The sequence below is a fragment of the Crotalus tigris genome, unplaced genomic scaffold (genome assembly GCF_016545835.1).
Source record: "Crotalus tigris isolate CLP2741 ecotype Arizona unplaced genomic scaffold, ASM1654583v1 scf7180000017800.2534000, whole genome shotgun sequence".
In the NCBI taxonomy this organism is placed as follows: domain Eukaryota; kingdom Metazoa; phylum Chordata; class Lepidosauria; order Squamata; family Viperidae; genus Crotalus; species Crotalus tigris.
The window spans coordinates 1,435,206-1,723,563 of NW_024096645.1; the positions used below are offsets into that span (position 1 = coordinate 1,435,206).

At 39.3% G+C, this 288,358-nt stretch overlaps 9 protein-coding genes across 26 annotated transcripts in view; 4 read left to right on the plus strand and 5 right to left on the minus strand.

Annotated features, from left to right (window-relative positions):
- Positions 1–17,134: 17,134 nt before the first annotated feature.
- On the minus strand, positions 17,135–49,423 carry ACY1 (aminoacylase 1). 2 transcript variants are annotated; one of them, XM_039342610.1, is made up of 15 exons: positions 49,294–49,423; positions 48,411–48,560; positions 46,260–46,324; positions 43,138–43,242; positions 33,546–33,640; positions 32,093–32,169; positions 28,718–28,807; positions 28,319–28,375; positions 24,383–24,456; positions 23,891–23,940; positions 22,742–22,886; positions 21,357–21,425; positions 21,004–21,083; positions 20,549–20,609; positions 17,135–20,437 (listed from the first exon to the last, which is right to left on the minus strand). In XM_039342610.1, exons 2-15 carry the CDS (start codon positions 48,526–48,528, stop codon positions 20,273–20,275), a joined length of 1,251 nt encoding a protein of 416 aa, XP_039198544.1. In that variant the 5' UTR covers positions 48,529–48,560; positions 49,294–49,423; the 3' UTR covers positions 17,135–20,272. The 2 variants fall into 2 exon arrangements, with proteins under 2 accessions (XP_039198544.1, XP_039198545.1); XM_039342611.1 differs by lacking the exon at positions 49,294–49,423 and adding an exon at positions 49,053–49,140.
- A 12,527-nt stretch (positions 49,424–61,950) lies between these two features.
- On the minus strand, positions 61,951–108,904 carry ABHD14A (abhydrolase domain containing 14A). Of its 11 annotated transcripts, none has more exons than XM_039342622.1 (6): positions 75,178–75,212; positions 71,637–71,735; positions 69,766–70,036; positions 68,153–68,268; positions 65,828–66,063; positions 61,951–63,074 (listed from the first exon to the last, which is right to left on the minus strand). In XM_039342622.1, exons 2-6 carry the CDS (start codon positions 71,644–71,646, stop codon positions 62,892–62,894), a joined length of 816 nt encoding a protein of 271 aa, XP_039198556.1. In that variant the 5' UTR covers positions 71,647–71,735; positions 75,178–75,212; the 3' UTR covers positions 61,951–62,891. The 11 variants fall into 11 exon arrangements, with proteins under 11 accessions (XP_039198556.1, XP_039198557.1, XP_039198555.1 ...); XM_039342623.1 differs by lacking the exon at positions 75,178–75,212 and adding an exon at positions 74,958–74,976; XM_039342621.1 differs by lacking the exon at positions 75,178–75,212 and adding an exon at positions 74,633–74,854.
- Positions 79,775–92,566, plus strand: LOC120307659 (protein ABHD14B-like). Its single transcript, XM_039342629.1, has 4 exons — positions 79,775–79,931; positions 86,299–86,529; positions 89,349–89,590; positions 90,660–92,566. Exons 2-4 carry the CDS (start codon positions 86,322–86,324, stop codon positions 90,840–90,842), a joined length of 633 nt encoding a protein of 210 aa, XP_039198563.1. The 5' UTR covers positions 79,775–79,931; positions 86,299–86,321; the 3' UTR covers positions 90,843–92,566.
- Positions 108,905–109,002: 98 nt separating the features above from the next.
- PCBP4 (poly(rC) binding protein 4) lies at positions 109,003–164,974 on the plus strand. Of its 4 annotated transcripts, XM_039342612.1 has the most exons (15): positions 109,003–109,156; positions 133,402–133,571; positions 134,070–134,093; positions 134,185–134,217; positions 135,494–135,610; positions 136,291–136,422; positions 136,853–136,981; positions 138,607–138,681; positions 143,305–143,349; positions 144,036–144,111; positions 147,354–147,406; positions 151,881–152,050; positions 153,399–153,673; positions 156,690–156,726; positions 157,753–164,974. In XM_039342612.1, the coding sequence occupies exons 2-15, from the start codon at positions 133,461–133,463 to the stop codon at positions 157,904–157,906; spliced, it is 1,431 nt and encodes a 476-aa protein (XP_039198546.1). In that variant the 5' UTR covers positions 109,003–109,156; positions 133,402–133,460; the 3' UTR covers positions 157,907–164,974. The 4 variants fall into 4 exon arrangements, with proteins under 4 accessions (XP_039198546.1, XP_039198547.1, XP_039198550.1 ...); XM_039342613.1 differs by having other exon boundaries at positions 156,690–157,863; XM_039342616.1 differs by lacking the exon at positions 153,399–153,673 and having other exon boundaries at positions 109,004–109,156; positions 157,753–157,861.
- A 2,165-nt stretch (positions 164,975–167,139) lies between these two features.
- On the minus strand, positions 167,140–176,468 carry LOC120307636 (probable G-protein coupled receptor). The gene is made up of 2 exons (XM_039342577.1): positions 175,988–176,468; positions 167,140–169,334 (listed from the first exon to the last, which is right to left on the minus strand). Exon 2 carries the CDS (start codon positions 169,225–169,227, stop codon positions 168,007–168,009), a length of 1,221 nt encoding a protein of 406 aa, XP_039198511.1. The 5' UTR covers positions 169,228–169,334; positions 175,988–176,468; the 3' UTR covers positions 167,140–168,006.
- Positions 176,469–192,548: 16,080 nt separating this feature from the next.
- Positions 192,549–219,164, minus strand: PARP3 (poly(ADP-ribose) polymerase family member 3). 2 transcript variants are annotated; one of them, XM_039342631.1, is made up of 12 exons: positions 218,622–219,164; positions 218,456–218,538; positions 206,856–207,082; positions 205,687–205,812; positions 201,772–201,963; positions 198,472–198,607; positions 197,887–198,113; positions 196,274–196,441; positions 195,987–196,073; positions 194,742–194,919; positions 193,174–193,320; positions 192,549–193,077 (listed from the first exon to the last, which is right to left on the minus strand). In XM_039342631.1, the coding sequence occupies exons 3-12, from the start codon at positions 207,054–207,056 to the stop codon at positions 192,908–192,910; spliced, it is 1,632 nt and encodes a 543-aa protein (XP_039198565.1). In that variant the 5' UTR covers positions 207,057–207,082; positions 218,456–218,538; positions 218,622–219,164; the 3' UTR covers positions 192,549–192,907. The 2 variants fall into 2 exon arrangements, with proteins under 2 accessions (XP_039198565.1, XP_039198566.1); XM_039342632.1 differs by lacking the exon at positions 218,456–218,538.
- Positions 219,165–219,429: 265 nt separating this feature from the next.
- RRP9 (ribosomal RNA processing 9, U3 small nucleolar RNA binding protein) lies at positions 219,430–240,470 on the plus strand. The gene is made up of 15 exons (XM_039342633.1): positions 219,430–219,687; positions 220,150–220,232; positions 220,625–220,725; positions 222,680–222,747; positions 224,790–224,831; positions 230,369–230,495; positions 231,530–231,654; positions 232,234–232,326; positions 233,281–233,381; positions 234,258–234,392; positions 235,701–235,763; positions 235,851–235,996; positions 237,744–237,823; positions 239,464–239,537; positions 240,286–240,470. The coding sequence occupies exons 1-15, from the start codon at positions 219,601–219,603 to the stop codon at positions 240,389–240,391; spliced, it is 1,431 nt and encodes a 476-aa protein (XP_039198567.1). The 5' UTR covers positions 219,430–219,600; the 3' UTR covers positions 240,392–240,470.
- Positions 240,471–250,394: 9,924 nt separating this feature from the next.
- GRM2 (glutamate metabotropic receptor 2) overlaps positions 250,395–288,358 on the minus strand; it is a 47,835-nt gene continuing 9,871 nt past the window's right edge. The window contains exons 1-5 of one of the 2 annotated variants that reach the window (XM_039342635.1): positions 274,480–274,587; positions 266,390–267,227; positions 263,783–264,849; positions 257,489–257,663; positions 250,395–254,213 (exon numbers count right to left, since the gene is read on the minus strand). In XM_039342635.1, coding sequence (XP_039198569.1) covers positions 254,140–254,213; positions 257,489–257,663; positions 263,783–264,849; positions 266,390–267,095 — 2,022 coding nt within the window. In that variant the 5' untranslated portion in view covers positions 267,096–267,227; positions 274,480–274,587 and the 3' untranslated portion in view covers positions 250,395–254,139. Of the gene's footprint in view, positions 254,214–257,488; positions 257,664–263,782; positions 264,850–266,389; positions 267,228–274,479; positions 274,588–288,358 lie in introns of those variants that run through there. The other variant, XM_039342634.1, reaches the window with a different exon arrangement.
- Positions 274,664–285,937, plus strand: IQCF6 (IQ motif containing F6). Of its 2 annotated transcripts, XM_039342637.1 has the most exons (4): positions 274,689–274,793; positions 275,076–275,214; positions 281,135–281,230; positions 285,517–285,937. In XM_039342637.1, exons 2-4 carry the CDS (start codon positions 275,188–275,190, stop codon positions 285,874–285,876), a joined length of 483 nt encoding a protein of 160 aa, XP_039198571.1. In that variant the 5' UTR covers positions 274,689–274,793; positions 275,076–275,187; the 3' UTR covers positions 285,877–285,937. The 2 variants fall into 2 exon arrangements, with proteins under 2 accessions (XP_039198570.1, XP_039198571.1); XM_039342636.1 differs by lacking the exon at positions 275,076–275,214 and having other exon boundaries at positions 274,664–274,793.

Consider the following 288,358-nt stretch of genomic DNA (forward strand, 5'->3'; position numbering starts at 1 on the left):
GCCTGAAAGGTACCAGGGTCCCCAGCCAAAACAGGGTGGGTTTCTGTGCTTCGCAAAGAAGCATTTATAGGACAGGCACACACAAGCCCATTAAGAAAAAGCTGTCACTTAAAGTGAAGCTACAAGGGGTTCCATTGGCTATGGAACTTGATACGGGGTCTGCACTTTCAATCATTTCCATGTACACGTTTAGGAAGATTTGTTCTGGCAGCGGATTTCAGGCCAAGCTGAGGCCTTCCGACATTGTGTTAACAGACTTTCAAAACTCCAGAGTGTGTGTTAAGGGGGAGGCCACCCTTAACGTACAGTATAAGGATTTTGAAGGTCCACTAGATGTAATAGTAGTAGGGGGTGAGCGAACGAGTCTCATAGGACTCGATTGGTTTGAGGCCTTGGGAATACACGTCACTGGGCTCAATAGCTTGCAAACAGTAGACCTACAAGAAGTCTGCAAATAATTTGCAGATGTCTTCAGCCCACAGCTGGGCACATACAAAGGACCCCCTGTGTCACTGAAACTAGACCCCACTGTCACCCCTATTAGAATTAAAGCAAGAAGGGTTCCTTTTGCCTTGAAAGATAAAATTGACACTGAATTGGACAAATTGATTCAGCAAGGAGTTTTAGAACCTGTCGACTCCAGCCCTTGGGAGACCCCCATTGTCATGCCTCTTAAGGCAAATGGGGACATTCGCATCTGTGCAGATTACAAATGCACTCTGAATAAGGCATTGCAGCAACATGCCTATTCTGTTCCCATGGTCAGCCATATTCTGGCCTCCCTCAAAGGGGGGCGTGTTTTTGCAAAGCTTGACCTAGCTCAGGCGTATCAACAGTTGCCTGTTGATGATGCTGCTGCTGTAGCTCAAATCATTGTGACCCACAGGGGGGGCATTCAAGGTAAAGAGGTTACAATTTGGAGTAAATGTCGCTCCTGGAATTTTCCAAAGCATAATGGAAAACACACTACGGGGTATACCAGGGGTTTGCCCCTATTTTGATGATGTATTAATTGCTGGAGACTCTACACACAACTTAGCTGAGAGATTAAGGGCTGTCCTGCTGAGGTTCAGGAAAACGAGCCTCAAACCTAAGAAGGACAAATGTAAAATTGGGGTGCCTTCTACAGATTTTCTGGGATTCAAAATTGATGCTACCGGGATTCACCCTGCTGAATCCAAATTGAAAGCTATTATGCATGCTCTTAGGCCAAAGTCCAAGGCCGAACTACAGGCCTTTCTGGGCTTCTGAACTTTTACAACTCCTTCCTTCCAAACAAGGCTAGTGTAGCCGAGCCTCTTCATAGGCTCCTGGACAAACAGGCAGTGTGGCAGTGGTCACAAAAACACGAAGCAAGTTTCAATGAGGTTAAGGCCTTACTCACTTCTAACAGTGTGCTCGCACATTTCAATGAATCCCTTCCTGTGTGCATCGCTTGTGATGCTTCTCCTTATGGGGTGGGAGCGGTACTAAGCCACCTCAGACCAGATGGAACTCAGGTTCCTGTTGCATATTACTCCAGAACCTTGTCTTCTGCAGAGCGAAATTATGCTCAAGTTGACAGGGAAGCTTTGTTGCTGGAATCAAAAAGTTCCATGATTTCCTATATGGCAGGCATTTCACGGTCTTCACTGACCATAAGCCTTTGTTGGGGCTGTTTACCACACATAAACAAACTCCCCAAATCATCTCCCCCAGAATGCTGAGATGGTCTATCTTTCTGTCTGCCTATGATTTTTCCTTATTTCACAAACCTGGGAAAGAAATGGGCCACGCTGACGGCCTCAGTAGATTACCCCTGCCAGTAATAGAGGCTGACCCTGCACCAGCAATCAATATCCTCTCCATTCAGGCCTTGCCTGAGTCCCCTTTAGATGCGAGGGATGTGGCTGCTGAATCAGCCACAGATCTCACACTTTCTCGTGTCCTATCTTGGGTTTTATCTGGATGGCCAGAGAGCTGTCCAGGCACTGAGTTTCAGAGTTTCTGGTCCAAAAGGAACGAGTTATCCACTTTCCAGGGTTGTCTGCTTTGGGGGAGCAGAGTTGTCATTCCTGCCTCAATGAGGACTAGGGTCTTAGGTTCCCTCCACGAGGGTCATCCTGGCATTGTACGTATGAAGGCGCTTGCGCGCAGCCATTTGTGGTGGCCTGGGTTAGACAGAGACATTGAGGCTAAGGTGCATGCATGCCACCTTTGTCAGCGCTCACGCCCTGAAATGCCCCAAGCTCCTGTACATAGATGGGAGGAAACACAGTCTCCATGGTCTAGAGTGCACATTGACTATGCTGGGCCCTTTCAGGGTCAATTCTTCTTGGTCCTGGTTGACAGCCATTCAAAATGGCTTGAGGTTGTACCTGTCTCTTCCACCACCACTGCAAAGACTATTCAAGTACTGAGGGGGATTTTTGCTGCACACGGGCTTCCTGATGTCCTCGTATCTGACAATGGCCCTCAATTCACTTCTTCCAAATTCCAAGCTTTCTTACAAGCCAACATGATTCGTCATGCCACCTCTGTGCCTTTCCACCCGTCCACCAACGGTATGGCTGAACACATGGTTCGCATCACCAAGGACACCTTGAAGAAAATTACCTATGGAGACTGGCATCACAGGTTGGCTGACTTCCTCCTTTCTTATCGCACTACACCTTCCACTTCTACCGGGAGGAGTCCAGCTGAACTTCGTTGGGGGCGCAAACTGACTACCAAGCTTGACCGGTTGCGCCCGGACAGACTACCTTCCACAATCACACACCCTAGGGCACCTAGACAACTGTTTGTGGGTGCCCGGTTTGGACTCATAACTACGGGCCTGGTCATTCATGGGTCCCTGCCACTGTGTCCAGGGTCACAGGTCCTTTGTCCTATGAGGTTTCCCTGGACGACGGTCGTGTCCTGCGACGACACATCAACCAGCTCTGCACTAGATGGGACCTTCCTACTGAGACTCCTGGGTCTTTTCCAGGGGGGGAGGGGGACCCCTTTGGGCAAAGCGAAGAGTGCGGGCTGCTGCCTATCATTAATGAGGGAGCTACAGAGTGCGGGCTGCTGCCTATCATTAACGAGGGAGCTACAGCTACAGCTATTTGGAGCTACAGAATCTCATTCCAAGATTCTGCGAGTGCTCCAAATAGGAATCCATGGAGCCCAACTAGAACTCAGGCACCAGTGCCTACTCCAGCCAGGGAGCCACCCCGGGGGCATAATCACTACTCACCCGCATCACTCAGTACTCCAATCAGGGAGGATATCCGGGAGCATCCAAACAACCCACACCCTGCAAGAGAGCTGGCACACATTCCGTCTAGTTGGCCCAACACTACCCCAGTCCCTAGAAGGGGGCAAGCACACAGGGAGGTGGTCGAGGAACCGAATCCCGACTACAACACATCCCCTGGCATCACTCAGGGGACAACTGAGTTTGGGACAGCACTGAAACCCAACAAGCCCAGGTACAGAACGGGAACATGGGGAAAGACAACCTCTTGACAGATCTAGAACAGACCTGGGAGATTCTACAGAATTGCCCAACAGTGACAGTCACTTAAGAGGGCCAGAGAGCCTGCAGCCAGGCAGGACAACCAGGTCAAACAGAGAAAGAAGGCCTGGCCTGACGAGCCCGGTGGGCAAGCAAGCAGGCCAGGCATTGGAGCACAATCCTTGGGGATCACCAGGGCCTAGTAAGGGGACAAGCATACATCACCCCTCAGTCAAGGGGTACTTGGAAGGTACCCAGAAGTCAGGAGGTCACAGAGAGCTAAAAGATCTCCTAAGTATTTAGAAGATTTTGTAACCCTACTGGCAAAACAGAGTTAACAGAGAGTATTCCTGTACACAAAGGAAAATAGAACACTGGGGAACAATAGAAGCAAAAGGAATAACGGGTACAAAGCTAGTATGGGTTCCACACTCATATTGGGTTGTATATTGTTATTATATGATCATAGTCTTAGCCGGGGGGGAGGGGTGTTATGTCCTGAGCCTGTGAAAGCAGGCTCGGGGCATTGCAACGGTCCCAGGCAGGTGCAAGCTGCCCGGGACCAGACTGCTGTCGCCAGCACTCGCGCGCATGCGCAGGTGCGAGCGCGCCAAATGTTGCAGTTTGGCCCGGGAATCGCCTATAAAAGGGGCAGGGAGATTTGGGCGTTGTCGGCGTCTTGTAACCAGTATGCTGAACAGAAATAAAGAGGTTCCTAAGAACTACAACTGCTTCTCGTGTCATTGCCATTTCGCGAAGGACTTAACAAAGGCCCTGCTTCTTTTGAACATGCATTGCATGGAAGTATAGAGAGGCAGGGCTGGGATCGTCCAGTCATGCCCACAATTTTGACATTGTTGATCTCCCTTGAAGATGGCCTGACCTCATCTCCCTCTAGTTGCTCCCACATCTCTTCAGTATTCCTAATTCTTGCCAAAGGGAGCAGAAAGAAAATACCTCCAATAACTATAGCAGAGGAACTCCGAGCATATGCCTCCTGCCTGCTGGAATGTCTCCATCATGATTAAGAGTTAACCGGTTTTGGTGCACTAAACTGTAGATTGGCTTCTCACCTTTCAGATATTTGAAGTCTATCACATCTCCTCTCGGTCAACATTGTTTCACCATTTCTCATTAGGGTTGTTTGCAGATTCTCCACCCTCTTACTAGTTTTTCTATAAATTTGCTCCAATTTCTTACTATCCTTTTTGAATTCTGGTATCCAAAACGGAACGTAATATTCCAACAAAGGTTTAATCAAGGCAAAGTAGAGTGGAACAATTATTTCCTTAGAACTTTATGCTTCTGGTAATAACCTCAAGCCAACATTTGCCCTGCATCACACCATATTTGACTTAGGGTCAAACAAGGACACCCTGTTCCTTTTTATATCTACTACTGCCAAGCCATGTTTTCTTATCCTATACCAGGGGTCTTCAAACTTAGCCCTTTTATGACTTGTGGACTTCAACTCCCAGAATTCCTCAACCAGGCACGCTGGCTGAGTAATTCTGGGAGTTGAAGTCCACAAGTCATAAAAGGGCCAAGTTTGAAGACTCCTGTCCTATACTGTATACTGTATTGTGTCAATGTTAGTCATTTACTTGACTTGACTACTGTATTATGACCATATTTGGGAACTTCAAAACTGCAGGATCCCAAACAAGGCCCATTAATTGGGCCCTTGGAGTTTGATTGTAATTAATAGAAGACAGAGCAAAACAGAAATAAAGAAAGAGCAGAAAATGGAGAAACTGGGATGACTTGGCTTCCCAAAGGTCACTTCCCAACAGCAACCACCTCACAGGTTTTGAGTAAATGTTGATTATATTTCTTCCCATGTTATTTTGCTTTCTGTGCATCTTTTTATGCTATCTGCAACCTCATCATTTAAAAATTATATGGCACCTTACCTTTTCTGCAGAGACAGTTATTGATGTCCCAATCCACAGCTTTCCTCAACTGGAATCACTCATTGTTAGTTTTAGATTTGAAGAGTTGCCGACTTCCCTACTGGCAAATGGTTATTTTGAAGAATGCCCTTTTAGCTGCTCTTTAATAATTTCAGGAGACTAGACCTAACTAACTGCTATTCTTTTGTGTCTAGATTTTAATTAGCTAGTAATGCTAGAAGCGGGACCCGGTGGTTTTGATTAAGAATCATCTGGCATCAGCTGCAGATCATTCCAAGCCCATGAATAAAGGCCAACAGATAAAAATAAATGCTTATTTAGCAACAATTGTTGGATCTGTCTTTCGGAAACCTTTTTGGTGTAGAAAACAGTGCACCTAAATTAATCCCTTTCCAACACATTTGTGGAAAAATCAATCCCTTTCCAATAAATTTGTGGAAAACTCAGTACCCTAAAGAAAAGCATTTTCATCGGGAAATGAGTCAGTTTCAAGTCTGTGGAATGGTAACCTGATGAAAGAGGGTTCATTACTAAGACTCACAGCAGGTGCTGTGTTGCCACTAAGAGGAACAGCTAGGAGGTAGGCATTGAGACGCTATCATCCACAAGGAAAGGGAAGAACTTCACCATTTCCTGAAGCAGTAGATGTCATAGTTCCGAAAGACAAATAAAGCAGAACTCCGAGACTTGCAAGTTCCTCAAGGAACATGTTTATTGATACAAAGTATCGGCATGTCAAAAGTGAAACCAAGTCTGAATAGACATGTAACAATCCCCAACACAAAGTTAAGAAATCCCACCCCTAAAGCTATGCAAGCTACTACGTTCCCCAATACATATCCTTGGCAGGCTTTTCACGAAATGCCCAGCCTGCAATCTCTGGAGCAGCTGATGACCTTGGTTCCCAGGGGAGAAAGTTTGTTTAGTCTAGTGAAGCACCTGGTAAACCCCCCTCCCTCCGTGCTATATGTCAACCAAAAATGAGTAGGGAAAATGGCTGCAGCCATGCTCATTTTCAAAGTTGACAGTAGAATCAAGTGACACAACTATAGGTAGTTTTCATTTAAAGACAGGGGGGGTCAAACTAGTTTCCAAAGCACCAAAAGACAAGAAACAATGGATGGAAACTAACCAAGGAGAGAAGCAAGCTAGAACTAAGGAGAACATTCCTGAAGGTTAGAGTAATAAGCCAACGGAATAACTTGCCTTCAGAAGTTGTGGGTGCTCCATCACTGGAAGCTTTTTAAAAGAGACTGGACAACATTTGTCTGAAATGGCATAAGGTCTCCTGCTTGAGCAGGGGGTTGGACTAGAAGACCTCCAAGCTTCCTTCCAACTCTATTATTCTATGTACTATGTTCTACTGATGCCTTGTTTAGAAACCAGTTGCAATTATGCAGTGACAAAACAGTAATTTTACAACCAATCCTCACATTTATGACTTTTGCAGATCTGTAGAGCAAAAGGAAACTGAAATAAGATTGTAAGTACAATCTTGCTGTTTCCCTTAGCAGCTGCTTGGTTTAAGGACCAAGTTGCCAGTCCCAATTATGATTGCTAAACAAGGACTACTTATAGAGATCTTTTGAGGCAGCCTTTCCAGCCCTGCCAGATATTGAGACAGAAAAGGAACACAATTTTGAGAAAGCTGGATGAAAGCCTACTGTAGAAGGGTGGAGAATTTTCCAATGTCCCTTTTGTTGAAAGCAGCTTGTTGCTTTCAAGGATGTGGCAGCTAGCCAGAAATGGAAACCACCATACTGCTGTCTTGTGTCACTAGAGTAATTCTGCATGAGGCATATGGAACAGGGACTTCCCCCATTGTTGCAGGGATATGGTTTGGAATGCCATGTATTGTTTTACTTTTTAGTTTCCATTCTCTAGCATAATAAATGGAAACTTTCAGTTTTTCATTAGGGTTTCCCAATTAACTATGATGAATTCAGCTTGAGTGGAAATTTCTGTAGCAGAACGTCTATAGAGCAGAGGTCCCCAAACTTTGGGGCACCAGGGACTGATTCCGTGGAGACAGGTTTTTCCATGGACCAGAGGGTGTGTGGTTTTGTATGCTGCCTGCAACTCACAGATGGGGGTTTGCTTGTTTGTGCGGATCGGTTGCTGGCATGCCACAGCCCAGTACTGGTCAACGGACCGGGGATTGGGGACCCCTGCTACAGGGGGAGCTATAGCAATATGTGAATCAGGTACGTAATGGTGTTGTAATGTGGAAAGTTGCTCAAACCCTTAAAAAAAGCCATTCATAATACTGTAGGATAATTTCACCAGGGTCTTGAGTTTAGATGCTATTTTATCATAATCAGAGCACAAAGAAATCTCTCATCATTGCCACTGATGAAGCCAGTGCAAAATTCTGCAAGATCCCCAGGTTCTAAATTTAAGCAAGTCTTCTGATTTACAGTTAAAACAGTGTGAAGGAGTATTAACATTCACTTATACTGGATCATAAATTGAAAGGTAGCTTTATAATTTCGTTTTAAATTTTTGTAGCTCCTGACTTAGTTTAGGGAACAGCAACATGACCCTTTCCCTGTTCCCCTAAGTGTTTGCCCCTCTGCTTGTGACACCTCCTTGCATATCCCCATGTTTTCTTGTGTATTCTCCCCAAACTGTTCATACACACAAATACACCAAGAAATCCTGAATCCTGTGAGTCAAAGGGGTCCACAGAGTACAGAGGATCAAATCTGACCATCAGCATCCAAAACCTGACGTGAGATACTGAGTCACTCATCATCAAGATATTTCTGAGAGGACGAAACATGTTGCTCCTGGTGTCAATTGAAGCCAGTGATATGTAGAGTTGGGGGTGTGGAATGAGACTTTTAAAACTCTTGACTGATTATTTCTCCATCCTAGAAAATCCTGTCAATTCTCCAGTTCCAATATAATCAGGGTATACTGTATCTGTTGCATACAAATTAAAAACTATTAAACAATTGATACAAAGGGGACCTTTTAAGCCATCAAGACTACATTTCCACTTCAAGGATCTGGGAATAGGAAGCCAGAAACTGGGGTGAGCCAAAAGTTCCTGCTGGTGGACAGATTGCTTGCAAATTCAGCAACATTTCAGCCCAGCAAGCAGAAAGATCTCCCCCCCCCCCCCAATTTAAGTTACACTGTAGTTAAGCAAGAAATAAATCAGCTCAATTACCAAAGACAGATGACTGCGGGAGAACATTGAAGTATGATTCTGAAATCATGGAAAAAATTGTATGAAGAACACAAAAACAGACACCATTGAGATATATGCATTTCCAGGAGAAACTGTTTCAAAGGTCAGATGCTACAACAAAGGAGGCCCACTTCCTGATTCATATTAGATAGTGTTATTTTAAAAAATGGGTCCCAAAGCAAAAACACTGTCAGATTACGATGGGCAAACCCTGTGAAAGGCAGGCAGACTCTCAAAGAATCAAGTTGTTAGGATTAATGATATGTCAAAACCCTTCTCTCTTCTCTATCCCCTGCACTGTTCCCAATTTTGGCTCTAGAGATTAATCCAGTTAGTTTTAAACCAGGGTTCTTGGTTTCTTGTCTTCAAATAGCTACTGCTGTGTTGTAATAGTTTACTATAATTGTGTGCAGATATGCCACTATGTATGTGCAGCCCTCCAGCTTATTATTTTGTGTACACTGGGCAGTATTTGTGATTTTTTATATATACTATATACTCATAACTCTGAGTATCTCAGGTATCCTGAACTCTTAGGGCTTCAAAAGTAGATTCTAAGAGCACTTCCAAGTCTTCCTAACATCTTATATGAAAATCAGTTTTATCCCATATATTTTTGTAAGTTCCATACTGATATGCAAACTCTATTAACTTTAGATCAAAGTTGGTCTTATTCCATATTGTTTTTACTTTTCATGATCTACAGGTAAATGTATTAACTTTGACATTTGTATGCTCTGGACAATCTGGAGCTTCCAACATTGAATCTAATTACTCACTGCTTCTTTGCTGACTCCAGCTTCCTAACAGATGAATATCCTCCTTACCAAGACCATCAAGACTCCATTAATTGCAAATTAATTTTAAAAAATCCCATACTCCCCCCCAAATACAATCCATTTATAAAATTACTAGTACTCCCCCTGCACACATAAGCTGTATGCATTTTCTAATTTGATTGGTGAATTTAAAAAAAAGGCTTCCAAGAGGCATGTATGAGAGGGACTGCAGAAAAAAAAAATCAAGCTATAAAATAGATGTCCTGAATGAGCTTAAAGAGCCTTCATTGATGATTGGCCCAGCATTCCAAGCCACAATATCAAGTGGCATCTCTGTAATGAGGCCAGAGCACTTTTTCCCATTCAGATGTTTTTTCCCAGGAACATTTTACTATGCTGGGTAATGTAGTAGTAGTAGTAGTAGTAGCAGTAGTAGTAATAGTAATAGTAGTAGGCAGCAGTGCTGAGGAATGAAGATTATTGTTATTGTTGTTATCAATAACAATAATAATAATAAAGTTGGAAGGGACTTTGGAGGTCATCTAGTCCAACCCACTGCTCAGGCAGGAAACCCTATACCATTTCAGACAAATGGTTGTCCAGTTTCTTCTTTAAAACTTCCAGTGTTGGAGCATTCACAACTTCTGGAGGTAGGTTGTTCCACTGATTAATTGTTCTAACTGTTAGGAAATTTCTCCTTAGTTCTAAGTTGCTTCTCTCCTTGATTAGTTTCCATCCGTTGCTTCTTGTCCTGCCCTCAGGCACTTTGGAGAAGGAGTGTTGGCTTACCTGAATGCCTCTTCTCAGCGTGATGATGGAGAATCCACCAATGGGTTAATTCAGTCCTCCTGCCCAATCAGACTAAGTTAGTCAAAGTTGTCATGCCCATCCTGGCCTGGGACCTCCCAGTTTCGACGACGGCGGAGCCAATGACGATAGTCTATGTGATGACTCCCAAGAGAAGGAAAAAAAGAAAGCCACTCCCTGACACGGGACCTAACTGACCTCTAGAGGGGTGGGCATGGATTCTCCATCATCATGCTGAGAAGAGGCATTCAGGTAAGCCAACGCTCCTTCTCCAGCATGATGGATGGTGAATCCACCAATGGGATGTACCAAAGCCCCACTATCCCTACGGGAGGGAGTCAGTTAGGACCTGTGTCCCTGGTCCTGGCACTACCTGTTGCAGTACTCTACGACCAAAGGAAGTCTCTGCAGAGGCAAACTTGTCCAATCGGTAATGCCGTATAAAAGGAGAAGGTGAAGACCATGTTGCCGCCCTACAAATGTCCTTTATAGATGCTTGTGTTGCCCATGTAGCAGAGGTGGCAGCACTGCGAGTGGATGGTGCCGTCACATGACATGGAACTGACAGGGAAAGCGACACATATGCCCGTGCTATGCACAACCTGATCCACCTGCCTATGGTAGAGGCAGATACCTTCTGCCCCATAGAAGATGGTTGGGATGAAATGAAGAGGGCTTCTGACCTACGAAAGGCCGCCGTGCGCTTGATATAACAGCGCAAGGCCCTGCGGACATCCAATGTGTACCATTGCCGTTCCAGGTCATGTGACAGATGGGCAAAAGTCTGGGAGAATATCCTCCTGTGCCCTATGAAACACGGTGTTGATCTTAGGGATAAAGGAGGGATCCAATCCGAGAACCACCCTGTCTACGTGAAATATGCACAGGTCTTTCCTGATAGATAAAACCGCCAGCTCCGAGATGCATCTGGCGGAGGTAATGGCTATCAGGAAGGCAACCTTGAGCAACAAGGATCGCAAGGAACAGGTTCTAATGGGTTCAAAGGGTGATGTGGTAAGTACCTGTAGAACCCGCGGTAGCTCCCAGGAGGGATATCTGTGAACCACGGGCAGTCTGCTATTCGTGACTCCTTTGAGAGAGGAGCAGACCATGGGATGTTGAGACAATGATTCTGATTTGTCCCAGGAGAGCACCGTGGAGAGAGCTGCTACCTGTCTGTAAATAGTGTTGGGTGTCAATCCCTTGTTGATGCCCTCTAATAAATAGTCCAGGAACTTTGGGATGGTCACTTCCGAAAGACTCAAGTGGTTCTTGTCACACCAGTGGCAGAAATTCCGCCAAGTGTGATCATAAATGCAATTAGTCGCTGGTCTCCTGGCTGCTGGAATCATGTCAACCACACCTGACGAATATGACTCCTGTGTCAGGGTGCGGCGTTCAAGCACCAGGCGGCCAATTGGAGCCATTGGGGATCTGGATGTTGTAAAGCCCCCTGTGTTAAAACCATGTGACTGTTGGGAATCCACCATGGAGAAGTTATGGAAAGGCTCACGAGGTCTGCAAACCATGGTCGTCTTGGCCAGTGAGGTGCAATGAATATTAACTCTGCCTGCTCCTGTAGTATCCTCCTGATAACTGTTGGAATCAGAGGGAGAGGAGGAAAGGCATATAACAAGCCCCATGGCCATGGGCTGCAGAGAGCGTCTATCTCCGCTGTCAAGGAGAATCCACTAATGGGTTAGAAAGGAAATTTTTTTCCACATGAATCAAACCTGTCAGAAGCAAGAATTTGGGAGTCAAAATTGTCACATCCTTCTGGGCGAACAGACTAAGTCGAAACTGGGAGGTCCCAGGCCAGGACGGGCATGACAACTTTGACTAACTTAGTCTGATTGGGCAGGAGGACTGAATTAACCTATTGGTGGATTCTCCATCATGTTGGAGAATAGCTTGACACCCTCTTCTTTGTGGCAACCCGTGAGATATTGGAACACTGCTATCACGTCCTCCCTTGTCCTTCTCTTCGTTAAACTAGACATACCCAATTCCAGCAACTGTTCCTTATGTTATAGTCTCCAGTTCCCTGATCATCTTTGTTGCTCTTCTCTGTACTCTTTCTAGAGTCTCAACATTTTTTTTACATCATGGTGACCAAAACTGGATGTAGTATTCCAAGTGTGGCCTTACCAAGGCATTGTAAAGCGGTATTAACACTTTATATGATCTTGATCATCTTTAAGCCAAAAGTTTCACTGAAGTTAAACTGGTGGACAAGGCTAGAAGCTTGAGGAGAAAGGATAAATATCTTCTCCTATATAAAAACAGATTGCCAGATGCACCTCTTCTTTTCCATCACATGCACATTTGCAAACGTAGAGAGAGGTCTTTTCATCTTTGCAACTGATCCACTTAGAGCAAGTGTCTATGTTTCACTTAAATGGATAAATATGGTGCATTAGGCTACAGTGAGTCAATTATTTTTATGTTTTGAGCACTTTGTGCTCTGCTTTCTCTCAGAAACCCAGAAAGTAATAATGGCTGTGAGAGGAAAGATGCAATGGAGTTAACAAATTCATAAGAGGAAGGTAATAAAGTTGAATGATGGTGTTATGGAAAGCAAATGAACTTCGTCAATTTCTGCATTGGTCACGGAAACAAATATTATTTTGGAAAACCAATCTCAGCATACAACTCAAAATAGATTGATACCATTTTTCAAGGGATATTAGTTACAGTAACTTGGGAGGGAGAGGCAGGGTAAAAATATCAAGATGAGTGTAGCCCTGCCTCTTTTTATGTGCAGTCACCCCCAACAATAAAAATATGGGGTTACAACTATTTAAATCTGTCACAATATATGAAGCTATTCATCACATTGTTTTTTCAGCATTAGGAATGGACCCACTGACTCAGCTTCACATTAGACTATTATTTATTCTAAGAAAATTAATGTTCAAAATCAAGTTTGTCAGTCTGAAACCAGGAACCTGAAACAGCCCAGGTTGTTTTTACAGTACTGAGATGAAACTCTAATCAAAAAATTCCATCTCCCATTTTTCCCACAGAACAGCCATCAGTCCTAGGACAAGTAGCAGGGTCCCATCTTTTATCTAAGTTCAGGGCTCAGGAAATTGAACTGTGGGGACCTGCACTGACTCATCCCATCTCTGCTGGACTGCCAGCACAGCTACTCACTGGTGATCTTCTATCAAGGCAGCATCTTGGGGGGGGGGAGGGTGTCTAGAGAGAGCTCTTGCCTTGGAAGAAAATGGTTCTCATTTATGAAGAGACGAAAGTTCAGACCCAAAACATAATATTTTTGCATCTCATCTGATTTCAATTTCAACAGCTGCTTTAAGCCAGCTTGCTGCTTGCTGTTGTGTTTTGAGTAGTGTGGAGACAGCAGGGCGGCAGAGTAAGAGGCCTCGGCAAATGCTGGCATGCAACTTCAACAGACTGTGGTAGAAACTGATCAGCTAACCCTCCCACTCCCTAAGGAGAAACCATGCTGCTTTGTGTGATGCCCTCTCTTGACTTCATATTGCACCATGTAGATATATTGTACTGGGATGTATTGTGTACAAAGATGCTAAAGAGCAGACTAGACACGCCACACCTGGCTTGATTTATCAAATGGGAGAAAATGACCTATTTTGACACTCAAAATTTGGAGGTTGAGTCAGAGCCAAGTCAAATCCCAGATGTATCTCAAGGCTGTGTTTAACTCAAAAGGTTTTCATCGGATCTCTGTCAAATATCCAAAGCAGTAAAGTAGCATCCTCTTTTTTTCCTTCCATTTAGTCATGTCCAATTCTCAGGGACGATCTGGACAAATCCCTGCAGTTTTCTTGGCAAAGTTTTTCAGAAGCAGTTTGCCACTGCCTCCTTCCTGGAGCTGAGAAAGACAGAGTGACTAGCTCAGTAACCCAGCTAGCTTTGTGCCCGAGGTTTCTAGCCTGATGCCTTAACCACCACACCAAAGTGGCTCTCAAACTGGTCTACCTACAGACAGATTCAAATGCAAGTAGCTTTATTGGATCAAAACAGCAGGCACCTTTCTATTCTGGGTTTGTTTTTTTCTGCTGTCAGTAACAGAAAATACAAAATGGCTCCATCCCCTGTGGCTCCGTTCCAGTCAGACTTTTCTGATAGCTGCAGCTTGTTTGGGGGGGGGGGGGGATGGCTTCCACAAGCAGACCAGTTATTCCAGGATCTTTTTTTTTTTTTTCTTCCTCCAAATATTTACAAGAGCTAATTCAAAACCAAACAACACTTTGGTTTTAGTTGCATTTTTTCTAATGCCACTATTACTAGATTTCTTGTTACATCCTGATCAATATATATCTTGTCATTTTGGTTTCCGCTTTTTCAATATGTGATTATTGCTTTCAAAAGAGCTATGCTGTCTTTTGTGGATGCATTTCCCCCCCCCCAACTTGGTTTTCATATCCTTTTTCATGTTCTTAATAAACATTGTGCATCGCTAGAGCTGGTCCAATGCATTATGCTTCCTTAAGTGATTCTTTGCCTCAGAGTTGCATAACATTTATGGCTAATGATAGTATTTGAACCCAAGACGGAACATTCACACAACTTCCTACTCTCCCCAGTAAAAGATAACCATAAATAACATTGTGTTCCTTCTTTAAAGACATCCAAAACAGACAGCTTGAGATGGCTTTCTGCTGTACAATTAGTCATTTACATCTGTTTTTTTATAACTAATTCAGAAAATCATTTTATGCTACCTGTATGACCACTTCTGTCCAGGTTCACACGATACGTTAAGTCATATGTTATGTCTTAGTGCAATAATGTAGGAGCCAAATCCCTGACTAAAGGAAAATTCTTTTGTAAAAGTTTGTTGGCTCTTGCAGAGTTTGTGGTGTACATGTAACAGTGTATTAATGTTTATTCTATGAAGTAATCACTTGAGTAATTGCAAAAGAAAATATTATCACTTGCCCTTAATCACTGTCCTTCAGCTAGCAAAGTTCACACATTGGGCTACTATGTTTGAAATCATCACCCCTCTATGCCCTCTGATAAAGTTGGCCTATGAACTGAGAATGGAAGACTCATTTTGCTTCATGGCACATAATTTAACTTTTAGACTATTGTTTATCATGCTATTCTGTTGTTGCAAAAATAATTTTAATATTTGTGCATCTTCTCCTTTTATAAAGCAATCATTTTTAATTATTTCCCTGTGTTATATCCATATATGCATTATTGCATCCCACTCCCAACAAATATGAGCAAAATCAACAGTATTAACCAATATTTGATCATTGTTCCATATGTTGAATTATTCCATACTGGAGGATTTTTAGGTGCAGTTCGCCATCTAGTGGAAAATAGTTCCAAGCAATTGCTGTTCGGAATAAAAATGAAAAAGCTGAGAGAAGCTCTAATTACTGGTATACAGGTACACTTCCACTTATGAACATTTGTTTAACACCCATTTGAAGTAAAAATGGTGCTGAAAAAGTGTCTTCAATCCGTCCTCACACTTATGACCATCGCAGCATCCCACGGTTACATGACTGTGACCTTCCTAGGGGGCTTCTATAATGCAAAGTCAATGGGGAAGCCAGGTTCACATAACAACTGTGTTATGACTTGACCCCAGCAAAAAGGTAATAAAATTGGGACCAATTCACTTAACAAATGCATTGCTTAGCAACAGATGTTCCAGTCCCAATTAGGGATATCAGTTAAGGACTACCTATAGGCACGTTAGTTTTGTAAATGGTTTGCCACATCCTTTTTGGGGGAGATGGGTTTGAGTTCCCAGACAAGTCTACAGGCCTAGAATTCCTCATTAAGCTCCTATCAAACAGATTAAAGATCAAACTCCAGCCCAAATAAAGAGAATTTATAATATTTTAATAGAACTAGATTCTGAAACGGAGTTAGTTAAAGATTGTATGGTTAAATGGGCTCAAAATATTCAAGAACCGATTTTATTGGATACGTGGGAGACAATTTGGGTTAGAAATGTAAATTTTACCCAAGCGCAAAATTTAAGAGAAAATTTTTATAAAATGTTTTATAGATGGCATTTGGATCCCCCAAAGTTGTCCCGCATGTATCCTAATTTACAACCCAAATGTTGGAGATGTGGAAGCTTAGATGCAACCTATTTTCATATTTGGTGGACTAGTGGAGATATAAAAGCTTTTTGGATTAAGATTTGATGGAATATTCAAAAGATTTTTAAGAAAAAGATAAAGTTTACTCCGCAACTATTTTTGTTGGGCATTATGGTTGATTTTGATGTCAAAGAAATTAATTTGATGTTGAATCTTATAATAGCTGCAAGATTATTGGTGGGGCAATATTGGAAGAAAAATTCTTTGCCTACTATGGAAGAATGGATACTTAAGGTGTCTAACTTAGCAGAAATGGCGAAAATTTCCACTTATTTGAAGGACCATACACAAGAAAAATACATTTCGGTTTGGAGAAGATGGATTGATTATATTCAAAAGAAATATGAGACTGAAAAGTATTATCTTGCTTATGAGTAGATTTTAGGTTATTATTAATAGTTTAATATGATTGAATTTATATTATTTTAGTGTTATGGTTTAATTATATTATTATTTATGTTTTTAATTTGTTAATATTTGTTTTGAAAAGGAGTTAAAGTATGTTATGGTTTGATTGATAGTACAGGCGGGTAATGTTAGTTAGATTATGATTGTTTATTTGTTACCCTGTAATCAGCTCTGGGAAGTGAGGGGGGGGAAGGGGGGAGGGGTTTGGGTTATATTGTATTAAATTTGTAAAACTTTTAATTAAAAAAAAATGCCAGCCAGGTCCAGCCCTACTTTTTGGCTTCAGAACTCCACTAAGGTCAGTCAAGTGTTACCACATCTCCCAAGTTAGCACACAAATCTAACTTTAAAATTTGAGTAAGTTTTCATTAATTATATTTTTTTCTTAAAATCACCTCTGTATAAACTGAAAAAAAAACATTTCCAAGATGGAATAAATTTATATCTATATTTAGATAGGAAGGACAGCAAAGAACACATGATTTAAGAAAGACCAAGAGTTCCTTTTAAACTCTCATATATGGCCATTCATAGTCTGCTGAGGAAAAAGACAGAGTGAAATGATAATGCTGGCTGCTCTTATATTTCTGACATACAAGTTTATATAGCTGGTTTTCTCAACATTTATAGAAACTAGGAATAGTTATATCATGCTGAAAGCTATATGTGTTGTAGGTTTCTACCTGAGGAAAAACAGTCTTTCTGTGCTGTGAATGAGGTATACGAAAGCCAGTTTGTTATAGTGGTTAAGGCACCAGACTAGTATCAGGAGACAGGTGGACGTTCTAGTTACGCCTTAGGCCCAAAGCCAGTTGGACAGATCATTCTCTTTTGGCCCTTGAAAGCCAGTAATAGCAAACCACTTTTGAAGTCTTGCCAAAAAATTTTTAACATGGGGAACATCTTAAAAGTTGCCAGCTTTGAAAAAACATTGCTATAATCCATGGCATGAACCATTTTGTTCATGTGGGCAATGGCAACTTAAATTTATGTTAGACAAGATGCTGTCCCCCCCTCTCCCATAGGTTGTATTAGATCAAAGAGCACTGAAAGCCTCTTGGAAGCCCATAAGCAGGTTTTTCTTCATGTTCCAAGTATACAGTTATGAGTTATCAATCTAATAACCACATATAGTTCTGTTATTTCTGTTTTCAGCCAAACTTAACTTAGAAAAGGAATTCATCCTGGAACATGGCAAACAGAAGAAACAAAGAACCAATTCTAAACACAATTTTGATACTATAGACTTATGTGGAAGTGTCATTTTCCCAAAGGAGAAATGTTCATCTAAAATCTCCACAATCATATATGCAACAATTCAGTGGATGTTTGCCAAAAGACAAAAGAGCACATCAGGATTTTCTACCAAGTAAGATTGTACCAAACTATACAGAACTGTAAAAATGCATGAGTTAGCCTTTTTGCCCTAGGCTTTTAAAAGAATCCTGATTTAGCCCCATTTTGACACCTGAATATTTTGGATCACAAAACTTTACACAACATTTATATTTTCACAGTAAATTTCACAGATTATTATTGCATACATAATAGACAAATCACAGAGTTGTTATCTGTGCTTCAGTTTTGTATTAAAAATCACCTACTGTGTAGTTAATAGACTACTAATAAAGGGGGGAAATTTCCATATTCTCTAAGTATGTGTTGCTCTATGACACCAGAAAATTTGAGCAGAATTTCTAACAGATCTTATCCAATATGAAAAAGAGAAAGTGTACCTGGCAGTGTATATACATTGGGATGATCTTGCAATAAAGCAGTGTGTGAAAAATAATCCTTCTGGAAGAAATTCAGGTTTTGTTACAAGTGACAAGTTGGATGAAGAGAACCTGAGATAAAACATGTCAATATGATATCTGGAGAACTTCTCTCACTTTCCAGTCTCAATCAAATATCTTGTATAAGACTGGGCAAAATAGCCCTTTCGTTGGATGGTTTGCTTTTTGCAAATGCTGTTAGTGGGAGAAACATAGCTAACGTTCAAGAAGCAGGTGTGTGTTAACAAATTATTTAGAGATTGGCATCTTATTCAAGGAAATTTGGCTGAAAATGTCTCCTTAAACCATACATCTCTATGCTGAGTATCTTTAATATTTCAGCAGAATTCCAGTTACAATTTGTAAAAGAATGCCTCAAAGGAAAGGATGCACTATTCTGATATAGTGCCATCCCCAAGGTATTCTTGGGAGAAAAATCATCCATGCTATTGGTGAGATCATCTCCATTTCACCCTTAGAAGTTTGGCATTCAAAGAATCCAAATAGCATTCATTTATAATTAGCTGAAATACAGGTTCATTAGATAATTAAGGCAGTCCGCTGTACCGCTAGTGAATCATCAAGGAGTGAAAATTCAGGGACATCCCCATCTTCCTGTGGGATGAGGTAGTAGAGTAGGGAGAAAAGTTCCTAAGTAGGTTGTATTAGTTTTTAACTCCTCCTTCAAGACCTGGGTCTCTCTCTATAGTTAAACGTTATTTAATAAAAAGACCCATGATGCTAGAGTGGTTAGAATGCAATATTGCAAGTTCAATTCTCACTGGCTCACCCTTCCATCCTTTTGAGATTGATAAAATGAGAACCCAGATTGCTGGGGGGCAATATGCTGACTCTGTAAACCACTTAGAGAGGGTATAAAGCACTGGGAAGTGGTATATAAGTTTAAGTGCTATTGCTATTGCAAAATCCCTTTCATTTACTTTCAAAAACATTTTTTTCTTTGAAAGAACTCATATGGGGCAAAGGTTAAGTGTCATACTTGATTCTCCTTTATGAATAGGGAAACTTTAAAAAATGCTCAGTATTATAGCACCGTTGGGGAAATTTTCTCCTTGCTAGAATTCTATATAAGAACTGAGATGATCTTCCGTAGTAGTATTAGGCAGGTCAGAGAAAGTAAAAGAAAAAAAGGAAAAAAAAATAACTCCATGTCAATCCCAGCAGCCTAAATAGCACTCTCACCTGACCCCAACTTCTCAAGATTTCAGGCCCTTCATCTCCATTTTATTTTTTCCTTAGGTTTGCCAATGTGAATGAATTCTTTTTCTTAAAAAAAAAAAAACCAACCACATAGCAAAATGATACAGTAGTACCCGGAGGACAGTTAATATGACAGTATCCTTTTCCTGTTCAACTGTGTTTCAGTAGTGAGAAACTAAGCCTTAGAATTTGCTAATTCAGAAGATATGAAGACTATCCTTTTATCCCCAAATGGAGAAAATGTTACTAGATAAAAAAAGATATGGTTTTCCATCTGGAATTGTAAGAAGGATCTCTATGTTCATTAGTATACAGCAGAGAAAAAGTCATTGATATCAATAAGACCCTAATTTATATGTGGTTTCATTAACTAATGCTGCCAGTTTTCTTTGTCTCTTGTGTAATATCCAGGGGTGCTGGAATTCTACTTCCTCTTGGCAAAACACACATCATCAGGCATCATAATCCCTCAGTCACAATATCACAGTGTCCTTTCTCAGTTTCTTTGGTTTTTCTCCCCACTCCCCATCACCACCATTACCAAATCACCCCAAATCACTGCCATCTGCTAGGACCTCAGGCTTCTGCTTGCAGAGGAGGGACACTGGCCAGTGCCGGGATGAGGCGAGTATAGATCTCAATCCCATGAAGGAAGATCTGCTCATTCAGGAATTCATTGTGGTCATGAAGCAGCACAGGTGTGTAGTTCATGGGAGAAAAGCCAATTGCAGGGCAACCTGTCTGAAATGTATTGGAAGGAGAAGCAACTGTCAGAAAGCAAGGCCAGAGCAATTGAGTAGAAGATAAGCACTTCACTGGTCAGGTGCCTGTAAGAAAGACATCTATACTCACTGCTCTGATGTAGCGGCTATCAGTGGCAGCAGGGAAGATCTCACACTTCAGCTTAATATTCCTGAAGAGACAGAGACACAACGACAGAGAAGCCCTCCGTGTGATGGTTGCTATTTAATTTGGTCTTTTTGCAGCTTCAAAAGTTTCAAGCTATCCAACGGTAGAATTTATCAACGGAAAAAGGAAATCAACAAGCTTCTGGGATGGGAGTAGTTGAGAAGATGGAGTTTCCTGCTTTTCCCAACTTTTAGCAATCCAGGCAGTCTGGGAATAGCTGGTCTATACTAGGGGGTATCCTGGTATACATGCCAACCTTTTTCTAAATGCAGTCAACAGCAACTTCTCCACCAAATATAAATATAGTTTGCTCCTATCTAGCAGGTGAACTTGCTCCTATCCCAACATGACTAAGGAAAAAGAAAAATGAGAAAATGCAAATGTAATAACATACTCACATGTCTTTGCAGGTGTCACTGAATGCCTTCCACCAGGGATCAGATTCCTCTGTGGAGGTAACTGTCTGATCCATGTATTTCTAGCCCAAGGGAAAAGGTAGAAGGTGAAACTTGTAGGATTCTCAAAACCCAGGAATGTCTGGCAAAAGCTTGGCAGAAGCAGCAGTAGGACTAAAAGAGACTGTGGAGCACAGGGCACCCTAGAAAGACAGCCCTGTTGAGATAAAGGCCCAAGGAAAGGTAGAAAAAGACAATGGCAGTACCTCGGAAGGCTATAAGCCCAAAGCAGTTTAGAGCTTTGCTTCTAGAACTAAAGGAAAAGTAGTTGGAATGAACCCTCATTTCTCAGTTACCTGCTGGAACTCATATGTAACACCTTCTCCAGCTGTTTTGCACCATGATGTGAGCTGTTCCTCAAATTCCTGCAAAGCAAAGACAAATCAGTATGTGATATGAGAAGGTGCTTTGTTCTGAGCAATGCTTAGCCAGACACTCTATTTTTCATTATCTTATTATTCTGTTCAACAATTCTCTGCACTCATTCCTGGCTGACTTAAGGATATTTTTCCCTCACAGGTAAGGAACCATCAAATAGTGTAGCTTCAAAGCTACATCTTGATCAAAGGTCTGTATGGCTTTTGATAGATACCTGACATTTCTCTCCAGGGCAGCTTTTGGGGGAATGTGTTGCAAAACACAGTTGATCTTTCATTAAACAGACATAAAACATGAAAGCCCCTCAAGGCTACCAGAATTTGGGACTTTTGAAAGTAATCTACAAGCAAAGGAATTAAGCTCTCCAATTATTTCAAACATCAAGAAAAGTTATTAAAAGCTTCCATATTAACAGCTACAAACGCTGCAAGATTTTTAAACAAACTAACAATATTTTATAGGACAGTTTAACAAGTTTTGCAAAAACAAAAACAAAAACCCATCAGGAAATAGTTTGTTTAAGATTTATAAGATCACTCATTTCAAACAATAGGTGGTGTACAGCATAAAAATAACAAAAAAAAAACAAAAAAAGAGGAAAAACAAGCCAAGAAAACCATATATAACAATAAATATAAATATAAACTATATATAAACTATGTATGTATGTATATATGTATGTACGTATGTATGTATGTATGTAAAATGGTGACAGGCACACAACAAAACTACCACAGGGTAACTCCCATACAACTAGCACCGAATGCCTGAGGGAAGAGCCGGGTCTTAACGGCTTTCTTAAAGGTGAGAAAAAGTTGGGGCCTGTCGTACATGGGGGGGGGGGAGGGAGAGATACTTCCAGAGAATAGGGCCAAACACAAAAAGTGGCACCCTTCCTAGGTCCTGAAGATGACAAGATATAAAAGAAGGAACCTGGAACATGCCCTCCCTGTGAGAGAATGTGAGGCAGACTGATATTCTTAGGAGAAGGAATTTCCTTAAATAATCCAGTCCAATGCCATGTAAGGCTTTAAAAATAAGAACCAGCATCTTGAATTGCACCCAAAAGCCTACTGGGAGCCAGTGTAGTTCATCGAATAGTGGTACTACATGGGCATAACAAGATGTGCCCATAACTACCTGCAAATAACTACTGTACATTCATTTTATAATAAATAAATAGCCACAGTTGCTGTTTCTAGCACGGGTGGGAAGAGCTAATATATTCTCTGGCCAGTTATGATGAGGTATTCAAGGCAAATCTTTATGGGATGAAAACTGGTAACCTTCTCCTTCTCTGCACCTTTAGGTCCACTGTGGGAGGGATCCGGATGTCAAAGGCAACAGAGAGCTCAGAGGGGACCACATTGAATGATACGCCTCCATTCAACATGGTCAGGTTCACAGATGTTACATCTCCTAATGTGAGATGCTCTCCTGTTTTCAATCTGCAAGAAAGAACAAAAAAAAAATTATACACCGTTTCTTTGACATTTTCAAATCAGTTCATTGCTAAGTCCCTGATAGGAATCACTGCCCTACAAAAACTGGAGTGCAGAAGATACCTGATTCTATAATTTACACATTATCTTAAAAACATGCATACAAAACACAACCTCTATCACTGGACAGTACAGATGCCAGCACAGTAAAGCATCCCTGCCTTTATTAAAATGGTTATTTTAATCTCAGACCAAACATATTACTAGTGTTGTCAACTGAAAATTATGAGGATGGCTCTTTCAAGTGGACCCAGCCATATTTCTGAGGATTAGCTCTTAATATATGACAAATGGTAGACAGTATAATATCCAACTACATAGTAACAAATGTTATCACACAGATAATTTTCAAAACTAAATGTCCTTTGTGAATATAATGCCATTCTGGATTTACAAAGCATCCCTTATCAGAAATCCTTAGGAATTATGCAAAGTGCATCACTATATACAGCATTATATATGAAAGCAAGAATAGGTTTTGTGAAATTATTTTATAAATCTCATCTTAGTAGAATTATGGCAGAGCTGGGGTTTGAAATTTATTATTCAACCTCTTATCATTAAAATGAAAACTCCCAGATCCGTTTTAGAGAATCAAAGGGTAATGAGAGATATATGTCATCTATATCTTTTAGTCCAGTTATAGAAAGAAAAAGCTGTATTGTTTTCCATATCACAGCTGAAGGTTCCAGTGGACCCTTGTGATAGCAATGTATTTGTAATAAAAGATTGGGAGGGTAGTGCTAGATCACCTTACATATATTTCATGTACTAAGATACTGTCTATGAAAGCCATGCCATAATCATATGTTTTTGAGGTGACAAAATCCTCTTCTTTTATTGTACTTATTGTAAAAAACACAGAATGGGTAAATGCAGTTACTCGGTCATGAAGGTCAGGCATTGACTTTCCCTATCTTTGATAGGCTTCACCTATTTTTATTTCTTACCTTTGTTTTTCATGTTCTCTGAATTCTAGGAAAGAAGTGATCACTCTGTGCTGTGAACAGGAAAATCAAAAGTAAGTGTAATGATAAGCATTCACCCCACTGCCAGTGCTTCTATAGGACTGCCTGAAATATCAGCTTCTGGGCAAAGTGGGATTATATCTCTTTTTAGGAAATTATGATAAAATGGGAAAAAATCTTTGTAAACCAAAATTCAGAATCCTCTCTCTCTAGAAACTGATGGGCTATAACTTTCATAACTTTTGACCATAAGGGATTCCTGGCTGAATTTCATAATCAACTGTGACGGCCTAATGAAATATGAGCACTGCAATTTGATAATCCTGCTCTAAACTGCACATTATAGCCAGCACTAAAGCCAGTTCATATAAAGTGTCTGATTTGATTTTTTTATTTATACACGTTGATACTAATAAGCAGTTTTTACCTCCCACTCTTCCTTAGCCCTGTATATTATGGAAAACGGTCTTTTACCATCTTTTCAGCAGCTGTATTCTCAATGAATCTGGATCCATGTCCCGGATTCCCTTGTACTTTCACTTTAATCCCTGAGGTCATTTCAAGAAAGACCAAAAATGTAAACGTAAAAATAAAGTAAAGCCAAGCAAGACAAACAATTACATAGTTTAACTACCATAGCCAACAAAATAATTCAGCCAAAAGGGCAGGGCTTTTTTTCTCATAGAACGCCCAGAACGGAGTTCCGGCACCTTTTTTGGATGGAACCTTGTAGGGGAGGCAAGGCAGGTTGTATGACGTGTGTGAATTCCGGCACCTTTTTTTTTTTTTTTAGAAAAAAAGCACTGCAAAAGGGTATCAACTTAAATGTAGAACAGGTGCAGTTAAAAAGTACATCAGTCTCCTGGTAGTTCTGCGTAAGGTTGGATACTTTTAATAGTGAGAAAAAAATTAAATAATTTGCATAGCTAACTTTGGGTTAATCAGTTTTCCTCAATGTATCTTCCTGTAAAATACAAGTGTAGACCAGTTATCTTTAGTTAAGTTATTCTGTCCCTCTGTAGCTCTGACAAACTCAAAAAATTGTTCTAGAATCTTTTATCAACAGTAATTCAAATGTCAATGTGCATTTATACAGCATATGGCTCCTGGTGCATTTATACAGTGTACAATTCCTAAGATACAGCAGATATTTGACATGATTGCCATTAATTTGTATATAAATTTGAGAGAGAGAAAAAGAGAGAGATTATTTCAAGCTAGATCCCAAATTTTACACATTTTGAGTAAAGTCTCTCTCTATATATATATATATAGAGAGAGAGAGAAAGTCTCTCTCTCTCTCTCTCTCTCTCTCTCTCTCTCTATATATATATATATATATATATATATATATATATAGAGAGAGAGAGAGAGAGAGAGAGAGAGAGAGAGAGAGAAAGAGAGGTTACAAGGTCCATGCGTAGAGTTTAGGTGTGGCTATGCTTATAAGCAGGTTTCCTCACTAGCTAGCTTGTATCCTGACGATGATGGCAAGTGCTAGCCATCGAAAGCTTGATTTTATTTATTAAAACCTTGGTGTTTTATTTCCTGGTGATCGTTTCCTTTTTTATTGAAATATATATATATCTCCCACGTAAAATTGGAAGTGTCTTGGCGACGTTTCGACGAAGTCCCATTCGTCATCTTCAGACTGGTGCTTTCAGCTTCGTGTCTCGAGCAGCAATGTGTGGTCTTAGCTGTTTCTTCCTTTTAACTGCCAGTGGGGGTATGAACTGATTGGGTGGGAGCTTGGCTGTCTTCTGATTGGGTGGAGGTGTGTTCTGAATGGTTAGGGGCTTGGCTGTGCTCTGATTGGATGGGGGAGTGTTCTGTTTGGTTGTGCTCAGGTTAGTCTGAGTTGCAGAGGGGTTTGAGATTTTGGGCTGCCTTCTTATTTTTTGGCTTCGCGTTCGTGGTCGTGCTTCTTCTTCATGGAGGGTGTCAGTTTGCTTTATGTATGGATTGGAGGGGTTTAAAGTGGCTAATGATGCAGCTGTGGTCTGGCTTCTGGTTTGTGGTCGTGCCTCGTCATCAGTGTGGCTTTGGGTTTGTTTTTTGTCGCCAAGACACTTCCAATTTTACGCAGGAGAAAACCCGAACAACCAAAGACCTACATATATATATATATATATATATATATATATATATATATATATATATATATATCTCGTAAATTTTCACAGGTACAGGTGTGCAGGTCTTGGTGTATTCGGGTCTTTTCCCGTGTAAGATTGAGAGTATCTTGGCAACGTTTCGACGAGGTCCCCCAGCCTGAAGATGACGAGTGGGACCTCATCGAAACATCGCCAAGATACTCTCAATCTTACACAGGAAAAGACCCGAATACGCCAAGACCTGCATACATACATATATATATATATGTAGGTCTTTGGTTATTTGGGTTTTCTCCCGCGTAAAATTGGAAGTGTCTTGGCGACGTTTCGATGAAGTCCCATTCGTCATCTTCAAGCTGGTGTTTTCAGCTTCGTGCTTTGAGGAGCAATATTTTCAGGCTGAAAACACCAGCCTGAAGATGACGAATGGGACTTCGTCAAAACGTCGCCAAGACACTTCCAATTTTACGCGGGAGAAAACCTGAATAACCAAAAACCTACATACAAACACCCACGAAAACCTCAGAAAATAAATATATATATATTTATATATTAACGTCTGGTTGGGGTTATGTGCCACCCTCACGTTGTAGGGTGCCAATAACCTAGCCGTGGCCTCTGAGATGTTACTAATATAAGGGAGGGTGACACGGGTTGTCTGTGGTGTTGGCTTCTCTGTTTGAGACCTAACAGAAGTCTAAGGGGTAGACTATGGTGCCTGATAAATTTCATGGGATAGCCATTGTGCCTGCACACCTTAAAAAGGTGCTTCCTTTCATCCATCCTAGCTCTAACCGTGTTGCAGTGGGAGTCTACCCTCTTGAAGAGTGTTCTGATATAGCTGGCCTTGTGGGACACCGGATGGTTACTATCATGGTGTAAAATTCTATCAGTGTGTGTGGGCTTGCAGTAGACCTTGGTCCTCAGGGTTCTATTAGGTTGGCGATGAACCAAGACATCAAGAAATGCCAATTTACCCTGGTGTTCTTCTTCCGTAAACTGCAAGTCCACACACACTGAATTAAGTGTGTCCACAAAGCCAGCTTTTTGGCTCCTCTTAATGATGACAAACGTGTCATCCACATAGCGAGCCCAGAATTTAGGACAACACTGGGCCACCGCTATGTGTTCCAACTGCTGCAACACAGCCTCCGCTATGATGCTAGAGATACATACATGCATACATACATATACATACACACAACATATCTTTCTCTTCCACTTGAAAGTATGCCATATTCCAAAGAAGTAACAGTACACTGAAGCACAGGGCTATACTTAACAGATAAACTATTGTTTCAAAGAAGTGAACAGCTTTTCTAAAAGAAGAGGCTTGCTTCTTCACATTGAAAGTGGCAACAAATGATCCATAAAACTCAACTTCTATCTGTAGATGTAACCATAATGCATGTATCTTTTGAAGAGAAACCAGCATTTTTTATTTCTTTTGTTTCTATTAATCCTTTTTCTCTGTTTAAGTTTGTCTTGTTAATTGTGTATGTTCTTTTTGTTGCTTTTTAAAAATATGTTTACATTTTACATATTTTCTTGCAATTTATAAATAATATTTGGGGGAAAAGATAATGCATATATCCTCTTTTATAATAAAATAGAATATAATAAACACAATAATAAAAACAATAAATATATACACACCACACACACACACACACATACACACATTATACATATGACATATATTTATAATTTGCAGATACACAGGTAAAGGCTAATAACTACATTTAATTGCCAACATCAACTGCAGTATTTTTGAGTTTTCAGAGAATCAATTTTTAACATTTGTATTAAATTAAATTGCAGGTATATACTATAAAATATCAAAAAGTTTCAGAATGCCTTTAGTGAAATTCCAAACTATAAAATAACAGGCATCAGGGGAGGTCTAAAATTCTACATCAATCCAGTGATGTAACTGGGACTACAGTTCTACTTAGTGAAAACCAATGTGGCAAAGAAATGCAGTTGCAACTAAGAATATATATATATATAAAACTGACAAAACTCCAGAAACTGTTCAAAAGAATTCATGCATTATCTCTGACAGAGATATGGCAGGTGGTTTTCAATATAGATCTTAGAACAGAGGTCTCCAAACTTGACAAGTTTAAAATATGTGGACTCCAGATTTCCTCAGCCAGCCATGCTGGTTGAGGAATTCTGGGAGTTGAAGTCCACATGTCTTAAAGTTACCAAGTTTGGAGATCCTTGTTTTAGGATGATGCAGATTAAAAAGAAAATAAATGAGAGGAAGTACAACATTTCAGATCTTACTTACACCATGGGCATTTCTCGCCATAGAATACAGTGAAAGTGTCCGTTGGGTTTGCCAGGCCTAGAGAAAACAAAACAACAATCATAAATAACAAATGCTGTTCAAATATAGAAGAAGTTTTCTTCAAAGCCTTTTGGCAAGTGACTACAGCATCAACTAACTGGCTTTGTATTCATGTGGGGGGAGGGAAACATTATTATTACTGGCAAGTACAGAATCTGCACCCAGGCTGCATAGGCCTCTCTTCTGAGAAACAAGCCTACATAGTCATACAGCTTTGAGAAAAAAAACTAAGTTATTACAAAGAATAATTTTATTAAGAAAAAAAGGGAAATGATTTCAGTTACAGCATATTTTTCAATTCCAAAAGTGCTTCACAAGTGCCATACTATGGATTTTCACCTTCATCCAAGGCAAAGCCAACATTAAGCGCTGCAAACTCTGGAGTCTTCACAAACAATTCCATCCCCTTGTGGCCCCCAATCTCTTCATCTGCATGAAAAAGAAAGCCCAAACAGTTACTTCTTTTGCTTTGATCTCCAAACCAGCATTTCAGAGTGGAAATATTTGAAGAGCTAATTACAGTGTGAAGTTCCCACTAGGAACCAAGAAAGCTTTTGTGCTTTGCAATCTGGCACGCAGGGGGCCTCCTCTCTTTGTACTAGCATAACCCACAAGGAACAAAAAAAAAAAATGCTTTTTCTCCAAAACCCATTCATTGGTTTTTGTGTGTGTGTTTGCCCCAAAATTTATAATGCACTAATTGTTTCTTGCTATTAATCAGGAAAGCAATCACTCTGTTTAATGGAACATGACATCACATTTGAGACCGCAAGTGTAGTCTCACTGGGATGCAACAAAAGAACAGAGTAGAACCACAGAGAAGATTCCAAATGATTTATTTGCTCAAAAGCCTCTCCATCATTTTTCAATTTTTCCCCAAAGTTACTGTAAGCCCTGGAGTAGAGTACACACCCCTAGTAGTATGCTGCTTGATAACAGGAACAGAGGGGATGAAGGAAATGAATTATCAAAGAAACCATGTCAAGATAAAAGGTTGATCTCTCTTCCCCAATACTAGGGTCCTAATCCAAATTTGGAGGCAGTGTGATTTTTTTTAAAAGTATTATTACCATTTTTTAAAAAGGCATCACGATAGTGTTGCAGCTAACTATTTCTGAATTTAATTATCTTCTCCACATGCCATCTAATATGATCCAAAGATAATCTTGCAGTAAAACGAGAAATCAATCAGTGAATAATTTCTTTCTCTGGCTAAAGAAATCCATCACCATCATCAGAAATTTCTCATTCCACCCAGCTGCCGCTACTTCTGGGTTATCTGTGGAACAAGCAGCCACCCAGGAAATCAAGAGTCATTGTTCTTCTTTGGTTGCTGAGAGGCAACATGGACACTAAACAGAGAGGTTTGATATAGAATAGTTACACAGTTATTAAAGCTATAAATTATGATTTGATAGAAGTATTAAAGGAAACAACTGCTGCAGTTTGTGGGGGTTTTTTGAATTTTAACCTTGACATTACAAATTAGTAATAAAAACAGCTAATCAACCTTACAATGAAATTTTGACCAATGATTTATCTTTCATTCTTTACATATTTTTCCATCCTAAATATAGCTTTCTGTCCTGATATAGAACATGTATGTTTTATGGAATCCTTGATGCTGAGCTTGGTCATTTTCTTGCAGATATTTCATTACACAATTAGGTTACATTTTCAGGAGGGAAGTGGGGTTTGCTCTGAATATATATTGTGGCTTGCCCTTTAGATGTTGCTGGGAATATTGTTTTCTTCTTGGTAGTTTCTTGATTAGGGTGTTGTTTGTCTAAGTTGATAGTTCCTTAACTGGTATATTTACTGTTTCATTGTTGGTCTACTATTAATCCTGGTGTTATTCCCTACTTATTTGAGTATTGATTACTGGTAAGGTTTTGGACTTTTTATTTCCTTTTTAGCTTTTTTATTTGAATGAAATGTAGATGCTATTTTTATCTATATGCTGTTAATGGCTGATTTGCCTGAGTCCTAAGCTTCCAGGAATTCTCCAGCATATTAAATTTAGTTTGGTCTAGGCTACTCACACATTCCCAGTTGAAACTATGGTTACCTCTGTCTATGTGTTGTAAAATTAAGGAGTTTTCATCATGTCTTCTGACTGCTAGTTAGTGTTCATGGATGCACTGTGCTAGTCTTCTGCCTGTCTGTCCTACTCAGTGGCTGGAACAATGCTTATATTATATATTGTAGATGACTCCTGTTTTTTCTTCCAGAGCTATCAGGTCTTTTGATTTACTTACAATGTTTTGGAGGGCTTTAGTTGATTTGTGGGCTATAGTGATGGCATGTCATTGTAATATTCTATTGGTTGTTTTTGATATATTTTTGATGTATGGTAGCGTTATCTCTTTCATAGCTTGTGTTGGTTGTATTGTAGTGGGTTAAATGGTCAGGCACTTTTTGATAAAATTGTGTGAATATGCCTTTTGCTGTAAGATCTGCGGGTGATCTGTAAAAACTCAACCTGAGTTACAAATATTCTCTTGTCTTCTATATGTTTTACTTAATCTCCCCATATTGTTTAACCAACAGTGATAAAGATGTAGTTTTGAGGTTTTCCTGCAGAAATGAAATCTATGTGTTTCTTCCAAAACAATATACTGAAAATATTTTATTGCAAATCCGTACTGAAAATGTTTAAATACTTTATTGGCTTCTGTCAGTTTTACTAGGCTACTTAGCTTGCATGTCGTTTGCCTGGGGAAATAATATCACCAACCCTAAACAAGAACTTCTCCACATATCCACAGTAATGGCTTCTGTCCTGAAGTCAAAAATATGACAGCATAAAAAGGTTTCAGAGCTGTGGCTGGATGAGTTACTTCTTCTCCTTTTCCCTTCCTTGCAGAATTATCTATTAGGAAAAATGAACTGCTAGTGGCTGTCCTTGTATCTCTGCTCCAGCTGGCTCTGATGCTTCCATGGAAGAGTTGCTTTCAGTAACTCTGAAAGCCCTTTTTATTGAATCACACTTTTGACCCAGCACTGCATGCTTAGAATCACAAGCTTCAACTCTTTAATTATTTTCAGGGCTCTGAAAATCGCACAATGGTTTTTAAAACCCTAGCCGTATATGCATCGATTTCTGGGTATTCTTGTAAACAGAACTTTTAAAAAACAATGTGTGACTCTTGATTTGGAAGAAGAGAAGCTCCTAGATGAAGGAAAGGCCTTGGGCTCAAGGGGGCTGCCACATACTAAGATTTTAGTTTTGCATCTCAATGGAAACACTTATCTTGTGGAAGACACAAAACATGCTCCCATGTTTGAACAATAACAAAACAGAAAAAGTGTGCCAGTATGGCAACCAGAGCAAGAATGACAGTAGACATGAAACACCAGCCAGTTGGGACAGGGCAATTTTGGAGCAGGCCAACAGAAGCTAGTAGACTGTTGATCTCTAAAGGTTTCTCCTCCACATATCCTAGAATGTCCACATGGGAAATTTTCTGCCAGCATACCATTATTTTTATGCCAGAATATCTTAGCCTGACTTTGGGCTGCTGCTGAATGGACACACAAGAGATGTTCTGTTGTGAGAATATGTCCTCAGCAGACCATTAGGGAGACCTCTTTGCACATGAAAGCAGAATGAACCCTATGGTGCCGAGTTGCAATTTTTCCCCCTTCTATGATCTATCATTTTGAGCAAAAACTAAGAGACACATGATTATATGATGTGCCTATTTAACTCACCTGGGACAAAGCTCATATGAATGGTTCGTGAAAAATGTCTTCCTTCAGCTTTCAGCCTCCGTATGGCTTCTAGGTATCTGAAATAAAAAATGTCTTATTTAGTGGCTCGTTAAAAAGATAAACAGTGTTTTTAAGAAAAAGGAGTGTGTATGTGTTGATGATGGCTGTTGGATATTGGAAAGGAGCAAACACTTAGCTGGAGTCTGGATCAAAATTCCCTGAATTCTAAAACGTGCCTTGCAAGGCAAAGCATCTTCTGAATGCAGCAGCAATCTCCCTATTCCAGCCTGCTGTTTTTTGGCTAGTGAGATACAATTTTTATTTAATTGCATTAATAAACAGAATTGAAGGTAAAAAGATATAACAATAAAAACAAACAGAAAAAGAAGAAAATAAGATAAGGGACAAAACCATTACAATGTATATTATATTTATACAAAGCAGCTCATCTTTTAAATACAGCATTAAACCTGAGCAAATGGGGTGATATTGATCAGTTTTATGTTGATAGGCAGCCAGTTGATACATAGAAGGAAAGAGAAGAAAGTAATCAAGAGCAAGGTGGATGGACTCAGTTACAGAGATTATGGATTACCTGAAGGACTAGATTAGAGACAGATTATTGTAGAGAAAGTCTATCTAAGTCAGACCTAGGTATTTTATAGGCCCTGGGCCACTTCTGACCCTTTGGTGGTCTCTGTCCGGCCCATGTGAGGTCAATTGGAAATTAAATAGCACTTAACTGCCAGACGTTCCAAAGAGGGGGAAGTTAACTACCTCGGCAAGCCTGGCAGGCCAGCCCCTCTCACAGGTGGGTGAACCCAACCCTCCTCGGGCTACTGGAAGCCCAGTAAACCAGTGCCACCTAAGCCATGCATGCAATACAAGTGCATTGCTTTTATTTTGAAAGTGATCACTTTTTTTCAATTTACATATGTGCGTGTGTCTCTGCCTATATACCTTCATAGCTCTTTTGGTTTGGCCCTCGTCAACAGTCCCAGTTTCCCCATGTGGTCCCTTGGGAAAATTAATTGCCAATCCCTGATCTATGCTGTCACTATGAAACAATATGGCATAATAACACAGAATCAAATCAGTCAGGATTAACAAATCTAATTATGTATTGATTGCTACCAGCTTCACAGCCGTAACTAAAAGGCTCTTCGTGCAAACTATTCCCTTGGTCACATCCCTTCACTTTCATCATTTGCAAGACAAAATGCCAAAGTAGCTTTCCTTATTAAATAGATGTCTTTTGTACTGTCTAGACCAGGGGTAGGCAACCTTGGCTCTTTTATGACTCGTGGACCTCAACTCCCAGAATTCCTGAGCCAGCATGGCTGGCTCAGCAATTCTGGGAGTTGAAGTCCACGAGTCATAAAAGAGCCAAGGTTGCCTACCCCTGGTCTAGACTCTAGAACATAAGTAGAAGGACAAGTTGGGTTTCACGTACTGGATAGATACACATTTCATATCTTGAGTTCCCCGTCCATAGATATTTCCCTCAGAGTCCTTGAAAGCCGAAAAAGGATCATACTGCCAATATTCCTGTAGGAAAGAACAGGAAACAATTAGAAAAATGTGAATGGATCAGAAATGAGACTTTGCCCTTAGGGCAGCCTGCTAAGACCTTAAAGGAAAAGCCTGACTGTTTTCAGTGACATCTTACAGTACTGGGGACAAATCTACATAAACCTACACATTTCCTAACTTGAGAAACTAGGAAACATTTGAAAAACTTGCTTCTGAGTTCAGCAAGAATGACTTTTGGAAACATGCTTTTTGTTATTTCCTGGAAGTTTTCTGTTGTAGAGTTAACTTAGAAATAGATTGATTTATATTTTCAAAGTTATTTTGGATTTCTTTGTGATTTGAACTCAGTGTTATTTGAATTAATTGCAGTATACTATATATCTCCTTCTGAGAGGTATTTATATTTTCTTGGTGTGTTCTATCTACATATCTCTGGTTCATGATGGCCAAAAGTTGAACTTTTCCTTCTTATTGGCAAATAGCTTTAGAGTCCCGGTTAAATAGATATTTGTAATCCACAGAGTTCAAAAAAGATTTTTTTTCTAAAGTTTATAATTCTCTTTGTCTGAAGCCCAGATTGTTGTCTTTTTTTGTCACAGCTGTTCTTTGTTATTAAAGCTTTGAAGGTCACAAACACAGATTAGTTTTTCCCAGGTTTTGGCAAGTTCTCTATGGAAATCATAACTGTCATAATCTTCAACCACCACTAGGTGTCAGCATCTATTTAGTTTTAAAATGAGTCTTAACCATTCAACAATTTTAAACTTGTCCAAAGTTAAATTTTAGCTTTCAAGTTTATAAATTTATTTGACTACCATATGTTTTGATCCTCCGTGGAAATTTTAATTCACCGCTTCTGGTAGTATAAGGGTGGGGTGGAAGTCCCCCTCCTTCACTTTTGGAGGTATTTTGCTTCTTGGAGATCTTTTCCAGGAAATTAAGTGTAGAATAGAAAAGGGAAAATCAGATTCCTCGCCCAGTTTCAAGCATGCTCTTTACTGTTGTGCTGGTTAGTTCTTTTGGACTTCGGTTGCAAGTAGGTTGGGTTAGAAGGCTTTCCCCAAGACGAACGGAATGACCTCCATCATTCCAGAGTCACCGGGGCACCCTTCTTTCTTCGCCACCTCTCCGGGGCAGCTTGGACCCATTAGGCTGGGTCTCCAGACAGAACGAAAATTAGCTGTGGGGGTGCGGCAGACCGCAAGCCCATGACCAGTCTCTACCGTGCAGGACCGGAAGTCCTGGAAACATGCTTTTTGGATTCTGTGTTTGTGTAGTTTTTCTGGGAAATTTTGCAAAGCATGGAAGCTGCAAGGTAACCAGGAGCAAAATAATCATGAAGGCATTAGGTTAATTGCCTCCTTTTATCATTGCCGAAAGTTGGTAAGTCTGTAAATCTTCTATGGTAATTTAATTGAAGCTGGGAGCTTCATTTAGAACTCTCCATCATCTAGTTCCAAATTTTTCAGAAGGTTTCTGGATTTACAGTAACATTTCATAGAGCTTCCTCGCTCAGAACCACTTTTTTTAAACCAGAGTTTTTATGCTAACCAATTCTACTATTTATTCTGCAATAAAATCTCAGCAACTATGGAGCAGTTAGTTTTGTAGCAATTTTCAACTATAGTAGTACAACCAGTGGTGGGATTCAGCCAGTTCGCACCAGTTCAGCAGAACCGGTAGCTAATTTTTTGTTGCCCAGGCCCAGAATGGACTTCCGGAAGCGGCATCCACACAGAGAACTGGTTGTTCACATATCTGAATCCCACCACTAAGTACAATTGTAATACAAGCTCAAAAGATTTCTCTGGAACAAATATGCAGTCTCTTATACTGCATATGGACCACAATTTTAGAGTCAGACTCATGGCTGGAAAGAAAGCAATGTCATTTTTCTCGAATTATTGGTTTTTTTTTTTTAAATTTATTCCTCCAGTAGTTAAGCCTAAAGTGTTGGGCTTAACTATTTCAGGACAGTGTGCTAAACAAAAATTACACACTGAAGTGATATTTCTTTCTTATTGTGAGGACCCACCCCACTTTGCATCTTAAGAAGACAGAACTCTTGGAATAATTCTTCCAACAGGAATCCTTTATTAAGAGAAAATGGTTGCAGGCATGCTAGACAGGACTTGGGGTTCAAGCTCTCCCATTCAAGGTTTTAAGGGGTTCCCCAGTAGTCCCACCCAATCAACCCCCCTTCCAGTGATAGTTTCAAGTATCACAATTCCATCCCCTTTCTTCTTCCGTCTGGATGGAGACTTCAGATAACTACATGAAAGGCAATTACTCTTCTTTGATATGTTAAAGCTTAGAGGCCACAATAAACACACATTCAGTCCTTTGAAGTGTGCTGAAGGAAGTGAGGGCCATAAAGCCCCTTTGCTCTCCCCCTTTTCTCCCTCTTATGGCAGAATCCAGAGAAGGCAGAATTGGGAGTTTCTATGTTTGATAATTAAAGATGAAATATAATTGGATTCTGACATCCGGCCCCTCTTAACAATAAGAGAGATCCACCTGAAAGAAAACACAAGTAAAAAATTTAGTTAGGCTTGTTAGGATACTCTGTGTGAAACTTCTTCAATAGCTTCGGGGCTCTGACGTGACGTTTATGGACCCACTCATTTTGTGAGGCAGGGAGGTGTTTCCAGGCAACTAGGTACTGAGTTGTTCCACGATATCTCCTAGAGTCAAGGATCTCTTTTATTTCGAAGTGTTGTTCCCCCTCCACCATGATTGGAGGTGGTGGGGGGGGGATTTTTGGCCGTAGAGGTGACTGATGCTCTCTTTTCAGCAAGCTGCAATGAAAAATTGGGTGTATTTGCCTGAGGTTTTTGGGTAATTCTAATTCTACTGTTACTGGATTTATGATCCTTTTAATTGGAAAAGGTCCTATATATTTTGGTCCAAGTTTTTTACAGGGCTGTAGGGACTTTAGGTATTTTGTAGATAAGTACACCATTTCTCCTATAATGAATGGTGTAGGCTCAACCCTTTTTTTATCGGCTTGTGCTTTGTATGCCCGCCTAGCTTCATCTAGTGATTTTCTGACTATTGGCCAGGTGTTTTGTAGGTTTTCCATCCATTCTTTCAGTGAAGGGATCGTTGGTTCTTTTGGGGTTAACTCTGGCATAGGGTTGAAACTTTGGCCGTTGGCTATTTGAAAAGGAGTGTAGCCTGTGCTGGAGTGGACTGCATTATTGTAGGCAACTTCTGCAAAAGGAAGTAAGTCCGTCCAATCACTCTGTTGGAAATTTAAAAAACATCTCAAATATTGCTCAAGTACCGACTGGCAGCGTTCCGCTTGTCCATCTGTCTGAGGGTGATGGCTAGATGTCAGTCCCTGAGTGGTCCCTAAGAGGGATAAAAATTCCTTCCAAAATGTAGACGTAAATTGCACTCCCCTATCAGAGATGATGCGTTGGGGTGCCCCGTGCAATCTGTAAATGTGCTGGATAAAAAGTTTTGCTAAGGCCTTTGCAGTGGGAATTTTTTGGCAAGGGATAAAGTGCACCTGTTTGGAAAATAGGTCCGTGACTGTCCAGATAACAGTATTCCCATTGCTTTCAGGCAATTCCACTATAAAATCCATGGCTATTTCCCTCCAGGGGGCTGAGGGACTTGCCACTGGTTGTAACAGCCCTGGCGATTTCCCTTGCAACCTCTTTGCTGATGCACAGGTTGGGCAGCTGGCAACATAACTTTCTATGTCCTTTTTTATTGATGGCCACCAAAATTGCCGTTTAATTAAGTGTAAAGTTTTTACAAATCCAAAATGCCCTGCTGATTTTGTGTCATGGCAAAGTTGCATGAAAGTTAGTCTTTGAGTTGTTGGTATATATAACTTTTCCCCTACCCAAGGCAATCCGTCTCTCATTGTGCACACATGTTTGTTTTTCTGGAACCAATCATCTGTTTCCAAACTTTTTCTGAATTCAATCCCAGTTTGGCTGTCCAGTTGTGGTTTTATTTTGGCTTGGGTTCTTGTGGTTACTGGCGCTGCCAGTTGTGACTCTGCCATTATTGGTCTAGAGTCTGTGGTTCGTGCGCTGTTATATTGGGGCATGCGAGATAGTGCATCTGCCAGGAAGTTCTTTCTTCCTGGTAAATGTTTGAGCTTAAATTGGAATTGGTGAAAATGCTGGGACCAGCGGGCTTGTTTGGGATTGAGTTTCCTGGAGTTTTCAGGGGCTTCTAAATTTTTGTGATCAGTCCATACCTGGAAGGGGATTTTGTTGCCTTCCAGGAACTGTCGCCACGTGAGTAATGCCCAACGTATCCCATAAGCCTCCTTCTCCCATACGGGCCAGCGCTGTTCTGTTTCCGTGAGTTTCTTAGATGTATATGCACAGGGTTGCAATACTGCATCATCATTTTCTTGTAATAGCACAGCCCCCACTGCCACATCACTTGCATCTGCCTGTATTATGAAGGGTTTGTCCATGTCTGGGTGCCTTAGTACTGGTTCGGCAGAAAAAAGTCTCTTTAGTCTCTCAAACGCTGCTTGGCACTCCATTGTCCATTTTAGTGGCTGGCTAGGTTTTACTGAGGATGTTCCCTTCGTTTTTAGTAAGTTAGTGAGGGGCAAGGCTATCTGTGCAAATGAGGGGATGAATTGGCGGTAAAAATTTGCAAAGCCCAGGAAACTTTGTAGTTGCTTTCTTGTGCGGGGTGGTGCCCATTCTAATACTGCTCTGACCTTCTCTGGGTCCATTTCAATGCCCTGTGGGGATATGCGATAGCCTAGGTAGTCTATCCTTTCCTGGTGGAATTCGCATTTTGAGAGTTTGGCATATAGGTGAGCGGCTCGCAGCTTCTTTAAAACCGCTCTGACAAGTTTGACGTGTTCTTCTTTTGTTTCGGTAAAGATAAGAATGTCGTCCAAGTAAACAAGGACCCCCTTAAACAGGTGCTCCCTTAGAACGTCATTGATTAATTGCATAAAGACTGCAGGGCCCCCTTGTAATCCAAATGGCAAGACTTTGAATTGATAGCACCCCATGGGGCAGTTAAATGCAGTCTTCCATTCGTCCCCTTCCTTGATTCTTACTCGATAGTAAGCTTCCCTTAAGTCTAGTTTAGAAAAAATTTTCCCTTTCGATAGGTGTGACAGCATGTCTTTCATGAGGGGCAGCGGGTATAGGTTGCTTTCACTGATTGTATTCAGGGCCCTATAATCCACGCATAAACGTAAGGAGCCATCCTTCTTCTCTCTAAAAAGGACCGGGGCAGCCACTTTAGGCTTGGCTGGCTCAATGAAACCTCTCTCCAGGTTTTTTTTTATAAATCTTTCCATTTCCTCCTTCTCCTTTGGGCTCATGGAGTATAATCTGGGCTTCGGGAGTTTTGCCCCAGGCTTGAATTCAATGGTACAGTCTGTGGGTCGGTGGGGGGGAAGCTCATTCGCCCTCTCCTCACTGAAGACTTCAGCAAGGTCCCTATATTCCTCTGGTATTTCTGTTAATCTTTTTTCCTCTCCTATGGATGCTTTTTCTATTCTTGATTCTGGTAGCCTCCCTTGGGGTTTTAAGTCCATAGGGTCCCCCTTCGGGAATTTGATTTCTGTCGTCCTCCAATTTACCCAGGGGTTCCATTTTTTCAACCATTCCATCCCTAGAATCATTGGGCATTCCATACCTGGGGTCACCACAAACGTTAAGTCCTCTTCATGGTTGCCCAGGGAGAGATGTATTGGCAAAGTGGCTAGGGTAGCTGGCACCCCCCCTGCTATGGATCCATCTAGCTGGCCAAATGAGATTGGTTGTTCCAGTCTCCTGGATGGGATGCCCAGATTCCCCACTAGTGTTGGGCTAATGAGGCAGCGGGTACAGCCAGAGTCTATTAAGGCTTTCACCTTCACAGCTTCGGGCATGGGGGGGATTAATATAGTCACTGTTTTGAAGATGGGTGTGATGCATCCACTTACCAGGGGTTCGCCCTCCGAGCTGTCATCTGAGGCATCCACCGGCCCTGTGGTGTAGGCTGGAGTTCTTTCCCCTTGGTGAGCAGAGGTGGGGGTTTCTGCAATTTCCATCATTCTCATGGCCGTTTCTTTTGGCTTAGCTGAATACTTTCCGGGTTTGTTGATTGGGGATCTGTCTGGGTTGTGCTGGGGGGCCTTTGAGCGGCATTCTACAGCTCGATGCCCTTCTCTTCCGCACTTGAAACATCTCATTTGCTTCTTGGCTGTATCCGATGATTTCACCGGTTGGTGTGTCAGCTCAGGCGGGGGGCGGCTCCATTGTTTTCCTCGGCGGTGCCTCTTCAATATGTCGATCTCTGCTTCCTCTGCCAAGACGTACCATTCCTCAAGTCGATGTGGGTCCCCTCGGGGCAGGCAAGCATCATATAGATCATAGTTTAGTCCGTCTTTGAAATGGCCAAGGAGGATGTCTTCTGGCCAATTCAGTTTGCTGGCAATGGCCCGGAATTCTTGTGTATACTCAGCCACTGGGCGTTTGCCCTGCCTCATCGTTGTTATTTTTTTCACGGGCTTTGCGATCAGCCAGGGGGTCTTCAAATCGTCTTCTCAAAGAGGACATGAAACGGTTGAAGTTACTGAGTTCTGGGGCATTGGAGTCATGCAAGTTCACTACCCAATCCGCAGCTGGTCCATCCAGGGCAGATTGCACGATCCGGATGCGGGCTTTGTCGCTGGGAATATCCTGCCCATATTCCTCCATGTAGCTGAGGACTTGGGTTAGGAAAAATCCCAAGCGTGTTGGCTCCCCTTTGAATTTCACTTCCAACGGTGGACGTCTTGGAATGGATCGGTGCCTCTGTTGTGGGTGGTAGTGCCTTCCGTCCAGATTGCCATCTGTGGTCCGGTAGGGGGTGGGAGCTCCTGGATCAGTAGATGTCCCTGGGGTTGCAGGTTCCACGTTCCCCTCGGTGTCTCTCCCTTTGCGGCTCCAGGAACTGGGGCAGCCGTAGGGTTCAGTATTCTCCTCTCCTAGGGAGCTGAGAGTTCTCTTCATCAGGTCAATAGCTTTCTCTAGGATCCAGTCTGAGTACGGTGCCCAGCTTCCTCCCTCTTCACTTGCGTGCAGGGATTTCTCCATCTCCTGCTTCCATTCTGGTTGCTTGGTCCCCCGTCTCAGGGTCACCTTTCTTGATTCCTTTCCCCACTCACTTTTCTTTCCAACGCCCATCGACCAGCGAGGCTTGTGGTCCTGTGTCTCCACCACTTCTTCTCCTGAGGAATCTGGCCTCTCGGATCCCAACATCTGGCAAGGTTCCAACTGGGTCAGCGGCTCTCTTTCCAGGGAGTTTTCCCCCTCTTTTGCTCCATTGTCTGACATGGTAAATTTTTGCAAAATCCCCCGGCAAGGGTCTTCCTTCCAGGTGGATTAATTTTGCAAGTCCTGTCTAATGCAGAATTGGGAGTTTCTATGTTTGATAATTAAAGATGAAATATAATTGGATTCTGACACTTATCTCATTCCCCTAAGCTTTGTGTTTGTATTCTCCTCTGAACAGTTAGGATCTGAAGCACAAACTCTTTATATCCTATGTTTGTACTATATTCCATACCATGTTTCAGTGAGGAATTCTGGAGACCCCTAGAACGACTTTATCAGTCATCATTGCTTTTCTTTTTGCTCAAGTCTTAACATTTTGGAATATTTCAGAGTAGATGCGAGGAACATCAGTCCTCCTTCTGAGGACAAACTCAGGATGCCAAAGAATTAGGATCAACTAAAGTGTAGCCCTTTGTGCTCTTTTTTCCACTGAAACCAAGAAAATACACCAATTTTTACTTTCTTTGCTTATTATATTCCTTGCAGTTTAATCTGAAATGTCTCTATACAAACACACTTAACCCACCAATGGAAGGAATGAATGTTCCCTGAGGATGGGCTCCAGTATGAGTCCAAAAGCTTGGAAGAATGAACCTCTGATCCCAGTGACCGGCTCAGATTGGATCCTGCAACATTATCCTGGGACATGTACCGGTATATTTGCCTTCATTCACAGAATGAATGTCTGTTTAGTCTGTTAAGTGAAAATTTATGTAGCTGAGATCATTTATGTTGCTTGGATAATTATATAAACTGATACAATGCCATAAAGTTTGTCAGTTGTGTGGACTACTTTGTAAACAATGTGAAATAAAATAATCTACTGAGTGGAGGCTATATTACATCTATCCATTCTTTCCATTCTGGGATATACTTCTAGTCGTTGAAAATATAGATTTCCTCTTGGCTTACAAAGTCCTCCCTTGCATCCATCATCTTTTTGTTTGCAATTTGACAGCCTATAATCATTAAGAATTATTATTCATATAGTTATTGTTGTATACCATCTTGAGTGCTTATATAAGCAGCATCAATTTCCTGCTCTGATAGTAAGTAAATAAATAAGCAAGTTGTTTGATTTCTCTTTACTCCACTGTTATTATGAGGAGTTGCCTGCTGGTGCGATATTATAAATAGATATACCAAACAATCACTTTTTCACTGCAAATATCTACAGTAAAATAAAATTTCTTTATTAAACAACCACTAGTTAATAAGATTTTTATTTTCCCCCATAGTGTTTTAGTTCCTACAAATCTAAGAATTGAAAATGTTATAAAATGCAGATCCTACCTTGATTTAAAAATCATGAGATTCATCCTATAATTCATCTTTTCATTTCCAGAGAGGAAAGGAATTTTCATATGCTGTTAATGGTGCACATAAGAATTTTTATCATCTTCATAAAAGCAATATAATCTGATTCTCGCATATAGGTAGCAATAGCAATAGCACTTAGATTTTACAGCCCTCTCTAAGCAGTTTACAGTGTCAGCATGTTGCCTCCAATAATCTGGGTCCTCATTTTACCGACCTAGGAAGGATGGAAGGCTGAGTCAACCTTGAGCCGGTGAGACTCGAACTCCTGGCAGTCGGCAGAATTAGCCTGCAATACTGCATTCTAACCACTGCGCCACCATGGCTCGTAGTCCTTAACTTACAACCATACTTGGAACCATAAATTCATTGTTAAACAGTGAAGTAGTTCGATGAGGAATCAAATGACCACACCTGATTTTATGAGGTTTTTTTGTTGTGGTTATTAAGTGAATCACCACGGTCACTGAGACATCACGTGATCTCACTTTGCGATCTTTCCTGCCAACCTCCCAGCTTCTGACCTGGCTTGTCAGAAGCTGGATGTAAAGTGGTGGAAGGCAAAGGGTGATCACTGCCAACTATGGTAAATGCAAGCCAGTTGCAAAAGTGCCTGGATCACGATTACGTGACCACGGAGGCATTGTGATGATTTTAAGTGCAAGGATCAGTGACAAGTCACTTTTTTCACTGTCACTGTAACTTTGAACGGTCACAAGTCGAGGACTACCTGTAAATTAAAACAAGAAATAGCAAAGAGGAAGATAAGACCCACCACTTCTCCCCTGGAATAATGTTGCCTAGCTTATTTTGAGGAAGGAACCCAATCATCCCTCAACTCTCTTTTCCAGCAAGGTTAAAGTTGCTACTGAATCCCCAGTGTGATCTCCTAACCTCAAATACGGGCACAACATCTGTATGAGAATTCAGTAAGATGGAGCGGAGTTGTGGGTTTGTGCCTTGCCAAGTCAGAATGGTGATCACACGGTCAGGGCAGACCTGCAACAGAAAATTACATTAGATGGGATTCTTCTTTGTGTCATTTTGGAAAATAGGACTCACTTTGTGTAGCTTTCAGTAACTGCACATGCTATACACATCCTCCTCTCTTTTCATGGTGAGAAGAAAATTTTATAAAATAAAATTTGAATTTGAAAAGTTTTAAGAACATGGCAAAATAATTTATTAAATTTAATAAGAAAAAGCAGACAGTATGATCGCTAAGAATTTCAGTTTCATTGCTGAAATCCTGACTTGTGTGATAAGTTACTTTTGCTAGATAACTTATATCTAACCTAGCACTTTGCTCAAGACCCTGTCATTATATCTTAGTATGCTACGTGAATCCAGACACTGAAAACAATAGTAGAAGTACAGACACAGAAAGGGGAAGCAATAATCATTACATATAATATTTATACATATAAAACTGCTTTTCAGATATAAGCAGCTGCAAAGAAAAGAATTCAATGGGAAGTACAAAATGATTCTCAGCATCCAAACAGACATGCCTTCTTTTTCTATTGTCGCTTCAGGCAGCTCCAAAGTACCATATATTCAAGATCCATTTACTGCTTCCCAATTTTAATTTTCTGTTTAGAGAAATTCCAGATGGCACTAGAGGGAGCCACAGAAACTCCAAATGGCATTGGGAAACTCTTAACAGTCTGGTAGTTGATTCAGTTTTATAAAACTGGTTCTGATTACCATAAATATTAAAAGAAGGCAAGCTCCAGTTCTTGAAATGATTCATTTACGTAGGAGCATTTTAACACTTTCAGCTCAGCCAACCTGGGGAGAATTGGTTTTATCACAGGAATAGAAATAGGAGAACAGCCTAGCAAAATGATATTTCTTGCCTTTTCCTAGTAAAAACATTCTCCATAGCGTTCATTTTGCAACAAGTATCAGTCTAAATGCGGCACATAAAGCTGAAAAGGTCAGGCTCGGTTATTGGATATAGATAAACCTGTAATAACAGATAAACTGGATAGGAGGTTCTTCAAAGGATCACAGATCCAACAGGTTTACTACAAACTACAAATAATAATCTAAAACAAACCATACTATGATTCAATCAGGCACCTGAGAGTAAGCCTGAATCAATTATCTTCATGTCATGTACCCTAATTAATCAAAATTAGCATTCAATGGACCCTAATGAATCAAAAATAAAAAAAAAACCTGTCAGTGGAACTGTTTTACTACATGTCTATTTTGTTTTTTGTCCAAGATAGTTAAACTAACCTAAATGGGTCCTTGTTTGTATTATTATCTCATTTTCATCCTCATAACTAAATTCTGCTATGTGAGGCCAATCAAATCAGTTACATGATTTTTGCAGATTCAGATTTAAATTTATCCAACACTAGTATTTTTTTTTTGAACATTACATCAAATGATAATATAGAATGCCTAACACTTTTAAATAATATTGTTATAGATCTTTGTTGAATCAGGCCAAATATCTATTTCATCCAACATATTACTCATACCCAAATTTATCTGGGAAGTTTACAAGCAGGACATAAGGATTATTGGTCGCCAGTAACTGATATTTAGATACATTGTCTTTGAAATTAGAAGTAAGATACAGTTATTAAGATAACAAACTTGGAATATCTGTTTTCTCTATAAACTTATTCACTGCCTAAGTAAGCAGCTTACACTATGGCTGGTAAATAACATGATCTAAGTGATTTTGAATAATGATCATTGTCTCAATAATACACTTCTTTGCATAGACACATGGAAACCACTTCCCCATGTTGTAACCCTAGAGTCTAGACAATTATATGTGAATGATGCAACTGCTTGAACCAATTTTAGCAGCATGAATTTATTCTCTTTGATTGACACGTGCAGATTTCATGGAAAACAGCTATGTGAACTGATCTACTGCCCACATGTGTGTAGCTCTGCATTTCCACCACATATGCAATTATAACATGGGTACACAGCTCGCAATTATACAGGAAATAAAACTTTACACAACTCTGAGGAAAAGAAACAGATGAGAAGCACAATAGCAAAAACATTTGAAAGAGGTAAATTGCGAAAAACAAAATTCCACCAATTGTCCACTTTATCCTGTGGATAATTAGTACGTGCTAGAAAAGAGTTTAATTTTGATAGATGTTCGGGTCACTATTTTTTAAATATAATTCTAGTTAGCAAGCCTTTATTCTGTTCTACTGAACTTTGTTAAAATCATTTAGTAATTCGTATTTTTGTAATCTGGAAATGGAAATACTGACTTGGGAGAGCATTAAATAAAACCTTAACAAGAACAATATATAATATTACTCTGCCCTTATAAGGGGAAACAATACCCTCTGCAACTATATCTGACCACAAGGATAAGATACTGGCTGTCAGTGAAATTCGGTGAATCTCAAACCTCTGAATCTAAAATTATAGTTTGACAACAGACTTACACTTTTTTTCCTCCTAATTTGAAATGAATGCCATCTTATTCCTTATTATTAACTCAGATGACAGAGTAAAGCAACAATGCACAGAAATATGTCTTTGGAAAATTGCCCAAACAAATATTGCCCAAATATACCGTTATATCTATTTTAACAATGGAATGAAATTGAAATCCTGAGCTGTAGCAGTAAAATATGAGACAGTATTCCTTTACTTTGACTCAGCAGATAGCAGTGTCTAGCTGACATTTTTATAAGCTAAAAAGTAAATTATATTAACTTTGCATAGTACTTTAATGGGACATTTCCTGATAATGTTAGATAGTGAAATCCTCCCCCCCCCCAACTATCCTTGTAGAAAGCAATTATTTTGCTATCAATAACAATATATGCTGGTGAAGTTTTATTTTTTTAAAGCCCTTATTTCAAAGCTTAAACCTGCAAGACAAAGATTAATGATGCTGATTTTCTTCCTAAATTATGAGCACAAAGAGGCCATGCAGCAACAACTCAGAAACCAATAGAATCCACATAAGTGAAAGGCAACAGAATCCACATAAGTGCAAGGGTTTATCATTATTTTACCTCCACTTTCAAACACTGTAGACCAAGTTCAGAAGCTATTCTTTCCAGGAATTTTATTGCTGTGTCTGGAAGAAAATATGAAGCCATCATGAAAATTACACATGTCAGTGACACACTTTCTCTTTTTATTTCAATCAATATTTAATTTTTTAAAAATGGCAGTACTGTACAAGTTTTATACAGCTTTTCCCCAGGTGCAGTAATTGAATTAAAACTTTGTCCCAAGGATAAGGTATTGGACAAAGTTTGAAATCTTGGGCCGTCTTATCTCTTCAAGCTGTGTTAAAGCTCACTTGTCAGCCATTACATGTATAATTTAATTATTCTATGAATATTTTTAAAGATGACAACCATTATTGTGGAAAGACATACAGCAAATTGCCCAAAGCCATAAATGAGTCTTAGAGACAAGTAGTGCTTCTAGCACTCCTGTCAACTAAGCCATCATTGTTTTTTACTTTACATTTCAAAGTGGTGTATTTTAGTTCTCCCTGACATCACCCCGTCCATAAACAATTAAAATAAAAGCATCTACTATTAAAACTGTCAAAATACTGACATACTGAACATTCTAGAATTAATATAGGGGCCTTCAGATTTCAGAATGTTATTCCAGGTTTGTTTACAATGGAAGTTCTACAAATCTATTCAGTAAAAACATTCGCTCCTCCATGATGAAAACGATGAAAATCTAGATGGGGGTCAGCCTTGCACTTTACACTGATTTTTCTACATGAACACAACAGGCACTGGGAGAAGAAATCAACTAGGCAGACTTGTATTATTTTATTTATTTATATGGCCATCCAAACAATATGAACCCTTTGGGTAGACAAGAATCAATAATCATACTGAAACATGAAAATCAAGCTAAAAGATAATTAGACACAGAACAAAATAAACAAGCAATCACCATCGTACCGATAAGTGGGCTCACTCAAAACTCAAACTTGATGCTTTCTTCCTTTTGGGAACTATTCCTAAATATAAACTGATGGATATAGAAACTGTATAGCAATCACTGTGAGAATTAAATAAATATATTCCTTATTCGGTTTATAAAAGTTCTTGAGTCTTGTCATTTCCATTAATTCCTTTATTCAATTTTTATACAGTGCAACTCACAATGGCCTCTGTTTCTTCCCCAGATAGTGCAAGATCAACCCTATGCGTAGAAGAGGCATTCTGAAGAGTTACACTTCCTCATTTATCCCGCAGATGAAATCATAAGGATTTTGTCTGCATAAATAGTGACAGGGAGGCAAATGTTGAAACTGCTTTTTGTTTTGCAAAGTCTCCTAACTCTCAGGAAAGTTTATATAGGTTATATATAACACATATTGTATAGATTTCTGGCTGTATAAGTTTATATGGCCAGAAAACCAAAATGCAAGAGGGAAAACCTTTAGCTTTTACACCTAAGAATTTCGTTAGCCAAGCAAACATCCAACAGATATTTAGCTTTTGAGGGATTCTTCTCCTGAAGGAACTCTTTCAAACCAAACGTAAAAGATAGGTAATAATATTTTCTTCAGGGCTTCCTGGAGTGTATGAATCTAACCTTCCTTTTTTGGACATAAGGAACAAGTCACATAACATAACTGTGTAATGAAAGAAGTCCTTAAAAGAGCAGTCGGGGTTGATCTCTTCTAGGACTGACCGGTTTGAACACCTTGCAGTCCAGGGGACTCGCAGGAGTCTTCTCCAGCACCATAGTTCAAAGGCCTCAATTCTTTGGCGCTCAGCCTTTCTTATGGTCCAACTTTTACAGCCATACATTGCAACTGGGAAAACCATGGCCCAGACTATACGCACTTTTGTTGGCAGGGTGATGTCTCTGCTTTTTAGTATGCTGTCTAGATTTGCCATAGCTTTCCTCCCCAGGAGCGACTTTTAATTTCTTGGCTGCAGTCCCCATCTGAGGTGATCTTGGAGCCCAGAAAAATAAAATCTGTCACTACTCCATTTCTATCAAAAATTATAATTATAATTGATGTAATGTAATATAGGACAGTCTGATCATAAATTTCTCTCAAAATAAAAAAACCCCATGATATAACGTTAAAGGTAATTCTTTCCCCCACTCATTATGTAACAAGTTTTAGGTACTAAATGCTGATTATCAGTGCAACAGATTTTTAGACTTAATACCATAATCAGGCTGAGGCTGGACTGTCTTGATTCTCAGATACTCCCGAAAGAGAGTGACAGATGGGTCTTCTTTGGGATCCCTCTCCCCAAGCTTTTTAGAATCTTTCTCTGGTAGCATGTTTAGTCCTCTGGACTCAGGAGACTAGAGTACTATAACAAATATAGCAAGAGAGGAACAGACAGAAAGTGAGGATAAAGACACAAGAATTGCAAGTTTTTCAATGGGACTAGGAGAGAAGGAGGTTATCCTGGTAATAATGAATGAAATTATGATAAGAGTTATGTTTCCCACTTCAAATTACTGTACTGTACATTATAAAGGTACCACACTCTACCTTCACTTCAGCCAAAAGCAACTGAGTATTAAAAATACCCAGAAGAGTTATATGGGATAGAATGAAATTGCCACTCTCCCCTGACATAGGGTTGTGTGTCTTCATTGCTGCAGTCAAGGCAGGATTTCCACAGCTGCAACTGCAGAACTGTGAGAGTTACACCCAGGTCACCGAGTGCTCATCGGAAGCTGAGGCGAAAGTCCGGCAGACTACAGTGCACCGCGCAGGGCAGCTTGAAACTCCCCAGCTGTGGCCCTGGCGCCAGCCCAACAGTCCCCTTTATGGGATTTTTTTCTCTCCCACATACCGCAGTCCAGCGCTCGCCTGCCTCCCTTGTAGCTCCTGGCCCAGCGGCAGCCAAGTAAACAAGTTATTTGGCAAGCACTTTGGAGGCAACGCTGGGCTGGCCTTTCCCCTCGTCCCCCCCCCCCCCCAGTGAAATAAGTCGACGGTCGGGCGAAGCAACAGGGAAGCTTTCCTGGGCGGCAAAGGGGCCCCGAAGTGGTAACTGGTGGCGCCGAGCGCTCTTTCTCTGCCTCCTCACCCACCTCTTTGCTCGTTGCGGAAGCCACCGCCTCCCTCAAGCCTTGCTCGCCGCGAGTTGACTCCGCCGTTCTCGGGGGCGGCGGTAGCAGTAGCGCTGGGCAGGGCCGAGCGCAGAGCAGACCAATCTCCAAGGCGCGCGCCGACCCGCCCGCTCGCGGCCAATCCGACGGCCGCCGTGGCTTGCAAGCTCTAGCTTGCTTCGGCCCAAGCCGGCGGGGACAAGCCGGAGCTGCGGGACTTCGCTTGGAGAACCAGAAGCGCCTAAGTGCGGCATGCCTGGATGTCGTATTGGCTGGGTAGGGCAGGCAGAGAGTCAGTGAAGCACCGACAGGACTTTGGCAGAGGGAATGGGGGGCCTCAAATCTATCTATATTTGGGGTTCCTCAGGATGAAGGGCGATGCCCCCTCAGGAAAAATATAGTTTAGCTGCCCTCCATAGCAGGCCCAGTCTTAAACTACCATGTTGTCAAGAGTCGCCAAGATTTAAAAAAGATGTTGAGACTCTAAAAGAGTGCAGAGAAGAGCAATGAAGATGATCTGGAGGCTAAACCATATGAAGAACTGTTACAGGAATTGGGTATGTCTAGTTTAATGAAGGATGAGGGGTGACATGATAGCAGTGTTCTAGTATCTAAGAGGCTGCCACAGAGGAGGTCAATCTATTTTCCAAAGCACCTGAAGGCAGGACAAGAAGCAGCGGATGGAAACTAATCAAGGAGAGAAGCAACCTAGAACTAAGGAGAAACTTCCTGGCAGTTAGAACAATTAACCAGTGGAACAACCTGCCTCCAGAAGTTAAAAACCTCCAACACTGGAGGTTTCTAAAAGGAGATTGGACAAACATTTTTCTGAACTGGTATAGGGTTTCCTGAGCAGAGGGTTGGAGATTACTAGAAGATCTCCAAGGCCCTTCCAATTCTTATTTTGTTATTCTGAGTAGGGGTCCTCCAGGGTTATAAACATATCCTCTCCAGCCAGAAACCACCTGTTTTCATTTTCAGCAGGACAAACCAACCAAGCAGATTTTAATCTACCATACTGTTTAAAAGCAGAGATGGATTGAGTAAATCATGGTAAAATCACCAAAAGTGTACAAGCACAGCCATTTGTGGTTAGCCATTTCTGTTGTGTGGCTGAAATCAACAGTTCAGATTTTGGACCAGATGTACATTTAAGCATTTAGGTAGCTTCAAGTGAATTAAAATTAGGTTTTCTATGCAGCTTGGTGATAAAAGTACTGCATAAATTTGGCATTTAAATTTATATAATTTATATAAATTTATATAGTTTGTGAGCATGTAAAATATATAATAGAATCAAGATCTGAGGATGAGAAACTTGTGGCAGAACCTTGGGAATTCATCCATTATACTTGTATTATAATATTCAAGTAAAACTAGGTTACTAAAATTCAGCATGTCGAGAAAGAAATATGTCATTTTTCCACCTTTTGCAAAGTTTTAGTAGTCAAGAGACAAGGCTCCATTACTGAAACAATTCCAAGATTCCAGATCTCCTCTCCTCCTTGAATAATCTGTTTTATTATTTTTTAAAGAAAGTGGGTCACTTTATATTTAATTATTGTGTTGCCAATTTAACAAAGGGAAGAAATTACCAAAGTTTCATCCTTTGAATACAAGTCTTTGTGGAACACTTCTAAGATCTACCCCCTCTGTCCAGTACTTCACTTTTTTTTTTTTTTTTTTTTTTTATTAAAAGTTTTATAAATTTTACAAAAAAAAAACAAGAACAATACAGAACAAAAAACAACATATACAAAAGAAAAAAAAATTAAACAATACATATAAAAAAAACCCCCCACCCCACACCCCTCCCAAAAACCCTCCCTTCCCCCCCCCTGAGCTTCCCAGAGCAGAATATAGGCTTAAGAAATAATAATAAAAAAAAAAAATAAAAATAAAAATTAAATTAAAAACTTTATATTTATATATATAAAAAAGATATCTATAATATATATAAAAATAAGACTTATGAAAAAGCTATATAATATTTTTGTATACCCAATCTAAATTGTATAAATTTTATCCATTTGTCCCAGATAGCAAAAAACTTCTCTTGCGTTTGTTGCTTTAAGAAAGCCGAAATCTTTGCCATTTCTGCCAGATAAGCTACTTTAAAAAACCATTCCTGCAATGTAGGCAAAGATTCCTTCTTCCAATATTGTCCAATTAACAGCCTCGCGGCTGTGATCAAGTTTAACATCAATACAACCTCCTTTGTATCACAATCTGTAACAATACCTAACAAAAATAATTGCGGAGTAAATTTTACCCTCCTTCTAAAAATTCTCTGGATATTCCACCATATTTTGATCCAAAATGCTTTTATCTCTCTACATGACCACCAAATATGATAATAGGAAGCCTCCTTATAACCACATCTCCAACATTTAGGTTGCACGTCAGGGTACATGTAAGACATTTTTTGTGGATCAAGGTGCCATCTATAAAACATTTTATAAAAATTCTCCCTTAGATTCTGTGCTTGAGTAAATTTGACATTTCTCACCCAAATAGTTTCCCAGGTGTCCAATGAAACTGGCTCACCAAAGTTCTGCGCCCATCTAATCATACAATCTTTAATTAGTTCCGTTTCTGAGTCCAATTCAACTAAAACCCCATAAATTCTCTTAATGTGGGTTTGTCTTTGATCCTTCAGTTGCTTAATAAGATTTTCATCTTCTCTAAGAAAACCCACCTTACAATCCATCTTCCATCTATCTAGTAGTTGCCTATATTGGAACCAAGAATAAGTAAAATTTTCTTGTGCTAATTCTTCCCGTGATTTTAATTGCCAGTTTTGTCCATCCCATTTAAGTAACTGTCTGTAAGACACCATATCCATTTTAACCCCTCTTTTTATTCCTTCTATCGCATGCCAAGGTATAGCCCATAATGGTACTTTAAAATCACTTTTATAATATTTTCTCCAAATCCTAAGTAAAGAAATTCTTAAAATATGAGATTTAAAAGCCCAATCTATTTTTTTATTAAATATTAAATAGGCATGCCACCCATAAAGTAAATCCCATCCCTCTAGATAAAGTATCTCAGAATTTGTCAAATTTACCCAGTCACTAATTAATGTTAAAACCACCGCATCATAATATAATTTCAAATTTGGTACCTTGAGTCCGCCCCTCTCACGGAAGTCTTGCATAATTTTGAACTTAACCCTTGGTTTTTTCCCTGCCCAAATAAATTTATTGAGACCCTTCTGCCACTCATTTAAATTAATCTCATTTTTCAAAATTGGTAACATTTGAAACAAAAAAAGAAACTTGGGTAGAATATTCATTTTTATCACTGCAATTCTTCCCATGAGGGATAATTGCAGCTTTTCCCAATTCTTCAAGTCTTTCTGTACCCCGACCCACAACCTTTCATAATTATTTTTAAATAGTTTTGCATTAGAAACAGACAGCATCACCCCCAAATATTTTACCTTATTAACAATCTCAAAACCCGTCGAGTTAACCAAAATCTGCTTCTCCTGACTCGACAAATTTTTAGGTAAAATTTTAGTCTTATTTACATTAATCTTAAAACCCGAGACCAAACCATAATGGTGAATCAACTGTAATAAGTTTACTACAGAATAATCAGGTTGCGACAAAGTAACAACCAAGTCATCCGCAAAAGCTCTCAACTTATATTCTTTTTTATTAACATATATTCCTTTAATTTCCTGAGACTCTCGAATTTTAATCAATAATATTTCCAATGTTAAAACAAACAACAATGGCGATAAAGGACACCCCTGTCTAGTACCTTTCTCTATTGTGAAAACCTCCGACAAACCTCCATTAACAATAAGTTGTGCTGTTTGTTTTTGATATATTACCTTAAGGGCTTGTAATATGTTTTCACCAAAATTCATTTCTTCCATTACTCTTAGCATAAAATGCCAATTCAGTTGGTCAAATGCTTTTTCAGCATCTAAAAATATGAGCCCTGCAGGAACTTGGTTGTTCTTATCTAAGTATTCTAATAAGTTAATAATTTGTCTAACATTGTTTTTCATATACCTTCCTGTTATAAACCCTGATTGATCTTTATGCACAAGATGATGCACCACCCTCATAAGCCTATTTACCAAAATTTTTACAAATATCTTATAATCCACGTTTAAAAGAGATATAGGCCTATAGTTTTTTGGTAAAGTAAGATCTTGATCCTCCTTTGGAATCAATGATATAAAAGCACTACGCCATGAAGGAGGAATCTCTAAACCCTGTAAGATACCATTAAAAAGATCATTTAATGGTTGAATCATCTCCTCCATTAAAGCTTTATAATAAACAGCTGTTAACCCATCCGTACCCGGTGCTTTCCCTAATTTCAATTGTTGAATTGCTGAGGCGATTTCCTCCTTAGTAATTAAACCATTAATTTCATATTTCTGATCCTCAGTCAGTTTAGGAAAACTTGCCTCAGCTAAATATTTATTTATATCTAACAGTTGTACATTAGTAGATTTGTATAGGTTTTGATAATAATCCAAAAAAGATTTTTTAATTAATTCCTTCTGAGAAACTAGTTTACCCTTATAATTTATTTTCTCTATTATTCTCAGTCTCTGTTTCTTTCTTAATTGATAAGCCAACCATCTCCCCGGCTTATTAGCATTACAAAATGTATTTTGTTTCATAAATAATAAATTGGTTGCAGCTTGATCTGCTATCAACATATTAAATTGTGACCTTAATAACTTTACAGATTCTTTAGTACTTTCATCAGAAGGATTTAGAATCAAAGCCCTTTCTTTTAGTTTAATTTCATCTTCAAGTTCTCTACGTTTCTGAGTCTGATTTCGCTTATAAAAATTATTCATTTTTATCAAAACACCGCGCATAAATGCTTTACCTGCATCCCATACCATTGACATTGAAGTCCCCTTATACATATTCAAAGCAAAATAGTCCTTTAAACACTCCTTTAGTTTTTGAACATTCTTCTCTTGTCTAAACAAATTTTCATTAACTCTCCAGGATCTTCTTTCCTCTTTCTCTTGAATCAACTCCATCCAAACTGGACTATGATCCGTCAGTGATCTAGGAAAAATCTTTACATTCTTTACTTTATTATACAAATCCGTGGTAATCAAGAAAAAGTCAATTCTTGAAAAAGATTGGTGTCTGTCAGAAAAAAAAGTAAAGTCTCTCTCCTCTTGATTACGTTCCCGCCAATAGTCCCTTAATTCCCAGTCTTCTTTCATATCAAAAAAGGCTTTAGGTAGCCTTGCTTGTTTAAGAAAAGGAGAGGAACCTTTCTTATCCCTTTGTGTATCTAAGACACCATTCCAATCACCCATTAATACCACCGATCTATAATCAAGCAAAGTTATTTTTTGGTGTAACTGTTTATAAAATTGTTCCTGTTGTTGATTTGGAGCATAAAGTCCAACTATAAGTACTTTCTTACCATAAATACCAAGTTCAATCATCACATATCTCCCCTGGGGATCTGATTCTACCAGACAAGCTGGCAGGTTTTGTTTGACATATATAACAACTCCCCCTTTCTTCCCAGGTGCAGGAGATATAAAATGAGATCCCAAACGAGCATTAACTAAATATTTCTGATCTTTAAGTAGAATATGAGTTTCCTGTAAACAAATAACATCATTGGTATGTTGTTTCAAATAATAAAAGATTTTTTTCCGTTTCTGAGGAGAATTCAATCCATTAACATTCCAGGTCAAAAACTTTGCCATCTCCCTTGGCACGCAGCCTGGAGAAGACACCATCAAACTCTGACAGAGCTGCGTGTGTTGCATAACTCTTGGGTCTTGCTCCTCCCACCGGCGGTGATGCACTTCCAGGAGAATTCTCTTTGGGCTCTTTTTTACGTTGCTCTTTCTCTTTACGCTTATAAGCTGCACGAGTCATCCTCTGCTCTTTAGCCTCCGTTTGGCGTTGCTTTGCCACTTCTATCATCCCTGCGGAAACCAAATCTAGTGCCTCAGATTGCTGCTCAGGTTCCTTAGCACTCAAAGATTTCCGACCAGATGAAGTTGAGCCTGCACTCAGGACCGAAGTATAGAAATCTCTAGCTTTATCAACTGTGTTCAATCTGTAACGTGTCCCAGCATGGCTCAAAACGATACCCATCGGAATTTCCCATCTGAATGGCATCGATCTAGCTTTAAGCTCATTGGTTAAAAAAGCAAAGTCTTTCCTACTTCTTAAAATTTTAGATGGGATTTCCTTTAGAATGATGACATCTTGGGCGGCAATCTGAAATCTTTTGTTGTAAAAAGCTTGTATAATCTCATTCCGCAGGGACTTCTTTGTAAAGTAAATCACCACATCTCTGGGCAAATTCTTCTGCTTAGCAATCCAGGAGTTGAGTCTATAAATTTTTTCTACTTCTCTCTGTAATTCTCCTTTATCCATATCCAAAGCCAGCGCCAGATCACTAAGAACCACCTCCATCAAATCTTGATTCATAACTTCCGGTGGGAGGCGACGGCGATGGCGGCTAGCTTTTAGCCGTCCAGCTGGGGAAGTGTCAGAGCCGCGGAGCGCAGCGCGCATCAGCTGGCCCGCGGCTCGGAAATCCCTTCCCGGGCAAAGGGAAGGGATAGAGAACGCAAGAGTAGAGGTAGAACCCCTGAACCCCCTCTGGATTTATTTCTAGAGGGGGTGAAAGGAGTGTTCCCTCGGAGCTCTTGCTGATCTCCGCCTCCCAGCTGTTTTTGCTTCCTTGGAAGCAAAAGAAACCGCCGCTTCTATCTCCGTGTTTACAGCATTTTGGTGAGTAATTTTTAAACGGACGGAGCAGTTTAAAGGACTTTTTCTTATATTTTAGGTGTTTATTTTTTTATCTTTTGATTTTTACTATTTTTCCTCCTTTTCTTTGTTATACTAGTGAAAGGACTTAAGATGGCGTTTTGAAAGTGTCGGAGTTTTTTTTTCCTTTCTCTTTTGTTTTACTTTCCCTTTTTAAGGATTGTTTTTTGCTTTTGCTTTTGCTTTTGGCTTAGAATTTTTTTTTTGAATTGTTTGCTCTTTTATTACTTATTCTTGGGATTTATTCTGGACTTTTAATGATTATAGTTTGTCTCTTTTTAAAAATTCTTTTTTTCTTTTTTTCCTCCTCCCTTTTTGGCTGGAGGGGAAAGGGAAGTGACAATTGTGCTTTTTAAAATGGCTTCAAAGAGGCAGCAGCCTTCCTCAGTACCCAAGGTTATTTCTTCTCCTATAACTTCCACTGCACAGCTACAACAACAATCTAAACATGCACCACCGGCTCAGCCACCACCCTCCCCTCCTCTACCTGGACTTTCAGTGCAAGAGGTTAGAGGCATAATGGGAGAGATTGTAGTTCAAATGAGAGAGGAAATGACTCAATTTGTTTCACAGATTAAATCAGAAATTAAATCTGATCTCAAAGAAGAGATAACGGGGATAAAGTCTAAATTGCAAGAAAATAATAATGAATTACGACAAGATATACTGGCAGCTGTTTCAGGTTTGGCTACTGTGGTGGTTAAGCTCGATGCAAGGCTTGAGGAAGTGGAAGACAAAGTTGACTCTTTAGATGACAAAATTCAAGACGTGGAAAGGAAGGTGGACTCCTCACAAGAAGATATTTTGATGTTTCAATACAGACAAATGGAGTATGCTCTGAGGATTAGAGGCCTCAGTACTTCACTTTGTAACCCAATTCCAAATAAGGAACCATATCTATTTTTCATGTTTGCATAGAAGTAACAGATTCAATTCCAGAAGAAATGCAGTTATATACAGAAAGCATTCTTTTTAATAATGTTGTTCAGTGAGTTTTGAATGCATCTTGCATAAAAGTTGCATAGTTTTACTCTTCCTGTGGTATGAAGTGACATGGCACCAGGCTTTTTGCTGGAACATTTGCTGCCAATGTTCCTTTTCAGCTTCCGAAACTCTTTGGTATTATTTACTGCCTTTGCCACTCAAGATCTTACAGGCCAGTGTCTTCATTCAATGTTGCATTTTTGCAGCAGCACAGGGTCTGAATTCTAAGCATCTTTCAGCATTGGCTGGGAGAGCCAATGTGATTATTGTTCCTAACAGCCACATAAAGTTCCAGATTGGACAGGTCTCTAAGGTTCCAGTTATAGAAAAGACTAGATCTAATTTTTGATTCTGTATGATCACTATTCAGTAATGACAGTATTTTTCATTACATAGAATAGGGCTTGGCACATTCTGAAAATCATGTGAAGTGCTTCTGATCTCATGAGCATCTCTCTCTTGCTGTTCATGAATGTAAACATGCTTTATCAGACTTAAGCACAAGCTTAAAAAAGATGATCACATTAAAAATATGCTGCTTTATTTGATTCAAGAAACAGCATCTCTGTTTGTTTGTTTTGCACGTATAGAATACCAGAGAGATATTCTGTATTTGAATGGCTCAAATTACAACAAAAAACACAAAGTAACAATACAAAAAGCACAAAGTACAGAATACCTGCCCACATGAGGTCTTTTTTCCAAATTGTTGTCAAAGTATGAGGACCCTAATATGGATGACTTCACACTAGGAAAAGTGTTACTTTGTGCTTTTTGTTGTAATTTGAGCCATTCAGATTATAATTATAGTTACTATATGTCTGGGGGTGGGTGGGTGGGTGTTGTGCTTCTGAGTTCTGTTGCGTTGTGTTGAGTTCTGGTGACAACCTGGACTAGACCCTGCAAGTTCTCTTGGCAAGATTTCAGAAGTGGTTTGCCATTGGCTGCTTTCTAGGGCTGAAAGAAAGTGAACGATACAAGGTTACCCAGTGTCTAAGGGGGAACTAGAACTAATAACTAGTGCCAGACTAGAAATCAAACTGGCTTTCATGCTTTTACCAAGGTCTAATTAATTTTTGTTCATTTTGCTAAACAAATGCCTATTTTATTTTTTAAAAAGTATCTAATTCTAGCTGTGTCTAATTGAGCCTTTTAAATAATTGCCCATTATTTTAAAGGGTAATTTCATATTGTTTTAAGAAAAAGTTGCTGAACTGCTTAAGGTGACTTTGACTACAACAAGTACCATTCATGAACAAAGTAATATAAGGATACAAAATATTCTATTTACACCTTTGAAGTGAAAAGCCAAAGTTGACTGCTGACAAAATATTGAGTCAGAAGCAACTGAAGAGAGTAAGAAGTAACTAACTGAACAACAACGAAACAAGTTAATATATTTTGTTGGAAACTTTGCAAAAACCAAGTAAGTTGGGAAGTGATTTCTTTGTATCAACAGAGATGTACATTTTATAGTCAATGCGTTTTAGTCTGTTCCTTTGAAAACTAACTACATTTAATTTCAAGAATAATTCACTGGCATACTGATGAAAGGATCTGACATCCAAACTTGGTGACAATTCCAAAATAAGCAACTCATATTTGTTCCCAAGGGTGTCATCATTAAAATTAAAAGTCAGGCAAGAACAAGAATTTGTACAAATATGTGGCCTAGAAGGTTCCTCTCCCTGTACCCCTTTTTCCTCCTAAAAAGGCCTAGTATTGCAGTGCTCACATAGCAGCAACAGCTTAAATGCAACAAAAACAGTGTCATGAAAAATATACAGAACATATTGATACTTTAGGCATAAATGCACTTGTTTTATTAACTTTTATACTGGTTGAATCATCATGAATCCCCTAAAGTTTCCAGTTACTTTATTACATGCATTCTTACAATTACCTCTAGTCGTGTTCTGGGATATCCTGAGTATTTATCAGTACACTGCAGCTATCTCCAGGTTGGTGGGTCACAGTATATCTTCTTACAGATTGTCTCTGGGGTTGGAGTCAGAGTTAGCATAACAGGCAAAAATCTGACCCAGCCTCACCTATTGAACTTCTGGAAGGGGCATTTTGAAATAAAAATAAAAAATTTTAATGAATGCAGTTGGAGAAGAGGAGGGAGAATTTAGGTGCCAAGAGAATAAAGAAGAAATAATTGAGGTATGTGGAGACCTGCTTAGATAATACCATACACTCTTTGTTAAAAATACATGGTTTAAGCAGAAATCTTCATACCTGGGTGTGCCAAAAGAATTAATATAAATGTCAAAGTGTGATTGATTGATTTAAGATGAGAGACTGAGACAATGAAGGATGTAAGAGTAATGGGAGATTCTGAATGGAGGCTAAATGAATTGAATTAAAAACAAAAGTGTTGCAAGGAATTAATGCTTGTCCAAAAAAAGCAAAAATGACTGTTTATCGAGATATATATCTGCCCGCTCTATTAGACAGACTGATTCAGATTGATTCTGAAATTAACAGAGAACCTTTTAATGATGGTAAGCTGCCCAAAATTACTTTGAGATAAAATGGGTAGCCTAAAATTTTATAAATAAAATAAATAATAAACTTAAAAATAAGTTATATAAAATGGGAATGCAGTACTTAAATGTGGTAAAATAAGAGATAAGATCAAGAATGAATAGATATTCAGTGGAAGTGAGCAGAATACAAAAGTGAGTTACCAAAATGAAACAATGTTAAGGTAGTTGAATCATACAGAGAGGATCAAATAAAAGACAAATACTCAGAGGGAGACTAAAGAAAGAAGTGGATGATATCCTCAAATAGAAAAAGATGAAATGTGTGAAGATGAAAAGGCAATGTATGAAGTGATAGAAGTAGGAATGGTTCGCAAACAGAGAATGGTCCAAAGTGGTTCAGTAAATGGTTTTGCTATACAATGATGGTATAACTAGAATTCAATCTAATTATTATAACTATAATTAGTTATATTTCCTGATTTCTAATCACACACCTTTCGAAAAAAATATTTTGGCTTAGTATTTATTTCCTTTCTGCACTTTTAATCACACTGCTTATCCTGAAACTGAAAGGAATGGCAGGTATATATGTCATATTCCCAGGGGCTTGCAAAAAGGAAAAATTAAAATAGACATGGAGCTTTTATACAAATCTAAAGATTTCACAGAAGATGTTTCAAGGTATTCAGCAGCAAGGTTCAAATGAGACAAGTGGTTCTCGCTTATTGTATTATGTGAGAGGCTTCTTTTCTATCGGATTTCACATGAAGAATCAAGAGCAATGCTTTCCATCTCTCAAATCATTGTGACAACTAAGCTTCATATTATATTAAATTTATATTTTGGATCCAATTTATTTTGATTTTGCAGCAAAGAGTAGTTAATATGCAGCATGCACATAGACGACAAGGCCAACCAGCATTAGCATTCTTAACAGATACCCCACACATTTAGTAGTGTGTAACATGGCTTTTCCAGTAGTAAAGTAAAAGATTAGTAAATGTACTTTTAATGAGAGAGAGCAATAACCAGCTATAGCTTTTGAAGCAAATTATTTGAAATATTTTGTAAACCCTAAGAGAATGTGGATGTGTGTATTCAATAAAATATCAATAATAAAATTTTGCATTCTGTAGAGATCCCCTATTATTCCACATACATAAATATACTCCTTAATTGTTTAGTAATCTGGGCCAAAAGGAAAATTATTCTAAAAACAACTTCTATTGCATACAAAATGTAAGTTGGACTTTGTATGTGCTGCATTGTATGCAGATAATTATTACCTAACTAGCCTTTCAATAATTATCTTGGGCATCTAACTGTGCAATTTAACCTCCCTCTGGATTTTGTATTATTGTACTGTAGGTCAGCCTCCCCAACTCAGTGCCTTACAATGGGCTGGATGCTGCCATAGTATCCAATTAGCTGAACATCATTTGAGCACCAGGCCAAGGAATGCTGCTTTAAAATGTTAACCTGCTTTCCAATATTAATTCATGTCTATGAAAAAGGGAACTAAAGCATAAGCCCACTCTTTTCTCTGTTACCCTATAACTAAGCAGCAGAGACACCAAACATGTGACGCAAGTCACCTACAACAGTACCTTCTTTCAACTGCACTCTCACTCACAAGCACTTATAATTCAGACCAATAAAAGATGGGTCTGGATAAAATGAAAGTGCAAGCATATGTCATTAAATGAGAAAATATAGCCAGCTAATTTCTACAAAAGCAATAGAATATATCAGGTATTTTCACTGTTAACATTTAGTTTCAAAAGGTACCTAGAAGAAACGTATATACAAACTTTCTGTTCCACTCTAAAACTATCATTCAAGATAAGCTACAAAACCCTCACACTTCCTTAAATATCATTGCTTAGAAGTTTCTGAATACCAGAATTGTTTAGACAAAAGTGTTATCTCTTCTAATAAATTCATAACTCTGTTTTGAAACCACAAGAGAACAGAAGTTCTTAGCTTCATTTATCATGGAAGAGAATGAATTATCACTTTTTCTTATTCATCTAATAGTTGGAAATATCCTAATAATTCAGCGTGGAACAGAATATATAAAGAAACTCACCTGAACATATGTAGAGGGAATTAGTAATTGGGTGAAAATTCAAAGTCATACTAGAAGTCTGTGCATTAAAGTTGAAAAATTGTTTGGAAAATACAAAATGAGATTATAGGGAGGTAGGTAATTATGGGCATAGTTCTTATTATAGATTATATTTAAAATATATATCAACATAGAAGCTTATTCCATAAGGCTTTAACAAGTCAATTTTTTATGCTGTCAACTATGACTTCACAGTTTGATGTCTAGTATTGTATATTTGTATATACACACATACACCAAATACCAGTATAAACAATTTATTAAACGTTTGCAATACTCAAAATCCTAGATAACGTATGACCTAATGAGTAGGACAAATCATCCCTCTCCTAACATGTGGACTATGCTTCTTTGAAAAGTTGACCCATTCTCCTTATTTCTTCCATATTCTCCTGCTCAGGTGAGAGTCTGGATGACACATTCTAACTAAATACTTCATTCACAGAGAGTCAACATGTTACAGTTGGGCAACCAATGCATTACAGTGGTCATTAAAGTTACAAGAAAATATACACTTAAAATTGTGTCATTTCTTTCCAAAGTTTTTCTTCAAATTTCCCAAATGTCTTTTGGGCAATTTCAAATATTACCTGCTCCCAGTAAGGACAAACACGTCAATTTGGTTTCCTTCTGCTGCTGAAAAAAGTAAAGCAGACCCTCCAAATCACAACAGTAGAATTAAGATAAAAAGTACAAGAAAACACCCTCAAAACAGAAATAAGCACACTAAAAGTAGTAGGTGGTGGTTAATGGAAAAAAATTAATCTTGAGATAATATCTGTGGTCTGAAATAAGATACTGGAGTTGACGTTGTACCTTTCTCTGGAGAGATCAGTTCTTAAAAGGAATGAAAATTGAATAGTGATGTGCAGATCAAGTTCTTCAGTCTCTTCACAAACATATGAAAATGCTACCCTGCTCCGTATGTCCTCGATCTAATACTTCTGCCAGTTTGTAGGATTCTGGCAATTATACCTTGAGCGCTTGAAAAAGAAGTAACCCCACAAACAAGTAGAGATAAATTCTTCCATCGACAGTCAAAAAGCTCTATAGCCCTTGAAGTATGAAGAACCAGATTTATATGCACATCATCCAGATTACATAACAGACATTCAGTCTTCACTTTTTCCCTGGGAAAAGGAAAATGGGATTCAGCAGAGCAACTAAGAAAAAATACCACAGTCATTTTAATTCACTGAGGAAGCTCAGCAGCGCTTTGTGGAACTCCTGAGGCTTATCAAGATAGCAGGCATGGCCAGCTCCCAACAACATGACAACTCTGGATCTGGGAATCTGCTGAAGACTTTGCAGAGACTGTACACCCAGGTCAGTATCACGCTGTCCATAAATTATCAATGTTGGTGTCTAGAAACATTAAAACATAAATAAATAAGCAATGGTCCACAAATGAATACCAACATTACTTCCCAATCATTGCTAAACAATTGCCATTCTTTTCCATACAACTTGCAAAAAGGCCCTGTGAAATACATCAGCATATCATATCTTCACACCCTTTCCAGAGGAAACACCTGAGGCAGTGATTGGAATCTGGATATGATGGGTCTACTGTATGGGAATGATCTTAGGAGATAGGAGGAAGAACTGCAGACTATCCAATGATCAGAAAAAGTAGTAGCTAAGTCCACGGAAGGAATGAGGGTGTGGCTAACATCTCAGAAGGCACCTTCCCTAGTTTCCTGGACTGGCAAAAGAAGGGAGGAGAGACGTACTGTACTTTCAGACTTTCAATACTCTGCTAATGTAACTTTACAATAGAAGAGCTAGTATTTCTGCAGTGCTTCTTGTCTGCAGAGCTCACAAGGCTGACATTAATGTAGCAGATAAAGAGGGCCAAGTATTCTAGGAATCAATTCTAGAGGGTGGAATCTTCAATTATGGTCCTTCTACTAGTTACTCTTGGCTACTCACAGCGAGGGACAGAACATCAGGAGCTTCAAAGGGTATTATTATGGAAATGTGTATTTTATTTATTTGTTCATGCATATAGTCACCATCTTACTTTTACGCTCTAGGCCAGTGATGGCGAACCTTTTAGAGACTGAGTGCCCAAACTGCAACCCAAAATCCACTTATGCATAGTCGAGTGCTGGGAGGGTGTGGCCCAGTGGGTGGGCGTGGCCAATTGGGTGGGCATGGCTGCCATGGTAATGGCAGACTGGGTGGGACTAAAAAGTTCAATCAATCAATTCCAACTTTGCAAGATTTTTTTTTTCCCACAAGAAGTTGAAATTGACTGATTGAACTTTTTTTTTTTTTTTGCACATGGCGGCGGAGGCCTAAAGCGAAAAGGTTTTATAAAACCCAGCTGAAGGCCTAGGACTGGGGTGATGGCGCACGTGCCCACAGAGAGGGCTCTGAGTGCCGCTTCTGGCACCCGTGCCATAGGTTCGCCACCACTGCTCTAGGCAGCTTACAATAAACAAAAATAAGAAATAGAAAACAAAAATAAAAACACATAGCACTCAGGCACAGTCTAACGTATCATCCATACAACCAGGAGACAAACTCTAACCCATGCTTGTTCTCAGGCACAAAGGCAAGTTTTCAAGACCTTACGAAAGGCCGACAGGGACAATCTAATCTCAGGAGGCCTGATGCTCCAAAGGGCAGGTGCCATGGCAAGAAGAGAAAAAAAATCAATGGTAGCGATTGGTGATGAAATGACATTTGGAGTACTGCAATCCTACGTGGACCATTAACAAATACTTGCTATATCTGTCATAAGGACAACTGTAAAAACCCAGCAAGGGTCTAGAGCAGCCTCTCTTAAGTGGGGCTTCCTAAGAGGTCATGCAAAAGTTTCCTGAGGCCTGAAATTACTTCAAAGATTTCTTCAAGCTATAAAATTTGAGAAAGACTGGTCTATACTGTATTGACACAATGTCCACACAACGTTCTCCAAGTTCTGTCTCTTTCCTATTTCTGCATTTCAACATACATATGAGCCCCTATGAGTTTGTATAAAAAGCCCTGATCTGCCAGACATCAGATTCTACACCCGATGTGTGTCCTTGAAAGGTTCCATTCATCCCCCTTTTCCACTTTCTTAGTAAAATGGCAAGGAAAATTTAAACCAAAATCATCTTTTCTTAATAAACTCTAGACCAGGGACTGTAGTGTCTGCATTCCCAGGGAGACACATGTTGCTGCAAAACATCTGTAATTTACAGAGCCCCAAAAGTTAATACCTAAGAGTGACTATTTCCTTGGAATGTTAGGAAAAAAGTGTTAAATATAATAACCACAGTAATTTAATGGAATTAAAGTTTATATTAAATGAAATTAATTGTATTTACTTGAAATGAATATATGTATTTTTCTGAAATCATGTTTCTTTAAAATGGAGGATCCACTTAGATCAGTGGTTCTCAACCTTTTTAATGCCGCGACCCCCAACCGGTCGTAAGTCGAGGACTACCCAACTGGTCGTAAGTCGAAGACTTTCCCTGCCCGGGAGTGCCGCGCATGTGTGGTGCCACCCCCTGCGCCGGCCGAGGCATAGCTGGCAAGCAGCAGAGACGGCGCAGGCTGACCACCGGCTGGGCCACCAGCTGGCCCAGCCCAAGGGAGGTAAGGCACCCGCCGGGCCCCACGCACGCCAGCAACCCTCCCTGCGCCCGCCGGGCTCCCACCTCCCACCCCTGGCCCTCTTTTACTTACATTTTTAGTAATTGCTCAGCAGGGAGAGATGGAAACTTCCAGACAGCTCGCCTTCGCTGCAGACAACTTGCAGCACCGTTTGCAGAATGGGACTTTTGGCGGGCTCAGCAGGGCAGAGACAGCCTGGACAATTCCTATTGGCTTTTGAAAGCCAATAGAATTAGACTCTATTCAAGAGAGTCTATTCTGCTGGCTTTCAAAAGCCAATAGAATAAAAGGGAGTAGCATAGCTAAGGAAAAGGGGGAAAAATGGCGATTTGCGTTGTTTGGCGACTCCCGTGAAATGGTCATTCGACCCCAAATGGGGTCCCGGCCCACAGGTTGAGAACCGCTGACTTAGATTCACTGAGAGACTTCTTTTTTCCTCTTTGGGAAGACAGATGTCTTCCATGAAAATAAATAAAACTATTTTTTCCAATCCATAGATATCTTACCTCGACCTGTTGATATTGCTGAGCTGTAAAATCTTTTGTACCCACTGGCGCAATAGACACAAAGCCCTTCAACCGTTCTCCACTAGAAAAGAGAAATGGAATGGAATATCGGCCACTCATAGATGAGCTTATCAAAATGGGCTTCTGAAGGCCCAGCTCCTTGAAGACTTGCTCCAGAAAGGAAATGCGGCCTTTTGCAGTCCCAGCAGAGGTTGAACGTGGGGAGTTCCCATAGCCTGTTCAGAAACAAAAATTGGAATGACTAAAATAGGAAGAATCAGGTAATAATTTTAAGCAAACCACGAGAATGACTAAAATAGTGTTAACTAGAAATCAACACACGTACTAACTCGTGTCACTCTGATCTTTATAGGGCAGTGTTTCTCAACCTTGACAATTTTAAGGCATGTGGACTTCAACTCCCAGAATTCCACAGCCAGCATTGCTATAACAGTGTTTCTCAACCTTGACAATTTTAAGGCATGTGGACTTCAACTCCCAGAATTCCACAGCATTGCTGGCTGTGGAATTCTGGGAGTTGAAGTCCACATGCCTTAAAATTGTCAAGGTTGAGAAACACTGTTATAGAGGAACTATCTTTTTTTTTCTCTCTCTCCCTCTCCCTTCAGATATGGTGAAATCACAGCTCCTAGAATTCCTCAGGCCACAGATCTGGAAGATACCACGTTCAGGAAGGCTATCATAACTAGCTATATACCATTTTCCTCCAACTTTCAAGGGAAAATTTGGCTCTTCTTTCTGATCCTCTAGTCAAATACAACTTAAGAGAAGCTCGGGCAAATTTATGTTCTTCCAAAGTAGTTTTATTTATTTAAAGCATGGTTAAACCACACAATTCACTCCTGTGAGACTGGAAATATGCTATAAAATACAGCACTGAGTTTGTGCAGAGCTCAAAGTATTCTCAAAAAGAAAAACTACATGGCTATGCAGTTATCCCAGCCATCTCTAAAACCTAACTATGACTTATGGCTTTCTTTTGACTAGTTAAGCAACTTCCCTCACTCTACGGCACCAGCTGTTAGAAATCCTGCTAAAATATAAATCACTGATAAGGCAAACTGAACTTTTATAAACTAGTCCTGCTACAATCAGTGTTTCTCAACCTTGACAATTTTAAGGCATGTGGACTTCAACTCCCAGAATTCCACAGCCAGCAATGCTGGCTGTGGAATTCTGGGAGTTGAAGTCCACATACCTTAAAATTGTCAAGGTTGAGAAACACTGTGCTACATCTCCAAAGTGATAACTATAACTCTTGCCCTTTGGAACATCTTGCCTCCAGAGGTGAGATCCTCCTCCAATCTTCTGGCCTTCTGAAATGGCCTTAAAACCTGGCTCTGCTGGTTGGCTTGGGACTCAGATGGGAGCACGCAGTGTTGGAGGTGGCTGACTGAGTGAGAGACAAAAGCCTACCCTTGCTTTTGGTTTTAACCTCTATTTAATTGCTGTTAATTTTAATTTTAAAGCTTTTAATGTTTTCATATTTATGCTGCAAGCCATCCAGATGACTCTGGACAGTGAGACAGGTAGCATATACATTCATTAATTAAGAAATCTACTTATTAGATTTAGGGGCCACCCAACTCCAAGAGACTCTGAGGCTTACATTATAAAGAATAAAAAACAAAGACATTATACCTAGCCAGACACAAATTCCAAGCACTGTACAACATGTGCTCAACAAGGACTCAACAGCCACCTTACTCCCAAAATCTAGAAGAGCCAGGTTTTTAGTGACTTTTCAAAACTATTAGAGTGGAAGCTAAAAAGACTTGGGATGGGGGGGATGCTAAACAAATGCAAACCAAACGTTTTCCTCCAGCAAAGGCAATAATATACAATAGTATTTGAAAGGGGGAACAAATCTGGCAAAACAGGCAATGGAATCTTCAGTGGGCTGCTGATCACAATCTTTACAAGGCATAGCACTCAAACAAACCTGGCTCTCCCTTCCAGTTAACGGATTCCAAGAACTTTCCCCCCTTATTAAATAATAAAACTACATCCTTCTTGATATGAAAATAGATCAACTGTTGGCATTCACTCCAGGGAGAGAGAGAGAGAGAGGAATTACTGCCAATGGAACATGCAGATGGGAGTGATTTACTAAACAGAAAGAGTAATCCTCATCCCTCTACTTTGGTTCGCTGCCTTCATCCAAAGTGTGTTGCCAAAGCAAGAGTTAAACCCCCAGAAAGGTATATTTATTACTGAATATCAGCCGGTAAGGGAAAATGAAGCTAAAACTGAAAAGCCAAAATTGCCCCCCCCCAAAAAATATAATTCACTGCTTCCTCTTACCAGGCAAATCAATAGCTACAGCGCGATAGCCGTTTTCTGCAAGCAAAGCCAGTGTTCCTAGAGTCTCCCATGTCTTGGATGTGAAGGACTGGCCATGCAAGAAGATCACTGCCAGCCTGTTAAGAAAAAGAACTAGCAGCTAATGTCATCTTTTTTTTTTTTACCATTCTGATATGAATAATGTACTAAAAATACTGTTAAGTCCCAAAATATTTTATTTTACAGGGGTAGGCAACTTTGGCTCTTTTATGACTCATGGACTTCAACTCCCAGAATTCTTGAGTCAGAGTTGAAGTCCACGAGTCATAAAAGAGCCAAGGTTGCCTACCCCTCATATAGTAAAACAAAATCCCTAAACTAATCTCAAAAAGGAAAAGAAAAAAAAAGGTCACTTCGAAACAATTAAGTGAATTGGGGTTTTTTTTGCACCAAAGTAATACTTGCCTGGAGTATGGTTAGGAAAAGTTATTTGTCCATGAGATACACCAGCAATGTAATTAATAAATACAGCTGGGGAAAATAGATGTGTATTCTATTGTTTATGACAATATTACCTGGTGGCCTTCAGATACTTTGCAATATAATGAATATAAATCTGGTAATGATTATTTCAATACATTCCCATCAAATTAAAGAAAACTAATCTCAAACAATTTGAAGACTTGAATAAGAGTTCATAAAATAACATGCTATATTATTAAAGAAATTAGATATATTTGGCAATCTTTGCAATGTTTCTTTTCCAATCTTTAAAAGGTTATACATAGGTACTAGTACAGAAGGAAATAAATACTCAGATTATCTGACAGAAAACATATTCTTAAATAACCTAATTACCACAATCACACAATAATAGAAGTGTATGGCAGTCTTAGAGAAATCACATGAAGGTCTAATTGCAAATAATTGCTAATTAAGAGAAAGCCACTTTTTTAGCGATGAAAAGTGATGCTTTTATAAAGTTAGAAAATGAGATTGCTTTGTGGCAAATGTGCTGAGAAAAATATATTTAAGCCCCCTGCAATATCTGAGCAGTAGTCCTGTCTCTTATTTTATAATATTATCATCAAGAAAGTCACATGCACAACAAATGCACAGTAGAAAGAAAATTCCAGCATCAGCAAGCACGATTCAGCTATGGATTACCAATGCTGAATTACTCTCCACTCTGGAAGAAATAAACTGTATTCTCTCTGTGGATCCAGTATTTAGTTAGCAATAATAATCAGGTTTTTTGAAAGCTGCACGGTCATACAAATAGGGGCAGCTTATGAATCAAATGAATACTATGACATCCATCTAGGAAGTGCCAAGTAAAACAGATCAGTAAATATATATTTCATCACCTAGTCACTGAAATACAGTATCACCAAAACTGCAACTCTTAGCAGAGCAAAATAAATCAACCATTCAAGAGATTCACTTTTAAAAACTAAATCAGCCAATATTCATCATACTTTTGGCACTCTTTAGACCAATCAGAATCGCTGCCAGCAGCCCAAACTCAAGCTTGTTTCTGTGTACTATTAGAATAGATAGGTTGCTTGAGTGTTATTTATTATGTGAACGAGATTTAACTCTTTGAAGTTTCAAAAATCAGGAAGGTAACTTACCTTTCAGTGGAGGAAGCCACATCTTTTTGTGCCAGCACGGCTTCTCTGAAGAAAACAGAAGAGTGCAAAACTGTCCCTGTCATGATGGTGACATTCCCAGCACCTGTACCCTTCGCCTCTTCCTCCATGGCCCGTGGTTTAGGGATGTCTACTGAAGCACTAAATTTTTCATGCTGGATTGCAGGAAGCAACAGGTAGAGGACAAAAGTGACAAGGATTCCTAGGACCAGCAGCACCAGCCTGTTGCGGATCAAAGTCATAGTCATCTTTTCTGAAAGGATTTGAAAGAAAAAGAAAGATCCACTAGGATCAGACAGCTTGCTATGGTAAGGCAAGGAGTTAACAAATAGCACACACCATAAAACTGCAGGATCGCTGTTGTAGTGTGTAAGAACGTTGGAAAGCAAGTGAATTGTGTACAAGGCATGTTTTCTTTTCTCCTCAACCATCATGCCTTTTTTTGAGGAGGGAGGGAAATAACTATGGCTTTATTTGATACAAGAAATCAAGTGTATTGTTGAGAGATTAGGATAATCAGACATCAAGTTCATCTTGCTTATTGTTAGCCATATTAACTTATATCGTTGCACCAGGGCTCAAATCTTTCAAGTTCAGTTGTACCCACTGAAGTTGGAGATGGTGGGTAGCACTGCATAGTGTGATTTAGGATTAAGAACTGAAACTATTTGTACAGCTCAATAATAGTATCATACTGAATTGCTATTTAAGATTCAAATTTCTTTTTTAAGCAATACCAAGATAACCAACTTTGGAAAAATATAGGCAATCACCATGGTTGCTGTGATGAAGAAGTTAAGAATGTTGGAATATGGTTGGAGAAACCCAGATTAAAATCCACACTCAATCATTAAGATTACTGGCTGATTCTGATCAGAAACCAAGGGCTACTACAAAGATCAAACTGCGTGCAGAACATTATAGAATTAAGTATATCATTTTAAAGTTGTAGAAAGTGGAAGGTATACTACAAATGATAAACTAGATCCAGTTTGGTATAGTGGTAAAGGTCATGGCCTAGAAATCAGGGAAGCATGGTTTCTAGTTCCATCTTAGACAGGAAAACCAGGTGGGTGACTTTGGGCTAGTCACTTTCTCTCAGTCCAACTCACCTCACAAGGTTGTTGTTGTAGGGAAAATAGGCAAAGGAAAGAGTATTCATATGTTTGCATATGAAAAAGTCAGGTAAAAATAGTTTTTAAAAGCTCTCCTGTGTCATTTTATCTCTCCCACCTGCCTGTTCTTTTTCCAGGTAATCAATGGCAATTGACAAAAGCAGCTACCAATATTAAATCCCACCTTTCTCCTTAGCAAGTAAGTATAAGCTATAAATCTTTTGGAAGGTAGGATAGTCCCATTAGCCTTGCACAAATGAACTCTAGAGCCCGGAACTTGTATTAGCAGGATCCTAGTCATAATCAGAAGGTAGTTGTAGAAACTGTCTCCTTCCCTATAATGGTTGATCTTTTTATCAACTGGCTGATTAAAAAGAAATGCATTCTACTATTTATTCCCAATACTTTCTTTCTGCATAGCCATGCCAGTGAAAACAATTTTAGTACAAGTATATGAAATAAATCTTAAATATAAGACAGCAACTATACCTCTTCCCTTGTCTCATTTACAATTTAAGACCTACCCATACCCACAGGAAGGAAGATTCCCACTTTCTATACTTTTCCTTTTTCTAAACTACTTAACTGTTAGACCCCACTGTGAAGCTCAAAAAGATCTGTCTTTCCTATTGTTTTCCTACTAAAACAAAATTCTGCTAAAGTTACTCAGTACAGAATTAAAATGCATTCTATGTCCCCCCATATTGCTGCTATACATCAGATCAGGTTTTGCCAAACCTTTGCCCATCTTTTACTTCTAAACCTTCAGGTTTTGCTGCTCCTCTGCGTTTTTCTTTCAATCTTTGTTAATGATACGTCCCACTTGTCAAATTAGGCCTTTATCCAGGTTATGTGGTAAAACAAACACAAAAGATAATTAGATTCAGTGCATAAATAGTGGAGTCTATGGTATTTTTCCATCACAAAATATAGTAAGCTTTTTTACTAAGAGAGCAAATTTCACTTTGAAAAGTAGAAGGAAAGCTGTAGAACACCCCACCCAGCATATATTATAGATATCCAAAGCGCTTACAAAGGAACCACTATTTGTGTGCCTTTGAGGAAAATAATTCAGTTTCCAATATGTGAGACTGCCTTAGGTAAACATTTAAATACCCCATTTTTTAGCTGATATCACAATAATTGGGGTTTTGTATTCAAATGTTTCAGAAGTCATCATCTTGATGCACAGCAGTGGATTTAAAATAGCATAAGTGCTTCTCCCACCCTTTTAGAATCAGCCAGGAAAGATGTAAACAGCAATCAGACTAATTATTAATATAACCAGTCATCACTACACTTGGGAAGGAATTATTTTCCGGACCTCCTAAACATACTGATCTAAATCTACACAAAAGTTGAATATGCAGCTTTGTGACTTTGTCACTTGCCCAAGATGAATTTGCCAAATCCCACAAGTGAGGTTGCCATTACAAAGATGGATACTACTCTCTCTGAAAGCAACTCCTGCTGAGCCCTATAATAACAATTGGGTACCAAATGGTGAAAAATACACTGCAGGAATGGCCATATATCTTTGAAAAGATTATTAGTCGTAAGGAAAATGTATTTTTTTAAAATCATAGCATAGCAAACTAATTATTTTTATTACGTATAAACTTGGTAAATATTTAATAAAATCTATCTTAGGCAAAGCCCATCTGCTGAGTATGTATGCGAAGAAGAAACATCAGTCCATTATTTTCAAGCACTATAGGATATATTCTTCTAAAGCAGGGGTGTCAAACTGCCAGCCCACAGGCCGGTTTCATCATACCAAAGCTGCACCCACCCCATTGCCAGCAATGCAAAGAGTCGTGATACGTCGCAACACATCATGTGACGAGTTTGACACCCATGTTCTAAAGAGTTCAGTGTGCTTGAAAACACAGTCATGCAAACAAATATCTTGCTAGCATAATGTATTTCAAAGTCTTTTGTAAATATGGTAGCAGTTGGGTACTCAATGAAAAAAACCCCTCTCTTGTAAACGATGTAATTTTCTAGCTGATTGCAAGTGTTGGAAGCACCCTTTTCACCTCTGTATCAATAGCAGAATCTTGCAAATGAGTATAAAAATACCTTCTCAACCTTTTAATCGCTGAGGAAGCAAACTCGAAAGGAACCAAGATACTTCTATTTCATTCAGTAAAGACCCTGAGACATATATTGGTATTTGCCTATTCAGGCATATGCAATGTGTGCTGAGGAAGATGAAGGCCTTCTAAAATAATAACCCTTCCCCAGTATCTCAGGATGTCACTGTCTGAATGGTTTGCATGCATTCCACTGAATCTGCTACTATTCATTATCCTTACTTCAAAATAACAGTCAAAGATTTCTAAAGTCATCCTTTCAATACTATACCCAAAAGGAGCAAAGCTTTCTCCTCAAAGTCTGCACTATTTTTTTCTCCATTTACCAACTACCTTTTCGGATTTCATCCAGCAGGTGAACTGCAGATTGAATGTCTTTGAAGATGTATGTTTTCTCCTGGTACAGAACCTTTAACTTTGCAGGGTACAATACGTACGCCTGAACTCCTTCCTTCAGGAACTGTTGCTTGAGAGCCACAAAATGTTTCCGTCGGGCATATGTCAGTGGGCTGAGATCAGGAAAGAAGGATACCTTGTGTCCATAGAAATTTGTTGTCCAGGATGTCTTCAGTATTCTTTCCCGATGCCGCAAATCAGTAAGAGTGATTAGTACAGTACTGCCCTTACCCACCTGGGCATTATTTGCTGGGAGACGGTAAGCACTTTCTATACAGATGGGAACCTGTTTGCCATTTAAATCTAAGGCAGCCGGCAACAGATTTTCTATGAAGGGGATAAGGTTCACATTTCCAATGGCTGCTGGGACACCGGTGACTCTCAAGTTCCGAGCTCGCAATTTGTTTTCTAGTGTCTCCAGCTTGTAGTCAGCCACCAACTTTCCTACTGCCAGCTCCTTCATTAAAGTAGCATGTTTGACAACGCAGCCTTGAGTAGACACCACCTTTGCTTCCAGAGCTCCCACACGGCGATCTGTCTCTTCCAGGTGTTTCTCAAGTTTTGCTAAACCAGCAGTGAGAGATGCTAGGGCTTGACGTAAGGCATCGCGTTCCGATATTATTTGCTCCAACAGCTCCTGAACTGAATTTGCCACATCAGAAGAGATGTGCACATCGTGAATTCTTCTAAGATCCATCTTAAACCTTGTTCTATTTCCTTTTGGATTCTTTGTGCTATTAGCTAATTCCCGCTCAGAACAGATAAAACACTGTATGTGGAAAATAGTAGAAGCGGCACCATTCCTGCTGAGACGAGGTGAAGCTTTCCACTGCCTTTCCTTGGTTTAAAGTACAGGAGGACACACCCTTGTTTACCAGGTGATATATTTTTTTTAACCTCAGACTGCACACACCTACTCATACAAACCTTGTTTCTATTCAAGCAGTTTCACTGGCATGTAATGATGAGAGGAAGGTGGGGTGGGAAAACGTAAACCTTTTTAATGGGGTGAGAAAATGTAAACCTTACTGGACTCTTGCAAATTCACAAAGGCCTATTAGAGCAAGCAAGAGTTAAGAGGTCACAGTCAACACCCATCTTCTCCCATAGACTTCTTACACTGACCCAGCAAGCTTTTCAGTTCCAACCTCCGACGTTTCAGGCACTTCCCAAGAACCTTTCCCCCCCCCCCCGCAACGCGTCAACCTCTATTTCTCTCCTCCCATTTCGAAGAATCTCTACCTAGGAAGACCGAAGCACCTGTCGGGCTCCCGCTCTACTCCCACGCCCGGCATCCCGGACCCATAGGCCATCAATGCAAAAACCTCGAAGGGAACTGGAGGAGGGCAACCTGTTCTTGTGTGAGGGGGAGCCGGCCTCGGCTTCCAGGGGAACCGTAAAAAAAAAAAAAAAAAAAAAAAAAGCAGGCTGTTTTTCCCCTTTGACTGCGCGCGTCTCTCAAAAGACCTGACCAGCAACACACGCGCCCTAAAACAACCAAGCTTTAATCTCTGCAACAGAAACTTCGGAAGGGTGGGGAGAGACTCCCGCAATCCTTCCCGAGTACCCAGGCGAGGCACGATCCCTCGGCGAATCCCTCCCCGGGCCCTGCTCCGGAGGGAAGGGCGCATAGGCCGACAGCCAGCCACCCCAGGTGTCTCTCCCCGGCCCGCCCAACGTGGGAGGGGCTTTGTCAGCCGCCGGTCACGGACCCTGCGAGCCAAGCCAGACGCCGCGGGAACAAAACGCTCCTCCCTCCGCGGGGCAGGCCGGCCGGCCGACGGTACCTGCGCTCCGCAGCCGCTGCGTCTTCTCTGCCCCCCCACGAGCGGGAGCTGCGCGAGCTGGTGACGCGAACTCTTTCCTCCTCCGTGACCCGCCAGCCCGGCTCCCCGCCTCCACGCGCCGGGCCCCATCTAGCGGCCAAGGGGAGTCCTGCCGCCCGTCAAGAAGCAGGAGGCGGGGCGGAAGGTGGCTTTGTCCGCGGGGTTGCGTGCGGCGGGGTGTCGTCCTTGGGTCTTCCTCCGACCCACCGCACCTCCGAAGGGGTTCACCGCTGCCTCGCCTGGCTTGGCAGCGGGCGGGATCAGAGCGCTTTCGCGTTTGATGCAAGGAAATTTCAAGGCATTTTATTTAAACTAGAGGGGCGAGACTTTCCCCTTATTTACTGCCTTCAAAATAAACAAACAAAGAACCCTGCATGGATGTGATCCTTAGGAGCTAAACTTGACTTGGACATGACGGGTCCCGGAGGACCGTTAAATGGGAGCAAAAAGTTGGTTTTAGTTGCGTCCCTTGCCAACTTGTAATCAAGATTCCTGGTTTAAAGACCTCTCTCAGGGAGCCAATCAATTCCTAAGATAAGGGGGACCCAAACGGGAAGGAATAATCTTTTCTCATACACGGCTCGTTCTCCATTTCTGACATTTTATGAAGGAACCTGGCCTTTTCTGGTATTTTCCAAGTTTTGAACTTCAGGCACCATTATCCGCTACTATCATGCTCCTTCCGATGTGGGCTGGGTAAGGGGTTATCAAAATAGAAATCCAAATACACCTGTGAACTGCCAGGCCACAGAAGAGTGCACTATTACCTGATAGAAACCTCACCAGTACATTATGCTAATTCATGGTTTATTCAAAAAGCATAGTGTACTTTTCACACACATATAATGTGATGACTTAAATCATGGTTTGTAAACAATAGTGGCAGGTTTCATGCAACAAAGCCAAAAGCAAATCAGAGTCATCATGTTGCATGAACAAACTGTTCACACCAGAAAAAACATTGTTTTGGGAAAATGTGCAGATGGTGAATATTGGCTGCTTAGGATGTATTTAAGCTATCTCCATTTCCACTCTATATATGGCTCCTTTTTCACATCAGGCTAAAGCATATGTAATAAGGTTTATTTATAGCAATCAGATTGCAACTGCAAAATAAACACGATCACTAGAAATAGCAAAGATGTCCACAAAACTGAGTATTGTTTAGTACTGGGCTGCACTACAGTGGGTTTATTGGGTTTTAGCTTAGTGAAGGTAGATTAGGGCACGGGAATATGAATCTAACTGTGATTTATTTAAGACACAATGATGGCTCGGTGCAATAAGCAAATTCAGCCTATTTCTAAATACAGAAACACAAAATACTGTTAGTACAGTTTGAACCTTTTCTAATCCAGCACAAATCCAGGCCAGTTTTGTGCCCTAGATGTTTTTGTTACTCGGAGAAATGGGAAGAGATTATGTTTGTTTCTATTTTATTCAAATGCTTAGCAGGTGTTGATGTTATTTTCAAATGTTGATGTATAGTAAGGAATAGTATTCCCCAAGGAACACCTTGAACAATTTTAATGAGGTATTGCAATGGAAAAAAAGAAGCTGCTATTAGTATAGCTCTTTTTCCCCCTGGAATTTTCTTAGTCATCAGATCCGAGTTTTGCCACCTAAGAATGCATAACTTGGTTACTGAAAATGTTGCTTTTATGCTTGTTAGGAGAAAATGGCATAGACTAGCTAATAGTAAAGATAAATAGATTATCAGTAATTTCTGATATTACCCTAATCTATTTTTTTAATGAAAACTGCCCTGAATGTCAGTATATGAATGACTGAAAATTTTATTCAGTACAAATAGCCCAATCAAGTGCTTCTTTTTTCTTCTTCCTTTAAGAAGAAACACAAGAAAGATTTTTAGAAAATCATGTATTTCTTTCAAAAACCCAGATATTTGCACTTTATTGCATTTTGTGCTTTGCACCGCACAAGAAGGACTAGCAAAACAAGCTGTTCTTCAAACTTATCTAAAAAAAAAAACACAGAATGAGCTCAAAATGGCACTAAGTTTGGATATCTGTTTGTATATATTTATAAATTAAGCCATAAGAACTGAGTTGGGTTAGATAAAGAGATTATCTAGTGCAGTGTTTCTCAACCTCAGCAATTTTTAGACAAGTGGACCTTGAGCACAGCCTGGACTGACTACAGGAAATCTTACATCTTGATGCCACAGACATGGATCTGTGAGTGCTTGGTACTATGCAAGGTCAATAGGTCACTAAGGACCTACATGCCGACCGTATGTTTCAGCAGCCAGAAAAGCCATCATAGTCCTAAGCTGCATTAACAGAGGGATTGAATCAGGATCACGAGAAGTGTTAGTACCACTTTATAATGTCTTGGTAAGACCACACTTGGAATATTGCATCCAGTTTTGGTCACCATAATAGATAAAAAAAGACGTTGAGACTCCAGAAAGAGTGCAGAGAGAAGCAACAACATTGATTAGGGGACTGGAGGTTAAAACGTGAAGAACAGTTGCAGGAATTGGTTATGTGTAGTTTAATGAAAAGAAGGACAAGGGAAAGACACAATAACAGTGTTTCAATATTTAAGGGAGTCAACTTATTCTCCAAAGTTCCAGAAAAACATCTACTTCTGCTTCATTGACTATGCAAAAGTCTTTGATTGTGTGGATCACAACAAATTGTGGCAAGTTCTTAAAGAGATGGGAGTACCAGACCATCTCATTTGTCTGTTGAGAAACCTATATGCGGGTCAAGAAACAACAGTGAGAATTGGACACGGAACCACTGATTGGTTCAAAATTGGAAAAGGAGTCCGGCAAGGCTGTATACTGTCGCCCTGCCTATTTAACCTATCTGCAGAGCACATCATGAGAAAGGCAGGGCTAGATGAAACAAAAGTTGGACTTAAGATTGCCAGGAAAAATATCAACAACCTAAGCTATGCAGATGATACCACTCTAATGGCAGAAAGTGAAGAGGAACTAAAAAGCCTCTTGATGCGGGTGAAGAAGGAGAGTGCAAAAGTTGGCTTGAAACTCAACATTAAGAAAACCAAAATCATGGCATCCGGCCCTCTCAATTCCTGGCAAATAGATGGGGAAGAAATGGAGGTAGTGACAGATTTTATTTTTCTGGGCTCCAAGATCACCTCAGATGGGGACTGCAGCCAAGAAATTCAAAGACGCTTGCTCCTGGGGAGGAAAGCTATGGCAAATCTAGGCAGCATTCTAAAAAGCAGAGACATCACCCTGCCAACAAAAGTGCGTATAGTCCAGGCCATGGTTTTCCCAGTTGCAATGTATGGCTGTGAAAGTTGAACCATAAGAAAGGCTGAGCGCCAAAGAATTGAGGCCTTTGAACTATGGTGCTGGAGAAGACTCCTGCGAGTTCCTTGGACTGCAAGGCGTTCAAACTGGTCAGTCCTAGAAGAGATCAACCCCGACTGCTCTTTAGAAGGCCAGATCCTGAAGTTGAAACTCAAATACTTTGGTCACCTAATGAGAAGGAAGGACTCACTGGGGAAGGGCCTAATGCTGGGAAAGATTGAGGGCAATAGAAGAAGGGGACGACAGAGAATGAGATGGCTGGATGGAGTCACTGAAGCAGTAGGTGTGAACTTAAATGGACTCCAGAAGATGGTAGAGGACAGGAAGACCTAGAGAAATGTTGTCCATGGGGTCGCGATGGGTTGGACATGACTTCGCAATTAACAGCAACAACAACAAATTGATAAGGGATAAGATATGGGATAAAGAGGTTTTTTTTAAACTGAAATATTAGAGAAGCTGTTAAGTTATCCAAATTGTTTAGTCTTCTTTGGGGAGGGGGGAGGAATCACTTTTATGTATCTTCTTTTTCTTTCTTCTGTTTTCTACCTCCTTTCACTTTTCTTTTTATATTTTTATTAGTTTGTATTCATTCTTTATCTTTGTAGGTCTTAATAGCATTATTGTAGAAAAAATAATCACAGAGAAGGAGGGAGGGAGGGAGGGAGGGAGAAAGGAACTCTGGAAGGAAAGGTGGCGGAAGGAAGGAAGGAAGGAAGGAAGGAAGGAAGGAAGGAAGGAAGGAAGGAAGGAAGGAAGGAAGGAAGGATTTCTGATGTCCCTGCCATCTTTCCATAAGGAATTTGGAAGTCGCTCCTACTCCCATTGCTTTTTTTTTTTGCCCAGCTGTGGTCATTCTGTCTCTGTTGAGGTAAGGAAATATCTCTGAAATGATGATTCAACATGGCATGGGTTGTTTAATGTTACTTTACAATTTTTAAAAACTGTAATACCGGTATTAGTTTAGATTTGAGCTTTTTAAAAAATGACTTAACCCTGCCTTAGTCATAAAGCCAACTGAGTGACTTGAGCAAGTCACACACTCTCAGTCCTAAGAATGAGGCAATGGCAAACTACTTCCCAAAAGTCTTGCCAAGAAAACTGCAAGGACTTGTCCACGCACTTATCAGAGGTCAAAAATTAACTGAATAATTGTAGAAATAAAAGTGTTCTGTTCATGACCACTAGGTGTCCCTAGTGTTTGTTAGAACTTTTGCCTAGAAAATGTTGCAACTTTCACAGTATTATTATTCTTTTCCCCTCTTTCGTCAAACTTCCTCCAATACCTTTGGACCCGGAAGTTCTGGAGAGAGATAAATCTTTCAGTGATCGGTTTATATGTCTCTTGCAAGTTAGCCTGTTCCCGAAACATCACCATTTTGATTAATATTAAGGCAATAACTTGGTAAGTTTTACAGAGATCTCATTTGTTTTTTCCCCTCTCTGCTGCTTTCAAAGCAGCCGATTCACTCTTGAGAATGGATCATATGTGTGTATTATGAAGCAGGTTGCATTGAGAAAAATTATCTTCATTTGTCTAGTTTATTTTGGACTCCCTAATACACTGCAGTTTACATAGGAAAACCGCAGGAAAGAATCCAGACAGGTATGACAAATTTAAAAAGTTATTGTCTGATGAAGAGTGATTTGGTTCTTGAATCTTTCCATATTACTTTCTTAAAAGGCATAAAAAAGATCCTAGCCACTTGCAACAAAACCCAAAATGTCTCTGGGAATCCTGTCCCACTAACTGCAAGTTTCAGGCAAACATCTTTATTTCTGATTATTTAATGTATTACTTGTTTAACCCAGTTTTGAGATAGCTCAATTCCTCAATGACTCTGAACAGTTTACAGATAGAGAGGAAATACTGTATGTTGAAGAGAACATGGATGACCAGAAGAATTAAAGGAAGCTAAACATAACGGGGGGGGGGGCGCTGTTCTGAGATTGCTTGTATGAAGATTTATTTGCCCAGCTGGAAAATGGACATTTCTTGCAGTTCTGTCTGTTTGGGAGGATTTGGGGGGAATTTAAGGGGTTCTACAAGAACAAAAGTATTGGCAAAGCCTTGTCATATTACTTGCCTATTCTTCACTGGCTAGGCAGGCAAAAGTGGTTGTGTCTTGCAGCCAGACAGTTACAGTATAAGGGCATGTTTTATGGTTGCCAGTTTGGGACATCAGTTTTGTGTCCGAGTGCCTTGTTGTTGGTTGCACTGGCATCCATCTTGTTTCATTCTCAGACCAAATGGCTCAAATCTGAGCACTGCTTCATACTTGACTATATTTTCAGAATTACATACCAGCTCAGCAGGTAAGAATATGTCAGTAACAGATTTGAATTAAATCCTCCTCCTGTACTAAGTAGGTCAGTAGTTCACATGACATACATTGTATTAATTAAGCATCTAGAGCAGACCCAGCTCTATTTTATAGCAATTTTAAAAACAGAATTACAGAGAAAACTATACATCAAACATTTTTTGAAAATCAGAAAGATACAATTTAATTACTAGTTATAATATCAAAAGAGATAAAAGAAGAATAAAAATATTAAGTATCAGATAAGCAAGATACCAGACCATCTCATTTGTCTCTTGAGAAACCTATATATGGGTCAAGAAGCAACAGTGAGAACCGAACACGGAACCACTGATTGGTTCAAAATTGGAAAAGGAGTCCGGCAAGGCTGTATACTGTCACCCTGCCTATTTAACTTATATGCAGAGCAAATCATGAGAAAGGCAGGGCTAGATGAATCAAAAATTGGAATTAAGATTGCCGGGAGAAATATCAACAACCTAAGATATGCAGATGATACCACTCTGATGGCAGAAAGTGAAGAGGAACTAAAGAGCCTCTTGATGCGGGTGAAGAAGGAGAGTGCAAAAGTTGGCTTTAAACTCAACATTAAGAAAACCAAAATCATGGCATCCGGCCCTCTCAATTCCTGGCAAATAGATGGGGAAGAAATGGAGGTAGTGACAGATTTTATTTTTCTGGGCTCAAAGATCACCTCAGATGGGGACTGCAGCCAAGAAATTAAAAGACGCTTGCTCCTGGGGAGGAAAGCTATGGCAAATCTAGGCAGCATTCTAAAAAGCAGAGACCTCACCCTGCCAACAAAAGTGCGTATAGTCCAGGCCATGGTTTTCCCAGTTGCAATGTATGGCTGTGAAAGTTGGACCATAAGAAAGGCTGAGCGCAAAAGAATTGAGTCCTTTGAACTATGGTGCTGGAGAAGACTCCTGCGAGTCCCTTGGACTGCAAGGCGTTCAAACCGGTCAGTCCTAGAAGAGATCAACCCCGACTGCTCTTTAGAAGGCCAGATCCTGAAGTTGAAACTCAAATACTTTGGCCACCTAATGAGAAGGAAGGACTCACTGGAGAAGGACCTAATGCTGGGAAAGATTGAAGGCAATAGAAGAAGAGGACGACAGAGAATGAGATGGCTGGATGGAGTCACTGAAGCAGTAGGTGTGAATTTAAATGGACTCCAGAAGATGGTAGAGGACAGGAAGACCTGGAGGAACGTTGTCCATGGGGTCGCGATGGGTCGGACACGACTTCGCAATTAACAACAACAAAAGCAAGATTGGGGGGGGGGGCTCTAAGAATGAACATGCCAAATCAGTTAAGTATGTCATGTATACAGTTAATAACAAAAATGAACTATTCTTGCAAAATTTTATAAAATCAATGGCAAAGGGAATCATACTGAATCTTTTTTCATTAATAGAAAAATTAGCCTTTCAAGAAATCAGTTGTACAGGTTTTTTTGACTCCAGTCTTTGATTTGCATTGACTTAAAAGAATGCCCGACTCCCAACAGTTCCAATATCCAGGTAGTGGTACTTTTCTAATCTTTGAATTTAATTCTCTCAGCTATTCCCTATGCCCAATTCCTTTAAAAAAATGGCAGATTCCACAATTTTGGAAAATAATTCGAGACCAGCTGTGAGGTTTCCAGTGCAAAATATGGAATCAGTGGGGTTCCATGACTTGATCCTTCTGATGACCAATTGTACTAACAACAGTGTCCAGCAAGGCAGGGACAGGGGGGGGGAGGTCAGATTGATGAAAGGAGTGTCAGTGTCATGATGAAAGTCATACCTTTTTTCCTACATGCATCACAGCAGCCCACGCACAAGTTTAGGCCATGATGCTGCTTTCCTCAGACAAAAGCAGTTACAGCCTGCACTGACAGTAAGAATTAGTATTACAGTGGATGTGCCTTTCTTTATATATTATATGCATTTATTAGATTAATACCCTATATTAATACAACTCAAAATGGCATTCATCATATTCCTATTTTCCCCATAGCAACAGCCTTGTATGGTGGTTTGGGCTGAGAAAGAATTACCTTTTTTTCATGGTTTCTATTCCTCTTTTTTAAACTGCATTTATTATATTTTTGTATGCCCATAGAGTTGCTGAGGCAATTGAGATGGATCATGGATTAATGAAATCAATAAATAAATATACTGGAAATAACGAATTTAGGCAATTTGAGCCCCTTTTTTAGATTATCAGTCCCTCAAATCCTTGCCATTGTCTATGCCACTGATGCCTTTTAATGTCAACGTACAAAAGTAAAGGAATCTCGGTTAAGTATCTGCTCAGTACTGAATTTAAATGGTCCTACAGAATTTTAATTTCTGCAGATCCATGTACTAGTCTAGTCCAGTGTTTCTCAACCTTGGCAACTTGAAGATATGTGGTCTTTAATTCTGGGAGTTAGGGTCCACACGTCTTCAAGCTGCCAAGGTTTTGAGAAACACTGGTCTCGTCTACCTAAGCAGTTTTCCTTTCTGAATATATTAAACTAACGCCCATAATACAGTATCTGACTGGCCCAGGAGTTGAAATTCAGCATATATTAATTTCCCTGCTGATTTTACCCCAAATGTGACAAGACCAAATGTTATAGGTTAATGTTTTCATTCCTGAGTTGCATGTCCTCAGGTAAGACAATTGTAGCTATCCTTTATGAAATATTGTTGAGGCTTTCAATGTACATAAAACAATGTTTTTGTTATATTGATCTCATTTTAAGATCACCATAAATTAAGTTCATGTTTGTTAAAACTCTGTTAACCAAAGCAGGACATTCAGTGATGTTGAGACTCTAGAAAGAGTGCAGAGAAGAGCAACAAAGATGATTAGGGGACTGGAGGCTAAAACATATAAGGAACGGTTGCTGGAATTGGGTATGTCTAGTTCAGTGGTTCTCAACCTGTGGGTCGGGACCCCATTTGGGGTCGAACGGCCATTTCACGGGGGGTCGCCAAACAAGGCTGTCCGCCATTTTTTTCCCCTTTTCTTTGGCCACACCCCTGGCACCCGGTGATGTATAAGTGGTTGGGGGTCACCACAACATGGGGAACTGTATTATGGGATCGTGGCATTAGAAAGGTTGAGAACCACTGGTGTAGTTTAATGAAGAGAAGGATGAGGGGTGACATGATAGCAGTGTTCCAATATCTCAGGGGGTGCCACAAAGAAGAGGGAGTCAAGCTATTCTCCAAGGCGCCTGAAGGCAGGACAAGAAGCAACGGATGGAAACTAATTTACTTGCACTTCAGTAAGGCATTTGATAAAGTAGATCACAACCTACTACTTGACAAGATAGAAAAATGTGGGGTAGACAGCATCACCACCAGATGGATCCATAGCTGGCTGACCGGCCATACTCAGCGTGTGGTCCTCAATGGAACCACATCTACATGGAGGGAAATGTATAGTGGGGTGCCCCAGGGCTCTGTTCTGGGCCCAGTGCTCTTTAACATCTTCATCAACGATTTGGACAAGGGGATAGATGGGGAACTCATCAAATTTCCAGACGACACCAAGCTGGCAGGAATAGCCAACACTCCAGAAGACAGGCTTAAGATACAGAAGGATCTGGACAGACTTGAACACTGAACACTATCTAACAAAATGAAATTCAATGGTGAAAAAAGCAAGGTTCTACATTTAGGCAAGAAAAACCAAATGCACAGGTATAGTATAGGGCAGGGCTTTTCAACCAGTGGTACGGGTACCACCTGTGGTACATTGGTACCTAGCAGGTGGTACACGACCATCCTACAAAAGTGGTAGCGGGGGAGGGGAATGAGCTGAATGGGTGGCAGCACCGCAAAAGCCTGAGCGAGAGATGGCTGGAGCTTCAGGGCTGTCAGGGCTCAGCGGAAGCGCCAGGATCAGTGCCAGGCTCCAGCTGAGCTCAGCACTGATCCTGGCGCTTCTGCTGAGCCCAGAAGTGCCGATTAGCTGGAATGTTGCAGCATCTCCAGGGTCTTGTGATTTACATTCAGATGCTTGGCAACTGATTCATATTTATAACGGTCACAGTGTCCCAAGGTCATGTGAAGTGACCAAAACATGCTGCAACCACCCAGCAGACGAGGGGAATACCAAATACCTCCCACCCCATCCCCGCTGCCAATCCTCAACAGAAATGTTCACAACAATGAAAACCTCGGTCAGGAGGAAGAGCACCACCAGGTGGGCAGGCAGGTGTCTTGCTCGGCTGTGGCTTGGGGGACACTTTTTTCAGTGTCATTGTAACTTCGAACAGTCACTAAGCGAACTGTTGTAAGTCGAGTACTATCTGTACTTTATCACTTTTTCCTTTTGGTGGGGGGTCATCAAGTTTTTGACAGCTTGTTAGGCGACTGTTGGTACTCAGATATTGCCATATCCTAAAAGTGGTACAATGGGTGAAAAGGTTGAAAGCCCTGGTATAGGGGGTTCCTTACTCAATAGTAGTAACTGTGAGAGGGACCTCGGAGTCCTAGTGGACAATCACCTAAATATGAGCCAGCAGTATGCTGCAGCTGTCAAAAAGGCCAACACAGTGCTAGGCTACATTAACAGGGATAGAATCAAGATCACGTGAAGTATTAATACCACTTTACAATGCCTTGGTAAGGCCACACTTGGAATACTGCATCCAGTTTTGGTCACCGTGATGTAAAAAAGATGTTGAGACTCTAGAAAGAGTGCAGAGAAGAGCAACAAAGATGATTAGGGGACTGGAGGCTAAAGCATATAAGGAACAGCTGCTGGAATTGGGTATGTCTAGTTTAATGAAGAGAAGGACAAGGGGGGACATGATAGCAGTGTTCCAATATCCCAGGGGCTGCCACAAAGAAGAGGGAATCAAGCTATTTTCCAAGGCACCTGAAGGCAGGACAAGAAGCAACAGGTGGAAACTAAGCAAGGAGAGAAGCAACCTAGAACTAAGAAACTTTCTGACAGTTAGAACAATTAACCAGTGGAACAACCTGCCTCCAGAAGCAGTGAATGCTCCAACACTGGAAGTTTTTAAGAAGAGACTGGATAGCCATTTGTCTGAAATGGTATAGGGTTTCTTGCCTGAGCAAGGGGTTGGAGTAGATGACCTCCAAGGTCCCTTCCAATTTTATATTACTACTACTACGACTATTATTATTATTATTTATTTATTTATTATTATTATTATTATCCAAGCCCTACCTCCTTTTTATGCGTGTAAGGGCTTCAGCTACATAGTTGTGGTTGTCATCTTGACTTTTTTTTACTATTTCCCTCTGGATTCCCTCTCTGATTCAGTGTATTTCATTTCTGACTGTCCACTCCTTGGTACTAAAATGAAAGCAAAAATTTTCCAAGAACTTCTATTCGGAATGCACAATCTAGTACCATTCCAGCTGGACAGACCTTTTTCTCCTTGCTTTTAAAATTTTGCTACTTTTTCTCCTTATTTGGTACTCGTGTCTTAAGGCTTCCCAGGAAATCCCAAAGTGATGGCTGCCATACAAATGACAGAGGAGACCATCGTAGTGGGTGGGCAGACTCTGTTCTCCCGCCAGGCTAAGCCTACTCAACAGGCTCCTCGCCTTTCCATCCTGCTGCTCCATGGCATTCGTTTTTCATCAGAGACGTGGCTCAACCTGCAGACTTTGTCTAAGTTAGCAGAAGCTGGATACCATGCCGTAGCTATGGACCTGCCAGGTAGGCTTAACTCTCAGTGGGGAGTGGAGATTTGTGCAAAAGAAAGACAGGTGTATGCAATTTAATAATTAAGAAGACTGTCACCTCACCAGAAGCAAAAATAAGGCAAAATATATAAAATCTCATTCCAACAAATTGTGGTTAAAAATGAGGCTTTGTGTGATACAATATCAAAGTAAAAGAATTATTCTCTCTCAGATTAATTATTATGTTAACATGATAAATTATGCTTATTATGCTTATTTATTTAATAAATAAATAAATTACATGCATGCTGACTTTAAAATATAATTTAGGTCAGTTCAAACATCATGCCAAGAAATGGATTGTTTTAGGTAAAGTTAAAAATCTATATCATGCTTGAGCTTCCAGAGATGCAATAGGGAAGTTAAGGTTTAGTGAGGCTTGTGATTTTTTTGGGGGGGGGGGTCTTATTGTTATGGTATTCAGGTTCGTAAGTTCACTTATATCACGGGTAGGCAACCCAAAATACTCAAAGAGCCACTTGGACCCATTTCCCACCGAAAACAAAACACTGGGAGCCGCAAAACCCTTTTGATATCTAAAATGAAGCTTACGCTACATATATCCTTTTTTACCTTTATTATATGTGTGTGTGTGTGTGTGTGTGTGTGTGTGTGTGTGTCTGTGTGTGTATCTCATAAAGGTAAAAAAGGATATATGCAATATTATCTTCATTTTAGATTTTAAAAGGGTCTCTCTTTCTCTCTCTCCCTCTCTCTCTTTCTCTCCCACCCCCCTCTCTCCCTCTCTCCGATCTTCTGCTTACCTGGCAAGCTGGCTTCAAGCTGTTCTCCAACAAGCTCAGGGGTAGGCAACCTCAGCTTTTTTATGACTCATGGACTTCAACTCCCAGAATTCCTGAGTCAGCATAGCTGGGCTAGCTAGCTCTCTCCTGCCTTTCCTGCTTCCTGTTTCCTGCAGAGACGCAGCAAAGGGAGGAGCTCCACCCAATAAGCTTTTCAGCTTGTCGGCGAACACCATGAGTCCACTCTTTTTTACACACAAACATACACACACACACACACACACACACACAGAGAGAGAGAGAGAGAGAGAGAGAGAGAGAGAGAGAGAGAGAGAGAAGGCAAGTGCCTCTCTCTGTCTCTGTCTGCAAATGGCAGAAGAGGCTGGGAGCCGCAGGGGAAGGCTCAAAGAGCCACATGCGGCTCCGGAGTCGCAGGTTGCCGACCTGTGACTTACATCGTCATGGTGGAGCATCTTATATTATAAAATGGGCAAACAAAATGTATGTACAAAATGTAGTATGTAAGATAGCATATAAAAGCAGCTCCTTATGAAAGAGATGTATCAACCATGTTACATGTTTTTTCTGGGTTCAAGGAAAGACAGATTTTTTGCCCAATGCTTTTTTTATATGCAAGGGATATTTGCAGTAAAATGCATGTTAATAGTTCTTTTGTCCAGAGATGCAATTTGCTGGTTGTGATTGCTTCTTGGATACTCCAATCCATTCCCTTTTTTCATCTGCAGTCAGTAGCTTATCCACACAATAAGCATCCTCATTTCTTGGTGTACTAATTTTGGGTGTCCTCTTACGGTTTTTTTCTTAACATTTTTTTTTAATTCTGAAATCAGGAACTACCTTCCATTTATGCTATAGTATATTGGTTACCTTATAATAAATATTTAAAGACTGCATAAATATGTGGGAGTGTAGATTTATATAATCAGTAATAACAGTAATTGGGACCAGCAACTTGGTTGCTATGCAACATACTCGCTTAAGCCCCAAATCAAGTGATAGTGATAGGTTTACCACCTTATTTCCTCTTTGTTATTCAAAGTGATGGAATCACTAAGCAAAAAAAAAATGCCACTTAAGATTTCATTTCTGCATTTTCTATACATTATTTGGTGCAAGTATGAATGGTGATCGTATAACTGCAGGATACTGAGACAATTGTAAATGCAAGGATTGGTTGCAAAGTTATTTTTTTAGTGCTGTCATAACTTCAGTTGGTTGCTGCACAAGGTTTTTGGGGGTGGGCCTAGTATACGCCTTACCCCCCCCCCAAAGCCCTAATTTTGAGGCAAGGCACAAACCTAAAAATCAAACTAGGGCGGGGGTGGGAGGGTGGAGTTGCTTAGCTTGCAGCCAGGTTTCTCCTCGCTGGCCCACTTCTTCTGCAATGTCCCCAGGCCTGCATCTCACAGTCAGGCCTTTCCAGAAGGCCTCTGCAGCCAAGAATAGAGCTATGGATTCAATCCATAGCTTGGTTCTGCAAGGCCTCAGCAGCCGAGAACTGAACTATGGATTAAATCCATTATATAGCTATCAGCTGCAGAGGCCTTTCAGAAAGGCCTGACTGCGAAATGCAGGCTGGAGCTCCATTCTCAGCTGCAGAATGAAGCTGCTCCTTCAGCCGCAGAAGAAGTGAGCCAGCTGAGTGGGACTGTCAGTGCCGGAGGTAAGTGGAAAAGACACCCCCCGAAATTATGACCTGGTGCCTCTTTTGGAGGCAAAACAAAAAAAGTCCAGGTCTTATTTTCAGGGAAACAGGGTATATATGGCTCAATTCTCAAACAATGCCTTCCAGAATTCCTAGCCAAAAGGGCAACTGTCTCTCTGAGCTGGGAATGCTACGAGTTGTATTTACCATCCATCTGAGGATGCGTGAGAGTGCTACACATGTCACAGTTCCAACAGACAGAGACAAATAAAGCAGAACAACCGAAAACAAGTAGGCAAAAATGGCTGCAGCCATGCTCATTTGTAGAGTTACAACACATACATAATATGTGTGATGCAGGATGTGTTGTTTCTTTTGATCCAGGATTCGGCCACTCCAAAGATGCTGTTGCTCCAGCTCCTGTCGGAGAGCCGGCCCCAGGCAGTTACCTGAAGGATGTCTTGGAGACCCTGAAATTTGACCAAGCAGTGGTGATCAGTCCATCTCTCAGTGGCATGTATTCACTCCCATTCTTTTTTCAGCACAATCACCTTCTGAAGGCCTACATCCCAGTGGCTCCCATCTGCACTGAGAAGTTCCCACCCACCCAATATGCCAGTATCAAGGTATGTTAATCTAAAGAAGAATGGAATTCTGAAGCAGGTCTTCTTTCATACAAGACATAATTAGAAGGGCTGAGTTATCTCAGTCATGCAACTGGCATTTCACAACTATGTGAGGAACATTTGGATGGAAGTGTCTCTACAGATTTATTGTAAACCTTGCAGGAGTTCATCAGTTGTCCATTAGGGGGCAATGCACACTGCCTTACCTTCAAATACAGTACTAATAAGGAAAAACAGACCTATATTCGGTCTGGGGAATATTTATAGCTTTTCTGTGAAGAAAATGGGCAATACCATTCTAAAAGAATACTCAGATGGGTTCAGGGGATTTTCTCTGGGTTCACTTTTATTTTATACATGTTTTATTACGTTAGCTGAGTAAGTTCTACGTTTGCGTCAATAGTAAGAATTTGGTACCCTTAAAATGAATTTTTAGTTTGAAATGTAGAATTACAGCAATCACTGCAATAAATTTCTCTGAACATTCCCTGACCTCTAAAATACTGCTTTATAATGCCTCTTATGAGCGTAGAGCATTTAATTTGACCCCTATCCAGATTGCTCCCTTTTTTGGATTTTAGCCTTTTCTAGTGTTAAGTCTCCAGCATGTACTTTTGCTTTTGTAAATATGATTTGCACATTTTTTTTTAGCTAGGGTGATGGTGTATGGCCTTGGTTTTGATAATAATGGGAATTCTCTGTAGTCCTGCTGAAAATATCTGCTGCAGTTACTCTTTTGCAAATGTAGAAGAGGTTTGTTTTTGCTGAAGATTTGCATTTCTATCACCACCAGGAAAGGATCATCCTCTTGCTAATACTGATTGGATATATTTATAGCCTGAAAACTGGGCTAAGAGCATGCCATTATAAAACACAGAGAGCAAGTACAAATTAGCTACATGGTTAATGTAGCCACATAAATTGAACAGCAATACGGGAAGTATTTTTTCCTGGAAGAGAGCACCTCTGTCTCTATTTTTCATCTGAACTAATTTTTCATTATTAGAATCTAAGATAGGCCAAAATGTTCATTGAAACCTGCTTGATTTTTTTTCTCTCCTGCAAACAGACACCAACTCTGATTGTATATGGGGATCAAGATGTTCAACTGGGTGAAGTGAGCCTGAACAACTTGAAGAATTTACCTAATCACAAGATAATGTTGATGAAAGGGGCAGGCCATGCCTGTTATCTTGACAAGCCAGATGAGTGGCACCAGAGGCTGCTGGATTTCCTGAAGAATATAGAGTAAACAGCAAATCAGCCAGCACTGGCCTAGCCAACCCATAAACAATGAGGACCTCCCCAGTTTTTATAGGGTACACTTGTAAGAAGCTGGGATTTCTTCCTGTAGTTCTGTCAGTAACCTGAGTGGGGCCCAGGTTCTTTATGGACTGTCGTAACCACGATATACCTAAAACTGTTACATCCAGAAAACATTCACTGATTCATGATTCATTAATTGCATAATTAAAATGACCAGGTATGATTTTTCTTGCTTGGGTCATGAGATATTTGAAGTCAAATTTACATAAAACACTCATTCATAGAAATGTATTAAGATTTGTGCATGGGTATATTAGGAGTTGGTCCTCAGTATCATGAGCTTTTCTGCCAAGATTTTAATCATGAACAATCTTTTTCTCAAAGCTGATTGAGTGCTGGCTGAGATAGATGTAATAAAGGTAAGACAATGGCTGGGTTAAGTATCTTATAAACATATGATGATTTAATTGTTTTGACTTAGCACACCACAGAATCTATTCATTATAACGTATCATGTTTGACACTGGAATGGTGGTTAAAATTAAAATCCTGGTTTGTTAGCAGCAGACAAAGTTACTATGGCTGATTTACTATATGAAAACCAAAATGTCAAAAATTATTTTTCTAACCTATAGATTCTTCTATAAGCTAACTTTCACTGACCACTATTATGTCTTTGTCCTTGTTATCTTTGTTAATAGGACACTTTTTGTTTTGATGACTGAACGTGGCCTTCTCCAATTTGATAGGCTACATATATGTTGGGTTTTAACTTCCATAATTCTCAGCAGGCTTGGAAACCTTGCATGTGAATTGTGCTAGACAGAATGTATGTGAATTGGTGTCCATTACATCTGGACATAGAGTAGCAGGTTTGAAGAAAGCTACACTGCAATTTATGCTATTTGACCTACATATGTTTTGGCATCTGGATTTGCTTCTTTGGGATGGAAGAACTGCATACAGTATTCTGTTACAAGTGTCCACAATGGCACTAGGTAGTTTGTGAAGAGTAGTTGTATTGGGACAGAATGTATGTTGGCACCATCCTCTAACTTTAATGAATGCTATATTGGGGGATAAACTCTTACTTTCTCCTGTTTTTGAAAGAAAATTGATAAGGTATATAATATGTTACATGACACCCCCTCTCTTGGAAGCCTGATTTCTTCAAGAATGTACAAGTATTCATAGTGATAAACTCTTGTCTTCCACAGTTAGTGTGTTCATTGTCTTGGGCAGATATTTTTAAAGTTTTTAAAAAAAGGGCCATTTAATCAGAGCTATGCTTGACCATGGCTGCAGAACTAGCAGGATTCTCTAGATAGCACCTGTATAGTCAATTTAAGGAGAAACTGATCACACTTTTTGCATTTTTATACTTGTTCCTTTGCTCTAGAGCAGACATGTCAAACTCACGACGTCACGTCATGTCGCACAATGTATCGGAACTTTTTTGCCATTGCCGTTAATGGGGTGGGCGTGGTTTCCGGATGATGCGTCTGACCCGCGGGCCGGCAGTTTGACACCCCTGCTCTAGAGATATGATAAAAGGGAATGCAGACTACTGAGAATAAGGTTGGAGCAGGAAAATTAATAACAATAGTTGTATAGGTGCTGTCTAGGTTTCAGGTAAACTCCTGCTGTATCAGTTTTGATTATCAAAATTTATTCATTTGTAAACCCAATAAACTTGATTTATATCTGTTTTTAAAGTGATTCTTTTTTTAAAAAAAAATCTAAATGCACCATACTTCTGTGAATTATATTTGGAGTAGATTTACAACAAATGTGTGAAAAACTGGTAATAATATTTGATCTGTGTGGAACTGGTTTAGTATTGATAGCCATACTATTTTGCTTTTTTCAAAATTAAATTAAATATGGCCTATAAGAGTATAAATCAAAGATAGATTCCACATATATTAACAAATATCAACTTCATACTGTAAATAAAAGCTAAATCCATTATTTGGACAAAACATTCTTGAAAGTACCATAGTATTGCTTTCTTAAAAGATCAGAAAAGTATGAGCAACCATGTTACTGAATTCAAGACATGATAGTCCATTTATAAGCAAAAGGAGTTCTCAGCCCAAGACGCTGAGCATCTGCCAAATCTTAACTAAATGGTCTTAGCCTCAGATGGTATAGATCTAAAATTCCAGAAAGGGACAAGAACTCAGACTCCCTGCTGCAAGGGAAATTTATGATGTAGCAAGTGAGGATAATTAGAAGACTGAGAAGTCCCTGTTGTTTTACTCTGTCACAGGGCTTTTATCAGGTTGGTTAAAACTTCAGCAGAACAATGGGAAATCATACTGTAAAAGAGAGAATGAATCTCTAGCCCTCTTGATCTGATTGGTTTATACCTTTCATATTCCTCAATCACTGGTATGAAGGGCTGATAGGAGCTGAACATTTGGAGTGCCATCAGGAACAGATGGATCTGTCTTATTCAATAGCAGATTATTTATCTAACCAGGATTAGGATCTTCTCTGTGTAGAGCAAATATATATAACATTTGGGATTAAAAAGCCACAACTGCCTTTGTATTATGTGGGTACTGTATGCAAAATGTAGATGGTTTCGGGACAAAAAACTTGCATTCCTTTTAAATTTGATTAAAATCAAATCTGTTAACTTAGCTAATAACATTTACCTTCTGTCATATTCAAATTACAACCTAGTGACAATTTGGGGATGGACTTCAGGAATCACTTGCAAGGTTTTCTAAACAAAATCCTACCTTCAGACTGTGCATCAGCGAGGTAGGCCATGTTCCCCTGCCTAAGTTGAGGCTAACATTCCTCCACTGTCCTTTCCCTCACTGAATATACAGTCCAGCTTAGTACAGTAAGAAAGAATATGCCAGCTCAGCCCTAGTATAAAACCACAAGCAGATTCCTTTAAACTCCTAGGGGATTATTACATTAGCAACCAAGGTGAACAGATGGGAAACAGGTTAAAGATGGCTATTCCAGAGCCACCTGGCCTAGTTCCTTTGCGATTGTTTTCCCCAGATGGACTGTGGACAGATGGAGCCAGCGGTAAGAACTAGAGAAGAAGGCTGTAATTGTCACACTGAGCTCTGAGTAGCTGAAGGCCTGGATGGCTGTCAAGCATCCAACTTTATTCTGTCAGGCATAGGATTTGTTGGCAGAGGGTGGGCCAGGCCTGATGGGTCTTTAGTCCGTAGCCAGAGACATCCCTTGAAATCTAGGATCTAAAGCCCTGGGATTGACTGCACCTCAAAGTGCACTGGCATTTCTAAGAAGCTAAGACCTTTAATGCTGAAATGTTGTGGTATGAAAACACATCAAAGCTACTGGAATGTGGAGTGGACTCATATACAGAGGCATTTGTGTAAAACGAGTAACTGATGGAAAAGGATTTAAGTCTTACAAGGCCAACCACAGCTATATTGGCTGAAAATATAATCTGCCATGATAGCATCACTGTTAATGCATCTTCAAGCCAAGAGATGCTAGGGCTTCTGATTTCTGGCCCTCCACATGTTACTACATTATCTTTCCAGCCAGCTGCCATAACTAAACTGACCAATAGTGAGGGATACTGATAGGTGTAATTCAGCAATATCTAGAGAGCCAATGTCCTTCACTGCAGTCAAAGCATTTCATAAGACTTAAGTCAGACAATTTCAAACCCCCTTCTAGGTGTCTATTAAAGTTACAGCTTCCAGAGTCTCAGCAAGCATCACTAAGAATTATTTAGAAAATTAGCATGACTAGAAAATAGCCCTGCAAATTACTACTCATCTGTAGCAAATGAAATATATCTGTGACAAGCTAGTTTTTATAACTGGAGAAACGTGTTTTACTTCTCTGTACTCCTAGTGCCAGACCTTTGAACAAGCTCTTTTATGCTTAAACAATATGTGATCATTTTATTTCATGGTAATTCAATGTAACTTATTGTCTTGCCATCCAGTCTTTGATCTTGCATTTGATCCTAATGCAGTAATACAGATATTTCTGCATTTCTTACCTATTACATATTTCTTATCTATTTCTGTATTGTTATTTTATAACAAAAGCATGAGAATAGAAACGAAACCTTAACCTTTTTCATATTTACAAATATGTAAACCTGGATTTTAGTAACTTCTAAAAAGTAAGGTTTACTGGCTGGGTGAAAATGTGGTTGTTTTTACTTTAGCATTTGAAAGAAGAAACTCACTATAGAAAATCCAGTTAGGCTTTCATTCGTTGCCTTTCCTTCCTGTATGTCCTAACATACTGCTGAGGTTGCCATAAAAAGCATTGGATTATTTCCATATAAATATAAAAAACAAAAACAAGTCTACAAAGAATAATTACTTCCACCAGTAACCTTTGCCCCACTAAAAGCTTGCTGCCTGCTATCCCTTCTTTTTTTTTCATGGTGGTGGGCCCTTGCTTTCCTTGGGAGCACATTACACTGAGAAAGGTTGACATCACCTGAACGACACTCAGTCAGATTCCGCCTGTCACCTCTGCAAGTTAAGCCTCCAATCTGCTTCTGCTCATGGGCATATACAGTACATGCACATGCGGACATGCATACACAACACCTCGTTTCCACCTTTTTTTAGTTGAAGAAATAAGTCTGATTATACTGCTAGTGATCCATTAGGGAAGTTCACAGAAGAAAAATCTTCCCACTCCTAGCTGTGACTCTAAGTTAACATTTGCCCCATTCATTTCTCTTTCAAGAAATCTGCTATACAGGGTATGGGGTTACTCCTGACTGTTAAGATCCTATTTACACAAGGTTTGGTACCACAACAGGTGCTTGGCAGTGAACCCTTAGTGTATTCGTGAAGCAGACGGATAACAATGGCAGTTCCTTCCCCCCCCTTCATCTTTAGAGCAGTTGTTTAGTGCATACACAATTTCATATGTACTCAGTTGCATCCAGTTCTTCTGTTTGGATAGTTGGTAGCAGCTCACATTACTGTGTAGCTTTTCTCACATCCCACACGAGCGTCACATATCACTGCCAAGGTTGCGCTCACTGCTCGACTGCTCACTGGTGTAAGCTGCATTCTTCATTGTGTGCTTCAGATTTCTGTGCAGATTTAATTGTGAGTGAATGGGGTGAACTCTACACCACCTCCTGCATACAAGCATTCCTGTTTCTTCCACCTATGCATTCAGAAAGCAAGGATGGTGTCATGGAAGTATAAGCCAAAACAACAGATGGGTTTTGTTCACTCATTACAGAATCTGGGTTGAAAAGGAATTTTAGTTCAAAAGAGATCAATAATCAGGACTTCTGGACCAGAAATTGTGCAATGTAGCTGATGGCTTCACCAAATGAAAGCCAGAATGAAAAGCCAACTCTCTGGAATTCCTCTCCAGACAAGGAGAAGATAAGGATCATCCACAAGTGCGCTAGACAGTTGCTCCTTGCGAGGGGACCACAAATCAGTCATTTCCAGCGGGTTTAGAGATCTGGGAGATGAAAAAACACCATTGTAGTCCAAACAGGTGCCTTTAAAAAGGGCTGGGTTCATGTACTTCTTTCTTAATCATTTTTGGAAATCGCTTGTAAAATGCATTTCAGATATTAGGAACTTTCATAATGCCATGTTATACTATGCCAGGTGAGTTTTATTCAATCTTTCATTCAAAAGAAGTTTTCTGCAAATTTAAGGATTTAAAAAAATATGTTTCTTTGGAATAAATAGCAAATAATAATAATAATAATAATAATAGTAAAGTTGGAAGGGACCTTGGAGGTCATCTAGTCCAGGGCTTTTCAACCTTTTCAGCCATTGTACCACTTTTAGGATGTGGCAACATCCGAGTACCACAAGTCGTCGAGCAAGGTGTCAAAAACTTGATGACCCCCCCCAAAAAAGGAAAAAAGAGGGGAGGAAGGAGTAGGGAGGAAGTAGGATGGTTAGAGGAGAAGGGGAGGGGAAGAGAGTAGGAGGGGAGAAGAGAAAGAGGAGGGAAGTAGGGAAGGTTTAGAGAGGGTGGACGCAGCCTGGGGGGAATGGGCAGGCAGTACCAATGGTTAGGAATTTATTTTAATTGAATTGTATTTTGTATGAATAAATGGAAAATAAAAACTTTTTAATAATGGAAAAAAAAACTTGATGACCCCCCCAAAAAGGAAAAAAGTGATAAAGTACAGGTAGTCCTCAACTTACAATAGTTCGCTTAGTGACTATTCAAAGTTACAATGGCATAGAAAAAAGTGCCCCCAAGGCACAGCTGAGCAAGACATCTGCCTGCCTGCCCGGCCGCTCTCTTCCTCCTGTCCGAGGTTTTCATTGTTGTGAGCATTTCTGTTGAGGATTGGCAGTGGGAGTGGGGTGGGGGTGTTTGGTTTTTATTCTCCCCCATCTGCTGGGTGGTTGCAGCAGGTTTTGATCACTTCACATGACCCTGGGACACTGTGACCATCATAAATATGAATCAGTTGCCAAGCATTTGAATGTAAATCACAAGACCCTGGAGATGCTGCAATATTCCAGCTGATCAGTGCTTCTTCTGGGCTCAGCAGAAGCACCAGGATCAGCGCCGAGCTCCAGCTGGATCCTGGCGCTGATCCTGGTGCTTCCGCTGAGCCCTGACAGCCCTGCAGCTCCAGCTATCTCTCACTCAGGCTTGTGCAGTGCTGCCACTGATTCAGCTTATTCCCCTCCCCGACTACCACTTTTCTAGGATGGTCGCATACCACCTGCCAGGTGCCAATGTACCACAGGTGGTACCTGTACCACTGGTTGAAAAGCCCTGATCTAGTCCAACCCCCTGCTCAGGCAGGAAACCCTATACCATTTCGGACAAATGGCTGTCCAGTCTCTTCTTAAAAATCTCCAGTGTTGGGACTTCCGGTTCCGGTTTGCGGCGTCATTAGTTGCACGAGGAGATTTCTCTCCTCGTCAGCTAAGTTTCCCTCCGTCAGTGGACCCTTATACGGGTCCAAAGTCACCCTGGAGGGTGCGACTTCCATCGAGGAGGCTGCTGTCCAGCTGAGGAGGAGCGGCGGCTCCTCCAGCTGTCCGGACGAATCTCCGAGGGCCGACAGAGAAGAAGATTGGCCGGTAAAATGGCCGATCACCCTGCCGCTTCAGACCGTAAGTCTAAGCTAAGAGTGCCCCCGTGGTGAATCCGGGTGAGAATTTTTTCTTGTTTTTTTTCTCTCTTTTCTGATTTTTTTGTTTGTGTACCTGTAAGAGCCTCTGGAATTATTTCCCTGGCTTGGAAAGGCGGCTTCTGCTTTTTTGGGGGAAGAAAGGCATTTTACAAATACTGAAAGACTATTTAGTTCTATTTGGATACTAAAAAGGAAAAAAAGATGGAAAAGATTTTCTCTCTCCTCTCTTTTTAAGAACTGTACCATTTCATTCATATATATATATATATATATATATATATATATATATATATATATATATATATATATATATATTATACTTCAGAAGACAGAAAAAAGGAATTGATTTTTCTGGAAAAGACTTTCTTAACTCACTGAGGGCATCTAGTGGTGAAGGTTCAATAATGCAACTTTGCTTATTTTTCTATTGAATTTCACCTGTGAAGCTGTGGGGGTGGATGTTTTTTGTATTAAATATAGCCTTCACAAAAAAGAAAAAGAGATCTTCTTTTAAGCATTAGTATTAAAATGGAGAAACCTCAGTTACAACTGAACTGTGCACTTATATTGGAAAAGATTTATGAGGCCACTGCAGAAATATGTGCTACAATTAAAAACTCTAACTTAGAATTAAGATCCAGAGACTCTACTACATTTGCTCAAACTGTTGTTCAGGTTACAACGGACTATGGTATAAATCAAAATGTACCAGAAGATGATTCTATAGAGATAGAAGAGGAATTTACTTCATCTGACAACCCTTTCTTCAGCAACTTAGAGAACCAGAAGAAGCAGAGACCAAGATTTCCAAATACAAAGCAACTACGTTCCAAGGAGAACAGGAAAAGACGTTTACTGCAGAGGAAGGGATTTATATTTCCTCAAAGACCACTACAAGCAACAAGAATGGATTTATTGGTTGAAAGGGAAGCACTTTTATGGAAGTCTGTGTGGCATAGAAAGAAACCCAGAATTAGACTTAAAAAGAAATTCAAAAATGTTTAATGGAGTAAAAGGCAATGCTGATTTTATGGACTGTTTTAAGGATAATGATTTAAAGTTAGAAGTAAGAAAAATGCAATTATATACATGTGTGTTTAAATTAGTTAGATGATTTTTTTTTGAAAGGCTATTAAGGATAGAAAATATATAATCATATACATACAGATACATATGTTCGGGAATTGAAAAAATGTTCAGTTATGGAAATGGAATTTTGAAATGCTTAAACTGTTTAGGTGATTTTTGATAATAATATGATCTGATAAAATATGATAATTAATTAGATGGAATTCGAAGTTTGTGTAATGAATTGAAAAGATTCTTTTTTATTTTTTTTATTTTTTCTCTTTCTTAATTAAGTTAGTTACAATTATATACATACATCTGAGTAATTAGAACATTGATTTTTGAAAATTACAAATGAACAAAGGATTTAAATGGATTTCAAATAGATTTTGAAACCAATTATAAGAATCCTCCCATGGGAAAATGCTGTTGTTCTGAATGGTGTATGATAAGATGGGATTTTGAAGGTTGGACACTAGAAGGAACTAAAGATGTGGCTTAAGGCACCATACCACTGCATAGTCAGATTCAAACCCACTACTTGAAATTGAACTTGCAGAGAACTTACTTTATATTTTAGATCACTCTATACTTTAATACTGACATTGGTGCTGGAGAAGACTTCTGAGAATACTATGGGCAGCCAAGAAAACAAAAAAACGGATCATTGAATAAATCAGCTCAGAATTGTTCTAACTTGAGGCACAAATGAGTAGGTTTTAGACTCATTATCAAATATTTATCTCTCTGCAGAAAGCTGGGAAAGGTAAAAAGAAAGAGAAAAAGAGAATGACTAGTGGCAAGGTGGATGGACTCATTAACAATGGTGATGAGTGCACTGTTGGAAGACCTGAAAGATCAATATAGGGACAGATCATCATGGAGAAAATCTATTTATGTGGTCGCTAGGAATCAACAATGTTTTGATGGCCCATAATCAATCAATGAAAATGTCTTTATGTTCAGCAGCTGCGGGAAGGGATATCTAGAAGCATTATCAGAATGGTGTATAACCGAACTTCAGTTAAGCTCCCAAAGCTAAGAGATAGAGATCTTATATTACGTCATACCCCCATTTACAAGGTTTTACGTGACTTCTACCCGCTCCAGTTTTACATGGCTTCCATACTTGTAGGTATATGACATCTAACGATTTACAAAAATAAAAGTTCACCCAACTTCCTTAATTTGATTATTAAGTGAATCCATTTTGTAAGTTTACATTTTCATTATACGTTATACACAGTGGGTCACAGAATGTTCTAAGCCAGTAAAGGCTAATCTGGGTTAGTGCTAGTCAAGCTTCATTTGCTGTGCTCTATTTTTTTAAGTGACTGGTTAACAACACTATGTGAACCCCAATATATTATAGATAACAATTCCTAAAATAATTAAATATATCCTGGATATATAAAATACCCTATTTTTAAAAAATATGGTTAATTCTTACATCTACTGTAAAAGAGTTGTATACGTGATTTTACCAAAACATAGCATATGAGTAAGAATTCAATATAACTTACACAGGTTGCTCAGATATAGTAATATAGGTACTGTAAACTAGAATGCAACACAGCATACCTCTTTCAGAACACCTTAAAGCCCAGCCCCACCTAGAGCAGGATAGAAGCAGACCTAAAGAAACCTCTTTTCTACTGTATTATAATGGTAGTGCCCCTGAAGGCAGAAATGAATTCTTCATGTGGATATGGCTTGTTCTTTGGATAATTTTAATGATCCTTAATAGAAAAATTGGATTGTATATTTATTTGAATGTGGAAGTTTGCAGTCCTTATAAATAAGGCATAGAATGCTAGAAAATCAACTTCTTGTTTCAAGAACCTGGCCCTGTATACTTGGCATTGTCCATGATACATAAAAAAGAAGAGCAGTGCCGTCTTAGTAATGCTTTTGATACACAAAAGAGAAGAGCCCCCGAGGAGTAATGCTGCCTTTCTATGCTGAGAGTACACTTACATCCAGTGGTGGGATTCAAATATGTGAACAACCGGTTCTCTGTGTGGATGCCACTTCCGGAAGTCCATTCTGGGCCTGGGCAACAAAAAATTAGCTACCGGTTTTACCGAAGTGGTGCGAACTGGCAGAATCCCACCACTGCTTGCATCTATATCAGCTGCATTAGCTCTTCACCACATTCATAGGTACAGTATAACAATGGATCCATTTCTTCTCAGAGAAACCAGCATATAACAGTCTCTTACCTCTTACTTTTTCATAGAGCTGAATGTTTTTACCTGCATGTTCCCTCTACCCCCACTGCAAAAAAGCATGGCAACAGTGGGCAATTTAAAAGATCTGTTGGCAGTCATCTGCTGGCAGTAATACTGCTGCCAACAAATAATTAACATGCATGTGTGAAGTGATTGCTCTACTCGCCTTTCTTTCTGTGATGCCTAACTAAAATAGATAGGCACATTTAAACAGCAATTGCATTATGAGACAATGCTAAGCATCCAAGTTCCCTTCATTACTTCCCTTGCAAATTGTCAGTCCTTCGCTTGCATTTTGCTAGTCTGGTGCAAACAGCTGGCTATGTTACAGAACCTACTGCACTGACTGAACAATTATACATTTAGGCATGCAAGGTCCTCTGTGATTGCAGCGGGGGTCTGGTCATCAGAACATATTGTAAGGTAATAAGGAAACTGTTGACATGTTATGAAAAAAACAAAGAAACTGGGAAGTTTCTTAAAATAAGAGCAAGTAATTTGCTTAATTTCACTGCAGCAAAAAAAAGGGGGTAAGAGAGACACACTTTGTTTTAAGACTTTGGGAAAATAACGCATTCATTTCTCTTATGATCAAAGCGATAAAGTGGAAGACTTTTTGCATAGAGGTGATAGGCTTCCTTTCAACTGCATATTTTCAATCAGAAGCTGGGCAAAACTTTGGGGAAGTTTTAATTCTGATTCTTGCCTTGAACGGGTGTGGGTCTCAGTAACCTGACACTGATTCTAGGAATCCTTCTTTCATGACTGTTGTAATAAGTAAGTGACCTAAAGGCTATAAAGGACTGCAGCTCAAGTGATATCAGCTGAGGGTGCCATACTGAAAGCCTAAAGCCCAGATCAGGTAGTAAATGATGGAGGGGAGACCCTCGGGAGTTGCCCGCAGCTGGAGAGAAAAACAGCTTGATGTGTTGTACATACAAGGGGGCAAAGGTGGCATAACTGACAGCTGCATGACAGACAACACATGGATTTCTTTTCAAGACCCATCTACCGTAAATGTATTATATATTTCATCAACAATCCACCCTCTTCCTTGTATTTCTTTTCGCCCTAACCAGCTTCTGCTAGATGACACTATTTACTTTCAGGCAGCTTTTGTCAGCCAGGGGAAGTTAAGAATGATCATATATCAGGAATGCTTATATGGCATCTCTAAAGCACTAGGTGGTCTCTGGAGGATTCTTGCAATGCAACATCTCGCATTTCCATTTAGCACCACTTTTTTTTCATTTTGCTTTTTATTAGGCAACATCCTAATACACAATTGCTGCTTTTTCTTTTCAGTCCAGAGCTATTGTTTAATTTAAGGCGGGTGGGGGGGGGGAAGCAATCCTCAAATAGATCTCACAATGCAAACCTATATTTTAGTTTGCACTTGAGGATTGAGACAGGAATTCACTGTACTGAATAAGGGGTTGTCACTGAAACAGTCCAGCAACAGTTCAGGGCATGGCTATGAAAGATGAGTGGGTGATAAAAGCACCCTGCACCCTGCTTTGTCAGCCTCATGGGCTCCTACTGTATTTCTGAGCCCTGTTAACTATTAGGGCTCTTTCTCACAGCTCAAGATTAGGGTTTACTCAGCGCATGCTTTTCAAGAGAAAGAGACTGCCCATTAAGAGAAAGAGCCTATTCAGTGGTGGCCTCCAGCTGAAGAACAATCCACCCAGAGAAGCAGATCTGTTTTGGTTCATTTCGGCACTAGACAAAAAAAAACTTTTGAAAGCCCTCCTAATCCATGCTAATGTGAGAAGAATCCAGAGAAAGAAATATTTTGGGAAACATTAAAAAGGCAGAATATATTTATCCAAAGGAATAATGGAGAAGATCTTAAAGGCAGAAAAGCAAGCCCAGTTTCTTAATAGCCCCAAGCAGAAACTAGGCAGAGGCCAGCTTTTAGAAATGCAAATTTAATAATCCATTTAGGAAGGTTGGGGCCAGGAAGCTAGAAACTGAGATTAGGAAGACAAGACAAATCTACATACCCCACCCAAATTCTAAAAGACATGACCTTTGGGGACATAATAGGATTAACCCACCAATACCAAAAGGGCACACTCAGACTCAGGTCAAAGTACATGACACAGGAAATACAAAGCCTCAAACAGGAACAGGAAACAACCTCAAGAGCCCCAGAAGTTAAAAAAAAAACAAAAAAACCCACCACTCCCAGTGTTAGACACAAAAATAGTCACAAATTGAAATCCACTCTACTTGAGTTACAAATAGAAAATAAGTTTATTAGACTTCACAACAAAGTCTAAAAAGTAATGGTTTGCAAAGCGTGGTGGATTCAGGAAGGCAAACAATGCAATGTAGCCAAGCACTGAACCACACCCCAAATTCCAAAATCACATATTATTATACATCCTATCATGACGCCCCATTCCCTCCCCATAGCCCCATTGGCTTAGGCTTTGGAGGTTACAATCTATCAGAAGCACCTAAACAGAATACATTATCTCTGCCCGTTTGCTTACATTATACTAATAAGATCCTTCCCCTACTATCCTGTTTACTCAGACCATATATGTACATGCTTATCAATTCTGGAAGAGAGATGTCTCCCATCTTCTACACCTGTCAGATCAAGTAGGGGTACCAGGCACCAGAAGGTACTTAAAAACAATTCCACTGGGCCCAACGGTAACTCCTGTTCTCCCCCCCTGCTTCCACCTGAGGCTTGTATTTTTTCCCATATACTTTACTCAAGCAATTGATTATAAAATGATAATTATAAGATATAAAATATGATTACATGATAATACTAAAAGTGTATATATATATATATATATATATATATATATATATATATATATATATATATATACATATACATACACACACACATATATATATATATATTTAAATGTCCTCTCTTCTTCCAGTTATTTTCCACACCAGCAACATGTGGTCAGCTTTCCCAGAGCCATGCTTCTGTTTGGCTCTGATCTTTAATAAATTCCAACCTGCTTTCTGAAGCAGGTCCATTTTGTTTATTCCCAGCTTGGACTGGACCCTGAATGAAGATTTTTCTTTCTACAGTTTGGCACTCAGGACGTGACTCCAAGCTAACCTGACCAATGGACTAGGACTGGTAAGCCCCATCTTGCCGGCAGCAGACCCCTTGTGTCGTGGATGGGTTTCCAAGGCCCTGTCCATGTGGAGCAAGGGTAGTAAACAGAGTTTTGAGTTTGAGCTCAAGGGCTGCTTTGGAAAGAAGGCGAGTACCTCTAATGTTTAATTTTAAAGCCCAGGGGAGCAAGGGAAATGTATGTATGTCTGAGTGTGAGTGAGTGAGAAGACCTTTTTCCAATCACAGTTGGATTTTGCTCCCTCTGGTCTTTCCTGCCCACAGAAAAGATCTGTTCAACCAACTCTGGAAAACATGGGGGTTTGGTCAGAGCATAGGACCTTTTGTTAAGGAAAAGGGAGAGGCTGTGTGAAAATGTAATGGAAAAGTGAATGAGAGAACCAGATTTAGGCAACCAGCTGGTAAGGCCCTATAAGCAAAGCCCGGGTCTGGGAAGGAGGTGTTCATGTTTGCTGCTTGGAAAAAGCAGTCAAGTCCTCCCAGACTTCTCTGAGTCCAAAACAGTAACAGTAAAAGTGTAATCAACAAACGTGTAAACAGGAAAAGTTGTTCAGGAAAAGTTGTAAAGAAAAGTATAGTTGTGAATAGCTGTGAAAAGCCGATGGAAGGAGGTGCCCATACCTGCTGGTTGGGGACAGCAGGTCCTCTCAGACCCTTTTTTGGTCTGCAAACTGAAAGGCGATATTCCCATTAAAGGAGGGGCCCTTACTCTGCGTTGGAAACCAGAGTCCTCCCAGACATATCCCCGCCCCCCGAAAACTGATAAGCATGTGATAGGGATTTTGCCACGAGGGAGACCTGGCTAGAGTCCATTGAACCCACATCTGAAGGGGAACATGGGAAACTGTAGCTCGAGGGTTGTGTCCAGATCCCCTCTAAGTGATTTGTTGATGGCGTGAAACGAATATGGAAAAAAAATGATAAAGGAAAATTTGTGAAGAATGGGTTTTGTTCAGGACTTTGCTGGGAAACCAATTTAGCTAAATAAAGGTACTTAAAAGGAAAATAAAATATAGGAATAGTGATCTCTCTTTCTATGCAACCATGTGATATGTTTAAGATTTGTGCCTTTCCTAATTTGAGTTAACAGATTTATAGTGGGAATGACCAGGCTCTGTAAAACTAAGAGTTCTGTTTCCTTTTCTGATCTCTTTTCCTTGTTTTTGTGTGTCTATGTGTGTCAAAGTCTTTGTGTGTGAAGTAAATGTAACTGTTGAGTTACTCTAATCCAAAGAGAAAAGAATATTAAAATTCTGCTAGAAATTCTGTTTAAAATAAGTCACCAAAGAAAAATACTCTCACCTTGTTTGTTTAGCCAGAAAACGGGGTGAAGAGAAATGTGTTCTTTTTTCCTTTCTCTCTTTGTACTTTTAAGACCCATGTTTTAAGTTCATCTGCTGGAAAAGTTTCACTCTTGCATTTATTGTATGTGTTTAACTGGGTTTTTATATGTCTATTTAACATCTGCAATGTTAACCGTAATGCTTTTTCAAACTCTGCCTGCAAGCTATCCACCCCCCCCCCATATCGCTTCTCCGTTTCTTAGCTTCTGTTCTCCATGCCTTTGTCTGCCTCTCCTGGGAGAGTTCACCCAGAAAGGGGGGAGGGGACCTTGTTTTCATGTTTTTCAGTTCTGCACAGATGACCCCCCCACAATCTTAGGAAGCAGAGCACACTGACCCAGACGCTGCCTCCATCCATTTGAGCCAGAGAATGGGGTTTGAATCCAGCCATCCACTAGAAAACTACCATGCAACCAGAGTGGAACAGATCTTCCCAAGTCCTACCAACCCCCAGATGCCTGTGAAAGCTGCAAAGGAAGGAAGGAGTTCTGGAGCCATTAGTCCCCACGTGAAGCCTCAGAAGACAGCTAGGAAAGACTAAGTGGGAAGGGCAAAAACTCATTGTAAGGTTTTCTTTCTTGCCCCATTTGTATTGTACTCAAGCAGTTGAATGGATTAATGGAGGGATGGCATTTGGGAACGGTTGGCACAGCGAGTACTGAACACCTTGGACTTCTGTCTGGTGGGAGGGAAAATTTGTCCAGGATGCTTGTACTGACTGTTTTGTATGAGTAGCTGCATGCACACACACACCATTCAGAATCACACTGAGTCTATCCCTTTCACCTACCTTCAGTAAAGCTCCTTAGGCTGGTTCTTGCTCTGTGGAACTAAAACTCTGCATGCGCAACCTGCTGCAAATTCCAAGGGGGAGGAAACCAGGCCCCCTCAGGCGATTTGCAATTCATATGCTCTCATTGAGGAGGTAGCAGGAAAGAGATTTCCAAACCCAAGCCCTGAATATGTTGCACCGGTGGACTCAGAGTGGGAGTCCTAGGGCTCACTGTGTGCAATTTAAGAAAAATTAATAGACTGGCTTGCACACTGGCTAACCACAATTGGACATCACAAACCTGGATGCACTGAACTAAGAGCTAAGGCAGGAAACAACCCTTGGAAATGGGCACCAGTGGTTATGTACTGAGGCAAACATGGCTGTGAATAGTTTTGAGGAATGTGCAAACCTGACTGGAAGCTCAAAGTGACATCCAACATCTGAAAAGAATTGGCACAGAATATTGGACACTATAAATTTATTTTACGCCTAACAGAATTTAGACCTTCATAGTTGAAAAGCCCCCCTTTTGGGAGCCACTGCAGGGATCTTTTTCTGCTGCCTCTATTAGCGTCTTCCCTTTTTTTTGCATTAACAGTTTAAAAGCTTGTTGATAAAGTCTCCCTGACCAGATCAATTTTAATCTTGTGCCAAGATTAAAAGTATGTCATCCACACTCTTATGGCACAAAGGGGGGATTGTGGGAAGAATCCAGAGAAATAAATATTTTGGGAAACATTAAAAAGGCAGAATATATTTATCCAAAGGAATAATGGAGAAGATCTTAAAGGCAGAAAAGCAAGCCCAGTTTTCTTAATAGCCCCAAGCAGAAACTAGGCAGAAGCCAGCTTTTAGAAATGCAAATTTAATAATCCATTCAGGAAGGTTGGGGCCAGGAAGCTAGAAGCTGAGATTAGGAAGACGAAGACCTCTAAAATCTATATACCCCACCCAAACTCTAAAAGACATGATGGGGACATAATAGGATTAACCCACCAATATCAAAAGGGCACACTCAGAATCAGGTCAAGTACATGACACAGAAAATACAAAGCCTCAAACAGGAACAGGAAACAACCTCAAGAGCCCCAGCAAGTATAAAAACCCACCACTCCCAGCAACATGTGGTCAGTTTTCCCAGAGCCATGCTTGTCTGGCTCTGCTCTTCAATAAACTCTAATCTTCTTTTTAAAGCAGTCTCCATTTTGTTTATTCCCAGCTTGGACTGGACCCTAATGAAGATTTTTCTTTCTACACTAACATCAAAAATATCTCTGGAACTGTTCTAAACACTTCTTCTTTTTTTTCTTATTATTGATTATATTAAAAAAAAACCATTCTTCTGTTCAGCCGTCCTATAAATAACCAGAAGCATGGGAAGGGCAGAGTTTTTTTAAAGGCAACCTATAGCTTTCCTCTGGACTGCCAGGAACATAGTGTTCAAAGGACCTAGTCTGCGCTAATGGTGCTGATACTTTCTCTGATATAAGACTGCAATGGCCCTGAGGGCGTAAGAACAGTTTTACCATCTTCCTGAATGCATTCTACAAAGATGGAAAATAGATTACAATAAAACAGCTATAGCCTGCCTCCCTCCAAATGTAAAATGAATAGTGTTACGGCTCCTTGGAAGGTACATAGGACTTAATACAGCAGCCTCTCTCCAACTTAGTGCCTTCCCCACCCATCCCGTTTTGGATTCAATCACCATAATTCCCCACAAATATGTCTAGGACTTCATAAATCCAACCACACTGTGGAGGTGAGGGGAGTACTAGTTTAGCAATGTGGAGGAAATTAGGTCGAACTATGTACACAACCAAGAGATATATTGGCGGAGAGTTCTTGATCTGGATGGTTGAAAAATGCATTAAATGCTAAAGACATCATAATAAATCCAAAAGTCACACATTTAAAGGATTCAGCCTATCTTGCTTTAGGATAAACTGACTCACTTTTCCTGCTGGTGTAATTGCACGGTATGCACAAGTCACCACAAAAAACGCGGGTAACTGCACAGCGATTCTACACCAGGGAACCAGCTTCAACTGTGACTCTCCTGCCAACTCTTAATGCAGAATACAAGCGTTCTGTTTTGATAGACAGCAAGCAACCAAATCCATCTGGTTTCGTATAAACAAATTGAGGGAAAACCAGCGAAAGTGGGAAGATCAAGTATTGCACGCGCGAGGAGGGCCAGCCTTCCGCGATCTCCTGCTCTGGCTGGCTGCAAAGCAGGCAAGCGATGCCCGCTCGCTCCCCGATTTCCAGGAAAAGAATTCAAACTACAACAGAGGACGGGCAATCTGCTTTGCAAGCGGGGGGGGGGGGGAAGAGAAGGGGGGGTGTAATGTCTCTGTCCTTGGCAGATGGTCTTACCCAGTGTGCATTGTTCCTTTAGTGTCTCCTTTATCCACTGTAATTGGATCCCGGAGGGAGCCAGCGAGCAAGGGAGGGACGGAGGGAGGCTGGGCGAGCTCGCTGGGGGCGGAGGGGAGGCAAAATAGTCCCGAGGCTTTGGCCTGCGCCTCCCTCGCCTGTCAAGCGCTTGATTTCATTGTTCCAGGCTGATGTCACTCCCAGTTGTTACAGACGCTTCTTCGGGTAACAATGTGGAACTAGGAGGCACAAAGGACCTTTCTGGAGACACCCCAAAGGTAAGAGGGAGAGAGAAGTAACTGCGTTGGAGTTGGGGATGCTAAAGGAGCCGGGCGTCTTGGGGAGCGACCTCGGAGCAGCTTGCGCACCCCAGGCACCATCGCCGCCAAAGCAACTTTAGCAGCTGCAGGAGTCGCTCGCTCCCTGCAGCCGCATGCAAAGCGCGCGGCCCCTGGGAAAGCGCGCGGCTCGGCCGGCGAGAATTCTAGGGAAGGGGAGGAAAAAAGTTTGGCTTCCCATCTGGCTGAGCCGTGTGTTTCCGCGCCGGTTTTGGACAGAAGTTTTCTTCAGGGAGCGGTCAGGACGGGGTACGGTGTTGCGGCACTGGGAGTGGGTGGACTAGTTGTTGATGCCCGGTTTCCCCCACGCGCACACATACCGCGACGCGCCATCCCACACCTCACTCTTAGTTCTTCAGTCCTTGGGTGTTCGGATCCAGCGCGTCTCAAAATCCAATGCCCGGGAAGATCGCTTCTCCCCCGAACCCCTAATTAGTAAACCCAGCGGTCATAATCTGGCGCTGCGTCTTTGCAGAACTTGGGCAAGTTGACCGGTCGCAGACTTCAAACGTCTTCAGAGGGAAGAAAAAGTATTGAGTTAATTGAGGCGATTGGAATCCAAGAAAAGGCTAAGATCCCTAGCTCAAATTCGGCAATCCTGCCTTGATCCCAGCTCTGGTCTATGTACCAAACCTCGCTGCCGCTTGGGGATCTTTCAATCTTCTTATGCCACTCTGTTCTCAGCTGACGGTCAGCACCTGCTCTTTCCAGTTGTTTTCCTCCTGGATGGTCCCCTCAAACACAGGATTTTCTGGGTCAGAACCTTCAGCCCCCTCCCTGGGCACTTTTGATTTTATTAGCTTCCCGTCCTGCTTTATCTCCGTGGTTCCTCCTTTCTTTCACTGGCCAACTTAAATTGTCTCCTGGCACAGATGAGTTGTTAGCACCTTTCAACTAACTTCAGGGCTGTGCCGTTAGCGTACGGTTGCTTACACCTGCCCGCATACACCCCCCTCCCAATTCCTATATTTGTACTCTGTTCATCTTCCTTCCTGTCCTGAGCTTAGAACTGGCATGGCCTATTTCTGTGCTCAGATTGCTATTGTGGTGAGGCCCTTGGGGACAGCTTGGGTGATGAATCTCTACCCAGCTCATTCCATTTGTCACACAGCCTCTGTTTCCAGCACCTCCCCCCCCCCTGCACTTTGGCAGCAGATTGCATTTGTTCTGTACACATCCTTTTGTTCCCCTCCACTACAGAATGCCAGCCCTCTCCCAGTCATTTCTCATCCTCTTTATTAAGAGGGGGCACCAATTATGATAACCAAAAAGAAGGATGAAGATGGTACTGGTTTGGTCAAGGGAGGGGAACTTTGTTTCAGCCAGCCTTGTGTTAAAATGATGCCAAGAAGGGTACGCCATACTTTATTTTTTGGCTATAAACTCTTTTTACCAGCACGTGACATTCTTTGCACCTGGTGTGCTCCTGATATATTAAGAATGTAACTCCCACAATTATCAGCCATGCTGGAGAGGACCACCAATGACCCACCATCATACAAAATGGCCTACTGTATCACATGACCACTCTAGAACATTTGTCTCCCCAAAGCTGTCTGACCATTATTGTGGGGGAGGTTCTGATATGAGGTCCTAAACAAACTTACTTAAAAATAAATTCCTGATAGTCTTAATTCCAAGCAGATATGTTTAAAAACAGAGACATCAATTCTGCCCAAGGTGGTACCTCCCAATTTGTTAGAACTACCAACAGCCTGAAAGTCTACCCAGAACAACAGAACCGGAAAGCGTAAATTTAGGAAAGGCTGAAGAAGCCAATTTGTTAAAGAAATTCAGTGAAAGTAAGCTTTTGCTTATTGAAATGTCATTTTCTCCTAAAAGGCAGAAGTGTGTGTGTGTGTAAGTTTTACATGTTTTCATGTTGGAAAAGTGAAACCATAACAAAGAACAAAGTTCAAAAAAACAAAGGTTGGATCTTAGTCCCATTCAGAATTTTTCTCCCAAGTTTGAAGGGTCGCATCAGGCTTTTATGCAGCAGGTCAAGAGCCACACTCCAAAAAAGACTGGGATGGAGCCCATTTTGAGTGCAGGACCAAGAGTTTAAACACATGAAATGGATTCCTGGGATATCCACAAGGCATAAGACACTCCTTAACCCTTGCCCTACAAAAGGGTCACAGATCTTTGGCCCCATCTGCTCAGCAAAAAAATGGTGGAGGATTACACACAACTCTGGACTGTACCTTTTATAAAATTTTGTCTAACTAATTTTGTCTTTTTAAAAAACAGCCCTTGACCTCATTAAATAAGTAAATAAGAACTTTGTCTGTTAAGGGTGCCTCTTCCTCCTTTTCCTTCCACCCTTCTGATAATAATCTATTTCATGTGACCAGCTAACTCATCCATAAGGCCTTCTGTTCCAGAATTCTGCAGGGCATCCTCTACAGTAAAAGCCCTGTTCTAATGAATTTTTCATCCTCCTCTGGTGCTTTTACAGCCTTGATTACATTATCCCAATTCCCTCTTTCTCCTCAAACATTTGCCTCTTTGTCTTGTTAAGATCCACACATCCTCCACCCTTCCCTGTCCATGCAGTTTGGGAACTGCACATCAATATTCAAAGCAGCAATGAGGTCATTTTTCCAAGGGCTTCTCCTCTCCTCCTCTTCACTATTCAGGAAACACACCAGGAATTGTTCTTGTGCTCCAGTAAGAGATCCCTCTCATGTGAAAGCTGGGGGTGAGTGGGGGAAGATTAATGACAAAGCTGCCCACATAAGCAAGCTTCCATTGGCAGCTTATTAAAACTATGTTATTCTTTGTGCTCTCCAGCTGCATTGGTAGGAAATGGAAAAAGAGTTCTTATTTAGAGTGGCTTTGTAAAAAGCCAGGATATAATCAGTGACTTTTGTGCATTTCAGGAAAGTATCAGTGGTTAGCCATTATTAGGAAGATAAAGTAAAATCACTAAATGATGAGGATTTATCATTTTTAATTGCTTTAGGGTGTGATTAGAATCAAGCCCAAAGATACTGTCTCACCTCTGCAGCATGTCCCTCTATTGTCATCAGCGATAAAAATAAGTTCTGCTAATACCAATTTCAAACTGGTGAGGTACTGTTTTTAAAGAGTCCTCTTCTGAATATTTTCCAGTGGACGCATTCATATTTGATTCTTTCTGCTGGGTAGAAAGAATTAAAGGCATTCATTCTTTAAAAGAAAGTAGTTGAGAATGATTGGATGATTGTTAGTTGAGCTTTATCATAATAAAATCCACATTAACTTTTAGCAAAGTTAATGTTGGTTTTATTATGACGAAGCTAGACCAATTATTACACCTCTGTGTTTCATTTCTTGCCTTCCAAAGAAGGTTCTTACAGTTAATATATTAAGGTTACTCTAAAGAAGTAGCAGGATGAGCTAAAGAAGGACAACACTGATGATGTCATGCAACAGGGAGAAATTGAGTTTTCTCAGGGGAACAGAATGAAACAATAAATCAAATTGCAGATAATCAAGGTCAGGAATGAGAAATGATGCAGAGCCTTCTTTACAACAATGCAAAGTGAAACCCATGTCTCAGATATCAGATTGTTAAGGAAGCGTCTTTTTTTTCCCCAGTATCCGTTCCCATATATTGGGGAACTCCGAAGACTCTAGGCATTGTTTTGATTGGTACTTATTTAGCTTTAATAATGTCTAAAGCAAACATTCATAATTTGTCAATACATACTTTCAGAGAGAGTTTTTTTTTAAAAAAATAATAATTTTATTTGAAAGCTTTTCTTATAAGAATGTTTATGGGTAATGTTAGATTTGCCTATAGTATTTCAGACCAGACTGGGATAGGCCTTTGGAATACTGCCTGTGGTTTTACTAGGCCTGGGCCCAAGTTTCTTCAGTTCTGAATCTACTTTGTGGAACCTGAATGTTCACTAGTGCCAGCATTGAGGTTATACATTCATTGTTAGAGTGATTGTTTTTTTTTTAAAAAAGAAGGGAAATTACCAAGCATGGTAGAACTTTTTGCCCACACCTACCTACCTACCTACCTACCTTCCTTCCTTCCTTCCTTCCTTCCTTCCTTCCTTCCTTCCTTCCTTCCTTCCTTCCTTTCTTTCTTTCTTTCTTTCTTTCTTTCTTTGGAAGAGATGATGCCCGAGGTCTAATTTATTTTTAGAACAAAAGGTGGCACATCTATTCACCCTGAAATTCTGTATGTGCAAATTATACACCCAGCACAAAAACTATAAACTAATCTCATCAGTCTTGGAAAAGGATGGGAATAGTGCCAGGAGCATGCTACCCGAATGCTGTGAAACCTTGTATGAAATTAAAAATGGCCTGGGAATCCTATGGGAATGTAAAGATGAAGTAATATTTAATGAATGCACATATATTGGGATGTGAATAATATGATATACATAATAATAAGGAGCATTTGTGAATGATATTTAATGTGTACTGAGTACTACAGGCATAGTATTGTATCTTGGCAATATTATTACTGCCATACACAATTGCTGCATATGGTCCAGTGCACAGGCTGGTTCCTGTAGCTCAAGAGTATTTCTTATAAAAGTAGCTGTGAAAAGGTAATGACTGAGTCAGGTATAATGATGTGTGCTAGGAGGGTTTGATATCAGACTTTATGTGATGCCATTCAGAATAGAATTTGTGGGGAGAACTGCAAGGTACCATTCAGTCAAAGGGTCCCCTAATATCGCAGTGTTAGCTTATCCCAATTTTAGATAGATAGATAGATAGATAGATAGATAGATAGATAGATAGATAGATAGATAGATACTGTTATCTAAAGCCCAATGCCAAAATTATTCAGCTGCACCATTGTCTCAAAGTACACCCTGCATCAGCCTGGAAGACTTCTTGGATTGACAATGTTACAAGCCAGTTGCTGGAAAATGGGCTAAGCTATTGAGCCTTTTCTTTGTAAAGTCATAAACTACTAAGTTTAACTTAAAACTATGTAAGTCACAGTTCTGTGGCTCAAAGAGAAGAGACTAGTATAAGATTCATTGAATCCTTGATCCTTTTTTTTTTTTTTTTTTAGGGAAATAATTTGACATTGGATTTTCTCTCCTATCTGCCAAAGATTGGCTTTTTCTAAGTTTAGGCCACAAAAGAGAACACAAGGGACAGATAGGCTAAGGAAAAGCTAAATCTAAAGTTTTGCTGCAACTTCATTACAAAGACCCCCCCCCCCAGTAAAAAGAAGTTTAGTGTTTAACAAAAAGAAAAGCTCTATAACTTGGAGCAGTGAATTCTTACTTCCATCCTGTTGATTTTCAGTTGGAATGTCCCAGATATGGTAAGAAGATTTATTTGCCCACATGTGAAATAGTTTCATTAAATAATGTTTTATTATTTAAGAACTACATATAATGAAAAAAAGTGTATTCACAAATTAAATTGTAGGTAGGGAAATATTGTAATCCTAGCTAATAGGAAAAAACTTGTTTTTTTACAACAAAAGGAGGTACAAAAGCTGTCCTCTTTGTACAATAAATAAATGCAAGAGAATGAAATTAACTAAGACAACTTTCTAACTTTCATTTTTCCAGGCCTCTTGCATTCATTTATTAGGATATCCCAAAACATGGTTTCTGTGATTTTTGTACATGGGTGTGGATTCTAACTAATATCTGGACTAAGGTTACAGGTTGATTCAGGATAAGTAGTGTAATAATAAGATATGTGGCTTGGATTATGAGGAAGATAAAACCCCAAATGCCTCTCCCCATAAATTAATTCACCCAAGCAACCCAAAGAATCAAATGTACAAATTAAAAACAAATCTCTTTATCAAGTTATATAACTATTAGATTGTGATTCGCTTTTTTAGGACCTGAACTTCTGCTTTCATATTTTTCAGTGATCCATATTGATATTTATTAATAATTAATGAGCCTGTGCCAATACTGAGTTTTCAGTAAACCTCCACTATATGTCCTGATCATTGGAAAATGTTTGATCTTGGCTCTTCATATGGGTTGCTCTGGTGTTTTGTTTTGTTTTTTGTTGAGTTGAATTTACATAACTTCATGTTGCTAATGTCAACAAATGTCTAGGATACATTAGAAGTATAATGATTGAACATAAACATATTAATCTGATATGATAGGCAAGGCCTATCTCAAAAAAATTAATATCACATTTTTAACTTTGTCCAGTGATAGCCCCTGGCTAATCTTGTCTATGCTGAAAAGCTAGGAAGGATTTGGTATGATTAGTACTTGGTTGAGAGGCCCCCAGAGAATTCCAGAGTCCTGGGAAAATTGAAAAAATCACCCTGAAAGAAGGCAATGCAGCCAACCACTTCTTGATTACTGCCAAGAGAACGATGTGGATATGTCCATGAAGTCACCAGAAGTTGAGCTGAACTTGAAGGAACTTTAAGCTTACCTATGATTAAATGTTTGTTTCTTTTGTCTCATATTAATGTGCTTTTTACGTAGGTCACTAATGCACTGGTATCCACCTTGCAAATTAAGAAAATTTACTTGATTAGGCCTCCTAGAGAAACAAGAAAAGTTCATCTTTTGAGACTTCTGCCTCAATAATTAGCAGGTTCCGTAGCACTTTGTCAGCCCACCGCCTGAACTGTTTGTGGCTGCAGCTGGATAAAATTCAGTTTTCTCCTCATGCTTCCTTATCCTCTGAGGGTAATCTGAGGTTTTTGAGAGCTGGGCTGAGACCTGGGAGCCAAAGTGCTGTCAATGGCTCAGGCACTAATAAGATGCGAGGGCTGATGATCCTTTCCATTGGCAAATATTGCCATTCTTACCATCTGCTATCTTTTCAAGCTGCTGGTTGCTTATACTGTCTGTGGCATCTTTGTTTTCCCTGTCATCTGTGAAATTAACAATAGCCACAGCAGGAGATTTCCTCTCAGACAAGCTTACTTTGCCTCAGTTTCTAGAGGTGGGGGGTTGGCATTTCTTCCTATCGCCAGATCCATCCAAAGTATGACAATATGAAAATGTGCATTAAGATTGATCATGTTTGATGCAGTCTAAGTACATATATTCAAAAACGAGTTCCACTGATTTAATGCCAAGTCAGTAAGAAATATATGTTTGGGGCTAAAACCTTAAGAACACTGTAGTTCTTTGACAAAGTGATGAGATCATGAGTGAATTCAATTCAACATTTCTGATAATCCTCTGGTTCCAAGTTGTTATGTATCCCTGTTTCTTTCTTGTTTTTAAGATGTCTGCTTGTTCATTATTATTCCACATAACTGAGTAGTTGTCCCTTTGTTTTTGAAATTTTGTTCAGCTGGCAACAGAGCTAAAGCTGCATTTTGTAGTTTTCTACTTTCTGTGAGCAAGTCACATATTTGCTCCTCTGAATTTCATTTCTGTAACTTTATGCCAGAAATGTAACAGTGACAGTAAAATGCCTATGTAATCCACTGAGCAGTCTTTGTTTTTTTTAATCACAAGATCCATTGTCATGGTAAAAATAACTACTTGGATTGTGCGAACAAACGTCTAGGATCTAAATTGACCCTTATAGCATTGACGTTACTGCTGAAACTTCTGAACTAAGCCGGTCTCCATGGTCACCAAAGAATCAGGATATAAATGAGATTAAATGCTTAATGAGGTTGTGTTTCAATCACATGTATGGAGTTATATTGATTACTTGCTCAGGAAAAGTATTTTGCTATGTTGAACCATGCAAACGGCATGTCAGCATGTGTGATCAGCCAATCATATTTCTTATCCAGTACCCCATGGATAAGAAATATGAAGCAGCTTGAAATGTAACATTATACTTTAGTAACATATGATAGTACATTTACATACAAAAGCTCAACATTCTTTAGTCAAAATAAACTCTGCTTACAAAGTTAAGCCGCCTCTATTATTTCTACTCTTATTTTCTTGTCAATGTATTTGTTCCCTAATGTATAAATCTCTTGCTGCACATTAATAATAGTAAATGCTTGGTATGGGTCAAGAGCCGAAATCCATCTGCAGAGATAATGTTAAGTATTATCTTGGCAAGAGTTACATTTTTTATTGCATGACTTTGGAAAAGTACATGCCCTCTGCCAATTGGCTTGTGAGTAAATAAAATATAGAAAGCAAGTCCTTTTACAATGAACATGTACTAAGCACAGAAATATACAAGAACATCCTTAATGGAAAATGAGGTATTATGGAGCCTACAGAATAAGGGGAAATTATGTGGATAAGTAATAATGATATAATTTTGTTTTAGCTGATTTCATTGAATTGTCTTATACAGCATCTTTTTCACTTAGAGAATAAATAATACCTTTATCTATATTAAAGTTTAATTCTCAACTTAGATTCTCATCTAAAGTTTATAATAGCATTTTGGATGGTTCCCAAGGTAAGGGAATGAATGCATCTTAATTTTAGTTATATGCTTCAATGAAGTTGTCAGTTCCCTGGATTGTTTCGGTCCTATTGAGAACTGATCTAGAATCAGTGCTACTCTGGTATTACTTTGCTACGCAGTAGGCCAAGAAAGGCTCAATACAATAAATCCCCTTAAAATTACATTCCAGATGTCCCCAAACATTTGGAGGTGGTGGATATATTTGGATTTTTGAGAACATTTCATAGTGACTAGGCAGCTTTCTTACTCACCAAATGGCTGCCATAGAAGAACCCAATCATTTACAAAGTACTGATTTACAAGAGTACTACCTGAAGCTAGTCCCTCCCACCTGCATGATGCTCTCTACCACCCCTGTTTATCTTTGTCTTTTTTCTAGGCAGTTGTGCCCACTTCTAAGCAAAGTACTGTACTTCAGCCACTGATCATGCTTATGGTGAGGCTCAGAGCATCTTGTAAATAAAGGTGATGTTAGATGTGTGTTGGGGGGGGAGTACTTTGCAGCAAGATGGTGTCTTATATAAAAATGGGTGGGATAGGAAGACTGATGGGTAGAAAGAAAAGTGTCTATTATAATGTTGGTACTTCTAGATGTGACCCTGGGGCCCTCTATTGTGTCCTATGCAGTTTGGAAGTTTTGTCAGTCTTACCACTCTATAGCCACATGAATTTATGCCATGTTAAAAGTCCATTCTACTTTTTTCATAGCATATCAGACTTTAGGGTTTGTGGAATTAACATGAATGTTTTCAAAAAGAGCTTTAGGAAATGATGTCCCATAGTTTTCTAGTGGGTATATCTGTCTGTCTGTCTGTCTATATTATTTTGAGTAGATTAAATTATTGAGATTATGAAGTCATGGTAGAGTATTTGAATTAAAAAAAAATTCTATTTGTTTCAAACACTCCCAGTTCTGCTGCCTTCTGTCTAGTTTTGTTTATGGTAAGGATATAGAAAGAAAAGCATAATGGAGGTAAGGCATACAAATATAAAACATGTTGATATTGTATTTATTGGTTAAACCATTTGACTCATATAATTAAAAATTCAAATAGCATTCAGTAGGTAAAATTTGAATTAATCTTTGACTATTTACAGTATCATTCCTCTATGACATTCAGAAATTAATATCTACAATCCCAAAACCATTTTTAAAATTATGTTAAATTTTTGGAACAAGCACAAACAATATTTATCGCCAGGTCTTTCTCTTCCCCCCCCCCATCCCAAATCACCCTTATAAGCATGAGGATAAATTTGTTCTATTCAAGGAATAGCATGGAAGATTTTATAGAATTAACTATTAAATTATTGATAGAAGCTCTGGTAGTGATGAATATATTCTGCAAGAGATTTGTCACAAATTCTAGTAAGTCAAGTTCAATCCTTCTCTCATGAATTATTTATGTTTCATCAGCTCAGACTATTATCAGCAGCTGAAGGATGGTATACATCTACTTCATTGAAAAACAAGGTTTTTTTCAATCTTATATTAATCATACCTCTTATATTAATCATAAGTCTTTAAGAACTTTAGGAAGGCAATCTAGAATCACTACTTGAGGAATCTGATTAGAACTTTCAGCAGAGAATTTAATACAGATTATCAAGCACTGAGCATGAAAGTGATCTATAGATGGCATTCCAGTCTGTTAAATTTACAGTTATGTAAACTTTTTAATTTTGTTGATAAGGTGTGATTAGGGGCAATTGCTTCAAATGAATATTGCTAATGAACTATTGTTGAAATCAGAAGATCATGCAACTGACTTTCACAGTCAGTACTGTTGTTGGTTTATTGTACATTTTTTTCCTAATACATAAGAATTCATGCAGCCTAAGGAATTGATTCACTTCCCATTGCCAATACAGGGCTTCTTAGCCGACATCACTAGAAAACTGCAATACATCTGATCAGTGACATTTAAAAGTGTTAGTTATTGCTTTGGCTGAAAAAATAGAAACACTTCAGTAACCAGTTATTAATTATATTGGCAATAGCTTTTCTAGGGAGGCCACTAGGAAACTTTAGGGTTATAGGAAACAAAAACAATGCAGCATTCTTTGTATTGCTGCAAAGAATATACACCAAAGAGTATGAATGTGTCCATATTATCACTAGAAGATCAGCATCTCTCATCCTTCCAAGTGAGGGTATAAAGTCATCTTCCAAAGCAAGTTTGACTCATGGTGATTTCACAGACACACCTTTGTAGTTTTATTGTATTATAAAGTGGTTTTCTTTCAACTTCATGGTCTAGAGTAGACTGTAGCCCTAGGATTTCTTGGCATCTTTCATCCAAACCTATTGCCTTTGGCCCTGCTTAATTTTTAAACGTTCATTGACTAGATATGGTCAGTTTGCTGGGCAATAGCATAATCTTCACTTGACTGTTTTTTCCATTTTTTGCAAAACAAGAGGCTTGATTTGGTAAGCAAGCATGCTTCTCTTTGACCCTGTCCAGGCAAGTTTTATCACAAAAGCTACAATCCCCATATTAAGCAGCCTGCCTCACTCAAATCAGTGTAAAATGTTTTTGAATAAAATTGCTTAGTAATGGAGTGTAATCAAATTTAATCATGACTTATATCATTACCAACAACATTAGAAATCCAGATATCTGAAGGTAAAAAAGGAACCATATGTGCAAATTTATATAGTAGCACAGTAACAACACATGTAAAAGTTGCATAGCATTTTGATTATGATATTTGAAATAATTGTTCAAGGTGGTTTGGTTTGGCTCAAAACATCATCTGAAATAGAGGATTTCTCATCCTGTGTTAAAAAAATAAAATTAAATCATAGGTTTTTCTTTGAAATAAAGTATTAATACAATAATCATGAAATTTAACAAAGGTTTGTTTTCTCCTGGGAAACAGAAACTAGAGAAAGGGATTATTGGTAACAGTCAGTTAAGTAGAAAAAAACTTCATAAATACAGGCTAGTTGTCAGTAATTCCTCTGACTGAGAGCATAACCTTTAGCTATATAAGATCTAACATTTAAAGAAAAGTGATTCTGTGATTGATCAAAAGGCTTATCAGTAGGAATGTATCTAATAGAATAGAATAGAATAGAATAGAATACAATAGAATAGAATAGAATAGAATAGAATAGAATAGAATAGAAGAGTTGGAAGGGACCTTGTAGATCATCTAGTCCAACCCCTACCCACCCAAGTAGGAGACCCAACACCATTTCTGACAAACGGCAGTCCAGTCTCTTCTTGAAAGTTTCCAGTGATAAAACTCCCACAAGATCTGAAGGCAAACTGTTCCATTGGTTGATTGTTCTCACTGTCAGAAAATTTCTCCTTATTTCTAGGCTGAATCTCTCCTTGACCAGTTTACATCTGTTATTCCTTGTCTGGCCTTAAGGTGCTTTGAAAAATAGATTGATCCCCTCCACTCTGTGACAGCCCCATAAATATTGGAACACTGCTGTCATGTCTCCCCTGGTTCTTCATTAGACTAGCCAAGCCCAGTTCTGGTAACCGTTTTTCATATGTTTTAGCCTCCAGTCCCCTAATCATCTTTGTTGCTCTTCTCTGCACTTTTTCTAGAGTCTCAACATCTTTTTTATAGCATGGAGACCAAAACTGATTGCACTATTCTAGGTGTGGTCTTACTAAGGCTTTATAGAGTGGTATTAGTACCTCATGTGATCTTGATTGAATCCCTCTGTTAATGCAATTTAGGATTGCATTGGCTTTTTTGGCTGCCGACGCACACTGTTGGCTCATATTTAATTGATTGTCCATTAAGACTCCGAGATCCCTCTCACAGTTATTGCTATTAAGCCTGATTTCACCCAATCTATATGTGTACTTTTGGTTTTTCCTGCCTAAGTGTAAGACTTTCCTTTTGCCTACATTGAATTTCATTTTGTTAGATTGTGCTTATTTTCTGAAAATTCCGCAAATATTTACTGAGATTAAAGGGGACAACTTATATGTTACCAAGTAAATTAGAGTTGGTCATAGGCATTTACTACAAACTGCAGTGCCAAAAAAGGATGAGAGACCTATATTGTGACATCACAGCATAGTTCATACAATATGACAATCCTGACATTTCACGCTTGCATTCCAGGGGTGATAACCCAAAGCATTCTCACCACTTGCCCCCTTTTTCTCTACTGAATTTGTGGGAAATTGTACTGTAATGATTTTTGCTGTTGCGTGAGAAATAGTTTGCGCTGACTTTAATAAAAATACAACTGTTTTGTTTTGTAATGTTCCCCTGAGTAACGCTGGAGGTTCAAAATATTTTAGAATCCTTTTTGAAGTATTCAGTTGTCCCATTTGGGATTATTTCTAAAATTTAAAAAAAAACAAATTTAAAATAACATATACACATTTAATCAATTAATAATTAAAATACGAAAGCAAACAAAACAAAAGTAACCTCCAAAGGAAGAGTTATTCCCAAGAATTAACTTGCTGAAGTTACAGTATATGCACATTTAGTGCAGCCCTTTCCAGTAGCGGGAAAGGGAAACAGACTGAAAGACAGAACTGAAGTACTGATCACATCGGTACCAAGGGCTTGAAGGAGGAACTAGACAAGACGTGGAGCATAAAGGCTGAAGTGATTCCAGTGGTGGTAGGAGCACTCGGGGCTGTGATTCCTAAGCCTGGAGAGTGGCTCCAACAGATCCCAGTTACAACATCAGAGTTCTCTGTCCAGAAGAGAGCAGTACCACAGGAATAGCAAGATCCTGTGCAGAACCCTCAAACCCTCAGCCCCCTGGTAGAGGATATGAGATTGTGGAAGACAGATGCATAGGGGTAAGAAGGGAATGGTTTTTTTTTAAATTTAATGTATTAAATTAATAAATTATACTATACGACACTATACTAAAACAGGAGTGATGTTCGCTCAGAAAACACAAAGCATACACACTGTATATCAAATTGCATATTAAAATGTGTTTGTTCTTGTAAATTATGGAATCTATAAGCAAAGGGAGGAAAACAATCATCTCATTTTTTTGATTAGTAGGCTACAAATGGGGTCTTTCTCTCCCCTCCATTGGGGGAGGGGGCAGTGGTGGGATTCATCCAGTTTGCACCACTTCAGCAGACCCGGTAGCTAATATTTTTTTTTGCCCAGGCCCAGAATGGACTTCTGGAAGTGGCATCCACACAGAGAACCGGTTGTTCACATATTTGAATCCCACCACTGGGGGGGGGGGGGTCTTCCTGTCTGTGTCTGCTGAAGGAGAAGCAAAGTAAGACTTGTGCTTCCGAGACCAAACTTGTATCTGGAAGCAATGGTACCTCTATCTTTCTCTCCATGGCTCTGTGCCCCACCCCATGACTTCACTTTTTTAATCCTTTTTCTAAAGTCTTACTGCACAGGAGCGGCATGCAGGGCTCCTTTCTCTAGAAGGTAGAAGAAGTCTGATGGCTTGACTATAGTTGTCCAGCCTGCCGTAACTTGTCCTCCCAAACAAAGCCCCAGGTTTTTCTGACACTCAATCTGCCAGGCAAGAATAAAGGCGGTGGAGTCTAAGTAAGCCCCTTAAAACTCTTTGATAAGACAGTTGCCGCTTGGGACAGCTGAGAGATCAGAAGGGAGGTGGTGACCATGGCTGCATTTACACAGCTGTTGCCTTCTCGCCTCATCCCAGGGTTAGCTAGCATTTTCATCCTGCTTTACTTTTGGATTTTCAGGGGGGATTTAATATCATTTATCTTAGATAATCAAAGAGAAAATCATCATAATCACCAACCCAAAGCTCTTTGGAATCCTGAGTTCCCCAGAAAAGCCATACCTATGAAGGTGGGAAGTACATTGTCCGGCACTGATGTGCCAGAGGAAAGATATAAAATGTGAGGAGTAAGGTTAAGTTTGAGACAGCGTGGCAGAGGTTACATAGAGGGCAGTACTGGTTTAAACATAGATTAGCAGGTAGACATGCATTGAGCATGGACGTTTTGGAATGGGAAAGGTTCTTCCACAGAGGATAGAAGGAGGGCGCTGAGACTGAGGAATGGATTCATTTCATGCAAAAACAATAAAAAAACAGCAACAAAAGACAAAGTAGTCATGGTGAAGCCTTATCACGGATTGATTTGGAAATTATTTGGCATCCATGTGCGCTAATTTCTTTAGAGAAAAGGATAGGCTACAGTTTTACCTGCCAGCTTGTGCAGGGATGAGAGCTCCCACCTCTGAAGATACTAGGCAGACCCAACAGTTGGGCACACCCAAGTCCATCCACTGCTAAGGTACTTTTCTTTCACCTGGCAAAGCACCTGTATCATCTATTAATGATAGTGCCAACCTGAAATGGAAAGGAAATAGGGCCATAAAGAAAATGTATGCAGACTAATGTTTGATGCTCCTAGTACAGTGGTGGTGAACCTTTGGCACAGGTGCCAGAGGTGGCACTCAGAGCCCTCTCTGTGGGCACACGCGCTGTCGCCCCAGTCCTAGGCCTTCAGCTAGGTTTTATAAAACCTTTTCACTTTAGGCCTCTGACGCCGTGTGCAAAAAAAAAAAAGGTTCAATCGATCAATTTCAACCTCGCGAGAAAAAAAAAATCTTGCAAAGTTGGAATTGATTGAACTTTTTAGTCCCACCCAGTCTGCTGTTACCACTGCAGCCACGCCCAGCCAATGGGCCACACCCAGCCAATGGACCACACCCACCCGGCACTCGACGATGCATAAGTGGGTTTTGAGTTGCAGTTTGGGCACTCAGTCTCTAAAAGGTTCGCCATCACCGTCCTAGTATATACCTTGCAAATGGTACATTTACAAAAGCAAAACAATGGCAAAAATGGGAAAATATATTTCATAAGTTACAAGTTACTTTATCACAGAATATTTCCAATGGGAGCAGTCACATCCACAGTCTACATTATACATTGTATTGAAGTTGGCTATAAAAATGCCAGTTGGGGGGCCATGTGGTGCAAATGAAACCAAATATATATTTATTGCATTTTTTAGTTATCTTTTGGTATAATTCTAAAACAGTATCTCTATGCATTTGTGTTTGGGAGTGAACTCTATGAAAGTTCCCTAGAGTAGCCTCACAGCAACAAATTATTTATTAACAAATAAATAAATAAATAAATAAAAATGCATAACATTGTGTTAAACAGTAATGTATATAAACATCAATTTTTAAAAACTAAAACTTCTAGGTTGCCTTTCCTTCATTTATCTTACCCCTGCTTCCTCTCTGATAGAGTGGCCAAGCTTTTATTTCTGCATAGAAATTAGCAAAGTTATATTTTCGATTAAAAAGAGTGTTACGTTAGTGCAATTTTAATATAAATAGTTTGAAGCAATGGGATGTACCTAATAGGACTGTGTGTGTGGTGGGGCTTTGGTTTGCAACTTCTAAAGTCTCATTTTCTACAAATACGTGACCATGACTTTTGACTCCTGCTTTGTTTCTGTAAAAAATACATGAGGCAGATGGGAATCTGATAAATTAGAGGGCACAGTTAGGGTTAGAAGCTGTTATAAAGAAACAAATTCAACCTTACCAGCACTCATAGTAATCATGAAACATTTGTTTAGGAGGTAGGGAACGAACAGCCACAACATTTTCTTACATCCAAAGCTTATTCCTAAAGCTTCCCTTTATTTCTTTTCTTCTAGTGATTTCTCTACAGTATTCACTAACATCCCCCCCCCCCCAATAACTCATCAAGTAATTTCCTATTGCTCACACACTCCTACTTTAAACCTTGATCAAGAATTTGGAAATAATGGGGACAATTAGAAGAAAGGGATGGAAAAATCATCACCAGTCCTACATCTGGTCTAGCCATCAGATGGCTTTCTACTTTCTTGGCTGAGCAACAATCTTTTTCTTTTGTGGTTTTGTGGAGGATGGGGGCATATTTTTTTTTCTTTCTGGCTCCAGCAAGTAAGCAGGAAATTAGGAAAAACATTTGCAACAACAGGATGAAGCACAACTTGGAAAGAGGGAAGCTCCTCTGTACAGAGCTAGAAAACTTAAACCAACTTCTTGTGCGTATTAAACTCAACCTTAGTGTTAACATTTATTGTTTTTATATTTTTAAATGTTTTATCTCGTTTTTAATTGATTGTAAAACACCTAAAGTTGCTTCTATGATAAACAAACAATGACTATATCCTGAAAAACACATACAGTATGGTACATTAGCTATCTATTTACCATGGTGACTTTTATGGTTGGCCCTGAACAGCTTCCAAAGTCAAACAACAGAATAACTTGCAAAATACTAATAAACTTGGTTACAAATCCATTCCACCAAGCACAGCACCACTTCTGACCTGAGACAACATAATGTATTCGATGTCATCTTCAGTCCCCAAGGCTTTTCACACTTGCCAGGTCTAAGCATGTTTGCAGACAATGGAGGGGAAAGGACTGCTTCAGGATCAAGCTGATTCCCAGGAGGATGGCCCGCAGTAGGGAGTACTCACATCAGAGCCCTCTCCTGCTAACTTTCTTGATAGATGGGGATTTTCAGAAAGCATTCTCTGCAAAAAAAAAAAAAAAAAATGATTAGATGATTGCTCTTGTTTCCTGAGGACTTTTTGAAACTATTTATAACACCTGAAAAAAGAGAAGTAAAGAAAGAAGCAGATGTCTTCCTCTGCCTGTTCTTGGGTAGAATTGCATTATTAGTCTATTTCATTTCATTTATTGACCATCCTTAGTATGACACCATTCAGGCAAATCTACATAGTGTACAGTATATAAAACAAAATCTATATAAAAATATATTGTAAAAAACTGGCTGTTGGTATTTACAGCTTTCCAGACCAAATGGGCATCCAGAAGAAAATTGTTAACTCTTTTTCTAACTAATATGAGGGTGAGAGCATACAGTATGCAGCTAAGAATATCCTTCTTCAGATTCCAATTCCTGATATCTTTGATACAGATATCTGGAGACTTTGATTGCAAACAGTTGAAAACAAATATGGTAGCTACATTGGGGGTCAGCATTTCCAAGTCATAAGAAACAAATGTAATCACCCATCCCATAATTATAGAAGCTATGATTCTTTGAAATGTATAGTATTCGAGGCACACAAAACCCCCAGAAGCTTCACTAGTTATCTCCTTGGGTAATGGATATTTGTGAGACCGTGATGGTGAGACTATTTTTTATTTAGTTTTTAATAATGGAGAAATGTTCTGTTCAGTACGTTCATTGTTAAGTTTGGTATCTCATTCAAGATCTGGTCCACAAAAAACACTAGATGGCAGAAAGGAAATGATCACCTCATGGCCACCCAAATTTTTGCAGCTCTGATCTAGTCCTCTACCTATTATTCTGCTTAGATCAGAGTCTTCACCATGCACACACGTACTGTAAAGTTTGCTTCCTTAATATTTGTTCATTGAAAGCATTGGCCCAATAAACAGGAGTATGGAGAAAATCTGGTTTATGGAAAGAGTCCTTTTGATGTCCCAGTTCTTAATTTGTGGGCCACTTCTCTACTTTCCTGATAAAGAATTCATCTTTTGTTTACATTATAAGAATTATGCACCATTACGGATAGTGTATCTTCTTTAATGTGGTTGTATTTTTAGCCTCTTTCAACAGAAACTGACTAACACTACCCAAGTCATAATCTAAGAACCTATTTCATTATCCATAATAACGTTCTCCTTTCCTCAAATGCACACTCTTTCTTGTAAACTGTAAACTATTACTGTATGCATGCATTTAGGAGTGCAATTAAACAATTTCTATGTTATTAAAGAAAATAATTAAAAACAATATTCTTTTCTTCCTATGCTCCTGTGGGAGTAAGCATGTATATCCAGAAAATAAAGATCGGTCTGAACATACTAAAAACTAGTACGGTTAGTAAATAGATTATTGGAATAGAAAGAGAGAACAACCTGTGTCAAATGAACCAGGACACTCAGTTGATAATCTGGAGCACTTTTTAGCCTCATCTGTTTTGCAGAATTGTTGTGAAGATCAAGTAGAGGAAGGAAAGAATGCAAAATCCTGTTATCTCTTTAGCTAAAAGCCTCTTTTAAGTTTATGTCTAAAATGTAAAACATGGATGTGACAAATAACTCATTGGAGAGTTAGACTAGTAGTGGAAAACCAGGTTTGATTGACAGACGAACTATAATATCAGCCACTTTCATTAATATTGCTCTCTTCACTTTGTTTATCAAGATTAAAATTCCAAGCTGTTTTTTATCTAGCCTATGCCATGGCCCCAAAGGCCTAAGCTGGATCCTGTAAATGTTCTCATTTTATTTCCTTATGTCAGTATTGTAGAGATGATGTGTATGAAGGTTTTTAATTGTTCCTTCTCAGAATGATGTATTAGGTTTGCAGTAAATTATGATAGTAAATTAAGAAAAATAATTATCAGAATATTCACCAACAAAAGCAAGTAGCAAAAGGCATCTCATTCTGAACTTATAATTAGACTATTAATTTCTTCCTAAAGGTTTGCAAGAGGACAGTATTAGGCAGATAAATGAACTTATATTTTCATTTTCTTCTAAATATTTGTTGCACTTTCTAAAGCTCCCAAACAAAATGAAGCTTGTAAGACAAAACATGTAAAAATTGCCAGCTTTACAAGGTCTGAAAAAAAACTGATATTATTACACATTTTATAAATATATCCTTGGATTTACAAAAAGACTATAATGGGGGTATTACTTTAAACATAGAGATTAGCTGTAAAAATACAGAGATATTATGATCTATGCAAAGGCTATAATAGTACTACAGCATTAATTGTAACCTATTCCTTTTGCAGATAAATACATGTAAAGGGTTTTTAAAGTGCTTTTAAAAAAAGATAATGAGACCTTAGTCTTTCTGTGCTTGGCAGGAAGTACTTCTAAGGAAAGGGAGATGTCTTTAAAAATAAAAGCTCTGCTTTAAAACAAGATGATAGCTCAGTACATTTGAATTCAAACAATTAATTTACTTCGCAGGCTGATTCTCTGCATTGTACTCAGAGCAACTTCCAAGTAATTTCAGTGCCTGACTGATTGTAACAACTCACTTTTAAGATGATGTTATGTGGTTTTAATTTAAGGAACTTTCACATTATTATGACTTGGGGAATTTTCTGTATACTATCTTATGAGTATAGGAAGCCCTACAAGATGTTTTTTGAACCCAGAAATAAACAAATAAGCAGATTTATTCTACCGTACTTATTCTAAATCACAGGACAGTTGGAGGTCTGGGCTACAAAATTAGCAGGCATCAAGATCCATCAGTGGTTTAGAAAAGATACGATGGGGAGGAGGTATGAGAGAGGCATATAAAATGCACTCCATTCAGAAAGTGAATAGAAAGGGTTTTTTTTTTCCTCCTCTCATTGAACTTGATATGGGCCATTCAATTGATAGGAAATTCAGAGCAGATTAAAGCAATGCTTCCTCATGGATTTTGCTATTTCTAGCACAGTGTTTCCTAAATTTGATCCTAGAACCCCTAGAGGTCCCCGGAGATACTCAGGGAGCTCTGAAATCAGAATTATTGCCAGCCTATATTGAAAAATACAATATTAAAATACCATCAAACAATGGTGAGAAATTGTAGCTGTGAACATGTCAATTTTAATGTCTTAATACAATACTTATCAATAAATATAATCCACTCCTCTAAACATAACATCCTGCATCATCCACTTCTAAAAGGATTAAGAGGCAGATTCATAAAAGTTAAGAACCAACTGTTACTAGTCTTAATAGTTTTACATGATGGCCCCAGCGTAGCAGTTGATGCAATAAGGAAAGAGAAGGGCATTATGGTGGTTTCACTTACAAACTTCCCAAGGGCATCTCATTATCAGCTCTATTGGTTTGACCTAAGCCAGCATGGCTATTTCTTCTAATCCGAGGCCACCTGGAGCTAGCTCAGCACTTATTACAGTACTTGAGAGATAGTCCAGTAATGTGGTTAAATCTACTAACATTTACTGTTATTTATCATGACATTCATACTGTATTTCTGGAGATCAGCATTCACAGGACCAATCCCAAAAGGATTTATTCTGACTGTCCTGAAACAATTTCTTGGAGAGGATTTTGTCTGTATATTGTCATATAGAGAACCCTGTAATGTCAAACCAGATTGTCTCTGAGGCCAGGAGTTTCAAAATAGCCCTTTATCATATACCCAGTCCTATTTTTAAGCCCTTGGTTGCTTTGTTGTGGTTGAGCACACAGATTGGAGAAATGCTAGATCTTCCCCCCCCCTCTCTTCTCTCTCTCTCTCTCTCCCTCCCTTCTTCCCTCCCTCTTTCATTCTCTCTATTTTACCTCACTCTCTGCCCTGATATTATAGGATGTTTCCAAAAGGAATAGAATAATAACTTTATTGTCATTTTGAATGTATACTAATCGGCATACATTAAAATGAAATTTCCTTGCATACAGCTCTGAAAGGATCATTACCTTTGATATACACTATATAAATATGAAATAAATAAATAAATACAGAATTATGCATATATCCACATATATGACACAGAGAAACAACAGTCTAGTTCAGGTTATGTATACATGTGCATGGCGAGAAAAACAAATCTTGCGAGTTTACCAGACGGATGGCATAGGGAACAAGCTATTACAGAATCAGGTAGTCCTGCTAGAAATATTTTGAAACCTCCTCCCAGAGGGGAGCAACAGAAGTAGACCATAAAGTGGGTGTGTGGGGTCTCTAATAATGCTTTGAGCTCTAAGCACATAACGCTTATAAGCAGCATCCTGAATACCAGGGAGTGAGCTTCCTATGATCTTCTCGGCTGTCCTTACCATTCTCTGTATGGACTTTCTATCTGAGGCACTGCTGCCACCAAACCAGACCCCCAAAAAAGCTTTTGAACAATACTTTGTGCACACTACACACATACACCCCAAATTCAGGATGACTGCCAAGACCATCACTGCTTTGAGTAAATTGGTAATATTTTCCTATTTATATATTGATCAGATGGAAGAGACAGGCACCCAGACAGACCGACGGCATCAATCTCTGAAATAGCATCAGTTTTCCTAACAGCAAGCACTACTACATGAAGACTGAGCCTCTTAAGGGGCTGTTCTGTAGCAGTTCAGATCTTTCTCCCTCTTGCTAGCCATATTGCAGTTGACAGGCGGTTTTCTCATCTCCTACAGCACAACATTGGCCGATGCCCCACCCTTTTTGGTAGGCATGCTTGGCTGGGGCCATTGGAAGAAAAAATCACTAAGCATTAGCAAGCAATCAAATATATGAAAGACGACCACTTAGCAGCTCTTCCAATGACTTCCATTAAGCTGTAAAGAAATAGTGAAGAAAAAAAGCTACCATTTCTTGATTCCATGCCAAAACCTGCATCAATCTCTGCAAATGTTTTTCTCTCTCTTAAGGGCCTCTCCCCAGCATTTACTTGTATTCAGTTTATCTATAAATTGAATTCAAGGGGGGGGGGAGAGAGAGAGAATTTTGAAAAAAGAATAAATATTCAGCATTGCCTTGCATTTAAGGGCTGTGCTTTATAAATAAGATTGTTGTGAGATCCATCTGTGAGATGGTAGAAGAGTTAGCCATGTTCTGTACATAACTCCAATGGGATATATAAAAGTATTAGGACAAAGATGGGCTAAGACAACCACCAGGAATCTTTGCAATATATAAACTCTTTTTTTTTTTCAGGCCATTTTGGTAAAGCTGAAACTATGTGCATATACAGTAGTTGTTCCTTTCTGTATATCTATCATCTATGCATTTATATTAGTCTTTCCCCAACCTGGAGCCTCTTATAATTCCCCAGATAGCATGATCAGCAGAGGGATTATGGAAGTTGAACTGCAATACATCTGGAGGACCTCAGTGTAAAGCTGATATATCTATAAACAGGTCACTTGATTTTTGTCATTGAGTTATGATAGATACCTGGAGTCAGATGACATCTTATCTAAGTAGAGATGTGTGCATATAGGAAACACACAATCATACATTGGAAATCTTTTTTGGGGGGGGTGCTCCCATTGCTAACCAGAATCATCAATTTCTTCTGCTTTGGTTTTTATACGTGGATGATAGCTGGGAAAAGAAGGATCTCAAGCAAGGAGGAAATGTATCTTTGGATCTATTGTCCTCAATATAACTTCATAATGCTTGCTTTCAGCTACGGAAAATTACCATTCCTTTCTCATCAGGGAGGCATAGATAGATCAGAATTACTTCTGGAGCAAGGAGGATAGTAAGGAATGGTTAAGCTGCACGCAAGAACGAGACTCTTAATAATCAACCTTCCTCCATCTACCTGCAGATACAAACAATTCTATAGACTGTTCCTCTTCAAGATACATTTGGAGTAAAAACTTGTCCTACTTGTATAAATAGCTATTCTAGGCATAGTTTGTAGAACAAACTGAAGTGACCTGGTTCATCCAAGTCATAAAAGCGTGCTTTACAAATTATATCTGTATTCACATATCATATTAGATCAAAACCGAACAACCATATTGTGACTGCTACCTATATACCTGGTAGGTAGGTAAATATGTGTTGGTGGATCAATACAATACCATGTGTATCTACTTAAATAAATACGGCCTCCATGACTGTTCACCCTGCAGTTGGCTTCACCACTCTGTATTTTTTAATGTACATGGATTATAATATTTCACAGATCAGATACAGATATGTGTTTCCATTAATTTTATCCTGCCTAATGGCTAAATAAGTCATGTTTGTTTATGTGATGTTTCCCTTCATCACCGTTATCATTATTCTCCAGGTGCTCTGAGACAGGAGTATCAAGGGATGTTGCATAAAAGCCAACCCCTTCTTACTAACCTTCGACTGAACCCTGGTAAGACTGAATGGCTTTGGGTTTGCAGGGCTCTGGAATCTAGGACTTTGTCATTTTTGACCTCTGGATGGGGTGGCACTGCCCCAGAAAGACTCGGTGCACAACTTGGGGGTTCTCCTGGACTTGTGACTCCTGTTCAAAGAACAGGTGATAGTCACGGCTTGGAGAGCCTTTGCACAATTTCGTGTTGTGCACCAGTTGTGGCCTTTCCTGGACCAGGATTCTCTGCGCTCAGTCGTTCAGTCCCTAGTCATCTCACGGCTGGACTATTGTAATGCACTCTTCATGGGGCTACCCTTGAAGAGCATTTGGAAGCTACAGCTGGTGTATGGTAGCATGGGTAATTTTGGAGGGCCTGAAAATGGTCCCTATAACACCACTGCTCCGTAAGTTGCACTGGTTACCAGTCTGCTTCTGGATGCGATTCAAGGTTTTAGTGATCACCTGTAAAGCCCTTCATGGTATGGGTCCAGGTTACTTGAAGGACCACCTCACCACACTCGGATTGGCTTGTATCACTCATGCCGGCAGAGGAAGTATGCTGTGGGTCCTGTCAGCCGAAGTATTCTGGCTGGCGGGGTTTAGGAGGAGGGCTTTCTCTGCTGTTGCTCCTGCCTTCTGGAACATATCCCCCCCCATGTGAGGTTGGTCTCAACCCTCCTTTCCTAAGGGCCCAAAGATGTGGCTGTGCCAGTCAGCTTAGGGCCCCAGTGGGGGATCAGCGCAGTGGAGGTGGTTGAGTGAGTAATAACAGATCCCATTTCCCCCTCCACTCCGCCCCTGCCCTCCCCACGTGTCCTTGGTTTTAATGTCTGATTTTAACTTTATGTTTTAACTAAGATGTAATTGTAAGCCGCCCAGAGTTACCCTCTGGTAAGATGGGTGGCCAATAAATTTTATAAATAAATAAAATACTAATCACCCTTACCCCTCCAACTTAATGGGGCTGCTTTACAAGCAAGGTACCCTATGAGACTTTTTTTATTTTTCTCTGTGCGTCTGCAGATTTGCCGACTTCAACACCTTCTAGGACCAGGGTGTTGATTTTCCTTAGAAGCAAATCCATGCATTCCTACACTGTGGCATCACCAGATAGGATGAGTGGCTCAGATAACGGACTGGATGAAACAGAACTCAGCATTACACTCACTCTCCGGATGCTTATGCATGGAAAGGTAAGTACATTGGGACTGCCATATTAGGCTTTAGCCGTGGTCTCTGCATAGTCAGTAACAAATCTTGCATGGGGCAGAATGTTCATTTGAGCTGCAGGGAAGTGTTATTTTGCAAATCCCAATACTGAAGCCTAGCGTGCTACAGTACAGGAGTTTAAAATATTCTCTCCAACCTATCATATGTTTTTCAATACTCTGCAGAGGCACTTGAGGTGCAGAGCAAAATAGTGGGTTAAATTGCCAAGGTGGTCAGATTAATACAAATTCAACATTAAGGTTTTTTTTTAAAGAGTTAATAATGAAGACAAAGAAAAAGAATGATCATGACAGGGAGAATAACCCTTTCATTTAATCTGTCAAATCATGAATGACCTTTACTTTCTTTTTTGAGAAGGTGTGCGATTGCTTCCTCATTTTTAAAAGGATATATCTTCAGGCATTGATAGACTCTTACAGGTTTGGATATCTCTTCTAACCCCATTTCTCTTGTCTCTGCAGGAAGTTGGCAGTATCATAGGCAAGGTAAGATCAATGGAGGTCATTCTGTGTGCTTCCAAAATCCTTTTGCTCCACATTCTAAGACTAATTGCCTTTATTGTCCTTAATCCTACAGAAAGGAGAGACTGTGAAGAAGATACGAGAACAGGTAGGTATCATGGGGAAAATAGCCCGAATACAGGTAATATACTATTCCAATGTTTCTCAACCTCAGCAACTTTAAAATGTATGGACTTCAACTCCCAGAATTCCCCAGCCAGCCCATCTGGGAGTTGAAGTCCACATATCTTAAAAGTTGCTGAGGATGAGAAGCAGCTATGTATTCTATAGTTCTAGCTGTATGAATTCCTAACAAATGTGAAAAATCTATTGGGAGAAAGTAGGATGAGGATCAAGAAGAATGTGCTAGAAAATATGGAGAGACAGAAAGCGGGATCAACCTACACAAATATTGTGGTCACTATTTTTCTGAATATAATTCATAATTATTTTAAAGTAGATTCTGAAATAATGAATACACTTCCCTCTAGCTCCTCAGTGTCATCGAATAAACTTAAACATTACTGATGACATCAGTATTTCTATCCTCAGAGATGCTTTAATACTATACTTCATGAACCTGCCCAATGATGGTGCTCTTTCCTTTCAGAATTGCTGTGCCATTTTTTTTTTTTGAAGCTTTGCATCCTGTCTTTATTGGTAGTTAACTGCTGCTGTTGGATTTGCCAGGTTTATTTCAGTATTAATCTAGTTTAAACTCACAGTGCAAAAGATGTCATGATAAAAGTGACTGGAAAATAGAAATGAAACAGAATTTATTATCTGTTTAAATATATTACTACATTCTATGATGCAATAATAATAAGAGGACACTACAGGTATGAAGACCATTAACTTTTGAATTTATCCTCTCTGGAAATGAGAGGATTTGATTCTCATGTAACAGATTTATTTTTATTCTGTTCAGTTGTATCCAATTTTTAGGGACTTCCTGGACAAGTCTCCGCAGTTTTCCCAGCAAGTTTTTTCAGAAGTGGTTTGCAATTGCCTCCTTCCCAGGTCTGAGAGAAAGCAAATGGCCCAAGGTCACTTTGTGCCCAAGGCAAGACGAGAATTCAGTCTCATGGTTTCTAGCCTGATGTCTTAACTACTATACCAAACTGCTTTTTTAGCAGATACCTCTCAGACAAATGCAGGGATGAGAAAAAGAGATGTGAGGCATGAAGTCCTTGCTTCTAATTTAAATTCAGACTAGTCTCCCCAAACAGACAGGGGCTATCTCATTTGTTTCTTAGCCACATCTGCAATATGCAGATAGCGGCCAGCCATTATGAAACATTTTGTGCATTTGGTTAAACCCTTCTATAAAATTAGAAAACTTAAAACGTATTTACACGGTTATTTCTGGTTTGCTGTGTCTTTAGAGTACTGCCCGGATTACCATTTCAGAAGGATCCTGCCCTGAGCGGATCACCACCATTACAGGTTCTACTGATGCTGTTTTCAGAGCTGTTTCCATGATTGCCTTCAAGCTGGAGGAGGTGAAGTAGCCCCAGTCTCTGTCTGTTGCATGTTGCTCCCAAAGCATGTCTTATTAGTTCACATTAAGTGTATTGTAGCACTAAAAAAAAATCTATCAGTTTTCCATTAAAGGTAGAAGCTTTATAAATGATGTCTAGTTATTTAGAGCTTACAATGGCTATTGCGTCTATGATCAAAATTGTGAGATTTCATACAGTTCCTGCCAAAAGAAAGAAGACAGTGATGCAATTTATTTTTGAGAAAATTGATTTTGTGGTGTTTGAAACAGGAAAGTTCTTGATAATTTTCTGTCACATACTGAATCTTGTTAAAGCTTAAACAGCCATTTCTGGTAATGTACTTCTCTTGGTATATAGTTTAAGTTTTCCTAGGAATTCAAAACGATCATATTAAAGCCAGTGGTGGTGATGTCACTGTATTTATATCTCACCAAATTACATCTGTGATTTAAAAAAAAATCAAAACAGAATATTATTAGGATGACAGCATGTACAAAAAAAACCAAACCCCTGGATATCATAAAATAGTGGTTCTTAGAGGAAAAGAACTAGATTTTTAGGATGATTTTTTTTTTACTTATAATGGAGGTTCTAACACAAAATGCTGCATACTAATAATTAAATGTGGTTTTGAAAGGATCCCTTTGCACTTGAATTGAATACAAATTCTTTTATTTCAGGACTTGGGAAATGGAGCAACCAATGGAGGCACCATCTCCAAACCACCCGTAACACTGAGGCTAGTCATCCCAGCTAGCCAGTGTGGCTCACTCATTGGCAAAGCTGGAGCCAAAATAAAGGAAATCCGAGAGGTAGAGCCTTCAATTGTCCTATCTTATTCACTTGAGCATTACTGCTACTTTCTTACTTTTTTATTTTTTGTGCCTTAACTTTTGTTCCTTTCTAGTTTCATTGCTATTGATCTTATGCTCCCAGAGCGAATGGCTTAAATCTCAGAAACTGCTATTTCTTGCACACTTCTTTCTTGTTAAATAAAAATTGAAACTAAATTTACAACTTTTTTTCATTTGCACTTCTTTGTGAAAGTCAAATGAAATATTTTGTTTGTATGAGGAGTCATATCTATGTAGGGGAAGAGGTATCACAGGAAACATTTAGATCTCCGAATAAATTAGCTCCTTCAAGAATGCTGTAATAATCTCACGGGATTACAAAGTGTTCCTGACCCAGCTCCATGTAAGTGGAGGCTGCTCAGAAAAACAGAGCATTTGTTCATTCCAGACAACAGGTGCTCAAGTCCAGGTGGCTGGAGACCTCCTGCCCAATTCCACTGAAAGGGCTGTCACTGTCTCTGGAGTACCAGATGCTATCATCCAGTGCGTGCGACAGATCTGTGCAGTTATACTGGAGGTACAGCTTTTGTTTACTCTCATGTATCTCTACAACAGTGGTTCTCAATCTTTTTAATGCCGCGACCCCCAACCTGTCATAAGTTGAGGACTACTCAACCGGTCGTAAGTCGAGGACTACTCAATTGGTGCAGCACCGTTTGCAGAATGGGACTTTTGGCGGGCTCAGCAGGGCAGAGACAGCCTGGACAATTCCTATTGGCTTTTGAAAGCCAATAGAATTAGACTCTATTCAAGAGAGTCTATTCTATTGGCTTTCAAAAGCCAGTAGAATAAAAGGGAGTAGCACAGCTAAGAAAAAGGGGAAAAAAATGGCGGACTGCGTTGTTTGGCGACCCCTGTGAAATGGTCGTTTGACCCCAAATGGGGTCCTGACCCACAGGTTGAGAACCACTGCTGGTTCTCTACAATGTCTGCTCCTTCGTATCCAAGTGGAGAAGTGGTACTTTAAGGCTTTGAGTCTGCTCCTTCGTATCCAAGTGGAGAAGTGGTACTTTAAGGCTTTGAGTTCAGACGTGCTCCTTGGGTACTTCAAAACTTGAATCCACTTGGGATGCCATTATGATTTTTCCCCCCCTGTTTGTCCACTGTGTGGATACCAAAAAAACCTCAGCCCTATTGCAGACATAATTTTAAACTAACAACGGCGGCAGCAGTACATGTATATTGGGAGCTGCTGAGAGTTGGTTGTTAGATGAGCAGCTATATAAATATAGAGAGGGAGGGAGGGAGGGAGGGAGGGAGGGAGGAAGGAAGGAAGGAAGGAAGGAAGGAAGGAAGGAAGGAAGGAAGGAAGGAAGGAAGGAAGGAAGGAAGGAAGGAAGGACATCCACTTATGCACATGCACTTGTTATTTGCAGACATTTTTTACTGTTAATAATCTGCTGTCTAGCTGCTTTTCTATTCTAAGGAGAAAAGATGGATGTAACTTTATCCCTTTCCATTGGGGTAAAGTTTTGAATGATTAGATGGTCTATAAAGAAAGATTTAAGTATACCTCTAGCACATTACTGTTAATTCCTATTTGCAGCAGCCAGACCTATTTCTTAGGAAAGCAAGCAAGCAAGCAAAAAAGACATTTACGTAACTGTTGAGTCAGACATTTAAATGGGTTAAGTATCAAGCACTCTCCTCTAGATAACTGTGCTTTAGGATTTTAGGCAGGAATCTTTCTCGGCACCATCTGACCTTTCTGAGTTGTGCTCCTTTGCCTGGAAGACTTCTCATGCCTTAATTGCAGAGGGAAGATGATTCCCATAGCAGAAATCTTGGGATACTTTTGATTCATCAAAATCTGCAATTTGCTGGGCAGCCGTGTCAAAGATAGGTTTCCTTCACAAAGGATATAGCATAAGTAGTATCTGTTCTTACTCTCTAGTATTCTCTTCCGTTAATAGGGGCAAGAGACTAAACATGATCAAAGGTGATCTTTTACTTTTCATATCCCGCCCATATCTGAAATTACTCAGCATAAACCAAATGGGAGGGAGCTAAAAATATCCCCTCTTGGTGTAATGCCAGAATGCCTATTGTGTGACAGAAGGCAGTGCCTGTTGGCATTAGAATGCAGCTTGGGGTACACAAATATAGAATTTTGCACTGATACTTCCTTCTGATTTCCTTCAGTCACCCCCAAAAGGTGCCACGATTCCCTACCATCCCAGCTTGTCCTTGGGACCGGTTCTTCTCTCAGCCAATCAGGTAAGAGACCTTTAAGTAAACTATCAGTAGATTGTTTTGCTAAGAGGCTTTGGGGTCCTCTGTTATGATAGCATTAGTGGGAAGAGGATTGAGAGATGGGAATGGGATGGGCCAGCAAAAAGACACTGAGAATGAAAGGCAGGATGGTGAGAAAGTACTAAGAAGAGGGTGAACAGGCCAGCAGGAATATGCTGGGAACATGGGGGCAGATCGGTAGGATTATTAGCTGCAGCAGCAAGATGCTGGAAAGGGGAATGAGGTATCCAAACCAGCTGCTGCCTGATGTAGACAATACTCCCAGCATAACTGGAATTTGGATTGCCTTTTTTTTGAGCGCATTGGGAGGGGGAGCTTGCCTATTTACAATATGTGTGCAGTAGTGGAAGTGGCCAGCTATAAAACATTTCCTGGTGGGCAAATTGGCAAGATTACTATTCTTCTCCTTGTGTTAACCCCAAGAATGCCCTCTACCACTTTAAATTGTTCTCTTTTTTGCATCCGTGGCAATGCTTCCAAAGAAACCACTGGATACATTGTTATCTTCTGGGGCTGAGATATTTTCCTGTAAATGAAGAAGATGCTAGAAACTGGTTTGTCAGAAATGAAAAACAAGGTTCACACATGAAGGTTCAATTAAGCTGATTTATTGGTAAAAGCCTATAACTAAAAGCCTTCTCAACTAACAGTCAGCACCTGGTTAGAGTTAGATAAAGGTCAACAGCACTAAAAAACGGTTTGGAAGTTCGTTTGTGGCTACATAGGGATTCTAGGCTGATCTTTTCACTCCATCCTCAAGTTCTGCCATTCCTTCTCCTACTTCCGGAGTGTCAAACTGCCGGCCCACAGGCCAGATGCATCATGCCAAAACCGCACCCACCCCATTGTTGGCAATGGAAAAAAAGTCATGTTACGTGATGTTGCAAGTTTGACACTCCTGTCCTACGTGGTGCTTTATTTGTGGCATACCAGCTTCCCATGTATTCCTGTATCATTAAAAGAATCTAACCAAAAAGGGTTAGATGAAGATACCTATGATATCAGAGTTGATGAAGATACCTATGACCACACTTATGTGTGATGGTAAGAGGGAGATGGGCGGCGTATACATTAAATAAATAAATGATAGCACATTGTTTGCCTTGGAGACTACAAAAGGATCCTCTTTAATTTGAGCATCCTGATGACCCAGAAAGGAACCCCAGTAGCCCTCAGCAGTCATTAAAACAAGGGAGCTGACCATGCACAGAAAAATCATTTCTTGCTTCTCTATAAATCAGGACAAGCCATTCTTAGTAAGAGATTCTGACTAAAAGAGTGAGGTTAAAGGGATGGTTTCAGAATCTTCCAGAAAGAGAGAGATGAAGGAGTAAGTGATTTTGAACTGCTTAGTGGGCATTGAAGTCCACGAGTCATAAAAGAGCCAAAATTGCCTACCCCTGGCTTAGGCCTTTGTATGTCTTGGGCACTACTTAAAACTTTGCCTGGATATAGCTCAGCAACCTGAATAGTTGTTGTTCACACAACCAGTTCATCAACTTTCCTATCTACATCAACTCCAATTATAAAAAGAGAAATGGAAAGCCAAATGGCACCTTTATTTCTAAACTATAGGCATTATCCCAATAGTAAAATCGTGTTTGATTAGTGTGAAAAGTCTAAATTGTGTTGTTTGTATTATATTTATCTGTTCATTTATTTTGTATGACCACCCAACTGACAAAAAGCAACTTTGGGCGGCATACAGCAATCAAATAAAACAACAAACATAAAAACAACAGATATAAAGATATAAAACTCTACATTAAAAGATAAATATTATAAAAACAAGTATACAGGCCCTAGGCAGAGAAAGGAGAAAGATGGCGCCTGAGCAAAGAAGCCATAAAAGCATTCTCTGGTTCCCTGGGAGCCCCAGGACTGATTACATAACCAGGTCTTGAGGGAGTTCCAGAGTATCATAAGGGATGGAGCTAATCTAATGTTTGGGAGAAAGAATGTTTCATGAGGGGACTATGGCAGAGAAGGCAGGCCCCTCCATAGGTTCCTAACTGATGGTACCCCACAGCATGTGCCATTTCTTCCTTATACTAGCATTGAAATCTTAGTACAATTTAACTGCTAATATAAGCCAAATAAAAGCAGAATGAGCCATAAAAGAGGAAGAAAAATGTTTTTCACCAAAGCTGCACAATAACAATTGACAATATAATCCAGTGCATGCAAATTCAGAAGTATCATAATTTCAGTTTCTCCCAGACAGGATTGTCATATGTACCTATAAGTGCTTAGTGAGAAAAAACAGAAATTAATGTATTATACTAAGTCAATTTATAGCAGTGGTTCTCAACCTTTTTAATGCCGTGACCCCCCCCCCAACCGATCGTAAGTCGAGGACTACTCAACCGGTCGTAAGTCAAGGACTACTCAACTGGTGCAGCACCGTTTGCAGAATGGGACTTTTGGCAGGCTCAGCAGGGCAGAGACAGCCTGGACAATTCCTATTGGCTTTTGAAAGCCAATAGAATTAGACTCTATTCAAGAGAGTCTATTCTATTGGCTTTCAAAAGCCAATAGAATAAAAGGGAGTAGCACAGCTAAGGAAAAGGAGGGAAAAAAAATGGCGGACTGCGTTGTTTGGCGACCCCCGTGAAATGACCGTTCGACCCCAAATGGGGTCCCGACCCACAGGTTGAGAATCACTGATTTATAGGGATTTCAGTGAGAATTCACTATAATTTTGAACAAAATCCCATTATTGTTTTGTTTTTCTTACTTACATGTTCTCCACCGATGATCATAATGTGCACAGTATTAACTTTAATCTGTTTTTTATACTGTAGTAAAACTGAGAAGCATTAACTACTGTTTAAAAATTAAAATACATTTACTAGATGGCCAAAGATGTACAAGTTAATGCAAAAAAATTCTGAATGACTGAATAAATCAAATTACGACTGCATATAAATGCTCTTAGTAAAATGAATGAGGGTGACTTAGTCTCACCCAGTGGCAAAAGACTGACATATATTAAACTTTTCTTGGTAACAGTCACCATTACACCTTGTAAAGGTGTAATGGTGTGGGTGGCCCATTTTAAAATAATATGTATTTAATTCTTCTGAATTCAGAGCATCCCATTTACATTTCAGCTCAGATAAAATAGGTCATAAGGGTAGAATATTGTGTGAATTGCACAAACTAAAAACTTAATACATTAGATATGGAAATGGCCAGGGTTTTTTGTTTTTTGTTTGTAAATGAAAAGACTTGTTCTATTGCTCAGGCCATTCAATCAAGCTTGGAAAAGAACATTTGTTTTGGCTACTCTTTACAAAATGTATTTTTGGTACTGGTATGCTGAATCTTATGTGATCAAGAGACTAAACTACACACATGTTTTTGCATGATTGTAAAACTTCTGATAGAATTTCTATGGCTCCTGAGTCTTTTGTTTTTTATAATGTTTACAACTGAAAGATCATTGAGCTTATTAGTTTCTAGGGCTGTGCAGTGCTTTGGATTTTGTTCCAAAAAGGCATTTTAGTGGTTTAAATGCACACCTGCCTGCAACCATTTAAAACAGCTAAGTCTTTCTCTAGGAGGGAGAAAGGCTGAGTCTCTACCTAGCATTAGAGGGCAGCTCTGCTTTAACGAATGGCAGACAGGTGCAATGCTTGCTTGAACGCTGAAGTACCTTTTTAAAATCAAATGAGAAATGTTGTCCAGTTCTTATTTTTTTTTAATTATTTAAAAAGTTTTATTGAAAGTTACAAAATAAACCCATTTACCCAACCCCCACCCCCCGACTTCCCAGAGCCAAATACAGGGTATTTCAAACATATTAAACATAATCTAATTAAATTAACAAATATATTAATCATAAGCTAAACAAATTTAACAATTTATACAACAATTAAAATCATACTTAAACCTTAATTCCCTTTAAACCTTAATATCATAAACAAATCAGTTTATAATCAATTGTTATATAATAAAAAATTAATTTAAATATTATTAATAATACTTATTATTTAATCATAAAATAAATGGAACTTTTCAGTTCCATATTTAATCTTAATATAATCTATCCATCTTCTCCATACCATAATATATCTTTCTTGTGTATGATCCTTTAAATAAGCAGAAATTTTAGCCATTTCTGCTAAGTTAGAAACCTTAAATGTCCATTCTTCTAATGTAGGCAACGAATCCTTCTTCCAATATTGACCTATCAATAACCTTGCTGCTGTAATTAAATTCAACATTAAAACAGTATCTTTGACATCAAAATCCTCAAAAATCCCTAATAAAAATAGTTGAGGAGTAAACTTTATCTTCCTTTTGAAAATATTTTGAATGTTCCACCAAATCATGATCCAAAAGGCCTTAATATTTTTACAATGTTGTCCAGTTCTTTAAGTTTCCAGGATATCTACTTTTGCTTTGTTGCTGTTGTGGCTTTCTTTCCCCCTTGCTGCAACTGCACCTGCCACTTTTCCCCCCTGCTTTTCTCTGTGATTTTTTTTCTTACTTTAAGACCTTTCAATAAATGAAGTTTACAAGGAAGCTCTAATATATTTTCAGAATACCTTTCTTCTTTGTATTTGTTTCCCCCTTTTGTAGGGATTTTCCATGCAAGGACAATATAGTGGAATATCTCAAGCTGAGGTAAGTCCAACTTGCAATCTGTATTTAAACTCCAGGTTTTCTCCTCTGTTGTCCTCACATCTTGTTGTTGGTCTCTGGACTTGATCCATCCTATGCGTCTTTTCTTGAAAATATTATGGAAGAATCTTTCCAACCAGGTGCTTCAAGCATATTAGCCCCCCCCCCCCACAGTATCTGGAGATCACAGATCAATCTTGGGGGCCTTTTATTGAGGTCAGTTGTTAAGGACTGTGGCAGAATTTACAAAAACAGGCAAAAGCATTTAGAATGACTTAATTTTAACCACTCAATGAATCTTGGCCTTCAGGAAAGCCCATCTCTGTATCCTTAGTGGTAACTCTGTTTAAGTGGATGGAGACGATCCCACGGCTACAGCCGAAGCCTAATTTAAAATTGGCATGAACCACAGTGAAAAAAAGCCCCTGTTGTTGTGAGATGGATAGCTCAATATTGCTTCTTAAAAGATATCTTTATGAAGCTTACAATCCCAGACTTATTTGAAATAGTAATACAAACACAGTGGCCGATACAGTTTCGTTGGTTCCTTTTGGAACCAGTTTTTCCAGCCACGAGAAAATCTTGAGCTTGGAGAGACCCTCCAAGATACTGTCAAGAACCACTAATGTAGAATTGACAGTTATTTATATTTAAGGGTTATCTGATTTTGTTTTTTTCCTGTTGTTCAGGTGACAAAGTTGCAGCAGCTTTCGGGACACCCTGTCTCATTTTCATCCTTGGCACAAACTCCATCTATAGTTGCAGGTAAGAGAGTTGTGTGTAAGAGTTCTGTAAGATGACTAATCCCAGAATCCTCTGCATCACTATCTGCCCTGAGATTAGATAAGGCTATATAATTTCTGATAATCTCAGATCTTTAATTACAGTGTAAAGATTTTGCGAGTATACTTCTTTTTGCAGAGAGGAGGCAGAAACATATTTATAAATAACCCTAATGAGTAGTAATTTTTCACCAAGAAATGTCAATTAGAACAATATAACTTGAATAAATAACACATTACATTCCAAAGAAAAATATGTGACTTTTATTGAAATGTAAACAGTATTTGTATTAGAGTTACAGATAAACCTATCATTCTTTCGTGTGATACCTGTGAATTGCATAAAATAGGCATAAAAATGAATCTGCATTAAAATGATTTTTACAGATCAGGCAGAGGATTGCTAAAAGATATGATATTGGTATTGGTAAGTGATATGAAATCTAGTGAATTGTTAAGGATTTATTTGGGATATAAATACTAAAAGAAGAAAGCAAAAGAATTGTGGAGAGCATTTTGAGACCCTCTGTCAAGACACCTATGTTTATAGCCTCTAATTTTATAGCAGCCTGCCTCAACCTGACAGCCTCTAAGTGCGAGCATTATCCCAAGTTAGCAAAGGTAGAGTGTGGCTGGATGAATATTATGGAAGTTTTGGTCCAGCATTCACGGAAGATGCCAGGTCAGGAAGGCTATCTTTTACCGAAAAAGAAAGCAACCTAAGGGATAATTTAAAATAATTATTGGGGAAACTTGAATCAGAGACATAAATAGGAAATATGTCAGTAAAAGTGCACAATTGGTAAGGTAGCTCTATTGAAGTAATGATAGTTGATTCTTTAATGTACACCTTAATTTCTATCCATAATCCTTTGGACAGTCACCCACTTATTAAGATGCTTACAGAGCACACTTGGGTCATTCTCAGTCTGCTTGAAAAACTGTAATTGATTGTGCAAAATATAGACATCTGGATTACATCATCTACAGCAGGACAGGAAAGAAATATGGCCAGAGAGTGGGGGGAGGAAGCTGTGAGTCCAATTTCCAAAGTGGTTCTCATCTTCTAGAACAATCGGTGGCTATTTCCTAAGCAGTGACTAGAATTCTGATTCATAATAAGTCATGGTGTATTGAATAAACTGCAGTACACTGGGTTCATACATAACTAAAGCAGAACCTGTAGCTTACAGACAACAGTTATTGCACTCACAAAACAGGATTATTGCACTCACAAAACCATAGAAGCCAGATTACAGTTTAGCATTGTTTAAATCTAGATGTTAAAAATAGGTTATACAGCAGTATCAGTCAGTCCCCCTGTTAAAGAAGAATATTTTGCAAATTCATCTTAAGTAGCCAAGAGTATTTTTGTTTTTATTAATTCTTTATTTTCAATATATCCATCATTATAGCCATCTTCAAATTAAAATGCAGAGGAGCGGAACAAAAGAAATCAGCTCAAGAGGCCCAGCATACACTCTTTCTCAATGTCTCCCGTTTTCTTTCTCTAAATAGAAACATAGACACACACACACACACACACAGAGAGAGAGAGACAGAGAGAGAGAGAGAGAGAGAGAGAGAGAGAGAGAGAGAGAGAGAGAGAGAGAGAGAGAGAGAGAGAGAGAGAGAGAGAGATGAAGGAGTAAATGATTTTGAATTGCTTAGGCCTTTGAATATCTCGGGCGCTACTGAAACTTTGCCTGGATATAGATTAGCAAATCTTGAAAAGCAGCTTTGTGGCAACACTCAGAACCAGCAGATGATTTCAAGCAATTTTCAAAGGCAATCCCATACTGAGCACATTGCAGGAATCCAAGTAAGGCATGTATCATTCTGGCTGGATCTGATATTGCTGGAAATAGTTTTAGTATCTTTGTTCTCATCACAGAAAAGCCATTACGCAAAGAACAAAGCAACAGCTTACACAATATCCTTTGATTTTTGTCCTAATGTAAAACCTATGCATAGCACAGGAAGCCACCATCCACACAAACATAGCAAAATAGACTAGTTCCACATGGCAAAGAAGTGAGACAAGGCTTTCCCCTTATTTATGTTTTTTTAATCTACATCCTGAATATGTATTCAGGGAAACTAGATTGGAAAAAAGATGAGTGTGGTTTTAAAATTGGAGGAAGAAACATCAATAGCCTTAGCTATGCTGGTGACACTTCACTACTCGAATAGCTGAAAATGCAAATGATTTCATTGCTCAGTGGTCTTTCCTGTGACACTTTATGGAAATGAAAGTTGGAGTTTGAAGAAGCAGGATAGAAAGAGTATTGGTATTTTAAGACAGTGACATTGGGTAGTCAAAAAAGCCAATCATGGATCCTAGAACAAACCAAGCTATGGTTCTTATTAAAGAAACAAATGGTCAGGCTCACATAATCATATTTTAGACATATCTGGAGCTCTCTTGAGAAGTCTGTAAGTTGGGGAAAAAATGAAAAGAAACAGAAGAAGACAACCGGGTGTACGGACTCAGTTACAGAAGCAATAGGAGCAGGCACTGTTATAAGAGTTGAAAGTCTAGGTCAGAGAGGGATCATCCTGGAGAAGGTCTGTGTGTGGTTGCTCAGCATCAACATTGAATTGATGGATTCAGTTATTCCAAGAATAATTAGGAGCTGAATCTCTGGATGAAGTTACAAGTCCAAAATTGTAATCTCTCCTAATGGAAGGAGCTCAGATAAACAATGCATAACAATAAGAAGCCTTCATTGGGGGTTTTGTTTATTCATTGATTGAACTTGGCTTTTCCAAGTAGCCTCTATAAAAATGCAGCAAATCCACGCAGTTGAACCAAAACTCTTGCCATCTGAGTAAGGACGAGGATTGTTTCTTATTTTGATAAAAGAGTATCTGTAGCCAATGGGGTCTGCATCACACAGGAAGAGGCTGGGATAGGCTGGAATTCCACCGGGACTATCTAAAATTAGTCCTGTGTAATGTGACCTAAGTGAAATGGCATAAAACAAAAGCCCCCTCTTGGATCTGCTGATTGCTTAGCAAGAGCTGGGAAGCTGTCCAATCCTTTTTGTGTCCTCCCTGTTCTTTGTAACTATGGTGCATAGAAAGGATCTTTAAGATGCTAACATTTCAGTTCTAGCTTATTCTAGGGAAGGCAGGATTATGAAATACCCATTCAAGGAGTAACCAGGGGGTAGCAAAAGGGCCCCAGTAATTCTGTGTCTTCTTTCTCTCTTTTCTCTGTAGGCCTGGATGCAAATTCTCAGAATAGCTCTCAGGAGTTTCTAGTTCCCAATGATGTAAGTCAGACTTTGATGTGAGCTGCCTACTCTGCTGGGTTAATGCTGTGGTTGGTTGGGTCTTTTGTTTGCACTGTTGTAATTGTACCCACTTCCGTTCCTCCCATTTCACATCAGTATAAAAGCTCATTGGGCATAAATCCAGACCCTTTTTCATTCTTTTCCTCTGCTCCTGTTCACCAAGGTCTGTAGAGAGGGACTCCATTCCAATAAAAGCAGAAATCTATTCCCCAGACAAATCTTTTTCCAATAAAGCGCCATGTTTTGCCAGGCAAGAATAAGAAATTCAAATTCTTTTATTGTTGCAGATGAGAAAGCTGCCTTATTCTGGGTCCAGCAATTTTTTTCAACTGGACTAATATTGTTTATTCAGATGGACCGCAGATCTGTGGAGTCTTGGATAGAGAAAGGGTTTTAACTTCATCTGTTACACACTTATTTTGAACTAGAGTAGCCAGTTAATTATTTAGGAATTGTCTTCTTGAGAACCTTGTGTTCTGCCACAGAACTATGGTCTTTGGGGAATATAGTTAGGTAGCAAACAATTTTTTAAAATAGAATTAATATGCTAGCCTTCTACAACAAGCACAGGCAACTTTTTATTCCAGACAATTCAGCTTTTAATTGTAATTATTTTTTAGCTTTCATGGCTTGCAAAAAATGTAGCAAGATACAGTAATTTCATTAAAATTCAGAAGACTTGAAAATTCAAGATCTTTTTTTTTAAAAAAAAATGGCATTGTGTGGCTTGCTTGTTTTAAGATAAAATGGGTTGTCAAGCCTCTTAAAACTTTAATATACCTATTTTAAGAAATTAGTTTTGTCCAGGGTTGTTAAGAGGCAATGCACAACCCAGACTTCAGTGATAATATGCTCTCAACATAGAATACTTATTGGCAAATGGATTACAGCATTGATTCTCAGCCTGGGGTCCATGTTGCCACATGGGTGCTCAAAGGCTTGAAGAAATATTATGATTTAAATCTTGAGATAAGTCTTGATGGTCCATGGCCATGGTCTGTGGGCACAAAAAGTATTTAAAGGGGATCCGTGGTGAAGAAAAGGTTGAGAACCACTGGACCACAATACTGCATATTTTTTTTTTTTTTACCAGTTGCAGTTTCTGGGTGGTAAAGAAGATAAATTCAAGGACAAACCCATGTAGGGTGCATTATAGGTGTCTTGATGAGCGGTGTCAACAGTATTAGTTCTTGTGGCAAAATCCTGTTTCAGATAGGGTTACAAATAGCATGTCAGTCAAAGTTGGTGAAAACTCCCCCAGTCACAATCTCAACCAGCTCACTCACCGTATGATGAGAATCCAGAAGGATCCCCAGGTTACAGCCTATTCATACAGGATTAGTATTTCCTATCAAGGAGAAAACACGGAAAGTCTGATGCACAAACAGCTCTATCTTGCTTGGATTCAGGTCTAGCCTGCTCTATCCCCTCCAGACTCTGATAGTCTTCAGATACCAGGACAAACCATCTCTAGCATAGCATAGCTAGTAATACAAAGAAGACTTTCATGTGGATATCAAAAACAAAACAAAAAGGGGGGGGGAGAGGGAGAAGGGAAGGAAAACAAGCCCTATGGTATCCCACAGGAGAGTAGCCATTGGGCTAAGTCTTCACTAGAACCGCCAAATGGAACCACTGTGAAATGGTGCTCCTGAACCTCAACCCTCACAAACAGTCTGGAAGGATACTTTGATCTCAAAGGCCTGTAGGAGGTCTAACAAGACTACAAGTAGGGCATTCCTTCATCTGGAATCTGACAAAGAATGAACTTGAGTGACCTGTGCTGCCTCTGTCCCAGGTTAAGCAGAAAGAATACAGTGTTATTTATAACTGCTAAGAAAAAGAAGCAGGTGGAAAACCAATTTCTAACCTTAGTAATGCTTAAAAGTCCAAACTTCATCACCATAGCTAAGACAAAGGTTTAAAAAAAATAATGCAGTCTATACCGAGGGGGCAATCCCAGGGAGGAGGGTTCAAAACCATAATTTGAGTTTTAATACAAACTGTGCTGCTGTTTCTTTCATGGCAGCCTAGTTGTACCATGAAGGGATTCTCTGGAAATAATTGAATCTTCAGATATGAAAGGAAATAAAGATTGTTGGCATCAACAGTTATTTGAATTTGATAAGTATTTGGCTCTTTCCTTCTGTCACAAGGTTCAGATGTCATTGTAGTTATAAAGGAATGTAGAGATGACTTTGGAAGGGAATAACTGCTAACGGAAGTGAAACAGCAACTCAGTCCTGAGAAAGTGAGAAAGAATCTCAAAATAGTCCTGTCTTGATTCTGTTTAGTGTAAGGGGGGGGGGGTAGAGCGAGAGAAAGGCTTGCAGGCTTTCGTGATTCTGTTATTACACCCTACCCAGTAAAGTAGCATTCCTGGAATCCTTGTGGGGCCCGTTTCCTGACCTGGCCTACCTCACCGGACTAGCAGTAGTGGACAAAGCACAGTAATCACACTGGAAAGTCCTAAGAGAGAGGAACAACAGGGGTGGGAAAGAGGTATGTTAAACCCACTTTCCAACAACTTCAGAAGCTTCACACTCACTCCTCTCTGGGAGCAAAAGCCATAATATCAAGCTAAAAGAGGAATGTGCCAGTTGCTCACCCACACAGCCAACCCAGCTGCAAGGCTGTTCTGTTGGGGAAACTGAAGACTTTATTCCAAGTCAGGAAGCATGTGGGTAGTAAGCAACATTTGACCTTTACACAGCGCCCCGATTTTACATGCACAAGAAAAAAGAAATGCTGGAATTTTTTGTTAAAAGAAAAAGTCTTACAAAACAAGCTGCACTGTTTTATTATTGCAGGTCAGTTCCTGCCACAGTCTGGTAGAAACCTGAACTACATGACTTAATTATTTTTTTCCTTTCCCGTTCAGTCTCTCTCTTGTCTAATAGAATGTGGTTCAGTCCAATAAATGTTTGTAGCTAGAGAGCTTAAACAGCACAATCCTGGGGCCCCACACAGCTACAAACAGGATTGATCCTGTCCTTCAGTAACATCTGAGTTTGAATCTCAGAAAAGGACAGTGTCCCTAGGCTGATGATCCTGGCCACTTCTGTATTAGATCCATGTGCCTCTTGGCTGGTGTAGGCCATTCAGAGGTGTGCCGTTGTTAAGTGTGGTGTGTTTCTTTGAGGGAATGGTGGCACCTCCTGCCTTGAATATAGTGTCCTCTCCTCAAAAAGCCTTCACTGGACCCAACTGTCCTAGGCAATTTTCATCCAGTATGTGGCTAGGTTACAGCTTCAGAGGTCCCTGAAAGATTCAGATTGTCTGGACTTACTTCATTCTGGTTTCAGACCAGGGCATAATATCAGGATGATATTGGAATTTGTTGATAACTTTGGTGTAGTCAGGAGAAAGGTGCTGTAATCATCCGGTTTCTTCTTAATCTCTTGGCAGCTTTTGATACCATCAATCATGGTATTTTTAAGGATTGCCTGCAGGGAGTAGGAAGTGAAGATAAAGTGTTCCTGTGATGGTTTTCCTTTCTCTATGATTGGGTTCAGTCAGCGTTGACAAAAGAGGGAGAGATTGAATCCCCTCTTAAGATTTGGTATTCTCACCTCTCCTGTTTACTATCTACATGAGGCCCCTGGATGAGGTGATCTGTCAATTTGGGCTCAAATTATGCATCTTGGCCTGGGGCTAGCCAAATGATATAGTCAATGTCTAATTCCAGTATGTAGAAGTTGTATATTCCTGGCTTAGAAAGGATGAGCTTAGTCTCAACTCTGATAAGACTGAATAGTAATGGATGTTTGCACCTCCTGTCATGCAGCTACTCTCTGGAACACAGTTTCCTGCCAGATTTATACAGCTTCAACCTAGCCTTATTTAAACAAGCCCATAAAACCTGACTCTATCCTTAGGCCTCTGGCTAGATTGGATGATAGATCCCTTTATGCTGTTTTGATCTGTGAATATTTGTTTCTGAAAGTTACTTTTCTTTTTGGCAAGGTATTTCTTTGATTTTAGTGCCATACTTTTAAATCATCCAAGTTGTGACAGATTGGGATGGCCTATCAATTCCATATATTATATTATGTTATGTTATGTTATATTATATTATATTATATATTATATATTATATTTATTATATTATCAGAGGTCTTCAAACTCGGCCCTTTTATGACTCATGGACTTCAACTCCCAGAATTCCTCAGCCAGACATGCTGGCTGAGGAATTCTGGGAGTTGAAATCCAGGAGTCATAAAAGGGCCGAGTTTGAAGACCCCTGTATTATATTATAATAATTTCTCTATTTATTTGAATCTTGGCAATTTCTGTTCCCAAAGTAAATACTACTGTAAGTAAGGCACTGTTTTTCACTGCAAGAAATACATCACTTAATGATTCAGTATTTTCCATGCACCTTAGTTCAGCTGTTTTCTTGGGGGATGAAATTCCTTCCCTCCGAAAGACAATTCTTCTTTTTCCTCCTTAGCTCATTGGCTGCATCATTGGCCGCCAGGGGAGCAAGATCAGTGAGATTCGGCAAATGTCTGGAGCACACATCAAGATCGGGAACCAGACAGAGGGTTCTTCCGAACGTCATGTGACCATCACAGGGACACCTGTCAGCATCACTTTGGCTCAGTACCTCATCACAGCCTGGTAAGAGCCAATACAGCCTCTGGGGGAGATGAGGCAGGGAGGAAACCTCATTTTCACAAATATACACAGGTATTGCTGCAGCTTCTTCCTCCTGTGTCTAAGCCCTGGGACTTTTAGATGGATAGCTTTGTAGGAACCAAATGGCGACCCTTGGCTATGGTGGGTGAATTGTTAGTTTGCCACCTTTCTGCCTTTTATTTAGTAAACAGGAATGTTAAAATGTAACATCCTGCAGCAATCTCATGAGTGTCAATAGTTTTGCACACTGTCTCTCCAGCCTGGATGACAGCCTCCAATCTTTTGAGTTTCTCATGAGCCAACCTGAGACTACTACCATTAGCTACAGTATTTTGGGCAGTTGTCTTTGCCTTCCCCTGAAATTCCCCTTTCAGCTACGAGCACCGATGGCAGCCTTCAGTTCTGCTCAGAAAGGACTCTTGTTTTCAGTGTGGAATAACTGCCTTTTATCCACAAAATAACTTGAGCGGAATATATGAAAGGATATTTGCCATGGCGTATGACAATCTGGCACTTGAGATGCTTTAGGATTTGGAGCAGGAAATAACTGTCGCTCTCTTTTTGTGCATTATGGCAAGTAGTGTACAGGCTGGTAAGACGTGGCCTGCTTATTGAAGGAGCACTTTCCTGTTTATACAATCAGTTTTCTTGTGGAATTCACTCTGGCACTTATTTTATATTTTAATATATTTACATATTCAGAACCAAAGTAAGCTAAATTTTATCCTCACTACTTTCATCCTGGACAGATAAACTGGTTTCAGGATGTGAAATTTAGATATTGATTCAAGCCATTGGTCATGGGCCCAAGACACATAAGTGCCTAAAATATCTTGGAATGCTTTGATTATATAAACAGGAGTTGCTAAAAGATACAGTATAACTTCCCTTGACATAACCAGCTCTGAACACTGATCAAGGATATAGGCTCCTCTTATGACAGTAAAGATTCCTTACCATAAATGTATGATCCTAGTCTGGGGGATTCTGGGGAAAAAGATCTTATCCGGATGCTGAAATGCTTCAGAGCACCTTGTTCACTATTTCCAGTCTGTGTGTGTACCTATTCTGTTGCACATGTCATTATGCATGCCAGTAAAAACACGTCTTTCTGTGAATGCATATCCATATCCATAACCATACTGTTATATATGTATTAAGCAAACTATACATATTAACCCATACCTATGCATATTATGCTGTGTGCAAGCTTGTTCCAGCACACATTAGTACATATACTTCCAAGTATATGTCCACAGATGTCTGCATTTTTATATGTAAATGGGCATGCATGCACAGGTCTCATTCTTTCTCCCTTCTTGTTCTTCAGTTTAGAGACGGCCAAATCTACCTCCCAGACGCCCCCCGTTGACCTCGGCATGACTTTCTCCCAGCCCCTCACCCCTTCGCCAGCCCCAGCGCTGACAGCAGTGGCCGCACCTCCCCCAGCCTTGCTTGGTCCCCCCTATGCCATCTCCCTCTCCAACTTCATCGGCTTGAAACCCATTCCCTTCTTGACACTGCCCCCTTCCTCAGCCACGGGGCACAATGGCAACCTTGCCACCTACACGACCAAGATCTCCACAGCCAATGCAAGCAAGAAGGGTGAGAGACAGAAGTTCTCCCCATACTGAAGCAGGAAGGTGGGCTGCGGGGTAGGGAGGGGAAAATTTGGGGGACCCTCCCAGGCTTCATGAGATGGCATCAACATCAGGCCACTCCAAAATGAGATTACATGGGGGAAGACTAAGTATGATGTGAGAGGCTAATCAATTGTATTGGAAAATAAGGAGATGAGAGAGAATATAACCTCAAGACAGAACTGGTTCTTCTCCATAATTCCTACTTGATCCTAGCTGAGAAGCCTGTAGTGGTTAAGACCATCTAAACTTAAGGTTTCACCTCCATTGAACAATTACCGCTCCACACTCAAAATGTTCTCTCACCATCTGATTTCCTGTTGGGTTGTTAGGAAATCTACCAGTTGACTTAGAGAAAAATTGAATCATACACAAATTCTCTATTCCAAATTGAAGGCACTGGAGGTCTTGGGAGAGGTCTTATCGCAATTGTGGGAGTAGATGAGACTTATTTGACCAATGGTAATGATAGAGTATATGCTGTGCCACTGCTATATCTCATGGATGGTAGTTTTCAGGGAAAAAAACTGGAAAAAAAATCTAACTGATAAAGAAGAAGAAGGCATATAGGATTTAAATATGGGGGGGAACATACCAAGAAGCAAACTTTTTGGTTCTCTGTTCTAAATATTTCTCTCTTGATATGAAGCTGCTTATGTATCTCATTCTAACTATATAAGAATCTGAATTTTTTTTTAAAAAAAAAAATCATGGCTGTTTTGACAAACACACAGGGTTCTGAATTTTTGCTTCCCCCTAAAAGCTGGGTAGAATAAAAAGAGATGGAAAGGGATAAGTTTTACCAGAGGCCCTGTCTTATTGACAGGGGGTTGCATAGCAACCATTGGCATATATTTGGCTTCCCTGCTAAAAATCTGGGCAAAGGCTAATCAGATAGTGTAGTATATTACTAAATTTGACTCTCCAGCACTGGCTGCCTATTCTACTTAGTCTCAATGGAAGACACCTACTCCATGGTCTTTTTTAAGGCAGATACCTCAGGAAATCTCTTCTTAGCAGGTCATATAATAGCTATCATGCCATGAATGCATCTTTGAATTTATCTTATTCTCATGGGATGTTTTCTCCAATGAATGCTTACTAATACTGTGCAGTCCCTTATAGTTCAGCTCTAAGCAGGCTTACTCAGTAATTTAAAAAAAAACCTGTTTACTCACTGTAAGCATAGGAAACTGCCACCTAATAGCAAGTCCAACTACCAGCCCTTTCTGGTTCTATGTTATCTGCTAGCTGATAGTGGCTCTCCAAGGTATCTGACAGAGTTTCATAGCTTTACCTGGAGATGACAGGGATTACATGTGGGACCTTTTTCATACAGCCTTAAGGAATGAGTACATGCTCCAAAAAGAGTCCCTATTATCCCCATTTCTTCTTATCTATTGCTATTGGGAGGGCATTTGTCAATGCAAATAGATTCATGTGAGCGAAGAGACAGGAATTGTAATTGATCCTGACCCTTCTGTCTAAAATAAAGTGTCATCCCAGAGTTATCCAATCACATTGCTACATTTGGTAATTATCTCAATGAATTGAGGTCCTGTCTAGCAGGAATTCAGCGTAGCTTTGTCCTGAGTAAATAGTTACAGATTTGCAATGTACAGTTAATATACCATGCAGCCTAGGATTTTACAACCAAGTTCCTAACTGGTTACAAACAGTATAGTTTCTCCAAAGTGATTCAGATTGCTGACTCAAGTTGGCATGTTGTATTTATTAAAATACTACAAGGTTAATAGCAAACTGTTATCTTTATAAGGCATTGGATGGAATGTGCTTGTTCAGTGAATCAGGCTAGAAAAGAAACTGAACTTGCCTTTTGCTCTGCCTCTCCTGTGGAACCAACTGACTCAGTAGTAAAGGGTTAGCCCAGGGCTGTGTGTAGTGTCTGCATTCAAGTTAAAAAAAAAACAAAACCAAAATGTTTAAAATTATGCATGCACGCAACCACATCCTGTGCCATAAAAAGTTCATACCTGACCTGTATAGAATATGCAACTACGCATACATATCTCCTTTGTGCATGGTAATTTTGGGAGAGGAATGTTTGTTTGTTTGCATTGTACCAGATTTACAATTCATGGGAGAAGCAAGAAAATCAACCTGCCCCTTTCTAAATAAATGCTAGTTCCCAAGCAGCACATCTTGTGTTTTTTGCTGGATTCCTCCAGGAATCACAGGTTTCACACAGCCCTGATTATGTTGAGCTCACGCAATTGGGTACGATGCCAAAGGTGTCTGGAAAAAAAGTTTCATTGGGTTTAAGGATATATGCAGATGTGGAGCTTTGAAAGGTAGTGGCAACTGTTTGCTGACAAGATTATTTCATAGCCCCAGCATTGCTAATAATACATTTTGGATAGTATAGAAAGCCACCATGCATGTGTAGTCATTGACTGTATGGTGGTTAAAGGATTGCCATCAACAAAGAAATGCTGTAGGTTTACTGAGCTAAGGAGATAAAATTCTCAGATGGTATAAATCAATATGCATCCCAGTAGTTTGATTTCACAAGAAAGGAAAGGATTGAAGCAAAAAACAAAAAGGAGTGGGGTGGGGGTATTCTTATAAATCAATCCAACCAGTTGTCCATTTGGCATTGTACCCTGGCTGGTACAAATCTCTTTAATTTCCCTCTATCACTTCCTGGCAAAAAGCTCTCATCTTTTCTTGCGGCTCTGAGGAATTTCCCTCCTACCCCATAATCCCCTTTGGCTTAACTTTGGAAATGCTGTACATATAATTCTATATTTTCCTTCTTTGTAACTTATCATTGATTTAATAAAAATATAAACTTCATCAACTCAGAATTAATTGTTGTACATTTGAGTCAGGCAAAACCCAGAAAGTATTAACTGGCCACTGGAATGATTAATAAAAGGGGAAAAAGAGCAGATGTTGTAATGTTTTATCTAAGAGCACAGTGAAGGCTAGCATTGTTCGCTTTTTCTTTTCCCTGGCAGCTGGACTCCTGCCCTTTGACAGCCAGAAAATCAGCAGGTGAAACTTTTCTTGTCTTGAATGCCGGAGAAAATATTGTTGATTAAAGTGCCATTTGTCACCAATACTATGTTCACAGAAGACCTGCAAAGGGCAAAGATGCATCTCTAGAACATGTTGTAATCAATTCAGAATAACCAGCACCACCTTAGTTATGTTGGGATTCGTGGTACAATAAATCAGAGGCTCAAGCTCATGAATCATACAAATTATAAGATCAAGTATTTCTAGATAAGCTTTAAAGATCAAGATTAACCTTCTGTTGTGTTACAGGGCTTTCCACAAATCTGGACTCTATGACCTTGTGCACATAGCATGCTACACCATGAATATGTTGTTAAGTAAATCATTATTGTTGAGACATCTTAAGCCATATACTATAAATTGCAGCTACAATGAATGGCTCTATTTTGTGATTGTGGACCTTGACTGATGAACATAAAGATTTTCCTAATTTATTTTTACAGCAACACAATAGAGGAATCTATGGTGGGGTTTTGATTTTTTTTTTTTTTGTCTGCTTAGTACCGAGATGGGCAGCTTTTAAGCAAAATGTTGGCCATTAGAGAGTATTGAAAGGATATAGGATATTCTAATTCTTCGCTGCTACTCGGAGATCATTCAAATATTTGCAGCACAGATGTGCTTTTAGTCCATGCAAAGTGCCAGAACACATAAGCTGAGAATATACATCTGGTTGCAGATCCAATTCTCTGTATGGAAAAGAATAGAATGGATGTCCTACAGCCCTGCACAGATTGTCATTGATCCCAAGCCACCTTTCCCTTTAACTCCATTAAAAGAATTCAGTATGGCAACATTCTCACTCTCAGTAGCAGCAGGACCTCAGCAACAGTGACTTCTTTAGTGGAAGGAAAGGGGAACATTATGTAGACATACATATCCAACATTTTAGTCCCTTTCAAAGCTAGCCACTTAATGTGGTATGCAAAAAAAAGTTTAAGGAAACAACTGCTTCATGCATTGCATTTTGTTCTTTAAACTTCTCATCTCTCTCTTTTTCAGGAACTCTACAACTCTATATAACCACAACCTTTTCCATCTTCCCCTTTCTCTTAACCTAGTCATTCTTTCTTCATGTATTTATTTTAATGATAATAAAGTATTAAACTTGGATGCCGCCCATCTATCAATGACTCTGGGCAGCTCACAACAATGAATCAAGGAAAATATCAAATCAATAGAACATTAAAGGTAGAAGATGGCAAATGTAATGAAGCGAGGGTCTCATTTTCCCTTGCCAAAGGCCTGGGTGAAGAAATAGGTCTTCACAGCTCTTCTAAACAACAGTGGACTGGAGTTTATCAGGCCTCAAGGGAAAACTTGTTCCAGAGGTCAGGCACTGCTGCGGAGAAAGCATACTTCCAGGATCCTGATAAATAACATTGTTCAATCAAAGGAACCTGCCCTATAGGATAGAATCAGCCAGACAGATATAATGGGAGGCAGGTAGTCCCTTCAGTATTTATCTAATTTGTGTAGCTTCCCATCTCACAAGAAGTGACTCTGGGCAGGGTACAACAAAACTAAAAGCATCACAAATTTAAAACATTAGCAAACTATAAAAGCAGCTAAAAAAGATTAATAGATGAAGGAATGTTAATAGTAAAGGTTCCACTCATTCGTTTATCTTTCCCTTGATATCCCCAGGCCTGCCAGCATAACCAAGTCTTAAGGATCTTTAGAAGCCTCGAAGTAATGAGGCTATCTGAACTTTACGAGTGGGGTAAAATTCCACATGTGGCAGTCACAGAACAAAAAAAAAAAGCCTGTGGCCTAGAACCCACCAAATGTAGCTGCCCTTTCTGTTAGATCTGGTGGCAGGCCTGGATGAAATTTGCGGTAAGGCTGTCCCTCAAATAAGAGGGACCCATGCGATCTAGGGCTTTAAAGGTCAACAGCAGCATCCTGAATTGGACCCAGAAGCAAAATAAGAACCAATATAGTTCTTGCTGCAGAGGTGTAATGTGTGCTACATATTATATAACTGCTCACATTACTGCATTTTGCACCAGAAGAACTTTTCAAGGACAGCCTCACGTAAAGTGAATTGCAATAGTCCAACCAGGCAGTCACCAGCACAAAAATGACTGAGTAGGACCCTTTGATCCAGGACTGGTGCAACTGGCGCACAATATGAAGTTGTTCAAAAGCTTGCCTAGCCATGACTGCCACTTGTTCCTTGAGCAGGAGTCATGAGTCTAAAAAGATCTCTAAGTTGCACACAGTCTGTTGGGGGAAGGGCAACCTCATTCAGCACCAAAGCAATAACAACAGCAATAGCACTTAAACTTATATACTGCTCCATAGTGCTTTACAGCACTGTCTGAGAGGTTTATAATGTCAGCATATTGCCCCCAACAAACTAGGTCCTCATCTTACCAACCTTGGAAGTATGGAAGGCTTAGTCACCTTTTAGCCGGTTAGGATCAAACTCCTGGCTGTGGGCAGAGTCCGCCTGCAATATTGCATTCTAACCACTGTGCCACCACAGGTCCTGGTGATATTAAACAAGAGGGCTCAAAACTCAAAGTCATTTAGTCTTGCCAGGGTTCATTTTATGTATGTCGTTTCCCATCTAGACCTTCACAGTCCCCAGACACCAGGATAGGATATCCAGAGCATCGCTTAATTCATTAGGGACCAAGATGTACAATTGATTTATCATCAGCATACTGGCAATACTTCATCCCATGACAAAAGATGAGTTCACCCAGTGGCCTCATGTAGATGTGGGAAAAGGGAGGGGAGAATAACCTCTGTGACACTTCACATAACGGGCCAAGGGAAGGGTATCTCCTCCCCAATCACCACCAACTGGAACTGTCCCCAAGTGAACCAGCACAAGTTTATTGCCCTCTCACAATCCTCTGAATCAATCCAGAAGGATACCATGGTCAATAGTATCGAAAGCTGCTGAGAAGTCAAGTAAGGCAAGAATAGGCCTACTACCATCATCTTGCCTATGTAGAGACATCCAAAAGTACAACTAATGCTAGTTTTGTTCCATACCCAGTCTGAAATCTGAAAGAAAATGATTCAGATAATCTGATGCATCTAGGGTTTTCTGAAGCTATTGTACAACCAAGGAAGGTTGACTACTGGGCAAAAGTCCAGTACTGCAGGATCCAGCAATTGCTTCTTGAGAAGAAGGCACATGAAGCAATCTGTAGACACAATAAGGGCAGAGTAGCATTGCCACTTCACGCCTTTGCTGCTAGAAGAGAGGCCTCTTGCAAGTCTAACTGATGTTCTAAATCGAGTTTGTCCTTAGTTGGACACCAGTCTTGTTCTAGGCATCCCATTTCATTTCCCTCAACTCATCAATAAATCATGAGGAATGACAAGATTTGTGAGAGTGGAGATGTCACATAGGCATGATCAGATCCAATACCTCAATCAGCCCTGTAATAATAATGATTTCAGAAGGACCATGCAGCAAAGCAACAGGAACAATCCCCAGCTATCCCCTGAAACCCCTCTGAGTCCATCAGTTGCAAGCGGTGGACCAATCTAATGGATCCAGCCTCCCTACAGTGGATTGCAGCTTCAGAGAATCCCATAGTAATCAGGACATGATCTGACTATGACAAGGGGGACACTAAAAGCTCCACCAGTCAAAGAACACATAGCCACTGCTCTGGCAGGAACACTAAATCTGGTGTGTTACCATAGTCCCATGATGCCCATTGCCATAATAGTAGCTATGAATTCCTGAGCCATCTCAGATTCCACTCACAGAGAAGGCAGATTGAAATCCCTCAAGACCATAAGTCTCTACCATCAACCAGGAGGTTGACTCGAGAGCAGCTGGAAGCCAGGGCTTCTGAAAGTCTGCTGTCCAGGTATCCAGGCTGAGATCAAGGAGCTGGAATGCAAAACTGATATAAAACACTGGTCCAGTATTCTCTGGGAATGGCCCGTTCCTTGTCTCCTGCCATATTTCGTATGCCCATAACCTGTACCAGGTTGTATGCCATGTAGGGCTTTATAGGTAACAGTCACACTCTGAAACAAACCAGCAACAGTACAGTTTGTGAAGAAGAGATGCTACATGGGCATATTGAGATATGCCAATTATTGCTAACGCTGCCACATTTTGGATCTTTTGAAGCTTCCAGTTGTCTTCAAAGGCAGCCTCACATAGAGTGCATTGGAGTCATCAACTTGTAAGATCAATCAATGTTGAAATAGGGTCACAGACCAGAGTTTCAACCTTGTGAGTTAACTAGGGCATGCATGAGGAGTGACCCATGTATGAAAGAATGCAGCTGATGTACCAGTTGGAGTTATGCAAAGACCTTCCTGGCCACAGCTAACACCAACTGCAGATCCAAGGATATCCCCAGATTGTGAATTGAACAGCGAATTGCTACCTCATCAAGTAAGCAAGATCTAAAATGGAATATCCTCAGATCTGGGTGGCCCAAACACCCACAGCCATTCTGTAGGATTGAGGAGATATATTTCTCCCCATCCAAACTCATATACGACTGGACACGCTATATGAATGCACTTATTTTATTGTTTTATCATTATATTTATTGTTTTAATTTTGTGCGCCGCCCTGATTCCCTAGGGATTGGGCGGCATATAAATTTTATTAATAAATAAATAAATAAATAAATTGGCTGGCCCATAGTCAAAAGATATAATTGGGTATCATCATCACATGTCAATTGAGCCACTATGGCTTATTAAGCAAATCATAGCTAAAGCTAATTGCAGCTCAGCACGAGGAATGAACATTTTGTAGTTGGGGGAGTGGAGATAGAACCTTCTATATATTTGTTTCTATTACAAAAATATTATTTCATGTGGATTTGCTTTAAATGCAATCATATGGGGTTAAGTCCTGAGGAAGCACTATAGAGAAACCTTTGTGGGAACAGCTTGCTTCCCTGCACCTTTCCCACGTGAAAAGACAGGAGAGCTCTGCAGTGCCATTGGGGCAGCATAGAAATCCTGTAAAATAAACACACATATTATTAACTTGGGAATTTTCATTAATGTTAGTCTTGGGAAATGTTCCCCAGACTTCCTTTGATTAGATATCTTTGCTTTTCGGCTTAAATAAACTAACACGGTGAAAGCCCGGTCAAAGCCTTCAGAGCAGCAAGAAAAGATAATGTGGTACCACATATTCATTGTCCAAAGAGAAAAAGGAGGAACAAAGTTTCTTGCATTCAAATAGCTACTTACCATAGAAAGAGTAAGGGAGTTTGATGCAGCACTCCATTGGTCTGGGTGTGGGAAAGGAAAAGATTTATAAGATAGTCATATATTAGTAATAGTAATGGTTCGAGACAAGTCTTCAGCCTTGAAACCCCTGCTGACCAGCCCCATGTATTGAGAATATGTAACATGCCTGTCATTCTCACCTGTATCTACAAATTTTCTGCAAAAAATGAATAAGCGACATTCCCCATTCATTCACCCAAATACATCGTCTATTCTCTGCACTATGGAATAGGACTTGTAAAAACACCTGGGACTTGATCTGATGCATTACTGCCTGAATTAGCTACCATTCATTTGGTATCTGACTTGGAGCAGAAATTAATTTTATTTCCATACAGTTAAGGATCCATAAAGGATGAAATCATAATTCCTGCATCACAGAAATCTTGTTGGAGAGAAGAGAGCTTCGTGAACTGTAAAATTTAGAAGGCAACTAAATGTTAAAAAAAAAAAGGCATCATTACAGATTTTACTTGGCAGGTCATTGCTGACTATAGGTGGTGGTTCCCATCTCCGTTTCAAGGCTATTGAGCCCAAACTGTCAGAAGACATTTCCACAGTCATGTGGCCAGCACGATGTCATGGAGCTCTGTTACCTTCCTACTGAAACTACCTATTTATCTACTTGCATGTGCATGCTTTCGAACTGTGAGCTGGACAGAAGCTGAGGTGAGGACAGGAGCTCATCCCGTCATGTGGCACTCAGATCTCAAACCTCGGCTTCCGGCTTTCCAGCCAACAAGCCCATTGTTTTAACCACTGAACCACACTATATGAATCAGTATAAATCAGGGGGATATAACCTATGCAGGTCCCAGAAACAGCAGAAGCAGGAAGATCCTTTCTCCCCAGATGTCATCAAATTATAATTCTAAAGCCATAAAGAGTAAAAGTTCTGAACTACATCAAGAATAATCTTATTTACTATGTGTTAATTCCTGTTAATTACAAGTGATTCATTTAATCACATTTACTTTTCATTCTAACTCCAACTGACTGGTTTTGGAAAGTGGTTGCTGGCAAGTCATTTAACACTTTTCCTGAAGTTGTGCTCTCCTGTTACAAATGACTCCAAGTGAAATGGCCAAGATCAGCTTGCCACGCACAAATATGATGTGGTAACAGAAGATAAACAAACCATTTCTTTCTTACATAAGGTGGTAAACCAGGGCTACAATTACAGCCATGAGAGTTACTGATGCCACTGTGAAGGGCATGATGGCAGTCTAATAAAAATATTTGTAGCTCAGGGTTGAACTGTGGGGCCCTTGAAGCTCTCTGATTGGTTGGGGTTTTTTTGCAGACTTCATGAGCCAACTAAGTAAATCATCAGTGCTGAATGGATAATGAAACATCTGCAGGAAAACAACTAAGCTCAGAGAGAAGAAGGACTCCCACAATGTTGGCAATTCAAATGACACAATTCCTGATTAAAACATGATAAATGAGGAAAATACTATTAAAATACAGATACCATGCAATAAACAACATTGGCACAATGTCTGTTACCTTGACAAAAGTCAGTGACTAGCACTGATTATGCTACTTAGTTTGGGTAATGAAATGTCTGCAAGAAAACAGCCAAACTCAGAGAATACCAAGAACCCCTCATTTCAATATCAAGCTACAAATATTCTCTTTTATTGGTACAAATATTTTCTTTTATTGATTCTGACTTTTGCAGTTCATCTTTGGTTATCAGTAATTGACTCATTCATGTCCCCGGCTGTGTCTGTGTCTGGGATTCTCAATAAAAGAGCTTTAAAGAAAGAAAGTCTGCAAAAAAAAAAAAAAAAAAAAATACGCTAAAATAAATCACTTTTAAAAGTACCAGATTGTTGGTTGTTTTTATTATCACATAGCCTTTTTCCTTCAGTTTCTTCTTCTGGCTACCCATATCTGACAGTTTCTTCAGGAATTGAAAGACAATGTGTACTGTTCTTAGCTCATAAGTAAAAGTAGTTACAGAATTCTCAGAATCAGCCAACACTCCCTTATGTCACAGAAAGGAAACTAGTGAGAAATAATAAATTTTGAGCTTTATTTCTTTTAAAATATCTGGGAGTAAGAGGGAATGTGTATTTCCAATAAATGTACTTTCTATTACCATTCCACTCTGCCTTTCTCAAGGTTTGAATTACAGCAGGGTGGAAGAAGGACATTAGTGCATGGTAAATAAGACTTAGGGGACAGAAAGAGGAAATAAAGTTTGTCGATGCCATCAAGGGACCTGCTACTCAGTCTCTGTAAATCCAAGGTGCTGTTTCTATACGTACAGGGAATACCTTTCCGGGTAATTAAACATTACAAGGAAGAATGTTACACATGCTTTTGGCAGGTACCCTTCAAAGGGCATATAAAGGATTTTCTCATTGAACATTCTACTTGGAAGCTGGTTCAAAACTAAGAAAAGAAGAGAACAACTCTTGGAAGATTAAAAAAATAATGCCCCCAGCTTCCCATTTCCATATCCTTTGTAGATTATCTTTGTGGATGCCCCCCTTTCCCAAAACAATTCTGTTTTGAATTGAGGTAAAGCAGAAGCAGTCCTCTCTAGTTTCCAGTCCACTCTTGAATGATTTTGGAGAAGAAAGAAATAACTTTTCTTCCTGTCTTTTCCAACGCTAAAAGCCCACACGGAGGATCTTTCACCACTCATGCAGCTGCTATTACAACCATTTTGTTATTTTGATGGAAGTTGTCAAAGCTCCTTTTTCAGATCCTTGGATTTCCCCAACTACAACTCTTTTGCAGCCACCACTGCAATCACAGTACTATTAAATAGGAGACCGAACTCTACTTACTGGTCCTGACAGAGCACCCACGGTATATGAAGACAGCTTGGGTTTATTCCCGGCCCTGTCCAGATTAAAAGAATCTGATCTCTTAGACAAGCAGATGCCAGTAGAGTTGCCGGTAGAGAGAAATCTAAGAAAGGGAGATAGTCTGACCTAGTATAGACAGAATCCTAAGTCTAGGACTGAGTCAATATCTTTAAAAAAATAGAGTATCCTTTTTTTTTAGTATAGATAGTCCTCGGCTTACGACCAAAATTGAATCCAAAAGTTCAGTTGCTAAGCGAGAGATGTTAAGTGAGTTTTATCCCATTTTACAACCTTTCTTGCCACAGTTGTTAAATGAATTGCTGCAGTTGTTAAGTTAGCAACCCGGTTGCTAAGTGAATCTGGCTTCCAACATTGACTTTGCTTGTCAAAAGGTCTCAAAAGAGGATTGTGTGACCCTCCCCCCCCCCGGGACACTTCAATAAATATGAACCAGTTGCAAAGCGTCTGAATTTTGATCACACAATCATTGGGATGCTGCAACGGTTGCAAGTATGAAAAATGGTCATAAATCGGTCACTAAACGCAGGGTTGTAAGTTGAGAGCTACCTGTATCTTCTATAGGTCTTTATATCCATTATGCATCTCTGTGACCAAGAGAAGTATTTGAGTCAGGCAGAGAAAGTGAAGAGACACTCCTTGGCTTATAAATGGGCCACCAAGCTGGGTAAGAAGGATGAAGGAAATTGCAGAAGGACTAGCAAAATGAACCCTAGTCCTAATCTGATGTCCTTCCATATTTTTCCAACTGCTTCTGAGCAGCACCAACTCTGCTGACCTGCTGCTTCAAATCTACTAATAATGATGCTAGACTCAATAAATACTGGAGGGAATCTGTTTACTCCTTTTATTCTCATCTAAATTAATTCCATGAGTGGGAAAAGGACCACCATGGAACCAGATCTGAATCAATGATGAGCAATTGGCATGCCACTCAGTATGCCATCCCTATAGACATCAAAGGATTCCTCTAGCAGGTCAGCACAGTTTGAATGAGTTTTGGTGATGTGGCTGGGGGTTCCCATTGGAGTCACAATTCTACATTCACATCAACTTGATACTCAAAAGTCTGCTTTTGCACAGCTCACTCTTCTAATAGAAAGGGTCTGAGCTCCCTCAGAGATTGAAAAATCAAAAGGAACTAACTGCTGAAAAATCTCTCCACATTCTGCTTGTATTAACAAAGAATTGTTAAGATACATGTCATTGTTAATAATGACAAGATTTTTTAAAGTATTATATTCTGTGCAAGCTTTTATTTTAGGCAAACCTTTTACCCCAGTAGTCAGCCTAAAGCAGGGGTAGGCAACCTTGGCTCTTTTATGACTCGTGGACTTCAACTCCCAGAATTCCTGAGCCAACATGGCTGGCTCAGGAATTCTGGGAGTTGAAGTCCATGAGTCATAAAAGAGCCAAGGTTGCCTACCCCTGGCCTAGAGCTATATCTTAGGCAGGTTTCTCAGACTCCTAGGCAGATGCCCTTGAAAAACTCAGTATATATGAGCAGGAACCAAACAATGCCCTGATTGAAGAACTCTCCATTTTGATCTGACTACTTATATGTCACATCAAACCAATCAAGGGTGTATTTTCCAGTGCTGGCTCAAGGGTATATGATGCCCCTAGGCTTCATTAAGTGATGGCACCATTCATACTGATGCAAAGATTTTTTTTTTTTTTTAATGACTGGGAAGGAGGCACTCTCTTAGCCTAAAGCTAGCCCTGGTGCTTTCTTTTCAGATTAACGCCAACTCATTGGAATGCCTTTTGGCACAAAGGAGTACACCATCTTAACCTACTCTTATGAGCCATTTCAACGCTCCCAACTTTGTGTCTATTTTAACTGTATTTTCCCAGATGCACTAAGATACAAGAAATTCAGAATTAGTGCCTCTTGGCTCTCTTTTGAGTCTTACTGAGGGACCAAAATCTACAATATGATCCTTCCTTTCCTCCCTGCCTTCCCAAGACCTTGGAAAGTGGCGGTTACCACCTGTCACCCATACAAATCTAAGAGTACTAATAGCTGCCTATTTGAAATAACCAACACGATAATCGAAGGGATTCAATCTTCCTCTGTGGTATGGAGATTTCTGCCTCCCCTCTTCATTCATAGGTTCTAGATTAACCTGCAATTTGGAGAGGAAGTGGAAAATTTAGGATATAGGATGACAGTTTGGAGTTATGAAACAGTTTATATCTTTTTTTAAGGTTGTCTTATTTTACTTTTTTTCCCTGAATGGGAAAAAATAGAATTGACACAGAACTTTTGTGCAGTTTGAAAAGTTCAAGAACCATCACAAGTATAAAGAATTCTGCTTTTTATTATAAACCTCCGTATTAGAACTTTTCCCAAGTTATTATTGCACAGGAAACAGAAAGTAGTTCTTATATGCTGAATATGATTCAGAGAACATTATCTTATTCTTCTTCTGAATTCTCCCCAAGATCTGAATGTTCTCTGTACAGCACCAAATTACAGGAAATTACAATTTTATCTTTCCTTTTCAACCATGAGAGCAAGAATAGTTGCTTTATCTGTGACATTGACCGTAATAATTTCCACAAGTTTGTCTTCTCCCCTTGGTCATACTAAAGAAGTCAAAGCAGTCTATCACTGGCCTATATTTTTGGAGAATGGGCAATTCTGTTCTACAGCATTGGGGCATATATTATTTTCTTAAGGAAAAAGTGACTTTTGCCTTAAGTATACAAACTAAGCAAGCGCTACAAAACTAAATCTGTCCATTACACTATGTGAATAGGAAGAAAGACCACTCTTGGTGCTCACTTTGGTGTTATTGTATTTTAGGAAAGCACTTTGGAGGGTTTTCTCCTCTCCCACACATATAATATTTTCTTGGAGTCTTGCAGGCATTGTTAAGGTGTCAGGTCTCTGCACACAACTGTCATAGTGAGTTCAGTACAATTGCTTATTAGTACAACTGATACTTCTAAATCATCATTTACACCCTTGCAAGCCACTGGAAAGAGAGAGGATGCTGACAACTCATGTAGTACCTTTCCATTTACACTTAAGAGAAAGCCATTGCTCAGCTGACAATCCTCCTCATAAGGAAAGCTTGTTGAGTATTTTCAGTGTAGAAGAAGATAAATGCAAAGCCAGAAGGGAAGAAATACGGAATTGAGAAAAACACAACACGGTATTCTTTCTTCAATTGGTTTCTTCTGGGATTTGTCCTGGGATTCTGAATCCCAAAGCAGTTTGGTCCAAAGTGTTCCTGGGGCTGGAATTAGTATAGCTGGAATGGTTCTCAAATGTGCAACTAGTCCTCTGAATAAATTGGAGGAAATTCTCATGAGTGGAGCCTTCTGGGCTGGAGATACAAAAGTCCTGGTTCAGAGGCTTACTGAGGCAATGTCGTCCCATCTTAGCCAGCTCTTCCCTGATTTGACGGTTTAGCAATCCATAGAAGAAAGGGTTGATCGCAAAGGAGGAATAAGCGAGCCAGGTCACAACTATTTCAACAGAATCAGGGATTGTAGGGACAGAGTGGAAGCAGCAGTGCAGGTGGAAGGAGAAAAAAGGAAGCCAGCAGCAGAAAAACTGGCCTACGATCAGCACCAAGGTCAGGGCTGCTTTATTCCCACCAAAAAAGCGTTCAGGAGACAGTCTTGGAGGCACATTCCTGGTAGTGATGATGGTGACTTGACTGTGGATGGACTCTGACCTTTGTCTGGGAGCAGCTGTCCAAGATGGGACAGGAATATGCTGCAAGGATGCAATGCGGGCCACTTTGTAGATGCTACCATATACTGCAAAGATAATTAAACTGGGCAATATGAAGCAGAGAAGGCTGAAGATGATCACAAAAATCTTCTTGTGGGCTCCGGGGCTCCAGTTAACAGTACATTTACTGGCACTGCTTGCACCATTGTCTTGGGGCCAGCCTACTATTGCCAGTGCAGCAACCAGCATAGACTTAATCCAAATGAAAATCACAACAGTAATGGCCAGCCCAGTCGTCATCTTAACTTCATATCTCATGGGATGAACGATATAGTAGTATCGTTCAATGCTGATAACAGAGATGGTGAGAATGGAAGCGCTGATGAAACAAACATTCAAGAAGATGAGTGTTTGGCACTCAGCGATGCTGTACAAAATTCTGTTGAAGCATGTGGAACTGGAGATGATCCCCAGTGGCATGATGAAAATTGCTGACAACAGATCTACAAGGCAGAGATGGCAGACAAAGATGAATTTCCTCAGGAGAGGTGTTTTGAGAATAACAACCATAACTGCTGTGTTGGCAACCAAAGCAACGACACTCAGCATAACCATGAAGAAAACTCCAATGGCCTCCTGGAACTGGGACACTCCAAAAGCATCAAGTCCATGAGTAGAGTTAATCCTAGTTCTGTTTACCATCATTCCGAAGAAGTCTATTTCTAGGTAGCTTGGCCTTTAACAAGAAATGCTGAGGGATGCCTAGGTTGCATGTCAATATGGCTGTGTCTTTTCTTGGTACCTTTCAATTCCTGCAGAAGAAATAAAAAAAATAATAAAATAATGAAATGGGATAAATTGAAATAGAATTTCATTGCCTTCGGTGAGATATGTTGATTGCATCACATAAAGGCTCCAAATGGCTACAGACTGGGATGCTGTAGAAACATCTTTGAAGAAGGAGATGGAAATCACTGTACAGGTAAACATATAAGGTCTTGAAAGAGGAAGTAAGCAATCCTTATCTAAACATCACCTAGCCAGGAACAGGTGAGGAAAAACTTCAAGGTTGCCCTACCTTGATTCTCTTTAGTATAAAACGGGAGAATGAAAATCTTCATCTGCTTTCCAGATTTTGTTATTATATTATATAATAACCAAATTCTAATATTTCATGCAGAGTCTGTTTCCTAACCTAGTTAGGAAAGTTAACCTAGTTAACTTGAAAGGCTGAACTACTTCTATAGTCTTGCTAAGGAAATCACCTATCCATATGATACAACGGCTAGTTTTATACTACCATATTAGGCTGCAGGATGTATAGTGAGTAACTTATGTGACTTAACTTAATCATGTTAAATATGATTTATTTAGATTTTGCATCATAGCAAGTTGTGTTGGATGACCTCAGACATAGAAAGCAGTAAGCTGTTGCTTACATAAACAGTTTTCCTTTCATAAGTTAGCTAACTGGTTAGAAAATGTGGATTATAGATTTCTGTTAGGGTCCAACAATTTCCCTCTATTATTGAAGCACTAGACTATTTGTTATTCTAATTACTACACCAGCTGTGACTTTCTCCTTCCAGCTCAATGATAATTGAGGTAATTAAAACAGTTCCTTTCAGACACTTACAGTACTATGTGGTAAGACTCAAGCTGCTGAGAAGTCCTACTCACTGTGTTCAATAGTTTATTCTCAGGTTACTATTGGCTGTTCTCAGCCAGTTGTACATAGCTTGACATTCTGAACTAATATGGAGAACTATACAGCAAATGTAACTGTACATTTTTATTTATAAGCTGTGTAATGTTTTATTTGATTTTAAAAACAAGCTTCTAGCCCAGGGGTAGGCAACCTTGGCTTTTATGACTCGTGGACTTCAACTCCCAGAATTCCTGAGCCAGCATGGCTCAGCTTGGAAACCTCTCCCTTTCTCCTCAGCATGGCTGGCTCAGGAATTCTGGGAGTTGAAGTCCACAAGTCATAAAAGAGCCAAGGTTGCCTACCTCTGTTCTAGCCCAATGACTAAATAAAAAACCAAAATCCATCTGTAATTTTTTTCAGGAGTTCAAAGTTGAATTTCAGCTCTCTGTTCCTTCCCATAAAATGACAACATAAAACACTATTAGTGGTGGGTAGCCCCTAAACCTAATTTTTATAACAGTTCTGCTGTAACTATAAGAAAAATTCCAACTGATTTTCTAGGCACTTTATTTGTGTAGGTGTGACATACCTGCAGTGAATAAGAAAGTTCATTTCAACCAAAGAAATTTCTGAAGCTGCTAGAATTCTTCAATTAGCTCCATTGTATTACTAATTTTTAAATTGACTTTTTAACTAGTGCCAAAAAATTGATCACATCCATGCATGAAACAAACTGTCACAACACCACAATATTATGTGATAGCTTTAAAAAACGATGGGAAAAAGCACTTGGAAATGTCAATGGCAATGGTCAGAATGGTTTCTAAAATTCATTTTAAAAACCTCTTTCCTTTGAAATATGACTTCCATTGTTACTCTGTGATGACCTGTGAGAGACTTGCCACACCATCTATTGCTGCCCACATCAAAATCTGGCCTTTTCTAGAATCAGAAATATTACTCCACTTGAGGTAATGGCATTGTTCACTTTTTTGGGGGGAAACCCAGATTTTGCATGGGGGTATTTGGTATACATGTGCTAAAAAGGAGGGAGTGGGGCCTTAAGGCAGGGGTCTCCAACCTTGGCAACTTTAAGACTTGCGGACCTCAACTCCCAGAATTCCCCAGCCAGCTCCCAATTCTGGGAGTTGAAGTCCGCAAGTCTTAAAGTTGCTAAGGTTGGAGATCTCTGCCTTAAGACAAGTCTGAAAATACAAACTTCAGGTATATTTAAAAGAGTACAAACTACCTTGTGTCCAAATAGCATGGTGCTAGACTAACACCCTGTGCCAGAGGGGGACAGCTGATGTGGGTGCACCAGCTTCAAGTGGTTAGACTGGGCTGATCCCATACCAAGGGATCAACAATGAGTACCCTTGATAAAGCTGCTATACGCTATTGGCTACTTTGGGGATGGGGTAGGGATATTATATCATAACTGGAATAGTTAAGAAAGGCTCCAAGCTGTCTCAGGTATGGGTGAGGTCAAGATGAATGAAAACATGGAAGAAAGACGTCATTACCCAGGAAAGTCCAGGTTATAAATTGAATAAATAAATAAATGGTAAGCAGAAGGGAAATGAAAGTTCACGCTTCATTCTAATACTTTGGACTGAACTAATTCAGTGCTTCTAATGTCAAAAAGAGATTTCATCCCAATTTTTACAAACTTCCCCTTGAAAGGAAGAGAAAGGAAAGAGTCTGCATTATGAAATCATTGCTTGCACAGGGATAGATGCTGTGCCAAGAATACTGCTTGCAGTTATTTGCTGCTGCTTTCATTTCCGTTATGAGATCGGGAGGGAATTTCCTGATAAACCTTATCAAGTTCATCGGCAAGAAACAGACCACAATGGTTATTTCACACACTACTATCTCCTGGAAATACATTGCTAATTAGTTGTTATGAGTTTTATCTCCTGGATTGAATATTTACTTGCTAGGCTTATTCTACTTCTTTCCCCAGAGTTCAAGTAAGTATTCATAGCAAACTCCTACTTCAATTTTTCATTAAAACAATCAGCCTGTTAGATAAAAGATATTGACTGGTCCCAAATCACTTAATGAGCTTAATGAGTAGAGGATTAATTTAAACCTGTGTCTTCCCAATTTCCAAATAATCTTCATTTGTTTTCCTTCCTTCAGCTGTTCTACTTTTATTCTTATTTGTTCACTGTTTTTCTTTTTTCTAATTCTATTTTTCCAAAATTCAACTCTTGACATTAACCAAAAATTCTGTGTCCCATATTCAGAATCTCTCATCATCCTTATATCTTTCAGTAACGCTCTCAATCGTTCATCCTAATACTGATTATGCTTTTAGATTTACCTTCATGCATGGATAAACTTTGTCATAGCTATGGGAATGTCTATTTTTTCTTTCTTTCATTTCACTTGTTAATTCGTGCTCTTTCCCATTTACTGCTCTTCTGTCCCAAAGCCAATCTTTCATGCATTATATCAGATCATAGATATCTAGATATCTTCTTCTATCTTTGATCAACCAAGGCTTCTTCCTAACACTTTTTATTATGATAGGGAAGGTGTGGACTAAGCTATAAGACACAGTTATATCCTCTTCTGTTCTAACATTAAGGAATATCAGTATCAGTTTTGGCATATTTAAGTCAAAATAATACAAGTTCCAAAAAGGCCAGTTTTATCTCAATCACGTTCAATATTATTCTAGGCAAGTTAATAGTAGTTCCCTTGCAAGACTCAATAGCACTTTGGGCATGTAAAATTGACTATTCTTTCAGCGCCATCCCTTTCTGTCATCTTTTTGGTCCTTGGTAATAAAGTGTCAGGCTAGTTCAGGGGTAGGCAACTTTGGATCTTTTATGACTCATGGTCTTCAACTCGCAGAATTCCTGAGCCAGCCATACTGAGGGGAAAGGGAGAGGTTTCCATGCTGAGCCATGCCGGCTCAGGAATTCTGGGAGTTGAGGTCCACGAGTCATAAAAGAGCCAAGGTTGCCTATCCCTGGGCTAGTTTAACAAGTAGAAAAAAAGCAGAAATCATTTGTGTGTGTGTGGTGAGGGCAAAGGTACATGAAAAATGAATAGAATTGCAAAGGATATCATTGGAAGCTTAAAATAAGGAGCAAACCAAAAATATCCTTGAAAAAGGCAGGAGAAAACCATTTCCATATTGCTGCCAAAGTCTCTTCATTGAGGCATCCATTAAGTCAAGGACTCTGTTCAATATTTGATTGACTTATATCCCCTGGCATCCTGACAGGCATTAACACACTGACACAACATGGAATTATTTCAGAGATTTGATTCCTAGTACCAGGGTGGTCACTATCCTTGACCCTTATAACATATGTTAAACCATTAGTACCACACACGTCTGACTCTTCCCTCTTTTGGATGTTTGCTTTTTGACAATAGAGGGAATTGGATATTAAAGAAAGAATGAATGAGTCATCATTAGAACTTTTGTTCTGGAGCAACTGCTCCACATCACTTCAAAACATTGTTAATCCTGATTTTTGCAGTCTATTATACCTGGTATTCTACTTACAATGAATTTTTTGAGAGCCTAATTGTATCCTTTACAATAGCCTTCTTGGAGGTTTTCAGTTGTGAGGTAAAGGAGTATTAAACTTTAGTCTAGGTCTCACCATTGAAGAAGAAAATTCTGAAGATCTAGAGGCTGGGGCTTGGGGAGGCAACATATTCATCATATTCTGAAGAGGCAGTCCATTTTACGTTTTCATTTTAAACTTAAATAAAAAAGCAACTTGCCTTTTTAGTGGCAAATGAACTGTACTGGAAACTCGCCTCAATTATATTCATATTTCTTCTGAATACCTTCCTGCACTGCCTGACCCTACCTACCTATCTACTTTCCTTCCTTTTTTTGCCAATGAACAACCATGGTAGATAGTTAAGACAACTTAGAGTGAGTTCAGAAACACTGTATCTGTATCTATGGCAGCCATAAGGGTTACTTCCCCACAAATCCAGAGATCCACAATAGCATTAAGTTTAAAACACACCAAGAGGAAGAAAAGGAAACAACTCTTCACCAAGAATGTAAAAGAGAAAAAAAAAACTATAGGTCTGAAACAAAGAATTATTTATTTTAGTTTTTGTAAAGAAAATAGTTCCATAATTTTATTTCCTGTTGTTGTGAAAGTAGATTCATAGGCCTATAACGGACTGCAGAGTCCAACCCCCTGCTCAAGATAGGAGACCTAATAACATCTCTGTCAAATGGTTGTCCAGACTATTTTTGAAAATCTCCAGTGATGGAGCACCCACAACCCAAGGAGGCAAGTTATTCCATTGATTAATTGTTCTTTCTTTTTATTTATAGGTTGGTTCTCTCTTTAACAAGCTTTCGCCCATTAGTTTTTATCCTGCCCTTTGGTGCTTTGGAGAATAAGTCAATCCCCTCTTTTTTGTGATGGCCCCTTCAGTACTGGAAGACAGTTATATGACCCCCTTAATCCTTCCCTTCAATAGGCTGGACATACCCAGCTCCCTCAACCATTCATCATATGAATTAGCCTCCAGACCTTTTATCATCTTTGTTGTTCTTCTCTGCACATTTCCTAAGGTCTCAGCATATTTTTTATATCATGGTTACCAGAACTGGATGCAGTACCTCAAGTGGGGCCTCACTAGTGCAGTATAGTATTATTACATCTCATGATCTTGATGCTGTCCCTCTGTTGATGCAACTTGGGACTGCGTTGGCTTTTTTGGCAGCTGCAGCACATTGCTGGCTCATACTCAAGTGGTAGCACCTAGATATCTTTCACAGTTACTACTGTTGAGCCAGGTGCTACCTATCTGTACCTATGCATTTGGTTTTACTGTAGTATAGAAAAACAGTTGTTCACTATGGTTGCTTTAGAGCAGAGGTCTTCAAACTATGCAACTTTAAGACTTGTGGACTTCAACTCCCAGAATTCTTCAGCCAGCCAAGTTTGAAGACTATTGCTTTAGAGCAGTGTTTCCCAAACTTGACAATTTTAAGGCATGAGGACTTCAACTCCCAGAATTCCACAGCCAGCGTTGCTGGCTGTGGAATTCTGGGAGTTGAAGTCCTCATGCCTTAAAATTGTCAAGTTTGGGAAACACTGCTTTAGAGTATGATTTGTCTTAAAATCTTCTTTTTAGATAATAGATTTGGTATATAAACATATAAGAATTATCCCCTCCTTTACTTTCCTCACACTAACTTTTTTTTTCAACTGGATTAACCAAACCCAAGTAATTTTTCAAGACTATCCTAGGATGAGATGAATTCTTTGCCATCACCTTCATTTTCATAGTTCTTGACACTCCTTTCAGTTCGGACTCTTCCTTCTTTAACAGAAGTGAGTGTTCTAATAAAGACTCACTGGTGTCTTATATAAAACCACATTCATAAATATGTTTGTCTTTTCTGGGATTCAATAACCTAAAACATCCTATGATTAAAACAGGAAAATGTGAAAGATACCCGTTTTGTTAAAGGTTTAAATACCCATTTGAAATAAAAATGGGGTTTTCTCTTCATTTAAAAAAAGCTTCTGACAATCCCCATTAATTCCAACTCAAGGTGCTGACAACTTCATATCAAACCAAGAGGAATTTGCAAACATTTTCTTTTTTTTTACATATTATTTGGAAGGGGGGCTGGGGCTGGAAGCAGCTAATAAAATAGATCACAGGTTATCCTGTGAAATTTTGGGGTCTAAGTACATTCACAGTTCTATGAATAAAGTTGAGACACTTCACCATAAAAGCCTAATTTGGAAACACCATCAATTTTCAATCTACTTCCTTCCCAGAATGCCCTATTAAGAAGTGGCTTACCAAACTCCAGTTCACCATCAGCTTCTTTTGTGGCCAGCAGGAATGCCAGATTTAGTTTCCTTCTGATCAGTGAGCTCTTCATAGCTGCCTGACACGGCCTAGAATCACTTCAGTTTTCCACCTGAGTGGTATTCAAAATCGCTGTCTCAAATGTTCATGTTCCATGGGCAGCACACTGGTGTTGTAACCAGCACCTTTAAGGGAGCAAGGACTGCTGTCCTACTGTTTGCAATGACCAGCTTTGTTTGTGAAATCAAAGTTCTTTCCTGCTGTAGGAGAAGCGGTTACACCTTGAAGACAGGTTGGTGAAGATGCATACCTCTGGGAAGGGGTCCCATACTCCCAATATTGTTAGATTTTTCTACACCTGGAACAGGGCTGGGTAGACTGGTTGCTGCTATAACTCCTGCAGTAGCAGTTGCTGGTTGTTTCTTCACTGTGGGTGGCACAGGCTGTCACATCTGGGCTCTGCGTGCCCTTTTAAAGCACTGTCTATCATTCACAGAGAGAAGTCTACTGGGTCCTAAGTACCTCCTACAGCAGTGTTTCCCAAACTTGACAATTTTAAGGCATGTGGACTTCAACTCCCAGAATTCCACAGCCAGCATTGGGAGTTGAAGTCCACATGCTTTAAAATTGTCAAGTTTGGGAAACACTGTCCTACAGTGAAGCAAAGTACAGGTTGCTTGATCCTGATTTTATAAGACGAGATGGAGTCTGAAGGCACAATTCTCAGTTCTGCAGGCAAGATAAATTGAGTATGGATGTCCCATTTGGTAAAAAAGGAATGAAAAAATTGTAAATTATTTTCCTCATAGGGTGCTGGTGGTAGAAAAAAATAAATCAATGGTACTCTTCCTCAGCTCCCTAGGATCTTCACAGTATTACCAAATATTCTTAGAAAACACTGATTTGTATTGGCAGTTATGAATGTACATTATTTTTTAATCTTGCTCTGGATTTGATAGGAAACTTGACATATATACCCATGTCCATCAATTTATTTCTTTTTCACAGTTTTGAATCACCCATCTCCCTCAGACACATGCATTAAGTAACTGATAGCTTTTTCTTTCATTTATTATCCTGGATGACTTAGAGTAGGACCAGAGAGTCTTTGCCTTCTGGAGATTTCGCTATTCAACTCACATCAGCCCCAATTAGGGTGGCTAATGACTATGGAAATTGTAATGTTAGCTATCTGGGGATCCCCAATTTGCTTACAGTAATGCTGCACGATAGGAGAAATGTTCTGGTAACTTCATGCTTTCTAAGAGAATATATACACAGTAGCAGCTATAGCAGCTCAAAAAGATTGGCCTAAACAGTATTTCTGGATTTCTATGGCCCACTGAGAATTAACCAATGATGTTTTAACTTAAGAATCATCCTATTAGTCATGAATGAAGAACACAGGACTTATGTTCCTCTATTCAGAGAAGATAAAACCAAAACATTTTTGGGTCTGGGGTGGTACTTTCCTACATTGCATTGCATGAGACAATCTGTTTGGAGACTTTGGATCAGATGATGAGATCAGATGAATTAATATTACTATCCCAGAGTAATCAACCAGATGCTTTAAGGAAGTTGAATAACCTGGGCATAAAAGCTACAATTATCTCCTATTGTGCCTTCCAGACATTGGTGTTCAGTTGCCTTCAGCCTCCAAATCAGCAGCTCTAGAAAGTCAGGATTACTAGATGATACTGGGGAGGAACATGGAAGCCAATGTTCTGGAGTTCTCCTCCTGGACAGTGGACCAGCTATTCAAAGTGTTTTGTCTTCCAATGCCTTGCTTTGAGAAGTAGTTGCACCATTTTGATGCAGGTACCTTTCTTAATATCTCTGCCCCCAAATCCACAGAGCTCTTGGAGCATCACCACTACTTTGCTGCAGTGGAAAAAAAAATGCTGCCTGAAGTTTAACAGCGTAGCCAATAAAGCAGGTACGTGTTTCCTCTGAGGCAGTAGTTACTGCAAGCCCCAGGAACATCCGAGGCCTTTGTTTCTTGGAGAGTAGAGTCCTCTACCTAGTCCTTGTTCATCACCCTGAGAAAAGGGGTTCACTCCATTCTTGTGGCAGGACCTGCCTTAAAGACCAACTCATATATTTCTGTAATTTCCAGTTAAAAGCATCTCTGTTATTTATACAACTTATGGCAGAAACTGAGCATTAATTCAGAGGCTCCTGTATCCATGGTCCAATGTAATGAACAACACGGGAAGAACACAAATGGCACTTATTCTTCATTAATCATGTGTACACTTCAGAGGAGAGTTATAATTCTCTCTGTATGATCCACAAATGGTGGCACTTTCAGCTAGGATGACGCAGGACCCAGACTGTGTACACATTGCTTTACCAAACACAATGCCTTTGGCAGTTTAAATGCAATTTCCTTGACTATTTTGCCATTGATGATTTAGAGGTGAGTGAAACCTAGAAAACATTTTCATTTATCCAAAGAAAACATAATAGAAAATAGAATCAGAATACCAAACGTCGTAGACAAACAAGCTCTCTTTTGGTTGCTGTAAGACACAGGTTATTTGCTGTTGTTGGTAACAAAACAGTTCTAGCTAGGAGCTTTGAATGGGGTTTATAGTGCTAGTTCTAATGAAGACCAAGTTCTCATATTGCAGTAAACCAAACTGGTTTTATTTTACTTTGGTTTATTTATTGTGTTGTTATGAGACCAGCCACCCATGCTTTATGATTTAGTGTGTGACTTAGTTTTTAAGATTTATTTAGGACTGGATCAGTGTCCTATGTGAACGCAACTATCATTACTAAGCTATGGCTAATGGCAATAGTATTCAACTTTTTATTCTTATATTGATCTTAGACAGGAGAAAAGCCTCACCAGGACTAGTAGACATTGATAATTACTAATGAGTTTATCTAAATCCAATTTAAAACTCTCTAGGTTGATAGCAATTGTCAGCACATCAGTAGTATATTCCTTAGTTTACTTAGACAAGTTGATATGTTTCTTCACATATTCTTCTTTTTAGCCTTCTGCTAAAGTAAAATAAATATTGAACATATCCTGCAAATTTGCTGCAGTCTCTTATCAAGGGAAAAATGTGGCTAAAAGACTTTTTCTACAATGGGCTAGTTTTCTCTTTGGGGTTTTTTGAGGTTTTCTGCTTTGACTGGGATTTTACTCTTAAACAAAAATAGAATTAAAGCCTTAAGTAAATCTACTTAAGTTTAAAGAGATACAGCCAAACATGAGTTGAATCCTACAATAGCTGAAACACTTGTTTTTTGTTTTTTTAAAGAGAGATGATACTCTTAATATGATGAATTAGGTATATTGTACTAATTTTTTTCTATTTGTATATAATTAGGTATACTGCAAATCTGGGACACTGTGTCATGATCACAAAATAATTAAACATCCTTAGACTGTTTTCCAGTTCAGCTGAATAGTGGTAGTTTTCATAGGAACAAAAAAATAAAAGCAGCTATCCCAGAGCACTAATTCCAACAATCATAAATGCATCTAGACAAATAGCAGCATAAAATCATAGGGATAGGTTTGAATCGAAATATTTCTCCTTTCAAAAATTTAGGGGATGATCACAGTTTATTTAGGAGCTGTGATTTTGAAAGAGATGATCTAAGTCTGGTTTTCAGCTGAATCACATCTCCTATTTGGGTTTGGGATTTATTTTTTGGTCAACTATAATTAAAACTTTTAAAGTCTATCTTTTGCATTATCAGGTGGAGTGTGATCCTGCACAACCGAGTCCAAACAGAATGTTTTCATGCACATGAGTAGGTACAGGAGTAGGCATAGGTATAATAAGTGTGTGCATGATCAGGGCCAGGATGAAACATAAAGGTGATTCAATTAAAATGTACATAAGCTTGAATGAACACAATGATATGATTACTCCCTGTGTTTTTAATAGTTTCCCTTTCTGTCAAATTAAAAATTATAATTGGCTGACAACTTTTGGAGAGGCTGTAAGAGCTGGATCCATGCCTGTGGTGGGGCCTTGGAACTCCGTGTACCTCTGACATGGATCTAATCTTGGTGGTCTCTGTTTTAATCCATTCTAGCTTTTAAACTCTCATCAACAAAAACCCAAAATAAAATTATCTATAGCAGCTATTTGCAGTACCCCAAATATTGATTCTGCTCTGGCTATTTCTAAAGCTTTCAATTTCCTTGTAACACGAGGCAGTGATAAGCGTGGTCCTCAAATTGCTTGTGTTCACTGGCTCTGCCTTACCTCTCTTTGCCCTTATCACTTATTTGCATGTAAGAAGGCGTGTTCCTAGATTTTTATGTTTGCTTAATTAATTAAATGTTTGTACAGCACTTGGTGAAAAAGTGGTTCAAAGAAAACAAATGGCACTTGCTACCTTGATTCTTTCCAGGAGCACTGATGACAAAGGGTTGAATCCTGGGGTTCAGATTGAAAGGCTCCTCTTATTGGCAGTACACAGCTACTAGCTCATTGGACTATTTAGCAATTAGACTTAATAGTTTATTTTAACATTTTTAAAAGACCGAACTGACACTGACCGAACATTTATTGCTCTAACTGAACAAGCACATCAACATGTATGATGTTTACAGAGGATAAAACCTTCGGCTGGCCATACTTTTTGTCTGAGTAGTTTCCATCCAAGTCATAGTACCTCCTTTGGGCTGTCTTTAGCAGCTATGTCCCAATGAAAACAAAGAATAATTATTTAACAGACAGAACATATATGAGGTTGAGTCAACTAAGTCCAAGGAAATATGTGTAATTGCCTGATGGTTCCAAAATTGAACCACTGGAGAGGTAAGTCATCATTTATTTGTAAATATAATATGCTCCAAAGGAAATTGGAAATAATGGTAAAGCTCAGTTAGGAAAGCGGTGGCCACAGGTTCAATTCTTCCTCCATACACATCTCATTTAGGTCTTTGAAAGGAGAAGAGAAGTAAAACTGCAACTTTCTCCCTGAAGTATTGGATTTCTGCAATTGCACATACTGAGAATTTGCTATTTGGTCATTTTCAGGTGCCTGGAGTAGATCTGAAAAAATTTGGGCACTATAAGCAATACCCTGTATTACTGCTGAGCCTAACAACAAAGAACTTTCCCCCCTTCTCTTAACCATGGCTACAAAAATCTCTTTTTTTCTGCTTTGTTTGTATATTATTGCCTTCATCTTGTCTTTGACTGATATCTGAAACAACTTTAAATTGCCCATTGCTCTCCTGTTATTAAAGCAGCATTTTCACCTTAAGAAGCCAACAACTTGTTTCAATTCAATCATGAGGACCACTTTCTTGACCATTTTAGATGTGATACCTTCAAATAATGTGTAGGATCACCTTACTAACCATTGGCTGCTTTAAATGGAGGTAGACATTCCCTGTCCACCAGTTCTTGGGCAATGACTCTCCTGCAAGGCTATTCTGGTTTGAGCTGGAGAAGACTCTGGCCCTTGGTTCTCACCTCTTTGACAGATCTCAGAGCCAATCCCTGATTCAGAGACCTAGTTTTGATTGGGAGATCAACCTAGATAGCAATTAATTGGGTGTGGGAGCTGGGCTGTTCAGCCAGTCAGGAGGCCTAACCCTATCCCTAACCCTACACCCTCTCCATAGTGTTAGCATTTTGAAGTGGCTCTTACTGACAGAAATGGGGGTGAGGGTTAAGGGATTATATAGGGCTGCCATAGGGAGAGCCAGTTCTGATTCCTGCTTTATTGGTGCTCTCTCTCTCTCTCTCTCTCTCTCTCTCTCTCTATATATATATATATATATATATATATATGAATAAAAGAATAAAATACGATCACTGGGAGGGTTAAAATAAGAATACTTTATTAAAAATATACTTATACTAAAAAGTTGCCAAGCTTTCGCTGGGGGAACTCCCCAGCATCGTCAGGGCTAAAAGGCCATTACAATAAAGGTGATTTAAGTAGGTTCAAGTAACGTTTGCGCACGGCTCCTAGACCGTGTTACTGGCCCTGATTGGCCAGCTGATAACCAAGATGTGTCTGTAACGTTATGTTCTTTTCTTCGGATGCCCTTCCCTATCCCTCCACTATTGGTCTTTGGAGGCGTTAGTAACCTTGCATCCCCTCCTCTTCCGATAATACCAATGCCTGCCGTATCGGGGGGAGTATTCAATCTGATGTTTTCTTGTGTCTTGTGATGGGGATAGGGTTCCACTAACTGTGGGTTAATATCCCTTCCCAATTGTATACCTCTCTCCTCCTTTGTTGTGTCAACAGCTCTTATCTGAGAATGGTATGCCTCAGCAATAATATATATATGCTTTATTGATTTTAAACAGTATTTAAGATGTGTTTTATTCTTTTTTATTGTACATTGCCCAGAGCCACCCTTGTGAGATGGATGGCTATATAAATCTGACTGATAGAAAGATAACTAAATAAATAAAACCAGGAGTGCATTTTGACAGATGGCTAAACAAGCCCATCTATCAAAACTCCCGGCTCCCTTCCCCAGTCCCCCAACAAAGGAGTGTGATTAGTGGATATTCTCCCACTGTCTAGAAAAAAATAGTGAGAAGGAAAGGCAAAAACACCAGGCCAATCCACTAGTCCCCTTCCTCCATTTCCCCTTTATTTGCATGATAAACCAGGACAGGACAAGGATGGTAGCAGTAAGAACAGCAAATGTATGCTGATAGGACTTCCGGTGGATTTTGCGCGCGCGATGGCGGCTACTTTGTAGCCGTCTCTCCTGGGTAAGTGTAAGAACCGCTATGAACAGCAGACACCAGCTGTTCAGCGGTTCAAAATCCCCCTCCCGGGCAAAGGGGGGGGGTAGAGAGTGTCTGAATAGTGGTAGAGCCTCTTTTGCACCCCCCAAGTTTTTTTTGGGGGGGGTGAAAGGAGTGCTCCCACGGAGTTCAGACTTGTCTCCGCTTCCCAGCTGTTTTTGTCCTCAGGGACAAAACGAGCCGTTGCAAACACCTCCGTGCTTAAAGAGAACTGGTGAGTTTTTTTTTATAAACGGACAGAGCTGAGTAGAGGATTTAGTTTTTGCTTTCTTTGATTTATTTGGATTTTAAGTTTTAAGACTTGCTTCTATTTTTATTCTCTCTTTTTATTTTTTTTTTCTTTGTTGAAAGGGAAAGTAAAATGGCGATCGGCAAATCTCTCGGTGTTTTTTTTTTTTTGAAGTTAGAATGCTGACCGGCAGGCTTTTTGGTGTTTCTTTTTCTTTCCTTTCCCTTTCCTTTTTATTTTCTTATGATTGGAATGGTTGTTTTTGGTATCTCTAAGTATTTTTTTTTTGGAACGGACTTTTTCTATTTAATTATTATTATTTTTTTTTTTTCTTCTCCCTTCTTTTTATTGTAATGACTCTTTTTTGAAGGACTTTTTTCTGTTTAATTTTTTGCAATTTTTAAGAAGGAGTAAAGCTTTTTTTAATTCTTTTTCTCTTCCTTTTTTTTTTCTTTTCCCTTTTTTCTTTTTATTATAATGACCTTCTTTGGAGGGAGTTATGATTTTTGAAGGAATTTTTATAATTTTTTAAGAAGGGCTAAAGGTTTTTCTTTAAGATGGCTCCAAAGCGTCCAGGGATTTCTACAGCTTCTAAATCAACAGTTTCACCCTCTTCTGGGGGTCAGCTAATAACTATGAAGGATTTGCAAAACATGATGGGAGATGTTATAATTCAAATTAGGGCAGAAATGAAAAAGATTTTAGAGGAAAATAATAAGATCTTGAGACAAGATTTTGTTTTGGCTTTAGAAGGAGTTGCTTCTGTTCTTGAAAAGGTGAACTCCCATGTGGAAGAGGTAGCTGAAAAAGTGGACATAATGGAGGGGAAAATTGAAAGTATGGAAAAAGAAATGGAAAATGAGATTCTTATGCTTCAATATGGACAAATGGAATATGCCTTAAGAATCAGAGGCCTGGAAGAGTCTTTGCAAGAAGATTTGAAAGAAATGGTTGCAAAGGACTTTGCATTGATTTTGAATAAAGAAAAAGAGGGAATACTTAGTGAAATTGAAAAATTATTTAGGGTTAACTCTGTGGTGGCAGCACAGAAGAATCTGCCAAGAGATGTGGTAATTTACTTTGGTAAAAGATCCTTACGCAATCAAATTGTGCAAGCCTATTATAAGAAGAGATTTCAAATTGCTTCACAAGATGTCATAATTTTTAAGGAGATCCCATCTAAAATTTTAAGAAGAAGAAAGGAGTTTGCTTTTCTAGTAAATGAACTTAAAAAGAGAAAAATTCTATTCAGATGGGATATTCCGACTGGAATGGTGGTGAACTACCTGGGGACATGTCATAGACTTAATACTGTTTCTCAAGCAAAAGATTTTTATACTTCGGTCCTGGGGGTATGTGCATCGCCATCTATTAGGTCTCAACAAGTCCAGATTGAGGAGCAGAAGACAACTTGTGTAGCACATAACTCCAAAGAAAAGCAGCAACAGAAGAAGGTTAAGGAAGTTTCATATTCAGCGGTCTCTGAATCTCTGGGAGATGTTGGACCTACAAAGTCTTTGGAGCAATCTTCAAGGGTGGCTCTGGGAGAAGTTAGACCTACAAAGTCTTTGGAGCAATCTTCAAGGGTGGAATTGCTGCCTGAAATCGAAATTGGGAAATTTCAGCTTGAGGGGCACCAACAAGAGAGGAACGGGCAGAGGATAACTTGTACAACTTACAACTGTGAAGATCAACACAAGGAGGAATTCACTGAGGAAGTTTTACAGGTATCGGTCCCTGAGACTTGTGCAACATATAAATGTAAAGAAAAAGTAACATATAAATGTAAAGAGAAAGACCAACAGAAGAAGGAGGTTGAGGAAGTTTCACAGGTACTGATTCCTGAGCTGGTGGGTCAACCAGGACTTACAAACTCTTTGGAGCGATCTTCAAGGGCAGAATTCCACGCATTTTTTTCGATGCTTGCGGGCAAGAGAGACCGATATGGATTGTGCTTATAGTAGATGCAACTGGCTATTAGACAGAAGATTATGGATATTGAATGAAAATTTTAGATAAGAAGTTTGTGTTTATAGTGGGTGCAACTGGTTATTGGACAGAAAATTATGGACATTGAATGAGAACTTTAGACAAGAAGTTTACTATTGAGATTGTGGGAGAAGTAAAACTTATATCGTTTTTGGAAAATGTCTTATGTAATGTCTAAATATGTGTTTTGGGATAATAATATATTTCAGTTTTAAGTTTTAAACCTTTAATGATAATATTGTTTAAACCTGTGTTTTGAAGGGATTATAATTTGTTTATTTCAGTGAGGGGATTCTAATAAATTTGTGTTTCGAAGGGAGTATAATTTGTTTAAGTTTCAAGTAATGCTTAAATTTGGTTTTTAAATATTATTATTAATATTTCTAAGAGAAAATAATTTGTTTAATTAAATGTCTAGATTTGTTTAGGAAAGAAAGTAATGCTTAAATCTGTGTTTTTGGAGAAAGTTTATATAGAATGATGATTGTATTTAGATTTGTTTAGGATTTAAAAGTGTTTCAAGCTTTTAAATATTATTATTAATATTTTTAAGAGAAAATAATTTGTTTAACTAAATGTGTCTAGATTTGTTTAGGATTTTTAAGTTTTTTTTTTTTTTTTTTTTTGGATAGGTGAGAAGATTATGAAGATTGAAGGAAATATGTATTTACTTTAAGTTTTCTAAGAGTATTTAGTTTTAATGGTACAACAAAGGTTTATATGTTTATTTTTTTGTATTAGGGCAACCTGGACTCTTTTATGACTCATGGACTTCAACTCCCAGACTCCCAGCTATGCTGACTCAGGAATTCTGGGAGTTGAAGTCCATGAGTCATAAAAGAGCCGAGGCTGCCTACCCCTGGACTAATGGATAGTAGTTTAAATTTAAAATGAGGAAAAGAACTTGTTTCCCAACCCATTTATTTTACTGTTTTGTTAAAGTTTGCCCCTCTGTTACTGAACCATTAAGCCAAAACAGGCAAACCAATATCATTACCATCACTTCCATTTTTTGACTGTTTAAGAAAAGAGAACGTGTGCAATTGATAAATCAAAGAAAGATAGGCATTCTTAAGTTAGAGTTCTGAATTTGAAAATATGAATCATAGGCCTAAAAAATTAAAAACAATTGTTTAATGCAAAAGGAAACAAACCTCAAGTTTGTGGGATCCATTTGGTTTATTAGATCTCTAAGATCCAGCAATCAGAGACAGAAAGCCAATTATGGAATAAAGTTAGTTCGGGAAGTAGAAACATATATAGAATGAAGAAACTGGGTTTGTGGTCATATAGCCTTTAAATCATAACCCCATAGTCAAAACGAGTCTCCTATTCCATTTCCTACAACTCACAGATCAATTTTTAAATTGGCAATAGAAAAAAATTCATATTGCAATTTATATGCATGTGAACAGCACATGCTATGAATGACACATGCAATTAAATAGCTGGATTTTCCTAAAGCAAACAAAGTAATGTGGTCTAGGAAAGGACTTTTACCTCATTGTTCATTGCATGGAAACCTTGCCATTTAACATATAATGTCATTCAGAACTGTTATTTCCACTTATTTTGCTATTAAAATTCAAATTATTTTTTTTAGCCAAAAATAAAAAAATTGTAATCTAATATTAATTGGGTTTATATATCTTGCTAGTCCATGGCTTATTTTAACTGAGTTTTGCTGTTTAAGCTACAGTGGCTGGATTCACACTTTGCATTTTCATAAATTAGAGTTTACAAACCACTGGTAGTTTGGGTTGGTTTCATATACTGTATCGATGATAAGTCATATAAATCATATTTTCAGTTTGCATGAATCCAGTCATTTTATACCAAAGCTTATTGGCAAAAGAAGAATGAGACTTGACACTCTTAGATTTGATATCGTATTTATTTTAGTGCTCTTGGAGACAATATTTTTTTTTTTGCATTCCTATTAACTTTGTTTCTTCTAATTTTAGCAGTACTATTCTCTCTTTTTTAGAATATTGCATACACTGGCTGAAAAGGGCAATAATAAAAGCAAGACCACAGAAAGTCAATAAATGCCCCAACACATGAAGGTTTAACATCAACCACTTGCTAACTAAATCTTTGTAAAATCTTTTATGTTTGATGGTGATGTTACCATATCCATTCAAGTTATATCTATCTCTTGGCGATACTGTGGGCCAAGTCTCTCCACATCTTCCTATCCTGAACTACTTCTTTGAGCTTTTCTAGGCTGGTGTCAGCTTTGATGATGTCCAGTCACCATGTTCTCTGATGGCCTGGTTTCCTTTTACCACTAACTCTTCCAAACATAATTGCTTTCTCCAGTGAATTCCCCCGATGTGGCCAAAGTGAGATGCAGTTTTGTGATTTTTGTCTTCCAGTGACATATCTGGTATTATGCGCTCCAGTACTTGCTTGTTAGTCGCCTTTGCTCTCCAAGGAATACCATACTGCAGGAGTCTTCTCCAGGGCCACAGATCTTTACACTTTTAAAAGAAATTATTCAAAACAGAAACCCAACCTTTACACTGAGTGGATAGGATACATTGCCAATGATTTCACCCAATACATTTTCCAATACAGAATCTGTATGCTTCTGCCATTGTCGACACCCAAACTTGATCCCAAACATATTTGTCACAAACTCTTATTGCATTAAGTATCCAGGAAGGAAACTTTATGAGGTTAATTGGCTAGTAGAAGGCAAATACCAAACTCAGACTGTGATGAGCATTTTCAGATACTGATTTTTCTCTGTTTCTTGGGGAGCATGATCTTCCTTTGTCATAGAATATTCACAAATGTTAACATTGCATACATTTCCAAGGTTCCTTGCAACCTTCAGAAAATGTCTTTGTTTTCTCTTCCTTGCTTCCAAAAAAGAAGAAATTAATGTTTCTAATTCATCCTGTTTCTAGATCTGCTTGTTCTTCCATTAGAGGAGCTGCTTCTTATTTTTTCACTTCTGACTAGCATTTCGTTCTGTCTAACCTAAGCAACCCTCAAATGCAATTTTGCTGGCATGCTATTTCCATTAGGTTTGCTCTGCTACATTGATCTGGCACAATGGAAGAGAGTTTTTTTTTTGGGGGGGGGAGGCTGCTCAATATACTTTTTAATAATTTCAAAAGTCAATCTTCCTCTGCGTTAAGTCTACACCAGGAGGAATGTTTTGCAAACCACTGAATACACGTATATAAATACATGTGGGAAAATGTATGCACTAGGTATATCTGTATATATGCAAATGCTAAAAGGTTCTTTGTATCTTTGTAAAGGGGGAAAAAGGCTGATAACTCACAGAGCACTGGAAACCGTGATAATGACTCAGGGACTAACCAATTGTAAATAAACAGAGAATACAGATTGGCTGCAATTCTCCACTGTAGTACGGAAAGACACTTTTTGCAAAACCTCAGATTTATAAAAATCATAAACAAAAGATGGATATGTTTGAGATTTGCAGATGATGATGATGTGGAGAAATTGCAAGTTACATTTTAAAATAGAAATTATTATCAAATGGAACGGCTGTGGAGTGGCAGATCTCTCTATGATGCTGGTTTGTTTTGGTTTAGTAGCAGGCAGGTTTCACTGAGGGAACAATGGATGACAACAGACCCCTTGTTGGCAGATACAACTCTGTTGCAAAAGAACAAGGAACAAATTCTTCTTTGGCATGGTACCGATGAGGACAGCTAGTGAGACACTGTGCTAAATTTAGCTCTGACTTCTGTCACTTCCATGCTTGAATTGATAATAGTGCCTAATACACTAATGGATGAAACATAAGCCTCTCATGCAATTTAGTTTCTCTTCTTTACAACTGCTTGAATGGTACCATATAAAGATTATTAATGCTAATTCTTTTTGATGGGTGTGATGTGTACTTTTGCCTGTGAAGAGGTAGACTCATCAAAGCTTTCTGGTGATGTTGCACAAGTCGTTAAAACAATTCTTTCATATATATGTTTTCATTTTTAAACTTTAGTATTGCTGATTTAAATACAACTTCTGAATGAGATCTAGGTGAGCAACTGTCTATTAGATTAGGCCAGTGTTTCTCAATGATAACTTTAGATGTGTGGACTTCAACTCCCAGAATTCCCCAGTTATGTCTGGCTGAAGAATTCTGGGAGTTGAAGTCCACATATCTTAAAATTGCTGAGACTGAGAAACATTGGATTAGGCAATATTATATTGAGCCCCATGCACAGAGGCCTGCAGGAGCGTGAAATTGTACTCCTTCAGATTCACCGAGGCTACCTGGCTCTCCAAAAGCAGATCAGGTGTCCTGCGCAGGCAGTCTCAGTGAGTCAGCCAAGCTGAGCAGGGCACTTTTGTCTCGCTCTGCCTCTGCTCTCACTGCTCTGCTTTTGGGATGCCGGGAGCAGGCAAAGAAACCACAGCATACAGGCTAGAGAGGAGACAGTTTGTTTAATCATCGAGATCTTCAAAAGGTGAGTTTCCACAGGCCAAGTACCTGTGGAAACCCATCGGGATAGGATGGGGGGGGGAAGCATGAGATATCTTAGTGGGTTGGGGGAGGCCTTGCATGATCAGAAGCAGGTGGCCTGTTCCGGCACTAGGCCCCCATGGTCTTCCCCACCCTGAGATACCTCATGTGCACTTAACGACCTGTGCATTCAATTAACGAATGCATTGGGTAAAGCAGGGAGGGATCACATTCATTTAACATGATCCAAACAACAAATCCTTGGGTTGCGAATGTAATTAGCAGGTTCTGTTACATTCGTAACTCGAGGATTGCCTGTATCTACAAACTGCTCCTTCTGTCAGCCCCGTCAAGCAAGATCTTCCTTAGACTCAGAGGCTAAGATTTCATGCAGCAGTTCTTAACACCACTAGTCACACAAATAAAAATGGCCTTCTAGTGTAAAAAGGATTTCCCCCCTTTCTAGATAAGGAGAATACAGGGGTTAAATATCCTCTCTCTGTGTCTGCCAGCCCCCCCCCCATCCTCCACAGTCTCCCTCAGTCTTTCCAAACTCATGCCCACTGCGTTAAAGACACTATCTAACCATCTCATCATCTGTTGTCCCCTCCTCTTGCCTTCAGTCTTTCCCAACATCGGGGTCTTTTCCAATGAGTCTTTTCATTTGGTGGCCAAAATATTTCAGCTTCAGCTTCAAAATCTCTCCTTCCAAAAGACAGTCAGGGTTAATTTCCTTTAGGATTTAAATATGCACATACCTCAAACCTATTATTGTTACTTCTCCCTATAGATACATGAAAGTTACAGTGATACTATGGAGATGGGAGTTTATGTAGCTTTAGTAAGGTGGCATGGCCATTAGAATTTACAATTTCTCCTCTCTGTATATATTTTATATATATACAGAGAGAAGTTGTAAACTGTAATGGCCATGCCACCTTACTAAAGCTATATAAACTCCTATCTCCATAGTATCACTATAAATTTCATGTATCTACAGGCCATGTCACCTTACTAAAGCTAAGAGGGTGCCATACTAATTTTTCTCCTACTATCATCTTGTATTTCCTGTTAGCAGAACTAAAAGAAGAGACAAACTGTAGAAAACAAGATAGCTTTTTCAGTCTGGTACTTTCAATTCTGAAACTATGCATCACTATCTCTAATTGTGGCCATGATGTCTGGGAATTCTGGGAGTGGCAATCCCAACATATCAGCAGGATGGAACATTGCAAAAGGCTGACTAACAACAAGTAGGATCAGACACCCCTCTAGTGCCCATTTCTCTCACACTTCTGAACCACAAGTAAAGCTTTCTTGAGAGAAGATTGTGTAACAAACCTAGATGATTTTTCAAGAAAAAAAATATGGAAGAACACCACCACAAATGCATAATTAAAAAAGAAAAACTCCATGTGATTTCTCCAAACAGAAATAGTCTGTTCTCCATTCCACTCACACATTGGCGAGAACAGGGATGGCTTTATTCAGGGATTGAAAATAGAAAGCAACATGCAGGAGTATCTCAATCAATCAGCATAGAGCTGGAAGGGACCTTGGAGGTTTTCTAGTACAACCCCTGCTCAAGCAGGAGACCCGGCCTATACCATTTCAGATAAGTGGCTGACTAGTCTTTTCTTAAAAACCTCCAGCGATGAAGCATCCACAACATCTGAAGGCAAGCTATTCCACTGATTAATTGTCCTGTTAGGAATTTTCTCCTTAATTCCAGGTTGCTTCTCTCCTTGATTAGTTTACATCTATTGTTTCTTATCTTGCCTTTTGCTGTTTTGGAAAATAAATTGATCCTCTTTTCTTTGTGGCAGCCCTTCAAATACTGGAGTACTGCTATTATGTCACACAAGTCCTTTTTTTCTCTAGACTGGCCATACCCAATTCTTGCAACCGGTCTTCATGTTTTTGTCTCCAGGCCCTTAATCATCTTAGCTGCTCTTCTTTGCATTTTTTCCCAGAGCCTCAACATTTTTTTTGTAATGTGATCAAAACTAGATGCAGTATCCCGGGTGTGGTCTTACTAAGGCTTTATAAAGCAGTACTACTTCACATGATTTTGATTCTATGCCTCTGTTTATACAATCAAGGATTGTATTAGTTTTTTTGGTTGCTGCTGTACACAGCTGGCTCATATTTACGTGATCATCCACTCTAACTCCAAGGTCTCTTTCACAGTTACTGTTTTTGAGCCAGGTTTCGCCTAATCTGTACTTGTACTTTTGGTTTTTCCTGCCTACGTGTAAAACCTTGCTTTTCTCCACATTAAATTTCATGTTCAAGGACCCATTGTTCAAGTATGTTAAGATCCTTTTGGATCCTGAGCTTGTTTTCTGGAATGCTGGCTATTCCTGCCAGCTTAGTGTCATCTGTAAATTTGATGAGTTCTCCTTCTATTCCATCATCTAAGTCATTTATGAAGATATTGAAGAGCACTGGGCTTAAGATGGAACCTTGTGTAATCCCACTGCTTCCTTCCTTCCATGTAGATGTAGTACCATTAAGGATTACTCATTGAATATAGTTTGTCAGTCAGTTACAAATCCATCTGGTGGTGATGCTATCTATCCCACATTTTTCTAGTTTATCAAGAAGTAGGTTGTCATCTGCTTTGTCAAATGTCTTGCTGAAATCTAAGTATACCAAAGTATACCAGTGTGCCAAAGCCTGCACCTTTTCTCCCTACTTTTAATTTCAGTGGGTACTTCTTTTATTTTCTCTTCTTGATTGCTCTAGCAGTAACTCTTATATTTGCTGTTAAGTATCTGCAGCAGCAATTTCTGAACTTACAAATGAAGGGAAGACAGTGAATGAAACCTGTACTAATGCGTAAAGCCATTTTTCTCAGAGCATCTACAATGTAGATGAAATATTATCAAGCAAAATCTGTTGGACTATCTAGGAGAAAAGGGAAATCTGGTTCAGGAGAATGCATATGTCTGTAGCATAATGCTGAAGCAGTGAAGATTTAACCCAACCTTGTTCTTCACAGTTTGTTTCATCATCCTGGTTCTTAATTTCTACCAAATCATCTTAGCAAATGAAATGTAAGTAGCAAGAGTATTTAAACATGACCCTGTAGAAGAAAACACAGAAGGGTGACACTGATTCAATTTAATAGTTTCTTTTATTTTCAGACCATGCAAATCCAAAAGGTTTCCAAAAGTCATTAGCCCTTGTCACAATACCCTTTACAGCAGCAGTCCGGCAATGATTTCATCTTTGTTTTGCTGGGCATCATCAAGTCCTGCGTTACGGAAGCCAGCATACTATTCAAAACAAGGTAGTTGCATTACGCTCTACTCTGCAGAACTAGGAGCCATGATTACTGAATGAACTCTGGATGGAGAACTGGGGAGTACAGCTGACCAACTCAAGGTAGGTACTTAAGACAGGCACTTAGCACTGAAAAGATGAGGGCCAGCAAATGAGTGGAATCTAGCAGAAAAAATAGCCCAAGAAAAGCCTCAGAAATGGAGCTGGATCAGATAGCGGATGCAACATTGACTCTCTTGGTAGACTAAGTACTCACTCTGGCTGAAGTGGCTGTTTTGGTACTTAGTCATAACAATGGGCTTTCCTTGTGGTATCAGCACTTTTTTCCCTTCCAGGATAAGCTCTTTATCACATGCAGGGTCTGGGGACATGAAAGCAAATGCAAATTAGGAAATTGAGAGGATTAGCAAGAGCTAATCAGGCTGCAAGTTATTAAACTGCAAGTCTTTAAACTTACCAGGTTCGGTGTGGCCACAAGCCTGGACACTATCGTAACCCGCTTGGGCCTTGCACAATGAACAGTTGTCTTGAGTGATGTAACATATCTTGCCCAGGGCCACTTCGTTCAGGAACATAATTCCCTCCCGTTTGGAGGTAGTGACCACTGCAGAGAGAAAAAGGAAGACAGATGCTCATCTGATTAGATACCAAAAGGGAGCTTCCTACCACTTGGGTTTAAGTCTCATACATTACTGAAATTCAGGTTTCCATTGCATTCTGGGGTCATGACCAAATTTTCCTGCAGCCAAAGATCCTCCAAATACAGCGCATTCATTCATGTTAGATACTGTTTAAGATTTTTACTTTGTTATTCTTTGCTCTACAGAGACATTTCACATTTAGCCCCTGACCTCCTCAAATGCTAGGCATACTCACTGCCTCCTAGGGAGGACATCTTATTCACCCTGGCTTTTCCCACTTGGGAAAGAGTGGAGTGGATGTAGTATAAATAATAAGAGGTTGAAATGCTGGTCACAGGACAGCTGGCTTGCATGCCCTGCATGCTACCTGTTTATTAAATACTGCAGTTTTCCAATATAATTAGCACATAAAGATGGCCCTAGAAGGATATACTTTCAAGTCTCCGGTGGATTTAGAGCAATGGTGGGATTCAAATACCTTAATCTGAACACAACAAAGCCCCCACCCAAACAGAACACTCCCCCAGCCAATCAGAGCACAGCCAACCCCCCAGCCAATCAGAGCACAGCCAACCCCCCAGCCAATCAGAGCACAGCCAAGCCCCTAACCAATCAGAACACACCTCCACCCAATCAGAACACAGCCAAGCTCCCACCCAATCAGTTCATACCCCCACTGGCAGTTAAAAGGAAGAAACAGCTAAGACCACACATTGCTCCCCGAAGCACGAAGCTGAAAACATCAGCCTGAAGATGACGAATGGGACTTTGTCAAAACGTCGCTAAGACACTTCCAATTTTACACAGGAGAAAACCCGAATAACCAAAGACCTACATATATATTCCATCAGGCCCAATGACAAGATCTAGGAGCTGGATGCAGACTCTGGCCAATCTGTAAAGAGGACTCTCCTACTGACCGGCATTTTGAGCCCTGATGATGTCAGCAGTTGCTGACAAAAGCTAGGCGTTTTATTGGTTTTATTGTAATTTTATTGACATTTTACTAAATTTTATTAATTTTTTTAGCACTCCCTGGTGCTCACATTTATTTGTTTGGTTTTAAATATGGATATACCCAGGGATCATATTTTTAGTGTAATTGTTAACATGTATGTATGTATGTATGTATGTATGTATATACAGAGAGAGAGAGAGAGAGAGAGAGGGAGGGAGGGAGAGAGAGAGAGAGGTGTTGGTGTATATGTGTGTGAAGAGAGAGGGCCAGAATTCAAAGCTCTCCTGGTTTAACCACTACACCAAACTGACTCTCTTGTCTCTGCCTCCCTTGTGTTACTCTTAGGATATAGGAAGCAGTAGCAAGGAGAGTTTGCTAACAATGGAAGAGCAGCAAATGGTAGAATAATAATAAATGTGGTCTCACCATAGCTTGCTGATTTACTGTTTTCAGAAGCAAAGTAAATTCCCTTGCCAACACGGCCACCAGAATGAGGCATGATGCGCAAGCCTGTCTTCAGGATGGCAGCAACAACAGCTATATTGGTCCCATGCCAGAGCAGACGCCGATTTTCCAAGTCATCGTGAATCTTAAAACGATGGTTCTGTTTAGGAAATGAAACAGGGAACTGAGCTAGTAACATTTTTGTTCCTCCTCAAGTCATATTTGAATAAAGGAAAGGTAGAAAGCCAAACACGGCTTTCCTGTATCATGTTGTTGAAGTACGGACTCATCTGCACCTCTGACTGGTTATCCCCTATGTATATGTATGTGTGTGTGTGTGTGTGTGTGTGTGTGTGTATATATATATATATTTGTTTTCTGAGGCAGCCTCACCCGCCTTCCCGCCCTCTTCCTTCTCCCCTCAGTAGCGCCGGGCGAGAAGGTCATCGCCGGCCACCGCTTCAGCGACCTCTCTTAGGCTGGGCGTGAGGTGCCGTCAAAGAGAGCGCGAGGCGCTGGCAGCCGTTCAAGCGAAGACCAGCGCCCTGCTTTTCTCTCTCCAGCCGCGGTTTGGGGAAGAGGCGGTGTCATGTGAATGTGAAGAAAAGGATTGCTGCTCGAAGCACGAAGCTGAAGACACCAGCCTGAAGATGACGAATGGGACTTCGTCGAAACGTCGCCAAGACACTTCCAATTTTACGCGGGAGAAAACCCGAACAACCAAAGACCTACATACAAACACCCGCGAAAACCTCAGAAAACAAATATATATATAAAGTTTTCTGTGACTGCGGGAAAAAGCTGCAGTAGGTAGTAAATGGCCTTGTTTTTATTCTGCCAATGGATACTTATGGTTCTTTAAAGTCTTGATGTCTCACAATCGAAAGTGGTTTTATCATCTACCTGCCCCCATATCTCGGGAGGTAGGTCTAGTCAAATGGACTGCAGGGCTTTTGATCTCAAACATTCTTTTGGTATCTCAAAAATATTTCTGACTCAATTGGCACATGCTCTGAGAATCAGAGTTACCAGAATCAAAGGAATATGGCCTAAGAATTTTAAGACATCAGTTCTGGTGTTATATGTTATATGTTCCTATGGGCAATCTTCCCCAACCTTTAAGATGTGCCAGAATAGCCTGCTCCCTTCAGCCAACATGATCTTAAGTAGAAACCAATCTCAGCCCTAGAGCAGACCAGGGAAGGAGATATTCCTCTATGACCTTACCTCACCCTCTCTGTTCACCTTCCAAATATTCATGATACGAAGCTTTTGGGAAGTGGAACCTGTCTTCTTCACATAGGTTTCAATCAGCTAGTAGGGTTGAGAGGAAGAAAAGTGAAGAAAGAAAGTGATCATCAAAGAACTGAGACGAGAATTAGTTAACCCACATTTCTAGCTGTGGAAGAGACTATCCCATATGTTATCCTTTACCCTGTATTGCCCAGTCTCAGCTGCTTGGTGCTACCTCAATATTTAAAGCAAATAAGAAGCAGCTTGTAGGGCCATCTTACCTTATAGTCCTCAGATGATTGACCCACCAAGGTGAGCTCACACTTCAAAAGCCCATAATCCTTGTCCAGCGGGTGCAGAACTTCTTTCACCATTTCCTTCTCTTCCTCTTCCTCCTCCTCCTTCTTCTGGACTTGTAGACTCTGGGCCAGTTCAATATCTGCTAGCACCTACCAATAAAGTAAACCAATCAGCACCAACACTGGGATGCAGATGAGATACACATGGAAGCAATAATCTTACATTTGGGCATTTCCAGAACAGCCAGCCCCACTGAAATTAAAAGGGCAATTATTTGGAATAAACACATTTAGGAACATGCTACTAGCAACGAATTGAACTAGTATGCATCTGCTGGCTTGAAAAGAAGAATAACAAACATGTTGTTTTAGTTACTAGATTTATATCCCATGTTTTCTCCAGTATATAGCACTTCTTCCTTCAAATTTTCCTCAGCACAATCTCTCTGTCAGGCAGGTTGGGCTAAGAGCTAGTGAGGTTTTATGCCTCTGAGTAGACTTCAACTTGGATTTCTTAGTCCTGGTTCAATTTTGTAACCATCTATTATCTTAATTTTATACTATAGAAGTATAGATATATAATCTATGCCCTCATGGCAAAATATTTCATTAATTAAGCATCCAGCTGGGGACTACGAACTGTGGTTTTATCATTTAAGAAGTGCAAGAGCCCAGTTGGCATTTTTGTTCAGGCTGTTTTGTTTTAAGTGTCTACAAACTTCAAGCGATAACAGTAGCTTTCTCTTCCATTATTAAGCACGTCAAGCTATGTTATTACCACTGACCTAGATGTCCAAGGACAATTGCTAGGAAGTGCTCATCTTATTCAACTTATTATATTTCTTTTTTAAATTTTAGGGCTAATATGAACACAAATAGGCTACGATGCATGAGATGGAAGAGTGTGAAATACTAGAGCTGCATTTCATAGGATGACTGAATTCTTATCCTTTAAAGAAAAAATGCACAACTCTTGTGGTTAGGAGCCAACTTTTTTTAAAATGGGATTTTTGTTTCACAATTAAGAATTACAGAAGCATGGTGGTAATGAGATGTCGCCCTTGGAGAAGACAGGGTCAGAAAACATCATCTTGTTTTCTCAATTTGGGAGTGCTTTAGTTGGTATTAGGTGTCTTATTAGGAAGTTACTTTAATTATAGTAAAATAGTATATTTTTTAGAAAATTATCAGAAATTGGCAGAAAATCATATTATCCTTATTTGGAGTATTATATTGAATTTCATCTGCATGATTTTAGAGGAACATGAGGGCAATCACAAAGGAATTCAAAGACTGAATATGGGCCATTGATTGCCCATCTCTTTTTTAAAAGCATAATTCCAGGATATAATGTTTACGGCCACAAAGAAGCACATTTGTTACTTAATTTTCTGATTTTGTCAGCTAGTTTAGGAATCCCAAGCCAACCAATGGCTTCCAGGAGAGATTAATAAAGATAACGCAAAACTGAAGACATGTCATCAAAGTATTTAGTATCCCATCTTACGCACATAAAATTTGGATATAAATCTTCCGTAATGACGATTTAAAACATGATAAAATGTGAAAGTTGATCCTTTCTGAGAACTCCTTACCAGGAGCATATCCTTCTTAGCTTGGACAACTTCTTGTGTATTGATGGATGGAGGGCGATTACGACCAAAGTTGTGGGGAATAATGGTATAAAAGCGAGATGAAAGTTCCTCCAGCTGCTTCTGGGAGTGTGGTTGCTTCTTTAGAGCTTCTTCAACAGCTTCCAAAGCTTCAAAGCCCTTGGCAATCTGCTGTTTGCTCAGCTTTCCCAATGGCATCTTCTTCACATCTGGCAGGGAAACAGACATAAGAAATTTCCATACCGATCAATCTAACACTTCCAGGATATTTACAAGTCAGTGGCTAAAGCCACCAGAATTGGAATACTATCGGCAATTTAAACCTGTGTCCTTTAAGGTTTTCATACTGAGCACTACCAGTGATTTCTAAATTGATTATCATTTGTGAAGAAAGCCAAGAGACAAATCTGAACACTTTAATCCTCAGGCTTCCTAACTTTAATTGACTTGGCTTGATACTAGACCAACCAAGATAAAACCATTCTGAAAAAAATCTCTGTTAACTGTACATAAAAGAAAGCAATGTTTTCTTTCATGCTGCAGAAAAGTGCCCCCTGAACCATTTACCTATATTCATGGTCTGCATGGCTTCTTTAAACATGTCATTGCTGAATATGAGTGTCATAAGATTCTGGGTTTGCTTGTCCAAAGTGCAAGGCAATATCTTTTGTTTAAATGACTTCATTCCATCCACATCGTCCACCTTGAAGACAAGAAGAATTAGTTTGGGTCTGAATTCACGTCATTCAGTTCCTCTAATATGCACACTACAATACATGCTTTCCTCAGAATAATAAGACAGTATTTTTTTCTGAGTAAATATGCATTAAAATTGCATTGGTCAAACTCCTATTGTTTCTCTTTCACTCCATCAACCGTGCCTCAAGTTATCAAATGACTACTTTTCCTCCATCCACATTATACATATACATATATATTTATTTAATTTATTTATTTATTTAATTTTATTTATATGCCGCCCAATCCCAAAGGACTCAGGGCGGCGTACAGAGTTAAAACAATCATAAAACAATAAAATAATACAGTCATACCGCGAGTCCAATCATATCCCGCCCCCCCCCCGGGGACATCAGCCCCAGGCCTGCCGGAACAGGAGAGTTTTAACAGCTTTCTTAAAGGCCGGCAGGGTGGGAGTAGTTCGAACCTCGGGGGGAAGTTGATTCCACCAGGTCGGAGCCATCACAGAAAAGGCCCTTTCCCGAGGGCCCGCCAGCCGACATTGTCTGGCCGATGGGACCTGAAGGAGGCCCAATCTATGGGACCTCACCGATCTCTGGGAACTGTGCGGCAGAATGCGGTCCTGTAAGTAACCTGGCCTATGCCATGAAGGGCTTTAAAGGTGATAACCAACACCTTGAATTGCATCCAGAGACCCACAGGAAGCCAGTGCAGCTCGCGGAGGATAGGTGACATGTGGGCATACCTTGGCGCGCCCACAATCGCTCTCGCAGCTGCATTCTGAACCAACTGCAGCCTCCGAACGCCCTTCAAGGGTAGCCCCATGTAGAGCGCGTTACAGTAATCCAGTCTTGAGGTGACAAGGGTGAGTGAGTGACTGTGAGTAAAGCCTCCCGGTCCAAATAAGGCCGGAACTGGTGCACTAGGCGAACCTGTGCAAAGGTCCCCCTGGCCACAGCCGATAGATGTTGTTCCAAATTTAGCTGTGAGTCCAGGAGGACACCCAAGTTGCGTGCCTGCACTGATATGCCCCCCCCCCCAGGACTAATGATGGACCATCCAGTTGGCCTTTGGGAGGCAAGACCCAGAGCCACTCGGTCTTGTCAGGGTTGAGTCTAAGCCTGTTCGCCCCCATCCAGACCCTCACATCTTCCAGGCACCGGCACATCACGTCGACTGCTTCACTGAAAGGTCACGGGGTGGAGATATATAATTGGGTATCATCCGCGTACTGATGATACCTCACCCCGTGTCGCCGAATAATCTCACCCAGCGGTTTCATGTAGATGTTAAAAAGGAGGGGGGACAGAACCGAGCCCTGAGGCACCCCATGATCGAGGCGCCTAGGGGTCGATCTCTGTCCACCCGCCAACACCGACTGCGACCTGTCAGAGAGGTAGGAGGAGAACCACCGCAATACGGTATGTATGTACATACATACATACATACACAATTAATTAATTAATATATAAATTAAAACTTTTTAAAAAGAAAATACAAACTAATATGAAGTAAAGAAGAAAAAAGAATTTGAAGTGGCTTTATACATTCTACATAATGTCGCTGGTGTCATATACCAACAATATATCATTTTATAAAAATTCTCTTTCAGATCATAACACAATGCAAACATCAATACTTTTAACCACATATTTTCCCATTAACCCTTCTATATATTATAACCAAATTCTTAGCCAACTTTATCATACATTCTTAAATCTTCCTGTTTCAAATTCTAACAAAAGCTTATATATTTTATCAATTAGATGTTCGTTATCAATGCACAATTGTACTTCAAATACTGTCTCAGTTTGCTACATGCCATCAGTCTTTTTGTCCATTTTACATATTTCTGATAATAGTAAATGGGAAAGCTATTGACAACTATCTCTTTCTGCTGTTAATTTCTCTCATGATCTAAGTTTGAATTACTTTTGATGGTTTTCCAACAGTTCCCACTATATCAATCATTTGCCTATCTGCTGTTTTTCTTTTATAATATGTTTCTTGAGCATCTCTAAAGGTGCTTTTGGGCACAACCTGGGTTTATCTATTCCATATTCTCAATATGACAAATTCAATAAAAATGTTTTTGATAGCCACATTAATTTTAACTTTATCATACCATAAATAGCCATGCATTCCAAACCATAAGTTGTGATCTTCTAGTTCTAAATCTTCTAGATAGTAGATTTCCTAGTTTCTAACTATAAAGTTTCTTGTTTCTCAGAAACAGCCATTCTTTCATCCAGATCAAATAATAAACAGTAAAATGCAATTTCAAATCTAGTAAACCCAATCCTATTCTGCATTTTGCATAACACTTTATATTTAGTTTTATATTTTAACTTTAACTGAAGATTTATATACAAAGAGACTCCTTTTTTTCTATCCTGCTGAATAAATTCTTCTCTCAAATTTTGCAGCTCAATTATTTGATATCTTTCTCCTAATGCCCCCCCCCCCCAAAAAAAGGTTTCGGCACAGAGTTTACTCTGAATCTCCTGCTTAAAAGTGGAATTCATCCCTCCCAACTTATCCTATCTCAATGGAATTTTCTTCTGTTTAGATTTGTCAGGGGAAAAAAATATTCTTTTCTCTTACGTAGTATTCTAGTTGGAATTTCTTTAAGTACAATTACATCTGTACTATTAATCCTCAATCTAATATTACCGACAAAGCGAAGTTTGGGAAAAGTAAGATAGGCAATATTAATAGACAAATGGAGAAAAGTTGGATAACTTCACATTACTGGAACTGAGAGAAAAAGAACGTGTTTAGATTTATAGTAATTTTAGAACAACCTATATTAGACAAAAGATAGTTAAGTTTCTGTCTAATTTTTTGAACTGGCAGCTAACACTGAGCAGAGATTGATAAAGTTTATAGAATTAATACACATTTTGAAAAATTAAGAAATGTTCCAAGGGATGTCCTTGTGCACTTTGTCAGGAAGAAGACCAGAGATCATTTTGCAATAGCACCTACACAGTTGTTAGAAATCTACAGATGTTCTGAGAAAATATTGCTGAACTGATTATTTTATCATTAAGCAAAGGTTCTCATCTCAATTCATTTTTACAGAAAATCATCCAGAAATCTATCTGTACTTCCAGATCCACTTACTTCCTAATGTATGCTACTAAAATATTTTCTTTAAACACTTACCTTTACTGTTACCTCTTGTTCTTCTTTATCTTCATGTTGCACTTCAATGAGGGTGTACTTGCCAGCTTGAGCAATAAAATTCTCTCGATTAGCCCATTTATTCTTTGTTTTCTCTTGAAATTTCTTCTCAAAAGCATTTATGGCAGTTTCCAAGGTTGGACAGCCGCTGAGTTTAGATTGCCCTACTTCCCCCTGGAAAATCATAGAACATTTATTGGTCTTAAATTATCAGGAAAGTATTTCCAACATTTACTGATCTTTTTAAAAAAAAATTTTTTTAGCTATGATGGCATCATCTGCCAGGTCTTACATTATTTCCCAGTTTTGAATATACCTGAACTTTAACCACAATTAGAATTTTATAGAATGGAACCAGGCTTACTTGATAACATAGCTTTTCTAGCCTCAACATTTGAAGGCTTGCCTTCATTTCATATTCATTCACTCTCTCCAGCTTAGTACTGACTTTTTCACTATCCCCTCTTCCATTTCACTGAATATCAAAATAAATAAATGTACCAAGGCCTATAATAACCCTTTTTCTTTTTCAAATTCACACAGACAGACACACACGAGATATTATGATCAGTGCTGATAGAAATCAACTCTTTTCAAGCAGAGATTTTCGGCTAAGATATTCTGGAAAATTACAGCCTTATATACAATGAACTTTGGAGGAAAAGAAGGCAACTGTATAGTTACTAGCTGCAATCTCAGACTGAATTAGGAAAAAAAAATCAGGCTCTTAGATAAGTAGGCCTAGATGAGAAGTATAATCTGAGCTCCTCCAAGAGATCAAGAGAGATGGCTTTCAGAGATGACGTCAAACAGTAGCAATTTGAATATAAGACCCTCCTGTGAATTAAAATACAAAGGGCTTCCAACTCAATTAAGCTATTAGTAGATAAGCAGTCAAGAGCCAGTCTAGTGGTTAAAGCACCAGGCTAGAAACCAGGAGACTGTGAGTTCTAGTCCTGCTTAGGTACCAAGCTATCTAGGTGACCTTGGGTCAGTCACTTTCAATCAACCCTAGGAAAGAGGCAAACTGCTTCCAAAAGCTTGCCAAGAAAACTTGGTCTTTTGAAAGAGCACTAGATAATTACAACTAAACCCATTTAAATTGGGAAATAAAAACAGAATGTACAGCTGCATGTTGCTGTCAAGTTGTCTACTGCTTCTTCTGAAAAGAGTTCTCATATACTGTAGCTGCATTTTCATTTGTGTAGGCTATTTCCATATGATACTAGCTATAGCAACTCACTGTCAATCTCATGGATTTGAGATGTATAGTAGCTAGGTGAAATTGGTAAGAATTCTTCTTTTAGTGACAGGTCACAGGTGCAGTGGAGGGATGCAGGGTGAAGTGGTGGATAGCTCAATGTTCCCCTTTAATGCACAAGTGACCTGTCACTCAGTCTATTTTTGGATGTACATCCAGCAATCTGCTGAAAAATAACTAAACATGAATTCAAACTGACAGGTTGGTAGAACATAGTATTTTCAGCTCACCTAATACTCTTCACTTACCTGATTGACATTTTCATTTGGGCTACTTCTGAACATGGGCTTAATGTTTTTCCGCAAGGATGCTATGTTCAGAAATAGCCCAAACGACAGGACATTGCACAGATAGCTTCCAAGATCTGTCACCCAGTCGATTTGAAAGGCATCTGCCCATAGTTATCCAAATCCATCCCATAATATGTTAAAAGGAAGCACTTGCTGGTTGTTTCTTACATGGGCAGGTCAGGGGACACTGGTTAGGAGGGGAAATTTACCAACCACTGACTTAACTTGTCCTGCATTAAACACAGTATTAATCCAAAGTCTTGTCACTAAAGCAGAATAGAGCTCAAGTACCGGGACAGCACAAATTACTCTCACATATTTTTCTTCTGACTCAAGGATATGAATTGTGTGAGAAGGGGCTATGGCAGGGGTAGGCAACCTTGTCTCTTTTATGACTCGTGGACTTCAACTCCCAGAATTCCTGAGCCAGCTATGCTCAGGAATTCTGGGAGTTGAAGTCCACGAGTCATACAAGAGCCAAGGTTGCCTACCCCTGGGCTATGGGAAGAGCCCCAGATTATCTCTTTTTGTTTGCTTCCTATATTTTGTCTTTCCAGACCGGAGGAACCCATCTCTATGAATACCTGGTGGGTTTAATTCTACTTATGTATCTAATTATGGATCTTAGTGAATGAATTGCAGGATCCCAGCTGGGGATTCTCAGTAAAGACATGCTTTTTCAGAAAACAGGTTAGAGATTTTGTAGTTAAATTTGAACTGGACCAAGAAATTAACTGCTAACCCGCATGGATGACAAAAGATTGCTATGGATTGTAATGGCCAAGCCCATCAAGCTACATTGTTTTGAATAAACTGAAACATCTCATGCATTTTCAAATAGTGATACCGCTAAAGAGGAACTCACCAAATAGCCAATAATAGCTGCAGGTCTGTTATTTCTGCCCATGCATAGCATATTTGAGCCACTGTGAGAATGATCAGTTCCAGAGCATTCCCATGCTATATTTCTGATCCTGGAGAGAATGGATCTCCTTCAAGAACAGTGTGAAACCCTACTTTTTTATTAAAACCAATGAACCACTCATAAACAGCAGCATGGCTCACACATCACGCTAAGTCAGAAATGTGAGTATGCACGAAGGAGTTATAAACCAACCTGGCATTATGCATAAACTGAGCCACTACAACTTATGTAATAATAGCTGAAACAAACCATAGCTTAAGACAACATATTAATGTATCTCCATCTTATCAAGATTGAATTTTAACTTACTAGCTCTCATCTAGCTTGTTTTTTACTCTTTTTTAAAAAATCTGTTATAATAAATTTTGCTTTAGGTTAGACCAGGGGTAGGTAACCTCGGCTCTTTTATGACTCATGGACTTCAACTCCCAGAATTCCTGAGTCATAAAAGAGGCGAGGTTGCCTACCCCTGGGTTAGACCATAATTTGTGAAACTAGAATACCTTACAACTTCCAGGAGAATTGTTTCATACTTAGGAAATGATTGCTAGAGAAGGAGAACATTTTTACATTTATATAAATATTTTATGTTTGATTTGGTCTCATGGGAAAGGTCCTTCTTAAGTTTCAAACTATGGTTTAACTTTAAAAAAGATGTAATCAACATGATGTGTGTTCTGCTGTAAAGCATACACTATTAGAAGCATTAGCTAATTTTCTACATTAACTTTTTTGCTGCAAGCTCATAACCGCTGCTTTCATAGGCAATTAACTTGTTTGATTTTGTATTTTCACAGAAAAGCTACACAAAAGAGAAAGCATTTAATTTTTCTTCTCTGAAATGAAATGTTATGAATAACAACCAAGGTTTGCATACTATCTGAAATGTCTGTCCATAATCCTTCCAGATGAGATTTTTATTGTTCAGCAGATTTTATGGGGGAGGGGGGGAGAAGCACCATCAATCTTCCACTTGTAATCCTTCCATGTTTTCTTGTCATTTCTTTTTCTGTTTGCTTGGAAACAGAAAATCCATTAAGGAAAGGAAGATGGAATTGTTATGTAATGACTTTTGACTCATAATGCTAAGAGACCAAGACTGCATATCCATCTGGAGACCAAGATTGTATGTCTCCTCCTGTCAAAGTACTGCACGTTACAAGGAAACGCCTTCCTTTCTTGATACATAGCAGCAATTAGTACTACATTCAGCAAAGCAAATTGTCATTTGGGAAACACAGTTGTTCAACTAAGGTATATTTTATGATTGAGGTTTTAGTAAGTACATGCCTTGTTCTGCAATCATTGGGCATAATGAGGCTAATAATGCAAAAGCCATCTTAGGAAGAAGCTACCTACCATGTCCCCATTAGACCTGAACTGTTCCATTTATGGAGACAAATTGTGATTGCGAGACTTACCACACGGCCCCAGCGGTTCCAGCAACTGTAGTTCCCATTTTGCTCTATCAGCTGGATGATGTAGAACTTGTTGTTGTTATGGCCAATGTTGGTTTGATTCAGCATACAGTCATAGTCCTGGTAAATCTAAAGTGATAAAAGAGGAAGCAATGGGACACAGGGAATATGAATAAGCTGCTTCCAAAACACCCATAATCCTCTGCCAAATTGTAGTTTGGGGCTTTGATTTTGAGCCTTTATCTATTTGGCTCAGGGCCATCCTTATATTTCAAACTACACCTGCATTGAAATAATGGGAAGGGAATAATGACACAGCATCAGGAGCATTATGAAAATGAGGCAAAGTTCATAATGTGTTATAGGGACCTGTGCCAAGTAGTATTGTATCCTGCATTTTATTTGTTCAGCAAGTAATGGAGTCCAGAACCTATGACAGACATGCATTCAGGTTCGAATTTGATTTACATTCCACCCATTACTCCCAAAGAGGCACCTTCAGCTAACAAGATTTCTGTTTGGCTTGGTCTGGTGAAGAACATTCTAAAGAATGAAATACAATGCAGTATGCTAGTTTGAGACCATCATAAAGATTTGATTGGATTTAAATACAATGCATCCCTCTGCCAAGAAAAAACTATTAGCTAATGAGACTTCATCATGGAAAAAACAGATTTCTGGCCAAGTAATTTTCTTCTCCTCCCAGACCGACTATGTGTTTTGAATAGACATGCAAAGAAAAAGCAAAAATTCTACTATGCAGAGGAAACCTGAAGAAGCAGGGTACATACAGATTCCTATTTTTCTTCTGCTAGTGCCATCCAAATGTATTGGGGGAGAGGTCTTATCTCATAGCATTCCTAAGTAACTTAGCCCACTTACAGTCCAAAACATCTGGAAGGGAATACCCCTGTTGTAAGCCAGATACAGGTGATCATTTAACAATAGCCATGGCACTTATATACCACTTCACAATGTCTTACAGCCCTCCCTAAGCGGTTTACAGAGTCAGCATATTGCCCCCAACATCTGGCTCCTCATTTTACCCACCTCAGAAGAAAGGAAAGCTGAATCAACCTTGAGCCATTTAGAATCGAACTGCTGGCAGTCAGCAGAATTAGCCTGTAATACTGTACTCTAACCACTGTGCCACCATGGCTCTTTACTCTCACCTGGGCACTGTCGTCATGACTCAGCTGACAGGCAGTATCAATTTTGGCCTTGGACTTCTCCTTGGGAGCTGCTTTCAGTGCTGCCACGGTGGACTGGAAATTGTCTTCCTCTGGTTCAGGTTTCACCTCTGGTTCCTTTTTAATCTTCTTGCCCTTGATGGCAACCCGAGTTTGGGCAGCTGCTTTACGCTTTGGAGGCATGGTTCCTGTCCAATCTTAACTGTTACCTGAAAAAAATAAAACTGGTATTGAGATTTACTTCCTCGGGGTACTGTGGGCATTGCCCCAATAAACAAATCAATTCCTGGCATCATCTTTATTGTTACCAGTTCATATTAATTACTGCAGAATTAAGGCCTCTTCATTGAAGATTATGCACCCCAATCTACTATTCTGCTCCAATCGTGCTGGTCAGTTGATAGCTTTAGCCCCACTCTGAGTCTAGCATTTTAACCACTACTTCATACTCATTTTCAGTTCTATGTATCCAAAGACAGAGACTTAATTATTTAATTAAATGGGAAAGGAAAACCCTGCCAGCTAAAATCTTATGTTAGTAGCAAAATAAACACAAAATTCCAGGACAAAGACAGATCTGGGGAAAAATACCCAAAAGTGATCATTCTGCTGGTTGGTTAATTGATTAAAAAAAATACTGGAAATGATGCTGAACCTTTTGGCAACTATATTGGCAAAATCTCATTAAAATTTGGAAGAATCACTGATGTTTTAATTGTTCTGTTTTAACAGTTCAAGTTACTTTGGAGATTAGTGCTAAGCAGCACCCAGCAGTCTGTAGAAGCCAATGCCATGGCAGTGATATGCTTTCTGTCTTGGCTTATACAACATTATTTTATTTATTTATTTATTTATGAGACTTATATACCGCTTTAAGTGCAAGCACTCTCTAAGCGGTGTACACCAGTAAGCAATGTATGTATGTATGTGTATGTATATATATATATATATATATATATATATATATATATATATATATATATATATATATATATTATTTTCTGAGGTTTTCGCGGGTGTTTGTATGTAGGTCTTTGGTTGTTCGGGTTTTCTCCCACGTAAAATTGGAAGTGTCTTGGCGACGTTTCGACGAAGTCCCATTCGTCATCTTCAGGCTGGTGCTTTCAGCTTCGTGCCTCGAGCAGCAGTGTGTGGTCTTGGCTGTTTCTTCCTTTTAACTGCCAGTGGAGGTATGAACTGATTGGGTGGGAGCTTGGCTGTGTTCTGATTGGGTGGAGGTGTGTTCTGATTGGTTAGGGGCTTGGCTGTGCTCTGATTGGCTGGGGGGTTGGCTGTGCTCTGATTGGCTGGGGGTTGGCTGTGCTCTGATTGGCTGGGGGAGTGTTCTGTTTGGTTGTGCTCAGGTTAGTCTGAGTTGCAGAGGGATTCAAGATTTTGGGCTGCCCTGCCATTCCTTGGCTTCGCGTTCGTGGTCGTGCTTCCTCTTCATGGAGGGTGTCAGTTTGCTTCATGTATGGATTGGGGGGGTTTAAAGTGGCTAATGATGCAGCTGTGGTCTGGCTTCTGGTTTGTGGTCGTGCCTCATAGTCAGTGTGGCTTTGGGTTTGTTTTTTGCGTGGATGTTTGGTGGTGACATCCTGTGTGGTTTTTGTGAGTGTGGGTCTGGTATCATTTTTTGTGTTAGGGAGTCGTTTGTCAATGAGGGCGGGTTTCCAAATGGCTGGTAGGCGGGAGGTATCATCTCGCTTGTTCATGCTGTGTGGGCGTTTTTCTATCTCGATGGCTTCTCTGATTATTCTGTTATTAAAATGTTCACTTTTGGCAATGGTTCTGGTATTTTTAAAGTCAATTTCATGTCCTGTAGCTTTAAGGTGTTGGACCAGGGAAGATGTTGGTTCCTCTTTTTTGACTGAGTTCTTATGTTCTTCAATGCGTGCATATAAATTAATTGCATATAAATGTCTATCTTTGTCATTAAAGTTATATTAATAGAAAAACAAACTAGGACTTGTTATATTCAATGAATCACACACAAATTATTTGTTAGGTGCATGTTAGAAACTCTTTATAACGGGGTTGGCAAAATAACAAGTCTATCTTGTTTAGTTAAATGCCTTGCATTGTGGCATCCTTTTTCTTCAGCACTGGTTTTCACACAACCAAGCATATTTCTAACCAAAACTGTATGTGCATTTGTAATGAATATATATATATATATATATATATATATATATATATATATATATATGAAGAGGAGGCACGACCACGAACGCGAAGCCAAAAAATAGCAAGGCAACCCAAAATCTTAAACCCCTCTGCAATTCAGACTAACCTGAGCACAACCAAACAGAACACTCCCCCAGCCAATCAGAGCACAGCCAACCCCCCAGCCAATCAGAGCACAGCCAACCCCCCAGCCAATCAGAGCACAGCCAAGCCCCTAACCAATCAGAACACACCTCCACCCAATCAGAACACAGCCAAGCTCCCACCCAATCAGTTCATACCTCCACTGGCAGTTAAAAGGAAGAAACAGCCAAGACCACACACTGCTGCTCGAGGCACGAAGCTGAAAGCACCAGCCTGAAGATGACGAATGGGACTTCGTCGAAACGTCGCCAAGACACTTCCAATTTTACGTGGGAGAAAACCCGAACAACCAAAGACCTACATATATATATATATATATATATATATATATATATATATATATATGTAGGTCTTTGGTTGTTCGGGTTTTCTCCCGCGTAAAATTGGAAGTGTCTTGGCGACGTTTCGACGAAGTCCCATTCGTCATCTTCAGGCTGGTGTTTTCAGCTTCGTGCTTCGAGCAGCAATGTGTGGTCTTAGCTGTTTCTTCCTTTTAACTGCCAGTGGGGGTATGAACTGATTGGGTGGGAGCTTGGCTGTGTTCTGATTGGGTGGAGGTGTGTTCTGATTGGTTAGGGGCTTGGCTGTGCTCTGATTGGCTGGGGGGTTGGCTGTGCTCTGATTGGCTGGGGGGTTGGCTGTGCTCTGATTGGCTGGGGGAGTGTTATGTTTGGTTGTGCTCAGGTTAGTCTGAGTTGCAGAGGGGTTTAAGATTTTGGGCTGCCTTGCTATTTTTTGGCTTCGCGTTTGTGGTCGTGCCTCATTTCATGGAGGGTGTCAGTTTGCTTCGTGTATGGATTGGAGGGCTTTAAAGTGGCTAATGATGCAGCTCTGGTCTGGCTTCTGGTTTGTGGTCGTGCCTCATCATCGGTGTGGCTTTGGGTTTGCGTTTTGCGTGGATGTGTGGTGGTGACATCCTGTGTGGTTTTTGTGAGTGTGGGTCTGGTATCATTTTTTGTATTAGGGAGTCGTTTGTCAATAAGGGCGGGTTTCCAAATGGCTGGTAGGCGGGAGGTATCATCTCGCTTGTTCATGCTGTGTGGGCGTTTTTCTATCTCGATGGCTTCTCTGATTATTCTGTTATTAAAATGTTCACTTTTGGCAATGGTTCTGGTATTTTTAAAGTCAATTTCATGTCCTGTGGCTTTAAGGTGTTGGACCAGGGAAGATGTTGGTTCCTCTTTTTTGACTGAGTTCTTATGTTCTTCAATGCGTGCACTTATTCTTCTGTTGGTTTGTCCGATGTATGTGGTGGGACAAGTGGTGCATGGGATTTCGTATACTCCTTGATTTTCTAATTCAATTTTATCTTTGGGGTTTCTAAGGATGGTGGATATTTTTCTGTTTGTGCAGAATGCTGTTTTGATGTTGTGTTTATGGAGGATCTTACTGATTCTGTCTGTGGTGCCTTTTATGTATGGGAGGAGGGCTTTGCCGTTTTCTTGTTCTTCGTCTTGGATTTTAGTGGGGGTTTCTTTTTGGATTAGGTTTGTAATCTTATTTCTTTGGAATCCATTGGATGTTAGTACATTGGTGAGAGTGTGTAGTTCAGTTTTTAGGTGTTGTTCGTCAGCTAAGCGTTTTGTTCTGGAGATGAGTGTCTTGGCTACAGAGTTGATCTGTGCTGGGTGGTGGTGTGAGAGAGCGTGCAGATAGCGGTTTGTGTGTGTTTTCTTCTGGTAGATGGTGTGTCAGCCACGCCCCTAACCAATCAGAACACACCTCCACCCAATCAGAACACAGCCAAGCTCCCACCCAATCAGTTCATACCCCCACTGGCAGTTAAAAGGAAGAAACAGCTAAGACCACACATTGCTGCTCAAAGCACGAAGCTGAAAACACCAGCCTGAAGATGACGAATGGGACTTCGTCGAAACGTCGCCAAGACACTTCCAATTTTACGCGGGAGAAAACCCGAACAACCAAAGACCTACATACAAACACCCGCGAAAACCTCAGAAAACATATATATATATATATATATTATATATATATATAATATATATATATATATATATATATATTTACATTGCCCCCAACAATCTGGGTCCTCATTTTACCTACCCCGGAAGGATGGAAGGCTGAGTCAACCTTGAGCCGGTGAGATTTGAACCGCTGACCTGCTGAACACAGTCAGCTAAAGTGGCCTTCAGTACTGCACTCTAACTGCTGCGCCACCTCGGCTCTTTATGATTCAAATTTCATTTTTTCCTTGCACATATATTTGTAAATCTTAGTGAGAAACAGGAGACTATCAGAGTGTAAGCTAAAAGTGTAAATGTGATGTGCTGAAAAACCAAATAAATCCTGTGAACAGCAGCACATACAGTGACTCTAAGAAAAAAAAATTCTTTGTAGGTTGTGTTTTTCCAAGGAATCTTTATTACTAATCATTAAAGGGAAGCTGTAGAAAGGTTTTGCCTTTGAAAACATACTTGAAAGTTACAATTCTAATCTTCCCCTTTCCAATTCTAATTGTTTTGTTTGACTATTTGGTTTCAGTCAATCACAGGTGTGTATGTACATGTAGTTTGACAGATTCCCCAAAGGAGCCAGTTTTCATTTAAAAATGCAGCCTAATTGCAACTGAAGCCACAAAACCATACCATGGGCAAGCAGGAATAGATAATTCACAAAGAGTTTCTTAGCTTAGTCACAACTTTGTCCTTAGATTATGAATAATTGTAAATTTTCACCTCCAACCAGACTTTCTATAATTGTACTCCTTGGGCAGATCTTCCTATCTTTCTATTACAAAATGTTTCTGCAAGCCTTCACAACTTTATTAGTTTGGAAATTTTATCAGATCAGCCTCAGGGTATTTGGAATTCAGTTTTCTCATTAAGCAGATATTCATGGGAATCCCATAAACAGAATCATAAATTTTTCTCATTGCTTCCCAACGTTAATAAACATAGTTCTGAATTACTCTCATTTTCAACAAAGCATTTAAGGCTACTCAATTAAGTGACCATCATAATACCACTAGGATTGCCTTGCTCATTCTTAGGAATTGGCAAGGAGAAAGCTAATTAAAAGGCATATCCAAAGTGGTAGGCAAAATATGAAATATATAGTTCTGAGTTACAAATTTAACTTCCATGGAAGTCTTCGTTGCAATTTTTTAACCATGCACAAACATACAAATTTCAATTTTAGTCAACAAGAGGGGTGTTTTTTGTAGCCATACAACACAAACTTAAATGCATATGCAATATAGGAATGTGTTGGAGATGCGTTTAGGGAAAGACAAACTTTATTTCACCTGATCCAGAAAGTATCCTAGAAGTTAATAGTAGTAGTAGTAGTAATAATAATAATAATAATAATAATAAAGTTGGAAGGGACCTTGGAGGTCATCTAGTCCAACCCCCTGCTCAGGCAGGAAACCCTATACCATTTCGGATAAATGGCTGTCCAGTCTCTTCTTAAAAACCTCCAATGTTGGAGCATTCACTGCTTCTGGAGGCAGGTTGTTCCACTGGTTAATTGTTCTGTCAGGAAGTTTCTCCTTAGTTCTAGGTTGCTTCTCTCCTTGATCAGTTTCCATCTGTTGCTTCTCATCCTGCCTCAGTTCTATACTGAATGTGGCATCCTATAATATGTCTGCCCTTATTATGAAATGGCTAAAACATCATTCAAGACACATACAATTACAACTATAGTAGTGTAGTAAAAACTACACTCACAAGAAACATGAAGGTGCAAATTACTATATAAATGAATTACACTTAAAAAGTTTTCATCAAAAGGACAAAACACACATGCAAAGCCTATGAAACATTAAACCCAAACCAAGATTCCCTACAACTGCCTTGGAAAAAACTGCCACCAAAATCATGGCCAGGATGAGATCATGAGAGAGACATTATCTCATATTTAAAATACTCTCAGAGAGCTATTTTAATCTTAAATCTTTCCTCTTTTGCCATGTCTTACATTTCTGCAAAAGTTTAGCATGCTAAAATGACTGACAAATAAGACCTCTCTAAAAGAAATAGCAGCTCCTTATGCTTACCTATAATATGTATGGACATAGTTAATTCTGAGCTCCCAAATATGTATTGAAATAATGTATTTACTTTTTCCACGTACTTTAGTATTAAATGATACCTGAATCTTGTAATGTTAAAATCATTCAAATATTATTTATTTTCTAATGTTTTATAGTTTAAGACTGCTTATTCACCAATGACACCGAGTGGTTTGCAAAGGGTGAATTTATTAATTTATATTTACATCGAGGGGAAAAAATTATTTGCTCCCCTGCTGATTTTGTACATTTGCCCACTGACAAAGAAATGATCAGTCTATAATTTTAATGGTAGATTTATTTTAACAATTAGAATAACAAAAAATGCAGAAAATTGTATTTCAAAAAAGTTATAAATTGCTTTGCATTTTAATGAGGAAAATAAGTATTTGACCCCTTCACAAAATAAGACTTAGTAGTTGGCAAAACTCTTGTTACCAATCAAAGAGGTCAGACGTTTCTTGTACTTGACCACCAGGTTTGTACACATCTCAGGAGGGATTTTGTCCCACTGCTGTTTGCAGATCCTCTCCAAGTCATTAAGGTTTCGAGACTGACATTTGGCAGCTCAAACCTTCAGCACCCTCCACAGATTTTCTATGGGATTAAGGTCTGGAGACTGCTAGGCCACTCCAGCACCTTAATGTGCTTCTTCTTGAGCCACTCCTTTGTTGCTTTGGCCATGTGTTTTGGGTCATTGTCCTGCTGGAATACCCATCCACAACCCATTTTCAACACCTTGGCTGAGGGAAGGAGGTTCTCATCCAAGATTTGATGGTACATAGCCCAGTCCATCGTTCCTCTGATGCAGTAAAGTTGTCCTGTTGCCTTAGCAGAAAAATACCCACAAAGCATAATGTTTCCACCTCCATGTTTGATGGTGGGGATGGTGTTTTTGGGGTCACAGGCAGCATTCCTCCTCCTCCTAACAGAGTGAGTTGAGTTGAAGCCAAAGAGCTCGATTTTGGTTTCATCTGACCACAACACTTTCACCGAGTTCTCCTCTGAATCATTCAGATGTTCATTGGCAAACTTCAGACGGGCCTGTACATGTGCTTTCTTGAGCAGGGGGACCTTGCAGGTGCTACAGGATTTCAGTCTTTCATGGCGTAGTGTGTTACCAATTGTTTTCTTGGTGACAACTGGGGTCCTGGCCAAAATGCCAAGGAACCTCAAACCACAGAATTAAGAAAGGTTTATACATCTTTACTAAAACAGAAGATGAGATAAGGTGGGATATATAAAAAAATATCTAATTAAACATTTTCATTCCAATGAAAAAATGTACAAAAGAGATGGTTTGCATCCATCAAAGAAAGGGACTGAGTTACTCGGCTATAAATTCACAGATTTTCTGGAGGAATATTTAAACTAAACAGTGGGAACAGTGAGGTAATTGATAAAGAACATCCCTGTCCCCAGCAATCTAAAAATTATAGGGCTATCAGTGCATGTAACATAGATGTATGTATGGACAAGAATATCAACCTTGCTGTCAAGCAAAATCAAGCTTTTAATAGTGAGTGCCACACAAAGTGCACAAACCAAATAGGTGGTAAGACAATAGGGGAACTCAGGCACCACGCAGGTTATGTAGAAAGTAAACACAGGGTCAGTCATAAAGGACTTAAATGTTTATACACCAATGCACAGGGTATGAACAGCAAACAGGATGAACTAGAAATTCAGGTTAATGAGGGCAAATATGATATTGTTGCCATTACGTAAACATGGTGGGGTGAAACCCACAAATGGAACACACAGCTAGAGGGATTTAAATTATTTAAAAGAAACAGACCAAATAAAAGAGGAGTGGAGTTGCTCTCTATATAAGAAATAACTACATCTCTACAGAAATAGAGCACAACAATGATGAAAACTGTCTTGAATGCATTTGGGTCAATATAAAAGGGGGGAAAATGACAATGCCATAGGTGTATACTATAGGCCATCCAACCAAACAGAGGAAATAGATGAACTTTTTGCTAGTCAGCTATCTAAGGTATGTAGGAAGCACATCACAATAGTAATGGGGGACTTTAACTACCCTGACATCAACTGGGAAACAAACTCTGCACCAAGTGGAAGATCAAACAGATTCCTGACAAACCTAGCAGACAACTTTTGTCTCCCAAAAAGTAGAGAAGGGAACTTAGGGGATTAGCCATTTTGGATCTAATGCTCACTAACAGAGATGAAATGATAGAAGGTGTTGAAGCTATAGGAACCTTGGGAGAAGTGATCATGCAATATTGGAATTCAACATTATGGAAGCACAAACAATAGAACTAGAGTCAAACTAGAGTCTTGGACTTCAAGAGAGCTAATTTCAATAAACTTAGAGAGGGCTTGGGAAGGATTCCATGGATGAGAATCTCGAAGGGAAAACAACTCAAGAGGCTTGGGAAATTTTGAAAAGTGAGATAATAAAAGCCCAGTCAAGCACAATACCAACAAAGAGGAAAAATAACAGCTCTCAAAAGAAATCAGCATGGCTGCATAAAGAACTCTCTGATAAACTGAAAAATAAAAAGGACAAGTATAGAAAGTGGAAAGAGGGACACATAACTAAGTCAGAATATCAGCAAATAGCCCGAGCCTGCAAAGATGAAGTGAGGAAAGCTAAGGCACAAAATGAACTAAGGCTTGAGACCAAAGTTAAAAATAATAAAAAAAAGCTTCTTTCAACATGTAAAAAAGAAAAAAGTGAAGGAAATGATTGGCCCATTAGTTGGTGAAAGTGGCAAGAAGGTGACAAGCAACAGGGAGAAAGCAGAACTATTTAACTTGTTTTTCGCATCTGTCTTTACACAAAGGGAAAAAACAGACCAACCTATCAAAAATAGTGCCATAAAAACAGTATAGAAACACAAGTTAAGCTAGGCAAGAAAATGGTAAGTGTCCAGCCTAGACGAGTTCAAATCACCAGGACCAGATGGATTACGCCCCAAGGTTCTCAAGAAACTGGCAGATGTGATCTCAGAACCACTGAACTATATTTTTCAAAGATCCTGGAGCACTGGGGAACTATCAGAGGACTAGAAAAGAGCTGATATAGTTCTCATCTTCAAAAATGAAAAAAAAATGGATCTAGGAAATTACAGACCCATCAGCCTGACCTCAATACCTGGGAAGATTCTGGAAAAGATAATCAAACAATGAATCAGCAAACACCTAGAGGCAAACAAAGTCATTACTAAAAGCCAACATGAGTTTGTCAAAAACAAATCATGCCAGACAAATCTTATTGCATTCTTTGACCAAGTGAGAAAATTAGTGGACCAGAGGAATGCTGTGGATATAATTTACTTGGACATCAGTAAGGCATTTGATAAAGTAGATCACAACGTACTACTTGACAAGATAGAAAAATGTGGGGTAAACAGCATCACCACCAGATGGATCCGTAGCTGGCTGACCGGCCGCACTCAGCGTATGGTCCTCAATGGAACCACATCTACATGGAGGGAAGTGTGTAGTGTGGTGCCCCAGGGCTGTTCTGGGCCCAGTGCTCTTCAACATCTTCATCAATGATTTGGATGAGGGGATAGATGGGAACTCATCAAATTTGCAGACCAGACCAAGCTGGCAGGAATAGCGAACACTCCAGAAGACAGACTTAGGATACAGGAGGATGTGGAGAGACTTGAACATGGGGTGCTATCTAACAAAATGAAATTCAATGGTGAAAAAAGTAAGGTTCTACATTTAGGCAAGAAAAACCAAATGTACAGGTATAGTACTTGCTCAACAGTAGTAACTGTGAGAGGGATCTCAGAGTCCTAGTGGACAATCATTTAAATATGAGCCAACAGTGTGCTGCAGCTGCCAAAAAAGTCAACACAGTGCTAGGCTGCATTAACAGAAGGATAGAATCAAGATCACGTGCAGTATTAATACCACTTTACAATGCCTTGATAAGGCCACACTTGGAATACTACATCCAGTTTTGGTCACCATGATGATGTAAAAAAGATGTTGAGACTCTAGAAGGAATACAGAGAAGAACAACAAAGATGATCAGGGGACTGGAGGCTAAAACATACAAGAAATGGTTGCTGAAATTGGGTACGTCTAGTTTGGCGAACAGAAGGATGAGGGGGGACAGGATAGCAGTGTTCCAATATCTCAGGGGCTGCCACAAAGAAGAGGGAGTCAAGCTATTTTCCAAAGCACCTGAAGGCAGGACAAGAAGCAACAGATGGAAACTAATCAAGGAGAGAAGCAACCTAGAACTAAGGAGAAACTTCCTGACAGTTAGAACAATTAACCAGTGGAACAACCTGCCTCCAGAAGTGGTGAATGCTTCAACACTGGAAGTTTTTAAGAAGAGACTGGACAGCCATTTGTTTGAAATGGTATAGGATTACCTGCCTGAGCAGGGGGTTGGACTTGATGACCTCAAAGATCCCTTCCAACTTTATTATTATTAGTAGTAGTAGTAGTATTAGTATTAGTATTATAGTAATGATCTAAAATTATTCTATTGGTCTAGCCATCCCTATTCTCAAGCCTTGGCTAATGAATGCTTCAGGAGTTATTTAGAACTCATTTTATTTGCTCCAGGCCATCTCTATTCCTAACTTCTAGATGAACTATGCAAGATGCCTAACTCTTTGTTAGTTTTATCACCTTTCTAACCACTCAGAATTATTACAAGCTTTACTATATTCCCTGTGAATAATCATTCTTCTTGCCAGACAAACTCCACAATTACAGGCTTCCTAGTCTCCTTTCAAATATATGTCATAACCTTGCTTTGTTTTAGCAGACAGCTCATCATTCTGTGGATTAACTTTTAGTTCCTGTGATTTTCTGCTACTATGAAAGACTGGCCAAGGAGGATGGGAACTGTAGTAGTATGCAGCTGGAGAAGGCATCAAGATTGTCATACACAATTAGGTAAGCAATCATTTATAAACCAGACTGAAGTGTATTTTCTCTAAAAGTTACTGCAGGGGCTTCTAAGCCTTTCAGAGTTAGGTTTAGTAGTAGGAATACTCCCCATCAGTCCTTTTTTTCTTTAAAAAAAAAAAAAGATGCCGGAACTCACACAGGTCATACAACCCGCCTTGCCTACTCTACAAGGTTCCACCCAAAAAAGGTGCCAGAACTCCGTTCTGGAGGTTCTATGAGAAAAAAAGCACTGCTCCCCATTCCCTAATACCAGGAGCAACATCAAATCCCGTTTTGAATGGTGACTTCTGTCAAGGCTGACCTTGTTTTAACATCGCTTCATTGACAAGTTCATCCCAGAATAACAAATCAGGGCAGCTGGGGTTCATCTTTCACGGTTTCCTCCTTTGGAAACAAAGCATCAAAAGAAAGTTAAAGTGCGGTCCATTTTTAAAGCCCACCTTCTCTTGCTTGAAGTACAAACTCACCCGAGGAGGCGGGGAGGTTCTCCTCGTTGCCCGGAAGCACCCCCCGGAGAAGCCAAACGCCGGCACCGGACAGGCAGCAAAACAAGCCTGGACAAGTCAGAGGTCGTCAGGGAGTGCCGCTGCTTCGCTTCCTGCTTCTCCTGATGGGCGAGTTCAGCCCTCGACAGCGCAGCAATACGCCTCTCTGGGGAAGAGTGTCAGCCCGGCCCTCTCCGATCCGCTGGCCGCCGAGGCAGCGCTGAACTACCCCGGGCCGGAACGCGGGAGGGATCAGTCGCGGAGGCAGGTCCGCGGTGATAAGGACAACATCCTTCTCCTGCTTCCATTGCCTCCGTTCGGTTTAACGCAGAGAAACCGGTCATGATGCTTCGTGAAATCTGAGGCTTATTCGCGTTTTATTACACGTCCAGAAAGCGAAGAGGAAACTTTTTAAGTACCGTGGAGTCAGTGCGAGCGGGATATACCCGATGTCCGCGAACGTTTTTCTGATTTATGTAACGGATATGCACTTTTATCCTGTGTAATTTTGTGGGCAAGTTAATAAAGAAATAGCCACTACCAATATCCTGACTCTGTAAACCGCTTAGAGAGGGCTGTAAAGCACTGTGAAGCGGTATATAAGTCTAAGTGCTATTGCTAATGCTGTACTGGGGTTTCTGCAGGCAGCAGTCGTCGCTTCTGTCCTTATGCAGCAAAATCCGCGTTCTATTGCGTAGATACGGCTCCAAACCCTCGAGAAGGGCTGCCTTTCGCTATTCCGTATCCACCTCAGCATCTCCAGCCGCCGCCGCCTGCGAAGTAGTAACGGAGCTGAACAAGTTCCTTTCCTTTGAACCAACGAGAGGGAAGAGGCAGAAGGCCTTCTCGGCAATATTCCAGCCAATGGGGAAGGCCGGAAGGGGTTTCGTCCAATGGGAAAGTGCTGGAGGTTGGCTCGGAGCCACGTGTAGGAAGCATTTGCCGGAGTAGCTGAGGTAGCATGGCGGCCCCCGGTCCGAAAAAAAGACAGCAAAGGCAGCGCGGCGCTTCTGCTTCGGCCGCGGCAGCTGGGCGCAAGAGGCGAAAGGTCGGTGCAGGGAAATGGGAGGGGAGGAGTCAGGCGAACGAATGAAGGGGAGCGAAGCGGTCATGGAAGAGAAGGAAAGTAGTGAAAGCAACAAGAGTTGTAACAGAATTTCAGGAAAAGAAAATACTAGTTCTGTTTCTAAGGAGTGAATGTCAGAAAGTGTAATGCGTGCTTGTTGATTTGAAAAAAAAGGCTAGAATGAAAATAGGATTGTATTATGAAGTAATTTGGACAAATTTGAAGTTGAGGTGCTATAAAAATATATAGCATGATTAGCAAATGCATCCACTTCTGCTACCTATGATCAGTGCTCTGCTAATGGGGAGGATTGTATTAATCAGAATGGACACATTTGAGCCTGTTTGTTCCTGCTTGTCTAGCTTTTCAATAACTGAGTGAAGGCATTTATTTAATCAGATTTATTTAATTAGGTTTGATCTAAAATAAGTTTTTTACTCCCAGGTCCCTGCTGGCGAAGAAAGAGCATGGCAGAAAGTTGGCTCCAAGTTGAATGAAGAGATCTCTAGTGATTCTGAACCAGATGTGTAAGATATGCCAAACTGCCTTGGTATTTTTTTTTCTCTAATTAGGAAGATCATGTCATAAACATTAAGAATTTGCATAGGAATTTCCTATGGAGATGGTTGCATGAAGCTGATAATAAGAGAAACGCTCTATGAGACCTCATGATAATATAACAAGTGGTGGATTCCTGAAGTATAGTTCTTTGTGGCATCTAATGACTCCAAAAGTCTGTACTTTAGGAATACCATGAATATAACATTGAATAAGGTAGCACAAATTTGCATTAGGGATTGGGACAAAGTACTGAAGTATTTTCTTTGAGGGAATTGGACAGTAATTTTCTCTTGTTGATGGATAATTGTTGAGGTGATATAAAGTATTTCTGTGTAAATTGTTTCTTTTCCATTTGTAGCCCAGCAAATAAAAATGAAGCAGAAGAAGAAATTGAGGAGACACCACAAGAGAAGAAACTGAGATTAGCGAAACTATATTTGGAGCAGCTTCGCCAACAAGGTGAGGAGAAGCTAGATATGATTTAATTGGACTGTTAAACAATCAGATTAAAATTCTTAGTATATGAAATGAAACCAGTCTTTCTATCTATGTACCTAATTATCTGTTAAATTTATATAGCCTATCATGACTTTGGGCAACTTACAAAGTTAAAAAAATAAAACAAATCAATAAAAATAACCTCCAAAACAATATAATTAAAAACAGTAAGATTATTAAAAACATAATTGGTAGAAGAGCATAATTCATTTTCCTAAATGTGCAAATTATTAGCAAGTTCTCCACAAATGTCACCAGATTCCCAGGCCAAGTGGCAAAGCCATATCTTCAAAACGCCAGATTGATCATGGCTAATCTTACCTCTGAGGAGAGGATGTTCAAAAAGATGGGAACTTCAGCAGAAAAGACTCTTCTCCTGGCCCCATCACGTGACTTTGAACCCACCATATGACCTTTCTAATGGGATGGATAGGTATGATTGGGTTGGGGTGGTCCCTCAAATACCCCAGCCCCATGCCATGTAGGGCTTTGTAAGCCCTCATCTGCACCTTGACACAAATTGGTAGCTAATGCAGTTTACGGAGCAGAAGTGTAACTTGCACTGCTGTAGATGTATGCATAGCTCCCGACGCCTCTGCATTTTATACCGTTGAAGCTTCCAGATGCGGTTCAAGGGCACATCCTTATAGACTGCATTATAGGTAAATGATTTAGATGAGGGAATAGAAGGAGAACTCATCAAATTTGCAAACAACACTAAGCTGGCAGGGATAGCCAAGATCCAGATTTTGTTGGATAGGGCCCAGTGATCAAGTTACTCAGGATCCAGATGAATCTTGAGAGACTTGATCATTGGGCCCTATCCAACAAAATGAAATTCAGTGTAGAGAATGGTTGCGGGAATTGGGTATAGCAAGTCTAGTGAAAAGAAGGACTAGTGGGTGACATCATATCAGTGTTCCAATATTTGAGGGGCTGCCACAAAGAATAGAAGGTCAACCTATTTTCCAAAGCACCAGAAGGCAAGACAAGAAATGATGGCAACTAATCAAGGAGAGAATCAACCTAGAACTAAGGAGAAATTTCCTAACACTGAGGTCAATTAACCAGTGGAACAGCTTGCCTTAGGAAGTTGAGGGTGCTCCATCACTGGAAGTCTTTAAGAAAAGACTAGACAGCAACTTGTCTGAAATGCTATAGGGTCTCATGCTTGAGCAGGGGGTTGTACTAGAAGACCTCCAAGATCCTGTCCAACTCTTGTTATTAGGGCATGAGCATTGGGACTCCTGGTCCAGAAACAACTGGCACACAACATGAAATTGGATAAAAGTCAACCTATCTAAGATTGCCACTTGCTCTTTTGAGCAGGAATTGTGAGTACAAAAGGACTTCCAGATGGTACATTGAGTTTGCCTGGGGCAATGTCACCCATCCAGAATTAAAGATGGTAAATTTCCAGATCCTTATAGTCCCAAGACCTGAAACCACTCAGTTTTGCCAGGGTTAAATTGAGTCTGTTTTTCCCCTATATATAATTAATAGTAGATTAATTATAATAGCTACTTAGCCTGTTATGAACTTTTATTTGCTTATTTAACTTTTCAACTGTTTGAAAAGTTCAGTCTCAACAAAGATGGCTGGGAATTTATCTTGAGAAGTGTGGAGATTTTAAAAATCTATCCTTTGTGTAAAGAAGGCATATAAATAGTTTCCCTAAATTTATGAACTAGGAAATTTAATACATGTTTTTAAACCAATTTCTCAACTGTTTTAGAAGATGATTTAACTTATTAGAGATACCAAAATACTTTTTGATGAAAATCCCTCATCCTACTGGGTAACTATTGGTTTTGGTCATTCGTTTTACTTATGGATATTCAGGATTTGAAATTTATTTCAGATTATATTTTTTGGTTAAGTAAACATAGCAATGTCTGATTTTTCCCTCTGGCAGAAGAAGAAAAGGCTGAACAAGAGGCTTTTGAGAAAGACCTGGTTGCTGGCCGATTAAAGGAAGATGTGGTGAGTAGGACATGAGGTAGTAGACTGGAAAGAAATTGGTGCCTCTACCCAGTGCTTTTTTTGTAAAAAAAAAAAAAAAAAAAAAAAAAAGGTGCCGGAACTCATACACGTCATACAACCTGCCTTGCCTACCCTACAAGGTTTACCTTTGTAGTTGAAAAAAAAACCCTTCAATTTTTAGTGTATGTAAAAGACTAGGATTTTGTTCAAGGTAAGTTAATACTGTTAATGTTACCATGCACTGTGTGGCTTTAAATTACAAGAAGGAATTTTAAATTAATCTGTTGGGATATTTACCATTGGCGTGCCCATTTAGTTTAATGAGTGGAAATGTCAGCTTTCTATGTGGAATGAAATTGGCCCAATAAAACAAAATTTGGTTGCTTGTAAAAGATTGAATTATTTTTAAGAAGTTGTCTTCAAAAGTTGACTTGAAACAAATTAAAGTTGAAACTTTGTCAGTGAACAGATTACTTTTAATTTACCTTTAAATTAAACCCAATTTAAAAAATAGATCTGATTAAACCTCATACTGTAGGTCTACTTTTACATCTGACCAATACATAATTAATATATATTATTATTAATTATAATAATGCCCCCAAATCACAAGACATTGGCTTTATTCTTATTCTTCTCCTCTGCAGTTTGAATATAAAGTATAAAAGACTAAAAAGAGATTTTCGTAGACATCCCAGCCTTTGAACTACCCAAGGAACTGAAACAGCAAAATTTCTCTGTTGGGCAAGTCTCCATGCCAGCTGCCTTTCTTTCCTCTCGCTTTGCCTCTTTTTAACCTCACATACAGGTGGTGACCTTCTGTAAGGGAAGGCAAAAGGCTCACTCACCCTCTTGTGAAAGTTGGCCTCCATGTTTATGTGTCTCCCACTGCCACCATCGACTTCCACACCACATGGTCCAACCCAGCCAATCAAGCCACGCTCTGGCTGTGGTGCTCCGGCGCCTCATGGCTCCTCCTAGAGGAGGCAGACAGCGCCGGAGGGGACCCCACTCGCACTGTACCACCAGCGGGGCATTTTCAAAAGCAAACGAGGATAGGAAGGGCAACAATAGGAAAAAAAACGCAACTCTGGAAAATCCATTGAAAAAAGGTGTTGGAATTCCGTTCCGGTGCCTTCTATGACAAAAAAAGCTCTGCCTCTATCTATCCTGAATTGGGCATTAGAAAGCTTAAAAGAGCCGCACCTTCCTCATGAAGTAAATGGTATCTTCTCACTGGAAAGTAGTGGAATTCATTGCTTTCCATGCTTCAGGCCTTGCTAGGCTCAATTCTAGTGGAATGTGGATATAGAGAAAGAGATTAATAATATGCAAAACACAAGCATGCCTGTTTGTTTAACCTTGGTCCATGTTTAAGTGGCAAAAAGAGTATCTGTGAGGGCTTTTAGATATAAAGTCAGTGGTTTGACAGAGAAATTGTACAGTCAAAGTGATATGCACAGTTTCCTTCCTCTTGTGAATTAAGCATCCCTTCTCAATTCATTCTTTGTTTAAAGATGTAGTGATTTATCTGGCATTTGTAATCTGATAACTTGTAGTGTGATTTCATTTTTACATCTACAATTATCTTTGTACCCGTTCTGAAGAAAATTCAGGCTGAAAAAAGCTGAGTAATTTTGGAGAAGTGACTTTTTCATGGGCTTTTCCCATCTAATCCTTGGAAACCATTTCCTGCCTTGCTTCCTTTCAATCATAAGCCAATAAGGTAGTAATGAATCTGATACTCTCAGTGTCAGTTTGGTAGAAGTATGAGTTGAAGTTCTTAAACGTGAGTATCTCAGAAATCGCCATTTAGTCACTGATTCTTTTGTCAAAACTGAAAGGAGATTGTGATCACTCTTGCAAGTCCATATAGAAGAATTTAAGGTCATTTTTTTAAAAAAAGGAAATTAACCCAATTTAATATTTAGCTATAGGTGGGTATAAGAATGTGATCCATATATGTACTTTTTCCTAATTTATGTATTTTGTGAAGTAGGAAGCAAGAGTCAATCTAATTCTATTTTATTTGTCCCCAATAGCTTGAACAGAAAGGAAAATTGCAGCGACAAATTGCCAGCAGTGTAAGTAGAAACTTTTTTTTTCACAATTGTGAAGACTTTCAAAGCACCTATTATTATTCTTTCTCAAACTACAGGTGATGTGGCACTGCCAACATATCAGCTTATGTTATTTGAGATTGTTGCAGGATTTTGCTGGTTTTTATATGTTCTTGCCCTACGGACAAAATTATTTATTATATTTAAAACATTTATTCTTATGCCCAATTCCGGGCAGCTAACATTTAATTAAAAGCCACAAACAAAAGCAAAAAACCTCTAAAAACCCATTGTGTCCGAGGCCATTCATATGCTTATGTAGTAATTATTTTTTAAAGATGCGCTCATCTAATTCTCTGGGACAATCCCTGAGTCTTCAATGCCATAGCAAATCTTCAGTGCCTGCCAAGTCTTGAATGCCTGGCAAGATAAAAGCCATCTAGATCTTGAAGGTTATGCCATTGCACAAAACAGGGGCCACAATAGGGGAGCACAACAGATGACACTGTGTAATGCAAGGGACAAAGATGCCCACCCCGTTGGATCTGGTGGGGCAGAGTGAAATAACAGAAGACAGGTCCTACAGATAATCTGGCTATCTGCCCTGAAGGTCTTTAGGTGGTAATCAACATCTTGAATTGCCTCCGTAATTTCATGGAATGGAATGGAATAGAATATTATAGAATTAATTATAGATTGCGTGATGGGCTACACAAGAAATTTGTCTCTGGTGCATAAGCTCTCAAGTGTACATACAAGCAACAAGTGATAAATCATGATCATAATCATAAAATATATCATAAATCATAAGATACAACACTCAGTGATTGTCATAGGATACTAAATAAACAATCAACATAAATCATACTAGGATACTGAGTAAAACAATATAAATTGTAAGGTACAAGCAGCAAAGCAATGCCCTATACATCGTCTTGAGGGAAGTTGAAACAGTTTATGTCCAGGATGTGAGGGGTCTATAGATATTTTCATAGCCTTCTTTCTGGCTTGTGCAATATACAGGTTCTCAATGGAAGGCAGACTGGTAGCAATTGTTTTTCTGCAGTTCTATCTATTGAAGTCTGTGTCTGACTTGTTTGGTTGCAGTGCCAAACCAGACAGTTATAGAAGTGCAAATGACAGACTCAATAATTCCTTGTAGAACTGTATCAGCAGCTCTCAAAATAGTGGATGTTGTGTCCAAAATAGTGAGGCATACTATAGTGTGCCCAAAACTACCCACCCCAGCACATTCTGGATCAATTGCAATTTCTGAGTAATTTTCTTTTCTTTTTTCTTTTTTTTTAAAGTTTTATTAATTTTTAAGAATTACAATCCTTAGAGCTTAATAAACAACATGTTGTCTGTGTTCACATATTTAAAATTAACTTCTTCAATATAAATCTATTCAGTACTGCACAATCCAGTATTTTTTCCCTGATCCTCCTTTCTTCCCTATATTTTTTCCATTTCCCCCTCATTACACAATTACAATTCTTGGTACTATTGATGTATATAAAGCTAGATATAAACTTCATCATATTTTACTAATATTGTACAAATAACAATAATATCAATTCATAAATCAATATCCTGTTTTTCATGCTCTTGTTAAAGTTTAATTTCCCATCAATATTTAAAGTAGATTTTTAGATTAGATAACCTTTATTGTCATTTTTTTCCCTGTGGGCACAATGGCACACATTAAAAATGAAATTTAGTTGCTTGCTCTCAAAGTGTACATATACATAACACACATTTAAAACATATTATATACAACATGTATAGACCTACACCCTTACATATAAGTAACATAAATATTAATCATTGTCCATCTTGAATACATAACGGAAGAAGGAAGCTTTAGAGTTCAGAAGGTTAATACTGTAATGGAGCAAAGCTGTGACTGAATCTGGATGTTCTGCTTCAACTACCACAGAGCCTCTTCCTAGAAGGTAACAAGGAAAACAGGTCGTGAAGAGAATGTGTAGTGTCCCAGACAATGTTGCGGACCCTGCTCAAGCAACACTTATGTGCTATGTCGTGGATGGAAGGGAGTAAACTGCCAACGATCTTTTCAGCCATCCTCACCACTCTCTGAACTGTCTTCCTGTCTGAAGCAGTATCTTAAAGTATCTTTGTCAGTTATGATTTTCTCAATATTAATTCCATTTATGTAGCTAAAAATTTTATTCATACCAATCCTCCTATTTTCATATTTCCCATATCAAAAAAAGAAAAAAAATGCTATTTTAATTCTAAATCATATCTTTCATTATAAAAGTCTAATTATATCTAAGGGTCATCTGTTCTTTTAGACATATTCAAACAAGTATTTAAACATATGATGCCTCTTTAATAGGTCAAATCTTCTATTTTTTAAATCTAACACTCGCTTGCTTTCTTTGCCAAGTAGCTTTCTAAGCCAAGGCAATTAAATCACCTAGGAATTTTCTGTCTTTTCTTATGAAAGTTGCTTGACATGAGGAAGACAATTTAGGTAAGGTATTTTGGGGGGGAAGTTCCCCTAATTTATGTTCCTTAAGCAATTCCCACCTTCCTTCTTCCTCAATTTCTCCCCTCATCTTTTGTCTCTCAAATTGTAACATTTCCCCTGACAGCTCTATGTTTCATTCCCCAAAATCTTCTTCCTTGTCATCAGGTGCATCTTGCAGGGTAAAGGGTCTTTTGCATTTTCATTGTTATGGGTAAGTCTTGCAGTAATTTATTTGTGTATGTTAGTTTATATTTCCCTTCTTTCATCTCTTCCGTCTCTAGGTCCATTTCCTCTGCTTCATCTTCCAATCTCTGGTTTATTCGTTCATACTTTGTAGTCGTTGTCTCTAGTTGTGGAAACTTTCTAGTTGTAATTTGGAAATTTGCTCATTTATATTATCTAAATTATTTTTAGTCTCATTATTGTTTCTTTTTATGTCCTCTTTGTATGCAACAATTGGTTGGTGAATTAGTTGTAGTGTAGAGTATATTTCCTTCTGAAAGGTGTTTATTTTTTCTTGAGGCATCATTCCTGGAGATCCTCTAATATCACCAGTCTCGTAAGACTTGAACAAAGTTTCCCCTAATTTCTGGTCTTTATATGTAGCCTTTATAATCCAATAGATTCCAGAATACAGGTCCAGTCCCAAAAGCAACATTTTATAGAGATCCTTTGTCTCAGGCATCCAAAAATTGTCAGTCAGGCAAGGTTATAATCCACAATGAAAACAGCTCACAAGTTTCTCCTAGCCAGACGTAATCAAAGGTCAGATTTTTTCTTCTCTTCCACTAGCTCTTGAGATTAAAAGTCCAAGGTCAGTAGGTGTTTATAGTCCAAAAAGGTCAGGGTGATAAGTATACCAAAATATTTTTGTTTATTGCCAGCTGTTCTTCCTTAAGCTAGGAGTCACCAAACAGCCAGGAAGCTAGTTATAGCCAGGAAGCTAGTGACCACTAGATGTCATTCAAAATCCATTTTCCACTCTTAAGACAAAGGATTGATTTCTTATATTTCACCTCAGTGTTTTGGTTTTTTTCCAAAGAGAAAATGTTAACAATTATCTCAGTTCTCAAATTTCAAAACTGTAGCTTTATGTTATTTCCACTTCAATATTGTATATTTCTGTCCCCCATAGAATTTAAAATGCCACTTCCATTCACATTCAGTGGTTTTTAGCTTCTTGGGATCCTTTCCCAGGAAATTCAGTTGTAAAATAGTAAAGAAAGGATCAATATTCCCACCCATTTCCAAACATGCTGTTTACGATGTGCTAATTAATGCTTTTCTTCTTCAGTTGTCAGCAGCTAATGGCTGGCTATAGAAATGTAGCCAGTCTTTCTCCTGCCAGTTTGGAGGGCTTTTCTCAGATCGAATGGAAAGATCGCCATCTCTCCGTGATCGACGAGACACCCCTCCTTCTTCATCGCCTCTTTGGGGTGACTTTAGACCCTTTTTAGGGCCCCCAGCAGAGCAAAATCAGACGCGGAAGGCAGAGCCCTGCCTTCCTGCATCCGTCTCGCTACGACACAAAACTGGAAGTCCAATTTCTGAGTAACTTTCAAAGGCATACTGTTGATATCTAATCCTGTGCTGGTGGATAGGCTTACCTAGTAGCTTTATGCATACATTAAATATGAATGGAGAGAAAGTCCTGAGGAAAACTGTAAAACAGAGTGGACCTCTTTCCCTCACTAATACAAACTGAAATCTCCTCTAGAATGAAAACCACTGCAGTATTATGCCCCCATTCTCACTCCTATCTTGAGCTAGTCCGGAAGGATATAATGATTTATAATAGAAAAGGCCACAGAGAGATAAAGCAGCAGCAGATCGGATGTACCATTACCATCCTGATCCCATCAGAGATTATCCTCAAATGCGATCAATACCATCTCACTGCAGTATCCAGTTCTGAAACCAGATTGAAGAAAGTTGAGATAACCCATTTCCTCTGAAACTATAGTCCAGTGATGGCGAACCTTTTAGAGACTGAGTGCCCAAAAACTGGCCCTGCCCCTGCTCCACCCCTTGCCCCGCCCCTACCTCGTCCCCCACCCTGCCTGCCCACAGGGCCACTCACTGCCTCCAGGGCCCGCCACAGATCGCCCAGGCAGCCCAGCAGCGCCATGGCGGCCAGACCCTCTGCCCGCGCCCCACAGCATCAACTGTGCGTGATGGGGCGTGAGGCCTGAGTCTTGTCTACACTGCCTGGCTGCCATGTCCTTGGCTGCACTGCTCCGTGTGGGCCACGCTCAGGGGCGACTCTCCTCCAGGGGAGCTGCTGGTGAGGAGGGGGTCGTGGGGGAAGAGAGGTTGGGAGAACAGCAAGTGTCCCCACAGAGAGAGCTCCAAGTGCTGCCTCTGGCACACGTGCCATAGGTTCACCACCACTGCTATAGTCCAATATTCTCACAAGCCCAAAAGGAAAAAAATAAAGTGTAGACAAAAATTGTTCATTAGCACTGTAAGCAGCAATGGTTTCATGAAGACAGACCACTATCTTGTTCAGTGCAGGAGGTACCACCTTCCTGAAACGGATGAATTCTGCCTTGACCCATGACATATTTTCTCCCAGAAGACTTTCAGAAGGCCAAGAGAAACATGAATCTAATATACAAATGGTCCTAGAGACTTAGACACTTTTACACATGTTGGCTAAATTCTCTCTGACCTTCTCCAGCAGCACTCCAGGCATCCCTTCTACCATTTTATCTTCCAGAGGGCCTCTGGAACTCATAAACAGAGAGAGGCTGCCAAAAGAAGACTCATTCAAGACTGAGGTTGTGCTTAAGGCCTTAGTTAAACTGTGCATTCATGCTTTAGAAGTAACCCCTAGCTCCATCAGAAAGCTGACAGGATCCGTTAGCCATCTGGGGTAGATCAATTAAATAGATTCTACTTCTGTGGTGAAGCACAGTTGTTGAAAACTAGGCAATCAAATTCTAGTTATCACTGTGTCATAAACTTCAGTGGTATCTCAGCACTGGGCAAGTTGATAAACTGCTATTTTTTTCACTTGTAACTTTGGTTTGGAATGCTGATGTAATTGGTATTCTCTGAATAGTTGCTGCCTCCAGACCTATCTGACATCAAGATACTACGAGGTCACCAGTTGCCCATCACCTGCCTAGTCATTTCACCAGATGACAAATATATTTTCTCTGCATCCAAAGACTGTTCGATCATCAAATGTAAGTTTTATTTTCTGCAAAAAAAGATAAACTACAAGAAAGAAGAGGCATTGCCTGGACTGAATAAATCAGTATTGGAATAATGGAGAGCCAACTCCAAATGCTGATGGGCCAAGTATTGGAATCAGCATATATTTTTATAAGTGCATTATTCTTAACATGCTCCTTTCCACTGATGTATTATCAAGCTATTTTGATATGTTTAACTTATTTGTGTAATCAATCTTCCAATTTTAATTACTGTATAGAAACTTGGGATTGTAGCAAACATTTAATAATTGCCAGGGAGAGAGATGGTAGAAAGCTGCAACCTAACTTGGCATAAATAAACACTCAATAGAAGAAAACATTAACTTTCAATCAGAGGACAGAGGGATGTGTCATTTCCCTAGTAATGGTGTCATTTCCCCAGTAATAATAATAGAAGTAATAATCGGGGGGGGGGAGGTATGGCTCATATAGGCTTTACAGCTTCCCTTTAGAAATTAGGTTTGTCCCTAAATATTCCGGTCTTCTGGAAATGCCTGAAAAATTGAATTATCTCTCTGGATGTAGATTGCAGCGCAGTGCATCAAGCCAGCTTGTTTATGAGATATTGAAGTTAGGTTGGCCTCTATGAAAAGATTAGCTTGGCCTTCACTTGGATCACTTTTGTAAATTTTAATTCTTTAGTACTGTAGATCTTGGTGTGGCGAGCAGCAAAGTTCAGCAAAAGTTACTGGGAATATGGAATTGGCAGAAGTAATTATTAATAAATTAATTTGGGTCTGGAGAGCGAGCAGGATCTGACTAACATCATTCTTAACATATCTGTGTCCTTTTCTGAACTTTAGTATATTTGCAGTTGAAGTGAATGAAGTGCAGTTCCTGAGTCACTTATTCATGTTTTTGAGGCAATTGACAAATGATGGAAGATACTTTTTTTCTCAAATTATGGATTTTGCTAAAATAATTTTCCGTTTTCTAGCTTACTTTAAAGTGTCAAAAAAGAATTCTAACATTTGAAACCTGACTTGAGCATCTTTATGCTGCAGGGGATGTTGAGAGTGGAAAGAAGCTCCATCTGATACGTGGAGGAAAAAAGGGGGCAGAGGGCAGCCATGTTGGACATACCGCACATATCATTTCAATGGCTGTCTCGTCGGATGGCAAATTTCTGGTAAGAAGAATCTTCTGCTATGCAGAAGAGAAAGAGAAATCAATTCCACCCAATTCTAGCAGTGTTGGCAGAAAGTTTTGAAGTTTGTTTTCTCCTCTGTGGTGGTGATGGTGATCTTTTAGTACAGTAGAGAGATTCTTCTTCATAGTTCTCTAAATTATGTTCAATAGATCCTCCTATATCAACTAACTGTTGATATGTGGGTTATACATTCAGCCTGTTCAGTGCTGTAGAATCTGTGTATCTTGAGGAAATTTCCCTGAATCTAATCAATGGTTACAGTAGGCACCTCCATTCATATAGACAGGCAATCTCCCTTTTTGCTCCAGGCAGTTCAGTTGTTTATTCCAGCTGGACTCCTTTTCTCAACACCAAAACCAAACTAAAAGGCAGTTAAAGAATGAGATGTTTGAGTCATGCTACTGTAAAGAAAATATTAAGGCATTAAAATAAGTTTTGTCCAGAAGGCTGTGACAGCTGAGTTTCTGTAACAATAGAGCCATTATTACTAAACAGAATGTGTGTGTAATGTGATAGAAGAGGAGAGAATTAAGCAGAGTCTTTTTGTGTTGTTTCTAGGCCACAGGTGACAGGAACAAACTCATCATGATCTGGGAAGCTGCAACCTGCAAACACCTCTATAAGTTCACAGGCCATCGTGATACTGTATCGGTAAGAGACCACAACCACTAGAGGTATTCCTATTTATAGATAAAGTTCAGTCAGGATATAGGGCAGGGGTGTCAAACTGCCAGCCCACAGGCCGGATGCGTCATGCCGAAACCGCGCCCACCCCATTGCCGGCAATGGGAAAAAAAGTCACGATACGTCCCGACACGTCATGTGATGTTGCGAGTTTGACACCCCCGATATAGGGGAATGTTTTTCTGGATCCTACTAGTATGTCTTTAAAAAAGAATTTTAACAGTTGAAATTTTTTTACAGCAATCTGGAAAATGATTGGCAGAAACAACTTGCACTCCTCAATCATCCATCCGCCAAAATGATTTGAATCTTTTTGCTGCATAGATTTTTCTACAGTACCGTAAATGCTGGCGTACAAGGCGACCCGGCGTATAAGACGACCCCCGTCTTTATAGCCAGGCCGCATTCCTAGAACGTCATCTTATACGCCGGAAACTACCAGTATTTCCGGCGTATAAGATGACTTGGCGTATAAGACGACCCCCGTCTTTGGCGCCTATTTCAGCGCTCGCGGAAGTCGCCTGATACGCCGGCATTTACGGTAATATTATTTTTTAACTCATATATTCTTTTTTAAATTGTCTGTATCGTAGGAAAGCAAAATATTTTTTTTTTTTAAATACGGGGAATGGATGCAAAAATTTGCATCCCTCTCCTCTTTACCCTCCCCCTCATTACAAACATGAAAACCTTGACTTAAAGTACAATGAGTACTGCAACAAACATATTTATTTTCTTGTTTCAATAAACAAGTTATTCCACCTGTACTTTGTATGGGCTGTTCACTCTCTAATAGAGAAATCCACATTTCCCTCTGGGACAATTAGATTGGATGAGGTAGAGAAATCCAAGATTAATCCTGCCTGCCTTTGTGCCCGTCTCATCCCATGTCTTCCTCTCTTCATGCTTTTTCCCTTTTAGGGCCTTTCTTTCCGCAAGGGCACTCACCAGCTGTACAGCGCCTCCCATGACCGCTCCGTCAAAGTGTGGAACGTGGCAGAGAATGCATATGTTGAAACCTTGTAAGGAACAGTTTTTTAGCATACGTGCAGAATTAGTGATAGGCACATAGCATGTTTCTGATCTGTGCAAAGTACGTTCTATGAAGATCAGAGATGACAGGAGGCAGAATGAATGTATCATTAATACATTGATACGGCAATTCCTTTTTACAGAGGAACTCTTATCAACTCGTTTTTTTCCCAACACGGTAGTAGGGTTTCTCCAGACTAGATTTCCCCGAATTGAGGCCTTCCGGATTTCAGGATCTCTAGCCCAGTGTTTCTCAATTTTAGCAACGTTTAAGATACATGGATTTCAGCTCCCGGAATTCTGCTAGCCAGTGTGCTGGATAAATGAATCATTGGAGTTGAAGTCCATACAATTTAATGTTGTTGAGAAACATTGCTCTAAACCAGTGTTTCCCAAACTTGACAATTTTAAGGCATGTGGACTTCAACTCCCAGAATTCCACAGCCAGCAACGCTGGCTGTGGAATTCTGGGAGTTGAAGTCCTCATGCCTTAAAATTGTCAAGTTTGGGAAACACTGCTCTAAACAATGTGGGGATTTTTGGCTGGGAATTCATGGAGTTGCTGTCCCAATGGAACTTGAAGCGATCAGCTTAGAGAAAGATGCCCAAGTTCATCTTGACAGGATGAACTACAGGTCCTCATTGGTACGAAGCAATGATAAACGAGGGAGTTTATATGTTCTTGTAACAAAGCTTTTAAAGGAAACAAACTCCATTCCCCTTTTATTCACGTGGCCATTCAGAGGGCCAGGATTTGCCGAATATGTTAGCACGTACACAGTAACTTGCAATATACCCAACTGAAATACTGGATTCTCAAGCATTAGGCAGGCCATAATTGAATCCTCATCCTCTTTTCTCCCAAGGTTTGGTCATCAGGATGTGATCACGGGCCTGGATAGCCTGAGCCGGGAGTGCTGTGTCACATCAGGAGGGAGAGATGGCACTGTCAGAATCTGGAAAATCCCTGAGGAAGCCCAACTTGTATTTTATGGTCATCAGTAAGTGTGAGAATCACTGCCTCTTCAGGCTCCTTTTACAAAGTGTGTTGTTTCAGGAAGGGAAATCTATATGCAGCATATAACAGAGGAATAATAATAATTGTGCTTTGTTGCTTCTCTATTATTATCAAATCTAAATGCAGTGATGAATGACTCTTTGAAATTAGGCTGTGCTCAGCTGTAGTTTTCATTCATGTGATCAAATTGTCTTTAGATCTTCTAAAGAACTTCTTGCATTCTTTTTAATCCTCTCCTGGAACTGGGTGAATCTATACTTTATACTTTGCTGTTATCTTGTATCTCCATCCAATTAATCCGAGAAGATTTGAGGGAATTTTAAGAATGATGTGAGATCTGAGATGAAGTAAGATGAAGCGAAGTACTAGAACTAGAAGAGGAAATGGCATAGTCAGGAAAGCATTGTTTTTGAGTTGAACTTTTCCCAACAAACAGAACCAACACTTTCTCCAATTCATGTGATTTTTCACCTGTTATGCGAATGTGAATCACTTTTTGTACATAAAATGGACACTCTGGTGAAATATAATCTTTATATTGCTCAGTACACACAAAAAAAGTATCTCATGAAATAGGGACAGGCCCTCTTTTTGCAAGTGAGAAATTCACTTTTTAAAACTTTTCCAGGGCTGTGTATGTTTCAAAAATGAGAATTTGGAAGTGTAACTCTTTAAAGCAGCTGAAGCGTTTTTCAAGCTTGTGTGCAAGCTTTTTTTGGCTTCCATATGTGCTGAAGAATCTCTTCTGAATCATTTTTAAACTATGCACAGTCATGCCCAATATTTTGGGCTTGTTTATTGGTTTTTGTTAAAAGTTAGGAGTGCAGGGTTTTGCAATATACTTGTGGAGAGCTCTAGAGCAGACATGTCAAACTTGCGACGTCACGTGATGTCGCGCAATGTATTGGGACAGTTTTGCCATTGCCGGCCATGGGGTGAGCATGGCTTCCAGATGACGTGTTTGGCCCGCGGGCCAGGAATTTGATACCCCTGCTCTAGAGGATACAGAACAAGTTACTGGATGCTGGCAGATTTTCTGGTTGAAGATGATTTTTCTAGGCTGGATGGCTGGTATTTGAATGCCTGATCTCTGTAATAGGAAGATCTCTCTATCAAGGGAATGCTTGAAATATCTTGCATTTTTCACCTTTTTACAATACCATTAAAATGTTGAGTGTCTTTCATTATTAAAAATGCCCTGAAGCATGCAGCATAAAGTGATTACTAGCAACATCGATTATTTGCATTGCTGATTAAATAGCTGTAAGTATGGTTTTCTTTTTCCCATTAGGGGTTCAATTGACTGCATCCAGCTCATCAATGAAGAGCACATGGTGTCTGGTGCAGATGATGGGTGAGTATACTTTGAAACTGTAACTCGGTAAAAGTAAAATCAACTGATCGCCACGTGATATGTAATGATTGTGATTTTGTCTCTAAGGTCAGTTGCCCTCTGGGGTCTCTCCAAAAAGAAACCGCTAGCAGTAGTGAAGCAAGCCCACGGTTTTCATGGCACACAGGGCCTGGAACAGCCATTTTGGATATCTTCAGTTGCTGCTTTGCTGAACAGTGACCTCGTAGCAACAGGTGCCATGAGATATTTGTCTTCTTTTTTCTGTTGCCTTTGGGGCTAGGAAACCTGATGATGCTCTTTTTTCTGATATTAGTAAAAAACCAGTGCAGCATTTCAGCTTAAAATCCTTTATACAGTTCTAGGTAAAATCATATGAGCCGAGGTGGCGCAGCAGTTAGAGTGCAGTACTGCAGGCCACTTTAGCTGACTGTGTTCAGGAGGTCAGCGGTTCAAATCTCACCGGCTCAAGGTTGACTCAGCCTTCCATCCTTCCGGGGTAGGTAAAATGAGGACCCAGATTGTTGGGGGCAATGTAAATATATATATACATTGCTTACTGGTGTACACCGCTTAGAGAGTGCTTGCACTTAAAGCGGTATATAAGTCTCATAAATAAATAAATAAATAAAATATGTATAAGTACTTTGAAGTGTATCCTGTTATTTATGGTGGAGCTTATTTCTAAGTAGACATGTACATGATTGTCCTGCCACCATATTTTTTTTAAATAATCTTCTGATTCGTAGCAATCAATCGACATTCCAAGATACTTGTAAATAATATTCGAGGTGTTCATTGCTCTAACTTTGCTGTTTCAGGTTTTCTGGGGCCAGGATGTGTCTCTGGTTAGAGGCATTCTGATATCCCAAATCTTTGCTTTGAATTCCATTAGTTTCGGAGTTCTGATAGCAATAGACTTACATAATACTCCGTAATGCAGGGGCAGGCAACCTTGGCTCTTTTATGACTCGTGGACATCAACTCCCAGAATTCCTGAGCATGGCTGGCTCAGGAATTTTGGGAGTTGAAGTCCACGAGTCATAAAAGAGCCAAGATTGCCTATCCCTGCCATAGTGCTTTATAGCACAGAGTTAGCGAATTACCTCCAATAATCTGGGTCCTCATTTTACCGACCTCAGAAGGATGGAAGGCTGAGTCTACTTTGAGTCTTGTCAGGATCAAACTCCAGGCTACGGGCAGAGTTTGCTTGCAATATTGCATTCTAACTACTGCACCACCAGGGCTCTGATGTCTTGGTCTTGATGTCAGAGGATAATAACGATTTTAGATAAATGCTTGGATTTATAAATTTGGATCAGTAGTTTATTCTTATTAAACATATCACGGAAGCACAGACTGAGAACCAGATAGTCTTGCATTTCCCACAGCCATGGGAACAGCCACAAGATTGGCTCCAAAATTTATTGCTGACTTATAATTCTTAAACTGTCAGAAAGAGAAAATGATTAAATGCATGGGAAATAATAAAATTAAATAAATAAATGCATTAAAAATATGGTTTTGGCCTGAGTCATACTCACTTCATAGAAGTGTGGTCCATGGCTAGAGTGATGATCTGAAATGAAATCTTAGTGGTATTGATTAGCTGTGTGTTCCTAGTACAAATAAATAGCATATAATTCTATTCTATTATGGCTAAAAGGCACCAGACTACTTTTTAGCTAGAATAATAGGTAGCTGCTGTACTTTTTAGAATGACATGCTGTGTATTTGTATATGGTATATTGTATACTAAAAGTTCTCATGTTTATTTTATGATCATCGGGGTAATAATGGCAATAGTTATAATAATAAAATAGGGAGGATAAAAGTTAGATCGAGGTTTATCCATTAATCTCTAGTTTTAGATTCAAGAGCATCCCTTGAAAAAGTTAGGAAAACCTCACTGAACTAGAGTTTTTAAAGCCTTCAGACTGAACGTGGACATTTTAAAAACATTATATGTTCTGCTTTTGGCAGGTTCCCACAGTGCCAGTGTGAAATTGTGGAAGTGTGGAGAAGGATTTCGGAAGTTGGAGCGCCTCTTTGAGATTCCCTTGGTGAGGAAGCTGCTTTGAGCAGTGAGCTTAACTTCCCATTTAAACTTTTCTAGTTTGAGATTCATATTAAACTAATTTACGAAACAGGGGGAGCAAAAGGAAATAATACTGTGGAATTGTTGCAGTTGTAGTGAACCTGGGTACTCCATGCAGGGCTTACCTTGATAGTTTTAGTTACACTTTTCTCTCAGCCTGTTCTTCTTCTGTCACAGGTTTAACTGTTCCAGGGGTCTTCCTAAGGAGTTCAAGGTTACGCAGTGTAGATGAAATGTTTTGAACGTTACAGGAATCTACTTGAATGATTAGTCCTGTGTATATCTGATTTCTTCCTCAGTACCTCATGGAAGCTAGTCCATAGTGCAGTATAGCCCAACAATTAGACCCCAAAACTTCCTTTTGGGCAGTCAAGAACACTTAACCTGATACAGAAAATTGTTGTTGTTAATTGTGAAATCGTGTCCGACCCATTGTGACCCCATGGACAACGTTCCTTCAGGTCTTCCTGTCCTCTACCATCTTCTGGAGTCCATTTAAGTTCACACCTACTGCTTCAGTGACTCCATCCAGCCATCTCATTGTCTGTCGTCCCCTTCTTTTATTGCCCTCAATCTTTCCCAGCATTAGGCCCTTCTCCAGTGAGTCCTTCCTTCTCATTAAGTGGCCAAAGTATTTGAGTTTCAACTTCAGGATCTGGCCTTCTAAAGAGCAGTCGGGGTTGATCTCTTCTAGGACTGACCGGTTTGAACGCCTTGCAGTCCAAGGGACTCGCAGGAGTCTTCTCCAGCACCATAGTTCAAAGCCTCAATTCTTTTGCGCTCAGCCTTTCTTATGGTCCAACTTTCACAGCCATACATTGCAACTGGGAAAACCATGGCCTGGACTATACGCACTTTTGTTGGCAGGGTGATGTCTCTGCTTTTTAGTATGCTGTCTAGATTTGCCATAGCTTTCCTTCCCCAGGAGCAAGCGTCTTTTAATTTCTTGGCTGCAGTCCCCACCTGAGGTGATCTTGGAGCCCAGAAAAATAAAATCTGTCACTACCTCCATTTCTTCCCCATCTATTTGCCAGGAATTGAGAGGGCCGGATGCCATGATTTTGGTTTTCTTAATCACCTGCAGCCCTTTAGTGACTGTTGCCTATAAGTGCCATCGGTTGATTGGCAGGTTGCTGCAAAGTCTGGTCTTGATCTGGGAAAGGAGCTTCCCAGCATCTAGAGCAGGCATGTCAAACTCGCGATGTCACGTGATGTTGCGCGACGTATCGGAGCTTTTTCGCCATTACCGGCAATGGGGTGGGTGCGGGTCTGGTATGATGAAACCGGCCCGTGGGCCGGTAGTTTGACACCCCTGATCTGGAGAATGGGATGGAGCAGGAGGTCTTCATTTCTGTAACCAAATGAAAAGTTCATTCATCCTTATCTCCTTATCTCCTCCTCTTCATATGGACCCCTTTTTCAAATTTCTAGCAACTCATAACTGGGACCCATATAGTTAACTGACTCCTTATGGTTGCCAAGTGAAAATCTCTTTCTGTTGTTATCCAAATAGAGGTCGAAGACTTAAAGAATAACATTTAACCAGTTTCCCAAGCAGGAAAAACAATTACCAGATTTTTTTAAAAAAAATTGTTTCTTTTTCAGATCGGTTTTGTTAATGGCTTGAAATTTGCCAATTCAGGAAACTTCCTAGTTGCTGGAGTCGGGCAGGAACACAGGTATGTGAACCTGGATTGTATTCACATTGGCAAAAATTCTCTTCCAGATATTCTCTTCCAGATTTAAGGCTGAATGTACTCTGTTAAAAAGTGTCCTAATCTGTTACCTCAAGCTTTCCTGAGAACATAGGCACGGTGTCGAGATTTAGGGTCGCCTAAAAAATCTTTTAGTAGAAATTATTTCTGGAAGTGCCATTGGCAGGTGATAATGTAGGAAATGTTGATGAACTCCCAAATAGGGATTTAAGTATTCACCTTAACAGGGGGAGACCGTTGGGCAGGGCAGAGAGACCACATCCTTTCCTTAAGTACTCTGACTTAGCTAATCACAAGAGTAGCTCTCCCATGCATTAATACCAAATAGTAGGCAAAGCTGGGTTTTTTTGTTGCAAGGATCAAAACAAAACAGTGAGCTTTCATTCAGACTAGAGAACAATAAGAGCTGTGAAATTGACTGCCTTTTCCAGATTTTTGGGTTGAGATATAAAAACCCTGCTGTGAAAACACATGAAAGAAAGAACTGTCCTTTTTATTAATACTTTTAAGTCCAGCCTTGTCAGTGTCTTACCGTTTGTCCTATTGTAATTTTTTGGTTTTTTTTCTGAAATGTGTACATTTTGCAGAATAACTACTGGCATATATGAATGGTGAAATGTTTCCTTCAGCCCTTTTGTAGACTTCCTATTCAAGCTGGCCAACAGAATGTTTCATAAGCAGATACTTTATTTTTTTCTGGGTTGTGTTTCAGGTTGGGTCGTTGGTGGAGGATTAAAGAGGCCAAGAATAGTATCTGCATTATCCCACTCAAGAAGACCACAGCAGGCAATTCACAGAAATCATCTGAAGGCTCCTAATGTTTTCTTTCTGCAAATCATGCTCATATTTCATGTATTATCCTATACATTAAAGCTATCTTTTGTGTTTTTCACAGAACTTAGAGGTCATTTTGATTTTTTTCATCTTTATTTCACTGTATTGTTATTCACTGTATCCATATAAATCACTCTAGTCTCTTAATGTTCTTCTGGAAACTGTGAAACAATTTACATTTTGCTTTAAACCATAAAATGACTTCCTTGAGCTTGGATTAGCATTTTGTGTTAGCTCAACCATTCTGTTCAGCATCAGACTTTTTCAGTCCCTGAGTCAGGTAAGACATCTATTTCAAGCTCTGTAGTCTTTGGCAATTCAAATCTATTCTGGCAATCGTGATCTCTGTTTTCTCCATTTGGGAACTAACAATACAATTATATGCATTTTATTAGAAGAAGAAAAAATTGTCCACTAGGACTTAAGTTTTCTTCAGCAGGCATATATAGGATGATAGCCCTGAAGTAAGAAAAATGTGTTTGATGAGTGCCACGAATGATTAAAAAGGAGAACACAAGGGGGAGGGGGGGAGAGACACACTAACTTTTTTGGCACCTTCAACAATGATTACAGTGGAAAAGTGCAAAAAAAAATGTACTTAGGCCTACATATATATGAAATTATTTTTTTCCAGCATTAGAACCAGTCTTTTTTTGCTTGTTTTATTTAAAACATTTATATAGCTCCCTATCGTTTATCGAACTCAGAGCAGCTTCCCAATCCACAATTAAAACAATATCATTCATACAATAATACATATATCTATTAAAACCATAAACATTAAAAACCTGGCACCAAAGTCCTGTGGAACACCCTTCTCCTTGGTGTTAGGCAGGCCTCTAGGAAAGCACTTAAAATCTGGCTTAAGTTGATATCTAGGTCAATGGCCTATCTCACCCAAAGTGCTGATGTAGGGTGGAGTGGACAAGAAGATTTAACAATGGTCTGCATGTGGAAGGTTAAATTTGGTGCCAGGTTTTTAATGTTTTTTTGTAATATTTTATTAATTTTCTACTTTTACATTTAAATATTTAAAAAGCAATGTGGTGGCTGGGTTAATCGATAATTCAATAACATACAAAAATCTTTAGTACAAATCTCAAGCTACAACATCAAATATTTCCTCTCCTTTTCCCTTAAATATCTTCTGTCTCATATTTAAGCTAATACAGTTCTTATTATATCAACTAAGTAAAACATATTTATTACATTTATCAATACATTTTTAGTTTATACATATCTTAATTATTTTACATTCAATCTTTATAGACAATATCCTATTTATTTGTTTTCCCCAATTTTTAATTTCCTATCAATATTCAAATTTAACTTTTAATATTTATACTTTCAAGTTTTAAATGACCAAAGTTTTCTTTATCTCAATTCATAACAAAATCTAGTATTCAAAATACACATCTTGTCTATTTGAATATATTCTATTTTAATTAGTAATATAAAATCCTCTCTAATAAATCAAAACCTCAATTTTCTTCAGCCTTATTCTAGCTTTCTTCCTTTGCCAGCTCGTCTTCCATATCAGTGCTTTTAAGTCATCAAATAGATTTCCCTCTGTTGTTATATATATTATTTGAAATAAAAGAGACTATCCAGTCGCCATTTTTTTGGAAGGGCTAGTGAATCATCTCTCTATTATTCCAGATCCTCATAGTTGCCCTGATATGTTTGTCTTCTCTTCGGTCTGTTCTTCTTGCTCCTCAAGTTTCTTCTGGTTTATATAAAAAGTCTTTTCCATTTTCAGTGTTGCCAGTCCCTTTTCTGGATTTTCCATTGACTATATTTGTTGGTCAGTTGAATCCTCTATCATAGTATTTAGTTGTTCCACTTCTGTTATCTTCTGCATAGTTGATTCTTTAATTGTAGTCAAAATTTGGGTTCGTATATCTAGGCTGACATCTTGTTCTTTTCGGTAGCATCTTATTTCATCACAAGCTGAAAGAATGGTTTCATGTATTGCTTTCAACATAAAAAGAATCTGTTCCTGGTCTTCATCCATATTCTCTTAATGGTGTGTTAAATTGAGAGCTTTAGAGTCAGAGAATGAAAATAATTTTATAACAGTATAGAACCCAGCTGAGCTTCTCACAGCTGATATTTGTCAGGGTAAAAAAAGTCTTATCTGTAGTCTGGGCGTCAAGCCAAGTCTTTAGACAATAACAAGTTATAATATCAAACTTGGCCACAAGATGTCACCAATGCCGTTTAAAGTTTTTTAAATCCAAAATTTTTATAATTCTTTTTCCAATTTTATTTGTTTTTTGTAAATAAAAACCAAAGTCTTCAATACAGATAAGAAATCTTTTGGTCCCCAAATTTTAGAAGCATATAAATCCAGTTAGATTAAGTTATTCTTTCAGTGTTTTAACACCCCTGGATAGTCAGTCGCCGCTATTCTTAGAGGGTGGGATAGAAGTTCCCTTCCCTCTCCTCACAGGGAGGAAGATACTTTGGGCAGCTTTTACAGGAAAAAAAAAATACTTAGGATTGAAGAGAGGTTCAGATCTCACTCAGTCTCATCTGCGCTGCTTTAGAAGTGCCTGGTGGTAAGTTTGACTTTGGCTATCTGCAGCCTAGTGACGAGCCATATTTCCATGGCTGGTCTTTCATCTGCTGGTTTGGAGGGCTGCCCTGGATCGAGCAGAAGGGCTACTGCCCTCCCGCGATCAAGCAGGGGTCCCCTCCTTGTTGCCCCTACAGGGTGACTCTCAACCCTTTCCAGCAGAGCAAAACCAAACGCGGAAGATGGAGCTCACCTTCCAGCGTCTGCGGCAGCTGCGATGGTAAACCGGAAGGTTTTTAATGTTTATGGGTTTGCCATATATATGTATTATTTTGTTTTATTATTGATGTTTTAATTGTTTTATTATTGATGTTTTAATTGTCAATTGGGAGCCAGCTAGAGGTCAGTATAAGATGGGTGACCAAATGAATGTTTTAAATGAAATAACAAAAGAGGAAGACTAGTTTTCAATCTCAGAGCTAGAGCTAGTTAGGAAGCAGAAGCTTTGGGGCTGTAACTAATTAAGGTCTTGTAAATTTCAGGCAGCAAGCAAATTACTAGATAGGGTACTAAACAACTTGTGATTAAGGTCACAAAGCAAGGAGCTTGTAAACTATTCCACTTGGTAAGGAGATGCTTGGCCAATATTTGAATTTAAGGTTATACCTTTTGGACACTAGACAAGGGAGCAAAAAGGAAGCCATGTCCTTTTGCTATAAGTCTGGTAACCCTATGTAAGAATTTCTCAACGATTCAAGAAATTCAATAATAAAAAAAGCACTTTATTTACATAAATTACAAAAAATCACGAACTGGTTCACAAAAAGTCTACTTCAAATTCTGGTTTTTTAAAACAATATATATCACAATAATACTTTTTAAAATTTAAATAATACGTACATTCTCTTGTTATTATTTTGTACAGAAGCACTTTCTGATTCCTATCATTCTCATATTCTGCAAATAATTCTATCCTTTGGCAAAACATGTACCTGTAACTATTGGTCTCATTCAGATGTGTTGACTGCATTTCCCATCTTTAGCAAGGCTAAATTGACCCAGGTGGTGAGGATGATCGTGAGTGTAGTCCCATCTATCTGAAAGGTACCAAATTGGGGCGTTTGAGCCATACTTGAACTATCAGGGAGCATTGGTTGAAATCAACCCTTGATCTAGATAGCAATTGGTATCCCTGTGCCAATCTTAGTCTGGGTTTAGTTTGCAAAATGGTTATGAATATAAAAATATAGAGCAAGGCACCCAAGGATATACAGTATCTCCCTTGTGGAAGGGAGAAATTAAAATACGATAAACTGCAGAAGTGGTTGGTTTGAATGGCATAGTTTCAGACTTGTATATTTTATTAGAAATGTTTACTTTAGATATTTTCCACAAGGGAGATATATCCTAGGTGCCCTGCTCCATTTTTTTATATTCATAGCTACCTTGCAAATTAAACTCGGAGACTAAAATTGGCTCAGGATAATCAGTTGATATCTAGGTCAAGGGTTGATTTCAAGAGTTGTTCCTGATGATGGTTCAATTATTGTTCAACCACCCCAATCTGGCAGCTTTCAGGTGGAAATTCCTAAATATCTAAATTCACATTTTTCTTCTGAATTTTACCTATATAAGTATAATATAATTATATTGCAGCGGGACCAGACTTTACCCTGGCTGCCATTGAGGTCTTAGCAGCTTAGAGGTTTTCTTGCACATTTTAATCCCTTTTATTAATACAAAACAGTATTCAGCTGAAATTGAGAATTATAAGTGATGGAAAGGTAGGAGTCCTTCAGCTAAGTTCTGAAACTTCCAAACTGAGATTTGCAGTACACAGTTAAAGCTATTCTACTGTCTCTATTTACTAAAACTACAGGCCTTATCCTTCATATTATAATATCTAGTTGAATCATGCTATGATGCTAAGGGACATTAACAGACATTTTTTTCTTTCCCCAGGCTAGCGTGTTTCTTGTCAGGTTGCAGGTAAATGTCACAGTTGGAGTAGCTATTCCAATTACTAGATTTAGAATTTTCCATTCAGGTTTCCATGTCATCTTGGTTTGGTTTTATTGCCTTTTTTCATATGTGTTTATCAGGAATATGGTATTTCCTAAATCCAGGAAACACATTTTTCCTAACATGGAGAAATATGAAAAATGTTCACTTAATTTAGTTACTTTTAGGCTGTCCTTCATTATAATAATGGATATTTTGGCCTACCATTAAAGACACAAGTTCACAGCAAGTACAACACTTAGCCAAATTTGGCTGTTCTTGAAAAAGCTAAGCTGTGTCAGACTTGATTAGTTTTTGGTCAGGAGAGAATCAGGATACCAGAGCTATAGACTAGATTGAAAAATGGAGACAATATCACAGAAGAAGGCAAAGGCAAACCAATAAACCAACATGGACAAGCTCAGTGTGTGAGAGACTCGACTTTAAAAGGGCGAGAAGGAAGGTGCCATCCATTAGTAACAGCAACACCACTAAACTGCTGTACTATGACTCAAATGAAACTTTCCTTTAGATTCTTCAGTATCAATCTTCCCCAGAATAATTAATCATTCAAGAAACTGCTAACCTAAGGATGTTCTTTTTCTTTCATAATCATAGAAGTGTCTACTTCTAATCAATAGTTTTAATATGATTGGTTAGAAATCAGGCTAAAGGAAATGTTTTTATCCATTGAGAAACATGGAAGTACCCAGTTCTAGAAGCATTGACTGTATAAGGCGCAGTTATATTGCTTGTGTAAGCAACCGCTGATGTTTCTTGCAATGGGTTCATGTAAGTGGATTGATATTACAGAATGGTCTAGAATATAATAGAGCTGGAAGGGACCTTGGAGGTCTTCTAGTCCAGGCCCCTGCTCAAGCAGAAGAACCTATACAATCTCAGACAAGTGACTGTCTAGCCTCTTTTTAAAAATCTCCAGTGATGGAGCGCCCACAATTTCTGGAGGCAAGCTGTTCCAGTGGTTAATTGTCCTCACTGTCAGGAAGTTTCTCCTTAATTTCAGGTTGCGTCTCTCTTTGATCAGTTTCCAACCGTTCTTCTCCTGCCCTCTGGTGCTTTGGAGAATAACGTGACCCCCCTCTTCTTTGTGGCAGCCCCTCAAATACTGGAATACTGCTATCATGTCTCCCCTATTTCTTCTTTATTTAGACTAGTTGAAAGGAACTTCAGATGTTACTTGGACTGACTCTGCTCAGGACAGAATGACCTACAACAATTCTGACATGATCGTGAAGTTGGTTTCCTCTTCAGTAAAAGAGAACTCATCACTTCATTAGGCAGACTGTTCCATTGGCTAAAGGTTCAACATCAGGCAATTCCTCCCAGTATTTAGACTGAACCTATTTTCTTTATAGCTTATTCCACTGGTTCTGCTCCTGCTCTCTGGATAGTGGCAACTCTTCAGATATTTGAAGACAGCTATCTCCCCTGAGTTATCTTTGCTTTAAGGTAAATATTACCAGATTGTCAGTCACACTCTGTAGACCAAACTAAGAAATCAACTCCACAAAAAGGCCTAACTTTTATTAATATTGGTCATAGTAACAGAATTTTGCAAGTCATTATCATCCCACCCTTTATATGCATGTGAACTAGGAAAGAATCTGCCTGAGTTGCTGACACCTACACTACCTTCTGGTTTTAGACTTACACCAAGTTTTTTCCCCTGGCCACTTTGATAATGGCTCTGGCCTAGCTTGTCAAAATTATCTTCCTTACTTGCTACACAAATCCTTTAATTATTTTTCCTAGGGTTGGTTTCCAGACCCTCACCAACTTGGCAAACCTCCTCTGAACTTGCTCCAGTTTGTTCCAGAGTAGAGTCCTATAAAAAAGAACCATATATTATAAATCTGTTATTATGATGGGTGATTGGAATGGAGTTATAGATGCAAGTAAGGACAAGAGAGGATTTTCTAAATCTTCCAATCACGCTAAATTACCTAAAGTTTTCTTTGATTTGAAGGATGATTTGGAACTCACAGATATTTGGAGAGAATGGAACATGGAGGACAGAGATTTTACCTTTTTTAAGGATAGGCATCAGTCGTTTTCTAGAATTGATTTTTTTTTAATTACTACTGATCTCTTTTCTAGGGTCAAGAATGTCAACATTTTTCCTAGGACATTGTCGGATCACAGTCCTCTATGGCTGGAGTTATTTGCTGAAGAAGGGAATAGAAGATCTTGGAGGTTGAATTAGAACTTATTTAGATATGAGGGGAGTTCACAGAAATGTAGAGAATATTTGAAGGAATTTTTTGTTTTGAATATGCATAAGGGTACCTCAATGGCTATGGTTTGGGATGCTACCAAAGTTTATATGGGAGGGGTTTTGATCCACATGAATAATGCGCATAGGCGCAAACAGGCGAAAAAACGTGAAGAGTTGGAAGAAGAGATCAAAGTGAAAGAGAAGGCTTTCATTTTGAATCCATTGGATAATAGGTTAAAGGTTTCTATAAATATGCTTAAGGAGCAATTTAACATGTTAATGGCTGATCAGACTACAATTAATTTAAGTTACATGAAACATAATATATTTTGTAATGCAAATAAGCCTGGTAGGTGGTTGGCTTATCAATTACGGAAGAAACAGAAGTCAAGGATTATAGAGAAAATAGATTATAAAGGTAAAGAGGTTTATCAAAAAATTTGATTAAAAGGAGTTTTTTAGATTTTTATTCAAAGTTATATGCTAATGAAAGCATACAAGTTTCAGATATAGAAAAGTATCTACAGGCAGCACATTTTCCTAGACTTTCAAATGACCAACGAGATGAGATGAATTGTTTAATTACTTATGAGGAAATTATTTGGGCGATTAAACTGTTAAAGTTTGGTAAGGCTCCTGGTACAGATGGATTAACAGCAATCTATTATAAAATGTTATCTGAAGAAATGATAGAACCATTAAAGGAACTTTTTAATAATATTTTGTTGGGAGCAGAGGTACCTCCGTCTTGGAGAAGGGCTTTTATATCGTTGATCCCAAAGGAGGATCAAGATCTTACCCAGCCTAAGAATTATAGACCTATATCTCTTTTGAATACAGATTATAAGATTTTTTTTTGAAAATATTGGCAAATAGATTAATGCATGTTTTGAAGCAATTGATCCATAGTGATCAATCTGGATTTATAATTGGGAGATATATGAAATATAATGTAAGACAAATTGTTAACCTAATTGAGTATTTGGATACTCAGTCCCTGCGACTTTGATATTTTTGGATGCTGAAAAAGCTTTTGATCAATTAAATTGGCAATTTTTATTGAGAGTTGTAGAGAAAGTGAATTTTGGGGATAAATTTTTGTATGCTCTTAAGGCTATATATCAACAACAATCGGCACAAATTATAATTAATGGGGGATTAACAGAAGCATTTAAAATTGAAAAGGGTACAAGACAGGGATGTCCATTATCCCCATTGTTATTTGTTTTAACAATGGAGATTTTACTTATTAAAATTTGTGAATCATCTACAATAAAGGGAATAAAAATAAATAAGAATGATTATAGGTTGAGAGCTTTTGCCGATGATTTGGTTGTGACATTATCTCAACCGACAGATTCGGTAAGGGATTTGGTGGAAATCATAACCCAGTATGGGAAAGTCTCTGGTTTTAAGGTAAATAACAATAAGACTAAAATACTACCGAAAAATATGTCTATGAAGGAAAAGGATATGTTAGCTAAATTAACAGGTTTTGAAATAGTGAAAAAAGTTAAATATTTGGGAGTATACATTATAGCTTCTAATGTTAAATTGTACAAAAATAATTATGAGACATTATGGGTAAAAGTGCAAAAGAATTTAAGTGATTGGAAAAAACTACAGTTATCTTTGCTGGGGAGAATCTCAGCGGTTAAAATGAATGTTCTTCCAAAGTTTCTTTTTTTGTTCAAATGATACCTATTTTGAAAAAAGATGCCAACTTGGAGGAATGGCAGAAGGGTATTAATAAGTTTATTTGGGCAGGGAAAAAACCAAGAGTTAAGTTTAAGATTATACAAGATGCACGGGAAAGAGGAGGACTTAAGGCGCCTAATTTAAAATTGTATTATGATGCGGTGGCTTTAACTTTGATTAGTGATTGGCTTAACTTAACAAATAAAAATATACTTCTTGAAGGATGGGATTTATTATATGGATGACATGCATATTTAATTTATAATAAAAAAGTAGATCAGGTTTTTAAATCTCATATTTTAAGAAACGCTTTATTATGTATCTGGAAGGAGTATTATTATAGGCTAAACTATAAAATTCCAATTTGGGGGATTCCTGAACATGCGATAGAGGGGGTATCTAGGAGTGTGAATTTGGAGAGGATTTCTTATAAGGAATTACTTAGTTTGGTAGGGAAGGATTGGCAATTAAAATCTTTAGCTGAGTTGAAGCAAGAAAATATTGTACACTCTTAGTTTCAGTATAATTAATTGTTAATTAGGTGGAGTTTAGATCAAAAGGTTGGTATTACTTTAGGGGATGTGAATTTGGTAAAACAGATTAAAGATCAAACTCGAGCCCGTATAAAGAGAATTTATAATGTTTTAATAGAATTGGATTCTGAAACGGAGTTAGTTAAAGACTGTATGGTAAAATGGGCTCAAAATATTCAAGAGCCGATTCTATTGGACACATGGGAGACAATTTGGGTTAGAAATGTAAAATTTACTCAAGCTCAAAATTTAAGAGAAAAATTTTATAAAATGTTTTATAGATGCCATTTGGATCCTCAAAAGCTGTCCTGCATGTATCCTAATTTACAGCCCAAATGTTGGAGATGTGGAAGCTTAGATGCAACTTATTTTCATATTTGGTGGACTTGTAGAAATATAAAAGCTTTTTGGATTAAGATTTGGTGGAACATTCAAAAGATTTTTAAGAGAAAGATAAAGTTTACGCCACAATTATTTTTGTTAGGTGTTATTGTAGATTTTGATGTTAAAGAAATTAATTTGATGTTGAATCTTATAACAGCTGCAAGATTATTGGTGGGGCAATATTGGAAGAAAGATTCTTTGCCTACTATGGAAGAATGGATACTCAAGGTGTCTAATTTAGCAGAAATGGCAAAAATCTCCGCTTATTTGAAGGACCATTCACAAGAAAGATACATTTCGGTTTGGAGAAGATGGATAGATTATATTCAGAATAAATATGAGACTAAAAAGTGTTATCTAGCTTATGAGTAAATTTTAGATTATTATTAATAGTTTAATATGGTTGAATTTATATTAGTTTTAGTATTATGGTTTAATTATAGTATTATTTTCGTTTTTAATTTGTTAATATTTATCTTGAAAAGGAGTTAAAGTATGTTATGGATTTGATTGTTAGTATAGTTGGGTAATGTTAGTTAGATTATGATTGTTTATTTGTAATCCTGTAATCAGTTCTGGGAAGTGGGGGAGGGGTGTGGTGGGAGGGATTTGGGATATATATTGTATTAAATCTTTAAAACTTTTAATAATAATAATAATAAAAGAACCATATATCCAGAATTTTAGTTCTGCTACCTTTTCTTGCTTATTTCAGTGATTCTGTGATGCCTGAGTTGCCTACACGGTTTGGTTCCAGCTGAAAAAGACAGTCCTGACACCCCTCCCTCTGAATGAGAAGAGTATCCAAGTAGCAGTCCTAAGGCATTAATGGAACACCCTTGACAACCCCATTCTTTCAAAGAGGGGGAAATGTCTGCTTGTATTACATCATGCTGAGCAGCACCTAACAAAGTTCAGGCATGTTGCTGTTGCTAACTGGCAGGTGAAGCAGATTTCTGTAATAGTAGAAATGCTTCAAAGCATCACTTGCAGAGGAAAGCAGTACTGGCATATGTAGCAAATCAAAGCAAAAGAGGCACTGAAACCATATTATTTTACACCGAAGCCCAACAATGGTAATTCATCATCCCTGTATTACCTAGTTCAAACACTGACATTGATACACTGAAAAATACTTCAACCTACAAATATCTTCAGATACCCAAGAAGCTGTTTTTATCATTTTTGTGGCCATTCTTCAGACAGATCCCCACAGGCAGTTCACATAGGGAACATTTGAGAAATGGGAAATGTAGTTCAGTTTTTGAATCGGTTTAAAACTGCAAAGTATGTGCTTTTTAAAATGATATTGGAAAAGTTAGTCTTCCTGGTTGTGAGGTAGTTCTACCTCCCTACCTCACTCCACCTGTAAGCTGCAGGGAGAACTGCTCATTCCAGACCATGAGTAAGGCTTATGTTAATAATTGCTACTGGTTCTAGTAGCCTTGTGGTATACAATAAGTATGGTACTTTTATAAGCCGAATTGCTTTACAGAAGTAAAATTGTGTTTTTCACATTTATATTAGCTTCCCTCCTGGTTAAGTCCGCAGATTCTTTCCACATTCCTTTGATATACTTTACTCTTGTCCTGAACAAATTTAAGAACATACTGACATAATACTGTAATATTTTGTTTTAGTGAGATAGAGAAATATGAGAATTCATTTTCTTCATCTGCCAGGAAATGGATGTTCAAACCCTTCATAAAAGAAGCTCCATTCCAAATGATTGTCGAGCATCAGAATTAACAGAAGTGTATAATAAAACCACTGAGCCATACAAAGTGAGAAATAGCTTCTTTCTTTGTGTTACTTTAGGATGAGGATAAATATTATCTTAAAACAGAGCAAGCATTGTGATATTTAATTCTTTAAATCTTATTAAAGAAGCCCAAGTCAAAACCATAGATACTGAGGGGGCAGAAGCCTCCAATTCACCCTTGCCTAAAGAAATGTAGGAAATTGTACTGCCGTTGTGATTTCACTTGGATTTGGCACATTCCCAAGCTTTCTCAGAAAAGCCACAAATTATTCCTTTTATATAGCACAAGTGCTAGATTTCTATAGAATGTGCAAGAAATATTTAAATCTTGCTCCAGCTGCTAACCATACTATCTTTTTTCTCCTCTGGAAAGTTTATGAAAGTTTTCCATGTGACCAAGAGTTCCTCAAAATCTGGATGAGCACAGACTGTTTTTCCCAATCTAGCAAAGAATTTCATTGGCATTGCAATTTTGCCAGAAGCACTGAAGACCGTAAACAGCCCACCTCACCCCTTTGTTACAGTTGAGATTTTTTTCCCTGTAAACAGCTGTCTGAGCAAAAGGTTCTCTTTTTTTTTCTCACTCAAACCAACATCCTACTTACAAACAACTCTTTCCTTTGTGCTGGTCTCAATGAAAGTTTGTTGAAGAAGTTTTGCTTCAAACCCAACTTTGGAATAGCCCAAAGCTTTTCCTGTTGTTGACAGTGAGTTTTAGAAGTTTTCACAAGCCGTAATAAAGGATTTAGTGCCTCTCTTAGGCAATATGGTGTAAAATGTGTCCATTAACCAACTGTACAGCCAGTCATAGCAGCTTAGCAGAAATCATGGCTGTGCTTGCACAAAGATACCAACTATGGTTAACAGAACTGTCTAAACAATTGGCTTTTACAAAACATCAAGGCATAAATTAGCAAAAGATATTTTTAGCCTAACATACTATGCCAACTCAACAACCAATCACAGACGGTTCTTGGCGTAAATTGTAACTGATGAAAGTGGTTTGCACCAAAATATTCAGCACCGTATATACTTAGGCATAAAGGGTTTCCCTTCAAACCCTCCAGCAGCATTTTAAAGTAGATAAATTTGCCCAGAAAATGACAAATGGAACCTTTGAGAGATGAAAACACCCCCCCCCTTACAGTTAGGAAGAGTTTGTGGTGATATTTGGTGGCCCAGTTGCTCTTTCAAGGAATTCATTTGGTGCTTAAGAATGATAGATACTGGTAGATCCTCCAAGGAGTGACACTAACTGGACCACCTGGTTTCTTACATAATATTGTCCCTTGATGCATCTGACAGATTTGAAAAGGCAGCTCTATGAGCAGGGATATAGTGAAGGAAGCATAGACGACAGATGGAGGCTGGGCAGGCTTTTCCATGGAGAAAAGTGTGTTGTTGTTAACTAATTTAGCTCACTGGCAACACCGGAGGCTTAAAAGAAAAAAATAATTGTGCTATAACAGAGCTGTTGCTGAGAACAGGCTACATGTAGATAAGAGTTCAAGAGTCTTCCGAAAGAGGAGGTTGACTTTTCCTCCCAGAACAGTTCCTGGGCCAAATCAAGTACTAAAGTTCCTTTATAACTTGTTGCCTCTTCCTTTGGATACCAGAAATTCCCTGCATCCCTTTAGAAACCAACAGAAACAATTGCTATTCTAGTTCTGAGAGCAAAGAACTTCAGCAGATAGCTATGGAATAGCAACAGCCCAGAAGGCAGCCAACAATTTTTGTCAAACTTTAGCATCGAAGGCAAGCAGAAGAAATATTTTCCATGATAGAAAGATCTTCTCATTTTTTCCATTTGGGTGTAGTGGCATTTTGTTCATTGTTTTTCTCTCACTAAGTAGCTTGGATAAACTCTTGCTTGCTAAGATCCTACATTTTCCCATAACTGAATTCCTGTGAATTATTAGAACACAAAAAAACTATCGGGCTTATATTGGCACTATATCTCTCAATATTTAATTTAATTGTATAATTCAAGTAACAACATCAAGGTCTTCTTCCTCTTCATACAACAGAGGAAGCTGGAGATTAGAAACCCCTCTGAATCAATGTCTACACTCCGGAATCATCATGGAAGTTTTCAGGCACCTTTTTATTGGTCTGTATAACAAGTCCTTTGCTTATTCTGCTATTATTGCCAACAGTATTATCCAACCATTGGAGAAGATTTCTGTGCGCATCTTCTGTATTGTTATTAAAATAATACCATTTCAGTGCTTTTCTTCCTGGTTTTGGGCAGCTTTGTGTATTAAATTCTATTTGTGCATTTACTTTAGCCCAGTCCTATGTTTACTATAATATGGAGCCACTGTTTTTTTTTTTAAAAAAAAACCTCCCAAACTGTGCTGAAATATTCCTGCCTCTCGGTATTAGTCTTTCTCTTTGATGATAAAGATTTGATCTCATTTCTTGTGTCCCCAATTCCTTTGCCTTGAAAAAGTTTGTCCAACAGATGAACTTCGAAACTAGTTGCTGTTGTTGTCTTTTAAGGAAAGAAAAAGCCCAGTGAGAAACAAAAAAGGCATTTGTTTGTAGGAGATGAGCACAACAGCTACAAATACTCATGATCACCAAGCATTCACAAGTGTTCACAAGGATGAGGTTGTAGAATCCACCACTTCACGACCATTGCACACAGTTGGGACATATTGAGAAGTCGACCCTGGGAGACACAGATTGGAAAAAGATTTCAAAGGACAGTAATTAAGAATCTCAGACTTAACTACGGTATGTGTCAAACATCACCATTCACAAACCACCCAATTAGAAACCGCTTTCTAAAGAAGTTCACAGTAGGCAAACTGTTCAAACGAAAACACATTACATCCAGGAAAATTGCCAGAATGTGCATAATTGAAAAGGACTAGACCAGGGGTAGGCAACCTTGGCTCTTTTACGACTGGCTCAGGAATTCTGGGAGTTGAAGTCCACGAGTCATAAAAGAGCCAAGGTTGCCTAGACAAAAGAGTGTATCTTTGGAGAAATCTGTCAAGCAAAGCACATAAAATGTGAAATAGTCATGGAAAAGGAATAGAAATTGGCTGAAGCAAACTTTAAAATGGGGAAGAGGATGAAATTGGTCTTTTCATTTATCACTATTTTCAAAAGAGCTAGACATTTTACCCAGTACAGGTGACCTGTTCATCTAGTTTGATTTCTAAAATGACATCTGGCATATTCTGTTATCTTTACCCTTGAGAAGCTCTTGAGCAGCTGATATGCCTGCAGGATCTAATCTAGCCCACCAATTCTTATGTTCAAAAGCCTGATTGGATGATGGTGCTTTCTCATGCTGACAAAGGGCAAAGGAATAAATGAGAGCAGCAGTGCCAAGACAGTAGTAGTAGTAGTAATAATAATAATAATAATAATAATAATAATAATAATAATAATAATGTTGGAAGGGACCTTGAAGGTCATCAAGTCTAACCCCCTGCTCAGGAAGGCAGGAAACCCTACCCCATTTCGGACAAATGGCTGTCCACTCTCTTCTTAAAAACTTCCAGTGTTGGAGCATTCACAGCTTCTGGAGGCAGGTTGTTCCACTGGTTAATTGTTCTCACTCTCAGGAAGTTTCTCCTTAGTTCTAGGTTGCTTCTCTCCTTGATTAGTTTCCACCTGTTGCTTCTTGTCCTGCCTTCAGGTGCCTTGGAAAATAGCTTGAATTCCCTCTTCTTTGTGGCAGCCCCTGAGATATTGGAATACTGCTATCATGTCCCCCCTTGTCCTTCTCTTCGTTAAACTAGACATACCCAATTCCAGCAACCGTTCCTCATATGTTTTAGCCTCCAGTCCCCTAATCATCTTTGTTGTTCTTCTCTGTACTCTTTCTAGAGTCTCAACCTTTTTTTTACATCGTGGTGAGAGGCCTTTGGAGAAGACAGGAGAGCATCTTGAAAACTACAAACAATATATGCTCTAATCTCTATGGAGATTCTCAGTCATCCAGATCACGGTTGTCCCAAAAGTGCTTTTTCAAGAGACTTCCTTGTTTTTTCTTGGAGATGTTTCGCTTCTCATCCAAGGATGGAAGGATTTCCTACCATCCAGTCAGAGCTGAAGAAGCTTCTTGGATGAGAAGCAAAACATCTTCAAAGAAAAAAACAAGAAAGTCCAGTTGCCTCCTGAAAAAGCGCCTTTGGGACATATATGCACTAATAATTGTAAGAATTTAAAATGCAAACTATAGACACTAGAAACATAATCACATTAGACATGATTACTATTACTGAACAGAAAAAAAAGTGTGATTCACGGATGTCACAATATCAGCCAATAGTTCACATGGAAAAAAGTAACAAAATATGGGATTTGCAAATCACAGTTGAAAGGCTTTTGAAGAAAAAGTTAGCTATAATACCAACAGGAATCAGAGCTCTTAAAGCCTCAACAAAGGGATTCTCCAAATATTTGGAAGTTTTACTGGACTTGATACCACTGTCTTTGCAAAAATAAATAAAAATCCCTACTTTGCTTGGAACTTCCTCCATGACACAATAATGTTGCCAAGGCTTTTGATTAGAACCCAAATACCCAGTCTAAATGCTGTGATACAAATTGATTGAATAGACAGCGTAACAAGAAGAACAGTATGTTGGCCATGCATTGTTAAGAAAGTGTTCTATGAGTGTTTCCTAACAAAGAGATTTAGTTTCTCATAGTGTAAGCCAGGGGTAGGCAACCTTGGCTCTTTTATGACTCGTGGACTTCAACTCCAAGAATTGCTAGCCAGCATGGCTGGCTCAGGAATTCTGGGAGTTGAAGTCCACGAGTCATAAAAGAGCCAAGGTTGCCTACCCCTGGTGTAGGCTATTGTTACTCTCTCCTTATATTCTCATTTTATCTCTGAAAAGAGTCTTGATTTAACTGTTTTGCCAGGACATATTTACTGGGGAAACAATAACTAAATAAATGGCCTGCATCACTGAATTCAAATGGCTTACAAAGATGGTTCCGCATTTTATGTCCAGAAGCAGAGAAGACAAATTCTGTGGCAAAATAACTAGTTTTCATCTCTGTGTAGTTTCTTCTTTTGCTGATTATTTTCACAGCCCAATTGCTCTGTGAAAACTTATGACATGATTTCACATTCAGAGAAGAGCCAAGAAAGAGAAGAGACTGGAAACTGCCACTTTGTGTTTTGCATTATGCTCAAATCCAAAACTGTGATTACTCTAATTACAGTTAGTGAAAACAGGTCAGATTTTTGAACTATGATTTCAAAGTTTCCATCGAGCACACCTAAGCCTCAGTTCATCAGAGATCAAAACCAGCTGGGTTAGTCAAAATTGAAAAAAAGAAAGGAAAAGAAAATCTTCTTCAGAGGAGAAGGATAAATACTGCAACTTGACTTCATCCTACCAGATTTATAGTTTTGCATTATGTGCAAATGTAGCCACAGGTGACAAAACCAACAACTATAAGCAGTTATTTTTGTAATTTCCCAGGAACATCTGTTGCTTTTCAGAGTGGTGCATTTGTTAACATCTACATGAACTCCCAGAGATTTAAGACACTGTAGCTTAAAGACAATTCAGCCGTGCAACAGTCAGAATAAGTTGCTGCTGTAGGCAAATTTATCCGCTGAGTACACCCAGTAAGGAATATCTTTGCTCTCAGTCATACTGCAGATAGCACTAGCACTAGCACTAGCACTAGCAAGAGCACGTAAGACTTATATATCACTTCACAGTGCTTTACAGCCTTCAGCTGTTTGTCAGCATATTGCCCTCAACAATCTGGATCTTCATTTTACTGACTTGAGAAGGATGGAAGGCCTAAGTCAACCTTGATCTGGTGAGACTTGAACTTCCAAACTGCTGGCAGCCAGCAGTCAACACAAGTAGTCTGCAGTACTGCATTCTAACCACTATGCCACCAGGACTCTCAAATATAAGGTGAGAATCATTGCTTATACGGACTCTCTCACACACTCACCCTGCGAGTGGCTGGAGCCTGCAGCTGTCACACTGAATCGGTTGGTGGAAACTCGATGGCTGGCTATGTTCTTCTGGGGCTGGAACAGAATGATATGCAGCTTGGGAGTGAAGAGGCAGCCAAGAACTACTGTGCCACTTAGGCTAACTGAGATGCACATTGTCGTAGTCTGAACCTGTAAAGGGGAAAAGAAAGAAGCAAACCAGTCCAGCAACCTGAAGCATAAAGCAAGGACATGAAAACAGGGATGGATCTACAGGTGCTTTAATTATCCATATGAAATAGTCAGTTGGTCCACTTTGGGAAGAAATGTTCATGTAAAGCCCAATCCCAACAACAATGATAATCTTTGGGCAGCCTGAAGGACATTTATGCTGTCTCCCTGCCATGTTCACTGAACAAGCTTCCTTGTATCTCTAAATGCTTTTTGGTCCACTTGAAATGAGAGCAAACTGTATCATAGGTATGGGGGCCTTAAGGTATTTGTAGGATTGGATGATTAGCCATGTTGGTAGAGCCCTGTGCTTGCACAAAAGGAAACATTTTTAATGTCTTTTCCTTTTCTTAAGGAAGAGCAAACTTGTTGCAGACATGGCTAAGAGGCCTTGTAAAGGAATCAACTAAGAAAGGGAGTCTGGACCTCCTTAAGAAAGTGGTTGAAGGAGTTCCTGAGGACAGTAGAGGTGCACCTCTGCTGGTAAGGAATGAGTCCTTGTGGGAGAGATGCTGGAAATGCCCAGATTTGCAGGAGAAAAGTTTGCAAAACTTTCCATCAGTCCTGAGAGTTGAAATATAGCATTCTGGGAAAGTGACACAGGACTCTTCCTTATCCCCCCCCCGTCCCCCCAATTCTGCAAATAGCCCTGAATATTGATATAGGCAGAATTAATTCCCTCCTAGTAGAAGAGGGGAAAAGGGAAGAAGAAAAACAATGTCCTGTGCCTCCTACCTTGACCTTCACAAGCTGATGGATGTGATGGATATTCAATCATAGAATCTCCCTATTACTATTTCCACTATTAGATTGCTATGTAACATACTAAGCCTTCTTCAAAGCTACATATGGCTTTTGGGATCCAGTATCTTCTCAAACAGCAATTGATAAAGATATATGGAAAAAGTAAGAAGCTTAACACCAGTTTAAAAATTAGGAAATATAACTATTCCCAATTTTCAGGAAAAAAATAGAAAACCCATGCTGTCCATTTGCCCAATACAGCTGTGTCTATTCTGAATTATTTTCCTGCAAAGATCTTGTCTAGCCAGAAATAAGATTGGCCCACAGCTGTCCAAATATTTCTCTGAGCTTGACCAATATGGTGCCCCAGTGCAGTAATCCAATTCTAATCCAATTTAAGCTTGGAAGAATTAAACTATTGGTAGTTGCTGCTTAAATGTCAAAATGAATACATAAAAATATACAAAAAGAAGTGGGTGGTTAAAGTGTAAGAAAGACTAGCAGAGATTTATACAATGTGGTGAAAGAGACTCATCTCAAAAATTAAGTAATCCTTTTTTGCACTCCATCAATGCATTTGCCATGTTGTCAGAAGTCAATTCCCACAACATATAAATGGATTTTGTGCAAGAGAGTGTGAAATATGAAATAAAAAATATTATAAGAAAGCCTCAGGAGACCCAGCTGACTTCAGGAATACACAAATAATTTATTTTTAACTTCTTCAGTCAATTAGGAATTAATGTATTTTCACAATAGCATTACTGATTAGGAGGTAAAAAGGAAAGCTAGTTTTAACAATATGAAATGAGTGTATTGACAAAAAAACCCTCAGCCACAATTACTTTTATACTTGTAAATCCTCCTACTTAATAGTCTGTACCTCATTTAAAGTTTGTAACTAGTATGTACATCTTCAACTGTAACACAACAATGAGTTAGCTCAGCATGAGGAAATACAGTGGGATCCCTGAAAATATAGGCTGGATAGAACAATCAAGAAACAAATTTATAACTTACCACCAGGCCAATCTAAAGTCTTGGAGGAAAAATAAGGTTCAGTCAGGAGTAATCTTGCCTTTCACAGATTAATTCATCATCTTGGTATTTCACATCCTGTAACTTATTCTAGGAATTTTTCGCTGTTCGTTCCATAGAAGTCTAAAGGTATTCAGGAAGTTAGAAACCTAAGAATTTATCTCCAAGCACCAGCTATTGTTTAATTCCCCCTGAAAACATCCAAAGTTTGCTCCTCGTCTATGTTCTTATTCTGCTTTTGTGGCTGGCTTCATACTCTGTGCTGTGTTTGTCTAAGCTCTTGTATCTAAGCTGCAACCATTTGAATGACAACTAGATGGCAACAAAGGATTTTTGCAGTCCTCTTATGAAAGTCCTACTTTTGTTTCAGTGCTCTCTGAGAGTCTGGTTTATCTATTGTAGTGCATTAATACCGGCAACTGTGATTTATTTGGCAATTTATGATTAAACTAAGCCAAGGTTTCAGAATGGTATGTGAATCCAGTCTATTACAAAGGTTAAACCTGGTTCCTCTAAGGATTTTGTTTTTCATATTTGTTTATGTACTTACCTCTACATTCCATGCCACCCAGAGATTTTAGACAACTTACATTCCAAGCATAGGGAATGTAAGGGATAGGCAGATGTGGATGTTTGATGTTATTACAGATATCATCGCAGGATGGAATTATTATTATTATTTGCAAAGAAGAGATGCATTATCTCTCAACAGGTTCTGCTTCTGAGCTACCTGGAGTAATGTGCTATGTGGAGTAACAGAGCACAGTAACAGAGCAACGTCTACAGCTACGTAATGACAATCACTATGTTTCTTTAATAAATCCTTACAGCAGGTGTCTTCAGACTTGACCCTTTTATGATTTGTGGACTTCAACTCCCAGAATTCCTCAGCCAGTGTGCTCCCATACTATTAGTACTAAATAACAACTTCATAACCCTGACTCCACACTAATAACCAAGACCTTCAGCTTCTGAAATTGATTTGTAGAGCGGGATTAAGAACTCTGAAGCTTTTCGTCTGATTTCTCTCTTAGCCAGATGAGATCCCAATGTGAAGATCTCCCATTTCATGTGGGAAAATTATCTCTCTCTGATTATTTTAAAGGAAGCGTTGCTGTGTGAGATTACTAAACAGTAGACTCTATTCCCAAAAAAGTTAAGGAAAAATAATCTAGATAGCTCAAGAACAGCATTTCTCAATCTTCATTATAGCAGTGGAAATTTTTTCAGGTTTCCTCATAAAACTGAAAAAAAGAAATTCTACTATTTTAAGAGTCACTTCAATAGTTTGGCCCCTTAAAGCAGCTGCAGCAGTTTTTCAACTATCATATGTTTATTCATCTGAGCTACACAAATCCAACTGGCAATAAAGAAAGATCTCTTTGCCTTTTTAATAAAAATCTCACCGGCCCTAACACATGCTTGGTCTTTAGTAAATTAGAATTTGCTAATAAACCCATCTTCTGCAAAGTTCCTCCCAGAAACACAGATGATTGTTAACCAACAACTTTAAGTGACAAGAATATGATTCAAGAATTTGCAACTCCAATTAGGCAGTGGGATTCAAATGTATTAGAGAACTATCTACAAGCAGACAGAACACCCACCCTTCTCAAGCATTATGTGGAATTAAATTACCCACTCTTAAGGAAGCTTAAGATGGTGCTTAATCTGAATGAGAACATGTTAATTTAATGTACTTAATACCCAAAGGCAAACAAGCTAACAAGAACTATGCCAGTTGCCCAGTTAAAACAAGAGTAATGCAACCAGAAAACTCATTATATAGCAATTCCATTTGAAGCCTTTCACATTTGTCATTTAAAGATTTCTAGTATGAGGCAGGAGGAGGCAAGGTGATCCATAAGATTCTTGCATTAAATGGCAGCTCTATTTTCGGTTCTGGAACTCTCAGATATTAAAAAGGATCACCTGTAAAGTCCTAGCATTTTATTTTTGATTGGTAAAAGGGGTTGCTGTTTCTCTAAAGAAAAAAGCATAATGGCTACAAGGTTCAAAGAGACTGGGTAATAGAAGGTGAGGTCTAGAAATGCTTATTTTGAAAATTGCCTTAAGGTCCAAAAAGTAATTATTTCTCAGTTTCTAATTACTCAATTATGGATAATTTGAACATGATGAGAGTGCTATTTCTGACCAAAACTGTGAGATTCGTCTTATGCAATTATATAATTATAAAAACAATGTGGGTCCATAGCTCCCAAATTACTTGAACTGTGATAATTTTGTTATAAGAATAATGCCTTTAAAATGACCTCTTTTATTATATTTCCTCTCCCAAGAACACCAGGGGCTTTTCTAAGTAACCAGCTTTTCCAACTCTCCATTCTCCTGAATCTAATTTCAATGTACCCAAAGTTGATTCTAGCTGTTTTGTTTACTTTCAGCTCTGCTCAGATACCAAGATGCTGTGAGCACATGCATGTTTACATATCTGTGTGTCTAGCCTTCCCAGAAGGCCACCAGCCCATTAATACTCACCCTTCGGGCCAAGGACTGAGCAAGAAGATTGTCAGCAAAGCCATTCTAGTTTGCCAACTAATCAGTTGAGTGGTTTTTTCCGACTTTCTTGTCAACCCCCAAAGGTATTCCTTTTCACAAGAGAGAGGCAGAGACTAAATTGCTAGCATTAACTCATGTTTCTGTGCTTACTAACAGAGGAAACCTTAGTTGCTTTCCAAACTCCTGATGGTGGACTAGCAATTCTGCTTTTCCATCTAATGAGGCCAGGATATTGCCATGACTGAACTGGGAGGGAGCAGGATTAAGTCAAGCATCCATTCCAGGAGGAGTTCTAATTGCCCTGTCAATCAGAAGGCTGTGATATACTGCTATTTTTTGCTTAGTAATAGCAATCATTTTTCTGGCCCATGGCTATAATACGTACACATAGGGATGTGGGGAATTCATTTTGATCCATTGCTAGCACTGTACATTCATCTGGGACCCCTAAACTCTGGGTGCAGCAAAATTCTGTGTATTAAAAAAAACCTGTGTCTTATTATATTTGGTGAAGCATGTTCTGAGGTTTGTGCTCCCCAAAGTGCAACACACTGATGAATAAATAGCTCTATTGTTGTGATTCTCTATTCTTGTTCTTGTTGTGCTATCCAGGATGCAATTACACAAGCACCATTGGCATTTTCTGGATAGTTCTTATGATATTAATAATAAAGAGCTACAGGTTCCTCCATTCCCCACTTGAGCTTTTATTATCTAAGAATATTCCAGAGGTTTATCAAGTGTAGAGAAACCCTGGAGAGTTTTATGTATTCTTTCCATAGGGAAAAAGTGTTTCACAAATGGAAAGAAAGGAAAACAGTATGACACTTTTAATCTGATATGATGAAGAACAGCTTATGACTATTACAGTGACAACTAAATTGAGGGTATAGTGTGAACTCTTTATCAATTTCTGTTCCGGAAATTCCTAGAAGTAGACTGATAAGAGAAAGCATGACTGCACTGTGTCCTGTGCAAACCTATAGTACAGATATGCAACCAAAGACCTTGGCTGTTTGCCCACTCAAGACCTGGAATCCTGTAGCATTGTTTTTCTGCAATTAGTAACAGAATTAACACACAAGATACTAGTCACATTTTAGCTACTGTAGCATTACTCTATGCTATAAACCTCTTTCCGATGTCCAAGGTCTTCTTGGAATAAATAAGCCTCACAGCTAAAGTTGCTAGCACCTTCGACTTAAATTTGACTGTTTATTCTTTTTGCCTTATTTATTTTCTTGTTGTTTCAAGCTGTGGTATGTATGTATGTATGTATGTATGTATGTATGTATGTATGAATGAATGAATGAATGAATTGGTCTGTTAGTTGTTCCTTGAACAGATTAACTAAAATTTCCTAGTATCAGGGAGAGGGATAAAAGTTGACAAATGTCAATAAAAAAAAAGATTACTTCTGGAACAATTCATAATCTCTGATTGATTATGTTTATTAATGTTAAATCCCACCTTCCATTCAGGAGCTCCATGTGGCATACATAGCATTCCTTCCTCCTATTTTTTGCCACAGCAATCATCTAATGAGGGTGGAGCTTTGATTGAAAGAGACTAACTGGCCCAAAGTCACCAGTGCTCTCCTGTAGCTAAGACCGGACTAGAACTTGGATTTTCCCTCTCCTAGTCCAAACCTTGATCAGTGTGAATTGTATCCCAGGACATCTGGACTGGAGGGCACCAGGTTGGGAAAGATTCTCTGAAGCTGCCTACTACATGCCAAGGACATTTTTTTATCTTATTCCCAGCAAGAACTGACTTACGCGGTAATCGCTGGAGGTAACATAGAAGATGGGCAGGAAGGCTAGCCAAATGATGCATGTGGTATACATGGTGAATCCAATGAACTTGGCCTCATTGAAGTTTTCTGGACATTTCCTGGTCTTGAAGGCATAGACTGTACACAACATGATCAAGAGGACATTGTAGGTGAGTGAAATTAGCATACTGGAGTCTCGGTTGTTGCATTTGAGGGTGACAATATACCTTTTGTCAGGTTCAGTATCCTTTCGTGTGCCTGGAATCTCCACCATGAGCCAGATAATGGCAATAATGAGCTGGCATGAAATAAGAGCCATGCAGATGACCACTTGGGAGGTGGGGCTTATGAACCGCGGACGCTGCACGCCTTCTTTGACTCCACTGAAAATCCGTGCAATTCGGTTTGTCTTGGTCAAGAGGGCAGAGTAGCAGACAGCAAAGGAGGTGCCTAACCCTAAGCGCCGCAGAGTACAGACCACAGTGGAAGGCTTGGCAATGAAGATAAATGTCATGCTGTAGCACATCAACACTCCAGTCAGCAGGATGTAGCATAGTTCTCGGCCTGATGCTTTCACAATGGGAGTGTCATTATTCCTAACAAAAAAACCCAAAACAAACAGAGTGGACATGAAACCAAGGCAAGAAATTGTGACTGGTCCAATAGCCCAGACATCCTTCCAGTGAATATACTCTTGGGGTAACTCGTAGCATCCATTTAAAGTCCCATTGGGCCAATAACCAAGGCCACAATCTCTGCAAGTAAATTCATCCAACAGAAATTCATATGGCTGGCATGGGATACATATCCAACAGCACATGTCTCCTGGTTGCATGCTCTTCATTTCGTTCTTCTTGCAGGGGTCACTGCACTGGGAAACAGGAATGGAGGTCTTCACCCATGGAATGAGGTTGGTGTTCAGAATGAGTCCTTCTGCCCAGTAGCCTACCTTCTGATAGCGATATCTCCCATTGGCTCTCTGGTAGTTGAAAATATTGTAACGACCAATTCCATCTCCACATTGGTCAAATCGAACCATACTTTTGGTGTCTAGTGATGGTCGAAATGGAGCTGTGAAGTGGAATTGGAAAATTGGATTCAAGTGTGAGAAAAACAACATGATTACAAAATTGAGCTATCCACATGGAAACTTTTGCCCCCAAATTGGTTCTGTTATACTTTGTTATAGTAGTCCTATTCCTTGTGATTTTCATATGGACATAACCTATTTTACACGGGTCTTTTATTTTTTTTTACAGATAGATGCTTATCACCCCCCATGTACATAATTTACTTGCATATTCTCAACAAAGTTGATAGCAATATAATCTGTGCAGAAATCTTAAAAACTGAATTAGACATGGGGAATTATAGGAGCTGAAGTCCAAAGTATCTGAAGGGCATGAGGATTGGGAAGGCTAGCTTTGGAACCACTGCAGAGCAGCCAGAACATGATAAATAATCTTTTAATGTTTCCAAGAAGCTGTGCATTAGAACTATGCAAATATTCAGAAATTGCATTTTTTTGTAGCATGTTAGCACAAACTCCCCCTCTTTGAAACATTCAAACAGCCAGATCCTCTAGAAAGCTTGCTGCTCTATATGCCATTTCCCCAGTTTTTGGTAGTTGTATACATAGACAACATTTCTGCTGGATTGTCAGTGAAGCAGTTTTGTATGTCCCCCACACACATGGAAGAAACAGCCTTTAAAATAGCCACCGAAGCTTTCTAGAAGACATGGCTGCTTAAATGAGTGTTTTTCAAATGTGCAACTTTAAGATGTCTGGACTTCAACTTTCAGTATTCCCCAGCCAGCATTCTGAGAGTTGAAATCCACACATCTTAAAGTTGCCACATTTGAAAAACATTAGTTTAAATACTTTGAGAAGCGATGCTTCCATCACACTGAGATTTTTGTGAAGCATCCCTTCTGAAAGCTTTGCACAGCCTCACTGTGTGTTATATTAGTATAACTTGTTCTAACCTGAAAAATCAGGGGCTCATATTGATTTATTATTCCAGTGCCATGACACTCAAAAGTGAAGACTTAGGAAAGCAAAATTAAATGCAAGTGTGAACTTATCTGGATGTTTGCAATAATACTGCAAATCTCTCTTAAATGGAGATGAATGTCCGTAATTATCTTGCTTTCATGGTAAGATGCAAACAGAACTGTTTGCATCTTACAATGCAAGTCAAATTCTAGGCAGTCAAATCTCCTGGCTTGAGAAAACTACAGTTTGGTCCCATTGCACAAGCATCCTAAACTAGCAGCTGTCATGCCCAGGAGAACAAGATGGTAACATTCAATAAATGAGGGATTTTTTTCTCCATTAATGATGTTAGAGTAATTCACACAGGAATATTTCTGGCAACCACAATGCCAGGCACTTAGAGTAATTCACACAGGAATATTTCTGGCAACCACAATGCCAGATAACTCTATCTTTCAGGATATTTCTGCCATAATCTGCCCTGAGATTGCACTGTGCATTTTAATCTGTGCATCTCCAGTTCTGTTCTCCATGCCCTGATCTTTGCCCCGCTTGTTCCTCATGTTCTTTATTCCTCCCCACAACATTCTACATCAAACCATTATTTTGGCTTACCATCAAAAGTTACGTTGAGCATGAAATCCTTGTAGAACCGCTTCCCATTCACTGGCTTCATGGAATCACAGAGCTTGGTGGCATTGGGACAGAGTGCTTGATGCATGTTATGAAGTGCATGGGCCATTGCATAGACTGCATTGACCACAAACATGATTTTGGATTCCTGTTCGAACTGCCCTGACTTCAAGGAGAAGTGACTGCAGTTCTGGTTGTAGAAACTACACTGGAACTTGTGTTCCCAGAACTCCTGGAACCATGGATTTCGGCTGTTGTTGTAGGGATTGAGGTTTCGGAAGTACACAGCAAATTCCTGTATTGGGTAGGAAGCCAGTTCAATAGTGATAGCACCATCAGCAATTGGCTCACTGCCAGCCACTACACTCTCTAGAGCCCCCCAACCATCGCTGGCCACCCAAGTGAAGGACACATTAATCCTTTGAGCAGCTGCTAACAGCTCCCGAGCATCTTCACTTCGGGTGAATAGCACTACCACTCTTGCACTGGGTTTTTGCATCAGTGCCTTAATCACCCCATCAAAAGTCTTCTTGTTCATAGAACGTCCCACTTTCTCAGAAGTGGCAATGCAGATGTTGCGGGCCCGAGCTTGTTGTTCAAAAGCTTCAATGCCTGTTTCTCCATAGTCTCCTTCGGAGGCCACAGTGGAGACATAGGTCCAGTTGAAGAACCGCAGGATCTCAGACATAGCTTTGGCCTGGTAGAAGTCTGGTGGGACAGTGCGAGCAAAGTAATCATAGCGAGACTTGTCACTCAGCTTAGCACTGGTAGAAGCATAACTGATCTGAGGGATCTGGAACAGCCGTAGGAGATTAGCCACCTGGAGAGAAAGAGATCAAGGTAGAGAGGGAAGATTCTTACGAATAACTGGAAAAAATGAACGTGTAAAGAGGAACAGGACTATTCTACCCACCAGCATGGAAAGTATAATTCACTAGAATAATTTAAGTATAATTTAAGTATAATTCACTAGAATAATTTCCTGCTATTTTTTAAAGGTGATGGAGGAAGAATTAACATTTTTCCCTGTCCTATTTGGGGATCATACAGACCTTCTATAGAGTCTAGTTTGAATAATTGCAACTTAAGGTTCATTTCTGACATTGCAACTAAATATGGTAAAGTTGCTTAAGAATGGCTTACTCTGAATTTATTATAGAATGTTTCTTATAATTGTTTTGCAACTCCCTGCAGATCATCCATAGCTTCTACTTCATAAGCACTTTGGTAGATATCAGAATTTTATGTCATGGTTCTGATCAACCTTCTGCCTTCTGCTTATGCCTTTTTGTCTGGAGAGAAGCATGTTCACTTTATGTTGTATGCTTACACAATTGGAAATAAAAACAAACATAATACTATTACAGTATGCTTTACCTGTAGCATAACACATAATCTTAATGTCTACACTTTCTCTACATCACACGTGAATTAAAATTCACTTGGCTTTTTACAATTCAATATATTTAAAGAGATGGATGAGTTCACTAGTGCAGTGTTTCCCAAACTTGACAATTTTAAGACATGTGGACTTCAACTCCCAGAATTCCACAGCCAGCAACGCTGGCTGTGGAATTCTGGGAGTTGAAGTCCACATGCCTTAAAATTGTCAAGTTTGGGAAACACTGCACTAGGCAAAAGAGCATTTAAAACAATGATTTGATCAGTACCTGACTTCCCAGAAGCATTACATGTGTAGGGGATTTTCACACCACAACAGATCCTCTCATTTTCCCTAACTAATCTGCCAGAACATTGTTTGGCTATTCTACAATTTGTTGTTTGTTTGTTTTTCCTGCTGGCCCTGAAATGTAGAAAAAAAAATTATGGCAAGGGAAAGGAGCCAGGAGTAGAGTAAACTGTGGTGAATGGATTCCCAGAAGCTCTCCAAAAAAGTATAAAACTTCAAGACAATCATTTTGGCTCCAATGTTGTATACCCTGCAGAGAAACCAGGAATAGATGTATTGGTTTTGCAAGCTGTTCTGGAGTTGCACTTGATTTTTTTTTCAAACATCCAAGCTGGAAGGATCACAGTTTCAAAATTTACTCATGATCATAATGACTAGGCTCAGAAGCAACTAAGTGCTATGCCAAATACTTCATCCAGAGATTTGTTGACAGGGAGCTAACATAGTATACTATCTACTTTAATACAGTGTATTTCATATGTGTATGCATATGTACATTCTATATATTCTATATGTGTGTGTGTGTATGATATATAGATGTAGGATGTAAGATGTAAACATATGACGTATGAGTGTGACGTATTTTTATGTATGGTGGGTGGCATGTGTCTTCCTCAATCTCGTGTCCTCTACCAGAGGGCTGGGAATTTGACGGTTCTGCACACAGTATCTTAGTTTTTCCTAGCACTGCATTGTTCTGGACAGAGAACTCCAGTGCTCCTCTCCCAACTTAGGAATCACAGCCTTGATTGTTCCTATGACCACTGGGACCACTTTGGCCTTTACTTTCCATATCCTCTCTAGTTCTTTCTTCAGGCCCTGATACTTCTCCAACTTCTCATACTCTTCCTTCCTGAGGTTGCTGTCTCTTGGCATTGCTACATCTATTACCACCGCTGTCTTCCACAGGTAAGGTTAGTGTCAGCCAGGATTTGAATCTTGGTCTCCCACATTGAATGGTGATGCTCGAGCAATTACATTATACAGCTGCTTCTTTATGCTACTATATATACAATTGTAGTAACAGAACTATATAATATTAAAGGACACTGATACATATTCCATATGCACTTTTTAATTCAGATTCATGCAAAGTACAGGAACTGGTGCTGGAAAAATAATCAACCTTGTGCCACCCAGATGTGCAGAGATTGTCTGAAAATTGCACTTGGCAGCACATAGAAAGAATGACAGGTTGAGGAAGGCAGACCTAAATGATCTTGTCCATCAAAATGAAGAGCACTTAGTGGGATGATTTAATTAATACTAGTTTCTATCACTTTATGTGGTTAAATGAAATTTTAGATAATTTGATTAAATTTAGATTCCCTTCCATTCCCCACCCACCCCTGGTCCTATAATGATGGACCATCTGGATTTTAATACTTACTTCAGATCAACGGAAGTAAGTATTTTGCTGCTGACCTCAACAAGATATGGAGTGGAATTTTTACACGTTTTGTTTAAAAATGGAATGAAATGTTACATTAAGTAGCAGCTGCATATATTTCTGATACAGATTTCAATCAGCTGTTCAGACTTATCTTTGATTCTTTAATGGCCTTGGTAGATAGTTATATACAATTAGGCTAAATTAATTGCATATAAATGTCTATCTTTGTCATTAAAGTTATATTAATAGAAAAACAAACTAGGACTTGTTATATTCAATGAATCACACACAAATTATTTGTTAGGTGCATGTTAGAAACTCTTTATAACGGGGTTGGCAAAATAACAAGTCTATCTTGTTTAGTTAAATGCCTTGCATTGTGGCATCCTTTTTCTTCAGCACTGGTTTTCACACAACCAAGCATATTTCTAACCAAAACTGTATGTGCATTTGTAATGAATATATATATATATATATATATATATATATATATATATATATATATGAAGAGGAGGCACGACCACGAACGCGAAGCCAAAAAATAGCAAGGCAACCCAAAATCTTAAACCCCTCTGCAATTCAGACTAACCTGAGCACAACCAAACAGAACACTCCCCCAGCCAATCAGAGCACAGCCAACCCCCCAGCCAATCAGAGCACAGCCAAGCCCCTAACCAATCAGAACACACCTCCACCCAATCAGAACACAGCCAAGCTCCCACCCAATCAGTTCATACCCCCACTGGCAGTTAAAAGGAAGAAACAGCTAAGACCACACATTGCTGCACGAAGCTGAAAACACCAGCCTGAAGATGATGAATGGGACTTCGTCGAAACGTCGCCAAGACACTTCCAATTTTATGCAGGAGAAAACCCGAACAACCAAAGACCTACAAACCTCAGAAAACATATATATATATATATATATATATATATATATATATATATATATATATCCTTCACTTTTGCAATAAATTGCCTGAAGATAGCAGTTTGCAACAAAATAAATGTTTACAGAGAAAAATGATTTTTAAAACTACTCAAGGACAATCTTCTTAGAATGTCAAGTGTAACTAGGGTACAGATGCAATTTAGGAAAAGCAAAGTCACCTCATGACCAATATAAAATAGTACCGTATATCAACATTCAAAGCCTTAGGATGCTTCTTCCTTCAAAATTCTCCAGTTTCTTCCAGCTCAACCTGTCATCCAGAATGCAATAAAGCTTGCTCAAAACAAGTTGTTCAGCATGAGAATTAAGCCCTTAATGTTTTGGGGATGAAATCGTTTGCTTTCAAGTCATGTTTCTCATTGACATTATTTCTCTGGTGGTGGGAAGTCACCCTCCAAATTGTTATGCGGCAATATTTCATAGATTAATGGCATGCTCTAATTCTTCCAAAGTCGTCCCAATATAAAACCCTGCCTCAGAGGAACACAATACAATGCCTCTTATCTCTCTGTTACCTCAGATGATATGGCAAGAAGCAGACTGTGTCTCAGAAAAAAACATGACTCCATAGAAAGATGAAAAACAGCCATAAAGACTGATATCCAGATCCTGCAATATTTCTAGCTCAGGAAGAAGCATTAAAACTAGAGTTGAATGGGCTTGCTAAATCAAACTACTGCCATTTCTTTACTCTTGGAGAGCCTTCCAATAATCTTAGCTGAAAGTTTACCAGTCTTAACTGCAGAAGGCAAATAGGCATAAGTGCAACCAAGAAGGCAACTGGTGTTTTCATAGAACATGTAAATGGTAAGGACCCATCTATTGGAACAATTTGCCTCTCGTATCAGCTGTGGTTACCCCCTACTGCCTTGATGTCCATTTTTCATCCCAGTAGAAGCAGAGTATAAATAGAGCCAGGAACAGAAGAGATGCTACGGCTAAAATAGTAATGTTTTGGAAAGTAAGAGGACTTGGTTGCTTCTTCAGAAGTTGGCTTCTTCAAGCATTGTTAGGAAAGACTCCTACTGTATCTATGATAGTGGCTAATCATTGCAAGTCATCTTAAGAGCTGAAGTCAATGTACATCAATTCCTGGCTCCATTTTGGACAGCTTAATAGCTAATGGTATGCATGCTCATTCAGAAGTAAATTCTAGGGGATTTTGAGTGATTTTCCAATAAATATAATTCCATAAGGCAACCATTGTGTGCGGATGTTGGACTGGCCTCAGGGATCTAATCTACTTTCAGCCACAGAAACTCCCCGGTCAGTCATTCTCACTCAGCCCAACCTTTTTCATAAGGTGATAATTGTGGAAGAGACTTGGACAGATGCTCCCTTGGTGGGATTTATATCTCTTAAATATCTAAGGGATTTATATCTCTTAGGTATAAATCTAAGTAAGTGTGTGTCTGTATATGTGTGTAGTCCAATATTCTAGACCCTTTGGATTATAACATTTTTAAATATTTAACCTGTTGTGCTGTGTAACTGCTTATGAAAAAGAAATACTATATTAATTTCAGCATAATATTGTTTTTTTTTAATTGAGAACTGACCAAAAAGGCTTGTCTGCTATGTCATGTGCTTTGGCACCTGATTATGAGCCCAGCAAGCTGGCATATTCCATAATGGTAATTAAACAAATCATTGTTTGGTTTGACACATGGATTGAGTCAAATTCTACTTCCAAAACTACAATTTCCTTCTATCAAAGAACTTCTGTATTTTTCACCAGTTTTCTGCCAGGCCCTTCAAATGCTCAGCCAGTTACATCAAATTGATGAACAATTTTAAATGTCTACTCAAAAGTGCCATTGAATTACCCATTGAAAGTTGGTGTAGAACTGAGGAACTGATTGTACTTGAAGTAATTTAACTGGAATTGATGTAACTAAGATTATCCCTGTTGATGGCAACAGATTTACTCACTATACAACTACATTTAGTTCCAACCCATTATGCAGCATTAAAGAAAGCTTAAATCTATTGACTTTCCACCTAATTTAGGACCGCCCCAGAAGTGGAGAAAACCAAGAGCAGTAAAATATTTGCTAGTAGTAGTTGCAATGTGCTCCAGAACTGTTGCAGATGGCATCCCTGTGATCTGCAGCTCTAACTCTCCACTTGCTCCAGATGCTCTGCTTGCTTTCTTCAAAGAGGAGAAATCCTCACTAATGAGGTTGTTAAAAATACTGACTACAAAAGAGGCAGGCTAGAGAAAATTCTTCATTTCTGTGGAGGGGAGAGCCAGCACAGGCTTCACAGTTTGGGAGGTGTCAAAAACCTTGCTGCATAATTAACATAACAATTAATTTGAAGAACAAAACTACATTCTCTAACTGCAAGTAAAGACCCAAGGCTACAAACAGTCTTTCAATGACATTACACATCCAACATTATGGAATTTCACCTAAGACTAAGGAGTGCCAGATCTGGTCTGCAAGAACCTGGAGGACCCTAGATATTAGCCAAGAAATTTTGATATCTGGTTGGCCATTCAGATCTTGGAAGATCGATCTGGCTAACAGCAAAAACCTCATGTTTAACTAAATATGTAGAAACAAACTGCTGTGATTCCTTCATCCTTGATTTTACAATATCTAATTTTTACAATAATTTTGAATTACTGTGTCCTTGGTGAAGCCTGCAAAGTGAAAATTTTGTTCAGTCTCCATGAGCAACTAGGTCCACAACACTTGGTGCTTCTGCAAAAAATGCAGCTTTTTGCTTTTGTTAATGCACAAATGTGGAGGTCTAAATTGTCTCAGTAACATTTGGGGGAAAGTAAACGGACATTTTCATTGAAGTAGAAATGTAACTCTAAAAAGAATACTGTACTAGCTCCAGTTAGTTGCATGTAATAATCCTGTTTTATTTGCTAGACATTTTTATTTTTAAGTCGTAGAAAACACAGAGCAGGTAGATGCCTGGAGAAATAGTTGATTGCATTACTTGCTCTACTGTAATAATTCTTCTGGCTAACAGAGAAGAGAACTAGTGATTTATTTCAAAATGAAGCAAAGGCACTTTAGTTTTTAAGCACTAATATAGCTTGTCTGGAGCCTATCAAGTACAAAGAATACCTTGAATTAGATGTCTATGGATACAAGGCTTAATGGAAAAATAATGAATTCAGTAGCAGAAACTGGAAAATTTGATTGAATGGTCAGTCTACAGTAAAAAAACTTCAAACTGCTGGATTTCAGGTTACCAAAAAATCCGGTTTTATCTCTGTGGCCAGAATCAAAATCATGAGGTTTTATTCTAGTATAGTAGTTACTTTATTGATGAGTGCCAGGAAGTTTATTAGTAAGATTGCTTCCCAGATGCTCAATAGAATTATTTTTAATTGCTATCAAGTACCTAAGAATCTCCCTTCATTTTATCTCCTCAATAACAAACCATGGATTGGGCTAGCTAGGCTGAGAGCTATAATGCAATGAACAACATAGTTAAATGGAAATTCAACTTTGAGTTTTTCCAGTCCAGCACCTTAATCCTTAGACTGAATTGCTATATATTTTTACAGTTGTGTTTATTGCTGTTTCCTTCCTCATCATCTTTCTCTTGTTGTTCTTCCATTTCTTTTGCATTGCAGCAAAGTTCATCAATGCATAATGTGACCAAGAGTTTTGTTTTTTTAGTTGGCTTGATGCTGAGAGGAAGTGATTGGCCCAAGGGTCACCCAGCTGCCTTCCTTGCCTAAGGAAGAACTGAAACCTGGGCTTTCCCATTCCTAATTCAGCCACACTACACCCATTTGGTTCTCACATGTCCTTTAATGTAATGATTGCTATATCTAGACTCAGCGTGGATTCTCTCACTCAATCCACTAAACTATTCTGGGTTTCACTTCCTTAATACAGACTGTTTCTGTTCCTCCATCCTCGCATAATCCAGATTTTGATTTAGAAAGATCATTATACTATCTATGCTAAATATTACAAAAAAATGAAATTCTCCTTCATTTTAGCATTAGTTTCTTAAGTCTTCTAAGGAATATAGAAACAATGATATAAAATTAAGTTCTATACCCTGCTCCAAGAAAGAAGTGTATGTCCACCGGTTTCTATGGCACATGCATGCTCCAATATAATCTTAATGCACCAACTAGAGAACTAGCTCTAGAAGCAATTCTACTTTGCCCAGATTCCTTCTTAACTTAGTGACAGTTGGAGTGATGAGCTCATTGTGTGCATTATGACATCATGGATTACAAAACAACTTGATGCTGCCATTTTAAGAGAACTTCAACAGTTGGAATTAAATTCTTTCTAAACAAAACCTGTCTTTTTCTGAAAAAATGGCAAGTAAACCAAAGGAAGAAAGTTTGTGGGAAAAAATAAAAGTAAGTGACATATGGATAACACAATAATAAAATAACAGAGTTGGAATGGACCTTGGAGGTCTTCTACTCCAACCCCCTACTCAAGTGGGAGACCTTATATCATTCTGGACAAATGGCTGCTCAATCTCTTTTTAAAAACCTCCAGTGATGGAGCACTTACAATTTCTGGAGGCAAGTGGTTCTACTGATTAATTGTTCTCACTATCAGGAAAATTCTCCTTAATTCTAGGTTAGATCTTTCCTTGATAAGTTTCCATCCATTACTTCTTGTCCTGCCCTCAGGTGGCTTGAAGAAAAGGTCGACTCCCTCTTCTCTGTGACAGTCCTTCAAATATTGTTCACACTGAGCTCCCAAATTGGCTCTGCTTCTTCTAGTGACATTGAAACATCGCCAATGTTCATCTCTTTGAACTCTACGAAGGTTAGGAAGTTTAGTTGTGTCCCCTTATTCTTCAAACATTGTCCATCTTTGTTTGATTTATTGTTGATCTAATTATAATTGGATGAATACTTGCAACATGTTAATCCAAAACCTGATTTACAAATTATATTGGTTTAATATATGTGTAAAAATGGCTTACATGACTCATTAAGCTAAAACCAAATAGCATTCTGGTTTAATGCAGTGGGAATCTTATCTATGATGGAATGACTTGCTAGCAGATTTTTATTTGAATCTGTATTTCCACCATGAGAGATCCTCCTGAAAGTTGACCAAAATGCCTTATCCATCTCAACTTTTATCACACCATATATCCTTTCTAGGCAACTAACCTTTGGCTAGATCAGTGGTTCTCAACCTTTTTAATGCCGCAACCCCCAACCGGTCGTAAGTTGAGGACTACTCAACCGGTCGTAAGTCGAGGACTACTCAACTGGTGCAGCACCGTTTGCAGAATGGGACTTTTGGCGGGCTCAGCAGGGCAGAGACAGCCTGGACAATTCCTATTGGCTTTTGAAAGCCAATAGAATTAGACTCTATTCAAGAGAGTCTATTCTATTGGCTTTCAAAAGCCAATAGAATAAAAGGGAGTAGCACAGCTAAGGAAAAGGGGAAAAAATGGCGGACTGCGTTGTTTGGCGACCTCCGTGAAATGGTCGTTCGACCCCAAATGGGGTCCCGACCCACAGGTTGAGAACCACTGGGCTAGATCCATCTAGATTCCTAACTGGGTCAAAAGTGAAGGCAACATATTAGACAAATCCACCAATTAGTACTGATGCATAAGTGGGACAATTTTTAATCCCACTGGGGATCTTGTCAGTCAGATTATCTTTTCTTAGTCAACATGCTGGGTGATCCTAAAAAAAAGGATAAGGATCCTAAGGATCATATTACCCAAGACCCCACCCACCCATCCAAACAGTGAATCTTGGCCAACCTATCCACTAAATATTTAGGGAAATCCCCAGATCCCTCTGGAAGTTCATTGGGTAGAACAGTTGTCTGGGGTGGGCCAAGTGAGTCTCTTTTCACAGGGGAGGGTAACACCAGTGAGACAGAAAGCAAATCAGAAGTAATTTGTCCAGAGCAATCAACTGAACACAGAATATAGAATAATAGAGTTGGAAGGCACCTTGGAAGTCTTCTAGTCAACTCCTGCTCAATTAGGAGACAAACAAGTGGCTGTTCGGTCTCTTCTTAAAAGCCTCCAGTGATGGAGCAGAGATCGTATACTTCTGAAGGCAAGCTATTCCACTGGTTGATTACTCTCACCATTAGGAAATTTCTCCTTAGTTCTAGGTTGTTTCTCTCCTTGGTTAGTTTCCATCCATTGTTTCTCATCTTGCCTTTTGGTGCTTTGGAAACAGTTTGACCCCTCATCTTTGTAGGAGTCCTCAGATATTGGAACACTGCTACTATGTTGCCCCCCCCCCAGTCCTTCTTTTCATTAGGCTAGACATATCCAATTCCTGTAACCATTCATCATGTTTTAACCTTTTTCTTGCCTAAGTGTAAAATCTTATTTTTATCTACACTGGATTTCATTTTGTTAGATAGGGCCCAATGTTCAAGCTTGTCAAGATCTTTTTGCATTTTGAGCTTGTCTTCTGAAGTGTTGGCTATTTCTGCCAGCTTATTGTCATTTGCAAATTTGATGAGTTCCCCTTCTATTCCCTCGCCTAGATTGTTTATGAAGATATTGAAGAGTACTGGGCCTAAAACGGAACCTTAGGGTACCCCACTGCTTACTTCACTCCATTTGGCTGTAATTACGATGAGGACTACATATTGAGTACACTTTGTCAGTTAACATTAACTGCATTAACTGATGTTAATGACTTCCACTATCTGATCATATCACTGCCTTGAGACAATGTGATCTACACAGATCTAATGTGCAGCCACACACACACACACACATATATAAATTCTATCATTTATTTGGGATAGGTCCATGGTTACCATGGAAGCCATAAATTTCTAAGCTGCCTTGGACTCAAAGCCATGAAGCAGCAAATTGAATTTCCCAACCAGCGACAGCCTCAGGGACTCTATTGCCAGCCCAGCAATGAAACCTTGAGTTCTGGTAAAGATGATAATGAGCAGCAGCAGGGATGGCAGTACACCTGCAGCAATCCCAACTGTTCCCTTGAAGTCAACTTTTATCTGTCCCTCATACTCAATTTATCTGGATTATCTGGACAGCAACGCTTTCAAGGGCTTTCAAAGACTCATGGATGACAATAGCCACCCCATCCAACCCTCTCAGTTAGTCTCAGTAGATGTAAAACCTAAAAATCTCTGGGCCCAGCCAGGTCTCAAACATGCGAGATTGGTACCCTTATCCATGACAAGGTCATGAATGAGGACAGCCATATTACAAACCAACCTCAAAAGTATAGCTGGACCCTAGGGTCACTGAGGATCTAATAGCCATGCATCGAGAGTGGAAACTGAGGGCCACACAGTATGACAGTTTTCAAGCAGTAGACCCAGTATTATTTAATGTAGTGCACGCTGGGTTCTTGTCACACTTACTTCTGTCCATCATCATCATCCTGATGTTCCTTCCTGTCTTCCCCAAATAACTCCCTCCTTATTCCTTCCTGCTAGATCAAAGACACATTCACCAATTTATCCCACCCATATTATACATTCACAAACCAAAGCCCTGAATGTCTCCTGGCTACAATTGCACAAGCACTTGATGGCTTCAAGGGAGACAAGCCCTGCAGAGAAAATAATGTACCCAAAGACCCACCAGCCACTCACACTGCCCATAAGTGGGGAACTTCAGAACTCTGAATGATTAAGAGGACTGAGGTGACGCCAGGTCCTAGCCAGAAACTCTGAAGCCCAAAAAAGAACTAGAGCCAAAGCGGTGGCTTCCCGCAACATTGGTAGTCCTTGAGTCAGGACCACCAATGGCCTCCAAGTAAGCAAAAGAGGTCCTAGTAGAAAATACACCACCATCCCTAGTGTTGCCAGGCACTATACAACAATCATCAGCCCCCTGGGCCCCATCAGGCCTAAGGCAAATCACATTAAACATCCGAGGATGCCTGTCTTGCCACAGCAAGCCCTAAATACCTAACAGTCCACAGCACCTTCTTGTCACTGTCAGCTTCAAAGATGTTCCTGGCTCCATTAATTCTGGCAGAGTCCCAGGACTCCAATGTGATTTCCAGCACCAGAGATAGCTCTGCTTCCCATGCATCCTCCAGCCTTGCCTGCAGCAGTCAGATTTCAGATGCCCATTGGGTTTTGTGGTGGGCCAGGGTTCTGGTGAGTGTTTTAACAGCCACCCAGCCCAGCTACCATCAGTGACAGAGGGCTAACTATTGTAACCATGGTAGTTACAAGGCTCCACAACAAAACAAACATAATCAACCAACCCCATAAGCCCAGCAGACTCCCTCATGAACAATCAACACTTCTGGACACTAACAATGTGTCATGATGGGCAATTTGGAATTATGAGCCTGAGGATCTCTCTTCTTGATTTGACAGCATGCTCCCAGGTTGAAAAAGTTGTTGATGCCAATTGTCTCCAAGTGGCCATGTTGCCTACCCTGCTTTTGAGTACAGTCCAGATGAGCATTTGCTCAGGCTGGTTATTCTCTGCTGAATTTTCTTTGCTTCAGAGGAGGATGAACTAAGCTAGCATTCTGACCCTGAGGAGAGAAACCCTGGCAAAAGCTTAGGTAAAGGGATACTTTGAGAAGGGAAATTTTATAGTCAGGAGCAGTGGAAAGACTGGACCATAAACACTTCCAGTTTCTATCCTTTCCAAATCCTGGCCTATTTGATTGCTTGGAGGAGCAGTGACATCTCCTCTGGCAACTGGTTGGGAAGAGTAATAGTGAACCGAGAGGATGTATTGGCATGTTGCTGGAGGCCACCTCTTTGGCTCAGCTCTAGCCAATGTAGATGTCCTCCAAGGTATCATCAGACAATGAATTTGTGTGATGCTTTTGGGAAATAATAGATGGGAGGAGAAAAGGTTAAGTTAGAGATCTGTTAAGACTAGGGAGTTCTTGATGGAGTCCATGAACTGCATCTTCTCTGGTAAAAGAGGTCTGTTCCTGGGAATGGAGCTCTCTCATCCCAGAAAAAGCATCATCCAAATCTTCTAGCACTACCTCTAAGATAGGAAGGTACAGTAAGGAAGGAGAAAAGAAATCTAAGGATTACCATGTGTGTTTCTTGCATTTTGAAATGAGCTGGTAAAAAAATAATTTTTAGATTTCTAGGCATACTGTTAGGAACTATGATCAGCAGTTCTTTCCAAAGAAATGGGATAAAATATTTTCACATTATAGAGCTGGTGGATTCTGAGTGGCATACACATTAGATTTTTCCAAGTCACCTGACTCTTGTGAAGTGTGCTATTCCATATTAGTTTTGATATTAAAAAATAAGACATTTTGCGACCTCGAAGGTCAATTTTATTATCATAGATAATTACAGTCTTATGAAATGGGCTACAGCCCATGAAAGCTTAAGCTATATGTGCAGTAATAAAATGGTTTGTCTTTAACATGTAAGAAAACTTATTTGCTTTTGGAGCTATAGACTAGCCTGGCCATCCCTCTGGAAACTTTTCTGAAATAGTGATATTAGATATTTGTTCTCTTTTTGATGGAAAGCTGATATAGGTAGTCCTCGACTTACCATCACAATGGAGCCCAAAAATTTCTGTTGTTAAGTGAGACATTTGTTAAGTGAGTTTTGCCTCATTTTATGACCTTGCTTGCCACAGTTGTTAAGTGAATCACTGCAGGTGTTTAATTAGTAACACAGTTGTTAAGTGAGTCTGACTTCTCCATTGTGGCTTGTCAGAAGGTCGCAAAAGATGATCACATGACCCCGGGACCCTGAAACCATCATAAATAGGAGCCAATTGCCAAGTGTCTGAATTTTGATCACATGACCCTGGGGATGCTGCAATGGTCATAAGTGTAAAATAAAGTCATAAGTAAGTCGCTTTTTTCAGCACCGATGCAACTTTGAAAGGTCATTAAATGAACTGTTGTAAATAGAGGACTAGCTGTATATGGCATCTTTATATAAACAACTTTGAAAAGCTTTTGTTCCCTACTAGTAGAATTAGTCGCTAGCCTGTATTTGCCCAAATGAAGGAAATTCCAAACTCTATCTTAAACCAGTACATGAGTGAGTAAGAAGCATTTTGGGAAGCTAAAAATCATTTCCCTGTGAAGATAGAGTTGAGTCTTAGTGATTAGATTTGGATACATCTACTACTTAATTTGAATTAGTGGGTCTCTAGGCCCAGACATAATTTTGATTGCCAGCAGTCAGCTCTTCCGACATACAAAAGCAGTTCAAAGGTATGTTTTACTCACTGCTTAGCAGTCACAGCCACATAGACCTGAAATGGACACCTGAATCTAGAAAGGATCCTGTCTATCTCCATCCAACACTTCTTAACTAGATGTGCTGATACACGATGCTTGAGATTTCCAGGCAGCATTCGAAATTTATGGGAAGTACGGGGCAGGAAAGGATGGACTCACCAGTTGATTCATTATCACCACTTTGTTCGTCAACCTTTTGAAGTATTCAAAAAATACACAATGACACCTATTGATAATTATTGATAATTAACCAATTATCAATTGATAATTGATCATTTTTAATGTGTGCCATTGTGCCCACAGGAAAAAAATGACAATAAAGGTTATCTATCTATCTATCTATCTATCTATCTATCTATCTATCTATCTATCTATCTATCTATCTATCTATCTATCTATCTATCAGCCCTTAGGTGTTTTTGGCAGCACGGGACTTGGTGTTTCTCAGTGCTCTCCTTCTGATATCTCTAAACGTTTTGAAAATTTAATTGTTATCTCATTGTCTCTTCTCTCTGCAGAAGAATTTCCCCTGGGCCAAAAAAGAGGAACCACCACCACCACCATCACGAGCAGCAGCACAGACTAAACAGGTTTCTGCACAAAAGACATTAGAGGTACTGGTCAGAGATTTGACGTTGCCAATTTTGAGAATATCAACTATGTGACTATCCATTAAGGGGAAAAAAACTATAGCATCTGTGTTATACCAGAGTGTTATATTGTCATGTACATAAACAAACATTCCTATGGAAGCTAAAGAATATTTTGAGTGCATCCTTTCAGTCTTATAAAAGGGTACATTTAACCAAGAGTAGATCTGAACACAACTCTCCAGTCAGGTTTTGAATTATATGTGAGAATCTGTGCCCCATGCACTGGGGAAATGATCTTAATAGATCTTGGAACTTGTGATCTAAGAACCCCAAGGAGCCCTTCAGTGTATTCATTTCAAATGTTATGTCTCCATAGAGGGTAAGCTTAGGCTAGCAATATCTAGACTCAATTTTACTTGAACCAACTGAAAAGAAAAAGCAGAAGCAAACCTTGATACACTGCGGAGGGCCTGCTCCTGACACTGCCTGAAACATGGCAAGAGACATATTTTAATAGAGGCAGAGTGAAAGGCAGAATGGATTTAGCACTGGAAAAAAGAATTTAACCACTCTGATACATTACACCAATGGCCTAAGGAAGGCAACATTCTCTCTGTGGTAAGTCAGCCCCCGCCCCAGAGAAAGAAATATTTTTGGGAATATTAAAAGGCAGAATATTATATTTCCCCAAAGGATTTTGAAGGCAGAACCCCCCCTCCCAAATCTCTCTGCCCCAGACAGAAACCAGGTCTGCAGAAATGCAGATGTGATAATCTTGTCAGAAAGATGGGAGTCAGGAAGCTGGGATTAGAAAGAAAGATCTCTAGAATCAACAATTCCTCACATCAAAAATTCCAACAGTCATCAGCCACAGCCCCAGGGAAGAAGGATATGACCTTTGGGACATAATAAGATTAACCCACCACCATCAGAATACCAGAAAGACACACTCAGACTCAGGTCAAAGTACATGGCACAGGAAATACAAAGCCTCAAATAGGAACATGAAACAACCTCAAGAGCCCCAGAAGGTATAAAAACCCAACCCTCCCTGCTATATGTTGTCAGTTTTTTCCAGAGCCATCTTTCTTGTCTGGCTCTCCTCTTCAATAAACTACAACCTTCTTTCTAAAGCAGTCTCCATGTTGTTTATTCTCGACTTGAACTGGCCCCTGATGAAGATTTTTCTTTCAACACTTCTTACGGTTGTCAACACCAAATTTCTGCAGGTGTGCCTACAAAATTTAGGGCAAGAGCACTCTTCTAATGAGATTGGTACTAGAGAGGTATTGTTCTGACTCAGAAGGTAATGTGTTGCCATTGTGACTAAAAGCTTTTTATACAGGTAGATCTTGTTCACTGACTGACTCATTCAGTGACTCTTTGAAGTTACAATGGCACTGAAAAAAATAACTTAATGACCAATGCCCACATTTATGACTCTTACAGCAATCCTCAGTCACATGATCACCATTACAATCAGTATACATTGTCCTATGCCTGACCTGTTGTTTTGCCCCCCTGCCCCCAGCTTTGCGGAGCAGAGAAATTGAAGAGAAAGAGAATACGAAAGAGTAAGCAAGCAAGCAATGGGGAGTAGACTAGCTATTTGCGTAGTGTGCCCAAGGCTGCTGGTGCCATCGCATTCCTTTCGATGTGGCATCCGTTGTCTGCCTGCTTACTTTCTTGTAATCCTTTTTTCTCAAATTAATGTAAATACAAATGTTAGTTCTGTTCTTTCTATTTATACCACGCAGTAGTGAGTTTTCCAAAGGATAGGGGAGTTTTGAAAAGAAAAGCACAGTCACTGTCATCTGATTTTCCACTTAACAACTACTTTGCTTAATGATAGAATTGCTGATCTCAGTTGTGATTGCTAAATGAAGACTACCTAGTAGTTTTATCTTCCATGCGTATATTCAAGTCAATGGCTAGCTGCATTGTTGTTCATATGCAGGTCATGTACTTTCAACCAAATTCAAGTTGCTGGTTCTCACCATATATTGCTGATAGCCAGACTGGTTGTTATTGTTGTTATTGTTATTATATTAATACCTAATATTAAAATATGTAATGTTAATATATTCTATAATAATAAAATAATAATATTAATTAGCTTTATAACATCAGTAATATAAGAATTGGAAAAGACCAGAAATTGTTAAGTTCTGAAAATTGAAATTGACAGATTATAGCATAAACCAGTCCAGGAAGTCTCAGTGGTTATCAGCACAATGAATGCCATACCAAAAATCTTGAACTGCATTTAGAAAATCTGTTTATTGACAATATTTCCATCTGTCAATTGCAAAAGGCCACATTGTTTGGATCCATACTTACACTGATATATTACGACAACCAAGATTCTTGGGAAGGACTTGATGCATATGAAGGTCCATAGCAGCTAAAGAACTCTGAGCTGTGATTTCACATTATAATAATAATGAACACCATCTAGCAATATCTGCCTATCTTAGGTCCTTGGAAAGGATTTAATCGGTGGATAAAAATGCCAAATCCACTCTGAACATCTGGCTGACTATGTGATCAACCAAAATAATAGAATATCTGCTAAAGTTCGTATCTTTTCAGAGATGTGATAGAGGGGGCCTGAAAGCAAATGTTCTTTTGGAGGATTGTCCAAAATAAATAAATGCATTCTGATTTCTTGTTTTTGCACCTTCTCCAGATATAAAGCATAATTTCTAGACCTGGAACAAGTTTTCCCAGTGTAGCTACTCGTTAAATTAAAAAGTTATGCAACAATAAACATGGAAATGAATCAAAACCAGGCAGAAGCAAACCATTTACAAAGCGTGATTAACTTAATATCTTATTATAATGATTGAAAACAGAATCCCCACCATAGCCTGACATAGGGATCAATTAATTATCAATCAACCAGTTTGGTCTAGTGCAGGGGTAGGCAACCTTGGCTCTTTTATGACTTGTGGACTTCAACTCCCAGAATTCCTGAGCCAGCCATGCTGGCTCAGGAATTCTGGGAGTTGAAGTCCATGAGTCATAAAAGAGCCAAGGTTGCCTACCCCTGGTCTAGTGGTTAAGGCATTGGGCTAGAAATCAAGAAACTGTGAGTTGTTGTTGTTGTTTTAAATTATTTATTAAATCTCCCTCTCCCCAACAGGCAATTTCTAGATTAGAGATCTAGTCCTGCCTCAGGCATGAAAGTCAACTAGATGACTTTTGGCCAGTCTCAGCCCAACACACCTCACAGAGTTGTTGCTGTGAGAAAAATAGGAGGAAGAAATATTAGTTGTCTTGTCTTAAACGATCACATAATCAAGAATCACCACTATATAAAAAAGATGTTGAGACTCTAGAAAGAGTAGAGAGAAGAGCAACAAAGATGATTAGGGGACTGGAGGCTAAAGCATATAAGGAAAGGCTGCGGGAATTGGGTATGTCTAGTTTAATGGAGAGAAGGACGAGGGGGGACATGATAGCCATGTTCCAGTATCTCAGGGGCTGCCACAAAGAAGAGGGAGTCAAGCTATTCTCCAAAGCACCTGAAGGCAGGACAAGAAGCAACGGATGGAAACTAATCAAAGAGAAAAACAACCTAGAACTAAGGAGAAATTTCCTGACAGTTAGAATAATTAATCAGTGGCACAATTTGTCTGCACATGTTGTGAATGCTCCAACACTGGAAGTTTTTAAGAAGAGATTGGACAACCATTTCTCTGAAATGGTATAGGGTTTCCTGCCAGAGCAGGGGGTTGGACTAGATGACCTCCAAGGTCCCTTCCAACTCTGTCATTCTACATAGCCCCCCTGAGATAGTTATAAAAAAAATAAAAAAAGATAGGATGTAAATATAAATAAGTATGGATATGCCCAGAGTATGTTTAAAAAGTCAATTTGATGACCATGACCATGTGCACATTTTTGTAGCAAGGCTTGTTCCAGAATGAATCCAGGAAGAACAACAATCAGAACCCTTGTTTTTCTCTACTGGGTAAAAAGATGCCAGAAAAAATTAAGTTAAAATGACCAACATCCCATGAAATCAACAATTGACATGTGGAGTTGTCCAGGTATGTAGGTACAATTGGCATAATAGTATCCACTTTTTGAGACGTTTGTCCCCTCTAGTCCAGAACAACCATATTTTAAATTTGTAGTTTCCGTCTTTTGTCTCTTTAATCTTGTGCAGCTGATGGAAACAATTAAATGGAACACTTGACTATTTGGTGCCACTTTCTCTCTCTCTCTCTAGCCAGGAAGAATTTTTCTGCTGCTTTTGGTTATATTCTACTGACACCCTCTTAATTGTTTCCTCTTCTCAGACTGCTCTCTACCTCCAAAGCTGGTGGCGAGGTACGCTGGTCCGGCGTTCTCTTTTGTTTGCCACTCTTTGTGCGATGTCAATCCAGAGATGGTGGCGCCGACGGGCCTTCCAGCTCAAAGAGGAGAGGAGGATTAGGGCCTTGATGATGTATGTTTGGCCCGAGAAGTCGACCGTCCTCTTGCAGTCAAAGTTAAGGATGTGGCTTACACAAACTCAGTTCAAGAAATATCAAAAGGCAGCCCAGGTTATTCAAAACAACTGGCGGAAGTATGTTCTTCAGCAGGAATTCAGCAACTATTCACTCAACAACCTGACTTATGATGGCATAGATTTGAATATTGACATTATTGTTGAGTAACAAGAACTCAGGAACAAAGGAGAAAAGTACTTGTAGAATACAACTCAAATAAATAAATAAATAAATAAATAAATACATAAATAAATACATAAATAAGTAAGTATGTAGGTAAGTAAGTAAATAAGTAAGTAAGTAAGTAAATTTCATTATGTTTTGACTGGAACTGATTGTTAAAGCACATTTTTGACACCAATATTTATTTGGAATGTTTGGAATGGAAAGCCAGAGTTTGTAGAGAGTGTATATCTATTTATAAAAGTAGCTTGAAATGGGGAGACACGCATATTTGGACTCTGAGAAATTCTGGGAGAGGCATAGTGAACTAACCTGTCTCTAAAAGAGGAGAGACAATGATTATGGTTTCAGACTGGTTCTATGGACCCCCTCAGGAAGACAGGAGGTCACCCACGTGTGCTGTTTGCAGTGACTGTTGCAAGGAGATTGCAGGATGGTGGTCTTCCATGGGTTTGAGTGCTAGGAGACAAAGGAATCAGCCGTCACACCCACAACCATGGTAGAACCTTTTAAAGGCCTATGAGCCTCATTTTCTCATCACTTTCAGAAATTACCTATTTAACTAAAGGCTATTAGATATCTTCAGAATTGTAAGTTGGAACAGCCACCCTGTAACTTTATCTTTATTCATGAACAAAAGAGAAAAAGTTAAGTTTAGCCATTTAAAGAATTGGAATTAAATGCCAAAAAGCTAAATAAGACTTTAATCCGTGAAAGTTATAAACAAATTAAGGGTCAAAATAAGTTTGAAATTTTAAGATTTTTATTATAAGATTTTGGAACTAATTATAAATAAACAACCTTTATAATCATCATCATCATCATCATCATCTTACTAGGAACTGCTTCCATCCTGCGACAATATCTGTAATACCATCAACATCCACATCTGCCTATCCCAGGTCCTGGGTAAGGACTCAATAGGTAGACAAAATGCCAAATCCAGTCTGAACATCTGGCTGACTGTGCGATGATCCACAATAATAATAATAATAATAGTAAAGTTGGAAGAGACCTTGGAGATCATCTAGTCCAACCCCCTGCTCAGGCAGGAAACCCTATACCATTTCGGACAAATGGCTGTCCAGTCTCTTCTTAAAAACTTCCAGTGTTGGAGCATTTACTGCTTCTGGAGGCAGGTTGTTCCACTGGTTAATTGTTCTCACTGTCAGGAAGTTTCTCCTTAGTTCCAGGTTTCTTCTCTCTTTGATTAGTTTCCATCCGTTGCTTCTTGTCCTGCCTTCAGGTGCTTTGGAGAATAGCTTGGCTCCCTCTTCTTTGTGGCAGCCCTTGAGATATTGGAACATTGCTATTATGTCCCCCCTCGTCCTTCTCTTCGTTAAACTAGACATACCCAATTCCAGCAACCGTTCCTTATATGTTTTAGCCTCCAGTCCCCTAATTATCTTTGTTGCTCTTCTCTGTACTCTTTCCAGAGTCTTTCTAGAGTCTTTCATGGGAACTAAATTGTTTTGTGTATCTTAAGTAATAAGAAAGATATGAGATTTTATGATTTCAGAAACTGGATACCAGAAGGGACTAAAGGTTCCAGGAAAAGAAAAAAAGTGCAGATTTACCTTTTGATCTCAGCTGATGTTGGGATTTACAAAATGATACAAAATGTTTTGACATTTGAAATACTTTAATTTTTGAAGAATGGGATCAGAATAGCCACAATATCAGCACTAATGCCTGCTTCTATGGATAGATTGTGTCTAAAAGATATTAACAAAGGAATGCTAGAAGAAAAACAAATTCTTCTTGATGTAGAAATATTAGAATCAGAAATACTGAATAATAAAAGAAGTGTGGATTACAAAATAAAGAAGGTAGCTAAGATAGAGATACAAATGGCCAAGAAATGATCCAGATAAGGACTTTTTGCTAGATACGCAAAAGAAAGGTCATTAAAGCTTTGAAAACTAAAGTGAAAATACAAATGACAAACTAAGAGAATGACTTCAATAATGATTTCTTATGGTATTAACAAAAGAGATTTGATGAAGCTTCAAAGAAGTTGTTGGAATGAGTAAAAGAAAGATAGATTCCTATAACAACTGAACGAATTAAGCATCAAGATTGTTAGATGAAAAAGGTGAGAATATAAAGATGGTTTGTTTGATCAAGGATAAAATAACACATGTTTTTATAAAGCTAGGGCAACCCTTTACAAACTTTTTGCTGACACCATAATTGAAAAGTTGATGATTTATGGATTTGCATATAGATAAGGCTGCATTATGGAAAGAAGAGATAATCTGTTTGTAACCTTAAAGGGGTGAAGATTTACTAAATTTGTTTGTACTAATTGTGTGAAGTTACTTCCTTCAATATTTTTTCATCTTTTCTTTTATCTTGCACTCTTTATTCTTTCTATCTCTCCCTTTCTGAGTTTTGTTGTATTTGCTTTTAATACAATAATTAAAATCTTCAATTAAAATTATATTAAAAGAGACAGGGTGATGGG

Coding starts and splice junctions, on each gene's coding strand:
- ACY1 (XM_039342610.1), bottom strand. CDS start 48,528: ATGCTACCAGAGAAAGATTCTAAAAAGCTTGGGGAGAGGGATCCCAAA. Junction 23,941..24,382: donor ATACAGCTGCTGAAAAGATG/GTAAAAGACCGT, acceptor TCCTGTTCACAG/CACAGAGTGATCACTTCTTT. Junction 20,438..20,548: donor ATAGCCGCTACATCAGAGCA/GTGAGTATAGAT, acceptor AATACATTTCAG/ACAGGTTGCCCTGCAATTGG.
- ABHD14A (XM_039342617.1), bottom strand. CDS start 75,021: ATGCGCCCTTCCCTCCGGAGCAGGGCCCGGGGAGGGATTCGCCGAGGG. Junction 68,269..69,765: donor GTGGCTTCCTCCACTGAAAG/GTAAGTTACCTT, acceptor TTTTCTTAACAG/GCTGGCAGTGATCTTCTTGC. Junction 66,064..68,152: donor TGTAGCTATTGATTTGCCTG/GTAAGAGGAAGC, acceptor GTTTCTGAACAG/GCTATGGGAACTCCCCACGT.
- LOC120307659 (XM_039342629.1), top strand. CDS start 86,322: ATGGCTGCCATACAAATGACAGAGGAGACCATCGTAGTGGGTGGGCAG. Junction 86,530..89,348: donor CGTAGCTATGGACCTGCCAG/GTAGGCTTAACT, acceptor CTTTTGATCCAG/GATTCGGCCACTCCAAAGAT. Junction 89,591..90,659: donor CCCAATATGCCAGTATCAAG/GTATGTTAATCT, acceptor TCCTGCAAACAG/ACACCAACTCTGATTGTATA.
- PCBP4 (XM_039342612.1), top strand. CDS start 133,461: ATGCATTCCTACACTGTGGCATCACCAGATAGGATGAGTGGCTCAGAT. Junction 143,350..144,035: donor GTGGAATATCTCAAGCTGAG/GTAAGTCCAACT, acceptor CCTGTTGTTCAG/GTGACAAAGTTGCAGCAGCT. Junction 144,112..147,353: donor AACTCCATCTATAGTTGCAG/GTAAGAGAGTTG, acceptor TTTTCTCTGTAG/GCCTGGATGCAAATTCTCAG.
- LOC120307636 (XM_039342577.1), bottom strand. CDS start 169,227: ATGATGGTAAACAGAACTAGGATTAACTCTACTCATGGACTTGATGCT.
- PARP3 (XM_039342632.1), bottom strand. CDS start 207,056: ATGCCTCCAAAGCGTAAAGCAGCTGCCCAAACTCGGGTTGCCATCAAG. Junction 201,964..205,686: donor GGAACCGCTGGGGCCGTGTG/GTAAGTCTCGCA, acceptor ATGATTTTCCAG/GGGGAAGTAGGGCAATCTAA. Junction 196,442..197,886: donor CTAAGAAGGATATGCTCCTG/GTAAGGAGTTCT, acceptor CTTTATTGGTAG/GTGCTAGCAGATATTGAACT.
- RRP9 (XM_039342633.1), top strand. CDS start 219,601: ATGGCGGCCCCCGGTCCGAAAAAAAGACAGCAAAGGCAGCGCGGCGCT. Junction 230,496..231,529: donor AGACTGTTCGATCATCAAAT/GTAAGTTTTATT, acceptor TTTATGCTGCAG/GGGATGTTGAGAGTGGAAAG. Junction 234,393..235,700: donor CTTGTATTTTATGGTCATCA/GTAAGTGTGAGA, acceptor TTTTCCCATTAG/GGGTTCAATTGACTGCATCC.
- IQCF6 (XM_039342636.1), top strand. CDS start 274,749: ATGGCAAGTAAACCAAAGGAAGAAAGTTTGTGGGAAAAAATAAAA. Junction 274,794..281,134: donor GTTTGTGGGAAAAAATAAAA/GTAAGTGACATA, acceptor TTCTCTCTGCAG/AAGAATTTCCCCTGGGCCAA. Junction 281,231..285,516: donor CTGCACAAAAGACATTAGAG/GTACTGGTCAGA, acceptor TCCTCTTCTCAG/ACTGCTCTCTACCTCCAAAG.